This window comes from Antennarius striatus, chromosome 7 (genome assembly GCF_040054535.1).
Source record: "Antennarius striatus isolate MH-2024 chromosome 7, ASM4005453v1, whole genome shotgun sequence".
In the NCBI taxonomy this organism is placed as follows: Eukaryota; Metazoa; Chordata; class Actinopteri; order Lophiiformes; family Antennariidae; genus Antennarius; species Antennarius striatus.
The window spans coordinates 20,834,935-21,085,364 of record NC_090782.1 but is presented as its reverse complement, the minus strand read 5'-3'; the positions used below and the strand labels follow the sequence as shown (position 1 = coordinate 21,085,364).

The window sequence follows — 250,430 nt, the reverse complement described above, 5'->3', positions numbered from 1 at the left end:
CCCCCCCCCAGGAGTGGGTTGTGTACTTGTGTATCTATGCTGATTAATTATCTATGAGAGGGTGGAGAGAAAGAACGGGTGAGAAAACCAAAGCACAAGATCAGTTAATTTGGTCATCATACAAAACACCTGATAAAACAGCTGTTTGAAAACTTACCAAAATAACTATATTTATGATAATGAACCGGCTGGCTGGGGAAAGGAATTTGATTCTGGTGAAAATTTGTGTGAGGATATTTGCCGTTTAGTAGTTGTCATCATAGTTATAGTAGCATTCTATGCAGTATTATAGTAGATTAAAAAATTACCGACAGCTTTTGAAATTTAAATTTAGTCAATTACATTGATTTCACGGAAGACATCTTTTATTAACACTGACTTTTTACCTTGATTTAAATTTATATAATATATAAGACTAAACAGTAAAAGAAAAATACTGAAATCCTTATAGAAATAATGCTTCAGAAAATCTGATCTTCCTTTTACTGCAGAGACAACTCATGTCAATTTTAGTTTACTAATACTTGCTGGCATGTCCCCTTTATAAAATTTAAGTCAATAAAAAAGCACATTGAAAATTCTGTAAGAGTGAATTAAACCTAAACATTTTTACATTTACTTTAACATTTTAAAGTGTTGTTTTGTTCTGTGTAATGATACACAATAACTTGGATAATTAGAACGACGTGCTAATTCACTGTCCGGCTGTGCAGACAAGAATATCACTTTTATACCATTAGATTTACAGTCAGCAGGGCATTCACATCTCTAACACGAGAAGGCGTCAGTAGAGTATCTAGTTTTTGGTGCTTACAGAGCATGCAGTGTATCACATGGGTGACTTTGTAAAGACAGACATGGATTTACGGAAGTTTACTGAGTGTTTTATCTTCTAATTTCCTTCCATGTGACAAATATCTGATGTTCTCCTGTCTGCTAACTTTTCCATAAACCAGGCATGTGCTTCTATAATCGCTAACCCCCCCCCAATGTATCTGGGTCTACACTGTTTTTCTCTCTCATTTAACACTTTATTCACTTTTCATTCTTCCTTTCTCCCTGTTTACACCCCATTATTTTGTCAAGCTGCCTCTTTGGAGCATTCTGTCACTCACCTCCTCTCATCCCCCCTCTCTTTCCTTGCCAAGCTCCTCTGTCTTAGCACCAAGCAGATGCTCCTGAAGAGAGGGTACGCGCCCTCCCACCCTTCCCCCAGCTTGATCTCCCCTTCACCTTATTCAACCCTCACCCAAAAGCCATCTTCAATGACATTCTGTTTTTTCAAGCCACCTTCCCTTCTTCTGCCTTATCAAATGCTCCCATCTTCACCTTCTATTTCTCATCCATCAGTCCCTCCTACCATTTTCCTCTATGCTATTTTTTTTATTTCACCTGCTCTCATGGATGTGAGAAATCCAGACTTCTCCTACAGCGCCATCTAGTGTTCACTGATTGTCATGAACAATATTTACCACTGAGCTGGCAGTTAGTCCAGACCGCCCAAGGGGTACAATTATTTTCTCTGTCTCCAGTTTTACTATTAATACACTGGACAGGTAATATCTGTGGTAATAAAGGTGGAAAGTTTTGCATGAGACAAAGAAGAAGAATAAAATTAACATTAGTGAATTCCAGGAACAGATGTCGGTGCTTATAGCTGGATTGTACTAATGAATGAAGAATGAGCCGTGACTGACTGTACCTGAAAGAACCAAAAACCTCCTGGTGAACAGCTCCTCAGCCATTTACAGGTTTTTTCTTCATGGACCCACTTCTTGTCACTCCACCTAATCAGTGAGGTGAGACAGGAGAGGATAAATGGATGGCAGAGACATTCTGGAAAATAAAGACGAATACGAGAATGGAGACTAACCCAGGACTATGACGAGGATGGTTATGTGCATAGTAATGACATTAGTGCATACTTTAATGTGATACAACAGAGGCAACAAAGCAAATATATAGGAATTGTGAATCAGTTGCTACACTGGCAGAATACAAATATTAAATTATTTAAAGTTATGTTAGAAGTTTGTAAAACCAATTAAAATAAATTAAACGGTTAACTGCTGCCTCACAGTTTTCTCTACTGAATAAAAGAAAGTCTTTATTCCCCATGTTTCTTTCATTTGAAACAAAAATAAGATAAATATCTTGGAACAGGCATGAGTTTGTGTCACATAAAGAAACTTGGGACGGTATGCGGTAGCTGTTGGCGCCATCTGTTGGTCACTTTGACGCAGTGCCGTTTTTCATGACATACTGTACTGAACTCTTGTCAATATCACTGATCAGTCTGTTTTATAAGAACAGTAAAACAGTGAAAAGACAAATCCAGATTTAAAAAATGATGAAGTTTTCAGTCAAATTCAGCACTGCAAACGAATCCCAGTGTTAGTTGTTCTAGATTCCAGAGTACAGGTGACCTAAAAAATGAGCATTAAAACATTAGCCTGTCACGTTCGAGCCCATTACTATAGGTGTTCTGGCCCTTATCTCAGTGAAACACACTCTCCTGAGATCAGAGCAGTCTCCCTGGCATTTAGACAGTCAGCACTTACTATTCAAAAATAGACCATGAGCAAGGATGTTCTGATTTCTGGCACAATCCCTTCACAATCCCAGATGGCAGAAACTCACAATGAGGCTGTTTGTTTCAAAAGCTTCAGATGCACCAAAAAGAAAGATAATTTCCTTCTCTTCCTCCACCCATCCATCTCTCTCTCACACCCCAAAACCTTCTATCTGTCTTTATACCCCAGACATCCAATAATCCTGCATCCAAAGTCTCCCTCCCCATGACCTACTTTTGTCCACCTTTGCTTCGCCTGTGGGGTGCGGTGTTGCTCCAATTTGGCTGATCTGCAGTGACGTCTCTCTGCATCTGCTTCTGGGTTCCCGAGTGTTTCCACCACCAGCAAGACCCAAAACACCTTTTCAAATGGGTCATCACTCTGTTACTGTATTAATACAGTTAAGAATGGAAAACTGCATTTACACTAGCAGGCTCCGAGTATCATATAGGAAAGGGAACCTTCTCTGATTTGCTAATCATTGATTATATGTATTCTAGTTTTATCCTCTCTTACATATTGAGTCAATGGCAACTGCATGACAAGATAAATTACTAATATTACACTTTGTTCAAATGAAAATACTGAACCTTTTCTGGGCAAATATCACATAATACAACATAAAGGTTAGAATGGGAATTTTTTTTTATTGGTCGACAGCGGTGTGCTAACTGGCATTATACTACAGGCCTAAAATGTTTAAAAAAGGATTAACAACACCATCAGCTGCTCTGGAATTTCTTTCCCATTAGCTATTTGGTCCTAAGTCCTAAATATCCAACATGCTCATCATGTCAGTGAATATTCTGGAGAGGTTTAAGTCTTGGAAAATAACTGCTTCACATTACCAGATTTTCCCTACAAGTGGCCGAGGCATTAAACAGGACAATACTCCTGCGGCTCCGGTCATACTGCCTTCACATAGATCAAAAAGCTGAAATTCATCCATTAAAAGAAAATGAAACTAAACCAGAAAAGCACCTTCTCTTGCTACAAGAGCTGAGGTAAGAAGTGTGATGACACTAATTTGTGAGAACAGAAGGAGAGGACTGAGGAGGGAAAGCACGGTGGCATATGACCATGCAGTGACGTCAAACAAGCCAACAGGAAAGAAAGAGGGGCGACTATCAAATCCTTCGCTCACAGCAAGCCAGCACTGACAGGATTTTATTTATTTCACACTATATACTCATACTTACATAACCTAGCATCAGAACTGTACGTCAATGTACAGCAGGTGTCTTACAGACATGATGACTCTCAGCTAACGTCAACTGGACAGCGGGACTTCCCTGGGCTTATGTTGCAAGCCTCACGTCGCATGACCAAAGGCCATGTGCCACTTCCTGCACACTGCTGAAGCAACATCCGTGCAATCTTTCACCCTATTCAATCTCTTCTCTCCACTGCCCGAGTGGACCGATGAAGGACGATGATGGCAGCAGTCGGTAAATGTACACACACACATACCTCCACCCACCAATTAGGCAGCAGTGAGTGCAGTCAAAGCAAAACAACTCACTCTCCACTCAGCGGTAAGGGAAAGGCATGCATGGCGATAAGCTGAGGTGATGGCAGGGTGCCATGTCGAGTGACTACGTGCCATCCAACCACTCAGATGTTCTCTGTCTGTTAGTATTTCAAGACAGTCGTAATTTTCCGTGTTATTACCCCACCAGCTTCCTCGCCCAAGGAGTAGGGCAAGCCCACACGAACAGAAACACACACACACGCACACACATACACACCAACTTCATCAAGAGATGTGATTTTATGTGTAATCGGCATCCACTTCCTGATTAAATAAGGATCCTGCACATCACTAACTCAGAAACAAGTACTTCACTTGTTGGGTCTGATGACTTGTTGGGCACCACAGCTTTAAGTTCTCATAGCAACCATTTGGTCGTGACAATGTTCTCAAATAGTACTGCATTCATTTTTGCACCAAGTCAGCAGAACAGTCAGTCAGCCGATTAGGTAATTAGCAGCATCTAATGGGTAGCTTAAATGGTCCAACTGGAGATTTCTGAGAAGATTTTGTTCCAAACCACCCGCAAGTAAAATAGGTCAGTTTGTTACAAATTTCAAAATCCACTTGTAATGGACGACATTTCCAACTGCCTGTTCACCGTCGGCCCCGCACTACTCTGACCCTAAACCTCGTCCAGAGCCAACCCTCTCAATAAACCCCTTCTGAAAACCCCAGACCTCCCCCCTCGGTCTCGGAACAGGAGATGGAAAATATGAGCTCATCCATTTGATACTGGGCCTGTCTGGTCTGTGGTCTCCCTAATGGTTTCCAGGATGTCAACACCAGTCCAACAAGGCCCTCTTACTTACACCAATTACTATTTGCACAAAAGGGCCCAAGCCTAAATAAACAGACCCCAAACATACTATACAATCAGCTAACATCTATAAACAGCAGAAAAGTTTAAATCAGGCCACTCCCGAGAGAACCGGTCTTTGCTCGAATAGCCGGGCTCGAGATGACAGAATGGAGCCAGATGAACTCACTACAGGGAGTTTCAAAGAAGTATTTTAAACACAACAAAAAACAGCACAGGAATCAGCTCTGAAAGCCTCCATTAGTTTATCTGGATCATTTAAACCAATCATCAAGATCAGTAAATGATCATTTTGGATTAATTTGGAAGGTTTGGCTATTTGACCGTTAAAAAGACTAAGAGAATAATTTATAGCACTTCTCACACTAGAATGTTATATCGGATTTATCCAACAATAAGTCAGAGTGGTGGGAACAGTCAACCCGCGTCTGACGTCATGCTGTAGGTCATGAGTCAAACTCACAGTAAGGAGAGATATCGTCATAGTAACGTTTACAGAATGCTCACCATGGTGTACCTGCTCTTCCTTTATCTTTAAAGGCCTTCTCATAAATGTAGGCCATGACACACGGAGCCAGAGACTGACCACACATCCTGAATCAGGAAAGGAGATCAGAAACCCAGCACGAACGTTCGACATTGAGTAAGTATGTTTCTACGTATGTGTGTGATGAGTGGGAGTGGATGACTAATCCGGAAATTGTACAGTAATTCCTTTTGTCTATTTCAGATCTATTTCTAAGAAAGGTATGTCCCAGTGATGAAGTGTCCCATCTGAAAGTGTAATACAGGGACAGTTCTGTCTTGATAGGATACAGTCTAGTACTTATTACATTTGCATTTAATATGGATTAAATGCAATATTCTTGTCATGGTGTGTACAGCTTCACTAGGGAAAGATCAGCAACCTCCCAGAGCCAAATTCCCAGGTAAAATCCTAAAACAAATGAAAACTGAAGAAATTCCTCATGCTTAACACAAAGTAGACAAGCCCTCCTCTCACCAACAACTCACCAACAACAGCTTCTAGCTGAACCTGCACTACTTCAGTGCTCACACTTGGCCTCTGGGATATTGTAGCTTTCCTAGTGGGGTATGAAACTCAAGACAACCAAAGCCGTACATATTTATCTACCATCACTTACAACGACACCTAATTATAAGAGATGAATATAAAGAGGAGAAAGTAATGTAAATCTGTAGTAATGTTCAAACTGGCCCCTGATCACTGTTTCAAGACAGATTTCCAAAATTAAAAACTCATCCTGTAGTTTTTAGTTAAGTTTGTTTAAATAAATAAAACACAGTGGCAACATTTTCCATATCACTGATAAATGGTTATGTAACTTAACATGTGCTGTTAAAGTGTGAACACATATGTGCTTACTTACTTACTTACTTACTTATACTTACCAATGCACAGTGTACAATATGTGTTGGGATGGAAGCCAGAGCCACAACTCAGGTGTTGCTGCATGTGATTCATCACATGTAGCAACACCTGTTCAGTTCAAATAACAAAACCCAGCACAAAATATCAAATCAGTTTCATTTGAACACAACACATTCTGAAACCATAAACTCTGTCCTCTAATGTTTTGATCCAACCCTCCCTAGACAATAGCAGCTCAGGTCTACTATAATTAATCAAATGATTATTAGGTTCCAAAAAAAATGCTAATTATTTCTCAGCTGTGACAAACTTCAAGATGCAGTGAGAATGGTCAATCGACCAGAACAAACTGAGTACACAGAAACTGTTTTCGGATGAATGAATCAGATTGATCTTGTGTTCCCTTCTCCACCGCTCATTTTCACATGTGGATTGCAGCATTACATAACTCATTTTAAACAGCCCGTCTCCATTATGTTTAGAATATTGTCACGGATCCATGCTAAAAACGTAAATAATAAAGTTAAACAGCACTTAATAAATTTTAATGACAAATTTTATTTACTTTATTGTGTCAGACAACTGGAGTACACTTTTGACTTGTACTCACCGTAATGTGAATTGTAAATAGTTTTTCTATTCCTATTCCTCATTCACTATTATTCTCTTCCACCTTTCAATGCACCGACACCACGTCAAGTTCCTCGATAGTAATTTTTACTGTAGTTGGTAATAAAACTTTTTCTGATTCTGAAAACAGCTATGGTTGGGGAAAAGGTCAGAGGTCACCTCAAGTTATACAGCTTTATTGTTTATTTTATCCTGAATTAACTACAATTGACAAACATAAGCATTGTGTTGTACACTACCAGCCATGAGACCATGGTTACTGGCTAGTAAATCTTTCACTAAGTTAATTAAAGCCATTGCCATTCACAAAGCAAGGAATTCCTTTTCTAGAAACAGAAATGCTGCCCTTGTCAGAAATTTAAAAAAAATAATAATAATGCAGGTTTAACAAGTTAACAAGGCCCAGACGCAGCTCATAATGCCTCATAATTAAAAGAAAAGATTTATCTAGTATGACTGTAGATAGATAACATTTTTTGGTCATCGCTTTAGCTTTTATGAGCTTAAGTTTTGAATATAGAGTGAAATGGAGTGAAACAGTTTCTTCCACATTTTAGCTTGTGATGTGGATTCTTGTTATCAATTCAAAAGAAGCCAACATATGATCTTATTATTAGTTTTACCCGGGGCTGTTGTTAATTAATTAACCTATTAACCCTCGTTTCAACATTAATTTACCGAGGGTGTCTGATTCATATCACCATTTTAATCTGTAACTCAAATTTAAAGTCACCTACAACACTTACCAATTTGGTTTGGACAACGTTTCCAGCTCTAATCACAAAACAGAATCAGCTCCTCAAATTCAGGAATTATGTTTGTGGCTTGATTAGACAAACCGCTTCGGTGAATGCGAGCCACGCTCTACTCTGTCTCTAATTGGCTGGTCCTTGCTACTATTGGTTGGTTAGGTTTAGTTCCACTATGGTGAAGGCACGCCCCGCCCTACTCCGCCTGTAATTGGCTGGCTCTTTTTGTTTTGATTGATTAGGTTTATTCATAATATTTGGGGCTCCCTATTGAAGCTGCTGCCCCGGCGACCCGATTCCGGATAAGCGGTGGAAGATGGATGGATGGATGGATGGAAGGTTAATTCATAAGGTGTGCTGATTTATTTTTCATTTAAGGTATATTACAAGGATAGGCCAATCAGACTCAGCAGTAGGACAGATCATTCTGTTGGAGTGATAGGATTGGTGAATCGCTTTTCCCTCGGCCAATGAAAGATGACCACCGGACGCGACGCACTGCGTCAGCACATATGGCAATAAATAAATAAATAAATAAATAAATAAATAAATAAATAAATAAATAAATAAATAAATAAATAAATAAATAAATAAAATGTAAAAATAGATAAATAAATAAATAAATGTTTTATTATCTAATGGTTTTTATTCGTTTTATTCACCGATGTTTGTTTTGTCCGGTATTAAAAAAGATTTCCCTACCATTCTACATGTTGAATGTACTGTATATACGGTATATAATAATTAGAAATGTATTGGCAATCCGAAAATGTGCTCTAAATAGAGATGAGTGTTTTAGATAAAATGATTTTACATGAAGTAAGGTTCAATAGTTTTTAGATGCTGAATAGCTGATGTAGAATTTCAATACCACGTGTAAATTGTGCTGTACTAATTGAGCTCACTCACACAGCGGAGGGGCACTCTCCCAACCCTCTGATTAATAAATAAACATAGCAGAAAACTAATTTCCTCCTGCACGTTGGCATTGGACTTGCGGTCCAATAGTGTTGCATAACAAGGACTCCACTCTTTTAAATTGCATTTGATTTATGCAAGTCAATCTGTGTGACTAAACTTTTCGAGTGAACATGTAAAATGTACCTGATCCCCGTGATTCTCCTATTTTACACCATTCTTCTTCTACTTCTTCTACCTACGTATGAAAGAATGTATGGCTTTCTGTAGTTATGAACAATTCAACTGCTAGTGTATGTCATACACACAGAAGAAATGCTCTCATATGTGTCTCCTCCAAATCTTCCAAGCATTAAATAGACTATTGATCAGTTGATAAAATGTAAATTGTACGTTTATATTGTATTTAGATTTTTTATTGATCAATTCTTGATAAATCCTCTGAATAAACACCAATTTTTAGTTCTCAAATTGTTTGGGGTATCTGACTCCTAACTAAAGATTTTTTATTTTAGAAGACTGAGGAAAGAGTCACATTATCACCCAGGGAGCTTGAACCACAACAAACCATACTCTTGTTTTTAAATAGTTAACGTCTTTAGCTGAGATCTGTCAGATTCCTATGCTGGTTTTGCTGCAGCTCCATGTTACCTGCATGTACCCTGTGCAGATTATTCAACAGAGAAACATCCAGAGGATGTGTCTCAGCATTCAACTGAATGCAGTTGCCATGGAGACCTGATAGACAACAAGGAATTGGTCATTCCTGTTATAGAATGTGAGAGAAAGGAAGGTGGCTAGTCATACACAAACCAAATACTCCATCTACAGTGGATCCTTTGCCCCAAAAGCTTTGGTTCCTTGCTTTAACAGTATTTATTCTTTACTGTTTCTGGATAGCTTAAGTGTAATAGATTACTGATTTGTAAGTATAAGATGATGTATGTATTGTTTAATCATCCATTAATTGAACAATAATTTGTCTTCAAAATAGTTTCTTCAAAACTTGTATATATTTCATTCATTGTAATGATAATACTGTCCTTTACTTACACTGCTGTATTAAACCTGTAGTGCTGAACTTTATTGTCCCTATTTATCAGTGAAAGTCAGTCATCTTCAGATTACCACCACTGTATCCACCACAGCGGATCACGGTGAGCCGGAGTGTATCTCGGCGGCATAGGGCGTGAGGTGGGGGACACTCTGAGCACAACGCCAGTGCACCACGGAGCCACACACAAAGACATACAACCATGCACACAAACACTCATTCTCATGGGCAATTTGGAACGGCCAATCATCCTGAAGCGCCTAAGAACCCGGAGAGAACCCACGCAGACGCGGGGAGTCCGTACAGAATGAGACAGACTCGAACCCGGGTCCGCCGTGTTGTGAGGCGGCAGCGCTAACCACTGCGTCACCGTGCTGCCCATTAGTGAAAGTAATAATTCAAATATTGCAGATATTGCAAATGACAACAAAAGCTCAGCCGTGCTCTTATTTCTATTTACTATTTCCTAAATCACTGCTAGTTGCTCCCCTCTCATTTTAGGTACAAGAGAATGGGATATTTGAGTCAAAACTTTTTCAGATTCTTCACTGATTTTTATTTCTGGGATTCACTGAATAATGTTTCTGGAGCAACTTATGTTTTGGCAACCGTTCAAGTTGTCAAAATGTTACCGCTAGGTGTCTCACTTGAGCGACCCCTCCCATTTAGCCTTTGAATGCTAATCAATCTGGGAAACAGTGCACTGCTCATATAATTTAATGTCTTAACAGGAGGGATCTGTGGGGAACACTGGCCTTGGTAATGCCTCATACTTTTGAAAAACATTAAAATATTGTTGTGATGGTGGAGTTGTCCATTGGTCAGGGAATTTGTTCAAACCCAAGGGATGACATGTGTGTGATTGTTATTGACTAAATGCTCTGAAGTACAGGTGATTACTGGAAGGAACAGCCCTACGGGACCACATAATGTCATGCCTTCCAGTAATTTTATGCACTTGTTGAGAATGAGTGAAAGACACGTTCATGCAAGCCAAAGGACTGTTTCCATTTCCTGCAGACCTGTTATTTTGGACGGGTGCATGAGAACAGCACTTTATTAAGTTTAGAATAATACAACCTCAGTGACACAGCTGTGGAAGGACCAAAGGGAAGGGAAAGAGAAATGGTAATAAATTGGTCACGCTACAGGAAAAATGCTTTCCTCATTCAAGCTCTCCGGAGTTTTTTTTTCTCCATGTCTGTCTATGTGATGTGTTGTTGAGATGATTACTCACTGTCGTTTCTATCAGTAAATTGAAGGGAGGATTAAAGGTTCAACAGATCCGCGCAGGGTTGTCATGTCATAACCCTTTTCTTCTATTGGTGGCTTTTTTGGAAATTAGCTACCATCACTGCTTTAGATTGAGGTTGTGAATCCATGGGAGCATTAATGAGTGTTAACGTTTCATGAATTTAGTTAATTTACTTTTTTTTTTACTATAGTAAAATATGAGTATCTTATACAAATATACAGGTATATGCCATTTGGTTTCCCAGACATGTTGCGTTTGTGAGCACCAGTCAATATCTCAGCAGACATTGCCAGTGTCCTGCTTACAACTTAGAAGTGGGGGTTTACATTTCCAAATGCTGCCAGCTGTGTCCACTTGTTCATGAGCACAATAAAGAATCACTGAGGATCCTTAGACAATGCGTCGGTGGTCTTTCTCTGCACCCTGACCCAGTTCATCATTTCTCCTCTAATTGGCTCGAGGAATATAAATAGTCACATGAATCCATAATAAGACTGATTTACTTCACGTACAAGGATGATGTGGCGGTCCCTCAGGGGACCGATGATGGTCAATGTGTTGCTTGACCATCTCTCTATCAACAACAAATAAATTAATATGTTAACTCTAAAAAATGTATTGTGTATAGCAGTACAGCAAAATTAGTGACACAACATAATTCATTCAATTCCTTGGAAATGATCTAATTATGAAAAAAATATGATTTATTATCATCTTCACAAAAATGAGGAGCCAATTCTGCAAGACACTTTGATAGCTCCTTTTCATTTTTCCAAGCCCATCATTTTTAACAGTGTATTCCTCTGAGTGCATTTTGGCAGTATCTGGACCCAGCTGCTCTTACAGCCAGCTATAAAACACAATGACGCAAAAGCAGGAACCGCATAATTTGCATTAAAAGACTAGATGTTTAACTTTCAGTTGTAATAATAAATGAAAGCTGTTACATTAAACCAACACTGAACATAAGGCGTACTGAATGTACCCTGCTTGTGTGATCTCTCACTGAGATCAGATTCCTTCATTTAGCCACTCTGCAAAGTTATGTAATCAGTGCAAGATGTGAATCAGTAAAAAAAAATACAGTCCTGCTCACAGACAGTTGGGGTTTAACATTGTTGTGGTCAGTTATTGACCCCCGATACCCACAAATAAGTTCTAAGGAAGACTATTTACTTCAGGGTTCTAATGACTCTTCCTATAAAAAGCTCCCCCTTGCTTATTCATTACTTATAATTACAGTCAGTATTCATTGTCTGATAGGCAGCAATATCCATCATCTTTCCTTGCTTAGCCTTCCTGTCCTTCCCATCGCCCTGTGAGCACATTCTACTAGTGACCGTACCTGGAATCCTCTCCATCTCACTGCCACCGGGAATAGACAGACCCTTTTTCTGTACAGTTTTGGATGTGTTCTAGCTACATTTGGACTTTCCTTTCACAGGTTTGGTCAAACCTTTCCTCCCATGGAACAATCAATTAAACCAGGATTGTCTTTCTGGCCTCAGGGATGTTTCTGTGACTGCTGGGAACAGAAGTTTTTCACTCCATGGCAACCCACATTTCCCATCCTAAGGCCTTCTGCAGCAACCATCTTCTAGTCTTCTTAGGAAGCAGAGGGTTTTCCCCATATGTGATCAACTGTACGTAAGATTCTCATGTCACTGTGACTTTGTACAGCTTTTTCCTCTCCTATGTTTTTACCAGTTCAGTGAGAAGTCTGTCAAGCAGCCACCTATATCTACCTCAGTAGAAAGCTACAATTATATGAGGTATACAGTATATCTTAGTGCCTTTCTTTCCATACAGCTTCTATTGCAAGTACAGACCTGCTGGTGATGGAAGTATGTTGGAAAGATGGTTGGTTGGGTTGATGAGGTATTATCTCTTGTCAATATGCCTTGAGATTCAAGTTCCATAAGCCAGAGCAATTTCTACCTTTGTTAAGAAGGTTTTTGTTGCCAACTTTCAACCTAATCTCATGATGACCCCTCCTGACCTCTTTGGTGCTGAACTCCTTGTGAATCAGTGATCTCTGACCAATTACAATTACACAGCTGTCATGGATGTTTTGTGAATGGTCAGTAGCAACAGCTACAGTTTTAATAGCAAGCTCTTGTCTTAGCACTGAAGATTTCGCTGCAAGACTAAGGAAGATATGGGAGAAAAATATTTTAAATGTTACATAATGAATTATGGTAATGTTGTGTCTTTTTTTCATTATTAGTGTGGCCTTGGTGCCACTGCATGGCAGGTTATTATCAAATGACTGATACATTTTGTAAACATACTGAACCCATCATTTTTCTTCTTTTCCCTGAATGTCTCCATCCTTCATTCACTTGTTGACAATGTAGAATTTTCAAGCCTTAAATCAAATTCCTAATTATTTCTGAAGACAACCATTTTCTTTTCATGTCTTAAAATTGTCCTCATCCCCTTTTTTGTGCCACTCAGCTGGGAAGTTAAGTGGTGTCATTGTCCTTGACTGATGGGAAATACTTTTCTCCAATTTTAACTTGGTTAGATAACCCAGCCATATCCATCTGGACCTTCATACCTTTATAGAGAATTGCCAGCGGATGCCACCTGAACCATATCCTTCTGTCTCTCATCTCTTTCATTCGTCATATGTACGCAAGCAGTCTCAACAAATCAAATCTCTTGCTTTTACCAGGTCGTGTCAGAGGTAAGACGGCGAGAGACTTCCTCATTTGAAAGTGAGAGAGTAGGACACGGAGGTGGAGGAAATCACTAATGTATCTATAAAAAGGGATAAGTAAAAAGACTGAAAGATAAAAATAGCAAATGAGAGGATCACAAAGAGCGAGCCGATGGCTGAACATAGTGATTAATTCATGAGTTGCTTTTAAAGCAGAAGTTTGAGTGGAAGCAAGGGCAGACTCCAGTGCTCTCCTTATAGGTCACAATAAAATTAGACGTGAAGGGCCATTGATGGGAATTACACAAGCCTCATACCTGTGTTATTTTAGGTAAGCGTTCACTATGGCCTCTCAATCAGAAGTGTACAACAGTGACTTTGAGACTGTACCTAACATAACATACAGTGTATATTTGGTGTATTCTTTGTTCTTACCTTGAAACTTTTAGTTTGAAATTGCTAATATGTTAAAAAAAAGCACTGTAAAACAACACATGATCACTTTAGTGTCATAATGTATAAGATAAGTTGTTGCAATAAAACAATAAAAATTAAATTATATTTACAAAAGGTTGTGTTCCATTGGGGTTTCCCTCAGTGTAATGGAGCGTATTAAACTTCCAGTCAAACCAGTCATTTGTAGAAAATGACTGGCAAACATAATGTTCCTGGAAATGTTGCTTAATCAGTCATTTTTGCTTTCTCAGCGTGACTGTGTGTACAGTACAACTGAATTGTTGTTAAATGAACCAACGTAATGATGTAGCAATAACACAGTTTTATCATCACATCCTTTCCAGTTCATGTTAGTGTGGGAGTCACTGACATACTGCAAAGGAGAGGGAGTTGGGTCGATATAGTATTAGTAATATTAGAGTACACAGCGATGGATAGTCAGGTTTTTTTTAAATTGATTTTGAATCCTGTATAGTAAAATTTATTGAGTATATCCCATTTTATTGTGTTATCTAACTACTAATACTATTTAATTACCCATCCTAAAGAGAAGAGTGATGTTTATATTTAAATTTAAATGGTGCATTCTGTCTTGGACACAATACATCTATATTTGGAATGATGCAAGCTACATCTGTGACCCCTGAAATCACACAGAAAACTTTTTATTTAACGGAAGGAAGTTTAAGACAACGGGAGATTCAATATCATTTGTCATTTGTATCATTAACATCTTAATATGTTAGGATGTCTGATAATTTGCTGTAACTAGCATGTTGTGGAGAGACTTTCCCAGGAATTTGCAGCTTTTTTGTCTTTGCGCATACATTTCATCGCATGTAAATCACACTTTAGTCAGTTTGTGACTGTAAGGGCCGTGTGTCACATCAGGATGGTTAGATTGTGTGTGGGCTGTGGTGCAGTGTTTCTTTCACACTGTGTTCCTGTCTCAGCACATTAGAGCTCAACCACTCTGATGATGCAGCAAACAGACTTGAGAGTAATAAAGTACAGATCTATAGAAACACACTGTAATATTGTTTCCAGTCTGCTGCAGGAGACAACAGTCAGATAATTCTGTGACGCTTTGACATGTCTGACCATTATCTAGACCGCTGATGTTATTTTTTAATAATGTAAATTTCATATGTGTTGGTTTAGGGCTTTTTTTGTCAGACAGTGATTGTTGGGATGATGTCATCCCAGACAAGCAAGCTTGTGATGTATCAAAAATGAAAATAGGCAGTCGTTCCAGTCCTAAATCTGTGCTATTTTTGTGAGCCTCTTTGTGAATGCTTGATGTAGCATCTTTTAAAATTGAGTGTTGGTCTGCTGCAGTCTTTCTGAGATTTGACAATTTTATATTTTAAGGATGGCATCGTTGACAGTTCTCTGGTCAGGTTTGGACTTGGCTGCAGCTCCGACCTCCACCAGTCACTGGCAGAGATTTGATCTGATCCTTGCTGCCGTTTTTAATAGAGTCTATTTTTTCTAACACAGGACCCAGGTGCTCAGTACAGTTTGGCGTATTGAAACGTGATGAACACGTGGGAACCACCAGAAGCATCACTGTGACCCAGTTTGTCATTCACACACACAGTCAGGAAAAAGATCCCATTTCTGGAGCAGAAAGAAAGACACCCATGCTTTGTTTACAATAGAAAAAGTATTTGAGATTTATTTTGAACACAATATACAATATAACCTAATTCCATACATTGTGTGAAACATGTAATAACCCACCTGCAACATGTGGTGGACTTGAACATATTATTGACAATTTAAAAAACCCTTCACTCATGCAGATAGTGCTAAGTCTGGCTAACCATTTGGACACAACTAGGACCAAAAAAAGCTTGAACATAGATAAACAATGTTAATACCGACACATTTGAATTTCAAAACTGCTAACAAGTTTGGTCAGACAGAGTTCACACATTAGCACAATCAGTTACATAAGATCATGTTTTGTTGTTAATTAAGAACGATTCACGTCGGTGCCGGGCGTATTGTAGCATGCTAACAATACCATCCCGATGTTCTCTACTTTTACATGAAGTGCGTCGAGTGTAAAAGAAGACATTTGCTTTGTGTTTGCCAGTTGAATCTGTATCTGGCCTCATACATCAGCGATCTGCATTCAAATGCTGGGTGGAGATGCTTAGGTTGTGACAAGCCAATGAGAGAAAAAAGCTATTTGTGTACTTTGATAGTAAGCTTGTGTGTTCCTTAAATAACTTGTATATATCCTATATCCAAGTCTATGCAGTTTAACATGTCTCTATGCAGCCTCTGGGTTACTAATGTGCTGCTGTCAGATGAAAACCTTGTAGTTTTAAATGTTCAACAAAATTTAAAAAAAAAAAAAAAGTTTTAAAACAAACAAAAATCACCAAGAGACAAAAATGAGGAAATTCAAAGTCCGCCTGTAAAATATTCTATTGTTTTAGAAATGGAGTCCAGGTTGAAATACAACTGAAGAATATTAGAAATGCCATGATTCCTCTTAAAATTTCAAAGTGATGCCAAAATAAGAACATTTTTGGTTTAATATTTATGCATAATAAGTTTAATACAAAGATACTGTATATTTTTATTTTCTTGTGGAGGAGTCTTATAGAAAGACATTTTTAGGGTTACTTCGGAGTTGCAAAGTTGTCATGTGACAGCAGCAATGTGTCTCTTACACTGCTGCTCTGTTGGGCATTCAAAACATTGTGCGAATATATACTTAGATATAATTATATATATTTATATAAACAATATATAATACACATATTTTAAAAAAGACTCTAATTCAGAGTCCTCTACACATTAGACACCACCACTTCCAGGTAATGCAAGTGCATATAAATTAAAATAGATTACATTGAACCAGTAGTTCTTATTTACAAGTTTAAAGTATAGAATAAATACACACTGTTATAAACAGCAAAAAGGACCAACTTGAGCTCCGAGCAACAAACAGTAGAGACAAAAATTATGGAGTGATGTGGGTAAGGCCTGAAGACAAAGTCAACACATCCGAACACGCACACAAAACCTTTTCATACATACTGTGCACAAATGATTGCCACTTTAACATGCTGGAGTGAAATTAGATGAAGTACCTTTTTGAGTATATCAGTAAACCAATATAAAAACAGAGAGGTGTGATCGTAGATGCAATGAAAACATCCATATGAATTAGTCATTGAAGCCACAGGAACACACAATTTAGGCCTGCAAGCCATTCAAAACCATATTTGACTTTACATGAATGAATAACTGAAAGGTATTGGTTTTGATTCATTTTAACCTAGAGCATCCATTTATTTTCGCGCCCCAAAAAAGGTCACGTTCTGCCATACTGAATCCAGTAATTCCATCTATTCCAAATTCCAATTACCATCTGTCCCAGAAGGCTGGCACAGCGGATGGGGAAGGGGAAAAAAAAAATCAATTGACATCAATGAGCGGACGCCACACTTGGGGGATTTTTATCGCGAGGAAAAAATAGCCAGTTTGATTGTTTTGGGGTCACGTCTGTGCAGCCCAAATGGGTTTGTAAACCCTGCGACTGCTGGCGCTGATGAGGGTATAAGAGCACCTTCTACACAGGAAGCTGCAGGAGCACCTTTAATCACCAGGTCCAGGCCTGATTGCAGAAGGGCGAAGGGCATGACGTCAGACGGGGCTGCGATCAGTTGCTCTTCTAACAAACAGGATTAAGAAGGCTGCACATACCTCTAACCTAAAAATAGATTCACCGCTGTTGTGTATTTTGCCCTTGATGGACCTCATTTCTAATTTTTATGATAGATCTTAAGTGCTTGATGTCATGAGTGTTTTTTAACCTTCTTGTGTTCCTGCTGACATTATGTGGCGGGAGGTCGTTTTCATTTTACCTGCATGAGACATTATTTCATGTCAAAGCACCAACGATTAGAAGATGAAGTAAAAATCATATATGTCAGATATTGCAGTAACATTTAACAGGAATACCTATTCCTCACTGCTAATTTTGCATTGAAAGTCAATTTTGTATATTTAAAAATGCCCCAATGCTCTGCAGTCCATCCAAAAGAGGAGAGTGAAAACAAGTTATATATTTCAGTGTAACTGTGACATTCATTGACCAATCGGATGTACAGAAAAATAAAGTTCATGTGTAGCATCAACCATGAGTGATCACAAACATTTGAACTTCACATGTAAAGACAAACATTGTGCTCAGATTGAAAAATGTATATGACTAAACTGTGCGTTGAGTGTTTTATGTTTACCATGTAGATGAGTTGTCCAAGAGTTGTTTGTTGGCGTTTGTTTGGATTTCTCTATTGCCCAATACATGGAAGACCGTCTTTTCAACATACAAAAAAGATTTTGCTCTTTCAGATAAGAAAAAAAAAAACATTTCACAGACATACTAGAGTGTTCAATAAATTAAAAAAAACTATTAGAAAGACAATAGTAAAAAAGGCACACAAAAGTCCTTGGACAAATGGTACAGGAAAAAAGTAAACACTTTCTCTTGCTATACAAATGTGTCTCCGTCAGTAGATCTTATTCTATGCTACTTCTAGATCATATCATATCTGTAAAAAAGTCTTAAGGTACAAAAATTCTCTCAGTAGTGTCATTGTCCTTTTTAATGCCAGTCCAGAAAACAAAAATAACCATTTTCCAAACTGGCCAAAGTCCTTCAACTGCCACCCTCAGTCTCACCTGTCCGTCAAGACTAAAATGTTTGCACTAATTATTTCCTGAGAACTCTGAAGCCACGTCCATGAAACTGTTCATTCGAATCTGGCTTCAAACACCCAAGTGCAAGATGCCCTCGTTGCAGGACGAATCTAAGCCCTTGCTTCTGTCGGCTTATTCAGCTGCAAGAGGATCTCCCCTCTTTATCCCAAAAAACTTTCAAATCACCATGTCAGCCTGATCGTGGAAGCCCTATGTGTCGGTCGGTGATGCCTCATGCGTCACGATCTCTATTGCCGTGGTGGGCTCCATCATGCTGCCCTGCTCATGCTCTTGGATGTCCAAATAGTCCACGGGAGAACGAGAGTCTCCCAGACTGTCGTCCTCTTCTTCCTCTTCTTCCCCATCTTTATCTATTCCATCCAAATCCTCCTCCTCCAGGGTAAGCTCAAACTGAAATTTATCCCCTCCTCCTTGTCCCCCAGTGCCTACACTGTGTCCGTGTGTGCCTTGATCATAAAAGGGTGGGGAGGGACTCTGAGGAATCATGCTCTGGTACCAGTTCCTGTTGTCCTCCAGTGTGTCCAGAATATCTTGGGCGTCAGGGTGGACCAGATCAGCCCAGGTTTCCCACAGAGGGTGAACAATGTAGTCAATGAAACCCACCTAGAAAGAAGTGAGGCGAAACATTATTTAAAGGCGTTGAGACCATCTTTGACGTATGTGAGTTTGTACAGTCTCATTTATGTACCTGGCTTTTCTCCACTGAGGCAGTGTGTTTGTCACACATGGGGCTGATCTCCATTCCCCTCTCCCTTTCTCTGTCTCCCTGATGGAAGAACTCCTCCATTATCCGATCAGTCCACTGGCGATACAGTTCCAGGGACTTAGTGGGGTTACTCAGGTCAGCGCAGTGCACCATGTTACGCAGCACCTATTAATCACACAAAATAGCAATTTAGTAAATGCACGTCTGCTCAATATTAGGCTCTTCTTTCAAGCTTTTGTTATTTAGCCCCCAAAAACAAATATTAATACAATTATACAAATGCACAGCCCTGTATTCTTGAAATAATGCAGTCAAGTGTGGTAGATTACTTTACAACAATTGGATTACGGAGAAATTAGATTCTTGTAGAAGAGACATATGAAGCTAATTCTATATGGGGCTTTGTTATAAAACAAGGGGAGTCTACATGGAAATCCAATAAAGCAGAAGAAAGGCTATTACAACAAAAAGGTGAAGAGTGGCTAAATGAATAACAGCAGGGTCAGAGGTCAGGTCAGACGTGGGCCGATGATCATTGGCTGAGGAACTTCTGCTGACATCAGTTACTGATTGTGTGATTGTTTTGGTTTTTGTTGTTGTTGATGGTGGTGGTGTACATTTGGAACTTACTTGTATCCTGTCGGTGTAATTATCCAGCAGCAGCACTCCAGAGCTGGTCACCTTCTTAGTCTCCACCATAGTCTTTAGATCAGCAAGGAGACTCATGTGTTTGGACATGTCGGTGGCTAAAACCTGAGTAGAGAAAAAAAGCCAAACATCCTCAGCACGAGGCTAAAACGGACAAGTTAGGGTGTAAATCATTTAAATCAGGATATCTTACCATGTCGATGACCATCTTTCGCAGCGACTGTCGCTGCTTCTTGGTGAGGTTCTGGAAGATATCACAGTTCTCCTCCTGTAGAAGCTTGAATCCCACGGCCAAGTGATGGTTCTCCAGCACAGACTCATCGTTATACATGAGTGCCAGCTCAGAATCTGAAAAGAAATTTATATTTTAGTCTCATTATAAGCACATATTTATATGTTTTCAACAGTTTGTAGTCTCATGTTTCAGCTTACTGGTATTGATGAGGAATTGGTTTGATACACCAGGATGGTCGACGTCATGGATAGCTGCAGCAAAGATGGCCGCTAGGATCTCGAGATCTGTGAAAACGGCCTGTGAAAGAAGGGGAGGGAGAGAAAGAAATGACATTAAACTGCTTCTAAGACTAAAAATAGCATCCGCATTATATCTGCCATTTAACTATTGATTTCCAGAGTACAGTGTGAGAGATGACATACCCAGGCCATGAATAACAACTTTCCTGACAGCATTTTCAGTTAACATCTGACTCTTAACCTTAATTTAACTCTGGAAATTGAGTTTTTTCTTTAAGCAAAGCTAACTGGCAATAAAAACGACACCGTCAGAGTGTGAAATGTTTTTCCTGGCTTCAACAGATGAACGTTTAATAGCCAAGAGGGCAAATCACAATCTCTGCTTTTGGCCAGCTAGTCTAACATTCAGCAAGAACATTTATGAAGAAAAATCTAACAACAAGGAATGGAGTTACAACTGTAGAACAGAAACTTGTAAAATTTCACAAGCTGGGTCAGACGTGGGGGAAACTTCTATGTATATAAGCCTGATTTGAGCGACTAAAGTCAGAGTAAAATCTTACTATAATAACTTACGTCCAGGGCTGGAGTAGACAGGAGGATGTGTGTGGATTGGGCCACGTCTGCAGCATGCAAGCTGTTGTGGTAGGCCACATCTGAATGATAGTGATCCTCCAGTGTCATCATGTAAGCCACAAACGTATCCGTGGGGATCCTAAATGTCTTCAACAGGTCCCGCTCCTAGAAAACACAGAATTATGGTCATAAGGAACAAGTGTGGGTAATTTTCATCGAAGTAAAGTTCTAATAAGCGGAAGCGGTTCATACCTGGAAGATGGCATACATGATGCAGGTCAGCGGCCGGTTGTGGGAGTATTCTGAAACAGTGAAGATGTTCAGGCCCCACTTGTTGAGGTCCTCCAGCTCCTTGGACAGCAGCTCTTCCTTATCGGTCTTGACGCCGAAACGAGAGACGCTGCTGCTGGACAGCGAGGGCCCATGGGAGACCTTCTTGACCCCGCTTATCTGTGTCATCAGCTGCTGCTTCTGCTGCTTCTTCTTTTCTCGCGTCTTGGACGTCGGCGATGGGATCTCCACCTCATTTTGTTTGTCTGAGGGAGGGGCACAAGTAAGATGTTGAGGAGCAGGAACATTGTGAGGTAGTAGATGTTAACTGCAACATGAATCTGGGTTGTAATCAACCAGGTGCACTATAGAAGCACCAGCAGCTGCTTCGAGAGATTCACATCTTCTGTCCCTCCATTCAGTTCTTCATTCATACTTCTTGTCCTCCACCTGCAGCCTCTCTCTGAGCTCCTAATGTTCATTTGTTTCTGTCCTATTGCCTCCCTCCCAGAGTCCTTCCCACCACCCACATCTCTGAGCAACAGCATTCGGACTGGCCACAATGAAATGCATTAAGAAGAAAAAAAACTTGTGTGCTATATCTAAAAATCTGGAAAAAAACAACAACAACTTGCTGTTTCTCCAAAGAAACAACCAGGTATATAAAAGAATTGAATGAAATCCTGCAGGGACTAGCTATTGGCATGTATGCGAGCTGTGCACTCATCTATCAAGCCTTGATTCTGCTCATCACTGGCCTATCAGACTTCCCCTGTGGAGGGTTATTCAATTACCAGCTGTAATTCAAATAATCACTTTCTCTCTCTCTCTCTGTTTTCTCTGTTTCTAACTCTCTCTTCAGTCCTCCAGTTGTAATTGAGAATAGGCAATTAAACGCTCTCGGACATGTGCTCTGCGAAGAAACATGGGCAAGAGAAATACATCTCCCTCTAATTTATTACTAGCCATCAATTTCCACTGCTGTGTACTGCCTGTGTGTGTGTGTGTGTGTGTGTGTGTGTGTGTGTGTGTGTGTGTGTGTGTGTGTGTGTGTGTGTGTGTGTGTGTGTGTGTGTGTGTGTGTGTGTGTGAAATCAGTTTACATTGTCATTCTTATCGGTTTTCTACATCAATAAGTGATTAGGGATGTCACAGATTAGCCATCAGATGATTGATTGCTATTCAGAATTTAACAGATTAAAAAATGTACCATCCAACAATAGACCAGTGTTTGAGTGTTTTATTATTCAAAGAAGTGAGTTTTCAACGTAAATATTGTGACACGGTTTAAAATACAGCGCCACTAACATGTCAACGCTGGAACAATTGAGAATTCAGTGCTCGAAGTGGAACACCATCCTCCAAACAAATAATCCCATTATTGAACCATTTTCCCATTAACATTCTCTCTCTTTGAATCTTTGCTCTTCGCTCCATCCATACTCACTCAAAACTCCTTTGGATTTTGTCTTATCTTTTTAGAAAGTAAAAGAAAATGGTTGCAACTCCTCTCTGGATTCTTTTGCATTCTCTTTCAAACACTCTCTTGTGAATATCGCAGAGGCAGCATGGAAGAAAATTGTTCTGAATTTCTTCCCTCGGCATATTCTCCTAAGCTAGGTGTGTTCTGCTGCCAGACGAAGGGAATTACAGCAGAAGTGCTGCTGTGGCGGAGGGAAGGCACACATGAATGACCAGCAGGCTGTTGGCCTACGATCCTTAACGGAAAGTCAGGAAATCTGGTCTGACATCGCATTTAATGAGAGACTCTGGGATCCATGTTTACCTTGGGGTCCATCCATGCACTTTTTATGAAGATATGGATTTGAGTTTTATTCAGGAATGACCTCCGCTGAGGCCAAACCAGGGCATCTTTCATGCGTCAGCCCTTTACCCCTCACTCTTCATTACTGTTAGCTTGTCTTTTCCTTCCACTGCCAGTAGGGTAAGTCCTGATTTCTGTCAGCAATAGTCATCTGTTCCCGCAATCTCGAAGCAGGAGAAGGAAGGGTCGACGGAACAAAAAGGCATCCCTGCTGACAAGGAAGCCTTATGATGGTGATGAGTCACCCGATTTACTGAGCTCATCTCACTGCGAGCAAAGGGGGTTCCTCTGTACCTCTGTTTTCTCCTTTACTGCAGTCACCACCCTCCCCTCCCTCATTTGCTCCTTCTCGGTCTCTCCTCACTCCTCCTTCACGCACTCCAGCGACGACAGTTCCACCAACTACACCACACCGGATCAGGATCGATTGGAAACACATTGGAAATGACTATTGATAGCCTTCTCTGCATCCATGTGTTTTCTAGCGACTTCTCCTGTTAGTCTGCTTTGACGTCAGACCTTTCTTTTTTCTGTCCTCCATCTATCATCAACCCCATGAGAACAAATTTATAATCCGGTCTGTTGATCGTTCTGGATAAGGTTATTTTATTAGTGAGCTAAATTCAACATTGTATAGGTGCCAAGAAATGGCAAAAGTAATGACCATCCATTCTCAAATTTTTAATTTACATGCCAGCAGCTTAATTCCGGTTCTGGCTAACAAGCTCTCTTGTCAATCAAGTGATATGTTGTGTCTTAAATACATTGTATTTGTCAACCAAATACATTATATTTGTCAATGATTGTGAAATGTATATAATTTTTCAACAATTTTAATGGACATTTCCAAGCCAGTGCCGTAAACATCTAGACAAAGCTTAATGGCGCAGTGTTCCATGGTACGCCCCCACAGAAAACCCTGCCAGAGCAACTTGCACAGCTCAACAGAGGGAATGAACCACCACCAAAAAAAAAAACAAAACCCATAGCAGCATAACAGTGAAGTGAGGATTTGTGTGTTTGATCGGTGGATATTTGTGTGGATTTTTGTTCAGCATAAAACCAATGTGTGGTCTATTGAAGTGGATCTGTTTTTTCTGTGCATGTACTCAAGACTTGCATTTACCTAGGAAGGTGTTGGAGATGAATTCGGAAACCTGATTCCCCGACCGACTCATCTCAGATAGGTGTGTTAACTCCCGATTCAACATTCTCTTGAACTGAAACAGAAAAAGAGGAAGAGGGGTGGAGAGAGAAAAACATATTGTCAGTTTCCATTGAGGGCAAACCTAGAACAAATGACTGTATAAGAGTCCATGGAAAAGAAACCAGCGCTCAGTTTTATTTCACCAGCTCAAGAATATTATTTAATTACAGCATTTAAATCAGTGGAGTAATTAATTAGATGCAGATTATTTGTGCTACCAGTGGGAGGGCATCACCCCAAAATGCCCCTCAATTCCCCCCCTGCAACCAAATACCTTTTTTATTACAACAAATCCTATTTATATTGGGACATTTAGTTGTTTTACTTACATCACTGTGCAAAATTCTCAGTGATGTCAAGAGGAAAATTTCCTCATTGCTCCATAATTTCCTCTTCATTCCAACAATTAAGTGATTTCCATGTACTTTTTAACAGCATCCCATAATTAAACACTTCACAGAGATGTATGTACTTGACAGTACATGGAGATCCCAGGTACTGCAGTAGCAGCTGTTTATGACAGAGCAGTGCACCCTCGTGCACACACGTACACACACACACGCACACACACACACACACACACACACACGCACACACACATGCACGCACACACAAACAGACTCAGGTCTGCAGAAGGCTCCAGATGGAACCTGAGACATAGAACACGGTTCTGCCAGAACGATTAGAATATTTTTGGTGCAATAACGCCAAGAACAGTGTGTGCAAGAGCTCCACAGAAAGCAAAAGACAAACAAAAAGCTGAATTTCCTTGCAGCAGCAACATAGCATGAAGTAAAATCATCCCGACAAGCTACGTAGATAAACGCCACACACCTTAATGTAACCCCAAGAAACCGACAGCAGGTAATTGGCTTCAGGCATTTTGGACCCCGTTTTCTCGTTCCTACACAAAGCCAGAACTGTAATCCAATCGAAAAATATAGAGGTAGACGAAAAGGTATTCTTTCCGCAAAACAAAAAAAGGACAAAAAAAAATCCTCTCTCCTCTCCTCTAGTGTTTCTTCTTCTCCACAGCTAAGAGAGCAGCTTGGCGATGGCTCACTCTCCCTCTCAGCAGCAGAAAACGGCCGGTTTCCATGCCTGGGGACGGCTGAATCGAGGAAGAAATAGGTGCTGTAGCCAGGCTATGTGATGTGGGGGGGTGCGGAGGGGGGGATCCAGCAGGTTAGATGTATCGACTGGAGCAGCAGCAGCTGGAGCCGTGTGCTGGGGACTCTGAGCGCACTGATGAATAATGAAGAGGAAGCAAGGAGGAAGAGGAGGAGGAGGAGGGGAAAAAAACAGCAGTGGAGACAGGAGGAGGAGGAGGAGGAGGAAGGGAGGTAGTGATGTTCATCTGACTGGAGGGGGGGTTTCTCTACTGGATTTGTCTTGCTTCGCTGCTCTCACTGCTGTAATGTTCACCCCCCCTCCCACTCTTCTCTCTCTGTTTCTCTCTTTTTCATTCCCTTCCTCCTCTGTCTGTCCTTTCCTTGCTGTAGTCTGCCAGCTCCAGCAACACGCTCTATTCAGAATAATATGATGTGACAGAAAGCGAAGGGGGAACCCTTATTGCAGCGTGCCGTATACATCAGATTCAGGTGAAGTATTTTACATTGACATGGAATCCAGACTTCCCTTTTTTCCTTTTCTACCCCCCCATTATTCCCTTTTAAGCAATTTTTTATAAAGTCATTATTTGTGGAGGAATGCCTCCCTTTCAAATGGGAGGAACAGGGGGGGGGAGGATGGAGCTCATCTAGTGAAATCAAAATGAACAGCGACTTTAATTTTTATCACTATTATTGCTATTATTATCTGCTCCTCTCCCTCTTTTGAGTCCACTGTCCCCCCCCCCCCCCCCCCCTGACATCCCCGAATGCGGCGGCCATTGTGGAGAGTTCACAAGCCTGTTCATTATCCATGGTCTGTCAGTTCGTCTGTGGATGGCTATTTTTAACGACCGACAGAAAACAAGAGATTGGGGAAGATGGCCAGGGAGGGAAAGAAAAGGAGAGATGGGAGATAATTGCATCCTTCCCCATTTGGGGTGACAACAGCCCACGGTTTTTCGCTCTCCCTGCCTGTGAGTGTGCGCCAATTACCAGAACTCCCCGGCACCATAGCAACAGCATCAGGCCGCCAGTGTGAAGCTGTTTTGAAAGGAGGAGAGAGGAGGAGAGGCTTCCCTCTTTCCTTCCCAGGCAAACATGTGCTGGAACTGCTGAGCTGTCACGAGGACACGCCACACATATCGCCTCCGTCGATGTACAGACTGAGAATCGCTCACCCCCACCCCACCCCACCCCTTCTCTCACTCCCCACCACTTACATGTCAATTTCTCTCCTGGCTGCCACTTGCCAACATAGTCATCAATCTCTGTGCGTGTCTGCCTGGCTGGCAAAATCAATGAGCTGTCCTTGGAGCAGGTGTTGATGCTGCTGCAGTATGCAAGGCTGGGGCCACCAGACTGGAACTCACTGTTACATCAGGACCACTGGCAGACCATGTGCCATTGTGGTTTGATCAATGTAGTCTCAAATGTTGTTTATGAAGCCCCTTGAAAGTGACTATAATGCAAAAACATATGGAAATGTTGTGATTTCTGGAGGATTCAACGAGAAACAGTAAGCAGAATTTTTCCAGAGAGTCTCTCTGAGATAGATATGTGCGTTTCTGCACAGGCGTGGACAAATTTAGAAAGATGAGTTTCCCGGAGAGGATTCCAGATTATCCTCCCACTGAAGGGAAAGAACCAGGACCAGAAAGCCAGACTGCAAGAAGGGAGCAAACAAAAAAAAATAAGAAGAAGAAAAGAGAGGAGGCAGCTCTTTATATAATAGCTTGCTGCATAATATATAAAGACACCAGAAATAACAGCGGGGGATGTCTCACTGCAATGTGTTGGAATGCTATGCTTCTCCTGAGGCTGAAAGAAATCCCTCGACGCACACGCACACACACACACACACACACGTACGAAGCCGACAAACACCGTTATCTACAGTTGAGCACGGTTCATGCTGACATGTCACACACATGCTTTTCAGTCATGCCCACATGTTTCATTACAAGTGTGTTCTTGCCAGTGTGCGCTTGAATTTATTCATTCAAGAGGCAGAAGGGAAGCCTTTTTACCTCCTACTGATGCTATGACGCTCGAGGGAGATTACATTTGAGGCTCTGTGGACATTTTTTTACCCACATACTGGCAATATGTATTCGTTATTGTAAAATTGTTTCATTTCGTCCCGTTCTCACATGTGCTTGCTGTTGTCTTCTTCTCTGTTAGAAGCGTTTTTTTCACCAGCTGTGGAAGATAATTTTTCTAGTGAAATCTTGGAGTCCATCTATCTTGCTCCTGTCTGTCAACAGGGTGGCTCATAATGAAGTTGAGCCTTTTGCCCACTAGTGGGCGCACTACACCTAGCCTGCTCAGTGTTTCAAGAGCATAGACCTTTTAACCCTGCAGTGACTTAATATATATATATGTGTGTGTGTGTGTGTGTGTGTGTATGTATGTGTGTGTGTGTGTGTGTGTGTGTGTGTGTGTGTGTGTGTGTGTGTGTGTGTGAAATCAGTTTACATTGTCATTCTTATCGGTTGGGGTAAATATATATACATACATACATATATACACACACACACACACACACACACACACACACACACACACACACATATATATATATATATACACACACACACACATTATATATATGCACATACAGTGCGCCCTCATTCCTCACGGTTAATGAGTTCCAGGAACCACACACGATTATCAAATTCCCTGACAGAGCAACAAACTATCTTATTATTTATGGTAATTTAAACATTTATGACCCCTCCCCATACTGATATTGAACCTCCTTCTATCTGTATTACCTTTTCCAACACTCTTATCGACTGTTTAAAGCACTTTTGTGTCTCAAAAAAGTCCGAGACTCAAGGAACGTAGAGCACTCCCGCATTACGTCAGCCAATAGAATGCATGTACAGTATCATGTGACTACCTACCAAAAATTTGCGATGAGGTGAGCTCGCGAGCGTTAATGCGAGTGTCAACTTTATTGACAAGTGTACCATATATGCATTACATAGACATTACAGTCCTCTCAGACCCACAGACAGTAAAAAAACACTAAAGAACCGCCTAAATAATATATAAAGTAAAAAACTGGCGTGAATATGAACTTATGAGTGGGTGGATGGCTTTAAGAGTAGAGCAATTACACTTTAGTTCATCTGACAACCCATAAATTCTTTAAGTATAATTACTATAAAATCTTACTTTACATCTGAATTTTTAGATTTTTACTTTTTATCACTGTATTCTGATATATACAACATAATTTTGTAACCTCAGCAAACATTTTTTCGTCAGTGTTAAACCATGCTGTCAGCGGTTGGAATGCTCCAGTGAAACACACGTATTGTTTCTACATGAAACACATTCACTTCATATTAATTAGCAGAGCTCAAGTAGGAAATCTCCAGTCGTGGTGGTACGTTTCCACTTTGTTAGAGCGACGATAAGATGCAGGTGTTACCATAAGCAAAGCCTATCGATGACATGACTCGGTGATCAATCACCTGCGCACAAACTATGCATATGCTCGACAGCTAAGTCCATAGACGGCTGACAACTTCTCACTTCCTCTGACTCACTCATTCATCCTAATGCGTGTCAGTATCAGAGTGTATTCATGTATGTCTGAGTCTACAGTTAACTGTAAGATGTATTGAAAAATATTATTAAGCTTTTAAAGGACAAAAGACAAAAATGGAGGCTATGGTTCATTTCCATCACTGCCATCCATTCAAGGCCTCCCCAGTCTCAGACACAGAGACTAACCATTTTTTTGGCTGAAGGGGGAACCGACTGTGCAACTGTGCCCACTTAAATTCTGGTTGCTTTGAAGGCAGAGAACACCCCGTGTAAAATACCACAGAGGCAGAATTACATCAAAACATCATGTTGAAAGCCCAAGAAACATGTAATGCCTGAAACACCTCCATCTCCTTGACAAACTTTAACGGTTAAATGATTGCTCAACCTGTACAGAAAGCACCGCTTTCACATGTCAAAAAAAGTGACGGCTTATGTCCTCTTAATTTAGTCAAACTACTTGAAAATTCCCTCACAGGTCCTCTATATCCCAGTTGGAAAAACCTACAACTGAGCAGCATCTAAGATCATTGATACCAACTGTATTTGTTGGTGTATTATCCCAAGGAAAAGAAAAACAACTTTAGGATATGCGCAGAAAAACGGCTTCACCTGCCTGAGTCTCAGATGGTTTAAATTTTCAGCTATTTTGAATATTACCACAACCCCCTTCAACCAGGAGCAACACAGGGCAGCAATTGGGAGCAATTTAGGTAACCTTATTCCCAGTGGAAAAAAAACAGCATCTATAATTAATCGACCAGAAAGCACAAATCATTACTTGATCGCAACAGTGTAGGAGAAATGTCTGTGAAATCCCACAAACGTAAAATGTAACTGAGCAGATGCTCAATCTGAAAATCTTTTTAGAAGACCTAAATGCAGCTGTAAATACCATTTAAATGCATCTTTGTATATACTGTGAAGAATGCTTCTCTATTCTGCAATGCATTCAAAGAAAACCCACAACTAAAGAATATTTAATTTAACTTTGGTAACTTACAGCAACTAAATGTGTCGACAATAAGTTCATTTAGCATTCATTCAGCATACAAAATAGTACAATGTGTTAAAAGTGTCTGAAAATTACCTATGTCGACAGCACCAAAGGAAAAATGGCATCAACTTAAACTTGTTTAAAAACTACGTTAAACCAGCCACAAAAGTTCAACACTCAGAGAATAGGATTTAAAAAAATCTTTATGTACAACAGAGAAAAATCACATCAAAGAAAACATACCTTTCTCCAACCGCTTAGCTTTCCTAGTTTCCTGTCTTTCTTGTCAAAGTAAGCTCCCATGTTGCTGTGTGTGGAGTGCACAGCAAAGTGAGGCTGCTGGCTGTGGAAGTGTCTGTCTCAGTCTGACGACAGTCAGAAAAAGGCCAAGTGTTGGCTGTGTGATGCTGGAAATCACCACAGCTCTAGTGACTCACTTTGGGTTGCGAGGTCTGACTCGGTTTTACCTCACACCCCATGTATGTTGAGTTATGACTCTGTGTCTGTGTAATGGTGTGTGTAAGGAAGAGAGAGGGAGAGCGAGGGAGGGGGAGAGAGAGAGAGAGAGAGGCGTCTGGCTCACATACACACACGCACACACACACACACACACACACACACACACACCCTCATGGGGGTAGTCCCGCCTGTTGCTTCTTGTCTTCCATGCCTGCTGTTTGCAGCCGGCGGCTACAGCGGTAATAATGAGGTTTACACTGTCAATATTACTGCACAGATCTTCTGATGAATTAACGATGGATGCAGCGGATTTCCTTGAAAAAACAATGCTGGTTTATTTCCCTGGAAGTTATGGGTTGAATTTATAAGGCAGAGAGGATGTTAACTTTTTAGATGAATGAATGGCATTGACGGGGAAACAAAACCCTCTTCACCGGGAGCCTGTAGAATTAAACTACATAATCACTAACACTGGTCTCTGCAGAAGGAATTACACAAGAACACCGACAATGCCATGAGTCATATATTTCATTATCCCATTCTGCTCAAACAATACCAGCAGAGTCCGGCTAAAGTCAGCAGCAACCGTGCAAAATAAATATGTTTCAGCTGCAATTATTTTCATCGCTGATTACTGATAAATTGCTTTGGCTAAGAAATCTAAACAGAGAATATTGATGTACATGTGCATGTCGAAAGACATTCACCTCAAACCTGGTTCAGATTACTTCATTAAAAAATATGATTTAATCAAGGGATCATCCTTCAAACATTTGATGGCACCACGTTCCTAAGGGAGAATGTTTTCATTTTCTTAGGCTTTTGTTGCTGCCAATAAAAAATTTTGGGGGGGTTACCGGATAAAAACACATTTCATCACTTTTTCTTTTTCGTTGTTGTTGATGTTTGATAGAATAATGAGTCAAGGAAATAAACTGGAGGTCAGTAATACTAATAATATTTGTCAGCTGCAAAAATTGTTTAAATGTTATGTCCAACAATATAAAAACACACAAAAGTATAGAGATAAATATATCTTTTATTAATCACGGAGGAAATAGAGGCAGATTTGATCAAAATAGCAATTTCATTAATTATTGCATTGGAATTACAATTATATAAATGGATAATTAGTCTTAGCTGTTTTTAATCAATCAGTTCATTGTCCAATAAGAAAAACAAAGTATTGAGTGAGTGAACATCTGTCATGTTTGCATGATAAGCGGTTAATAGATCTCAAATATGTTTTTGCAGAACTAAAATGTATTCTTGGGCTCATTGTTTCTTTACATGGGTTGAAGATTACATAAGCTCCATAGCTGTGACAGAGAAGAATATCCATCTCACACTGGGCCTTGACCCGGCTACGTAAGCCATATGTTACAGGGAGGACAGTCACATACGAGTCGTCAGCAGGAGCAGCAACCCCGCACAATTCACCTTGGAGGTACAACAACAGAGTCTCACATTTCACATCCCTCATCCTTATGTTTCATGCTCTACCACCTGAATGACAGTTTTTTCCATCCTAAATTCTGCAGGGATTACATTAGTTAACCTCTATGTTGTTGTATGATCATCAAACAACGTCGACCGTAATGATCCGCATGACCGAGAGGCCGTAGTTGTGCAATGTTTTCGTAAAAATAAGGCTAGATGTAAGATAGCTGGTGTTTCACTAGGACCAGGCCATTATTTTCACATTGAAACCCATGTAAACAGACGCTAAAGGCATGTAAGCTACAGATGCTTGTCAGCGCCTCATCCTCAGAAGGTTACATGTAAGGATGCATAAGAAAAACACCGTGTCAACTGATGTGCTCTACTGCCGATCAGTCACGTCCAGCTTTTTAAATAGCTCCAGATATGACCTCACATTAGTAGCTGAGTCTTTAAACAGCCGTCTTTAAATTAATCTTAAAATATAAGCGTCAGTGTAAAATTCCATTCACTTATTCTCTAACCTGCCACAGCTGGTTAGCGTTCGTAACAGATATTAAATATTAAAGCACAATGTTAAAAACGTTGCACCTGTCAGCTTACATCAATCTGTTAAAATCAACACCGATGTATTGTGTAACAATCTGATTATTTTAGTGAATCCAATGCAGTTTTTTCTGGGAAAAAAAAAGAATACAGCTGTCCTCTTTATTCCATATTCAGGACTTTTTTGAATTTCTCAAGTCCGGGAGGTTCTTGAAATCAATCATCACCTGCAGATATCTTTTGTCTGGTTCCTGCCAATGTCTCTGTGATTGCAAAACTGCTAAAATTACAGAGCGTGAGATACTAATTCAACTGAGAGTTGATCTGAACCAGCAGCTTTACCACATTTGTGAAAAAGAAGGAAACTATGTTTTGACTTTTTTTTTTGGTAGAGGAGAATCCTAGTTGAATATGTTCTCTTTATTTCTTTTATATGACTGTTATCCTGTAGAAAGTTAATTTTATGTCATTTTAACATGTCTTAACTGAAACCGATCCAGCTGACCGTCAGCGTGGAATGTGGGTTGTGATGACAACAGTGCCTAAATAAATAAACCTAACCATTAACCATTCAAACGATTGTGATGGTATCCCTATTGTCGCCTGAAGAGAAAGAAGGGGATCAGGGAGCAGACAGGAAGAGAGTCCCTCTGCCCAGGGATCTGTATGATTCTACACGCAAACAAACAAATGGCCTCTTTCTTCCTCTCTGGTGTATTGTGTTTGACCCACAGCGGGATCTCTCGCATCCTGTTGTCCACTTTTATGAGAAATAACAAGCTCATCATCTTCACTTGCTTTCCAGGCTCTCCTACACACAGCTGCTGGTCGGCCCATGCAACAGCTTTCTGGGGATTTCACCTCCATGTGCAAAGTACACAGATTCATGTCGAGCATCGAGAGGTTTGAGTCAACAAAACGGTTCTAATCTGTAACTTCCCATAAATTTGTGCTGTAAAGTTCAGTTTGGTTCAGATCTGTCATACAGACGCCCAAACATCTCGCCTGTGTTTACAGATCTCATTACTTTAAAGCCGCGGGTACATTACAGGAACTTTGTTCAAGGATCAGAGGTGGCGGCCAGTCATGCAAATTTAAATTGCTTGAAATAATTATTTTCTTGCTCCAGGGTTTCCTTTCAACCACATTTTCATGTTTGTTTGGGGGGTTTTTTTGTTTGTTTGTTTTTTTTGGGGGGGGGTTCTCCTCTATAGAAACCCTGATGAATTAAACATTCAAAATACAAATATTTATAGGTTATCATGTTTGCAATTTCGATTCATTTCAGTATACCTGTGATAATTTCAAAAACAAATCAGAAATCCTTTTAAACAAAAAATGATAATTTGTGAACTGTATTTTTATTATACTTAATTTTGATAATTAAATTTGGGGGCTGTTTTGGAACATATTTCATTAATCTTTTTCGTATATCATGCCATACCTGGAAGTTGATTTTTAATATCATGAAAATTCAAAATTACTTCCATTAAGTTGACAACAACTGTTTGCACTCGAGGGTTTGCACCTGCAAACTTGTGACGAGTTTGGTGGAAACTGAAAGCGACAAACAATGAGCAGACAGAAATTTCTGGCTGATGTGCTGGACGAGGAATTTCCGTCAGAATTTATTTACACCTCACTAGTCCTTATTTCCTAAAAAAATGTCAAGATTTGCTGCTGCAGCTCCATCTGCAACCTTCTACTGTGTATGTTCCCACCTTTCATTCTTTGGTTTAGCTAAGGTCATGCTAACGTTCATGTTTTCATTCATGAGTCTCCTGCTGCTCACATCTGACAGCCTCAACAAAGACCTGAACCTTAGTTTGCAGCAAACGGAGCATTATTTCATTTAAATCAAAGAAAGTTTTGAACGAAGGCAAAGTTATCCAGCCAGAATGAACAGAAACAAAAAGATCAACCAATCAAGATGCAGCCTTTCCTACCTTGTTGGAGGCCATGTCGCTGACAGAGCGATACGTCTGGATGGTCTCTAGCTGGTCCAGACACCAGTCCAACTCCTCCATCGTCTCCATGGCCAGCTTCTGATACGCCTCATCTGTCAACAAGCAGCCGGCACAGAGACACACAGTCAGAACCAAAGGTGGACGTGGAAACCCGAGCATTGCCCCACCACACAGGCAACATCCACCTACGGGTCCTGGTTGGGCTGCATGCTGCTGCTGAGGAGGGGGAACGGCCACAGCTTGCCCCCGGCTGCAGCGCTCCTTCATCATGAGGCGGTGCAACTGTGGCTAGCTGTTTGGAATCGCAGCTGTCAGTAGAGCTGAGGAAATCTATTGTAGGACTTCAGCTCGCCCCGTCACACACTCTACTTTGCTCTATGTGTGTGTGAACAACACACATGCACACACACACACACACACACACACACACAGAATCCGAGTGCCTCAGCTCATTTACATAAATCAACCCCCTAAAGCAGGAAACCATATTCTCCAAGCCACTACCACACACACACACACTTGAGGAAGCAAACAGACACCGCTAAAATCCACACCAACACATGTTTCATTGCAAAACCAGACGACAATGATTAAGCAGCATTACTTTTTTTAATCACATATTAATATTGATTTAGGACAGACAGCAGAATTGACACTATTTTGATCGACCATGAATAGAAAGTCAGACTTTGAATTGAGACTTTCTCTGGTTGGAACAAGGATCCAGAGTTTGAACTCCATTCTGTTCTGCTCCAAAAATAATAACAGCTGCTGTGAAGACATGTAGTTAATGTTGTATAGAAACAAATTACAGACAGAAGTGTATCATGGAGACAAAATTACAGGAACTGGTTGTGGTATTAATTCTACCATAACTGGGCAATATTTCTGTAACATCTAGAACCAGCGAGGGCGTGTGTGTCGACAATACGACTTCTTTAGAGATCGTTTAGTAAATCTTTCCTAAGCCAGTCACCCGTTGCATCGTCAACAGGATAACTTAAAGCTGTCCATGGAACTTGTTTGGTCTTAGTTGTGAATTCATTGTTTTCTTTCACTTTTTTTGTCAGCACTACCAGATAAGTTGTTTTCTGCTTGACTGGTTGCCTTCCTTGTCGATTTTATCAACTAATAATCAGCTGTTTCAATAATGCATATATTGAATTAGGGCTGTAAATGCAAATTATTTTTACTATTAATCTGCCATTTATCTTCTCAGCATTCTAACCCTGTGCCTGTGGTTTCTCTGTGTGTTTCAGAAAACTGCTCGACAAAGCTTGGAGTGAAGCCTTGTTGGAAACCAAAGGGCATGTGTCATGTGGTGACGGGTTAGGCTGGACTGACTGACACACACACACACACACACAGGCTTGTCTACTGCCCTGTTTCTTGTGTGTACTCCGGGTCTCCTAGCTGCAGAGCACAACATGGCAGCAGGGTGCGCACTGCTACGACCTTAGCGCGGCCTCGCAGAATGTGTCCCCTGCTCTGATCTCCTTGCCATCAAAGACAGAAGCCTGTTTGCTCTCACAAATATGAGAGGCACCTGGCTCTCTGCCCACAGCCTTCCCTCGCTCTGTGTGTGTGTGTGTGTGTGTGTGTGTGTGTGTGTGTGTGTGTGTGTGTGTGTGTGTGTGTGTGTGTGCGCGCGTGTGTTTAGTTTAACTCAAACCTCTGATGTCAAAAAGGCTTACACTCATTTGAGATGTTTCTTCCCCGTTTTCTCAACACTTTCAGGTAGTTTCTGTTTTTGAAGAGCCCATAAAGGTCCTTCACGCCGTCACAGCTTTGTGAAATGAACTTTTAAACTCTCCTCAGACACACAGTATCATATGAGCAACCTTAACCTCTGTATGGATATGTTTAGGGACTTTAAAATAGCTCATGACACAGCCATGTCTTCAGCCTCTACATTAACATTACAAGTTAATTCTTGAGGCTTTAAATACTTTAAATGGTCTTTAGATTCTGTTTGAAAGGCAGGTTCGTTGTGATATTCTATGGTTACATGGTTCTATGGTTAACATCTAGTAAAATGTTTAATTTTGTATCCATAGTCTAAGATGTCAAATTCCCGCCTGTTGAGCATGAATCTCGCATGGTTGTGTTTATTTGATAAAAAGACAGACAAATCACAAAGCTTGAAATCCTGCACGACTTACAAAAGGCAGAAACTAAAGATTATGGGTTGTATAAGCCGGATAATACAATCAACAGCTTAAATCAGTGAACTTTTAGGTTCTGGGTCAATATTGGATAAAAAAAAAAACAGTGAAATGTTTTGATCCTGTTTGGAACAGTTTCACAAATTTCCCCCACTGTGGGACAATAAAGGTTTATTATTATTATTATTATTATTATTATTATTATATAAAGTTTCATTGTGGTCTCATATTTTTCCACTGATCAACAGAGGGCCTGTTGAGTCAGTCAACTTATCAAAATACATGAGTTATACCTTTATATACTCTGAGTTATTACAATACTGTAAGTTGATGTTAGCAATATTTTCTCTCTTCCAAGTGTCTTAGTTGACGTTCTTAAGTTGTATGTATGCATGAGTGGAGGAGTCAAACAGCTGCAGATGGACTACAGCACTGCTATCCAGTACCAGGTGGTTTAACTAGTCCATAAAATCACACAAAGCTACAAATCTCTGCACGTAAACGACTACAGTATTTAAAAACAGGTGTTTAGCGAAAGAGACGCACATTTTGGTGAGGAACACAGAACGTAAAACTAGCTGGTGTTCCACTTCCGGATAGTGGGAAAAGTGAGGCTGAATCAGGTGTAGAACATAATTACTGGCTTGAGTAAATGAGCTCTTAAACATGTTATTAACTCTGATTTCAAAATACAGAAAATTGGCTGTAAAAACTGGTTTAGTGAGTCACATTTTCTCTAGAGGCTAAATCTTCTTAATTGAAATGCTTGTACAAGTTTTAGTGTGATCCCATGGCCTTCTGACCAATAAGGGATGAACGATCTGCATTTTTTTAGAACTCTTCCACTTTATTGACTTGAAGAATTTTGCAACATACACCATATTTACCCAGTTAAACATTCATACGTTCACCTCCTATCCAAAAGCTCAGCAAATGAAACACACACACACACACACACACACACACACACACACACGCACACACACACCAATAGAGGAGCCATTTGCAGCAATTTGGGGTTCAATGTCATCTCCAAGGATACTTCACTATGCTGCCAGAGCCAGGGATCAAAAGCCAACCTTCTTATTGGCTGACCCGCTCTACTTTCTGCGCCACAGTAGACCCAGAGTACCACAAGTCAAATAAAAACCCAACATTTGTGAGGCACTGGATATTGACTAAATACTTTGTTGATTCCCAAAACTATTATGATAGTTCCAGTAACCATGAAGCACAATCTCACAAGCTTTACATACGTCAGAAATAAGCTGTAAATGATAATGCGGTTAAAAAACTCTGGAATCAATTAACTTATTCTACAATGTTTGACTCAGAAACCTGCTGCAAACAGAATAATAATTGTGGGTTTGTCCATTTTAGCCTAGAATCTCATAAAGGCAGATCATCACATCAGTAGAAATTCCAGTGAAGGGGAATTTATAGGAAGTATTATGCTGGAAACAACAATAAGGGATGTCTGCCTTAACTTTTTGTGGTTGATTTTTATTCTAATTAATCTATGTGATGCATATTTTTATTTTATATGTTAAAGTTAGGTCTGTTCTGTGAATGGGATTCCTCTCCGATTAGGTTTTTCAGGGCTAATTCAAAACAAAAGATAATTATTTATGTTTTCACATTTTTACCAATGTAGTACTGTGCACTGGGAGCTAACGAATAGCAGAGGTATAACCTGTATAGAAGCTGTATATTTTCAATTACTTGTCTCGTAGCTGTCAGGACAGGGTACTCTCTTCAAATGGACCGAGACAAGCAGCATGCAAAATCCAAATTTCCTCTAACGCACACCCACCCACATTACAACGTACGAGGGGATTTCCAGAACCTCCACCCTGACACAAGGACCTTTCTGATCATTGCTTAGACCAGCAGTGTCAGGAAAACACACACATATACAAACCAGTCAGATACAAACACACACAGACACGCACACATCACTGTGCGGCAAATTGTCTCATTTAAACATTGGTGCACAAACACGCATTTTCCAACCAAGTCATACAGAGCAGGAGGGGTAACAGAAATAATCAAGTTATCAGCTTACAACTTTATGTGACACTTCTTTGCACCTGGTGCACACACACACACACACACACACACACACACACACACACACACACACACACACACACAAACACACACTGAAAGCTTAGTGCATATGCAGGGGATAGCATATGTTGCTATCAGATTATTTAAAGACAAGTGTACTCATGGGACTGGAGGAGTTAAATCTGTGTGTGGTGTGTGTTGGATGCGTGTGTGCATTTGTGTGTGTGTGTGTGTGTGTGTGTGTGTGTGTGTGTGTGTGTGTGTGTGAGTGTGAGACACAGCTGCTTCTGTCATCCTCCCATGGAGGCAGTCGCTTTCCTGCCTGTGATGTGACGCTAAATGCGGCCGAGCAAGAAGGCTGCAGCTTGTTATCAGCAGCCAGCATCTATATGGCTTAGTGGACGTTAAGTCATCAGCGGAGAATACATACAGGCATGATGCAGACACGCTCAAAAACACAAAGGAAAGGAGGTCAGCAGGGGACAGTCTCTCTCCCACTCTCTCTTTCTCATATCAGTGTCTGTTTTTAATTTATTGCCCGATCAAATATCATCTAAAACTCTGCTTCAAATTGTGAGATGCCAGATATTTGGCATAGTTGCATAAACAGAAAACAAAATGAAGAGAGACCAAACTCTGAAGTCGGCTGATTGGCAGCAGGCTCCTGAATAGGAGAGACAAAGGACACTGATGTCTGACATAGAACTTCCTACTAATTGATTATATGGTGCTCAGCTATTGTAACACAAATGAAAAGATGACTTTTCACAGACAGCTTTGCAACACCCATCACTGAGGAGACTGTGAAAGCAGCGTAGAACAGCTGTGGTGACGTTTGTGGCTTTGGGAGCGTGTTATGTGGCCCTTAAACATTTAACGACTGACACATTTCTGTGAGGTGGCTTTCTGAGAAGTGACAAAAATGACATCACGGGCCTGTGTTTCATCAAGGTTCATTTATCTGATTTACTGGGAAGTAGAACACAAATGCTGCTTCCATAAATGCTATTGGGAGTTTTGCCACTGTAGTTGTGAATTATAAACAGAAGGGACGGGAAGAATGACTGGGCCTTCTGCTGAAACGGAGGATCTGCACATGCTTCACCACTTATGAATTTGCAATAGACATGCAATGGTTTCATTTATGGGCATTTTACTGCTGTGGAACGCAGGATACGTAAAATGTACTGGTGCCATTTTAATGTGGTGTCGGTCCAGAGGCAACACTGTGGAAATACTTTGGATGCTGACTCATCCATTAGAATTTTGATACGTTTTAATGTGGCGATAAAGACTAAAGCTAAAATGCTTCAAATGAAGTTTTTAATTTGCATATTTACTGTCTGTCCTTAATGCAAATGGAGAAATGGGAAGCAATGCTTTTATTTTCTCTGCTGTAACCACTTAGAAGAGCTGACAGAAGAGGAAGATAATAATTAGTCGGATTTAAGATTTAAATACAAAACAAAAATCTTGTGTCACTGTTCACGTTTTAAAGTTTCTATTGTCTTAGCTGCTTTTTTTTTTAGTTCTTGACCTGGCTCCCTCCAAGCTTATCAGGATAAATGTATTGATATATAAAGACGATGATAATTCTTTTTATAACTTAACATTTCCAAACATAACCGATGACAGATAAACACCACATGTATTTATGTGCATTAATCTTAGCATTACAACATCGCTCTGCCTTGTGACTGATAGTAACTCCTTATTGCTCACATCTTTTATCATCGGACTCAGAAAGTAATGCGGAAACGGCAGTTTACCATTTCTGTTTCTCAACGGTTTCAAATGTCAGGCTTGGTTTAAGGTTAAACGAATTAAAAACATTGAATCAGGAAATGGAGATAAACTGATGTCATTATAAAGAAAAATGGTCCCTTTACGGGCACTCGGCAGGAAATGTTTGCTCGGCTGTTTAAAGGTGAGCTTGTGGTCTTGGTGTTAAACTTGGCAGAGCTATGGTGGGGGGGGGGGGGGGGCATTGCTAACATTTAAATTTGTTTTGCTGAAAAAACAATATGGATTCACATTAAAGTGACCTCCAGTCTGATCCACAGCTTCTGCTCATAATTCTACAATAATAAAATCAGTTCTGACCACAACACATCTGGCAATACATGCTTTTTTAGGATCACATGTAACGATTATACATGTTTACGTGCTCGTGTTTACTGCCTGTTCTCCCCAATACCCCTTGGACATTACGTTCCCAGTCCTCCCCATAAGGTACACATGTACACATTCCTTTCTGTTTCACTATAGAACTCAGTGGGAAAGCAAGCGGAAAGCTATAAATACAAGAAGCACACAGCAGCTTCCAAATGGTTCACAGTGATATCATACTGTATGAAGAATCCGGAAAGACACTGCTTCGTTCCAAGCAGAGAGAAAAAAAAAGTTCTCAGGATGTGAAAATTTAACATGATGTATTGATGACAGGGCTGTGTTTTTAAGATATATACCTCAACTGAGATTATAATCCTGTGTGGAGTGCAAATGAGTATGACCCAGTTTAATTTGTTGCACACATAGACATGATTCAGACACAAACAGAGGGAGATACACTGATTTATGTATGTGGGAGGTTTATGTACGGAACATAACGTGAGGGACGACCTGAGCTCAGAGACGATCTGACATCACAAATCTTGTAGGTTCTCAGGCATCTGCATCAGTCGTCCATGTCATATTCGCGGCTGCTATCTCAGCGGTCGACATGTTCTGGTGTAAAAATCGTCAGTGTTTTCTTTCTGCATCTCCCTATCACTACGCCCGATAGAACGGACGTACGTCAATGGGGTTGTTTATCAGTCCTATCAGAGAGTCTGCTCAGAGGACATGTGAATTAAACATGGTTTTGTCCTTGACTTGCAGTCTTTCCATCTGTTTTGACTCTTGTTCTCATGAACGCTCCCTTATTCTTCTGCCCTCTTTCACTCCTCCTCATCAGTCTTTCACCCTCTGCTTCTATGGCCTAAAACCTGTGTACACACACAAATACGTACGCGCAAATACACAGCAACAGACCCGGCTTTGTCCGTGTTACCTGGGGTGAACTCCCACATTTAGGAGCAACAAAATTGACTGGCCTGAATGGACCTCATTGTCACGCTGACCGGGTTGATTAGCATGGATCAGAGGAGGGCTGAACCCAGTTAGCCAAACTTCTGTCCCTGTTGACGCTGCTTATTTCTTTGTTTGGTATAAGGTGGTTCTCGTCTGGATCTGATGTCAGTGGGGCAGGATATATTTATGAAATCATCAGGAATGCTTTTGGAGCGAATGGGTCAGCATGCAGCTGGACTAATCTAAAAAATAATCAGTTATTTTTATGCCCCTGACCAAATGGGGCGTTTAGGGTTACCTTTGTATGACCATACGAAAATGTCAATGGAATGTCATGCATGATCTGTGGCGAGCTGAATCGAGGATTTTCATTTGCTTACATTTACGGGCTCATTTTCCTTTTTTGTTAATGTTGGTCTCTGCGATCTAAACTCAGATTATTTCTGCAGGTCACATTTTAATAATGAGGGAGAAAACAAGTCGACGGGCTCAGTTCACGTGTCACGTTTCTCTTGTTTCTTGGGCTTTTAATATGTGAAAAGCAGATTTATTCAGGGCGAGCAAGAAATCATTTTGCTCTCACCACGTCTCCAGCTGTTTCTGAACTCTTGTCAAGAAAAACATGACTGTCTCGTTAATATTATTTTCACCGGATTTAATGTGCAGGCCTTCACACGGAGCCAAGCCGGGCTGGTCCAGGGTCAGGATGGAGAAGACTTGATGAGTGGAGAGAGACAGGCACCAGAGGGCTTGTCTGACTATGGGGTTTGCGTGCAACGAAACATCAACGTCTCCAGTAACATATGAAGACCAGCTGAGAGAAACCTCAAATGACCTCAGACACCATCCCTTCTTTTGATGAGTAAGCATGGTGTGTTAATGTATCATTGTACTTGTGTGTGTGTATCCCAGATCACATAATACAATCAAACTGAGCCAATAAGGACTATTGGCAGTGATGCTGCATGCACAATAAGATTGATTGTGTTTGTCCACATTGGCTAAATGAAGCTTCCTGATTGAATCAAGATTAAATAAAATAAAGTCCCCCCCCACCCCCCCAAGTAACAAATAAATAGGCATGAGGCATTTATGGCCCAACAGCAGGTTCAGAAAAAAACACAAGTATGTGATTTCTACCTCAGCCAAAGAACAGCAACTGTACCGCAGAGGAATAATAATCAAACCGCGATTTGGCCGTTGTGTTTCTTTGTTGATAACAATCAGCAGTTAATTCAAAATTGGGTATTTTATTGTGGAAATGCTTTTATATGGCGACTTTCTGTCTTGTTCCACATAGAGGGAGTTGTCAGTGCTGGGTGGTGTGGTGCGTCGGGGGGGGGGGGTGTATGGGGGTGGCGGTGTGGGATGTGGGGACCGAATGCTTCCCAAATACCCAAACAAAAGAGTGGGTCTGTGAGGCAGAGAGCGCTTGAATCCATCTGCGTGGAGCTGAACGGGCCTGCTGGCAGGGGAATACTTCAGGGGAAGGGCAGCAGTCTACTTTATGACTGTGCTGACGTCAATGGCATAATTCAAATACTTGCAGAGTGCTTGCTTCCAGCTTTCTGAACCTGCTCTCTCTCTCTGTCTCTCTGTCTCTCTCTCTCTGTTTCAGGCTGTAGCTAAAACCTGACCTGGAATTAGACTCCGGTGAGACAGAATGACAAAACAACAACTGGAGTGGAGTCGAGCCACCATGGAAAGGCATAAAACCACATGATATTAATTTACAAGGACTTCAGACGTCACAAAGGCTCATGGCAGACTTTTGAAAATTCAGGCCTTTAAAACATTACCTACTCCCAGCCAAAAAGCCTCATTAGCAGGAAGTGCATGTGTGCTGTGTAAATACACCAAGTCAAAATCAATTAAACCTCTTCCTATGAGCTGTTCTCTTTTACTGAAAGAGGGAAATGACACCGACTGTGTGAAGTGATGCATGTCTCTGAGACTACACACATCCTCTCACATTTATATTTACAGCAACACAATGATTAAAAAGTCAGTTGGGAAGCACGTCGAAACTGATTTGTTAGGGAACTAACAAGACATTTAGACTGATTACCTGGAACTACTAGCTCAAACTGAACTCACCAAACTGATAACTTACATGTCAATTAAAAACAACATCCCATCTGGAAAGTCCTCTAAAATTGCTGACCTGTTCAGTCACATACTAACCAATTAAAAGAAAGTTCCTCACTATTCATGCTGCAGGAGTAAGCAATGCCTAATTTAATTGGTGTTATATATACATATTGTTCATCAGACAGATATAAATGTTCAAGACTCTAGATTTCAGATGAGGGAATTTCACTAAGCAGGACATGCAACTTCTATAACAGAAAATTATAATTGCACTGAATGCTTGTTAATAAATAGGAGCCATTAACTACTTTAATGCTATTGGAGGCCACAGGTATTCAAATAGAGCATGATTTGCATGGACATTACAGTAGTTAGGATGAGAGAAAAACAGGACAAGGATAGCCCAATATAGAGGAAAAATAAAAAAGATGAAAGATATGATCCAAAACTGTTGATTTATTAGTTAACTACACAACAAAACTAATTTATTCAGTTGCTATATGCAAATATGTTGTTTAGCTGTCATCAATTTTCTGTGACTAGTTAAGCTACATCTTTGTGGCTCATCATGCATGTATTAAGAGAATAGGAAACAAATGTCGTTTGTTTTTTAAATGAACGCAAATCAATCCAAAACATGTGGTCATAATGATGAACAAATCTAGGAATTAAATTTACTGATTATAATGAGAGGAATACTTGACCTTTGATACTGCAGTGAGTCTGTCTGTTCTTGATATCTGATGTGTAAGAACTTATTTCCAACAGTTTAAATGACATCATGACTTGTAGAATACGTGACGATGACATAATTGGCTGGAGCTGTGGTCGACTGCAGACAGACTAACAAACAGTCCAAAACAGTTAGTATGCTCTCACAAGAGTGGAGAAAACTGAGCTTTACTGAAGAAAGTAGTTATTCCATCGATTCCAGTCCATAACGAAGAAGCTATAAAAGTCCAAACATAACTGAATATAACAAACTTATCCATTACAAAACAATTATTCAAGTACTTTTTTATGTAATCCCATAAAAATACAGACAAATAAACACCAGTGAAAGCATAACCAACTTAGAGATGGTAATAATTTAATTTTTTATATCATCAGTCATACTCCCACAGACATGCCACTACAGGGTTGAGATGAATAAGACGACGGCAAGAGAGTACTGTCAATATAACAAACACAGTCCATTAACTGGTTTTGAACTTGATATTTATGTTTCACTAGGCAGAGATCTGATAAGGGTGCCAAACAGCATAACACATATAAAGTGTGGTTTTTTCCCAAAATCTCAGCTCTGGATCTCCCTTGGCAAGAAGCCAGAGGAGTCGGAGCCAAACTCGGTACTGGAGTGTCTTTATTATGTTCAAAAACCAGCAGACTCTCTGACCTTACTTCCCAGCATCTGAAAAATCATTATTTTTTTACTTGGACTACACGTGCACTGTAAAGCTCGTAAGACTCGGCCTTGGCCTTGGCGACTGCCAGAGATCACACACAATGGCACAATAAAACTAAAATGTCAAGGCATGGCTTTGGATAAATATTTGGATATCACTGGAGAAGAGGGATCCAGTAGTTTAGAATCCAGTCTTGTCTGGATTTGTCAACTATTTTGAAACCTTCAAGATGTCAATCACTCTGCGTGGAAACCTCTCACCCTCTTTAACCCTGGTAGGTAAACCTGACACGGGACAGTTTGAGGGCAGGCCATGATGAAATGTGACCCCGTGCCGGACAACGCATGACAATCAGCTGTCACCTTTGCTTATCGTATTTGAGACCACAAACACACACAGACACACCCACACACACACAGTAGCAGCTTCTCAAATGAGTCGCTGAGAGGCTGAGGTTAGAATGTTGTTTGCTGATTGTCTGATTGCTCTGAGAAATATTTTCTGCTCTTAAAAAATGTTTCATAAATTTTATTAAAGAAGCAGAACAAGTAAACATAACATTCATCATAATAAATCCTTTCATGGATCCTACACACACACACACACACACACACACACACACACACACACACACACACACACACACACAATAATGAACACAGTCACATCTCTATCTCTGAAAAAAAGGAGTAGAAAACAACGAAGCAACATGTTGGTTGACATGTGAAGAGTTTATATACATTGTGTGTATTTCCAGTTTATACTCAACTGTCTTGACCAACTCAAAGATCTTCCCATGAAAATGAAAGAAGGTTACAGAACGGATGGAAATACAATACGCTTATTGGTAAATAAGATCATAACATTGCTGTCCAGAGACTGTAAGAACACTGGAAAAATCAACTTCTTGTTTTGACCATCTATAACATATAACTTGCTTTTCCTTTGAAGAATGTCAATGTGACCACGCTCTGGGTCACATCGGAGCTACGTTGGGTTACTTAACAACTTATGATCACTCAAGGAATTGATGAAGACATATACGTCTATTGGGACTGAATGGACGGTTTGAAGCAACAATGTACCATAGTGAATGACAGAATGTCAGAATTCAATGTATGAATCGGTTGAAAACATTTGATTTTGAGGACGGGAACTACACAAAACAAACGGCTTCTACCCGTCAGGTCTTTTTTCTTCGGATGTTGTTGACTTTGCAAATGAGATGCAGGTGACAAAGTCTGTTGTGATGACATGTCCGAAAGGAAATAAAAACTAAATGAATAAATAAATGTATGTAATGTAACTGAGCTTACTTAACTTAAAAAAATGAAGTTATAACTGCATATTTTCCTCTCACTCTAAAGTACACCCTTTAAATATATCTTTTCATCTGTGCATATATGGAAACAAATGATTCAGGTTTATCATGCCCTTTAAACTGTTTTGTTTTTACGTAACTCATTGCAGCTCATGATCCTAGAATAAACTTCCATGTCTACATTGTTAATTACTTTTGATTCATGAAACAGACTTTTCCTCCAAACGACTTACACATCACTGAAATAAAACCCAGCTCCGCTAATAAAAGCGGGGCTGACAGAGAGATTCAAAGGACAAAGAGTGTGTATGAGTGGTGTTGGCACATGAACCTGTCATTCCATCACAATGTGGTAATGAGCCAAGCTCTTACGCAACAGTTTCCAGGGTACAAATGGGGTTACACATCCTACCATACCTTTCTCTCCCTCTCCCCATCTTTCTCTAGCTGTTGAGCATCTGAACAGCTGCCAGCTAATCAATCTTCAGCTACAAAGAAAAGATAAAGAGCCAAATTCCTGGAAAGAAACCAAAGAATACATCATTTTGAGGCTCTTGCATAAGACTGTCAGGTGAATGTAGGGCTGAGCCAAAAAGAAAACCATTTATTTAAATTACTTTTGTTGGGCAGTGTGCACAAAAAGAGCAGTCTGAAATCACACACATTTTTAAAAAATTAAATTAGAACTTAAATTTGACCATTTTTAGACAACCTTATGCTTGTCTTGCTGCCTCCATGACAGATGCTGATGAGTTCTAATGTAATATTTATTTGTGAAATTCTGGGAAAACTTTGCTAGGTTTTCCGACTGGCGCTTGGACAAAACAGTGTCTCATGATGTCAACGAGGAACATTGAGTCTTCCTCTTTTCAATTAATACATATTCATAACATAACAGTTAAACAGTATTTTCAATATGATTTATGAGTCAAACATTAATGTAGATTTAGTATGTCTGGCAATGCTAGCATCGTTCTTCACGAGGATGCCAACATCAGTGCTCTATGAACAGAAATGTTACCAAAAGTCCTGTTGACATTATTCTTTTTTTTATATTTGCATATGCTTTATTACATAGGAGAGACAAAACATCCATAATAATTACCTAACTTTAAATGATTCGACTGAAAATAAAATTTCTTTCACACCAATCTTGTGTTAATCAAAAAAATTAAAGTAAAATGCAAAACACCTGAACAATGACAGACATCTTTTTTAATCAGAGAATTCTCTTCACTTACTTAATCTTGGCATGGTTTGGAAAGTTTTCTATGTTTTTGTGCAACCACGAGAGAGGAAAAACCAGAAACTGAAATTAAGAGCATATGAGAGTCAGACTGAATCTAGAGTCATGACCTCACCTCAGATTTCTCTACTGCCTGGTCTCCACAACAAGTTAAAAACAAGCCTTTTACCTTCCCCGACAGACTGATGATGTGGTTGTGTGTAAGGGTACTGTTATTTTGGTGAGCTTACACTGTTACACATTCACACACTGATACCATAACCTGTACGACAAAACCTATTAGCCTTAAGATACAAAGGCTGTGCTTAAAAAAATATTACTGGTGACACTTCACCTTGTCTCCAACAGTCGTATCATGTAAAACTCTCTTAGAACATAGCAGAGCAGTTAACCGGGTGGCTTGGAAGACGGGTGTGATATTTGTCACCTAAATCCTGAAAGCAAACATGCAAAATGCGTGCTCACACACACACACACACACACACACCCTTTTGACAGGTGATCTTGGCAACTTCATGTCATGATTGGAGGTGAAGGTTGGGCAAACAATCATTCATTAAAACTCACACCCTTGTGAACGTGATCACATGTGCATCTGTGTGAGAAGCCAGGGTTGGATCCAAAGTAACATGTTGGTGTTGTTACAAGCAGCCAAAGATGAAAAAAAGTCTAACTGTTTAACACTCATCACGCTTCTGAATTGTTTTTAAGGTCTGGTTATATTTAGTTTTCTTTGTTTCTTAAACTCACCTGCATAAGTAGAGTTTCTTAAGACATCAGCTTATTCATGTTTGCCAACTTTAAATTCTTATATACAAAACAAAGGTGTTTAAAACACTGCATTACACAGCACTGGGGAGTTATCTGAGGACACGACATGAGGTTATCATTGTCCTCCATCAACACTTGAATTTGTGAGGAGACACAATAACACAAAGGCTCCATCTATGTATAGACTCTATAGCAGAGATGTGAGGATGAGAGCAACGCTCGCTGACTAGCGGATGAGGATAATACATGACCTGAGATCAAACCCATCCGAAGCACCAGGCATCTGCAATATTACTCACATTTCCAGAAATGTGGTGGCAGGACAGTGACTTTTGAATATATTATAAATACAGTATGTACAGGGAAGAAATTTCAAATTAACAAGTCATCGCTACTGGAAATAGAAAAACATGGAAAGAAAAGATGAATACAGTTTGTTTATTTTTGCTGCTTGATAGTAGGGGCAGGGGAATCTTTGAAAGTCTGTAAGTATTTGTCTGTTACCTATAGAAATATTTTCTGATCCTCAACCAATTGGCATGCGGACATTGTCAGTGCAATCTAACATTTTTATCATTTAAAATGATAGATTTTCAATTAATTTCAGGATTGGTGGTGTTTGAGTAACATGCAGCAAAGGGACACAAGAAAAAGCAATAGGAACAAGAGGATTACATACATTTTTTTCTGGGTTGCATACCCAGAAAACTGAGCTTACTGCCCCCCCCCCACCAACATTAGGCTTCGGCACAAAAAATTAATTTGTTTGTGGAAAGGAAATGATGAAAAGAAATCTGTATTTATAATGAATTGGAAATGACAAACCAATGCTTTACTGATCCAATTATCAATCCTGATCGTCTGTGTTTAAAATTTTAACTTCCACTGTTATTCCTTGTAGAGATGGACATGGGATTCTTCAAACTCAGAGGCAAGAAAAGTACCACTTGCATATTTCCAAATATGTGTTTTTCAAGCACATTGTATAATTCAAAACTATTTTATTATCGTAACCAGTAAAATTTAATTTTATAAACTGACATCTGAAGTATCTGTGTATTTCAATGTTGTGATTAACAAGAAGACAAATCCTCCTCCTGACTTTCAATAAAGTTTGTGAACCAGGAACAATCTGTTCCTCTCAACATTAAAAAAAAAAAAAAAAGAAGTTTTTATGACTGGAACCTTAACAGTTCAACACTTTATTCATATCAAATGTTGTTGCCCATTTAGAATCAAATCTGAATTCCACAAAATATGTTTTGTGTTTCAAGTCATGACAATAAGTCAGAACTCTGACTTCAATCTCAGAATTCAGAATTTTTTTCTCAAAATTCTGACATTATTCTCAGAACTTCAAGTTTCTTTTCTGAATCCTGACTTGACTCTCAGAATTCTGAGGTCACGCTCAGAATTCATGGATGATCATGAATGGCATGCTGATATAAGACCTGGACAGACTTCAGTCAACATGTTTCATGCATTAATTAATTAACAGAGGGATAGATGTAGCATGACTGAAAAAAAATTTTTTAAAAGGGGGGTTTTCAGAGTGGAGTGGTTTGCTACAGTACGTGAGAACCATCACCCCTCTTTCCCAACTGTAAATCTACCCATGAAATCTTTTTCAGGCAAACACAGATTGTTTTGGGCTGTTATAGAATAACAGGCAATATCTATATTGTTTTCAAGTTTCACGCATTTTGGATTTGTGGAGAATGACATGCCATAAAAACTCTATTAAATTTTCTCAGTATAGAAATCTTAAATTATTAAACAGGAGTCAGAAAAAGATGGCAGTCCCTGAGCCCTGGTGTCTTATACAAGGAACAGTCATTATGGAAAACTACTTTCAACCTAAAGGTCATTTCCTGTTGATACCTTGCATCATATACATTTTGAATGTCAATGTAAACACAAAAAATAGGTTGTAACTAAAATTCTAAATAGCTAAATGCACAGTTTACAAAAAAACAATTTTATTCAAGATCAAACAGTGAGAAGAAGTATCCTTCTGATTAAGGATTAACTTTAACACCTTAACTTTAACATTCACAATGTAAAGAATTTAAAAGGTAAGGATTTATGACAAACTCTCTATAATTTATTATCTACATAACTATTAATCATTTTGAATCTTCAGACAAAATTGCAGCATTTGTTAAAATCTTACTAAATTGCATTCCAACACATGTGGACAAGACAAGTGGCTTTTTGAGTCATAAATAACAATGCAGGTGTAGTTTATCTGATGTCAAACATGAATGATGAGAAGCACAGATTCAACAACTGAATAGTTGCTGGCTTTCATGCAGTCAGTAGGAATAATGTGTAGAAAAGAATGAGCATAGATTCATAGTCAGGCTTTTAGCCTAAACCAGATTGTTTCAGAACCGTGAGTCATCCTCCTTCCATCTGCAAGTGTGTCCTAACACAAAAAATATACTGGTTACGGCACAAGCACACATCTTCTGCTGTCCTATTCATCGGCTACGGAGTAAACAAGTTATCTGAGGACTCCACTACAAATGGATCATTGTCCTTAATTAAACCTAAGAGGGAAAAACCCAACACAATGCATCCATCTGAAAATACATATGGTAAAATGAGTGAGTGAGGTTAAGGGAGGATAAAACATGACCTGAGGTCAAGCACCTCTGAAATGGCAGGGTCCTCATAATGAGATTTTCCTGAATGAGAATCATTGTTTGTTGTGTAGTAATTGACAACAAGTGAAATTAAATGATTACAAGCCACATCACGATAATGAATGAGTATGAGAGACTCCCGAGCCATCAAGACCAGATAAATGGTTTATTTTACACAAAAACTGTCTCTAGAATGTAGCTCCGCTGAAAACCGAATCTGCAGGATAAAAATAATTATCTGCAGAGACTGAGTTATGGTTCCCAGAGGACATGAGGGTGTTGGTAAAACAATCTTAACACCAGGCCTCCCTCAGAGGCCTCTTCTGTAAAAAGAATGATGGGGAAAGCAATGATTAAAGTCAAACACCTGGCTCGAATCAACTTACAGTAACAAATCAGTCGTGACTACGGTGGTTCCATAAAGCTTGATTTAAGTTCATCCAAGACTAACTTTAAACAGGTTCAGCGAGAGAAAAAAACAAATTACACACACACGCACACGCGCACGCAGACCTTATTCTCTAGTGGTCCAAGAGTTTGAACGGTAATCAAACCGATCCAGTCCCGTAAACATGCATTGACACAAAGAAAGGAGTGATGTTCGGTGGCGTGTGATATTAGAAACAGATGAATTATTCAAGCATGTAGCAAATCTAAACACCAAAAATGGAGACTACTGTAGTATGAAGTTCTTGATCAGTTGATATCAGGAAGTAGACGACACAGGCATTAAGATTTAGATTCTGGTTGATATACTTGAGTATCAATGAAAACTTGACTGTGATTTCTTCCATGTCACATAAGATTTTATGTATGATATCTCGTACCATATATTAAACGGTGACATTAAAATAAACAATCAGCAAACATGTTTTCCATGTTTAAAGTACTTGGAATAACACATATTTTTTCACTTTTCACATATTTTACAGTGTCAGCCTTAAATATCCTCACTCGTACCAGCCAAGAAAAGAAAGAGACGAGCTTGAAAGGCAGGCACTTTTCTGCTGAATGCTATAGAATGTGTAGCTACACACAGATGAGTTAGAAGCAGGGACAATTTGCCGTGACCTGAATTATTGAATGCTGTCTCTGAAGGGTCTTTTTTTTCCTGACAGTGGTTGGAATAAATTTGAACTAACAGTTATTAAAGTCATCTCTACTATTAGCGTGACAGCGTCAGTGGTGACATCATCTCTTCTCTGGTTGGTCAGTGTTTCAGGAAGTATGATCGGGTTAGTCACCCTAACATACGTTACCAAATTAACTGAGGTGAAGCTGTGCTGAACTTATTTTACAGACATAAATCAGAAATTACATTAGACTAAGCGGAAAAGGCCAAATCTGATTGATAAGCTTGCCTTATGAAACTATTATTAATTAAATCAAATGGACAAAATGTTGTGATGATTAAAAAAATTTAATTTTATCAAAATTTGATCAGTCACACCATCCCAATTAATGCATGTGGAGTTGAGCAATACAGCTACTAAGCATTTGCTAAAAAAGAAGCATGTTAAATGTATTACTTTGCACTACCAAACCAGGAGAAATGCCCAAACATAAAGCTTTGTTTGCTCAAACCATCGGCCTCACTACATCCCCTTTCACAAAAGACACATATGGGAAAACATAATCAGGAAAAGAGACACTAGAAAACACCTTCTTCTTCTTTTTTTAGCTCTTAATGTATTACGAGTACAAGTCTATGACAACAAAGGTATTTTGACAAAGATCTGGTTTGTGGGTACAAATTTAATTGTAGGTCAAACACTTGTTTGTTTCCAAGAAAGAGAGACAGACTGAAGGTGGGTAATGTTACCTGTCTTAGCCAAGGGCAAACACTTTTCTCTGTTGATACGCAGACTATTAAAAAAACACCTTCTGTGTGATCAACATATTAAACAGACTCACTTAACTATTGTTCTTTAAAGTCTGTTTACTCAGCTTTGAAAATTAGGGTGTGTTTAGTTAACGTGACTATTTTTTTCCATATGTGATTGATAATGAGTCACAAGTTGAAACTGACAGCTCAACACTTTGCCCTTGAGTCAATGACCCAAATAATAAAACTGTAATAACAATAACAGATGTCATCACCGGTGCAAACACGAACATGCTGGATATACTGTATAGTCTAAACTACAAGTTAAAATCAAGAACAAACGATGTTGGGTAGATGAAATGATATATATGTGATTCACACACAAAAATGACGTGGGTTCTTCCAGTTTGTGAATGAGGCGAGTGTAAAAAGGTCATTCCTAGATGACCCTGGAAGATTTTACAAGTAACTGTATTATTTGAAATACCACAGAACTCATTTCCACGTCTTTTATTTACAAGCACAGAAAGTGTGCACCTCATAATTAGTTCCTCGCATTCATACTGACCATTTTAGACTCTGAGCAGTTTTCATGTTTTACATTAGGAGGGGGTTTTATCCATACCGAGGACATCTGTGTCCTTGGACAGAAGCTTAGTTAAGCCACAATTTTCTATTAAATTTTTCATTTTTAAAAAAAAAGTAGATCCGTTAAGAATCTGCAAGGTCATAAATGACTCATGAAAGGAGTAATGACGCAGGTCAGGCCTTGTCTGTTCTTTGTCTCCTTGTCATGCCAGAGGAACTCATTTGTCCCCAGAGAATGATAGATGGTTGTCTAAACACCTGAGGGTGGAAGGGTGGGGGGGTGGGGGGTCACCATGCTTGCTTACGTCATTAACGTCCCATCCTGCCCAATGTGGACTTCTTTCAATGGACAGAACGGCGACAGTGTGACATACACACAGAAAACACACACATCTGAATTTAGATAACACCCATTCAGAAGTTTTACCATATTGACACATATTTGATCTTAACTGATGGGGAACTGACACCTCTCTTTCGACTTCAGGAGGATTTCACTATGCTTTTATTGCAAAAGCTAATATTCCATTTAAACTTTGAGGTTTGAATTATTCTGCATTGACTTGGATTATTCACTTGGTCTCCATTAGAAATTTAATAGAAAGATAATTTAATGATTGAAAGAAGCTGCACTTCCTCTGTACTGTCGTATTACTTTAACATGCTAAGGAATGTTTTGTTAATTCTTTGCCTTTCTGTGAAATAAAGAAAATGCTGATGTTCATGTGAAATAAATAATTCTCTCTCAAAACCTCATCGTGTAAATTTAAAAAAAAAAAAAAAGTAAAACAAAGCATACCCAACCTGTAAAATTAAATGATGCACTATTGTTAGTGAATAAATAACAGCAGTTAAAATCATCTGACCTTTGCTGTACATAAGCTGGGCTGAGCTTCGCAGGCTGTCGCTATCATTCATTTAGCTATTGTCTCTGAGCAGCTGCCACCTGCATGCTGCTAGAGATGCAACGCTACTGCCGGGAACAACAGCCGATATCTAGTCATCTTACCTTTTAACCAATAGACATACCTGTAATCTACGTCACAATACGAAAGGCCCACATACTGCACAACAAGACTGTTGAATCTAGGTTATGGCGGGAGATCTTTAGTCAGACAGTAGACCAAAAACCACAAAGAGAAGAAAAAGAGACCATTTGTCTCTTTCTCGCTCTACACACACTGAATAACACAGGCATGCTGCCTGCAGCGGGCTTTGCCGTGATAACGGTTAACACGCCCGATCAGGCATGGATAAAACAGACTTCTGCACTCCACTTGTTTACATTGTAAAGAGCAGTTGCAGTAAATCAGAGGGGAAAATTACTCTATAGATATAAACGGCCTTTCCTATCAGCTGTCTAAATACTTCCCGTCAGAGAAACCCAAACCTTTTCACAATCATATAAGTTATCTCTCTAAGGTTTCACGTTTTTATCCTGCCCAGTGACAGGCCGCTCTGCCTGGATACCTAAGTTTGTTTGACTTTCGAGGTGTGTAAACCCTCCAGTCCAGTCATTCTTTTTTTTTTTTTTGAAAGAAATTTAAGCAAAATTAGGCCGCAACCTTTATACATGACGCAGGATGATATTGCAGTGCCCTTGCATAACGTCATAGTTGAGGTTCTGCCCAGTCGCCAGACAGCTCTGTGAGCCAATCCGAGGCCATAAAAGAAGCCTGGAGCGGTAAGTACTAAGAGGGTAGGTAACTTTAGACAGCCAGAGACAGAAATACTGAGACCTACTCACTGCAAACAAGGAAAGAAATAAGGCCAAGGATATCTTTGTGTCTTTCCATGTATGAACAGCTGGAGAAAGCAAAGGAGTGAACATCAGGTAGACAGACGTTGAAGTAAAGCTTTGCTTTGAGTGGAATAGGTCACAGTCAGAGGACAGACTGCCATGGAAACTGCTCCTGTTGGTAATCTGTCTCTGTGTATGACAGAGTGTGAGGTGTGAGACGGAATGATCGCTTGGAAGACACTTTATCTGCAACATTTTGATGAGATCTGCCATAATATCCCTTGTTGAACTAATGCCATATGAAGTCTGTGAGGGAATGGTCCAACATTACCTCACCAACCAAAGATGGTTTTTTTGCCCTAAACGGAAAGTAGATGTTGTTTCTAATGTGTGACTGAATGAATGAATGAGAAAATCACCATCAATCTCACCCTATCAAATAAATTTGGAGTGGGTTTTCGCTCTTCTGTGCACAAGACTGTTCAGAGTTTGTATGTTGCAATGTGACAACCTATTATGCGAGCTAAGTAAACAAATATGCTTATGTGAGAGTTGGTGTGTGATAATGGAAAAGCATGAAAGAACGCAATAAAGCTGTAGCACTTCTGACTGCACTGTGCGACTGTCAATCAGTGCACTCACCATTAACTTACGATCGCTATGAGGCGTCATGCAATTTATTTACCCACCAACAAAATACATGTGGAACCTCACGTCTGCAGTTCCTGTGCATCCAAAACTGAGGCCATGTAAAGCTCAAAAAGCAAACCAGTAACATCTGAGCATTCATCTGGATACACTGGGCAGTCAGTGTAATGTTATTAAAATTAGAGTAGTAGTCATTTATTACATCCCACGAAGCAGTGATGTAATAAATGATTACAAGTGTTTGTGTGTCCGTCCATCCGTTCATCCACCGAATATCTTCACAACCGTTGCAGATAGAAAGATGAAAGAAAAAGCACATTACTCGGGCGGCAAAGGGGATAGAAATGAGATGGGGGGGGGGTTCATAAACATTTAAATTACCGTAAGTAATGAGATAGTTTGTCCTTCTATCGCGGAATACGTTAATCACATGTGGTATTAACCGTGAGGAACGAAGGTGCACAACTCTGAAACCTGATGAGATATAATCACGAAACAAAAAGCAACAATTTCCCGAAGCCAGAGGCACAAAAATGTGTAGGTCTGGATAAAATGCTGAATTCAGGGGTGTTGCGAGATGTTGCAGTCTCTGACTGCCTTGTTGGCTTTTGTTAGAGGTAAATGTTGCAGCAGAAGCCAGCAGCATTCTTTTAGAGTGAGGACACTACAATATAGTGGAAACACTACAGGTTTATGACTGAAACCAGCACTATCCAGCCTGAAATAAATTCTGTTTTATTTAGTGTTTTATTTGTAGGCTACCAAGGCGGTTTTTGCACCTACGGCTGCTGGCTTAGGCTTTTTTAGTTGATAATATATCTCTCTGAAGCCCTAATTCATGATTTGTTTCAGTGTGGTTTGCTGGATTTTTATATCAGCAAAGAACACCTGAAATAGCCACACTGGAAACACTTCTTCTTTTCCTTTCGGCTTTTCCATTCAGGGGTCGCCACAGCAAATCAATTGCCTCCATCTAACCCTCTCTTCTGAATCCTCTTCTCTCACACCAACTACCTTCATGTCCTCGTTCACTACATCCATAAACCTCCTCTTTGGTCTTCCTCTAGGCCTCCTGCCTGGCAGTTCAAAACTCAGCATCCTTCTACCAATATATTCACTATCTCTCCTCTGGACATGTCCAAACCATCTCAGTCTGGCCTCTCTGACTTTATCTCCAAAACCTCTAACATGTGCTGTCCCTCTGATGTACTCATTCCTGATCCTATCCTTCCTGGTCACTCCCAGAGAGAACCTCAGCATCTTCATCTCTGCTACCTCCAGCTCGGTCTCCTGTCTTTTCCTCAGTGACACTGTCTCTAGACCAAACAACATCGCTGGTCTCACCACAGTTTTGTACAACTTTCCTTTCATTTTAGCTGAAACTCTTCTATCACACATCACACCTGACACTTTCCTCCACCCGTTCCATCCTGCCTGGACACGCTTCTTCACCTCTTTTCCAGACTCTCCATTGCTCTGAACTGTTGACCCTAAGTACTTAAAATCCTCCACCTTCTTGATCTCTTCTCCCTGTAACCTCACTCTTCCACTTGGGTCCCTCTCATTCACACACATGTACTCTGTCTTACTGCGGCTAACCTTCATTCCTCTCCTTTCCAGGACAAACCTCCACCTCTGTAGCTTCTCCTCCACCTGTTCCCTGCTCTCACTGCAGATCACAATGTCATCTGCAAACATCATAGTCCATGGAGATTCCTGTCTAACCTGGTCTGTCAGCCTGTCCATCACCATAGCGAACAAGAAGGGGCTCAGAGCTGATCCCTGATGCAGTCCCACCTCCACCTTGAACTCCTGTGTCACACCTACAGCACACCTCACCACTGTCTTACAGTCCTCATACATACATCCTCATACTCCAGACTTCTTCATACAATACCACAGTTCCTCTCTGGGCACCCTGTCATAAGCTTTCTCCAGATCTACAAAAACACAATGCAGCTCATTAGTGTTTCCACACTGGAAACACTAATGAGAGGAAAGGTTGGGTGCAGCGAGACATCCCAAATGGCTGAGGGGATTTGTGTTGTTTTTCAAATTTGGTTTTCCAGCTCTGTATCTCCATTCCTCTCTTGTTTTCCCCGCATCATATCTTCTCTTGAACCCTCTTACTTCTTCTTCCTCCCTTCTCAAGAAAACCTTTATCTCCACCGCCCTTTCACCTCATTGCTCCGCCTGCTCCATCTCTCTTGTCCTCCTTTCCATGACCTCCTCAGTGCATTTCAGAACACACTGGGCCACTTTGTGATGCACGGAGTCCAGGGTTGTGCGAGGTCATTATTTAAAAAAATTCATAAAGAAAAACAGATTAAATGAGGTATTTATCATCTATTGGCCATTGGCATGAATATATCCTTAGATTAAGCAAATTTACATCAGCCTCTGTTGCACAAAAAGAATTGTTTTTCTTGTTCTTAACTGCAGATCAGAAAAACAAACAGAAATCCAGGATTGTTTTCTTTTTTGCTTTCATGCAAAAGAAAAAGGGCAATGGAGGATGACATGTTTGAGGGTAGTTGTTTTCATATTGAAGAGACGGTGTTCGCTTCTCATGGGAAGTTAAAACAGTTTTGTGTTTTATCTTCTAACAATATTTTTTTGCAATCGCTAAAATAAAAGCTCACAAGATTAGTGAAGGAGCCACATGGATAAAACATGCTGGGTCTAAATACAAACTGATAATTAAAATGTCTCCGACTCTCAGAGAAGGTTCCATGAGGACAAACTGTATTTCACTCCCAAATATTAACCATGCAGTTCATGGGAGGCCCAGAAAGTGTAATGGCCAGTGTCATTTATTTCTTAGTATCCATCCAATTTCTTGTAGATGAGTCAATCGCAATTGTCTTGGTGGATGAGAGGTGGGGTACACCCTGGATGAGATGCCAGCTCATCAGGGGATCGGACCTCCACTAGTCTGATGGTAATATTGGAGGAATCTGTCCAGATTTGTATGACAATCTATCCCACAACTAACTGAGACAATTCAGCTGGCTGACTGTGTAAGTGTCTAAATGGGACTTGGGTATAAAGACTCACCCAATCAAAGATTACCTAATATGGAAGCACTACTTTATTCATCTGCACATGTTTGCCTGGAGACTAGTTTAGTTGTTACCCATGAGCCTTGAGCCTGTGTTTGTACCATAAGCAGTGAATGCATGTGCAGTATTTTTTTAAAAACCGTATTACGTAACAGTTTCACATTGTCTAAACACCTTTCACATGTAGAAGTAACTCAAACATATTGTTTAGCATTGTCCAAACACGAGACAAGCTTTGAAATAACAGAGCTTCTTTAACGTGGAAATGTCATGGGGGAGCTGCTCGCCCCTTATGAAAACACTTACACAATGGAAAGGCACAATGGGATTTAAAAGCCAACTCGTTGACACCTATCCACAGTATTGAATGTCCAGTCAAATACAAGCACACACAGTGCATATGGGAAAAAGGTCAGAAGAGTTCAAGCTCCCTCTGCCTCACTTATATCCTCTATGACAGCATTTCATCACAGAAGTTGACCTGGCCAGGAAGTCAGGTCACACCATTGTGAGATTCTCACCACTAAATAGCGTAGAAATGGGACCGAATATTTCCTGGCACTGTTATGAGACCATGACATGAAACAGCTGCTTGGGAACAGTAGTGTGAAAAAGTATTGGAGCCGCTCCTGATTTCCTCTACTTTTGTCTACATCTCATACTAAGCTGTCAGACTTCAAATAAAATTTTACATAAAGCAAACACAGCCAGAGAAGACGTAAAACGCTCGTTCTCAATGATAAATCATACCTAAATCACCAGCGAATAAACTGGTACTAATAACTGGTTGCTTATGAAGTAGGCATACCTCGTGGACTCTAACTACTACTCAGCACCAAACAAATCATCACCATTTCAGAACTACAAAGTCATTTGCAGGCTTCCCCAATAGTATGCAAACCCAAGACCAACAAGAACCAATAAAGTCAGAGACTGCAACATCCTGCGAAACACCCGAATTCAAAATTTTACCCTGACCTACTTGAATAGGTCAAAGATCAAAGCTAGTGCTCTGACTTACTTTCATAGATCAAAGCAGTACCTTTGATCTACCGTCTTACTCACACTGGCCTTCTCCCTCGTCTTTCTATCTTATCCAGTTCCCTGGTGTACAAAAGTTAAAATCTGACCTTGAACTAGTTTTCTCAACGTCATCACCTCATATTCATCCCCTTTGCTGCCCGAGTAATGTGCATTTTGTTTCATCTTTCTATCTGCAACGGTTGCGAAGATATTTGGTGGACTAACTAACGGATGGACGGACTAATGGACGAACACACAAACGCCGACAATCACAATACATCTCCGATTTGAAGCGGGATGTAAAAAGTGTCTGGGACCCTACACTACCACAGAAACTCATTTTCATCATATAGACAAGACAACCATGAACCTTTCCAGAAGTGGCTAACCTTCCAAAGTTCCCAGGCAAAAGCTCATTCAGGAAGACATTCAAGATTATCTCACCCCAACAAAGGCCCACGTTCATGGGTTGACTATTTGAAACAGCCCTCAGAGCTTGGGGAACAATATTCCAAGGACTGATTAGCCAAAAGTTTAACTGTCTGGAAGACAGGGATTGCGTTACACTTGGTGTAACCCAAACATAGCATTCCACAAAAACAACATTATCCCTACAGTCCAGCACAGAGGTGTCAATGTAATGTTTTGGGGAAGCCTTGCTGCATCAGGGCCAGGACGTCTTGCCACCAGAATATTCTCAAGGAGAACATCACGCGACTTTTAAGGTCAGGCAGAACTGGTTCGTGAAGCATAAAAGTTACATCTACCTCTGAATGTCTGAGAGGGAAATAAATTCAAGTCTTGAAGCATACCTGTCAAAGCCCAGACCCCACTGGGACAGTGTAGGATCTTTTCTCAGCAATGCGTCTTATGTGAGAATGCTTGATGCATTTCTGTGTCATTTACATTTATCTTTGTAATTTTGATGAAAACATATCTGTGACTATTTCACAGTATTAATTTATGTACTGTAAGTATTAGGACACAAAAGTCTGAGGAATGAAATATTGGTACCTGTAATTCAGTCTGAAAAGGTGATTTGCTCTGAAGCTCTGCGTATAAATCTACTGAGATGTTTAAGTAATTAATAAACTTATCTGATCTAGATTATATGCATATGTCATTTCCACCCCTTCATATTGAAAAAGACAGGATAGCATTCAGGGTTAGAGACTTTTCCTACTCAGTACATCTCAAGGTACTATGGCAAAAGAACAACGTGAGAATAAATATTGACACCATGTGCTTTGTACTTAAATATTGTGACAGTAATACCATAAGAACATTATGTGCTAGCAACCATATAATTAACAGTACATTACATAGGCTACGGGTCGACGGTTAGGTCCTTGTGAAGGATCACGGATGTGGCCTGATGCACAAACACACTTGTTCAAATTGCAATAACAATCACTACCATGCTGTCAGAAAAATGGTACACAACCTGGTACACAAGCTAGAAATTTTTCACAGCATCAAACCACAAACACAATCTCATAATGCTGTCCAATATGTATTTCAAAGTGTCACATTTTAATTGTGGCCTACATGCTTTGGATTTATAGAGCGGATGTTTAAACAATTCAAAAATTAATTTAAAACACATTTAATGATGTGTGAAAGTATTTATTTAAAGTCCTGAGTGGGTGAACATGTCGCTGTGTCCTGAATGAGGCACACTGAGAGCTTGTTTTGGCTAATAGTACCCATGACCTTCTTCTGCTCAACAGTTTCAACCGACTGCTGTCGTATTCCTACGTCAGCCAGATATATCGTACGACAAAAAGCACATAATATCAACTCAACCTGTGAGCTAAGCAACACAAACTATGCTGTCAAAGCGTCCCTGAAGAAACCTGCCCACCAAATTGTCTGTCAGATGAATGTAATGTCGGTAAATTATTTGGTTTATGATACAGGGTTTTCTTGTGAAGATCTACTTTTACTCTCTAGCCGCAGAGACACACAACTGAATCAAACCAGAGATGTTGTGGTGAATCAGTACTGCAGTATCAGTGAGAAGATCTTTGACTTCTGGGAACAGAAATTATCCATCACCACAGCTCTGAGTATTATAGTGTGGGACAGCAGCAATGATTAAAGCAAGCAAAAAAATCAATTTGGCTGCATTTAGGGACTTTATTGATGAAATATAATATGATCACTAATTATTGAATATAATATTAATCCATGGTCCCACTGTGTCGTTTAAGTGGTAAACTGAGGTAAAAAATTATCTTTTTTTTCATGAGCGCACTGAAGAAAATTGTAGTTTAAGCTTTGCTTAATTTATTTGCCTGTATGCAGAGCTGGAGGAATTAATTGTGTGTTTTTAATGAGGTTTAAACGGGTCCATCTGTGTGCAATGCAGCATGATTGTGAAGCATTTTAGGTATTTACACATCATATCATTAGGTCAGTGTGTGTGCATGTTTGTGCAGTCTGTCGGTCAGACAATAGGTCTTTGTCTCACTGCATCCTATTTTTCTCCAAGACGCTGACACAGACATTAATATAAAACACACACACACACACACACACACACACACACACACACACACACACACACACACACACACACATCATGTACACACATTTCCTCCTGGCTTCTGTCAAGTTACAACAGTCTAGAGATAGCAAAACAGGAACAATCTGATCCTCTCTTCCTGCCTCACACTTCCTGCACCCTTCCCCTCCTCCTGTGGTGAGGATAATGCCAGAGAAAGAGCAAAACAGATGAATTAAAAGGAAACATTAAATTAAATTACTAATAATAATAATAATAGGAAGAGCAGCAGAGGAAGAGTCAGATGCTGGTATGACTGCAGACGTGTGAACAATGGGTCTGCAGAAAATCAGTTTTGATTCTGTGGCAAATTGCCACTGGCAATATAATATTTAAGCAAAATGGGAAAAAAATGGCCTTTTACACATACGATACATAATGTTGTAACATCACATACATAACTATAAACACCTAACTTTTGTTTTAATGAAGAAAGAAAATGTCTCTGTAATAATAATAAAACAATGACCTTTTTGCTTGATAATGTTTAATAAATAGTTACTATAAGCTGAAAACATGTTAAATAATGAACACATCCCACACCCTAAGCCTTTGAAAGCAAAATTGCAGTACACGCATGTAAATATGTTTCATATATATGTTTAGCAGGCTATTTAATTACAGTCATTTTATTTGATCTTAAACTCAGGGATGCAACAAAAACTTCTACATTACTTCATGATTTAGAGATAAGCGTGGTTGTCTTTATGCAGAAAAGGTCATAATACACGTTATGGAGACAGTTAGCCAAATACGTACATACTCGAATTTTCCCATATCCTGTAATACACACACTCACACACACCCAAAGCACCTGATGAGCTGTGGTTCAGAAGAAGGAAGTGAAAACTCTGTCCATCTGCTTTGACAGGAAGTCAACAGAAGCCACATACAAGCGTATTGACGTCAATCAGAGCCACAGGAACACCTCCCCAAAGCGTGCCCACACACACACACACACACACACACACGCACCATATTAAACACTCACATGAATCAGACACCTCCCCAATCTACAGTTGCAAAAGTTTTATTTTAAAATACCAACGCATGACACACGAGGACGGTGAATAGAAGTCTATAGTCTCGCACATGAACAAACGTACACACATTTTGACTGTAAAGCTTGTTGTTATTTGAGATGTTTCTGTTTTATTTTGATTAAATCTATTGTAAGGAACATGTACATTTCTTTTATGTGAAACATGACCTTTGCGGAACTTACTCAAAGTTTATTTTTCAACAGTTCTACTTTGATGTCATCAAACCCGAGCTGGTTTGACATAAATCACGTTGGTTTCTTTTTGGTTGTCTCCACTCACTGCTCTCAGTTTCACTGTCTCGGTACAACACACGTCAGTCTTCTTATTGTTCCACTTCAGGTGTGCCAACGTCAGCCTTTGAGCTGGAAACCTTGAGTTCTGATCATTTCTTCATTTTTTTTGTATTGGTATTATCAAAACAACTCTGATCAGTTAGAAATAAATGATTGATCATACTGATTAATTGTACCCTTACCGAAAGCATAATTGTGGTCCTGTGCTGAAAATATGTGGGGGGGGGGGTTTCATGCCATTAGATCACCAAAAAAAAAAAATTGTCCTAGGTATCGACAGCTCTGGATATTCTAGAGTTGATAAATAGCACAGATTAGGATTAGGTGTTTCTTTTTTTTACTAACAACGTGGATAGAGTATCAATTATTAACTTTCCTACTTTACATAATTGTTTTTTTTTTAATTCGTGAATCATATATTAAATATGGAGTCATGACAGCAAAAGAAGTATATAGCATCTATAGGTTTATTGTGACACAATATGATTTAATACCCACTAAAAATAAATAATGAGATAAACACAACGTGCTCCCGTCTTTATTGAATATACTGATTGGTTTATTGATTGATTAACCCCCGTATTATATTATTATTATTTTATTAATATGGGTTTAAAATTACCTTTTAGAAAAGACAAGCCAAAGAAGGTAGTGAGATTCAACCAGAACAGCAGAGTTCTAACAGGACAGCTCAAAACAGCAGGAGCAGCAGAGTCCAATATGTCAGTCTATTTAATGTCATTAACATTCTAAAGTTGTATCAAAAATAAAAAATATATATTACATAGAATATTAAAAATATTAAAGACCATTGTTACTTTATCAACAAACAGTGCTCTGCCCCCACACACACACACACACACACGCAGACCATGTAGTCATAGAGGAATCTGTACCTATTTACATGTATTTATGAAAACAGTGTCTCTTGCTGGTGTAGACATGTGCATATATATGATACTGTGTCCACACACACACACACACACACACACACACACACACACACACACACACACACACACACACACACACACACACACACACACACACACAGCACTGCTTACATTTAAACGTGATGACAGAAATAAGGGAGTTTTGTTGTTCTCTCTGAGCGAGCAGCTTCAACAGACCATGCCGTGTGTGAGTTGGCATGCACATGAGCACAATATTTGCCTTGTGTTTAACAAGCTAACGAGCTTGATGACAAAATCGTCTGGACGGCTGTGTTGAAGCTGTCGACAGATGGGGAAAAAAGTGAAAATGTCACGTACGCAAGTTCACAAACAGAGGATGAAACAAAGGAGAGATGCTGAGAGAGAAGTAGAAGAATGGAGGAAAAGGAAGACGGCGTCAGGAGGAGTTTGGCGGGAGTCAGAGATACAGCAGGACATCTTCTGAGCATCTTACCTGGGAGACACACTCTGGTGATGGGAGGCTGAGTTGTTGCTGCAGGAGACCTCCTGCAAGAAGTAAAGAAAGGAAAATATTAGCAAAGCCTTCTGCATAGAGCATGTGTGAAACTCAAGGTCCAGGGGCCAAATGTGGCTCGCCACATCTTTTCTTGTGGCCCGTGGAGCATTTATTCTCTTGGATAGTTTGATCCTTGATCGATGGAGTTATGTGGGTTTCATTACTTGACAATTTAAAAGGATTTATGTTAAAACAGAGAAACAAACACATTTTTTCCATGTACCTGTCATGTTTTTAACTTGAATAAGTAATGAATTCAGAGTAATTTAACATTGAGGAGTAGTTACATTTAATATTACATTCCACTGAGTTACATTTACTTATATTTACAGGTTACATCTGACCCTTTGAGGACACCCGATACGCTGATGTGGCCCTCGGTGGTAAAGAGTTTGACACTCCTGGTATAACGGGTCGATTCACATGATTCATCATATTTTCTTACTGTATGGCCAGTAAAAGAAAGTTAGCAATTAGCGTAGCTTAGGATAAAGACTGAAAATAGGAATAAGTCTGTCCAAAAATCAAACGCAAAGTACTCTACTAAATACTCGCAGCTTAGCACGTGTGTCGGAACCACTGTGCCCAGAAATTACTTTTATTTCTGACTTCCAGGGGTGCTGGCAAGAGAAGTGCCCTATCGATAAAAAGACCTTTTTGTCAATATTTAGGGAAGTATTCAGATAATTCTCAGCATACGTGGTTGATTACCGTTTCAGGGAAGAAGTAACCATATTGCCATAATCAAACTAATCCCACACGTCCAATTCCTTTTTAAGATAACCCACATATATAAAGCTGTAAAAAGGCACAGAGCTTGCGGAGACAACTGCATCTACAAACAATGTCTCACCCGGGGCAACGTGGCCGGGTTTGTGGCTTGAGAATGATGTCACAGCTGACGCAAACATCAGCTCCAGGCAGCTCTGACAGAACAATGGGCCGCTATTCCCCAGTGGATGAAATTTATTATTATTATTTATAACTGATTGCGTAAACTGTTGTAAAATAAATGCAATAGCTGAGAAATTTATTTTGCACTTATTTTGTTGTGTTACTTTTATGTGTCTTTGCTCTTTTACCTGACTACAGTACATTGGAATAATCGGGATCCGAATATTCAGCATCTGCATGAAGCAAAATGTGTGTTCCACTTTCTAATAAAAGGCTTTAATGGGAGCGTTTCCTGTCTAAAAATATTAAGTAAATGAAGTGATGCGTCAGTGTAATTGAAGCGACAATGTGGCAAGGATTTCAGCATCCGTGTCCACGTGTGACAGAGGATGATGGGAGGAGAACAGTTGAATAATTTAATTTTAGCAGGGACAGTGGAATTGGGTCAGTGTGTGATTGCTTTCACAAGTCTATGAAAAAATATTTGTTCTTGTGCATTTTAATATTTGTTGTTCTACATGTGATAGTTAGTTGTCAGAGTTGAATGTAGGTCAGACAGCCTTCAAATATTCAAGAGCAAACTGAGTTCACGATGATATGCTTTATTAAACATATCATACCAACTGATGCAGGCTCCTGAGTAGAGAATCTCTACGTAGTTCTCCTTGTAATGAAGTGGCAAGAATTGATAGTTAAGTTAATCAGAAGAGTTCTGAAGATTTTTTAATTCTTTGTAACTTATATTAATATAAAATTGATATATTTGTTCCAACAAAAGAAGCAATTTAAAAACAACAGTCCCTCATTTAATAGGCATTTAAAATAAATATTATATCTATAAGTACAGAGGTATAACTGATCCCTGTGCTAACAGTCGGTTTGCAATGAGCTGCTTCATTTGTTTTCAGCTTCACTGTATGCTTGACACAAGTGCAACGCACAATGTTGGGGGGGGGGGGGGCAAATATTTATGCATGCATGATGTGTTCCAACTGGGTGAGAGCTCTGAGTCACAGAACAATTCATTAGAGAACAAATGCAATTATCTGTCAGAAAACTGTAAAGCTTTATTTAAATTCTCAAAAGAGGGAAATTGTTCTAAAAAATTAAAAGCTCTCTTGTGTTGTTACGTCACTGCAGAATGGCTAGTTTAAATGTGCATTTGCGTGTGTGTGTGTGTGTGTGTGCGTGCGTGCGTGCGTGCGTGTGTGCGTGCGTGCGTGCGTGCTGGAGACTTAAACATTTCGGCTGTGAGTGGCGGAAGCACCTGCAGAGTTAAGACGTCACACCGCAGCTTGTTTAAAGCTCAACACTGCCACCCTGTGGTCAAATGCTGGAACTGCACTTGATTACTGTGACGTGATTTTAAAAGTTGTGAAGAGAATAAAATAGAAGAGTATGATGTATTCTCACCTCAGTAAGAATATCTGCATGAAGTTTAAGATTATTAACAGTCAGAAATTAAATCTGAATTCCGGAACAATGGAATGTGTAAATGGAAAACCTCATGAGGTCTTATAATGAAGTGGACGAATGAAGTCGTTCAAAAATACTATTAATACGAAACCAAAATATAGGTTGAATTCTGGTCTTCACTGATCAACACTTACTTGCTGGAGGCACACTGGACATTGGTCAATACAGTAAAGTTATTCCTCACACTTCGAAGGCTTGCAAGAACCTAGAGAGGAACAGATAATCATTAAAATAGTTTGTGCTATTGTGGGCATCCACTTTGTTGCCAAGCAATAAATAGGTAACTTTACGGAGATAAAATTGATTTTCCATTTATTAACAGTGCATTTATTTTTTTATGTGGAGAGTTGATAGGGTTAAGGTTAAGGTTAGGTTTCAATGTAAAACGAGAGAATATAAACAACGAACACCTAAGTCACAGAACACAATCCACTCAGAGTAACAACAGTTATAACAGACATAAATGTTGTGGATTTTAATGATCAAATGTATGAAATTAAATCTATTATGCACTTAATGTGAGTTAAGTAATATATCATTTTTTAAATATATATCATGAAGGTTACACATGAAAAAAGCGAGAAAAGCATTAGCAAATTAGCTCTTGCTACACTCTATATCACTATTACAAACTTTCCCTGATACATTTAACCTTTAGTGAATAGAATCAGCATTAGTATTGACCTGATTTTGTGTTACAGACCATGATATATTTACCTGAGCAAAAGGCGTTACGATCAGGTCATCGCCATGTCTGCAAAGCCACAGAGAAGACAGGCGGTGAGAAACATCAGATAAGGAATACGCCACATGTCAGATTGTGCAGTAGCACAAAGCTTATGTTAGCGCTGTCTGTGAGTGTGATCATCTTGGAAACCATTGATGTGAGGTAGGAACAATAAACGATGACTCCCTTTACTCAGACAGCCTCATTACTACAATTAACTGGGAGAGAGATTGAGTCCAAAGATGGAGATGGTTGTGGTTCTTTTGTTCAATGATGTAACCTTGTAAGTACCATACGAGTGAACTATTTTTGTGCGCTTAAAAACACAGCAAAATACTGCATTACTCTTGAGGGGGCTTCAAGTTGTTGTCTTATTGGACTCCTTAAAATCTAAAACCCTCTGTGCTTAGCAGACACCACTGAAAGACAAGCACCTTGATTTTTAATGCAGTCATATTCTCATATTAATTCTAATTTAATAATTCTGAATTGAATTAACTGTGCATCTTTCATGATATGCATGTATAAAATAAACCCGTGAGTGTGTGCATGCTGTTATTCGTATGTTTCCTACTTACAGTTCAGAGGCGATGGAGGAGTTTCGTGACATGGACTTGGGCGACAGATCATAGTCGCTGTCAGAGCGGTAGAGGAAGGATTCCCGCCGCTGGTTATGACTGGGGAAGTTAGTGTGGAGGACCAGGCCAGAGCCGGGGGAGGCCTGGGGGTCCAGCGGGCTGCAGCTGGCAGATGCACCATTCTCCACATCGAAACTGAAAACATATCGACACACAGATTTTAGATGTTAAATTCTCATTGATGTGGGAATGTGAAACATGAAGGATTTAAATAGTGGAAACTAATATTTCCAGAAGCAGGATGTATCCAGTTTTAAGCTAAAAGGCATCTTATGTTGGGATTTCTAACTGCATTGGACTGAACACTCAGTACATACGCCCTTATAAGGAAATATAATTCACTGTAGAGTAAGTCCTCCTATTCTGACACAAAATAACTCTTAAGTCCAACATCAAGAGTTGAATAGCGAACAGATTGGAAGGAGTGACAATCTCACTCACACACACCGCAGTAGATGCACACACACACACACATGAATGGACTTGAATGGTCAAAGAAGGGCAGAGAGACTATGTTCATTCATGGATGGACGAGAGAGGGAGATCGAGGCTCCTGCACTCAAGATGAGGAGAAAGAGGAGGAATAGAATCCTGAAAGTGGAGGCTTTCTTGTGTCTTGTGTATTTTTCTTGCAACACTGCTCCTGCCCAGCTTCTCTTATGTTTATTATAATAAAATCTGGAAAGAAAAACGCCATCTACGAAAGAGGATTGTCCAAAGGGAAGGCCTACGAGTGGATGTCTAGATGCTCTCCAGATGAGTCAGCTGCTTTATGAACTGTAAATATTACATTTCATTGCACACAGATGATGTGCTTAAGACCATCCGGTGTCAACTCATTAATACGAACCACCCAACCGTTTTGTCTGGGTGTGTAGTATTTGTAACCCGATGAGAGAAGGTGAATGAAAAGCAGGCTTGGTTAAAAATGGGATTCAAACCCAGTGCTCCCGGAGATGCATTCATTTTCCTGTAATTCTCTGTTTCTAGTCACGTCACAGTGACGCAGTGATACACAGACATCAAAGGTACGCGCCTTAATGCATGCCTGCGCTATATGAACCAACACTAAAGCGCTAAACGCCTGACTGCTCGGCCCTCGGGTCGATGCTCTGCTTTGTGTGCTGAGATCACGTGTAGGGACGGATAATTCTGGAGCCGGCGCAGGCGATGCTGGTCATCCAGAATGCACACATCTCTCAACCGCCCAACGCTTTTCACTGGTCTGTAAAACAAAGCGGAAAGGAAGTTCGACCGGAAAACATTTTCTAAGCGCCAGGAAATCCCTCCAAGGCCCATTCAAAAAGAATATCAATAAGCACTACCAGCTAAGACACATGTGCCAAAGTAATGGCCCAGGGGCCAAATGTGGCCCGCCACATGATTTTATGTGGCCCACGAGATCATAAAAGGTCAGAGTATCTAAAAATGAATAGGTCAAAAGTGTGGTTTGACCAGAAACTACATTTCCCACAATGCAGTAGTTAAGCCCATTTTAAATCTGACATAACCATTGTGAACAAACTTAATATATAAACTTGTGTTTGATGTTTTTTTTCTATATTCATGGATAGTTGGATCCTTGATTGATGGAGTTCTGTGGGTTTTATAACCTAACGAATTAAAATGATTTATGTTGTAACAGAGAAACAAGAAAACATTTTTCTGTGCAACTTTAATGTTTGTAACTTGAATAAGTAATGAATTCTGAGTTAATTTACTTCATCAAATTATAGTCATACTCAAGAGGAACAAAACTCAAGCGCAGGTAGAATCATTTGTGAAAAACCTTAATTCTAGAGATGGACCACTGTATTATCATACCACGCTGACAACATGGGGGGGTAGGGGCAGCAACAGGCTGGGTACAGGTGTTAATGATGATGCTTTAAGAAATTACTGGAGGAAAAAACAGGAGTGGATTGTTCCATCACCCCATCCTGACCCACAGAAGGGGGGATGGGGTGGGGTGGGGGGAGAGCTGTACTATGTAAGCAATAACACCATGAGGTTTTCAAAGTTTAACAATGAGAGTTAGCGTCACACTGAGACTTTATCTACGTCACGTCTGTTGTTTTTTGTAACAGGACGACGCAAACTGGGGTTAGATATGAATGCTGAACAAAGAGAAAACACTGGAGCTCAAATCATCCTCTGTAAAATGTTTGCTGAAGATTTTAATTTCTATTTTTTAATACAAGTATTACAAAATTATATAATAATACAGTATAGAAGGAGGGAAATATATGCCACAAAAAAATGAGCAATAAACATCTAAACCACTTAAATATGCAGATGTGACACAGAAGAAAGGACATCATGTAGAAAAAACGGTTGTTGAAATCGTTGTTTACAAAGTGCACTTAAATGCATCCAAAGTTCCCTGTGGCGTTCACATGCTCCACCATGCAAAGTAATGCAGACACAACAGAGCACCAGGGGACGGCAGTTGTGTGCCTGCAAATGGCACCGAACCACAGGGCGGTTTTATTTTTAAACTACTTAACTATTTTGGTAAAACATTTACCCAACCACGGGTGGAGAACCAGGATTTACTGCCCTGCTCAAGGTGACTGGGTGTCGGAATTTGGGGCTTTAAGACGTTCCAATTTTGCTCAAACCTTAATAATTATTGTTAAACATTTATAGGACAATTTATAATAATAATAGAAACAATAGAAACAACAATAGAAATAATAATAATAATAATAATAATAATAATTAATAAACCAACACTGGAGGCCTTTCTGTTGGCTGTTCCAAATGTTTGTGTCTCGTCTTGTCACTGTCGCTTGAACTGCAACTCTCATTAGACAATAGGCAAAATGTCTACATATGTGCAACTATTTGATCTTTGAAATCCATTCTTGACCTTTGAAAATAAAAAATATTACGAGAACGTTGAGTGATATAACAACTCTTCTAAAGTTAGGTCTTTTTCCTGAGCTCTGTTTTCTAAATGGAACAAGCCATCAGAAGAACCAGAAAAGGATATGTACTTTACTGAAATTAAGAGCTTTTAGGGGAAGAAATATAAAAAGTGAAACTTCCATGAGTGTAAGGAATTTGTCAATGTACTAATCGAGTTGAACAGGATGATAGTGTCCCCAGATTTCATGACGCACTTTTATGTTTATTATCTTAAGGAGACGGGATGTCGTTTATGGCTTTCCTGAGACCCACAGGGAACGCTGATGCTTCAGACATCGTTTCCAGCTAATTGTGTTCTTTATGGTTTGGTGAGGGTGAGACAGACGATGTTATGTTTCAGTAAAGAAATCAGGAAGTGCTCCCTCTGACCCTCAAAATGAATCGCTGTGGTAAGACGGCATTCCATTCCCATGATCCAACAGCATCAGTGTGACAGATGAGAAGACTGAGTGACGGATGGTTTGTGTGGTTTCTATTTTCACATAGATTTACAGTCAGGTTTAATTGATCTTCAAAAGGTAAAACTAATAATTATGATCCTATTTTGTAGATGGTTAGGATGCTGTGTACGGTACCAGTTCTGGTGGTAAATCATTCCGAAGGAGCAGAATGAAAGACTGAACAACAAACATTCGCAGACAGACACTTTCCCAGGAAAGGACTTTATTTTTGGGAAGTGACTCCACTTCCAGGTAAAAGAACAAAAGAGTGATTCCATCTTTACAGAAGTCACTGTCTGCACACTAAAGATCATTTACCAGTAAAGCGTGATTACTCACAATGCAGGTGTGAGGAAACCAATTTTCCACATCATCTCCTGAGGTGATGAGGCAATCATAATCAGACGAGATTCATTGTATTGAAGACGTTCAAAAGATAAAGTAATGTGGAATTTTTTGCTCTTTTGACCTGATTGTCCCAAATCAACGTTTAATTGTACTGTATCTGTTTCCTTCACTTTTTATTTTTTTAAATAATCCAACCTCTGAAAGTCATAAATACATAGAAAGAGACGTTTCTGGCTGTGATCCATAAAGAAGAAATTAATATATGTTCTTTACGAGAGTGACTGAAAGAGGGAGAGAGGACATTCTTATACTTTGAATTAATCTCTTTCTTCCTGTGTGTTATGATGAGGTGGAAACCAGTCTCCATTTGTCTGCTGGATTGTGCAAACAGAGGTGCCATGGCAACACCTCCTGTTTGTCCTTGTGTTTAACACCGGTTTAAACATTATTTCCTCAGCAGACACTTGAATTGCAATTTGTTCTCCTTTAAATGAGCAATTTTATCAATGCTTATCATAAGCGTTTTGAAAACGTATAGACAGATATGTCGAGGACAGGAAAATCTGACATTTTCTAACAAAATCCACAAAATTACCATGAAAGAACAAGAAAGAGAAGAACTGATTAGCTTGTTGGATAGACTTTTCTATCCAACCAGCTGGCTCTGTGAAATATTCCAGAGTTCCAGACACTGATGAGATGATTGAACTGATCCCATCAGGCTGAGCAAAAATAGCAGCAAAATTTTATGCTCTAAAAGGCTGCAGCACAATCCCCTGTATGAATTTGAGGCAGTAACTGTGGGTTAATTACCCCAGCTAGTCTAAACATGCTGTACAGACATAACAAATCAACACATGAACTCATAAAAGTCTAGCAAAGAGATCAACTTTAACAGGCAAAGCATTCCGTTAAAGTTTAGAGGGCATTTGTCGTTGTCACACAATGATCGGCTCCTTTATAGCCTGAGCAGCAGTTTCTGGCTTCCGTCAAGCCCTGGTTCATTTTAAATGATGCAATGTGAAGATGTTACATCAGTAAAGAAACTCACGAACAGACTGCTAGGTAGAGGAATTGCTTTACAGTGAAATGATCAGCACCAAAAATGTGCAGGAAGGTCAAAGTGATAAATATTGTATTTCATTACATTGGCGCTTCTATTTGAGCTTTCCAAACACAGTTTGTTTCTTTATGTTTGGGGGTAAATAAATTGATGCATCTTTCTTGCAAAAGTCCAAAAACACACTATAATTCTCTTATTTGAATGCTGAATGAGGAGAAAAGGCTCCTTCGCTTCATGAATCCACAAATCCTCACGTAGAGGAAAAGGGAAACAGACGACACTGCACAGAAGGAACCGCAGTCTCTGCTGAGAACTGAGTTTATTTAGGCTGGAGGCCGAAACTGAACACAAACACGCAGACGCTCGCCCTCAGTGAATGCTGATACAGTTTCGAGCTAATGTACAGCAAGTTAGGCCATCTGGGGTTGGGAAAACCGGGGTCCGATTTGAACGGTAAAATGAATTAGAACAGATTGTCCCTCAGATTATCGGCTCACAGGAGTAATACAGAGAGGAGCTACATCTTCAAACTTTCAAACTACAATGTCAAGCAAACACCATGCATTTGGTCAAGCAGAGATTGTTGCTCAATAAATATTTGATACATCGCATGCAGCGGATGACATTACATAACATACTGCTCAAAAGGTGAAGCTGCTGCGCATGTAAGCAGCAGCAAAACTTCCACATATTCAGAGCAAACGTGGTCCCTGAATGTGTGTGATGATCAGTTTCAGAGTGATATCCTGGCATGGCTCCACAAGGCCTGCAATGGTAACCTCATTAAGAAAGGCAAAAGGATTCTGTATCCAGCTGTGCTGCTCGATGATCACTGGGAAGTATTCCCTCAGCTGCATCCTTGGGGTTCACAGCTGATGACAGCCAGCAAAGAGCAGATCTGAGATCTGAGCTCAGAGGACAGAGGATGGTCCTCTGAGCTCAGAACTAGTGAGGAATGCTCACTCGATTAGTTGGATTTTCTACTACTCCCTCTTTTTTACTTCTAGATTTTCATCTTGTAATGATTCACTTGTTCAGGTTAAATCTTAAATAGCAGCTGTCCTTTATCCACCTGCCAACAACATTCCAATTGTACACTTTACTTGTTTTTACACTCTACACTTTCTCTGCTTATAATGATGCATTCCATCGAATAGGAACACTAAAATTCAGCTGCATAAAGTACAACACATCATTTAAATCCCATTATGTTGTTTTATATGTTTCATAAAATTGTATAATGTACATACTGAATCCTAATTATCTGATGGAAATACCTCTGGAGATACATCTGCAGTACCGTTCTTTACCACCAGGGGGCGGTGACCAACACTTTCACTATTAAAATTTATTTACATGTTTTGGGGAAGATGACATCTTTCAATGAATCAACATTCCTTTAAATCTTATCAGATGGATTTAATTTTAATATCTATTCTTCGTTCTTTTAAGGACTTGGGAGGTAAAGTGAACAAACATTCAGTAACTCGGACTTTGATAGCTCAAGCTTGCTTTGCTGCTTTTGCTTCCTGTGCGTAGAAGATTCAATAGAGTGTAACAGTTTTTTCTCATCCTTTTCATGATCTCAAATTAATGTATCATCATCAAACCCACTTCGCAGCTGACAGCAGCTAATTAAATGGTTGGCAGGAAACTCAGAAATCAAAAGCACAGGCCACAAAAATCACAGCAGACTCATGAGCCCTTCCAATATTTATTTTTTCCTCCGTGTATCTGTCTCCATAACAACAGGTTTGATTTTTAAGTAGACAATTAGTAAAATTCTCCTAACCACAAACTCTCATTCACAGCACTGCTCTCAACCCATGGAAGTAATCAAATTTGTTTCAAAATCATATTCTGTAAACAGGTTGGTAAGTAAAAAGAACCAGGTAATTAACTTAATAACTGATGCGGAATGTCTATACTTAACCAATACCCCTGGAAATTAATATTTTTGGTTTTAAAGATGAAGAAGTAAAACAGTTTTGAGGTTTACTGCAATTTTATTTAATAGTCCATCCTCCAAAAAAAACAACAACAACAACTCACACTGATCTTATTCAAGGATATTTCTGAACTGACAAGTCCAACAATTAAAAACGGAGACCCAGCGGCACCAACCAAATTATGTGGTCTTTGCTGTTATGTCATAGGAATCTGGATCGTTGTCCAAACATTTGCTTAAGCCCATCTTGCCTAGAGATTATGTGTCCCATGCAGCAGAGTATGTGAGAAACACTCCCTGGCATACTGGCTAATTCATGCGTGCCCACATGGCAGCTAATGCACATGGCTGCACATTGACTGCAGGTTATGTACAAACAAAAGCACATGCATCAGTGTGAGGAAAGAGCCAGGAAGTAATCATCCCCTGGTCTTCACACAGCCTCTTCTACCTGTCTAGTGACCGGATCATGCGGTGCAGTACAGAACACCATCTGTGTACTTGTGCTTTCTTCAGTCCAGAACTTTCCACAGGAAACCCTCAGTCACACGGGCGGAACCAGAGGTGGATGCTCGGCCTCGCCTGGGCTCCATGTCTCCACACTTCCATGATTACAAAACCATGACACGCTATTTGTTTTAAAGATTAAGCAAGTCAACATTCACGCACATTGGAGTAGCCATTAGTAACCACAGATCACATGACAGTTAAGCTGTTTGTGTGCATTTTATTTTAAAAACTGCTGAAGCATGATGTCATTTGGAGAGAGACACTATTCCGGTCTCTCAAACATCTCTTAAATTTGTTGTGTTTGTGCCTTTTCTGCTCAATTACGTTGCATAATGTCCCTTAAACATTGCACCAGTCCAAAGCACTCACATGTCTCCAGCTGAGCCAGGATACCCAGAGTGCTCCTGGGGTGAGGCTCGACCTAGTTCTTCACACTGTTTTATTTCTTCCCTGAATACAATCAGCTTCAACGCTCGTCATTCCTGTCTCTCTTGTCTGCTTATTTTTACTACTTAACTTCACGGTCACCTTGCAGTTTAAGGAAAAACCATCACATCAAATCAAAAAACATCCTGTAAAACACTTGCACAGCTCATAAGGAAGTAAATTTGCATAAATTCTGAGTTATGATGTTAACGTTTATTAATGGTGTTGACGGTTGGCCTGTGGCCTGCATGATAATCATACAAGTCATATCAGACAGACACATCCTGAGGCACAGACTAACACAGTAAATAACATGACGATCAAGAGACTACCTCAACTTTGATGTTTAAAACTTCACTGACATATCCTCTAAAAAAATTGTATTTGATGTGTTTTCCTTAGCAGAAGGGCATTGAGCTCCCTCAGCCCCAGTGAAATAGTGAGATATTAAAAGCACTCTGAACTACAGTCATTCCAGTTATAACTGCCTTTACTGCTTTAGGTGAATATGTTGGCTTTGTTAGTGACGTCCACCAATGTCATCGCTGTTATTGAAGGTTATGGAATTAAGCTTTGCTGCCAACAGAGTCAAACCTGCAGAGGTCAAATCTCTGATAAAGCAGCTCAGGTTCCACTTTATCTGACTTTGTCTAGAAACAAGATCATGATCGTGAAAACATGTTCACAGAATTTGGAATCACAGAAAAGCAATATTTCACCTTTTTTTTTGTGGATCTTCTTCCTCACTCAAACACATGACAGCCTCAATTTATTATTATGTAAAATTGTGAAATGGGAAACAAGAAGTAAGACACATTTATAGCATACAACAAAGCAAGGAGGAGTTAAGACAAAGATCATCCGGAGGAGTTACATGTGTGTGTGTGAGTATCTGTGTGTCCTAACCTGTGAGCAAGGCCGTGGTTGTTGGCATGAAGCTTCCTGATGACTTCCTCACTGAAGTCAAAGTGAACCCTTCCTCGGGCACAGGGCGAACGCCGGTACATTGCCCCGACACACACGTGCACTCATGCACACACTACCACTCGCATACCCTCACACACATGACCATAAATACACAAACAGATAAACAAGAACACCCCGGACACAACATTTCATCTACACAAAAGTGACTGCAATAACACACAAACTTCACAAGAAATCAAGAAGCTCATCACCGCATCAGGCTCTGCTGTCGAATCCTGAGACTATCACAGATAAAACATGGAACTGACAAGTTATCAGTCATCCATCAGTAATCGACACACACACAAAAACGGCAAACAGGTATCCAAACATCTCCACACATGTCACGCACAGCAGCAGCACAAGCAGCAGTCCATACTTGACATCAGATATACACTCTCACACTCTCAAAACACACTGAGCGCTCTGTCTGTGGACTCTTCTCTTTGTCAGAAGCTGTACTTCCTCCCCATAGTGTGTGCGTATGTGTGTGTGTGCGTATGTGTGTGTGTGTGTGTGTGTGTGTGTGTGTGTGTGTGTGTTAGTGTGGAGTTCTGTTCCCTTCAGCGTGGCCCAGCAGAGTAATGAGGAGGATTTAAATTCTGGAGTGGAGTCACTGGAGTGGAGTCAAAGTTCATCCATCACCGGCAGCTCCGTTATCTTTAATTCACACCGTATCTACGGGAAACAGACAGACGCCTGAAGCTACACACAGAGCTGCTCAAAAGAACACACACAACATGTGTGACTGATGCAACGCACAAACTGCAATGACTTAACAGAGGTGAGTTTACATGAAATTGTTCAGCAGAACTTTCTCTCAAAGGCCTACAGAATAAACCCACATGCATCTTTAAAAATTCAATAAAAATTCAATATACAGTATTCAATATACAGTATATATTGAATGTGAATGCAATATATACATACAACAAGCACTGTTTAGATATGACTATCCATGCAGAGTAAAAAAATTCAAGTTATGATCTATTTTTCCTTTTGTAAAACTCTTTCGTTTAAATGCTTGTTCTGCACCTGGTCTTAGAAAGAAAATTCCATTCATATCATTTCTGATTCATCACTTTGTTGTCTAGTTTAGGATATTTTACTGTTCTCTTCCAATTTGCAGTACAGTATATGCAAAATTATGATGTGAAAACATCGCATGTAGCCCAAAGTGACGATTGGAGCACACTGTAAATCTATATGTGAAGGGTAATAATGCATTATAAAGGAGTTGCGCATGCTAACAGACAAATAATCACAATACATTAAATAAATATATTAATGAATTCATATTTCTAGTAGTCATAGCCATCTGAAGTTAACCTACAGAGCCTGGTCTACCTTAACTGTCAGTGTGTGTCTGTGAGTGTGAAAAAGGTGACAGCTGGTGCTCTTGCAGGGGGGCCGGGGCGTTTCGATGGCAGCGTAACGTGCGCTGATCCCTCTGCCTTCTTATATTAAATTATTGTGATCACAGATTGGTGATCAATAGCTGTTCAAACTGCTGTAGGACATCTAACTATAGTAGATGTGGCAAGATAGAACATATATTGACAATCTTTTATTGTGTATGTGTACACTATGTGTGCGTGTTTTCTGATGTACATTAAGTATTTCCAAACAACACAAAGGTGCTTCTTACTTCTTATTATTGTAAACCTACAGCTAGTAGTTATTTCTTTAGAATATGTCTTTTACAAACACAAATAAAAAAATACACAATTCTGAGATTCAATTATTTGGAAGACACAGCTTTATTATGTCAATTTCTCAGGACATAAAAGGAAAACTTTCCTGACTGAAAAACAGAAGCCGTTTCACAAAGAAAAATAAAGTCACCCTGACAGGTCAAGTCAGCTTCCGTTTCTGTTTTTTCTTCTTGTTTTGGAAATGATTCAGAATGATGACATGTTACACAAGCGCTTAAAAAAACCATGCGAGAGGAAAAGAAAGATCTCAGAGGCCAAACCTGATGCACTACTATGTTCCCACACTGCAGCTCGTCCGACTGCTTCACAATACACAAGAGGAGAGATGGGAGAGGCGGAAGATGTGGCAGCCACAGGCCTACGTGTCTTCTGTGTGACAATGGCAAAATCATTCCTCCTTAATGGATTCCTCAGAATAAAAAAAAAAACAGTTCCTCCTCATACTATGATAATCCACTTTGATGAAACACACACACACACACACACACACACACACACGAAAACAATGGATCAACATAAATAAGAACATAAAGAGACTAAGAATCAGCATTTTTGCATCACAGTATCGTTAAGGCAAATGTCAAAAATAAAATAAAAAGTTTCTTGAATAAAAATCCATTTATTATTACGGTATGTGTGACATAACACTGCATCAGACCATCAGATCATTTTAATATTAAACTAAAATTAGTGAGACTTCTGATTTGGCTTTACGCACTATAAAACATTCATTTTAACCATTTAAAAAAAAAAATCTACTGATAAAATTCGCATTAATGGAAATTGATCAAGCTGCCACCATCATCCAGATTTTAGAAGAAAATATTTGTTTAACCTCTCCAGTTAGTAAAGGAGGGAGTAAATAATACCTCTGTAAATACATAACAGATACTACTGTATTGACTTCGATTCTAATTATAGAGAATAAAAATTTATGTGCTCCAATAAAATCTGTTGATGAAACCAAACTGCTTTCAGCCTGTAAAATTATTTGGGCAGGGCACATGAACAAACTGCAGACAAACACCCTGCGTTGTCTGGTGGCATAAATAAATAAAGGATTGCTTAAACGCCAAGTTAATAAAACCAGACCTCTTCCGATGATGTTCATGCCTGCATCCACTAGAGGGCATTGTGTGACTGTAGCTTCACGCTGCTGAGTGGTGAAACTCACATCTCCAGGATGTCAGTTGTGTGGTGTGTCACCATATGAGACATCCCCTCAGGAAAACAACTGAAGGTGGTGTTAAACAGGAGGTGAATCTAGTTTCTTTAGGTGTTCTAACATGTCGGGTCAGAAAAACGGAGATAATGGCTGTGAGGAAAGCTGCAGCAAAGTGACAAGACACATCTGTGGATTCTGTTCATCGGTGGGTTAGCTATGAGAGACAGAATATTGTGAAGGGAATGCATTTCAACTGTTTATTTATCTGTTTTTCCATTTGTATTTTGAGTGCAGAGGCACATCAAGAAGGCCTGTACAAGCAGAACAACACTGATGCAAAAATGGAGCAAAACAGGGTCTCATATAGAAGCAGATACCCGTAATTAGACATTGATCAGGCATCTGCTTGATAGCTTAAGAGTAGCCTGTCAAACTGTCGCCAACAAACCGCTCCTCTGGTGCATTCATGTGATTTAAATCAGGATGTTGCAACTAACTTAAGAAAATGTTTTTGTCCCATGCGCCAAAAAAGAAAAACCACTAACAGAATCCCAGGCAGATATAACAGGACCTGACAGGCACAACATCCCCTTTGTCATGAAAGCTGCCCCTCTCATAAAAACACACATTAACTCACATTAAATCAGGATAAATAAAACTGGAATGATCCCTGAAAGCTACTTGTATATAAATTCTAAAAAAGGAGAAAAGAGTGAGAGGCAGATTTAGCTGCGTGGGACAGACGGATAAGGGTCTGAAAAGAAAAAAAAACAAGACAGATGAGAAGAGAAAAAGTGGTTTAAAATAAGTTTAATTCAACAGTCGATCTCTCATCCTTTTGAATCTGCACCAAATCATAAATTCCAAAATTCTAAGCTAACACAATCTTTTCACTTTTGATATTTGAATGAAAAGAGAGGGTTAGTCTAATAAAGTTTGTTTGCTTTTCAGACAAATGATTTCCACAAACCCGACCTCAAATGTGAAAAATCAAAATTTCAGTGTCATGATTTTCAGTTTGTTCTGAACTAGCTGACGGGTTGTCAGCCAGATGTCACCGATCCACAACAAACACAACTTCTTCATTAGCGTTGTCACCAAAGTTAAGGTTTTCAGGGTCACATAGATTTATTCATTCATTGATAGCTTCCTGCTCGATTTTAGGTTTGAATAGACTATGATTGCTGAATAATTGGAGGAAACACTCAGTAATCAGGATTTTTTTTTTTAAATCTGATTGTGCATTCCTAAAATTAGCAATTAAAGTGATTTCAAACCAGCCACCCCTCCCTTGTCCCATCATTTGATATAACATATTCAACAGAGGAGTTCACCTCAAATTGGTGCATATTCCTCATGCACACACACCCAACACTAAATAAACAAGCTACAGGCCAATCATATCAGGCGCAAGCAGCTGCCTCCCTGTTGAGGGTCAAGAGTAGCAAGGCATCACTGCAGGGTATGGAGGATATCAAAAACAAAATAGAGACGTGAGGTCCGAACTTAAAGATAAGTCCTAATAGCTGGCTGCCATGTTGGATTTTTCAGATAGAGGGAGAATTTGAATCCATCTTGCTAGTCTATCCACAACACAGCCCCCAACCTTTCTCTCCCTCCAAAAATCTAATTCTCCTCTTGGAAAAGGAGGGCACTGCAGTCAGTCCCCTGTGATAAACCTAATCCAGCGATCGCAGAGCGGTGATCCTCTCAGTGCCGTGTTTGACGTCAGCAGCACTCTGGCTGCGATAACCGGGGGCATAATCTGAGAAAATGTGTGCATTATAAGCGGCATTGCAGAAGTACTTAGCCTGAACTAGCAGGAGAAGCTTAAAAATAGGAGCTCACAAAAGAAACTGCAGGGTAATAAACAGTAAGGCTTGATGACTGTGATTGAGCAATGAAGAAAAAGCTAAAGAGGCTAATAAAATAAATGTACAGTACTTGACTGGAGTGTATTCAGTCCCATTGAACCATTGCTAACTAGTTAAACAGGATTACGTTACACTTTGATTTGATAATATACATCCTCAGAGATGTTTTTGTGGCGTCTGGTTCTACTCTGTCAATGAAAAACATTCTCGCACAAAAGAATTTGCTTCACTTCCTTATAGGTCAAACTCAAAGAGTTTTACAGCAGCTGCAGAAGAAATCCTCCCTGCTTTATTTCAAAGGTGGAGCCAAGCCTGCAGCCCCAACACCACCCCAGCATCCACCTGTAGGTTTTGATCATCCTTTTGGGATTGGGTTTACAAAGATTTCCCAGAATGCCTTAGTGACATGCATGCACCTTTGTCTTACTGATAAGCCTGAGAACCCACTGCATGGTGTTTATGATTAGAGAATAGATCCCAGCATCTACTACATCTACCCAGGTTGGTCAGGCTACAGAATCCGTAGGAGTGTGAATCTGTAAAGTGATTTACAACAATGATTCATGTTGGGATCACATATCAAGGACACCAACGAGAGAATGTTGACAAAAATCACTAAACTAGCTGCTCTCAATGCACTTCAGCCGCTCAGAACAAGCATTAGAGCTTCTCTTTTGACACCGACACATAAACTCAGTTTAGTAGTAGAGTCAGTCTTCGAATAAGAGTATGTTTTTTAATCAAGTTCTTTGTTATGTCACTGCTGCCTGTGTGAAACATGGTCATGTTCACGCTCAGTAACTTCCAGTTCCACCGCTGCTAATCCTAATCGATTGTCGAAAACAAGTTAATCTCACTGCATGAGCCGATTTATTATTGTTAAAACCCTGAAATATCACACCTCACCTCCTGAGAAACCAGTATAAGTTGTATATATTGCATTTACTTGTGTCACCTATATCCATTTGGCACCTCAGAATGGAGATAAAAACTGGTGTGATTAAAGCACAGATCTATATTAGGATGTTAAAACAGGTGGGAGTGTGAGCGGAGGGGGAAAGGGAGGAAATCAGAGACAGAAGAAAGACATTGAAAATTAAAAAGGACAATTTTCACTCCAGTGTTCTCCATCAACACACTGAGGTGATTTTTCTTGCAGCTGAAAGTCTTATCAGCAATTTCCAGCAGGGATCTACACAAAGTACAAACTGAACTTCCTCTACAAAGAGCTACAAAGAAATAATATTAATGAGAATGAGAATGACACACTGTGTCCTGACATGGCATGTACAAACACACACACACACACACACACACACACACATAGTCTAACTAGTGAACTGCCTCCTGCAATTAAATTTCCATACAACTAATTTACAACAGGAAATGTATTTGGAGGGAAAATGAATGGCGTCCTGATTATATTTCAAATCAACATCACCAAAATGAAAGCAAAATTAATCTGTTTTTCAAAAACCACCGCACCGTGTGATACGATATCCATTCACAATCACAACTGTAAATGTTCATGTTTACGTTTCACTAAACTTAGCTGAGGTTGGAGGAAGTCGTGAACTTGGTTTAACACAAGGGAAGTTTACTGTGACATATCGACATGTTTTATTTAACATCACTCCGATCAGCTGCAAACAACATCAGCCAACGCCAGTCACGGATATCTGTTAATACACATTAGTCATTTGTAGCACGGAAAAGAATTCATTAAAATAGCAAAAAATACTTTTCTTTTGCTTTTTATTAACTGAAACTTTTCTGTAAACTGCAAGGAAAAACAGTAGAAAGAAAAATAAATAGTTGTCTCTTGTTGGCTTTCTACTGAGGTCTTTATGCCCTAAAGTTGCTTGGCTTTGGTTAGTTTCATCTTTGACAGAAAGTTGGCAAAATCCGCATTTGATGCAGAGAATCTGTAATTCGAATTTCTTTCACCTCAGCTTTATTCTTCAGGTCTTTTTTTTAATTTATTTAAAAAAACACGCTTGTGTGTCGTTAAATTAGATGTTACTATTTCACCATTCGTGTTGCTCTGACCAGAAATTCTTGTGTGTTTAGTTCTCGAAGCTATGAGCTATTAGCTCCTTTAGCTGCAGGCGTCTGTAAAGAAAAAGAAAAATACTGACGGGAGCTGCTCAGCCAGTCGCTCTCCTCTAGACAATTCCAATGAGGACTTAGCTTGGAGACTTTTTTCAACCAGGAGACATCAATATCAATGAGGTCCTTCTGTAGAGACGACTGCTGCTGTAAGAACAAATCACAATCTGTGTTGTTGATGACAGAATGGAGTACAAGCACTTAAGCAACATATAAAGGAGCTGTGCAAGTTGTCCTACCAATCAAGTTCGACTGAATACTGGCTAATATTTGGTCCTCATTAGAAACTCATAACCTTTGTGGCCTGATCCTAAAATGTTTAAGCGCTCTACTTTCTTGGTGAGGCACATTAAGCATATTTCTGTGAAAGAAGGTACATAAATTCATATGATAAGTACTGTAATAAGAATTTAAGATGATAGGAAATATAACCAACACATAACACAGCGAAGAGCAAAAGGAAAAAGGTCTGGTCTTCACTCAGTCTTTATCTTCACATACCAAACCCAGGAGTGTCGACGGAAGCAGAAGAAGCTGTCGGGAACTTCCAGGCTTGATGATGTCATTTGCCGAGAATCAATTTGTTTCTCGTTTGTTTAACGTTCTCTGCAAGTCTCAACTCAATAACCTACTTGATTTGATACATAAAAAGATGATGGGACTTGTATTACTGAACCAATCTTCTTATGGAGAAGCCGACACAGAAAGACCACATCCTGGAATCCGTCTGCGGATTGACGGGTTTAGAAATTCACCAGGATATTCTCAGCATCCGTCACTTGATAGTTGCTGTCTGCTTTGGTAAAGCAGAAGGTGGTAGCTCCAACTAGTCACAAATAACCGTCCTCCATGTTCATTAAGAAAGTGCCAGTCAGCAGTTAGGATGAGAAAGAAAGTGAGCTCCAGCTGATTAACAAAACAATCTGTCCTTCAGGAAAATGAAGCACTGCCAAAATCATTCAGGTTCCAAAGTTTCAAAGGCTTATTTTTAAGCCTGCACTGAAAATAAAAAGCACAAATAATGATTTACCCGAAAGCTGCCACTAATTATTTCCTTATCATTATTTTCAGAATTAAACATCTCTTGATATTTTAATGGAGCCCAAATACTTTTTTTGTATTTTTTCTCCAACCTTCACTCAAAAACTTTATCGTCGTAAATGTTAAAAACTCCTTAGATTCAAAACCCAAAACTAACAAATACAATAAAATCTTTGCTTAAGAAACAAATGAAATGACTGGTTGATACAGCTTAGCAAGACATGCTGTAGGATGTCAATTTACTGAGCGACTAGTCTTTTAATCAAGTAGTCGTAGCAGCTCTACGGCACTCAGAAAAAAATACTGAAGAACAAAAAATAAGAATCCCCAACCGCTGGGGTGATCGCTCTGTTTCACATCTCTGCTTGGACTGCTGAAAGTGTTCTGTTCCTCTTTCTAGTCTCAGCCTCGGCTGAGGTCTGGTGGACCACGTACAGGTCACATTTCATGGATGAACTTTGATCTCCTGGTCCTCAGTAACAACGATACTGTAGATATGTGCCAAGACAGTTTAAACAATCAGATCTCTAGGAAAAAAGAGCCTCCATTCAAAGTGTTCTGGTTGTGATATTTTTACTTAATATAACACTAAATATAGAAAAAAACTACATTTAAATCCAGCTAACAGTCTTGTTTCCTCAGTGCCTTAGTCAGTAAATATTTGTAGGTTGTCTCCAGCTTCCTTCCAACTCTACTCAAACTAAAGGTCAAACCAAGATTAACAACAACTTCAATCTAATCTGGAACAATAACAGACAAGATGGTGGAGTCGACTGCACAGTTAAGCCTTGACAAGCTGCTGTAAAGTGTTTCTTATCCATTACTAGTATCCAAGAAGAGTGCATCATGAATTCTTTAAAGGCTACCGTACACTTTATAGACCTTCACCTACAGCTTCTCACATCGGTTAAGGTCTTTCCATTCAATTCTTTGGCAACATCATGCAAGAATAATCACATTCCCATTGGTAGGACCTTCTTGTGTTACCTTACAATTTCCTTTATTGTACTCACTGTGTCACAACCACACCTGCCTTGCTGTATGTGCTGATACCGTCCTAAGGTCTGATTACACAGAACAGTAGTACTCGGTACTAGGTGATAACAACTACAACAACGACTCCGCAGCGCGACACATGATCCTTGGCTATAGGAAGCAAGAGGCGCACGTCAAGAATGACCTGTTCCAAAACTCCACAGCTACCGGCTGATGTGCTGTAGGACACTTGAGACGGTGCGTGTCAAATAGCATTCAGTAAACACAAACTGGAGCTGATTATAAAATCTGTAGCAACATTGGTTACTACTTTAAAAGTCCACTCAGAGTGAATTGGGATCTTCTTTGTGGTTAAAAGTGGGTAAGCAGACACCAAACAATTCTAGAAGAAAGTTGTACACACTCATGGATGCCACTCCCAAGGGTAAACAGGATGTCCAATTTGTAGTTCCTGTCATGATAACACACTAAACTGATAGTTTAGTGTGTTATCCAACCACTGTTGCTCAAGTCACCCCAAAACTGACTTTACTGTCTGTCTGTTTGATGTTTTGTAATAACTGGTTAAGAACAGAACATTGTCATGGCAGAGCAGTAAATGACAAAATCATTCTTCACAAGGATACACAGGTGCTATTTTTCAGGTTGGGGGGAATGAAAAGTTAAGGATGATTTTACTTTTTTGATGGAGACCGGAGAGATACAGACTAGCCTACCACTTAGCAATGACTGAAACTAATGACAAAATTTCATCCTGGTTGTCTTAATGACAAGTATAACCTTGGTGGAGGGGTGGGGTTGTTGGGTGAGGGGTGTTCACTGAAGTGGTTAGGGCCTTGATGACAGTGAGGAAGGACAGATTCCCTATTTGGATGACAATCATCACTGCCTCTCCAAGGTTCCAGAGAGTGGTTGATGTTTACACCATTTCCCTGGAGACCATTAAAGAAAATACAGATGTTTTGCTGTCTACCGACGTGAGTCCAGGGGTAGTGGAAGTTGAGCAAAGAGCTGAATGAGGATTAGACGCATTGGGGAAAGTGGGACAGATGTCCCCTACAGGCTGGAAAAGACTGGACAAACCCATGCAATCATTGTCCCACCAGGTGATATTAAACTTATCAAACAGTAGTATTGGCCTCTATCCCCCTGCCCTTTGTAAGGAGATCTGCAGACATTTATGCCAGAGGTAGGAGTTGCAGTCGTTTAATACTAAACTTTAGTATATAGACAACTGCAAGCTTAATAATGCCACAAAGGTACTTTCCCCATCCCCTTATTCTAAGACTCTAAACAGCCTGAAGATAAACAGACTTGTAATCAGATATCGACTCGGCTAGGAGGTAACAGCAGTATGAAGTTGAGGACCGAGAAACGGAGAAAAGAGAATCTTTTCTTCTGCTTTGAACGTATGTCACACCATTTCGCAATCTACTCATGTATACCTCGATGATGTCACTGTGTCTTTCTGAAGACTTTTCTGTCCACCTGGACAATCTTGAACAGCTGTTCCAACCCTTTGTCATTGCAACTTCAACCTTTGACCTGAAAGTCCATTCTACTTCAGAAGAAATGTAAATTCCTGGGACAAAAATTCAGCAGTAAAGCTCCAAATGTTACGGTAAGTGTCCACAGATTAACTGTTCCCACTGCAGTTAGCAAAAGTATATTTTTATGGCTTTAGACCACTAGAAATGTCCAATAAAGACTTCTCAGAAATTGACGATCCATTAAAAGAAATGTTGACAAGCGGAAAGGGACTTAAGATTGTTGTTACGCAGCTACAGGCGAAATGGTTTTGATTGATTGTTCATAGTTGTGTTGGACACTGAACTCTTTCAACACGGGCATTTCGTTTTTATTTCTTTCTTCCATCTTGTTCTTCACTTCTGCATTATCTACTTTTAATTTGTACTTTATCTTAATGTGATATTCCAAAACTGTAACACATTTTAATTTCTGTCTTCATAAATAATGCATTAGGCTCATGAAAAACAATTAATAGTCCTTTCTGATGTCTGAAGATGTAACCACTGCTGCAGATCTCCACTACGGTGCAGACTAAATGGAGAAAATGCATATGAAAACCAGTGATATGTATTGATGTGGAAATTATCTGCTATCTACCTTAAGATATCATCTATGACAGGAGACACAGACACCACATCTGCTAATGCCAGCGCATGTCACAGCCATCTACCACCCTGTCATCGACCACCGGTGTCTGTTTCTTCAAGGTCCCCCACAAGGCGCCACACTTTGCTTCAGGGCATGGTGTGATAGGAAACCTCAGTACCAAAGAGATAAACACATATGTATAATCTCTTTCCAATTACAGTCTCAATATACAAAATACGACAGAATGGCATTACATCCCTGACACACAAAGTTGTATACGTCACCACTAACATCACCACAAGTCACACGAGAATGTAAAATGTAATTATCACCAGGTCTCTATATCAGTTCATGCCTGTCTCACCATCTGTGTGTGCATATAGGTCTTTGCACATAATAGAGTTGGTGTGGGTTAGTGTGTCTCCCGCAGTCTGTCTATGCACCACAGACGTGCGTGTTCTCACAAGGTGTGTGAAAATGTCAGTGTGTGACAGTGTGATGCACTTCGATACGAACAAACATTGCTGCCTGGTTGCCATGGCCGACAGCTTCAACAAAGTGGAGCTTCAAATTGCTGCCTTGTATCTCCTTTCCAACTCGGTCTTACCTCTTTTTCTTTATGTCGTTTGTGGTGGTGGTGGTGGTGGGGGGGGGTTCTCACTCTTCTCTCTTTCATTTTAATTGAGTTGATTTTCTTCCTTTCTTTTTTCGTTTTCATTTCATCTCTTTTGTAAGATTTCCATTTTTTCCCTTCAGACTCTTGTTATCTGATTTTATATCGGTACGTCTTTGGAATCAGTTTGTGCAATGTACTGTATTTTGTGCAAATTCTCCATCCTCACAGACATCTTTGTTTCAGATATGAACAGTGTATGAAGAAATGGCTGCCAGCCAGGATGCACTGCTTCTTGTCTTGTCTCTATGTCTTGAATTCTTCTCCTGCAAATAAGAACTAAATGGACCACTTCAGACTTTCCTTTCTTCTTTTCTTTTAGGTGTTGTTCTCTCTCTGTCTGAACTGGGGAGAAAAACACCACAAAGTGCAACAACAATCTGAGATGACACTGCAAGCACATTTAAAATTGCATTCTGGTCCATTTTCCCATCATCCCCTAGACTCAGCTTTTTCTTTTTAACCGCTTTCTTTCTGTAAGGACTCTCTGTACACATCCATCTATCAATTTTATACTTCACCTTATCCTGTGTGTGTTGCAGAGCCTAGACAATAACCTAGCTGCCATAGGCAAAGACGCAAGTCGCCGACATTTACTAGGCCAGTATACAAAAAGCACATTCAAGCCCTCTGACAGTTTAGAGGCTTGACATTCAACTGAAATCTCGTTTTCCAGACACTGTTGGGAGCTTTCCCTTAGTTGTGCAATACCGTAGTATTTCAAGCACACCTTCCAGACCTCTCTTAATAGTCAGGGACCACTAAGGTAGAAGGAGCTGCACTGCTGTTTTGTTTTATCATCCAATCAGCCTGGCTGTCAAATATATAGAAAAGGGTCATCAGTCATTTAGGTGCAGAATCTAGGCTGGATTAACCAATCACCCTCTACGGCAATGGGCCAGAATATCCTGTTTTTGTGACATCGTCGGATAAAGTAATGTAAAGGGACCTCTGTGTGCTTGTGTGCACTTCCTGTGTACATGTGAGGGGGGCTCCTGTTTCTAAGCATCCATTGTGCATTGAGCTTGATTCCAACAGAGATTTTAGGGTATGAAAGTAGACTCGTATTCTCACCCCCTGCAGGTGCACACACACACACACACACACACACACATACAAAATGTACTGTCTGCAACCTGAGTCTCGGAGTCAGATTGCAGCCTTTCCTTTCCACACACAAACCAGTTTCACAATCACAAACACAGACACACACATGGAGATAGACATTAGAGTCTCCATCGCATAATAGACCTGAGAAGTGTTGACAGGCAGGCATATAATTTATAGAACACGAGCACCACATGGGAGCAGATTAAAGGGAAACCTACGTCATACTGGTTTACAACCGACAAAGAACAGACCAGTCTTTCAGCGGCATGGACAGCCGAGAACAGGCCTCTATCTCTTCTTTCACTTCTTCTGTGCTCCACTTATTCTCCACGTATCCATTTCTCATATTCCTGCACTCTCATCAGCTCCCCTCAAAGCTCATCTCCATCACTCCATCATCTACGTTGTCCTCTCACCTTACACTCCGGGATTATTCCTGTTCTCCTGTTGCTGCTGGTGTGCTTTTGTTTGTGCAGCATTTCAGTGATTGTACACAATAGAACGAGCGACCAAATACGTCACAATCATTGGTTGTGCTTCATGTTGCAGATGTCACAAGTCAGCATTCACACCTAGTCAGCCTTCACACAAGAGCAGTGAGAGAGAAGATAGTGGTAGCTCTATGTAGGATTGCTGCTGACCTATGCAGCTGTCTGTTGCGTTGCTTTCTGATAAAAGATACTATGCCAAAAAATTCTTAAGCCCTGCACGCCAAGGATTCAAAGATCTAAAAGGAAATCATGAAATAAAGGGAAAGTTAGAAGAGTTAGAGACAAAACAGTATTAATGCAATGAGAAAATGAACAAATAAGATGAGCAGACATGATAAAGGCATCCAGAATAAAACTGAGAGGACAGGAAGAAATCAAATAGGAAGTGGGGGGGGGGGAGGACCATACAGCATCTTCCTTAGAAACCATCCAGCTGAGTCACTCGCTGCAGAGCAACCGTAGTGCTGAGCCACGTCTCGTCTGCCCTGCATTCGTCTCACAGCACAGGTCTGATAGATTATCAGAAAAACTGCAGTCGCTGCGACAGCCAAGAGGCTGGCACTGCCGCCGCCACCCAATAAGCCCAAATTGACAGGTTTACACTTGATAATGTGACACAATACACAAGATTTTTATTTATTTATTTTTGCTGAGCACTAGAGGAAGATTTCCCAGCTTGTGCTTTAAAGGATTTCATTTTGTTGAAGTATCTTTTAGGCTAAATTACTGCCACTGCGTTGAAAATATGTGATGTGAGGTGGTTGTGGTGGTTATGCAAGTTCTTTAGTGGTCCGTAAATAAACACAAAAGAGCAGAAGAAGAACAAACGCAGCATGTTGTCACGTTTGTCACAGTGCTGCACCTGGGTAGAGTCAAAAATGTTGCTGCAGTAAACATGATTTACTGTTGGAGGGATTCAGATTACATCTCCTTCCTGATAGATAACAGGCTGTGAACTTCTTTTAAAAATACAAATATATGTAATACATGCAAGGAGACATGGTCATCATCAATGTCGTCGGTTATTAGTATCAGCTGAAAAATAATCCCCATCATGCATCCCTTATTTACTATTATTACATCTTTTAACGGTGTTGCATCATATAATAAATTTCATCTATATCTAATAATTGCAAACCTTATTATTGAGGTTGTTATTATTGATGTTGCTTTACATATTCTTTCACCCCGTGGCAAATGTTTGCTCATTGTTATGTGCCTGTGTAATAAAAAGTATGGTCTAGATTTGATGATTTGGAAAGTGTCGTGTCAAAACCTTTGTTGTGATTTAGCGATATATAAATACTGAACTTAATAGAACCTCTTTAATCTTTGACTCATAACTGAGACAAATCACATGAGACTTTCTGTGTTAATTTGCCGGTTCAGATGAACAACCCGACAAGCACAGGTACACTCGGTAATTGCACTGCACCGCAGCACTTTGAAGCTATAATGAGGTTGAATTTATGAGCTTGCTGTCCTTAAAATCCATGGTGCATTGGGACAGACAGTGTGGTTCCCAGACTTGTTTTGTTCCACAATGCAGCAGACACCACCGCATGAAAAAGTTATTTTAATGGCTGAGAGTGTGCCAACGCACCTTCCTCTGTAACCTCTGAGCTTTAATGAGCCACAGAGAAGGAAGTAGCGCTAATTTAACGACACAAACAGCCAAACTCCCGCCATGGGACTTGCACTTGTGTGAGAGACAATCTACACTCCTCATTAACAAATGCACAACTCCAGCAGCACTACCCACTATGCCTAAGCACTATAAATCATGGCCTCTTCATGCTCGGTTTGTTCCACTTAAGTTGACAAAAGAAGCCCAACAAAGTAAGGAAATTGCATTAGTCACTCCAGAACATCTTTTACATCTGCAGAAAGTCTGTTCATGTCTTTGAATTGCTTCCAATGTATAGCTGTAAAGGATAAAATTTGGTAGAGGAAGAAACAGTAAATGAATTTTACAAAAATTAATTTGACTCCTACTTTTTTTTAAAAATCTTGTGTCAACGACTTAAAAGGCAGAAAAATGTCTGCTTTAACAAAGCTACAAGGTCAATGTCCACCAACACTTCATTCAATATCTAATAAAAAAAAAAAATCAGAATGGTGGTCTGAAACAAATGGAGCCAGAGCTGCTGATTTACGTTAACATCAGAAAAGAACATAACAGATGCAGATGAAAATAGGACAAGTATACATAAAACCTTCCTAGTATGCTGTTAATGTACAATAATTCCCTTTACTTTCCTTTAATATATTTAATAGGTTTGAGAACATTGTGCAGAGCAAAGGAATTCAGAAAGTCATAATGTACAAGCTTTCATCCGTGTTCAGAGGGAGAGCCGCAGCTTCCTGACCTTGTGATACTCCCCCATCAAATCTCATTCTAGTGAATTCTTTTGTTCCCAAGCCTCAGAGATTGATTTAGTGAGTGTAACATTATCAGAGCCAATAGAAAAGAAGGAACCAAGATTCAGAATATTCATGTGAAAGACTATAAATGTTGTCACTTTGAAGTTTCTTCTAATCTAGTGAGTTCAATATTTATAAGTTTAAAGATGAATAATCTAGCATTGAAATAGTTTTAATTCTAGATTTTATTTCATTATTTCACAAGGCTAAACATAATGTGAATCAAACTAAAAAGGTCCTATCGTCCAGAGTTGTTGCCTTTATATACCAACAGGAAAAACTCCCATGATGCCGTTCTACAACCGCATTTGGATTTTTTTTATAAAATAAGCTAAAAACCGTGTTTAAAGGCAGCATGGAACCATTTACGTCCTCATCAAGAATAAATTGCATGACTCACTGCTGCTGCAGGTGGCCAGAAGGCCTCTAAGACCACGTCTGAAAAAGACTAATGGAAACTTGAAATGTTCCACAACGGCGATGGAGTATAAGGATTATGGGCACCAGAACATACGGTCTTGCTGTCTGCTGTTTTCACTGCTTACCAGACACAGTTACACATTTGTCACTTTCTTTTTTATGCAGGGATATTTCTGCACTAGATGAGCCAGAGGCCAGCGGCTATACTACTGTCTGCTGCTGCCTTAAATGCAAGCTGTGGTTTGTGATGACAGAGGAAGTTAGAAAGAGAGAACTGCAGAGAGAGGCAGATAATCCCTAAGGGGCATATTTAGTTGATAAAAATGACAACAGTAAACAAGTATGTAATTAAAACCTCATCTCCTTTGTCTCCCTGGTGGCAGGAAGTGGATTGCTTTCTCCACAAGACAGGACGATTTACCCCAAGAGCAACACAACTACCAGTATTTTCAGCTATTCATAGCAGACGAAGGAGGTATTTATGTTTCCTCCCATCAGATGCTGGGCTATATTTGTCATCTGTGCCTCAAATAATTTCTTTTAATATTCTGTTTTAATGTGGGCTGTGTGTAATATCACAGGTTGTGTTCGAACATCACGAGAGAGTGGGTTTGATTTTTTTTCCTGTGGGTAAACCACAACGTGACTAATTCCTGACGCAGTTTGCGTCATCCTCGTCGTCGCTCTCCCCACTCTCGCTCCTCTAACCATCTTCAGTGACCTCAAATAATCCCTGCAATTGTCATAATTAATCATCATTAGAGCCATTAAGGCTCCTCAGAGTCACTGGCGTTTATCATCTGTGTCCTCTCCAGTCCCATCATCCTCAACAGTTGCTGCATGATGAGGAGCAAGAGTTGCAAGAAGAATCAGCGAGGTATGTGTGTTCCTGAAAACCAGCGCGCGTGATTGGCCTGTCTGTTACTCTTGCTTGATTGTCGGATCCTGGATTCCTCACAAGGGGCAATAAAAGGACAATGGCAGATGGCGAGTGCTGGCAGGGGCTCGGTCCTTGGCGTCTGCACACTAGCCCCCAGCAGGCAGAGCAGCATACAACTAAAGGGAGGCTTCTTCAGCCACACACACATACACACACTTACACACAGTATTCTGGCAGTCAGGTCAGCCTTAAACACTCTGCAGGGGCAATTATAAACACATGCACACGCTGATACCGTCTTACGTAGATGGATTGTGAGGCAGCCAAGACTTGCAGTGAGATAATTCATTTTGGGTCTGATGAGACTGTTCTGGGCCAGGGGTAGTAAAAGTAGAGCCTGGAATGCCCCAAGAGGAAAATAAAAGGGAGAGGCATTCCAGCAAAACATGGAATGTTTTCCTCAATGCAATTCATTCACTAGAAATTCTACAATAAAGAAATAACTGTAGCAGATTATTTCCTCGGCACACTCTAAACACACACACACACACACACACACACACACACACACACACACACACACACACACACACTACTAAATATTTGTTAATAAAAAAACATTCCCAATGGGTTAGAGAGTGCGACGTGAACATGTTTGTCAGATGTTCAAGTGGAAGTGAAGTGGGTTTAAAATATTTTTCAGTGGTGGAGGAATTGTTTATTTGCTCCTTGATCTTAGTTTTGACAGGAAAGTGAAGCGATGTTGATAAAAGGAACACATGCGCTACAATTAATGGGCAATTTCACACGACATCAGCAAAGCTGTCTTAAGATTTGTGACATGTGAGAATACATTTTACAAAGCAGCTGGCGTCTGATGTGGGCTGGTGCTCTGATTACCAGCACCTCGGAATTTTATCCGCTTGAGTGATTTTTGTGATTGGGCACCGCCACCTCTTGATGAGTCACGGTTCCCACCACTGAACACCAAAAAGTAACCGTTTAAATTACTATGCGTGGTTCCTGGAACGTATTAACCCCGAGGAACAACAACATACTTTTTAGGTACACATCTCCGAAACAAAAAGCAACATTTTCAGGAAGTCATAGATACAAAAATATGTAGATCAAGTTAAAATGTTGAATTCAGAGGTGTCGTGGGATGTTGCAGTCTCTGACTGCCTTGTTTCCAACTGCATTAAAAATATTCTCACTAAAAACATGGCAACCAACTGGAGAAGGATCTTTAGCCACAAATAAGGTTCCATCCCTGCTGCTGATGTACCTGTTAGCTGTTAACTAACGGTGCAAATAATTCAAAGTCTGTTCCAGTCGGAGCGCCAACACCTGTTTCTCCCATCGGCTGCCAACCACCGAGGTACAAATGCAAAGACGTTCACTAGTGAGCACGTATTTTCTGGGACTACACTGCAGACACTGAAACTGCTGACTGAGTGGAGAGAACGTGTGATGACGCACTTCGGCAGAGATGAGTGCATCATCGGTAAAGCACCCGCGGACAGATTAACAATGCATTACATTGGTCAATGTTTGTTGGAAGAATTTTAACTGATTGACTCATAGAAACAACCTACCTACAAAAGTCCATTTCCCTGAAGCGCTTCTGATTTATTAGCATAAAAATATTTGGGGTTTTTTGATTTTCAGAATTTTCAAACAGCTGCTGGATCAACGCACAATCCCCTATGTTGCGAGGGCAACAACTCTATCACAACCCGTCACCTGGTCACCTCCCCATCCATCAGCCTCACATAAAGGTCTCCCTTACAGCACATTACCCCACATACACACACATACAGGTTAACACACACTCACGTTAGACCTCACGGTAACTGCTTCTATTGTTACCATGGAGACCAAGCAGTAGTCATTCATAAAAAAGAAAAAGAAAAAACACAAATCCCAACCCCTATAATTTGCCGTCATACAAATCCACACACGAAACACGCACATATATAAAATACAACCGCATGTGTTCCTCAGCCAGACACACACACACAAACACACACTAGCTGATACACACAGTAATGGCATTTGGTGATTATTCCCTCTGGAGGTTCGAGGTCAGAGGGACGACGGTGGAAAACGGCCCCCTTCACCTTTGTCTCCTTCATGTTCATGTGGCCATTTTCATGTCACCGGTCGAATGCGTTTGTACTTGAGAAAGAGGTTCAAAGAACAGAAAATATGATGTATATGTACCTCATAAATATTCACAAATACAAGCCATGGATCTTATGTACTACTAGCGCTTCTAAACGCACAAGTGCATTCATATGGTGTTGCAGCAGACACGCCACCCCTGCCGGTGTTGCAGCACCCCTACGGTTTCACATCAACCGAGTCCCGTCAACGTCGTGCGTCACTGCTGACAGGAGATGCAAATTCATTCAACGCCGCAAGAAAACACATGCAGAGATAAAAAATGAGGAGACAGGGAGGGAGTCTGCATACGCTTGTCGACACAGAAAAAAAACTAAAACTAGCCCTAACCTAAAAATAACTGGGCCAGACAGAAACAGGAGAGGAGGGGACAGAGATCGGTTGTCGTTGATGAACAGCCGTAAATGTTTGTGTACGTGCAGGTGAGTATTAATGTATAATCTGTAATACCGATAATCCATCAGGCGCACATTTATGCAGATAATATGATAGTAGCAGCTGACTGTCACATAATAGCTTAATCTCTGCTGCAAGGGCTGTAGTAGAAGAGTGAACTGCACGATTTCCATTCATTATGTAAACAGGATGCTGGTCTTTTAGCAACAGCTGGCAGCTGCGCTATTTCCATGTGCTATAGTTATACAATCACGCGTGCCAATAATTTGTTTACATTCAAGATTCACACAACTCAAAACTGAATTTAATACTCAATGACAAAAAAAAAGAAATATCAACAGCATGTAGTACATTTAACTACATTGAGAGAGCAATGTGGCTATTTTGTAGTTTAGAGAAATGACAGTAATCTCATTAAAGGTGACTTTCAAATATCTCCCCTAAAAGACTTAATTTATTTGACTTGTATTACTCCTTCTAGTAATTGTTACTGTTCCAACAAATTCTCTCCATCTGAATGCACCGTGTTTGAACATGCAAGAGTGATTGTGTGTCTCCGATAATCCATCTCATTCAAATGAGCTCTGAAAAACAAGCTGCCGCTCGACCACTTATGCCACTACTTCGTGTTGGAGAGAAGTTAAATACGAAATATCGGCATTTGAGGTAGAAATGAACATAAATAGTGAAATTATTTGTTCATGCCACAACATAATTTTCTCATCAAGAAATCTCAAAATGGGTTGGTCCAGTCCAGAAATAAGTAATAATAAGGCCAAAGAAAACTAGTAAATATATAATAATCTCACGTGAGACCAGCAATTTTGTGATATTTGGGCTAAAACTACCCAACTGCACACTAACCAGTAGAAACAGGTGTATGTATGCACCTCTGCCGAGTTGATACGACGTTCCTAGAGCTTAGACTAATTTGTTTTCCTGAAGCTCTCGTGTTTTATAAACTGCTGTTTCTTCTTAGAACCGTGTGTCTTGGTCCATGTCAAAAAATGAAAGGAGCAAAATCCCATCCGCATCAGTGTCACACCTGTCAGAGACGGATTACACACTTCATTTCACACATGCCAAATGGGCTGTTTCCTGTAGCGTTGCAGATTAACAATGCTTTAATGCATACACAAGCAAACACACACACACACACACACACACACACACACACACACAGAGACAAGGGAAATATCAACTTTCCATTCTGATTTAAAGACGTGCTTAGTTAGCCTTTCCAGTCATTATCATCACTCTGCTTGTCTTGCTTTCAGTTTGCTGCCAGGGCACTGCCGCCCTTCATCGTCGTTCACACCTACAGTAGTGCGGCAGACACTAAATGACTCTGCAATGTCCTCCACACAGCCTTGGAGGTCCTCCCTGTTTAACTTTCTCATTAGCTTCGACAAACAGGTTTAATTTGTACAACTTGGCAGCCATCTGATCTATTTATTCCTCCATTTACTCTCCCACAAATGATTTTCGTACCATATCACAATGTAAAAATAGGATTTACAATCCTGCAGGCAAAAAAATCTGACTACTCAGAAGAGGCTTTATAGTACTTCCAATCATAGCTTTATTCTGCTTGTTATGAGTTGACCATGAAGCATGAAAGGTTTTTCTCAGTGGTTCGAGATTACCAACAAGTGATTTATTCAAATGGCAGAAAAAGTCAAGGAGACATGACGATCAGGCTAAAAGAAACAAGGATGCGTAAAGGTGGAGTCCAAGTAGCCTCCCTTTACCAGTGACATCAAAAGAAAATTCTAATTTGCAAGGCAAATTAAAGGAGGGCAATCTAATCCCTGCTGTTAGATGTCAAGACACAGTGAATTTCTTTCTTTCAATCACATCGCATTTGTGCATTTTTAACCGTGGACAAAACCGATGACGAACAATTTTAAGTATATACGAAACAATATTTTATGTTACAAATAAAAACACTGTCAGCTGATAATACAGTTCAAGTTTCTGAGCATTCACCCACCCCACCCCTTTATATTGCATCCACATTGCAAGGACTGGGAACAATGATGGTACTTAGAATGGAGTCTTAAGCTTCTACCTCACAGTGGAGGCTTTCCTTGCACAAAGACAACCTGGAGTGATGTGACAATAGAGTGATTTGTCCTAAGATAAGTGTGCTCTGAATGGTGTAAGTGAGTCAGTTCACCACCGTCATCCACCATTACCTGCTAGTGACGATAGGCTTAAAAAAAAAAAAAAAAAGGAACAAAACGCAGACAAACTTCTGCCAAACTGTTGCTTTTGTATGTTGCGTAGAAGTGACGTTGTTATGCCAACCGCCAGCGAGTTCACGTCACCTCAGCATCCTCAGAGAGGTGGTACAAACACAAGGAGAAAATAAAGCCCTTGAAGATCGGGGAAGGGGGCAGTTTGGTCTGATGGTATCACGCTGCTGCATTAACAGCATGTATGCAGAGGTAAAATATAGCAGACTCATTCCAACCCTACAATTATGAGTCAAACCCTCACCTCTATACAACAATGCAGCAAATCGAGTGACGTTAAAACAATTGCAGGTCATTTACGAACATTTAACGCGCAATTTGTCCCATGATAACACAAGACAAGTCACGCTGGCTGTAATAACGGCGATGCCACAATCTTGCAGAATTATCTGATAAATTTTTCTTGGAGCCGGAACAAGTGCTATAAATCGTGGGGTTTGATGGTGTTGTGGCAGATGACTCAGACAGACACTGTGTACCCGCCAATCTGGCATGCAACCTTTGTCACATGTCATCAAGCCTCCCTTCAATTTTCCTCATTGCTCCCTCTAGTCTAAACTGATAACAACCGCGCAGAACAGAGACACACAAAGAAATAGACGTGCAAAGAGGCTTTAAGAGGACAGCAATTATATCACGGGACAACTTTTCATTTGTCAACATTACAATTTGATTATGGGTTGAATTTTTTTCTGCAGGATTTCTCTTGAGAGGTAAACAAGCGGGAAGAAAGGAGTTGAAGGAGCAAGAAGCAAAAACACAGTCAGTGTAATCCCTCTGGCCACAGCGAATTCTATATCCCTCTATTGATTTCAATTACGATTAGTGTTATTAAGCGGCTTGCCTGACATAAAGTCGATGGTCTGGTCGAGGGAATGTGAAGCCTGGTGAAGGGTCGCCATTGTTTTTGAGAGGGTCAGAGAAGAAAAGAAAGGAAATGAGAGGGTATTAAAAGATCTTCTTAACAGTAGCTGGCGATGTCTTTTGAGGGCAGCCATCAGTTTCCCAAACTTTCTCGTAGAATGAGAGTAGTGCAAAAGCAAATGGAAAAGAGGGAGTTTTCCCTTTGAACCCTCCCCTCCGGGTGACATCTCTAGTTTTTCTTCCAAGAAGGAATGGCGTTTGTCTATGAAGTTACCTTTGTTTTAAACATCGCTGCAGCGAGATTAAACTCTTGAAGCTACAACGTTACAAAAAAAAAAGAAGCATTCAAGGCATCTTTCCTTCTTACAGAAGTTTTGTTTCTTTTCATCCATTGAAAAATGCATTGCTTTCAAAGTTAAAACCAAAGCTGATTTCACATGTTGTAAATATTTCATGAGAAAAGAAAGTTTTTCGCCTTTTAAGGGCAATACGGGTTTTGCTTTGTGTCGATGATGAGCAAAAAAACATTTCAGATGACTTGTGATTAATGGATGCATCAGAGAGGAAAGCGAAAGCCCACGGCCGCTTTGAATAAATGATGACAACGACGCAAATACCACTTTGCCTCTTATGACACATCAGCAGCAGAAGAATAAGAAGGGAGTCAACCGCAACAAAGTACTGGGGCGAAAAAGAAAAAGAAGCAATGTGCAAAACAAGAACAGACAGGAGCGGAGGAGGAGTGTCATGAGGAATCAGCAGAAAGAGGAAGAAGCGAGGAAAGAAAGGATTTAATTATCCCAGTCAATAGGGGCAGAATAAACACCGGGTCACAATGTGAGCATAGAAACAAATGTCCCTGGATAGCAGAGAACTGGGGGGGGAGTTGAGCGTAACTAGAAGGGCGCTCAATAGAGCACATACCTCTGACAGTGTCTTTGAATCAAATTAACCCTAATAGAAATTCCAAAAAGTCACGTGTGTCATAAAAATGGATATCCTCAGGGCTGTGCTTAAATGAAAAATAAATGTCCTGGATCAGCACCTTTCCAGAACCAGTGATTCATTAATCCTCTGACCGGTTTGAGGCATCAATGGGAAATGTAAAGGCGCTAACTACAACTGATTTGGTGCCAGTTTGATGCTAATCCAGAGACAACACTGAACGACAGACGAATGAATTTTGCAGGTTATCTTAATTTCTTGAGAGCAGAACACAAACTGCACACATCTCAAAGTGTGTTGTTTGTTTTGCATTGCAAAATGGCCTGCAGACACACACAAGTTTAAATCAATTTAGGATTGTTGGATTGCGACTTCTATCACAAATGCACCATTTTGTGTTCACATGTAGAGCAGAACCTTTGCATAAAAAATCCTCTACTTAGTGTTCACTTGGACATTTGGAAATGTTTGCTGGACCCTAACAAACCTTTTTTTTGTGTCCTGATCAATATTTCTTGATTTTAAATTGTTCACAGTGGAGCCGCAACTAATGAGGGAACAAGTCTTTTCATCAACCCGCCGGCAGAGAGGGACGAAAGAAAAATTGATTATATGATAATTATGAGGTTGAAGAGCACTTCACGACCAGGATTAGAAATGCACCTTAAAAAAGAGCTAAAACTAAAAGAAAAATGCTTCCTTGTTCTTATATTGGACTAAGGAGACACATACTAAGGTGTTTCTGGTATGCGTGTACAGTAATTTCTTTAACTTATTCCCTTGATATTAAAAAAAATTATCATTAACACCAGTGTTTTTTCCTTTAGACCAACACATGGGATATATTTCACACCAACAAAGGCTAATACAGCACATTTTGGCGCTCCAGTGGAATGTGTTCCTCCTTTACCTCCCTATGAAGTTTCTTGAATATATAAATTCCATCCAATACATTAATTCTCTGAAGACATTTAGTGTGTTTTTGTGTGTGTGTCAGTTTAAGTGAACAACAGATCTCTATATGAGTGTGTTTATCTGTATATAACTGTGTGTTTCCACTGCCGCCCTGGAATGTTTTCCTCTCATGTAACCGATTTATGATGTTTCCTTCAAGCATTACAGTTGACTGACAAACCCCTTACAGGTTGTGTTGAAGTCCACTTATCAAACATTAAAGGGATTTTTTTATTTTTTTTAAAACATAACATTTTTGGTGATCGGTTCACTAATAAAGCTATGAGATTTAAAAAAATAAATAAATAAAATCATCATATCCTTTATTTATTTGATGTTCCGCTGTACAAAGTTACAAATGCAATGAATAACTTGTGCTCCTTTTTTCCCCACAGTGGATGAGGGTGTTTCAGCAAACATATGGCTACACATCCCATCTTATTTTCATAGTAGATGAGGCAGAAAAAAAAAACCCCAACAGCATCAACAGTGGCTCTTTAAGGGGCGTCAGAAGTACTGGTTGGAACAGCAGTCTCCCATTCTGGGTGTAGGGCACCAGGCTCATTAAGGACTTCTGAGGAGCGTATGAAAACCCTCTCTCAGTTAGTGTGTATAAATCAATGTGACACTAACTAAACAAAAGCTGCTGGAGCACTGGGATAATGAACAGAAAAGGACTGAATGCAAACTGAGACTAAATCACGGGTGGCGGCTGGACAGAGGGGAGAACTCAGGTGGAATAAAAGCATGAGGGAAAGATAGAATATAAACCGCTGCAAATTTTAGACTAGATGTGGATAAATGTTGTCTATTCATGTTCATTTTAGGCCTTCACCGTACAATGAATGGCATAACCGTTCGTAACGCTGTTAAAATCAGTCGTTGGGCTATGGAGCATGAGAAGACACACAAGGTCCTTCACAAGATCTATGTTTAAAATGATCAAAATACCACACCATTTATGTGACTGTTGGGACTGAAAAAAAGGGTGTCCCAGAAGGAAAAACCCTACAATGCACTAAATGTGACGTGGGACACTTTAAAACTGTAGAGTAGGCCAGATGAAGAAGGACAGATTTTTTGAATGTGAATGTGGCGACATTACTTCACTGCCAACATTCCAACATCGATGAACACCATCTACACCATCCTGATTTATAATGAGAAGCAAATCCTTACTAAATTAACAAATAAGCTAAGATGAATGTTTAAGACTAATATATCCTGAAGATAGAGCATGATACTCTTCTCATAAGGCTGGATCAAACTTCATAACTGTTGACATTACATACAGAAATGTGCCATGAAACGAACAAAGAACAGAGCAAAGACAATTCTCATGAAGGTAATAGTTAAGGCATAACTATTACCCAAAAATTATGATAGTTATTTAAGATTATTGGGATTTTTTTGTGCTAGATGAACTTTTCCCACAAACTTTTTCATCCGTAATTTTTTGTATGACCAGACAATGGTTACCGACTGCCCATGTCTGACCTGGAGGTTTGTACATTGCATGTCACAAAGCTATCCAAAGTGTCGTGGCATTACAGCACATCACATCTGTGTTGAAAATGAACTGAATTTCTGCAAGTGTGGAACAAATCTTTCAATGGTTTTCAACTAGAAGACTAGTTGAAAACCATTGAAATTAAAAGTATTCTACAAGAATTTAAAAAGCTATGCAGGTCTTGAGAGTTTGCGTGTAGGGGGAGCGTTGGGAAAATTATATATATTTATAACACACCATGTTCAAAATGTGAATCATCTTAATTTTAAACAAAAGGAATAAAAGGATCAGCATCAACAGATGGGTGGCATACACTACAGAAGCATGAAGTCATACAGTCATACAAAAGCAAGTGTTTAACTCAGAGGAATAAGCACTCAATGCTACAGAGTGCTCTGCACACCACAGTGGATTTCACCTTTCTACAAAACTCAATGTACGAGAAGAGTCTCATGTTTTTCTAGTGCCATCTCTTCTGTATGCCTGTGAGTCATCACTTCAGCACTTCAGTTTTTAAAGCAAATATGAAGCTGTGAAAAAAAAAAGTACATTTGTTTTAATGTTGGCGTTTACAAATCAAACAAAGGTGTGTTAAGCTGGGGATGAATATATTAAGGCTGTATAAACTCAAGAGAAATTAGCATTTTACTTTGGATCTGCCTCTTGAGAAGTTCGGTCTTTTTCTTTTCCTTTCGGCTTTTCCATTCAGGGGTCGCCACAGCAAATCAATTGCCTCCATCTAACCCTGTCTTCTGCATCCTCTTGTCTCACACCAACTACCTTCATGTCCTCTTTCACTACATCCATAAACCTCTTTGGTCTAGGCCTCCTGCCTGGCAGTTCAAAACTCAGCATCCTTCTACCAATATATTCACTATCTCTCCTGTGGACATGTCCAAACCATCTCAGTCTGGTCTCTCTGGCTTTATCTCCAAAACCTCTAACATGTGCTGTCCCTCTGATGGACTCATTCCTGATCCTATCCTTCCTGGTCACTCCCAGAGAGAACCTCAGCATTTTCATCTCTGCTACCTCCAGCTCTGTCTCCATCAACATCCTCAAATCAAATACTGCATCTGTAGTACTCTTTTTTGGCATGAAACCATACTACTGCTCACAAATGCTCACTTCTGCCCTTAGTCTAGCTTCCACTACTCATTCCCATAACTTCATTGTGTGGCTCATCAGCTTTAGGCCTCTGTAGTTTCCACAACTCTGCATGTCTCCCTTGTTCTTAAAAATGGGCACCGGAACACTTCTCCATTCCTCAGGCATCTTCTCACTATCTAAGATCCTGTTGAAGGACCCAGTCAGAAACTCTACTGCCACCTCTCCTGGACACTTCCAAATCTCTACAGGTATATCATCAGGACCAACTGCCTTTCCATTCTTCATCCTCTTCAATGCCCTCCTCACTTCATCCTGACTGATCTTTGCTACTATAGCCATCTCCATCCTTTTTGCAAAGTCAACCACCATCTGTCCTTCTGCGTTCCTCTCCTGGATACCAAACCTGCCCATCACCTCCTCATCACCTCTGTTACCTGCATCAACATGTACATTGAAGTCTGCACCAATGACAACTCTCTCCCTTCTAGGTATGCTCTGCATCACTTCATCAAAGTCCATCCAGGATTTCTCCTTCTCCTCCAGCTCACATCCTACCTGTGGAGCATACCCACTAACAACATTGACCATCACAACTTCAATTTCTAGCTTCAGACTCATCACTGAATCTGAATCCGACACTCTTTTTACCTCCAGGACATTCCTAACAAACTCCTCCTTCAAGATAACTCCTACTCCATTTCTTTTCCCATCTACACCATGATAGAACAACTTGAACCCTGCTCCTAAACTTCTAGTCTTGCTACCTTTCCACCTGGTCTCCTGGACACACAGTATGTCTACCTTCCTCCTCTGCATCGTATCAACCAACTCTCTACCTTTTCCTGTCATAGCACCAATATTAAACGTCCCTACTCTGAGTCCTTTACTCTTGGCGTTCCTCTTCTCTGTCTTCTTACAAACACACTTTCCTCCTCTCCTTCAACCAAGAGTAGTCCAATTTCCACTGGCACCTGTAGGTCAAGAGCACCGATGGCGGTCGTCGTTAACCCTGGCCTCGACCGATCCGATATGGAAGTCATAGGTTTGATTTGCGTGTTTGATTCGGTAATCCCACTTAATTCCACACCCTAGACACCCGAACGGATGATCCGAATCTGTTTTCATGCAGATATATGTGTTGTCAAGTCTCAGGGATGAATCTGACTTTCTGTTTTCTCATCTGCATACTGATAGCAAGGACATGTCTGTTCCCCTTTTCATTACTGTGACCCAGTAAATTTTCATCCCCCTCCAAATAATCTCTCAGACCTGGATTATGATCTTGCACCAAATCCAATTCCAGTGATGGAATACCATGAATTGTCCGTGTCCGGGTATTACATGCTATTTCTTTTCATATTGGTGAAATGTTTAGAAGAAAGCGAGCAAGTGATCAGAGTTTTGTTTTTTTTTTTGGTGTTCTTTCACAATCTCTCAATTGAAAGATTTTGTCAGAGTGCCAATAACCTGTAAAAATAAATTCGATGAAAACTAAAATTGTGGTCTAATGTCCCATCATCCCAACATCTGTCAAAAGTATTCCATGCATGTATAAATAGTATTTCACTATTACACTGAAATATTCTGCTGTACCTGGTAAAGAGGGTAAACAAGTACAAGCATGAAGGAAATAATCTGATTGTTTGAAAAAGATCCCAATAATAATGTACAAAACCCAGTACATCCATCATTTCCTCTTTTTCCTCCTTATAATCTTCAGGGTTTAACTGTGACTCCACACACACACACACACACACACACACACACACACACACACACACACACACACACACACACACACACACACACAAATCCTATTATTCCTGAGTACCAACAAACACTAAACCATTCAGCCTCTCTACAGGTCCGATGCTATTCACATCAGCACCAACACATCGCGCACACACACACACACTTCATCTCACACTGCATATCAAAGTGTGTGGGTGGTGGTTTCCCCATGGGCCTGTGGTGACAATGAGTCAAGGAGACAGGGGCTGTGTGCACACCAGCTCACACACACACACACACACACACACACACACACACACACACACAAACCACAGGCGCAGATGGACTTACTGTACAAACATCAAATCACAGAATCTGGAGCTAAAACGTCGACACACATTCCTAAAATCCGACCGGTTTGCTGTGTGTGAAGCCACACCAGCACTTAAGACACTGAAAACAACCCTAATGACCATTAAAATTAGATAATGTGTGAAGCTGTACAATATTTTCCTTTTCTATGATATATATATTGAAATGAAAATAAAGTGCATACATTGAATATTTTCCATGTGATCAGTTCTATTTCTGCAATCTGAAAAAAAATCCAATTCCAAATCCAGTGTCCGACCACAAGAAGAAAGACAACTCCAAAGTGTGCTCCGGGTCTTATCACAGATCTCGACTGACCAGCTTTGCCACAACTAACAAATCTGCAGAAACTCTGATTACAAAATACACTTTTACTGGATTTTCTCCAAAAAAGAGAGACACAGCTTTAGCTAAAAGTTAAAGAAAAACAGCTGGTTCCTGTCTCACCTCCAGATTTCGTCCACTCACTGAAACAAAATCATGTAGAGGACAAGTTTCCAAGGCCTGTAATTGACATTTCTGAAAAAGCACAATGGCAAGTTAAACAGACTAAAATCCTACTTTTCTCATTCAGTATATGATTCAATTTTATCTGTTTCTAATCAAATTCTTCTGTACATTGCATTCCTATTCAGCAGAATGTTTTTTACTGTTTGTCGTGTTTAATCACATTATCAAATGTTCTAAGTTCAATTTGCCTCGAGTGTATCTCTATTTTTTGAATTAAATACCACAAATGAAAAGGACATGTGACTTCTTGGTGAGTCTCGGTGATTCGTGCTGCATCTGCCTGAATGAAACTAAGTGAAGTGTAAACTTAGATAAGATTCGTTCGTTTTTTTGAAGGTGAAACTAAACTGTGCTCATCTTTTGAATTGGAGAAACAATGGATTTGTGAACAATGCACAATGTAGTTCTCCACATTGTTGCCCGCTGGAAAACAATAGGACAACAATCAAGTGGAGGGAATACGCCTTCCGAAAAGCAGAGAGGCTGAGAAGAAATGTTCTGCTGCTTTATACGTACTTTACGAAACAGTGATACTAATGAACGCTTGTGCTCCTCTGAATGGGCCGAAAAGTCAATACAGCTGGTCGGTCGCATACATGCAAACATACACAAAGGCAAAGACACATGGAGTAATGAGTAATATGTTAATGACACAGCTGTGTTCCCTCTAAGGGGAGTTTAAGAAGCATACACATGTCATAAACACACGCATGCTTGTTCAGTCGTATCTGCAATAAGAAGCCCAGAATGAATAGATTCACGGTCCTTCCAAGCAGCACATTCCCTACCACCGAAACCGAAATGGAATTACTGGAAAGTAATTGCTCTCATTCTTTTTCTGTCATTCTCTCTCGCTGCTTCTCTTTGTTTCCCCACATTCAATCTAACAAGAAATGTCATGTGTCTCCATGAAAGGAATCAAATTATTATAACCAAAAGTGCTGCCGCCCCTACCGAAACAAGTGCCGAGAAATAAAGCTGACAAATATCAAAGAGGTTCAATTTGCCACCCCTCGTTCTAACATTTTAAAAAGCAGCAGCATTGATTTGTGTGGAGCAAAAAAAAAAAAAAAACAGAAACGGCTGGGAATTAAAGAAAAAATAAAAGGGAGGCAGGGCAGCATCCCAGATTTCACTACAAATGTCACATTATCGTCAAGGCTAGATGGCAAGAGGGACGGGGCAGAGGTTGAGGAGGAGGGAAACGAAGAAATGGAGGTAGAGAAATGGAGACAAGCGATGAAGGTAATGGAGAGTAATGGATTTTCCAATGTTTCCTAAACACTGGCACCAAAGGCCACATGTATTCTAGAGCCCCCAAGGATGAATGCCAACAACAAATGCTGATTGATGGAGCCTTTTAAATCCAATACACGTACGCTAATCGCTGTTTCACATTTACCAATCGTCTGTCAATGTACATGTATAGAAATGAGCATAAATGAGGCTGACGTGAGAAGCCGATTTCTCGGATAAAGTTTGTGATAAAAGTAATTGTATTGTTATAATTCACTACATTCTGCAACTCATCACATTTACAGACGAGTTTACCAGAATCCAATGCTAGTTCAGAAAATCAAACGTGCAGCCCGAGGACTACATCCTTTATTTTAATGGAGTAAAGATGTCTTCTATATTTTTTAGGTTATTGCTGTTGAAACCTCAAGCAATTCTTAGCTGCTTATCTTGTGGATGCAGCTTGATTGATATTTATTGAGGAGTTCTAATTAATCTGTTTCTATTCAGTATTAATGACAATGTTTTAGAAAGTAAAAAGCTCGATATAAGGGTGTAGATGTTGTGTTAGTAGGACGTCACTCTAATGTTCCAAACATATTTGGAATATATAGAGAAAACGTGGTTTTAAAGTGTTCCTTATATCCCGACATCCTTAATGAGGAAAAAACAAAAGACCACCTTGACTCTCGCTTGCAAATTCTTCATGACGTAACCTGGTGAGTGTTTATACTACAGCTGGTTTAAAAACAAATGAAACCATGTATTCAAAGTGATGCTGTCAAGGCGCAGCAGGGTCAAAAGGATCGGTTTGATCTTAAGGCTTATCTCTCGGTCAGTGAAGTGTTTCAATGTCAAAAAGTCATGAGGTTAAAGCACAGCCAACAGGTCCCTCCCCTGTGGAAGCTGTGTTTGCATGGTCCCCCTGCTCCAATTAGGAAAACATATCAAGTAGGTGATGTTATATCTTCATCCACTGACTTAAAACAGGTCTTGTTCTTTGGGTGCTGCATGATGGAACGTCCAGATACTTAAATGCAGAGACTGTGATCAATTAAAAATAGACTTTTTCTTTGGTAGACCAAGTACAGCAATGCACAGCAAGGGCAGTAGTGGGGTGACAAGCTACAGCATACATCTGGTGAAGCAAATTCAAACTGACAGCAGTGCAAGAACATGGTACAGTACATTCTTTACAGCAACCATGTGGACATCCCAGGGGAATACGCACTTACCTTCCCATCAGCCTTTTACTACTTCATGCATAAAAACCTAAAGCCTGCTGAAGCCAATTAAGCAGTCAAGTTGTTGACACGCATTAAGATGGTGATATTGTTTCTTGTAAATATTTCTCCTAATTTAGAAATTGTACATAACTGATGCTGCTTATTTATGACAGGATGTAGATTAAAACCTACAGCTAGGGAGAATTATGTAATTAATGAGCAGTTGCGAAGTTAACAAGCCATGTGAGCTGATGCCCCATTAGTATGTAAGAGAGTGTGAAACATGTCACCCGTAACTTGCCCCATGTTTTCATCCCTTGAATCCCAATCTCGGTGAAGATAACCACACGAGGCACGCACACATACACGGCTGATGCGCTGTCGGACTCCTTCACCCATCCGTGATGGTTTCTGCTTGGTCGGTTCAGGAAGAGGAGATGGGTAGGAGAGATGGGTGATGCTTATGTGGAGAATACAAAGAAGGGGGATGAGGAGAAGGTGGCCTGGTTCCAGATCTCTGAATCATCGGCCACATCACCAAATTTATCAGTGACTCAACAAGTCTGGATTTATGCTTGGTAAAACAGCTGAGGAACTATGGGCAATATTAAAAAGACAATTTAAGACAAAGATGAACCATTAATCCAATAAACCAGGGCTTTGTCATTGAAATATCAATTAAATATTAATTTTTTTATTCTTATCTGGGAGGCATTTCTCTCAACATGAAGGAATTCCAGTGCAAGAAAAGTGATTTAGTTCTGGATTTATGATTCTTCAGACATTACAGGCATTAAAGCTCACCAGCCAGACGGTGCGCATACCTCCTAAATGTCAAATAATATGTAATACAGACCTGAGCACAGTTGGACCTGGCCCCGCTCCAGACGTTTGTTTAAGATATAACTACATGCGAGGTAAATAGAAACCTGGATGACTCTTTGCATGCTCCATGCCCAACCGGGAGATTTAAGATTACAGCTCGGTTCCAATAAACATTGTTCATAACTCAACAACAACAATAGATATCCTGATAGATTTAGAACTCCAACAATTCATGTCTGACTTAACGTTTTCTATCATTCCCTCACTCCAGGCATTTCATATCCTGGTATGCACCATTTTGACAAATCACAGGCTCTAGTTTTCGTATATGGCATGTGATGTCAGAGCTTCTTGTACCTTTTGACTTTTTGTCACTTTTTTGAAAGTGATGTTTGAAATTTACATATATGAAAATAATGGGATCATTACAGTTTCACTGCGCCAGAATTCATTTCACCAGTAAAGTATCAGATGTGCAGATCGTCACAGTGATGATGACTTTTGACCTTTGGATATAAAACGCTATCAATTTACCTATCTGTCAGACATTCCAGCATGGATAATTTAATCAATATACTTCAGGTCAGAACACTTTCTTTTATAAGGTCACATAGAGATTCAATTCTGCAGATCCACTCACAGAAACCCCAAAGTCTGGTAGTTATGTGGACATAAAATGGTACAGAAAGCAGTTATGGAGCAAGTTATGGTGACAGTTTCCAACATAACCACAGAGTTGGATAACATTTCTGAAAAAGATATACTTTCACGGTATGTTTTCAATCAGTTTGTTCAGTAAACTGATTGAAACTGTCTTTTGTTTCCCTGTCGCTGACTCAAGTAAGCAGCTGGTATACAAACACAACAGCAGTAGCAATAATCACGTCACGCCATCCCTGACAACCATGATAAGATGATTTTGGTTGAGTCACAGAAGCGAGTGGAGAAAGAATCGAATCAATGACAGATGGAGAGCTGGACAGACTGGCGAGGGATTTTTAGCCTGACATTTAAGCTAAGGTAAATAACCATCTGTCTATTGCAAACTTTGGTTGTTTTGCAGGGGCTGATTCCCCCTTGGTAAATGAGTTCTGTTCAGTTTTGTTTTTTTTCTGTTTGTCCGGCTCCCTCCTTCAGCGTATACACGTTTGCATTTCCTTTGCTCCACCCTTTTATCCATCCATCTAGCATTCTGCAGCATCTCTTCATCCCATGGGAAAAGCATCTGATGGATGTCAACACACAGGAAGAAGCCAAGCTTAACACAATTAAAGGGAGCGCTGGTGTTGTGTGTGTGTGTGTGTGTGTGTGTGTGTGTGTGTGTGTGTGTGTGTGTGTGGCAGGACATGAGACCATCCTGAAGTGTTGTATTTTTCACAGATATGTAGGTGTGATGTAGGTGTTGGATGATATTTAGCATATTATTTAACATAAAAAATTGAGTCGAGGAATAGAGGCGGATTTATTCCCTTCTTTCCCTTCTTCCTATTCCCTTGTCGTTTTTTTTCTTCTTCTTCACATCCCTCCCATCTCCACCAATCCCTCCTTAATGTTCTTTTAGAGTGAGTGGAAAACAGGGCAGTCATACGCTTCAGCTAGCCATCAAACATTTACATCATGTGCTGCTTTGGAGGTAAAAAAGAAAGAACTGCCAAATAGAAACACACAGATAGGAAGAGACAGTGATGCCTGAACAGGAAACAATGAAGGACATGGGAAATAAAGAGAAAGAAGTTAAAGGGAAGAGTGAAACTTCAAGACAAGCAGACAAAAGAAAAGGCTTTGAATGACAGACGAGTTCGTGGCTCAAACAGAGGAGTCATTGTTGAGTGCAAGTGGGTCAGGAGTTCACCAGCCACTAGTTCACATCAAAGGTCCACGGATGCCATTAAACATGGAATTCATAACTGATCATAGTTGTTAACTTTCACCAAATAGTTACGAAATTTGTCGCGTGTTTTGGAATCAACATCGGCGAGAGATTTCCTCTTACAACTCTTCACAGTATCGCATTAAATAAGAGCTCAGGCCTTGAAGAGAAGCACATGAATAGAAAAGAAGGGAAGTGTGTGTGTGTGTGTGTGTGTGTGTGTGTGTGTGTGCGTGTGTGCGATGCCTCAGCTTTCAGATGATCAGGAGATATTAAATCTAATAATACATCTGTTCCCTGTATGTCAATGATTAAATATGATGTCATGTGATAAAGTCACAGTCATGCATCTGTGTATTAAATGCTTAATTTGAACAAATGCAAATTAGTACATATAATGAAAGCTAATTCCAGTGACATATCTGACTAATCTGCGACAGTGTTTTATATTTACTAGGAATAAACATGATTACGTAATTATTACCTCCTTTATCCAGTAGTAGACAGCCCCTAGCTGCAAGGTTTTTCCAATTCATCATCCTGGGTTTATTTTTTTATTTATTTTCTCATATCTAGACCAGGCAGGGAGACAAAAAGGCCAGACAGAGTTCTTGTGTAATACCCTGAAGGATTCCCAGGTAAGTCATTTATATAGCGGATGGCATTATGATATTTTGGGGTTGAATGCGGCGTAAATAATGACACGTGATAAAGCAAAGGTTGCAGCGATACCACCACTTACATTACATGTAAGCTAATACATATTTTGTATGATGAAAATAAGAATGAAAGTTAAAAACACCTGTCAGCGCTTGGCAAGTATTATTATCCCCATAATTTCCTCCTCCTGTGGAAACGACTGCTAATTTTTCCCTTTGGGCTCTTTCTTGCTGTCTGTTGAGCTATTTTTTTTCCCATTTCCATTTCCAGCGCTTTACCTGCCACTCCTTAAGAATTGCAATGAGTGAGCAGTTACGCCCTACTGTCATTTTTCAAGGGCACTTTATGGGGGAACATGGCTGTTAATTGCCTGGTCTGGCAGTCAACGGCCGTAGTCGGTGCTGTTGTGTCGTTGGATCGAGCCCATAAAGTGGACTCGACTGTGACAGTTGACATCTTAAACGGTTTCTAAATGAAATCATTCTGTCCGTCTTTTTTTTCCCTTCTCACATTTCTCCCTGGATCTACCCAACCCCCACCAATCTCTGTCTCTCTCTGCTCAGAAATAGGCTATAACATGAGAGAGAGGCGAGATAAACAGACATGAGTCTCCAGTCTGACTGCTTCTCTGGGAGGGAGGGGGGGGGGGAAGCACCAGTCATACACAGAGAAAAGAGTCATGACATTCAGATACATGTGTGTCCATAACGCCGCTGATAAATATGTACATACAGATGTTCACACAGCATTTAGACATAACACACAGGAACAGATTCACATCTCCACTTGTTTCCTTTCCCTCCTTCTTCCAAGAGGAGAATCCTCCCCCCCCCCCCCTCAACCGTGAAAGCAGTGAAAGGCCACCTTATCTTTTTTTTCACCAGCCGTCTGAATAAATCACGGATGTGTACGGGTTTACGCTCACGTTTTAATCTTTTGTAGACGGAGGATTTCACCTTAAACCCGTGGGTGAAAACAAAGCGCATCAGGTCATCACAGCCTAGTCTTCAGAAATATACAGCAGGATCTCTTTCAATGAGGGAAGAGTCACCTTGAGCTTTTGTAGTCAAATCTCAGCTGCTCTTTTCCATGGCTTCAAATCAATACATTGCATAACACATCAAACCTGTCCTTCACTGTACCCAACTGATGCAAAAATAAATAGGTATGCTCGAAGATCTTATGAGAGGGGGGCGGGGGGGTGGGGCACAAATTATGCTAACATTCAGAATGAGGAACATTACTGTGATTTACAGAATGTTTACAGAATGTGAGATAATCTTGTTAGATGGAGAAAGTTATTCCAGTAAATTTCTGAGGTTATTCTAGGAGATGCTCCGAATTGTTAATGTTAATGGAAGTAGAGACAGAGATGAATGAATTCTCTCTCACAGGCACACACACACACACACACACACACACACACACATACACAATATACAGGTATTGGGCAGAGATATATAACTTCAAAATGGAGGACAGGGGACTCTGCTAAATGTTTTTTTTATTGAATTATATAATACTCCAACCCAGTGACAAATCACCAGACAGAAGCCCTATTCTACATTTTCAGTTTCCCAAAACTCTTGTTTTCTCTCAAGGAGTGACGTCTTTCCACATCCTGCTCTTATCTCATCTCTCGCTCCTCTAATCCTCCCCACATCCCTCAACCCCCTGCACCTTTCCTCCCACCCCCTCTCATCCTCCCTGTTTTTCCCCTCTCCCTCCACTCCTTTAATTTTTTATGATTTTTTTTCAAATGATCCCCTGGTCTTACCAGGTATGGGCTACAGTGAAGCGTCGCCTCTGTCGGATGCTCTTGTTAACCATTAACTTGCGGAAGAGACGAGGGGAGCTCCTCGGGGACAATTTGGGCGACGTGGCGCCCCTCTTTCCTCCCACCACACCTGGGATTTTGGGAGGCTCCAGCTCCAGGTGCATGTGCTCCTTGAATGTCCGGATGCAGGAGTCCATCTCAACACTCAGCTCGTTGGACGACATCCCTGCAGGATGGGTCGAACCCCCCCCTTTCAAATCTGGTCCTTGTCTTTTACAGATCAGCTGATCACATTAAGATGATTTTGTCCTCTTCTTGCCTTATCCACACGTTAAGAAGTTTACACTGGGTTGAGATGATGTCAGAACAAGACAAACTCACACCCAAGAATTCGTCTCACACATACCCTTGTGAATTCGTCTAACCTCTGTGCTTTTTATCCTTCCTTCTTTTCCTTGTTCTTCACTGGCTTGGGGATTAGCCTGCGAGCAGTCGTGCCTTCTCCCTTTCCTCTGGCTCATGCACTTCGCTTCAGGGGAGTTTCAGCAGCAGCAGGGTCACATACAGCTCCTCCAAGGAGAAAAAAAAAAATCCTCCTCTCAACACTCCTTTTCTCCCATCTCCCTCCTGCTGTTTGTGGCTGTCGAATCCACGCCCCGCCGCTCAATTTCTTCCGTGTCCCTCAGTTTCTGTCACAGCTAAATGCAACCTCAGTACCAACTCTTTCTTTTAGTCCATCCAGGCAACTTGATGTTCAAGGATCTCCCTCATGAAAGATTCAGAAAGGCTAAAAACTGCTCTCTGCCTCCTCCTGCCGTGCTCTCCCCTCCATCTGTGCAAACATCCCCCCACCTCTCCCATAGGCACTCCTGGTGTGGCACAAAGTGACTCCCACTGATGCTGAGCCTCAAGTCAGATTTTCCCTCTCTTGCACAGTCAGAGCGGCGAGCGCAGCACAGCCCAGCACACAGGCAAATGCTTCACTTGCCGTTTCATTCAGAATATACACATAGACTTGTGGGCAGGCACGCAGTGAGGGTAGGGCCACACCCCCTCTGTTCAGGATTGGCTGCCGGTTGTTGTGACGACAGGCAGGCAGGCTCAGTAACAGGTTGTCAGATTTATTATTTATTTTTTTGTTTAGCCAGGATTTGTGGTAATGTTGCTGATGATGTCGTGACCTTTAGTGCAGCAGGCAATTATTGAGTGCGGGCCAAGAATTTTTTTTTTTTGCCAATTTGGAAAGGCAAACAGCTTCACTGGCGTTGATGAGGAGAAAATACACCCTGCTCAAAGGTCAGCTGAATCAAATAAACCCCAAAGCAAACAATTCAAAGTGTGTCTGCAGCAAGAAGGTAAACGCACATCAATACACCGAGTATATTCCATCTTACAGAAAGGAAGGAAGGAAAGAAAGAGAAAGAACGAAGGAAAGAACGAAGGAAGGAAGAAAGGAAGGCAGGAAGGAAGGAGGAAGAAGGAAAGAGAAAGATTTGACAGATTTTCACACAAAGGGCTCTGTGTAATGAATAGAAGTGTTATTACCCTAAAGGCAGATGGACAGAGATGGTGATGGAGAAAAATTCAGCATCTCAGAAGAAGAACATCAGAGGAGGCAGAGCTGTGAGCTCGTCTGCCCTGACGACGGCTTCGGTTGTGAGTCACTCATGATTCTGAGCCATCTCACGAAATTCTTGCCAGTGAAATGGATTGAAAATGGATTTCACGAGTTTGTAAAGGGAACGAGAAGAAAACACTCGTAGTAATATGAGACATCATGGAACACAAACGACCCAGAATGTGTGACGGTGGTTTCAAATCAGTCAATGATTCATGTCATTGTCATATTTCATATTCCCATACAAATAATCAAATAGTCAAACAAAAATGAACACTTGAAAATACATGGAATTAAATTGCCTGTATTTATATTACTAATATTACTAATACTAATTTATATTACTGTTTTTAAAATAAGAAAGCCCAGCAGTATTGACCCAGGGGGGATCAACAGATTAATGTCTCAAAATAAAATAAACTATAAGAATTTTAAATTTAATCTAGAATGCCAGCAGTGGAACACGTGCCTCTGCAAAACCCAACAATCTAGATCCATATAGTTCAGATTTGGTCTAATTCAGGACAATGTTGAGGAAAATTATAAAAATATTCTGGATCCAAGCCATAAATTTAATCCACATCTCAGTTTTATGTTGTTTCCTGGTGCGTACCCCATCTTTCATCGAGCTTTTTGAAAATCAATCCAGTGTTCTTCACATAATCCTTCCAACAAACAGACAAACCAAACCAACCAGGAGGGAACAAGTAAGAACTTTCAAAGTATTACCCTTTTTGAAGTCTGGTAATTCTCCCTTGGAGCACATGAGCCACTGCTCAGAAGTTAAGTTGCATGAACAGTTTTATGAGGAAACTACAAGTGAAATGATGAAGAAACTGACAAACACAAGCAGATCTTTCCACTGGCTGCTCAAAGTTCTCCTCATCTGCAAACTAGCAAAATGTTTGTGGCTTGCTGACACCGTGAAAGATGTGCACTTCATATGGGAATGGGTTTATGGATCAGCCGGTGGCAATGTTATCAAAAACACATCAAGCAGCATCACGCTGGAAATTAGGAAACATTCTCAAACAAAAGATGAACACCGGTCTGTTTTAGAGAATGAAAAGCATTCTAACAAAGGCTTTTAAGGTTGTTAAAGACAAGCTGTCTTACACTAAAATGTTCATCCTCATAAAACCTAAATGAAGTTAAATGTGCACCTGCTGGCACTGCACACACGACAGTGTGTGCTGCACTCATAGCCACAGAGATCAAGGCAATACTTGAGTCTAATGTCAGATTACTTGATGCTCCCATGAGCATCGCTTCAGTTGGATGGACTGTGTATTAATGTGCACATAGAACTGCTTGTGCAAGGTGTGAAGTGAAGAACCATGAAGGCACAGATAATGAATTGATTGCCACACTTGAACCGGTAAAGATATCCAGTTGATAAAGGAGAAACTAAGAAGGTCGACGGTTTCCTGCAGCATTCTCATCAGGCTTGCCACCAACGGAGCAGCTCTCCTGACCAGAATACAACCCGGGGAACGAGACTTCAGCAGAAGTTTCGTCAAGTCCGTCAAGCCGGTGTTCAGAACTGAATAACTTGAAGGATCGTTTAGGGGATTTTCTGTGTTGGCTTGTGGTTTTCAAACAGCAAGTGAGAATGCAGCATCCCTCGGAGACATCCATGAAGGGATGTGTTACACAAATTTGCTATCCTTCCTTAAAGTAACACATGTGGCATGTCTCTTGATCAAAGCTGCCAACTCCAGCAGAGAGTGGTGAAAAAATGGAGCGAGTGATGCATCATCTGACCAGTTATGGCTGTGGATCATATCGCAAGTCCAAGAAAAATAAACCGGTCACAGATCTTTCAATAATGTTCTGAAACTTTTTTTTCTGATTCAGCATTGGTGACTGTTTTGACTGTGAACAAGGGAGAGAGATTGCCTTTATCCCTGCAGATTTAAAATACTCTTGGTTTATCCAATCACAAGTGGACAGCTTTAGGTGGGTGCAGGTGTGTATCAACCCAACACACTGAGGTCACATTTGAAGGTTGCACGGAATATGCTTTTGCACCATGGCATTTATCTGTACGCTTTAACATAATTATTGTGTTTTGTATACAATCAGATGGACTGAAATTTTGACTTCTAAATTCTGCACAACCAGAATAGCATGGTTTTAGACAAGATTACAAAGCAATACTGGAAGCTCATCTGCTATCAAGATGCAGATATAGTCATAATAACAGCATTAGCTCGAAGATGTACAGCAGCTACATTTCTTTGGATGTTCCCAATCTTAGTTATAGCAGATCAGCAAGCATTGCTGTTAAAGTTTTAAGAGTACAGATGAAACAACTGATCCAAAAATACAAAAACATATTGTACATTAGGAATATTGCTGCATTGAAAAAGATTAAGAACAAAGCATAAATGAAAATAGTAGAAAACAAATACCGGGAAGTGACTTTAAAAGAGATTGAAGATTGGAAAAATTGAATTAGAGCGGCCTGGTGATTTCATTCCACATTAAACTTCTCTTTCTTTAGGGCTTAAATTATACTATATAGTACAATGTCACTGCCTATTCATATAAATGTATGTAAATTGGCAGTATGTGAGGCGGGGGAGAAGAAATAGTGATCAGGCAATCTGAAAATGTCGGGTTCACAGACTTTGATGAGCAGTTGTTTCACAATGAATCAACTGAGAGATCTAAAAAAAAGTATGCCTCATAAGCATGCATAAATTGTTCATGGAAGTCCTTTTGCATTGTCGCTCTGTGCATTTCCACGTATGCTGCCAGTTTTCACACAAATCCATGTAAGACTGAGCAACAAACTGCGTTTTCATTGATGAAATAAATCTCATTTGGGCTCTCCTCGTGTCACCAGCAAATTTGATCAAATGTAACTGGAAGAGGAGATGCTTGAACAAATCAACCAATATCCAGACAATTTTCTCTTCTTCTATTCCTTACATTAGTGGACTGTAGGTTTAAAAATTCTACAAGCATCCCTCTGTTTCCTCCTAGTCTCATCTGCCACTTTCCATAAAGTCACAAGATGCATCAAAAACGGTTCAGCTCGGCGCATGTCGCCTTATTCTCTGGTTTCAAACCTTCAACAGGATGAATAGAATGTCCTGAAGACATTTCTATGATGTGAGGGACAATGATCTCTGTGTATTTATCATGAACATGTAGGTCAGATGGAATTAATTTGGATGTTATGTGGTGTAGAACTGAACATTTAATCAAAATTATGATCAAAATCATGATATGGTTCACCTCAAAATCTCCATTTGTGAGATTAAAACAATGTTTTCTTCTTTTTTTGTCTTCATCTATTTGAGATACCACAACCTTCGTATCATATTCTCAACATAATGAAATACACTTATATATAATATACTTCCTCGGTGAATATAAATGTAGAAATTATCATTCCCCTTTTTATTGTTCCTTATATAGCAAAAGACAATGGGGTTTAGTTCTTGAGGTGAGAGCCTTTATTGTAGCATCTCTGGTTACATAAACCCTCCTCTTCCTTATTCCCACCATCACCTACGTGACACAGACTACTGCATTGTTGTCCAGATCAACAGACCTATACATGCTCACAAAGCTACACAGAAAATCACAGAAAGAGAGAATGAAACACAAAGAGGAAGAGGATTATAACCACTGAAGCGCTTTGGCTTATTACAACGGTATTTTCATCTGCAGCAGGTGAAGACTGCCAGAAAAAAAGGACTTTCAGATATGTATCCATACTATTTACACACAATCCCTGTAAATAAAGATGAAGGATCAACTCAAAACACATTACATAAGTGAAAGAGCACAGCAATGAAAGGGTTACGAGTAGTTTCTGCTGAACTCTCAAACAGACACGAGAAAAAAAATGGTAATATGATTTAAAGGTGACCTTGTGGTTATGTCTGTGTACAAACTCAGAGAACAAGGAAAGACAGATGAAGACTTCATCCTGGAATGTCAGAGTGCATTCTAGTATGAGGACAGATATCCCATTAAAAGAACATCTCTGAAAAGTTCAAGCCTGGCAAACTAAACAACTTTGAGTATCGAGTTTCTTTCATGATTGAGAGAGCCGTGCAGCACAAACTGGTACCAGTGATTTCCAGTTCTAGGAGCGGGTCAAACCTGGCCTCATAAGGGAAACGATATACAGTAATTGGGAACCTGAGCTGCCGCGGTGGAGGTCTGTGCTTTCTTTGTTTCTACGGCAGCAGGAATACACAAATCTATGTGACAGATTTGCATGAAATCTGTTCTGAGAGCCGGACATGTGAGAAGAACCTGAAATTTTTAGTGGATCTGGATAAAAAGTCGGTTTCAGGAATTATTTTTTTCCCCTCTCAAACATTGTGATGCAGGATTATTTTGAGCGATCTTGCTTTTGTGCATAAACTACTTGACAGATTACCATGAGGCTGCGTGGAATGTGGGGCACATACCAATTAAGAAACCATCAAAACTTGGAGTGGGTCTGAGTGGAAAAAAACAAAACGGATCCATGAGTTGTGAGGCTGAGCTTTATTCTGTTTTGTTTTATAAATTATGCACAAACTACTTGACAGATTTCCATGAAAACTGTTAATTTCCTTTGGCTAATAACTTCAATTAGAATGTCATTTCATTCAAGGGGCGACAATTTATTTTTCTGTGCTATTTTAAGCTTTGTGCTACTCTACCAAGAGACTTCTGTCATTTTTAAAACAAAAATGATTTTCATCTGACTAATCTGGTTTAGCCTCTGCTCATACTGAAATTTTTGAAGAAAAAAAAACTGACTGTGTGGGTCACCCACAGTCACAGTCAAGTCTGGAACAAGCCATTAAGAAAGTACACCGAGTGCAGACATGTTGCAGATTTGCCCGGTGTCATCCCGACCCAAGGCTGAAGATGAGACCCAAATATAACTCCAAGTCAACTTTATGATGTGAAAGAGAGCATTAGTTTGGATTTTCAACAGAAATATCTATGAGGGCAAGAGTTGATCTGTACTTAACCTTCACTTACAGATATTAAATCAGGCCTTTGTCATGCATGTCTGGATGTACGCAGAAAATTAAAAAACAAACAAAACTACGGCACATAATACAACATTCCTGTAAAGAATATTATTGGTTAAACCGTACCCTTCTTTCCATTTCTGATCTTTTTACAGATGTGTTTTACATAAGCAAACGGCGTCATGAACTCTGGTAATAAACAGGCTTTCAGAGCGTACGATCTGTAGTGCTTTGTGTAATCAAGCATCCCTGCCTCCCTGTTGAGTATATCATTTTGTCTGTCAGTTATAAGTAAGTTTAAAAAAAAGAACATTTCTTAAATTATAAGCCAATCCACCTTCCCTCATGCCTTGTGATTTCAAGGGTTGATGTATCTCTGAAGAGTCGGGTCAATTTGTAGCGGGAACACTTATTCATCCAGCCCTCATTCACATGAAATTGGATGGAAAACAGATATCAGTCTGACCGCACCATAACATTTGTGCATGCTTTCATACAGGCATCCAATAATAAGCCTTTGCGGGGCTGAAGTGGAGCATCTTCCATCACCCATAGTTTGGCTGTAATCAGTTCTTATCTGCAGTTCAGCCAGCAGAGCTTGTTAAATCCTCCACATGTGAAAGACTGCAGGATGAGGCCGATGAAAAGCAAATCTCACAATATTTTTTAGAAAGACTAAAGCGTGACCCCAACATGGTGTGGGTGATATTTAACTTTTTTGTCTAAATTTAAAATAATGCATTGGAAACTACTTAACTAACAAACATTTGTCTCTCCTGCAGGCAGCTAAAAGCCATTCATAGACATTTGTAAGTAGCCGGCTATCAGCCGCAGTCATTAGACATTGAGCGGTAACATAGAGCTCAGCTTAATGTTTCCAAGGCGTTTGGTAAAGCTACACAATGTTAAGGTCTAATTAACTTCAAACATGTACTGCAAATATATGCATTTGCTTTCAATTAGCGCAGATCTAATTATAAAGAACTCTATTCCATACATGCGCACTCAATACGTCTGATGCAACAATAGCTTCTTCCTAGCCAATGTTGTAAACACACCCAACCACACACAATTTCAGCAATCAATCCAAGAGGCAGTCTGAGCCTTGAAACAATTGTGCACATCAGCAGGAAAATTAATTGAATCCCAAAATAACTTCCTGCTCCCTCCTCCTCCTCCTCCTTCCAAACATTGATGAAAGCATTTAAATAAGTCCAAGTAGGAAAGAGGGGATTGAGAAGAGACAAGTGCTGATGATATTTAAAAGCTTTTTACAGAAAGATATAAATACACATTAATACACACAAGGAGGGGAATAAACTCCAGGACCCTCTGAGAGGTTTTTCTGACCCTGGTGTTTAGGAACTGCGATGCCTGACGGAGACATTGTCTGACAGCGTTTTAAAACAGGGCAGGGACAACAGAGAAAAGCACACAGGGGAAACACGTCGGCCTCTACCACCATGGTTACTGACGGCTGACACACACCTCACCTGCTATAAAGTCTGCAGCTGCCTGAGTGGTCTGTACAGTCATCAATAAACTCGCTGTCAAAGGAAAGAAAAGGTCATCGTTAGATCGGATGCGATGGGTTAGAAGTGAAATGAAACAACACAGAAGCTTCTCGTTATAGATCCTCCAAAAGGCAACTAAAATCAGTGTGTGTGTGTGTGTGTGTGTGTGTGTGTGTGTGTGTGCGTGTGTGCGTGCATATGTGCAAAGTCCATTCAGTGACCTGTGCTCACTCTGCCCTCTTCTGGAAATAAATGGACATTGCAGTTCTCCAGGCATTTACTCAGATTATTTCTCAGTAGGTGTGACTGTATGTGCGACCTCAGAGTTCAAATGTGAATGATTGAATTTTGATTGATTTTTTTCTTCCATGCACAAACTAAATGGAGCCAGCTTGCTAAGTGATATTGCCTTGAGCTGTAACTACAAACTGAGTGATCCATCCATCCATTTTCTGCCGCTGTATCCGCTGTAGAGGGGTCACGGGGAGCTGGAGCCTATCCCAGCTTGCATAGGGCGTGAGGCTGGGGACACTCCGGGCACGACGCCAGTGGACCGCGGAGCCACACACAAAGACAGACAACCACACACATACACACACTCACTCCTACAGACAATTTGGGACCACTGGGGTCAGAGGTTAATTCGCAAGAAAGATGAAGATGTAGAAAAAAATATTAATGACTGTCCATCTTTGGTTAATTTACTCATTCTGACAAAGTGGGTTAGCAAACAGGTGACAGGAAAAAGTTGGAGACAGAGTAATGAGTCTGATGCCATGGAGAATGAAAAGGAAAACATGTAAATAAGACACAGATGTTCCGAGTAATGGACACAGTGTTACCCATAGTTACACAACCTACACAAATCAAACTCAAAGTAAACCGAGGACGTTGATACCCAAATGACTGGGGGACAGCAGGAGTAGTTCAGCAACTATAATCATTTTTCCGTCTTGGCCTCTGCAAAAGACGCATCAGTGATACTGAAATCCTTTATGAATCTCATCCAGTTGTAAATCAATGACCTCAAGGCGTTTACTGACCACTCTCCTGCCTGTTGAAGTCACATTTACCATCATTAACCACACACAGCAGGTACTACACAGGACTACAGTATGTGTGTTTCCGGTATTGCGCCCTCTACTGTTATACCTGTGTATCCTATCCCATCCAACAATCGATATGTTGCAAAGGTACCTCAATCTCCACAGCACCAATGGAAATAATTAGATTTTTTTAATCACTCCATTATGTGGTCTGACTACACATTAGGTGGTTTTACATTGTGTCGTGGACAATGGGCTTTTTCCACCACATCTGAGCAACATCAGGCTCCATTTCCATCTATTCTTCTCACCATTCAGGATCGACCGGGGTGATGTCGATCCGAGGAGGGGCTCCAAAGGGCAAGGACGTTGGCCGGACCATGATCTCGTCGTCGGGCGTCCGCGACCTCTCCCCCTGGCGCCACGACAACGGGGGCAGCTGTAGGTTGCCAGAGAAACGGCGTCGGCCACGGCGTAGGTCAACTCCCAGTGTACAGGATGGAGATGTGAAGGACTCACTGAGGCAGCAGTCTGGAGGATCTTTGCTGTCCTGAGAACGGAAAGACAGGATGGAGGAAACACATTTATATTAATGTAGAAAGAATGTTTGGAATAAAGTCAATCCTGTGTCAACCCCTCCAGGTAAAACATTTATTATGGCAGCTCTTGTCCACTAAGGGGCGCCACAGGCTTGGATTTGAACACAAAGTGCAAAGAATCCATCACAATTTCTGGCTACACATTAAAAATGAATCCATAATCATTCACCTTTGCTTTCCCACCATCATCATATGAGATGTAAAATAATCTTGCACACCCAAATGTTGAGAAAACACGCAATGAATCTTTAAAGCGACACAGGGATGAATCAGATCAGTTTTATAAAAATAGCGGCTTTAAAGGCACTAAAACCAACTTTATCAAACAGTCTAACAGCATGAATCCCATAGATTCCAGGATAGTTGTTCTTTTACCGTCCTCAATCATCCCTTCTCTTTCTTTCTACCCCATTAAACATCTTAATTTGCCTTGTTAGTATGTGCTGTACAGAAAAGTGGTTGCTGGGCATAAATAACCATATTCATTGCTCCACTCTGCAATCTAATTTACATGCAGGTCTGAAAGGCTTGATGAATCTCTGCTGTCTGTTCTCATCAGTTGTTCTCAGTTTAAGTTTTTATTTTAACATAGGTATGGGGAATCTCAACCGAACAAAGACAAAAAATTTGGGAAGATCAAAAAACACCACCCCTATGTGCTGAAGTACAGGCTCTCCTTAGCCATACACATTATTCTGTAGTCGACATAGGACATAATAATTTGATTAATTAATTAATCGGCAGAAAATAAAAGTTACTATTTTTTCAAATAATATTGTTTATGTCAAATAAGGCAAAAAAACCAGCAAAAAAAAAGCATTTTTTTAAAGATATGTTTCATTTTGTTGTCTTGTGTAACAATAAAAATAATATAACAGGACTGATGGTTTGACAGCTGACGGGACTTCTGTGTCTGTCTGACGGCCGTCGCCTTGCGTTTTTACTGATTTTTACTCATCTGGACCAGTCCAGTCAGGGAATTTTGTGTAAGTTGAACCTGAGAAACACGACGCCGGGCTGTGTTTCTGACCGGGATTCAAACCAATTTGACGTTTCCCTGAGGTGAGCAGAAGCCGCTGGACCAGTCCCAGGCCAACACCAGGCTCCACCTGATATAAAAGCAGCTTCCCGGCTGCTAGAGCAAAAAAGATGTTACCAAAATCAAGGAATAACGCGGCCTTGTAGGAGGAAATTGAGGAGATAAAGAAATCGCTGGACTTTATGTCTGGTGAAATAACAACTATTTCAAAACATTAAAAACTGATTCTGGAGATGATGGGTGACATTAAAGAACTCAGGAAGCAATGTGCCGAGAAGGACAAGATGGTGACCTTTCTGGAACGCCGTGTAGCAGACCTGGAGCAGTACTCGCGCATGAATGACATTGTTGTCGGCGTGCTGAAGACCAAACCTCGGACATACGCCCAGCTGGCTTCATCAGCAGCTAGCAGTGGACCCACCATTTCTGACCAGGATTCCATCGAGCAACAGGTGATTTTCGGGAAAAAACGGTGACATTGAGGCGTGCCATCCTCTCCCTCAGAGAAATAAAACAGACAAGCCAGCTATAATTATTCGCTTCACCAATAGGAAGCACAAGGATGCACTGCTCAAACGCGGAAGAAAGCTCAAGGGATCAGATGTCTATGTGAACGAGCACTGAAAGAAGAGAAATGCAGATATTGCCAGGAAAGCAGGGGAAAATTCATTCAACATGGACTGCAAACAGTAAGGTGTGTATTAAGTTGAATGGATCACCAGAGATGACCAATGTTTTGGTCATCAGAGACCTGGGTGAGCTGGACAAATACAAGTGACCCCACCAAGGTCACTATAACCCATAGACCATGGTAACATATGCACTGACAAATCACCTAACTCAACATGAAGGCAATTGAACAAGACATCGATCCGGACAGAAACTTCTTTGACCACCTGAACAACACATGTTGCTACTACACAGAAGAACAATACAATGACCTGAATGTTCAACAAGAACATGGACTATCAATAATTCACTTTAATTGTCAAAGTCTGTATGCCAATTACAATAGTATCAAAGATTACTTCAGTAAATTTAAAAAGCCATTCAATATCATTGCATTGTCTGAAAGTTGGCTCTGTCCTGAGAAAGGATTTGACCTTGGGCTGAGTGCATGTGAGCTCAAGTATATGAATAGAAGGGGGGAAAGAGGAGGAGGTGTGGCTCTATACATTGAAAATAGCCTAAAAAACAAAGTAATAGAAATATGACAACATCTATTGATGACCGATGGAATGTATCACAGTTGAGATATGCAAAAAAATATCATTTGTAGTTGTGTGTATAGAACACCAGATTCAAGCATTGAAAAATTAAAGGATAGCATGGAAGAGTTGTTTTCAACTGACAATCAGAAGGTTTTACAGTATATATCTGTGGGGATTACAACAGCGACCTACTAAATCCCAATAAACATGGACTGACAGAAGAGTTTATTAACACTATGTATAGTTTGAGTTTATATCTAGTGATCACCAGACCAAGTAGAATAACAGTAAAAAGTGCAACGGTAATAGATAACATTTTTACAAATTACATGAAGGACAGCCTAGTGTGTGGGCTGTTCGTGAATGACATCAGTGACCATCTTCTCATTTTTTGTTATCCATGACTGTGACAATATCAAAGAAAAAGAGATCCATACATTTAAGTACAGAAGACTGAGAACAGAACAAAACATTGATGCACTCAGAAATTATTGACTGATTCAAAATTGGAATAACCTCTATGAAGAAAAGGATATTGACAAAGTTGATGAAATATTTCTTGAAACTTTTAAGTTGTCATAGGCTATCTGTAGGCTATCTGGAGCACACCAACAGACTGTTTCTAAAATCATGTGCCATGAAGTTTATGGACCTTGTTGCATATAAAACTGCAATAATAATGTTTGAAGCAAGAAACAATTCATTGTCACGTAACATCCAAAAAATGTTCAGTGATAGAGACGGGCGTTACAACTTAAGATGAGAGCTCAACTTAAAAGTACAGCCAGTTAAAACGACACTGAAAAGCATGTGTATCTCTGTACATGGGCTGAAGCTGTGGAACAGACTGAGTGTGGAGGTTCAACTCGGTCTAAACATGAACCATTTCAAGAGGTCATACAAAAAGATTATATTTGGGAGGTATTTGAAAGAGGAAGGCCTGTTGTTTCAGCCCACTTAACAGTTAAAAGACATGTTCAGTTGAAGGTCTATTCTCGGGCTTTAATGATTATGTTGCCCGTTTGATCACTATACTGCTTCCTTTTTTTATCTCCTTCTGTTTTACTTCCTTTGTTTGTTTTTATTTTCATCTTTCTGTGACTATGCAGTATAAATGATTGATTTACTTCTGTAAATATTATCAGAAAGTATTTTGTATTGAGTATTTTTATGAGAATAAGGGGGTAGGAGTTTAAGAAGTTTACATTTCTTCCTACTCCTTTTCAGATAGTGCTCACACCATTCTGGTGTATTTATTATTGTTTGTTATTGTTATTTGAAATAAACTCATTCATTCATTCATTCATAACATTCAGCAGCAGCAGTTTTCATTATTCTCTGATTATTCTCTACAGATTACTCCATCATCCATCAAATATGCTCCCTTTTCACTGATGGTTGCCGGGGGGGGGGCTGCAGCTTATCTGGTAAGATGAAGGGTAGGTTGTGAGTGGATCAACAGGGATGACACATTTTGAGAGGCATCACATTACGGTCATACTCTTACCTTCAGGCTATTTAGAGGCACAAAGCTGAAGCAGCTTGTGGAAATCCACACAGAAAAGGACCACAATGTTCTTGTTGTGGGGTGCTGGCTAGGTCAAGCACCACCTAACTTTATTGGAAAAAGCATTAAGCTTTGCGTAGTAAATAACTGTCATGACTGTGATTTCACTCTGGTCCTGAATTCTATGAGTCTGTTCAGAGTTGGAAAGACTTCAAATGGAGAAAATTTAACATAATGTTTGAACAGATTCCTGTATTGAAGTTCCTTATCTACCAGGGTCTCCAGCAGTAAGCTTCCACACAGAAGCTTCATGGCCTTTATGCATCACCAGACCAGCTTGCAAAATACTAGTGATCAGGATAATTGGCAATTATGTGATTGGTTCCTCTCTGGACCAATCACATAATTGGTTCCGAGAGGCTGTTCGTAATTTGAATTGTTTGTAAGTCTCTGTTCATTAAATTCCAATCTATAATTTGCATTTGAGGTAGTTTAAATGCCATAATAACTCTAAATGCTAAAGTACTATTCCCTAAGATTTTCCTGAAACAAGAACAGGACACAAAAACAACACATAATAAAATAAAATACTTTAGTACCATAATGTAACTTTAACATCTCTACCTCTGTTGAATGAAGTTTATCATCAGGGGTGTGGAGGCTACGCAAAGTGTTAATCCACTGAGATCTTTCACCACACTTACATGAATGACGCGATGATGCACTTCCTGGTCATCAAAAGTCCAACACGAAACTCATGCTTCATTACTCTGCTTTATTTCCATTAAGTTTCTTAGTTAAATTGACCAATAATTAACATCAAACAGCAAAACACTCAGAGTTCAGCTTTCAGCAGTTAATACTTCCAGACAGACACCTAACCCGAAAACAGTCATTCTGCATCATTTACTTCCTACAGAAGGACAATATGACAACATAACACAGAAAAATGATAATCAAGTTTACATCTGTTTGTTTGTTTGTGTCTCTGAATAGTCGTAAGTCGAATGGTTGTAAGGTGAGGACTCCCTGTATTTTTATTGTATTGTATTATTCCAGTTTGAACTTCATCTTGCTTTTAGTCATGACTGCAGACACTACTGGAGATGTATTTGGAAACATGTACTTTTTATTGTCTGCCTCCAGCCCTACATTACAGAATACATCTAATGCTTATAGAATGTCAATGTAGAATTTTCCATTTGTATTGTGAAACAGTATTGTTGAGCATTGTGTGGTGTTTATTTCTTATTTCTGCCTTACAACACACAGGGAGCCTCTTTTCTATGCATGTTTTTTTTAATGCATGCTCAAAAGCAGGTAAAACACTTCCTCTCAAACGTAATAGTCATGAACACTCACTCAAAGATTGTATTATTAAGTTCAGGCTTTATAAGGCCTTTTTGTTGGTTGTGAAGAATAAATCCTTGTGTACATTACTGGGTTGACCCAACAAAGCACTTGTCTCTGTGGCGCAATAGGTTAGCGCGTTCGGCTGTTAACCGAAAGGTTGGTGGTTCAAGCCCACCCAGGGACGCTGGAGTTTTGTGCATTACTGACAAGGTAAGAATTAAATACAGTACGTTACACACATACCCTCAACAAGTAAACTTAATGATCACCAAGATTACTATTAACCTACAATCAAGATTACTATTAACCTACAAACAAGAACTTCGTGTGAACGCAGTGTTTGTTCTGCTTGGCCCAATTTCAGGAAGCAAGTAGTAAATGGTGGCAGCAATCTCTGTGGCTCAAGTGGCCAGAAATTAAAAATTTCCACTGTGAACTGACACCTAAGTGGTTCAAACACATTCAGGAATGAGACGTAAGAGCTCAAGTAACTAGGGCTGTTTGAACATTAATGTAACCCCGGGGGAACATGTGCAGCAAACATACTGTTTGCGTTTTCATTGCCAATCTGGGTAAGTGTAATTGCACATCCACTACAGTAGGTGGCAGTGGTGTTTTCACATCTACATGTAGAGTGCCATTAAGTCTATGAGAGCATCTGAAGGGAGTACAGTATTCGACAATCTGCTATGGTGTGGTGTGGAGTTTTTGCACCGAGCACACACACACACACACACACACACACTCACACACACACACACACACACACACACACACACACACACACACACACACACACACACACACACACACACACACACACACACACACACACAAAGAGGGTTTCTTCTTTCTGGGGATGCTTATCATAAAACAATTGATAAGTATTGAATTAAGAAGCTTTTTGGTCATTTGTTGTTTTCTGTTCCAAAAGGAGTACAACTATCTTTACTCTACCAATCAGCCAGAGCTAAAGAAGCTTCTTGAAAAGAAGTAAAACATCTTCAAACAACCTAAAGCAATTCTGGTTCTCTTTTTTTTTCCTGTTCTTCTTGATTTACCTAAACCTGGATGACTGAGAACCTACACAAACCTAGGTTATACTTGATGCAGCAGCTTCAGGATTGAATGAGATGTCTGACATTTGACCAGCACCTGGTCAAGAATGAAAGCAACTAAAACATGCTCGCGTCATGAGGGGTGATAGCCCCACGTTGAGCTGGTATCTTATCTGGGGTGTGATTCCCACTGGCTGCAATGAAAGTCTTCCAGTTTGGCCTACATACACAACACTTTGTAAAACCTTCATATCTTCATCATCACAATGCAGTCAAACAGATAAATGATTTAGCAGCCAGCACAGAGGTGGATCAAACAGGAACCTTCAATGCATTCATACAAGACACTAAATCAAAATAAAGGCCTTCATTGTAAACGCTGTATGAATGCGGTTAATTATTTGTGATCTCTCATGGTCTCCTATGGTTTGATTGGCCGAGATCCAATGAGCAAATACATTCCACATGGTCACGTCTCTGTGGCGCAATAGGCTAGCGCGTTCGGCTGTTAACCGAAAGGTTGGTGGTTCAAGCCCACCCAGGGACGCAATAGTTTTGCGCTTCACTGACCAGACAGGAGGACATATGGTTGTTCTCCTCTGCCAATAAACTGATCAATAACCAGTAAGTAGTTGGTCAAAGCTCATAATTAAATTAAGCTACGCACACGAGCTGTGAATAACACCTCGGTACTTTTTCAGCACATAGAGATTTCGAGCTTGTGTCACATTTGAGAGTGGTGGAGACCATGATGGGATGTAAATTGCTTGCAGAAACTACTCCAGATGCATTTGGGAACTTGTACTTTTTATTGTCTGCCTCCAGCCCTACATTGCACAATACAGCTAATGCTTATAGGATGTTAATGCAGACATTTTCTATTTGTACTGTGAAAGAGTATTGTGTAGCATTGTGTGGTGTTTATTGATTTATATCTGCCTTACAACTAAACAGAGGTATCTTTTCCAGGCATGTTTTTATATGCATGCTCAAAACCAGGTAAAAAAGCCATAATAGTCATGAACATTGATAAAGGATCACTCATGTCGGCCTGCAAACACTTATATCATACTGTCAGAAGTAATTTGATCTGAGTTTTGGTCATTTCATTATGCGCATATTTTATTTATTTAGATTAGGTTTGGAGCGGCCCCCTGGTGACCTACCGCAGACCCGTGACCCGCAAGGTGGATGAGCAGCTGTAGACGAGACGACTGTGAACGTTTCATCTACAATGGAACGTTTGAACCTGAAATGACTCTAATATTTGATGCAGCAGCTTCAGGATCTGTGCAACGTCTGAAATTTGAGTGGGACCTGGTCAAGAATGGAGTAACACAGTAAAACAGTTAATTGCTTGTGATATGATGAGTGTTCTATGTGCTGTCTGTCCAGTTCAAAGTAATTAATTAGTAAGTTAAGTAATTTTTATTATCCTTCTGCTAACAACCGCTGGATGTACTGAAAGTGTTTCGGTTTGTACATTCACACAAAACATTGGGTCAAAATAAAGGCTTCTATTGTAAACTCTGTGTGAATGAGGATAATTATTACAAATTTCCCCACTGTGGGACTATTAAAGGTTTATCTTATCTTATCTTATCTTATCTTATCTCTTGTATGTGCAAGTGTCTCTGTGGCGCAATAGGTTAGCGCGTTCGGCTGTTAACCGAAAGGTTGGTGGTTCAAGCCCACCCAGGGACGCAGAAATTTTGTGCTTGATTGACTCTGTGAGGTTTCATTACATTATAAGTATGTTCTCCCAAACAAATAAACTGAATGAATAACCACTAAGTAATTGGTCTTTGACCAATTACTTAGTGGTAAGTAATTGGTAAGACCACCACAGCTGTGAATGTTAGCATAGTGTTTGTTCTGTACAACCCAATTTCAGGAAGTTCATAGAAAATGCATGCCGATCGAGGGGGATCATGATGGTTGTAAATCATTTACTTCTATGTGGATCAATCAACTAAGTGAAAGGTTAGTGGTTCAAGCTTACCCAAGCGTATGGGACCTTAATGTAATCAATTTAAAAATTACATTTAAAAAAATTTTTTAAAGATTAAAGTATTCTTTCGTTATCGTTTTAGCATATTCTGATCTGATCTGAAAAATAAGGTTTTTTCTCTGCTATGACTCACAGCTTGCGTGTAACGTCAGTGAATAGTGAGCTTTGACCAATTATTTATTGGTTATGATTCAGTTGAATGGTTTAACTGGAGGATTTTCATATCAAGTATTTAACTATTACCTGTTCAGGTATGCACAAAATCTCAGCGTCCCTGGGTGGGCTTGACTCATCAACCTTTCAGTTAACAGTCAAACACACTAACTCATTGCACCACAGAGACGACTTCTTTGACTGGTCAACCCAGTGATGTACACAAGGATTTATCCTTCACAACCTCAACAAAAGTTCCTCATAAGGCTTGAATTTAATAACTCAAATCTTCGAGTGAGGACTGCATGCATAAGTGGTTGTCAGAACAACCACCGTCAGCTGTGCTAAGCTCAAGTCCCTCGACCCTTCAAGGACAGAACTTACTCATGAACACTTATGGAGGGATGGATCACATAATGTTATAAAAAGCAGTAAGAGTATGATTCATGAAATTCAAAAACGGGCGCACTCAATGTCCTCTGCAAGTATAACGCTTGTAAATAAATGGATCGAAAAGGGATTTAGTAAAGAACTACTTTCAGAACTGAAAACACAATAGTTTCATGAATGGGCTGCCCCTCTCCTGGAGTTTGATCATTGAATAGAACCTGAACAGGACGCAAGCATGACTGAGGTGAAGCTCACAGGGGAAGCAGGAAACAGTTGCTCTGGATGAGAAGAAAACAAAAAGGGCTCCTTCCACCGGTCTGACAAAAGGGCATGTATTGGAATTGAAGGAGCAAATCATCAATGAACAGTAATCCTTGACTGATGATGTCACACCCTGATGGACGCTGTATGTAGTTAGCAGCCATCTGTATGGTCCACTAACCAGGAAGCTTTGAAGTCATGAACCCTCATGGCTGAACATGAAACTGCTACTGCAAGTCCTTGAACCGGTGTGAAATTAGTTTCATCATTAAAACATATTTCTCGTATTTTTTGGCTCTTGCAGCTCATCCTTCTTCAGCACAGTAAAAGTGGAGGTAGGACTGCCGCCCAGTTTTCAGCTCTCCTCAGATGACCTTACAACCTCTCTGATGTGTGTGCATGAGAGTGTGTATCATCAGTGTGTGTCTGTGGGTCGAGAGTAGGATGAGCCAGGTGCAGAAGCCATTAGCCCATTAGTAGCACTACCTCCGTGCCCTTTGCGTCTTTCAGGGACCGCTAAGTACTGACACGATGATTAGTCTCACACACAACACAATAATAAGAACAATGTCTCTTCACAAACACACACACACAGGACCATAACACACAGTAACAAGGTCACAAGGCCTCCGTTGCAGAATAAATATCGAGACAATGAGGTATCTTTGCAGCTTTGTCAGCAGAGAAATTTATGCCCAGACCATACAACACACGTAATCTGTCTCATCGCTTTGAGACCGTCCTCACCAAACACCAACAGGGACGGCCATTTGTTCAAACAACGTCCTCAAGTGACCTTTTGCTGTCCCGTGATTCATGACCGTCCTTCACGGAGCAAAATCAGCACAGGTTAAAGTCCCTTATGTGGGAGGGAGCTTTAATGCAAGACTTACTGTATTTCCAGGCTCTTGTAAACCTTTGCTGCTTTCCTTTTGTAAGGATTTTTCTCTCTTCCAAATAGTTTCAAATTCTTTGACAAAAACAAAACCACTGAGGTAACTTATAAAAGTGAATAAAGTAACCACTAATTTCACTCTTTTTTTCAATTTAAGAAAGGAATATTTCTGCTTTCACAAGTTGTGCCAATAGATCATGAACTCTATCACGTAAGTTCAAATGTGCTTGAAGGTGTAAAAATAAACTAAATGAAGAATCCAGTTATGAAATACACATCTTTGGAGCCTTTAGAAAGAATGTGTGAAATGTAATTGAATTCTAGTACAAGCATAACCCTGTACGGCCTCTCTGACGAGGGCATAAAAAAGGTTCATATCCTGTGGTAGCACCCCAGAGGGTAAGAAAGGCTTTGGTGAGCAAGCATGAATGATTTAATGTTTCATAGCTAATAAGATTTTTCATGTGAAAGCCAGATCTTTCCCTTCTCTCCGAATGCTTGTGGAACATGTATTATAATGTTGTAGGAGCCCTGTCTGACTCTGAAACTCTCTCACCTAGGTTTTCACACTTTGATCGATTCCATATTTATTCATTAATTGCATTAAATTTGATGCTCAAGGACATATAAATTTATTCAGTGACTAAGATTAAGAGAGAGAGAGAGAGAGAATCAGAGTCTTTAGTCGGCATGTTTCCAGTTTTTCATTCCTATCAGGTTTTTCTTGCCACAGAATATTGTTTTTATGTCTAAATATCCACGGATCACTAACTTATACCTAAACACAAATACCAGATATAATCCATGAACACTAATGATCACTATTCAACTAATGAATGTCTAATTCTGTTCTTCTCTCCCCCATAATGGGTAGTATCCTGAGATATTACTCCCATGTCTCACCAGCGTCCAAACCCCTCAGCTCTCTCTCGCCATTCAGTGCCAAAGCAACACAACTACAGGGAGGAAATAACAAGATGGCCTGACATGACAACACCTGTTTCCCATCATTTATAGAGAGGCAAGACTAGAGAGGAAAATGAGTGAGTGGATAACATTGAGTGGGGAGAGAGAGCAGCTGGGGCAGGGCTGTGTGAGGGAGGACTTGCAAAGAGGGGTGAGGAAAGCTGAGAGAAAACCAGGAAGAGATGCTTGAGTGGGAGGGGAGAGGAACTTAAAGACACTGATTAGCATCATATGAAATAGACATGTTCATCGACAGCGGAGCGCAGCCTCCGGCGGTGAGCACATGTGAACTTGCATCGAATTTAGTACACGGTGTGAATTTTCTGCACCGCATGAACAGAACTCCCACCATCGAAACACATCCATATCTGAGAACACCTGCAACTAAAGGGTTCTGTGTGTGTGTGTGTGTGTGTGTGTGTGTGTGTGTGTGTGTGTGTGTGTGTGTGTGTGTGTGTGTGTGTGTGTGTGTGTGTGTGTGTGTGTGTGTGTGTGTGTGTGTGTGTGTGTGTGTGTGTGTGTGTGTGTGTGTGTGTTTCTGTATACTCTGAGCCAATGTGTGAAGAATAATAACAGAATACAGAGAATTTCCCGATGAAGGATTAGCAAAGCGCCTCCTTATTTTTAAATCCACTTCAAAAAAAAAATTTTTTTTGTAATCATTTTTATTTTTTAAACAACTCATCAAATTTTAAATAAAACAATTTGAGGACAACTTTAGATGATTTTCTTGCAACAGAGATGAGGTTGCTGGCATTGGATAAAAAAGTCATTTCAGGACTAATAATCTATTTGAGTGCAAAGAGGGATGGGATATTCCCCTGAGGCTAAGATAGGAACAGGATATTAATAAAAAAAACTGTTTGGCTTCTTTTTTGGAAGTATTATCGGTTCTTTCTTTTATCTTTTCTTTATTATTGTGGGGGGGTACTGTGGTTCCTGCTTCTCAGACAGACAGAGATAAAATAAATTGCCAACGTCATAGAAACATGTGACAGGTGATAATTTTAGCCCGTCAGGTGGTTGAACTAAAAACCACTTTCAGTGTAATTAGCTGAAGGTTATTAACAGGAGATTTCAGCATCATCCATTTAGTCTGCACTCACAACAGTTTATTGATAAGATGGGGAAGACAGGCTGAGATCCAGAATGTTGATGTTCCATATAATCAATACATACCCCTTCTAAAGAAGCATTTTATCTTTTCAAACATTCTGTATGTTTAGATGTTTATGAGATCAACTACACACAAAAAGATCAAATATGGTGCAAATTAAATATCTCCATCCAAGCTTCATATCTGAGCCCTAAATATTCAATTGTGCTTATGAAGTTATGTTGAGCTCCAATAAATAGTGATCTGATTAATTGATTAGTGGATTATTTGATGTCATTTTCTATGCAAACATGTCAAAACAATTGTAGCTTCTCAAATGTCAGTATTTGCTGATGTTTTTCAACTTTCTATCAAAAACTCAGTTGTTTTTTTTATTTTATCCCATAAAACAGGCAGATGAAGCTCCAATATTTCAGTAGTAGCTTTGATTTTTTTCAGATTTCCATTTAACAGAACAATGACTGGATTAATGAAGAAAACTAGAACAGCATTCAGCAGAAAACATAACTGCACCTTGGATGAAAAATACATCTATTTCTTACCATCTTATTATCTAACACTTTCAAAGATAACAAATGTGCAGAATTTAAGTTCAATTTCCTGAGAAATTAGGGATAACATCTTTGAACAGCAGGGACTGTTACAAAGAAATGTCTGGTTCCACCCTCTCTGTTCTGTCTAACATTTAATGAATTAATGGATTTTTCCTTCAACCACAGATGTTTTGTAGAAATTGTTTTAAGCAGTTTGGTAAAATGTCAGACTCACATAAAAGTTTAATGGCTTTAATTTGAAACAAATGCTGGTGCAAGGGTAAAAACATGGCCATCTGGCAGAAAAATAAAAACAGTCATCACTGGTTGCAACTCGTGATACATATAAAACTGCTATAAAACTCAATCAATGACTTCCATTTGACCAGAGCCCCATTATCGTCTGCCTTTTCTGTAGTAAACTGGATATCAGGAGAGGTATTCTTACTGCAGACGTTTCTCCCGCATACTTTTTTTTTAAAAAACTTTACTGTTAAATGTCAGAAGGAAGAGGATTTTCACCACCTACTGATAAATAATGGCACAAACTGCCTGACATGTGGAATAAAAAAGATTTTAAATTGTATTTTGAGCACAGGGAATCTAAAATTCCACACTGTCTAAATGGTAGCAGGACATTTAGAGAATACCAAGGCATTGACTCAAAACTATACCAGATGATAGTCTGACAGGTGAAGTACAAGAGGTCACAGTTTGTGCAATCCCAAGATACCTCAGGAGAGAAGAGGCATTGTTAATGCTGTAATCAGCATCACTCATCCTGAACACAATCAAAAGGCAGACTGGCAGAGCAGAGACAGATGGCAGTGTTTTTTGGTTCTAAATAGAAATAAGGGAGGGAGGTGAGAAAAGAGTGACAGAACAGGACGGAGCAGACAGGGTGAGAGGAAGAGAGACAGGAAATACTGAACTGTTGCTTTCACTGGTCAAGCTTCAACCATCAGCTTCCAAGCTCTCTAATTGGAGAATGAGCAGCTGCTCAGTTTGACCTGTACAAACTGTGAATATACGCTCAACTGCCAGAATGTGAGCAAGAGTGAGATGCTGACATAAATGAAGAGTAAAAGAAAACTCGGATGGAGATTAGATTGAAGTCTATTAAATAACAATGTTAGATTTTCAAATCAAGAACATTCAGAAAGCAGCAAACCTGTCAAGAGCCTTTGATTAAAAAAGTCCCTATTAAGAGCATTCAACCTCCAAGTCTAGTTCCAATTCATATGCAACACCTGTAATTACATTCTTTCAAAATTCATCTACAACTAGAATTTGTTGTGAAGACAATATCTGTTCAGGAAAAATATGTATTTCCTGTCTGTTGAGCAAATTCTTCCCAGAAAACAATGGATTGTCACCATCCCTGATGTCTGTCTATAATGAAAGTTCCATCCAAATCAGTGACTGTATAACTTAAACGGATTCCATCAGTGTTCACATAATAATAAAGAAACTAAAAAAAAAAAAACTTTTATCTGGATCCACTTCCTTTTTTCGGACAATGCCCACTCTTCTATCCAGTTTCATGGTGCCCCATCAAGTGGTTGAAGTGTTACCCAACAGTCTTAGCTTGTTATATTCTAAAAAAGTTGAAAAAATTCCTTAAATCCGCCTCTTTATCTGGATCTACTCCAGAATTTTGTTTCTTTCCTCAATATGTGCTCAACCCTCCTGCCAGGATTCATGGAAATGCGAAACAATAGCTCTTCCTCTCCGGAGCAGATGTTTCGTTAACTTCACAGTCTTATTGTACAAGCACTACGCAAAGTACAGCTGATTAATTTACAGGCTGTGGAGTGATGTGATTAGCATCGTGTGCACACTGACAAACTTCTTGGAGGAATCGATTATAATTAAATTAGAGAAAGGTCGACCAAATGCTTAAGTTACCATAAAACGTAACATATGGAAAAAGTACACAACCTTGCATAAATGTGCCGTCGTATGCCACCAGCGGCATGCATTCAAGCATAATCATTTAGAAAAGCACTGAAGCAAAACCCCAAACATGTCAAGATGGAGAGTCAAAGCCGATCACATCAGAGTTGTGAGCTGCATGGCAATGAGATCATTATGCCTCTGGGGCAAAGAGACATCATCCAATCTGTCTGCCTCTCAGCACATTTCATTCCAATAACGCACACACACCATACGACGTGACGTGTGTCAGTCATACTCACATGAATGTACAGAGATCCAGTCCTGGGATATACTAGATCTGAATCAGCTACCCAAAAATATATGCCAATATACCAAAATGAACCAATTCAAACTCCGTGGTGAAACAAATCCTTAGTGCAAACACCTCTGACATGTTTATCTTTTCACATTTAAACCTCTCAAATCTAATCCAAGATAAGGATCACTAGCTAAACCAAATCCTTTCAGTCTAATCCAATCACAATGCCCCACCTCATCAACCCTAATTGATTCAGGAAACACTTAAAGCTTTCATTTGCCCAAACGGACGACTGCAGAGGCATTCAATTTGCCAAAGAGGTGCAAAGTTGGTTCACAGCACATTAACCTCAGTTTGGTACACAATGACTGAATGCCAGCAGGATGGGAATCTGATATTGGATTAGATGGATCCCAAGTGTAAAAATTTGATGCCAAAATTTACACTTGCCAAAACAGGGAGCAGATGGAGAAAAATCTCATACATTACGATGATTACAAACGTGATAAGTCTCACCATCAGCAATCACAATCACAGGATCTGACGTACTCATAAGACAATATTGCACCCTGCACCTTCTCCTCGCTCAGAGTAGAGAAAGCTACACCAATCAGGGCGACAGGGCTCAGGTGTGGTCAGCAGCAGTCAGCTAAGGTCATGACATGATGTGTTGATTCAGGAAGAGTAGATGTCTAGACTCTTAACTCCTTCAGGATCAGGGAGTTGCTCAAGGAGAAGCATGGTCGCAAAAAACACACAACTACCGGATGCATTTCAAGGAAAGGCTGCTGAACAGAACATGAGACAAAGATGTAGAGTTGAAACTGGGTTAAGGTGAGAAGAAAGTGAAAGAACAGATGTAAAGAAAATGTACATGCTGTTCAAACTTAGGAGGGAGGAAGAGAGACAAGGAGAAACTGATTAATGCACACCTACACTTCCAGCTATAGACAATTTGAGTGATGGTACAAAGCCACTCACAATCTCTGTGAAGTGCACCTGTGTTTTTCTGTTCAAACAGTGTTCACATATTGTATTAATGTACAGATGCTGTATACATTAGTCACACCAACCTTGTCTCCCATAATTAAATGTCAATTGATTTGCGAAAGAATTTATATCAAGCTCCCTTGAAGATTCCACTCAGGAGTTCAGAGACGTAGGCAGACGTCAAAAGCGCTCAAGCTTAGAATTTAATCATATACATCAAGTCCAGCAATTGACTTACACAAATTTTCATGATCTCTCTTTTTTAGACTTAGCTTTATTTAGAAGCCTAAACCATAATAAGGAGCATCTGCATGGACAGGCATTTGCATTTCCTCCTAACCTAAATCAAATGGTTTTGGTCGTGTAAACTTAAACAATAAAGCATTGAAATGGTGCCAACAATTTATATAGAGCAAAGTTTGACATCTGATGCAACAGAATGATCCTGTTCTTCTATACAAATTCAATCAAATTACATACATACAGTACATGCAATGTCACCAAACAGATCAGTGTTATATTTAGCTACATGCACATTGTTTTAAATGGTTCTTAATCAAGACACAGTCCTATAATGTTTTATGTTGATCTGGAAAAGGATGCATAACATAACAGGCACTACATTCACAAACACAAGCAACTAAGAATTTTAAGCATCTGAGAGAAAAATGAGCAACAGAAACAAGAGAACAAGGCGCTCGATGGGACACGTAGCGCATAGAAATGAGAGGTGTGATGTGATGAATGGGAGAGAATCAGGAAAAAATGTGGAAAAGAGAAGGAAGTGGAAACATTTAAAAAAGAAGTATACATCCTGAATGGTCTGTGCATGGGGAGAACAAATTATCAATAGAATGTCCTGAATGGTCTGTGCATGGGGAGAACAAATTGTCGAATTTCTGAACATTTTTGCAATGAATATTTGGAAAGTATCCTACCCAAACAATAAAGAGGAAGTTTCACTTATGACACGGTGACTTACGTTATTGGGGGACACTGTGAGAACACTCCTGCTTTTCCTCATGTTTCCCCTTCGCTGTTGAGACACAGCTGCTTCACATGCACTCCTGGAAAAGAGAAATACACCAGTAATTATTTTTTATTTGCCATTTATCCAATTTTTTTCCACTTTTGTTTCATGTACAAAAACACAGATACTTAAGTGATCATTGTTTGACTGGAGCTGCTACACAGGCCATAAGAAAGTATTTATACATGTAATATACTGCAAATGTATGGGAAAAACTCTTACATTGTTATTCATATTGATATAAAATCCATTTTCAGAATCAGCATAATCAGAAAATAATATGGAAATCACATTTCAGAGGATAAGATCAAGAAATGTAGTTATTTTCAATTAATCATCTGATGATTCAGTCAACAAATGGCTCAACAACAGGTCACAAATCAGACGGTGCAATTGAAACTAATGTTTAAAGTTCATGTAAAAAGGTGCAGTACATGTTCTCTCTGACTTCCCTGTCATTGTTGAATGAATTTTGAAAAAGGAAGTGAAAAATTAAGACAATAAATGATCATCAGCTGCTGGGATGTCCAGCTGGTTGCACAAAATGCTTTGTTAAATAGCGAGCAAGTAATGTGACAACAGGAAGTGTGCTGTGTTGTTGTGTATTTGAAATAAAAGACCTCATGTGATGCAAGGTGTGAGATGCTAGGATTGGTGAAACCCACAGCAAACTACTAGGATTGGACAAGAGTTGCAAATAAGTTGCAGTGACTGACTAAACTGGATAAAAAAAATCATACAAATCCAAACAATGCCACCATTTTTTGGATTTTTATTAATTTCTTTGTCTTGTGGATTGTCAAAAGAAGACTTTTTTTGTAAATTTGCGAATTTTATTTGTCCTTATCTTCTGACGATAGAAACGGTAATTAAGACTAGAAGGCTCTCAGACAAAGACACGCGTCCGTTAACGCTCCCATCAGGGATACAAAATCTAGAACTTTTCTCAAAGACTAAAACAAAAAAAAACATTACCACAAATGATACCCCCCCCCACATCCCCCACTGATGTAGCACCAGCAGCTGTAGGCAGAGCTGACGAAACAACCAGCAGAAGATGACATCTGAGACAGAATTTGTAGCATGAATGTGAAAGAAAGACTGTCTGCCTGAACTAGGTCATGGATATTAACATATATTACGAACAACGGTGCAGCCATTAATCTGATTATGTTGCCAATGGGTCCAAATTATAGGATCAGTTTTCAACCCACATGATGTTGTATAATAACCTTACTTGAATAACTGTTACTGACTGATTATTCTTTAAATCTACTGTATATGTAACTATGTGTGTATACAGCCTCATTTATACAGCCTTACATACAAGCAGACATAGACCACGCCATCTCCCTCACACTACGGACAATGCGAAGTCATTAGCATCTATTATGTATCTCCTCACTCTTCATCTGTAGGTTTCAAATAATCTCGTCACAGAGTTTTTTCTCTTGATATGGCAAATTATACTTATTCTTTTCTGTAATTTTTTTTCCTCTCAATAACGCACTGATGAAAAAGTGAGCAAATGAGACCTGAAGCAGCCGTAATGGCTCGACACACTTTCATTCCCCACCATGCTAATCATTCAGAGGGAGCAGACAAGATCGACTCCACAGCCATTGAGATTCTCACTAATGAGCCATTTCAAGCAATCATTAAAAGACTCCAGGATCTCATATGTTTCTCCTGTGACCCAAGATGGTCTATTTTCTTCAGTATACCAAGAGAGTGGGAAGGGTAGCATGAGTTCCAAAAAGTAGCGCACAGGGAGGGCTTGACGATAAAAGAATATAAAAGAGACCGTTTTAGGGGAATAACTTGAGATGAGGAAGGAAGGGAGCAAACAGAGTTAAAAGCAAGGGAGTAAGTGACAACACCGAATAAATAGTTGTTGTTGTTGTTGTTGTTATTGGTTTTTTTTATTTAAAAAAGGACTCCGGAATGAGGTGTAAAATTAGGAAGCGGAGCAAGAGCAAGAGATTTAGCTAGGAAGACTTTATGAGGCTTGTTTATTTCAGCCCCAAGGTTAGGTTAATTAGCATATTTCACCTTGTGTGTTTAATCCTATTAATACATTTTTTCTGGTTGTTGTACTTGACTAAATATATTAAATTAAATGTAAGACATATTTGTGTGAGGTGAGTTTTACTTTTGGTACGGAGACAGTTTAGCTATTTCTGTCACGCTACTCTAGACTAATCAACTCCAAGTCTTTTCGGAGCAGATCTGAACTGGTTCTGATCAACAAGCATCTGTTTAAAGAACATTTATGGATACAGATTAGTGTTGCAACCCCACAACATGATGCACAATATTGCTGATAAGTGAGTTGTGTCAATGGATGAGAGAAGACAAGTAAGTACACGTATGTTCCTTCTAGGAGAACGATAAAGACCAGCTCGTGAAAGCATGTTCTTTGAATGCTAGAACACGTTTCGACCATTCTAACGACAGATGCTTCATGACATCTTAGATGCTCTTCCTCGCTCTGGTAGCATCAGTTCAATGAGTGCGTGTGCTGTGAATCACAAGGGAGGCCATATTTTCCGGCGTTGGTTATTTGGCAGTTTGTCTGTACAATGAGGAAAAATATACTGGCCTGATTTTCATGAAAGCTGTCAGTGGAGTGGGCAAAGAAACAACCCATTAAATCTTGGACTGGATCACAATTACAGAGCAGACATACAAATTACTCTTCATTTTTGCTGGCTTTCTGTTCCAAACTGGTTTCTTCTCCCTGTCTCAACAGAGCAGCCGTGTTTGAGAGCAGAATTAAAAACAACTATGTAGTGAATCGGTTCCAAATCACATGGTCACGCTGTAAAAGTAAAGTCCTTGTAGAGAGTAGCTGGAGGAGAGGATTATTGAGGTTATCCTTCATCTGGTCTGGAGTTCTTCAGGAGTTGATGTCTGCACTCGACACTAAACGTAATCAGAAACTCCTCGCACCTTCTCCGCTCAACTCTTTGACCTCCTGTCATCAAAACAATTGATCAGAAGAAGAAAAAACCAGAATAACCTGATTGAGCTGCTTTTCTCTTGCATTTCTACACAAATTTGTACTGGATATATTTTATTTAAGTATATATTAAGTAGTTAGGGTCTAAAGATTCCCTTTGTGTATTTTTTTATTCTTGTGGTGATATTTATTTATTGCACTATTGCACTTCAGAGACCTCAGGGAAAAACTCAAATTTGCATAACTGATGTATTGTGAAAGGTTTGTGCAGGTACTGCTTCACTCCTCTGGAAGACAATTAAAGCCAGAGGCATGCTCTCTCTGAATGACGTTCTAGTAAACTAATTAAATGTTATTACCAGCTCCTTGTGGTGCTTCTTGTATTTAATTTGTTTCTGCTATAACTTTAGTTGTGTACATCGACTACATGAGAGTCGTATCGCTGCAGTTTGATTTTACTGCAAGTTGATTTTACTCTTTTCTGAGTTAGGATCTGCTTTTTTTTTTTTCCAAGGACAAATTTGCAAGCCGTAACACTTACTGTGCTGTTTCATCAATAGAACTTTCAGCGTTTTTGTCAATCCATCACTTAGAGAGGTGAAAGAATCTCTTGACCCCATGTGCGGCTCAGTGTATGGTTACGTATGCTGCTTACAACAGAGGAACTTTATTCATTTCTACCTACATGGTACTCGACTATGACGCATACATTTCCTCTTCAAGCCATCAGGCTGTTAATGGATTGTGTACAGTAATACCTGAAAAACATGCAATTCCCAAGACTGCAGTTCATAGTAATTTCAATATAATATGCACAGTGAGACAATTTCACGGCTATTTTGTGAGTAAAATCAGATAATTTGCCCTTCTCACTTATGACGTCATTGGCATTGCTGTGCATCAGCCCAATCGAGCAAGGATAACAAGCCTTCCGCCTGTCTTTCCTGTTGACTGAGAGGCACAGTGGGACACCTGACAGAGGAAGAGAAACAGGATCCAAGCAGCCGTCTCTCTACTTTTTTGCCGGCACACCCTCCAGCCCGTGTTTCTATCACCAGACCAGAGGTGAAGAACCTGGACATCTCAATCTCAGCTGTTTAGGGGTTGTTTCTTTACCTTCTGCTTTTTTTTCTTCTCTATTTTGCTTTGAGGAATGAGGACATTAAGAATAATCCTGAAGCTGACAGTACTGATGATTATGAAACTCATTTGGCTTTAAAAACATGATTAATATCTCAGCAAAAACATGAAAATAGGGAGATTACATGCTAAAGGAACTCAGCTGCAGGATCCAGCCTGTCTGCTTCCTTTGGTTTGCTATATCTGTCATGTGCTTGTGCAGTTTTGGGGGTTGGTTTTTTTTGTTTTGTTTTTTTTGGGGGGGGGGGGTATTTTGTTTTTTGCTTCTACACAACTCTACAACTACACTGCTTCTTGATCAATTTTGAATTGTTGGTTAATTCCTAAATACTTTGCTATCAACAAATAATCAGAACATTAATACACAGTTTATTCCCTTTATAAAACATTTTTCATGTTTTACAGTGACTGCTGTCAAAAAATGGACATGTGTTCCTTCAAAACTTGTGTTCCTGAACTATACAGGTATAATACAAACAGGGAACAGCTTGGTGCTTGGTCAATATGAGCATATAGGTACTGCTTGAAGTTCCTAAATGTAGCAACCTGGATCACAACATTAGCATTGTAGATAAGCTGCTGAGTAAACCAATCCTTGATTGGTCACTTTGCATGAAAAATCGAATCACAATCTCTATGACCAATTTGAGCTGGAAGGCTTTTGATGTGCCAGCCCATTCTACCAAGAAGAAGAATTTTACAGCTATGTTATCACAGCGACAAGAAATACAGCAATTTGAATCTCACTGAGTCATCACTCTATTTAACAATGGAGTGTAATAAATAGCCCCTTAAAGCTTTTACGCCACTCTTGACCTAGAAAAACAAAAATGACAAAACTTCCTGCCACGCTGACAGAGGATATGATGAAGCGAAACTACGTTATTACATCATTCTGCAGCCTACATATCCTGAAAGCGTCCCACATGAGAACAATGTGGAGGAGAAGAATCACAAAGCAGGAGGTCAGAATGCCAAAAATAGAGTCAACCTTCCCACGTTTTCTATAACACAGGTTTTACTGAGTCAATGTAACACAGAAGACAAATATTCAAATACAGCATTAAACACTCATTCTGCATGATTCCTGTGAAAATAATGTCCGTCTGGGACGATATTTTAGTATTTGGAGTAACAGTTCCATGTTTCTTTATGAATGTATCTATGCCATCACAGAAATGTCCCAACAGAGGAATCGCCATATTAAGGAATGGTAATTTAGAATTTTATGAAACCTGACGCAATTCAGATGTATCCTAATGACAATGACGATGAGGAATGACATGAACACCAAAAGGGTTAAAGGGTCAAACTGTATTTGTTGGAAAGCAAAGCTTCATACCTCCCAGTCCATGAAACATTAACACCTCCTTCCTCCATTACACAACCAGCACATACAGAACATCTTCATCATCATCCAAACTGACTCTCAGGACCCCATCTTTCATTGTCCATGGCTAGCCCAGTGACAACCGAAGAGAAACAGCTGTTGTCATGGATACAGGCAGCGTTGTGTACATTATGAATACAAGTAGAGTTATGAGAGAATTTGTGCTTTAACTATTCTCGTAATGAGTTTTTAAGATCGGATTAAAGGTATGAAAGAGGAGAGGACGGGACATGACCTGAGGAGAAACTTGAACTAAGTGTAAAGTAAATTCATTCACTGCTTATCATTACCAACATCAAGAGACATGATGATGGAGTGCAATGGATCATCACCAATACCTACAATTAAATTTGTATTCGCCACAACCATTTAAGGGAGCCGGGCCAACGTTCTCCCTCACTGGCCTTCATCCTTCCTGCCCACTGACTTTTGCCTTCATCATCAGTGGTACTGTAACACTCCTACCCATGACTGCACAGGTGTCCCGGTTCACATTAACTGTTACAGCATCTTTGAAATGAGTGCAAACTCCTGATGCAATTTTACATCTTGTAACTTATCATGATCTTCATATAAACTCATTCCCTGAGCAAATTTCATATGAGAATACAGAATCTTACGTACATCAAAACAGAAATAGCAAGAAATGGTATGGAAGTACAGTAGGATGGGATGAGTGGAACATGGACCAAAGGGCAAACTTTTTGTTACCCAGGACCTCCAGTAACATTACAGGTGCAATAATATCATTAATAAATCATGAGCAACTGTTGGAAAACTCCAAATCTAAACTGATGATCACTGGTTTATCTCTCTGCTCCAGTCCGTTGCTTGGAATTTTTTTCCTCTTCACAGAGATCATCAGAGCGAGAGAGAAAACCCTCTCTTAGGGAGTTCCTAATGAGCAGCATCTTTCTTTTCTTTTCTTTTCTTTTTTTCCTCTTTCAGTCTCCCTCGTCTCCATTTTCACACCGTGACATGAATGTTGGCACACACCAGACTTGTTTCACCTGCTTGCCTAGCAACCCCTACTTGCTTTAGACTCCAAGGGGAATTCAGTTCTTATTAAAGTTCGCGATTTCTCATAAATTCTTGTTGAGACAATTAAAAAACTTGATTAGCGTCCCACGAGCAACGCCATTCTAATGATGGGGAGCAATCAGAGTGAGGGCTGCAATCCTGTGGAGCATGCACTTGGAAGGATAAATACCAAGGACTTCCCACCATCTGTGATCATTAGAAAACAAAGGAAATGAAGGCAGAAGGACCATGTGCCGTTCCAAACACACCAGTTGATGGACAGGATGCTTGTATGTAGTGAGTAAGTATACAATTACAGCTTCTTTCAACAGTCAGATCAAAAAGTAGAAGTATTGCTTTTACTACATGTTTTGGTTTTTTGAAATGTTTAATTGTATATTTTAAATTTTTACTGTATTTTTATTTAATCCTTTACTGTTTAGCGACCTCTAGTCACTTCACCAGCCCAGGAATCACCTTTAACTGCTCTGATAGGAAGGAAAGATGCTCGGTGAAGTTTGACCGTTCCCACAAAGGGATGTGACTTAAACTCAAATGAAACACGAATGACTTCTGCGTTGTCAGACACAGCGTTTGGCTCATTTCTCTCCACTCTAAGTGCTACTGTGAACTACTTTCACACACATAATCCATTTGGCATTGGATTAAATGCATGGGGAAAACTAGTATTTAACACAATAACCAAACTGTGGTAATCCCCTGGTTGTAGCCATTCACGGAAGTCTAGTTATAAATCCATCACACACATTGCTGCTTAAACAAATACATAGAAGACAGGAAATAAATAAGATACATTGAAGGAGAGGTGTTCATTTATTTGCTTGCATTTACCTGCAGATAACTTGTATGTTGCATGCATGCATTTCTAAAAACTTTAAATAGTGATAGGCCCAGGCCCAGGGAATGAGCTTAAATATCAATTTTGTTATGTGCAAAACGACTGAACCATTATTTTTTTACATGAAGTTGGAGAGAGCTGGGAGCACGTTCAGCTGGAGCCCCAGGATAGCAGATTAGCTCAGCGTCCCACAGCGGCTGTTTCCTGTGCTGCTGTGATGTACAGAGATGAAGCGCTGCACACAGCGCTGCTATACCATGATTACCATACATTCATAGATTTGAGTCGTATGCAAATGTTTTGCATAATCGTCAGTTAATGAGTCACTTCCATAAAATAAATCTGTATCATTCCATCACTATTTCCTCTTTGTTCTCCTCTGTTGGATGTTTTACGTGTTCATGTAAAATATCTATAGGTGTAGGAATTTCCCATGGTGCACAGGGCTCCTCTCTCCTCTACCTCCTCTCCTCTACTCAGTCATGTCTCTAGTTCATTACACTAACTGGACTTCAACAGAATCTGGACGCTTTATTATCATGCAGGTTGAGAAGACGGCGTAGCATCCACTCTGTTATTAGTGATGCTTCTTCATAAGCATCTATTGAGATGAACATTAGGCATCATTTATAGGCAAAAGAAACAACAAACATCTGTGAATGTGGTTTGGTTTTTTTTGTTGGATTAGATGGAAAGCCCAAAAACATGAAGAAGGTGATTTGTTGAGGAAAGAAGACTTCATTGTAACAAAAAACAAAAAACCACCTACAAAACAAGTTTAAAAATAAACACGATGGTGCGTCATGGTGTTGCTATTAAAATCTGATTTGACTTATAACGGGCTCATAATGGCAGGGTGAAATGAACAGAAGACGACAATTAAATCACTCACTGCAATTACTGGTGACAGTTAAGCTTCAACTAAAATTCCATGATGGTGACAACCCTAAAGAGAAGCTGCGTTGTTTATTACCCTAATTAAAACATCGGTGTTTGACCAGTGGAAACGTGTGCTGTGAGAGATAACATTGGGACGGATAATCACCAGGGAATCACCACTAACCTATAGCAGCAAATATTAATGACTACAAATCATAGATTGGTGATCCAAAGTATAATAATTTAGAAAAGGCTGCAAATTATTAGTATTTAAAAAGCAAATTTCTGGCAAGAACTGAGCAATCTGTTTGTTCAGTATCTCGTGTGGATGTATCTGCTTTGTTGCTGCCTATCACACTTTAAAGCACAGCTGCGTTTTTATTTTAGGGCAATGCTTAATATTTAATGTGACTGATCTGTGTTCACCAAAACAGCATCTGTATTATGTCATTCACCCATCTGGCTTTCGTGAAAACACAATCCTGATCCCATCTTCAATCCGCTCATTTCAGCTGCTCCTTCATGAAGACATGAGCTAACTGTTTGCCATGGAAATTACTCTCAAATCCGTGGCTCTCCTGGCTTTGTTATTCTTTCATCTCAACTTAAATGTAGCGAAGATAATGTCTTTCATAGTCACTGGATGCGAGGACAGAGAGGGTGTCCTTTGGTGTATTCAATCATCAATAAACAAGATTATGGTACATTATGGTTCTACCGTCAAGAGTCAAAAAGATTGGAAACACAGGAATTATTTTGAATCTATTTTGTATGCTTTTGTGACCTGTCATAAAATATCAGAATAAAGCCTAATAAGCTTTTTTTAGGGGGAACAAGGAGCATTTTGAGAATAGATGTTGAGCATATATAATGAACATAAAATAATGTCATGACAAAAACGTAATTAGACTTAGCAGTAATGAGCTAACATAAACTAAGTGTCTGGCAATTATTGCTGTGAGAATATGCAAATTAAGGTGATAACTCTTCACCTTGTTTGGTCACATCTGTGGAATAATGTCTTAGAACACATGCTCTTATTTTCACAGCTTTTGTTTCTATGCATAATAGTTGCGCGCCTATAATCTTACATTCTAAAGATAATGTCTCACATGCAGTCAGAGATCATTTCTATTCATATCAGAGACAAAAGATGTAATGTGTCTCAGTCACATCAGATTAAAGACCAACGGTCTGAATGAACTGACAAATTAATGATAAATGACAATTCTTCATTCCACTCTGTACTTGACATCGGCCAATTTTCCCATGAAATGTGTTGAGACTGTCACGTTTGCCTTTACATTACGCCTAACAGCATGTTAATACACGTTTTCATCCCTCAGATTTTGTGTCAATGTGATATACAGTATGTTCGCACACAGCTGTCTCTGTTCCCCTCCTGCTCATAAGTCATCATATCAATTCCATTTGGCGTATAGAACCGTGGGCATCATCCTGCCATGTCTCCGTCCATTAAAAGAATGGACAAAGCCCACTTTAAAATGACCATTACACTATATCAAAATGGTGAAATGGATCTAGAGATTTCTAAATGGACACATGAGGAGGAATGAAGACCTGTTGTTATTAAACCAATCTACTTGATATCTGAAATAACGGGAAACCTGATGTCACCTTCACTTAAAGGGTCACCATAGATTGCCTTTCTCAGTCACGTTCCTAATATTTGCGGGAAAATGATTCAAAGCGGCAACTCTTATAACTTGTCCTAGTATTCAGCAAAGCGTGAAAACAGAGACAAATGGACAATAGTTTTGGTTTTATGATTGGTTGATTGGTTGACTGAAATACAAACAAGCCAGGGCTAACACCCCCCCCCCATAGGGGAAACCCATTGGGTTCAGTCAGAGCTTTCTCACTGACACAGTGAGACCATTCATTGGACTTATACTGACATTTATCATGTTTTTATATCATGAGAAGGTCTCATCAGCTGTCAGTGTGTTTAGACGTGACGTGTGTTAAGAAGATTGACTTTGAAAATTCTCTCTACTGGGACCTTATGTACAAATATGTGCATAACTTTGACATTACACAATAAAGACAAACCAATCTACACCCAATATTGTCCTTATAAATCATAAGTAGATCTGTCTAAAGAGAAGTCAATTTAAATCTTACTAAACTCTCAAAAAGTGAAATGTTTTGCCTGTACCAAACTGTTAGCTTTGTGCGACTGATGCTTGATTTTATGGCATTTTTAAACAAGCTCTCGGAGTGAGGGATGTTCGGAAGAAGCGTCATCTGTCTGGGGGATCTGCCAAGAGTATTTATCCAGCTTACAAAAGCCATAACAAAACGTAGCGATGGTGTCTGTCACTCAAGGAAAACAATGCCAGCATACATAGCTTTGTTTAAAAAAAACACTACAAAATTGGCTTCAACTGCTTTCTTATTTTCCTATAATATACATGAACAGATGCAGCAGCACACACTCAGCCACAAGCTGACTTTACTCCCCTATGACAGCAGCATTGAGCTCTGTTTCACACTCAAATAATCCATATTGCAATTAAAAATTGCCTGATGACAAGATTGGTTGAGTGACAGGAGCTAGTGCCTGCACAGAATAAAAAACTGTTGTGGAATGTGATGTTTCATAATATATAAATGTTGTAAAGAAAGACTGCTGGTAGCCTACTGAGCAGTGGGCAGAGCGCTGGGCGTAACCGTTCTTAAAAGTGAAATACACAGAAAACAATGAAGCACTTTTTTCTTTTTTTTTTGCAGACGCTTAAGCTTCTCAGTTTAACTACCCCTTTGAGGCAAAGGGGACATATAGTACCCACTGTTGCCTGGATCAAAATTCCAATCCACAAATATCTTCCAATGGTAGCCAAAGTTTTAATTTTTTTCATTGTAATCTAATCCGCATTTTCTTAAATAATGAGGACATCTCCAGAGTCACACAATCCGCTGGAATACAGTTGTGGCCCATGACTACAACAGCTTCATCTGACATGTTGTGGTGGAGCCATATCTCCATGAAGACGTGAGAACAACAGTCTCTGGTTTTCCATTGCTTGGCCTGCCTGGATTCCATTTCATCCATTTAATTTTCCTCCAGCCCAGCATTTGCCAAGGACAGCCTTAGGCCCATGATGGGCAAGCATGGCTCCGGTCCAGGATCTTTTTCCCGAGGCAGTCTGGATGCTGTGAATGAACAGCTGATCACTGAAGAATGTGCCTCCTTCAGTGATCTGCACCAAGGAATATGCTACCCTTGACCCAGTCTATGTACCTCAATCTTCACTTCCACTGAGTGCATTTCTTGACTTTAGCTGTGAAGATTGACATCTGAACACTCCCTCACCTTATTTCCTACCATTTCTCTACTTTGGATGTAATAATACTCAAAATGCCCTTAAAAAAGAAAAGAAAGGAAGAAAATAAGAAAGACAGATAGAAAGAAAAAGAAAGCATGAAAAATAAATAGCCCGTGCAGTTGTTGTGGTATGGAAGTAATCTCAAAAATTTTCAAATTGACAACAATGACGCAGGCCAAGGTGCTTCTGGGTGGATGTTCTCCAGACTTTCATTTCACAAGAAGAAGGAGCTCAAAAGGTTGCCGACCAATGCTGTCCATGTACTGTATAAAGGGTGATTCATGACACTTGAAAAGGGTCAGCTAGTTCAAGTGGAAATTGGATTGTATTGCTCAAACCTAATCCATCACCTCTGGAGTTACTGTTCCATGTTCACAGACTTACACCAGGGCTAGATCCTGCTGAATTCATCCCCTTGAATACATTTCCTCCCTCACCTTCTACACAGTAAAAACTCTAAGCAGGCAAGTGGATGGGCCCACTCTTTTTAAAGTCATCAATCAATAAAGAAAGCAGCTCAGAATAGAAGCTGAAGGGAAACAAAATGTCATCAGTGCCTCTTGACTTTTTTTTTTTTTACTCATGAGAATAGAACAGCGATCTATCCACTTACTAAGTTTCTAAGCTAGCTAATTGGCTGATATGCATGAGGAGTGTTCAATTACTAAATGAAGGATTACTATAATGAATATATCAAAAAAATGTTTTTATACAGTGCACATGAACGCCACACACACTTTGCAATATAATGACAATGCCTGCCTTCGGAGTCCATCACAATTAAATGATAATAATTGTTCGTAAATAACACGAATCAGTCAGTATTAGATGCCTTTCCTCCCATTCTGCAGAGATGAATACAGTGGTGCCTCTCCACTTGAGGCTTTGCTCGTGGATCGACAATAGAAAGGAGCAGCGGAATCCGAGCAGAGCTGGAGGATTTGAAAGGCATGAATGAAGATGAGCAGGGAAGCATGACGAGACTATCAGGACATCTGTAAAGAGAGGAGTTATGGATGTATGGTAGAAAGATAAAAGGTGAAAAGAGGAATTACTGAAACAGAGATGGTTCCTGAAGGTAGAAGGAAAGAATATGCCTGCCAGTTTCTCCTCATAAAAGCATGGCACCCTGTTGATGTGGATGTTTCACTACTGGGAGTCCCCACTCCACCTCTCAAGCGTGTGTGGAATTCCCATCTTATAAAGTCACTAGTTCAGCTCGTGATTTGATTCTGATTTATTCTTATCCCACCAAGCATACAAATTAAGAAAATATAGAAAACACCTCAGCAGACAGACTGAGAATGATCCGCCTGAGAAGTCTGTCAATAGATCTCGAACACAGCCATGAAAGCAGCTGCTCTCAAATCAAGTTGCCCATACAGGCAGCCGTGTTGACAGCTCTCTACATGAAAGGAAACGAAGAGGAAAGGGGATTTAATCCACTCGTGAAAACAGAAAATGAAGTCCAATTATTGCAGGATTCAAGAAAAAAAGAATTCTGGGTAGGAAGACAGATCAACGTCTTTCAAATAATTCATTTATTCATTCATTTTATTTAAGACTGGACAATCAGAACTCGTCTCGTCTTCAGCTGTTGTCTGGATCCAGGTCAGGAGTTTACGCTGGAGCCTATCCCAGCTGACATCTTTCAAATAATGATGACATAATTCACTTTTTCAAAGCAGGTTATGTCAATACTGTGGAACAAGCACATGGCTGGTGTGTCTTCTCCTGGGAATAATGGGCTATTTCCTGAAAGATACTGAAGCCAATTACAACTGACCTGCCTAATGTAAATCAATGGCATGTGTTCTATTATTTCACCTGGCAAAGACGTGTGTTTACCAGCACCCAATTAAAAGTTAAGGTTAAATAGCACAAGCACCTCTAATGAAGATTCAAGGCAGAGTAATTACATTAAATATTAAAATACAGTTTGAAAATACATTGATTAAATTGAACTGCATTGGCGGGGATTACTGAAATTTGACAGTTTTAGACATACTCTTAAGATAGGATGCAGCCCGCCTGTGATAATTGTGTGGACAGAGGTTAAAGGCACCGGTCAGGCTGAAGTTAAACGGTGACAGGAGCCAAACAAAGCGCGACAGTCTTTGTCCACGTCTCTAACATCACGTTTTCATCCAGCCCTTTTCTTGGCCAAAAGATTTAGGACAAAACGCGCCTTCGTTGAGCGACATAAAGTCAATATAAACACACAATCTAGAATCAAGAAGCATCCTGATTACCTTCTCGTCCCCCACAGCTCATCCACACGTGGGGACAAAGGGAACCCCGACGCCTTTTTTGCGCGTTGTTTTCGGACAGGAAAGAGCGCGGGCGAGAAGGCGCAAAAATCTCTTTTATTCCGTGTCTGTCACTATTCTGGTCATCATTTGTTGGGATATGTTTACTCCAAAACTGCTGTCCCTGGACGGAAAGGGTAATCCAGATTCCTCACTCGATTTTTTTTTTTTATATCATCTCTGGATTACTGCTTTCCCACTTTTTCCGAGATTAAAGCATAATTGGAACAAAACTGACGCGTTAATCAAACTGGATGCTGTTTGTCCCAGTTGCATTTCAAAGGTGTCCTTCCGAGAACGAGTCGTTTGTGCGTTTGGAGGAGGTGGGGTGTGTGTGTGTGTGTGTGTGTGTGTGTGTGTGTGTGTGTGTGTGTGTGTGTGTGTGTGTGTGTGTGTGTGTGTGTGTGTGTGTGTGTGTGTGTGTGTGTGTGTGTGTGTGTGTGTGGGAGGTGGGGGAACGGCTCTCGCGTATCAAACACATCGGAAACTCGGTGTTCCCCTCCGACCGTCCTCCCCTCCTCCTCTCCTCCTCTCCTCCTCCCTCTCTGTCAATACACAGCACCGTGGATCAACTGAAGCAGGGGGGAGAGAGAGATAGAGGGAGAGAGGGAGAGAGTTTTTTTGAATATCACGTTTATTCATAAAAGTCAAATTACAAAATAATCACGTTGTCACAAAATCCAAAAAAGATTCACGTAAAGAGGATTTGCAATAGTACTATGCGTTTCCTGGACAAAGAAACATCTAACCTTTTAACATTTATCAAACTAAAAAAAAAAATTTTAAAAAGCAGACAATTTTTTTTTTTTAAATCATGTCTTTTAATTTTTTTTCCTTAGATTTTTCATTCTATAAAAATCTTTGTCTATAAAAACTGGTTTGCCACTTCTTGTGTTACTTTCCATATAAAACCTGACACTATCCAGAAACATATTGAGGTCAGGAAAGAAATTTTCTACTTTTGCTCTCGAACCTTTTGTGTCTTTGCAGGAATTTTTTTTTTTTTATCTTTTGCGATTCATATTTTTCTGTTACCGCCTCTTTCAGACTGTTGTCATTTTCGTTCTCAGACCTACTTATATCAGGAGGTCAGGAGATTAGATTTTTAATTTTAAAAATCACATTTATTCATGAAGTCGATATTACAAGATAGTTACGTTAACAACATCCAAGAAAGAAAGAACTCACACTTCAAAAGACACATCATATGAAATGTGGGCAAAATATGCTTGAATTAAACCAAACACTGACTTAACATACAGTAAGTTCACTCACCTTTGACACATCATAGGTTCGTAAAAGTACGTAAATCATTCATTGCTCTGAAATAGTTAAAATCGATTCTGATTCTTGTTTGACACATTCTTCTTAAAATGGCTTCTGCACTGCAATCAGACGAACCTTCAACCTTTTCCTTCCTGCTTACATAAATCGCAATCTTTGCTTGGCCCAGAAGGAAATGTAGAATCTGCCAATCCTTTTTTTTATCCCTGCATTTCAAACCAATAATGTACGAATGAGAGAAAGATTCCCTCTAAAAACAGGAAACGGATTGTCGAGTCTCTGACAGTCTAGGAAGTAGTGAAAAACTGTTTCTCTGAGAGAACAGAACAGACGGTTTTCTGACATTTTTGGATTCAAAACTGCAATAAAACTGTTGGAGAGAGAGCGAGAGAGAGAGAGAGAGAGGGAGGGAGAGAGAGAGAGAGAAACATGATCAGAGGATCTGGTCTGAGATCCGCCCGCCACCAAACGAACTTCATTGAGGATTTACTGAGCTTTTACCTCGGAAGAGCTTCAACGAAACAAGAAACAAATGTTTTGTAGTTGTAATCACTGAATATATCAACAGAATATCATCATTTTTACCTCACATAAGATAAAGAATACTTTTTTTTAATCATAAAGATAGCTGATATTTGATGTTGCGTATATTGCCTCTCAAACGGTGGAGGAACTGGATCTGCTGGAAGCAACTGGGCTCTACTATTGCTGGTTGTGCAACTAGACTCCTAGAGTAGGATAGGAGGACGCATCCCTTTCTGGAGTATTGTTCCAATTTTAGTATATGTGGTAAGGTGGGAGGCGATACCAGACCACCCTCAGGAAAAAACTAGACACCAGCTTTGTGGTTGTATCCACAGAAGCGTGGTCCTGTGTCCTTGGGACACTCCGGTAAGGAGAAAAGTAGTGGTATCAGCTGATCTAATGCATCTTATTGGAAGGTTGAGTGCATGTCATAAGAATGAGCTGCATTTGAAGCCCTATCAATACGGTGGGTGCTAGGAGGATATCAGTGCTTGTCACAGCGGCGAGCTAGGAACCCACTGGTGGACACCATCTGTGAAAGAGGCCACCAAGTTGATGAAGGACGCCTTTAAGGGTGGTTTCCTGAATCAGCATTGGGGAAGGAATTTAGGAAGCTACCGAGAAGACTGGAATCAAAGGAGTTTTTGCGAGTCATCCAGCTGCTCTAGAATGGAAAGAAGGGCTGGGTTGATCTGGATGTTGCGTATTGACAGATGATGAAACACTTAGTGATGCTCCTAAAAACCAACAGACACTTCCTTCCACAAGACCGTGGATCAGAATCACCATGACAGTTTAAAGACTTCAGCTTTTGTTGGACCTTCTTCGCCGACAAACGTCACATGGAGGTCTGGACCAGTACCTCCTTGGTGAGTGTATCATTCTGGTTCTTCCCACTTTTACGAATAAGACCCACATACTTGTTTGCTGGATACTGCCATCTAACGGTGACCAGATCTTTATGAATCTGAACAAGAATTATATTACATTCAAGTGAATGCGTTACATTTTTTCCACCTGGCCTGTAAGAAGAAACACAAGAGAGAGGGAGAGAGAGAAACATGATCAGAGGATCAGGTCGTCGAAACACAAGTCGTCTTACATGATGATTCGTTTCAGGCGATGCTCTAAGCAAGGCTAACCATGTCATCCACCCATTACTGAACGCAGCTGTATGAAATTGAAATACTTGCCAAAGCACGAAGCTGCAGTGGGAATACCGTTGCTCTCAGTGTATTTGGTGAACATGTGAACATTTATCACTTCTCACGTAACAGAGATTCTCAGAAATCATTTCACTGAGTCTAGATAGATTTAATCGATGTCGCAGTGGAAACTAGAGCTGATATTGAGTGCAAGGATTTTTGCCTCACATGTAGGTGAACAGATTTTGATCTCCTGAGGAATGACCATATTACATCTCTCGCCACAGCGGGTAATTCAGTTTTCCATGTTTCATAACTATATGAAGTTTTCTACATAACTCACACATGTCAGGCAAATCCCCTGACAGTGAGCAAATAATGTGGAGATGATTTTTTTTTTTTGTTCCTGCTCCTGCTGTTTCAAAGCATGTTTGTGAGTCCAGTGAATTCCCACAACCTACATTTCACATCTGCCTCCTTTAACATCGACAAGAGGAAGAATGATGTGGAGAAAAAAAAGGGTGATCTTGCTCTCTTTTCAGTTCATATGTTATGATCTGTCGACATCAGATCCCATGTTCTGTAAATTCTCTGTCGTGAATATAGAACAGGATTATATGTCTGCATAATCTGTGTGTGTGTGTGTGTGTGTGTGTGTGTGTGTGTGTGTGTGTGTGTGTGTGTGTGTGTGTGTGTGTGTGTGTGTGTGTGTGTGTGTGTGTGTGTGTGTGTGTGTGTGTGTGTGTGTGTGTGTGTGTCTGTGTGTGTGTGCCACTGTGTCATCAGGTCGTGTTGTATGTGATTACTCCACATATGCTGTCTCCAGTCTGTCCCTGTTCATTAAGCCCTTTTAGGCTTTTGATTCAGATTTAGACAAACATGGACAGTCTTTTTTTTTTTTTTTTTTATGGTTCAAAATACTCGACTCCATCTGCTAAACAGATAAAATTTATAATGTGACTGGGATTCATGTTGAAGAACCAACTTTAAAGGTTCACTTAGCTTTTCATTAAAAAAAAAACCCACAATGATGAGAAACATTCCTTTTCCTGACTAAACAGAAAATTATATCTCTGTAGCACTAACATTAGCCACCATCTAACAGCACCTGTACTGCTAAGGAAATTGTTGTGTTTTAGGAACCTTCAGGTGGTTGTTATTTCTGATTATCCCATTGGATGGGAGGCAATGTACTTCCTGGACAGGCCACCAGCTCATCTCACCCAGCTGAGAACCCAGGTCTTAGGAGAAAGGGCCCAGATTTGGATCCAACACAGACCCTTGTTGATGTAAAGTGATCATGCTAACAATTGCACAGCCATGTAGAATATAGACGTTAGCAGCACAGACTCTTAAAACAGAGATGTGGGTGTATTTATTTCCATATTAATGCCTTGTACAATTTTACTTTCAATTTAGTCTTAATTTGAATTTAGAGACAGCATGAACGATTGGACGGACATTTTCTACTTTTTTATCCTTATGTATTAGTGCTCATTATTCTCCTTTTCCCTCCCCCACAGAGAGAAACTGGGGTTTTTCCATTTTTATTCTAATCCCATCCCTCCCTGCCTCCACAAAGCATGTCTAATCTCCTCAAGCGACTGCAGGAGCAGGTTTCTGTTAAAATTAGGTTTAGGAAACAATGCTGCGGACTATCGACTACAAATGTTATTTACTCATTTCTGCCAACCAGATCACCGACCTCATGTAACCTCTTGTGTCAAGGATCAAGTCTGGTTTACCGTGGGACGGGAAAAGGATCACACACATGGGAGCGTCTGGAATTGCGGATGAGTTCTGCAAAATATAAAGAAAATAACTTGTCAGTAGAACAAAGGGGGGCTGTGGCGAGAGTACAGATTCTTGCAAAATAACATAATTATTTCCAAATTATCAACTATTCCTTCTAATATGTAAAAACAATTAATCTGACTGCTAGTTATTGACAGCAATGTTCATAAAAATGTACCAAAAGAGGTGCATCAAAGTGAAATATCATTTCCATTCCAACAAAGCTGAAGTGGGTTTGTTCTCTATCTAGTGAACATTAAACCCACTGGAAATGTAATCTTCCTTCTTTTCTGAATCTGTGGGATCTCTTGTATTGAAATGCAACACGTACAGATACAGATACATTCCTTTTGCACACACAGCTGTAAGAACGAAGCCATTTAAACTTCTGGCTCAGGTTTTGAAGACATTATATAGCCGGTCCGAGTCCATCCTATCCAGTTCACGGTGGAGGAACAGGAGGAGAGAGTTCTGTTATCTGAGTATGAACACATGATTACCCTTCCCTTTGTCCAGGCACGAGCTGTAAACACACATACACACACACACACACACACACACACACACACACACACATACACAATATGTAGCACTGTTTCTAATGTGATGACGCTTATCTGTCATATTAATGTGAATAAAGGCCCAAGCTGAATAGTCATGTTTGCAGGAAATGAAGATTTATCTACGATGACATCATCATCTCTATGTGACAATACAGGAAGATGAAATGAATCTATTCATATTCTAAAGCAGAGCTGCATTTTATTTGCAGCCAATGAGGTAAGAAAAGGATTATGTTGGAGTAAAAGGGAACCAAACTGACGTGATGTTTCTGATTGCAAATCAATTCACACCCTTCCGCTGCATCTGTGTGGATTGAGCCGTTTTCACCTTTAAACATTTCTGCATTGAGCATCTCTAAGCCATACCAAGTAAAGCACCATATATCGAGGCTACAAAGATTAAAACACTACCACCAAATATAATGAGATCATGTCTTTGTGATGCTTTTACACTGATTTCATTTCACTGACACACTTCCTTTCCCCACCGTGTGAACAGCTTTCCCTGGACACCAGGACAGATGAGATGGACTGATTGGATGAGATTGGATGCCTCTGTTAATAACCAGATTTATTCATCGATTAATTGTCATTTCATGTTAAATTGTGTTTTGTTAAGGTATGAGATGAATTTTGTATCTAAACAGACTCAGATCCTCTTCTATTGGTTGATTCCCCCTGCAAACCCACGGATCCTGATGGGCCCGTCTTTGCGTTTGTGTGACACGCGGGAGCCTACTGTAATAATAAGGTGTGTGTATGTGTGTTTTAGTGTATGTATGTTCTCGTACTTGTGTGGAATGATTGGGAAGACTTCCATATGTGCATTGGTGTATCAGGGTTTTTTCTCAACAGGGGGATTTACTACTTAAGTAACACGACCGCGATTAGGAAGCAAGCCATCTGGTAGTTTGAGAGGGGAACCAAGACACACACACACACACACCACTACACACACACACACACACACATTTAAACAGGTACACACAGACACACGCACACACTCATGCCAGAATGTGATAAATAATTCAAAAACACAAAAAAATGTCCTCCATTGTCTCCCAAGTCACATCAGGCAATCACACAGACCATCTATATGCAGTAACACACATGAATAACACAACCACAGTCTTACACCACACTATGTTTGGATAACTCTGATTTGCTCCAGTCTCCCGCTGACTGCAGGATAAAACAGGTTTTATTCTCTCATGAATATCATACATATTATTTACACACTGGAGATTTATATTCAGATTTCTTTTGTTACACTCTTATATTTTACTGGTGGGGAAAACAAATTCACAACGAGGTTAAAAAAAAAAATCAACTACGTAATGAAAAACTGAAAATTTCTCAACAACATGTTTACACCTCATTAATTCAAACATTTGTTTTGTTCTGCAAAAAAAAAAAAAAACTCCACTGCTGATGTGGACAGCAGGTAGGATTAGCTTGACTGTTAAAAAAGAACATGCAAACTCCTCAGGTGGATTTGAACACAGGCAGCTGCTACCACTGCGCCACCGTGCCACCCCCCATTTTTGTCATATGTGGTTCATTTAATGGTGACATAGTGTGTGCTTATACGAAAAAGGAAAGGCATAGATTTTACTTTCTTTGATTTGTTATTTTGTGGAAGCATTGCCCAATAGATGAGCTCATTCATGACTAATTCATGTGATTCAGTCCCAATAATTGTCCCCTGCAAGAACATGCAACAAAGCAAGAATCTAGAATACTGCGTGGAAGATGGAATAATTATCTTTACTAATGTTAAGGAAATGTAAAATATTTCCATCTAAATTGTGGTAAAATGAGCTTAGGGACAGTTTGTCCTATTTACACACCATTAGTGTGTTCTCTGTGGTATTCTTGAATACATGAACACAACAGAACAACATCTTTATACACCCCTCAGACCGTCTTCATCATACCCACACACACAGACATACACACACACACACGCACACACACACACACACGGACAAAGAGTACATCTGCAGCCATCAGAATGAGTCACTAGCATTATGTCTGCACACAAGAACACACACACACACACACACACACACACACACACACACACACACACACACACTGAAACTAACTCATTGTCAACTATCACCAGGTTAGAAAAGAAAATGTGGAGGCACGAGTGATTCATTTTCATTTACGTCCATATAGGACCTGATGACACACACACACACACACACACACACACACACACACACACACACACACACACACACACACACACACACACACACACACACACACACAGACACACACACAGGAACTGAACACCGAACACAGAACTTTCACCCACACACCATCCTCGTATGATGCACCCTACGTGAGCTTAGATACATCATCGACACCTCCTGTCACGCTGCAAATGTGGTTTAATGTGTAATACACTGGAAGTTGTGAAACAGTGGACCGTCTTAAAAGTCTGTGTTTTATATTGTTGAAAAGTCCAAATCAGTCATTTCAGTCAAGTTCATACAATTTTGTACTAAAGCTGTCATCTCTTACTTTAAATCTTCTTGTGTTGGCTCTTTTGTTTTTTTACTGAACATTTCTGCCTCGGTATTGGATGACTGAACGTTTTGACTGTGTCTTGTTAGCCTTTCTCTCCTGGAACATTTATCCTGCATGTCTATCTTTCTTTGACTATCAGTCTGTCCATCACTCCTGGTGCGTTATGCTTCTGTTATTTTGCATCTTTTATAAAAATTCTCCTCGTGTCTTTTTTTCTTTTTTGGCTTTTGCCTTGCTCACTTTCTTACATTTATTCTGCACCTTATCAGCCTCACTTTACCTTGTCTTCCCCATTTAATGGACTTACAGAACAACTACACTCATCTGTTCCTATTAGCTACTAGGAATGTGACAGAATTCTCCACTTGAGTTATAAAATGTCACAAAGGTGCTGACCACCTTTGTGCAATACATAGTTTACCTTTCTAAATTGCAGAACACTCCAAAAAAATTACAAGAAAAAAATTCTGAATTTGGGGAGAAAGTGGATTAATTATGCTGAAATAATTTACCCACTATTCTAAAAAATTTACTTGTCAAGAAGGTTATGAGCACAACTGGTAAAAAAAAAAATAGAGGTAGTACAGTATTTCAGTTTTTAAGACTCTGATGTCTCACTAGGAAGGATTTTTGAAGCATTATGAATACAGTTACAGCTTCTATCCTTCATGATTTCAATGCTCAGTGCTTCTAATTAAAAAGAATGTCTGAATCATATGTCAGAAATGTATCTGAGTTCTGTTTCAGGGTCAGTCTTTGCTTCAAGTGTTTTTCCCTTCACATCTCCTTGTCTCCTGGCGCTTTGTCTAAGGCCTGACACACACACACACACACACACACACACACACACACACACACACACACACACACACACACACGCACACACACGCACACACCCAAACAAATGTCGGAAAATTTATAAATGCCAAAATGAACAAGTGTGCGTATGCATCCAGCCACAGAGATTCCTTTAGTGTTTGTTCGAGGCTTGAACACACACACACACACACATACACACACACACACACACACACACACATGATTTGACTTGCAGTCTTTTTTGCGTCATTCCGGTTCACTGGTTTTCAATCAGAGACGAGAACAGAGGACAGAGGATCCTGGAGGCAGACAGGGTTATTATTTCAATCAGTGGACAATTGGGTGAAATCTCCAGGTTCACACAATGACACATGAGCAATTAAGTGGAGCAGGTCAACAATCAGACCCCCCCACACACACACACACAGAAACACCCTTCTTAACTAGAGAACCTGAGCTCTCTAAAATCAATTAAAACAAATTTCTGCTTCGTTTCTGTCCGTTACAAATACACTAGTTTACAGCATGATATTACAAATACGCTCTTACTGAAACAGACACACATACACACACATGCGTGTGTGTGTGTGTGTGTGTGTGCGTGTGTGTGTGTGTGTGTGTGTGTGTGTGTGTGTGTGTGTGTGTGTGTGTGTGTGTGTGTGTGTAAAGTGTTTATAGTCTTAACACCCTCAATGTTTCTCTCCCACAGAGTCCTCTGTGGGGTATTTTTTAATGGTGGACACCACTGAGAGCCAGGGAACTCAGGTGTTCTGACACCCTGATGGAGTTCACCGCTGTCTCTGCTCTTATCTGGAGGGTAAAGCTAAAGCACGAGTTCCAGTGGGAATTGTTGTAAAAGCTTGATTACGGTTTGAAAAACATGTCCAGTAATATCTTTTTAAGGGACGGACTTTGTTGTTCTACTGATTTCTTAATCCTGCTTTTCTCCCCAGGTTGAATTCTAGTGATTAGAAAACCAATAAGACTGAATGAATATGAAATTTTAATCTATTTTCTCTTGTGTGTAAATAAACACAAACAGTTCCACGGAAGATGAGCATGATCTGCTGGGTTAATGATTCAACCCTGACTGAATAACAACACTTTCCGGCTGGTAAATTCTTTCATTGCTACCAGTGTCATTTGATTTTCACACTGTGAACCGAGTGAAACTGAAAATAATACTGATGGCTCACATGACACCGCAGATGACCTACTTCTGTGACTTGACCTTTTAAATACCTGGAACTAACCACCAGTCAGCTAGAGCTGACAAAGCCCCCTGGATGAGAGGTGAAACATCCTCAAGCCTTAAATCGGAGTCCAGTTGTGTCGCAGTCAGCCTATGAGGAACATCCAAAGTCCTTGTTTATTGCAGACGACACAGCCTTTCCAAATTGTTCCTTTCCCAGGACAACGTTTCTTAGAAGGAGCCACAGAGAAAGGGGAAGAACACGAACACAAGATGACCACACCTGATTTGATTTCATGGCAGGTCTTGCTGCGAATAGGCTACTTGAAGAAAGAATGATGTAAGAAAAGCAAACCCATTAATTTGTTGTGCACTGGTGGCTTCATGCCAGTTTAATTTTTCACTGCACTGCTGACGATAAATGAAAGGAAACGGTTTATCCAAAGGGATTTGGAGGCGACACCAGAGGAAAAAATGAAATATTTGAATAATCCTCTACCTCTTTCTTCTCTTTCTCATTCATATTTTACATACTGCTTGCAAGATATCTTTTAAGTTTAATTTCTTACTGATATCTGTAAATAGGGTATAAGTCCTGGAGTACCGACCTCAGATCTCCCCAACCACATATCCACCTCTTTCCTGTTCTTATCTGCCCCCTTAAGTTTTTTTCTTTTCTCCCTACCTTGAGCTTTCTGACCTTCCTCAAAATCCGTCCACAATTAATTATCATTTTCATACCCAAATCACTCCATCCCTTTTTTACATTCTTCTTTTTTTCCCCCCGAATTTCCTTTTTAATAGAGCTTCTTTAGAGGGCATGAAAAGCTATAGATGTCAAGTCAGATTGTCCAGCGGTGCTGATTTAAATGTACAAAGATTCTGATAAATTTAAATTGTTTGGTTCCATCAATCTGCTGCTTCTGTCACAGAATCATACAAAGATGTGGTGCGAGAAACCTTCAGGTATAGAAACAAGATTCAGTCTAAATTCAGCTGTAATCATCTCAGAGGGAATGAAATGCATGACAGGAAATCAAGACAGAGGTAAAAAAAGAAAAAGAAAAAGTAATCTCAGCACATGGATTTGTTTGAAGTGGCTGCCAGATGGCCTGAATAGTATTTATTGGCGACGCTAGACTCGTATCATCCCTTTTTAAATCGAAAGTGTAATTTATGTGTCTTTTTCATGTTTGTTCTGACAATTGATATGAATGTAAAGGGTTTATAGATAGGATTAGAGAGGATGAGTGACAGGATGCTGGAGAATGTGCTTTCATGCATTTAGTCCTTATGCAAACAGTTATTTTTTCTGACTGTAACCACTTCGTTCTAGTTCGTAAAATGTAAAAAGGACCTGTAGGATCTAAGTATTTTACAAATCTAGTTTTCGAAACTCACGTCTTCACTGAAAGAGAGTTTTTCTGTTGGATCAGATTCTTTTTTTTAACACTGTAGCTGACATCTGAGCAAACAGGATTGACTTATGTTGAGCCTCCTTTAAAAGTTCCATATGGGTCTCCGAGGAAAAAAGTGAGCGGAGCAGTCTGTCCAATGACAGATACAGTAGCTATAATGTCATGTTGGGAGCAAAGCAGTGTTGTCCTGAGGGAATGTATATGCTCACATTCCCTGAACATGTACGGTCATAGAACAAACCCATTTAAACCAGTCTGCCCTACAAAGACAAAGTGTAGTAAGTGAATAAATAGCAAAAGGATAAACATATACATTTCTTTTGTGTTTTTCTTTCTCAGATCATCAAAAAAATTTATAGAAACCTCAGTATTTCCAGACACTAACCATCAAACAATCTGTATTAAACACATAAACATAAATAACCCGTAAATAATGCAGATACTGCACTTTGAACAAAACAAGAAACTGGCTTAAGGTTCCATGAATACTTGAACTGGTCTGTTTTATCCATCAGTAATGTTGACTTTATTCTAGCCTTGAACTCTTGTTTATTAGTACTGCTGCTATGTTTCCCAATTGTAAAATGTTTTAGACACTTTTTGGTGTACTTCCCTTCTTGGGCATTGCAAACCCTCACAGAAAAACAAATATCCCGTGGGACAATGGAGCTGCAGTTGAAGTTGGGGGCTCCAGACATACAGGCATCAGGAGGATAAGGAAAAAGACCAACAGAAGCAAGTGGAGTGGATCCCAGCCGGCACTCACCCCACTCTCACACAGGAAGAGCAGTTCTCTCCTGCCTCTTATCAGCCCATCCTATTATAGTTTCCCCACATTAAAGGGATGAAGCGAGCTTAGCAGCACTTAACCTGCCTGTGTAGAGTTGAATTAGATCTGCTAGGAGGAAGATGGACGATTCTGCTGCTCATCCCTTTCACTCTCCAGGGATGTTGTTTACACCCAAAAAAAAAAGGTTTTGAAGACATATTAGGGAAGTTGCTCTAATTCTTTTATCCAGTTTAAAAAGTCAGAAACTACTGAAATTGAGTTGTGAGAATTCATCTTCAGTCAAGTCACTGATTCTTACACAGATTATTTCCAATGACTGCAGTGATCCCTTCACTTTAACAGCTTTCAATTTCATCTTTAAATTTAGAGATGAAGACTGTTATCCAAACCACACTGACTCCATTCAAATCCTGTGTGTTGACAGATTCTGGATGTCAGCTGGTCGGGCATTCTTCCCACCGATGCACCCAGCCCTGGAACCCTCCCCAGGATTATGTGCATTGAGCCTGATGTTGCACTCCCTGAATTCAAATACGACTGTCGAACCAAAGGCAGCTCTAACGCCACAATTGTGGAAGGTCAACGCGCCAATAAAGATAAGGCAACCCTATTTGGAAGAGGAGATACACCTGATGCGGTGGTGCCGAGGTCAGGCAGCATATTACTACCCTCGTATTTATCTGTAGCATTCACCTTTAGTTTTCCATTCAGGGAATATAAAGCTAAACAGCCTTTGTGATACAATTTGTACTCCTGCCATTTTAAATACCGTTTACTTCTTTGTGTGTGTCGTGAATGTCAATACATTTTGCTTGTTTTGTATTTTTTTAAATCTGGTGTTCTTCGTGTCTGGCTTCAATTATTTCTTGTACATCCAGTGTGGGATGCCTCCAGGTCTGATTGGAAAAGGTCGATTATCTGATTGTCCTCCAAGCCCCAAGTGACTCCCTTCACAACACAACATTTTACTGAACCTAATTAAGGATGAAGCCATGAAGCACCAGCATGGAGTCGTTCTAACAGGTCAGAGATAAAGGCCTGCCTAACGCTAGTTATGTTAAATTAATCATAATAAATAATAAATAAATAATATGGTGACAGCAGCAGCCTCCCTCCCTCACCTTTCTTCACCTCCTTGATCACTAACAAGTTTCTTGTTTTCTGAAGGCATGATATGAAAAAGCCACCAAAGGTGATGATCGCTTAGCTAGGGCCCCCTCTTCTGGTAATCTAATGCAATATTTATAGTCTTATAGCCTAGTTTATTAAATCTGATGCTTCACATTTCTCATCACCCAATAATGTGGAAATTTCAGAATGAGAGTCAATAAAAAGATTCTGGTGCAGAGGAGAGACGATCTTAGAAGTCACTCTCACCATTCGAGGAGGAAGGACCGATTTCCACTGAAGGTCTCTGCTGTCATCCAGTCATTCGTAAGTCATAATACATCGTATATTCCCATTCGTTCTAATCCTATCAGAGGTGAGTCCATAACTCTTCATTCTCTTGGCAGGGATTTTGTTCCAAAGCAGACTTCAAGAATATCTTTTAATAATCACTTCTGGATAAACATGGCCACGGATGGATAGAACTTATTAGAAGCGATGTTTTTGATTTTAATCTAATCAGTGAAACAATCCTTCAAGAGAAAATCTGAATAACAATCCCCAGGAGAACTGGCCCTTTTAATAACAGTAAAAACAGTTCAGAAACAATTGTGGTTTTTAGCCAAAGCAAGCATGTACAGTAGAAGGCTGGTAAAAGTACATTACAATCTGCAAATACAAGTGAATATAACAACAAAATCCATGTGATTAAATAAAAAATATCCGAGACTCACTCGCTCCTGTGTTCAAAGTCAAATATGTGAAGCAGCAACTCTTGATGATACAAGGTCAACATGGAGGAACTACTGGATTAAATCAAACACAGTGGTCCTCACATCAACAGTCAGCTGTATGCGCAGCTTAAGAGGAAACAATTCAGCACGAAAAGCTGTTTCCACACAAAATAGATGGATTCCATTGTAAAATTTCAAGTTTCGTTTCTAAGCTGAAATGGCCGGAGGTTGCTTGTGCAAAATGGAAAAAAAGGGAAGAAACTATTTGGGGGTTGGGTGTAAAAGCCATGTAGGGGGCAGCCTTATTTCCAGTGGCTCGTGCTCTGTATTGAATTTTGTCTACTTTTAATGCAGCTACCATTCTCTCAAAAACCATAAGTGAGTAATTGAGAGAAAAGCCACCTTCAAGTATATTTAATAACCATGGAGATGGCTCTGTAGCTGCCTGGACGGTCCCTAAACAACGACAGGGCTAAATAATGATCCAGTAAAACAAATGGACACCAGGCTGGGAATCGGACGCAGCCTCAAAGGGGGCTGAGAAAGGGTCCAGTCGCATTTTTCTGAACATACAATTAAGAAGATTTAATTCCCAACATTATTTTTGATGTGAATCAGTTTCCAGCAAAAAGTAAGAAATTTTTTAAACCCCAGATTTGTTTTTTAACAAACGGCACATTTAAATGAAAACACCTGAAAAAAAATACTTCAAGCCAAAATGTGCCATTAGCCTGTGTGATCCCAGGCCTCTCCAACCTGCTAGGCGGCCAGGAAGAATAAGTGATAAGTACATTCAGTCATATTCTAGACTCTTCAATGGATAGGCCTCCAACCGTGCAAAAAATCTGTAGTTCAGGAGGATGTAGCCAACTCAAATTTTCAAGTCTAAAATGAATGGTTGGTCCAACAAAAATCACATCCTGGCTTTACTGACTTTAATGTTAGAAATCAGGCTTATAATTGTGAGAATGACACTGCTGTAAATTTAAAGTTACAACAGTGAAAAATGTCATTCAGGTTAAAATCGCCACACAGAGGTAAGGCCACTCCGTTTGGGATAGATGGTCCATCCCATCAGTCCAGGCTGGTCAGATACCTGGGTCCATGTTAGAGCTCCCTTGTTTCCCAAAAGGTGGCTGTCTGGCCATTTTGGTTGAATCCACTGGGGATGGTAAATGTAGAACCTTAAACAACCTGATGGATATAGTCCAGCATTTTTTTTTGTGGGTCAGTAGGGGGGCCACATCAGTAGTTCATTGCAAGTTTGCAAGGAGAAGAAAAAAAATGGTAAGCTTCAGACAGAACTCCAAAGTCACAAGAAGTCCAAGTGTCCCAGTTTACCCTGCTACCAGGTTGGCAGTTTGGACTCCCTGAAACATGTAGTGTTAGCTTATGTAACAGGCTCTCAGGGAAACAAGTTGTCTGACAAGATCGGGACAGAATGTGTTGAGTAACTCGGTCAGCAGCAAGTGAGGAAAGGCGACTGTACTTCAGTCATTCAATCGTTGATGCGGCAATCGCAAAGCTCTTTGTAGATTCTCTTGCGGATGCGAGGCATGTCATCCTGACTGAACAGAAGAGGCTGCTTCAGAGACAGACAGCGGCAGTACTGATGGAGAAAGACAAAACAGTGAGGTATGATTACGTGCTACCACAGCTTGGTTACCAAATTAGATGTTGACAATGACAGAAAAATCTCTCCAGTGTCTTTCGTCTCCTTAGAGACCTGAGTGAAGATCAATTTTATGTCAAATCCTGAGGAGAGTCAGACACTGGAGGCACAGCTCTGCTTCATTTTTTTATGTCTAGGAAAAGATAGATGAAACACATCAACGGGGCAAGATGGGACAGAGGATGAGGAAACCAATAAAAGGAAAGGATCGTGAACCGAGGAGAGGAAGGTGGCAGCAGAAATGGGAAAAGAATAGCGTCTCACCTCGAGCACGAAAACCCCACAGTCGCTGTCGTTTTTCTGCTGAGGAATTCCCTGAGGGGTCAGCAAGTCAGAATCAGACAGAGACAAACTCTGTATGAATGTATTTAACAAACATACTTGTCAATTTACAGCATGAGGATCACAGCCAGGTTCACCTTAATGATGGCTGTCTTCCAGCCTTTCTGGAAAGCAGTTTGTTTCTTCTCTCTGGCCTCAGACAGAAGGTATTTCAAAATGTTCTAGAGAGCAAAAACATGGAAAATAAAGACACGTTTATGTGAAAATCAAGCACAAACTTTGTTCCAGCAGCAGCAGTCGCAGCAGACCATCTTGCCTCATTTGTGCTTCTTGTTCATAAAGTACAAAAATAAAAAATACATTTGAAACAGTGAACTGTGACCCAAAGATGCAGCCGTGGACAGAGGTACTCACGTCTGTGGTGTGTCTGAAGACAATGCCCTGGCTATCATAGTAACTGATGGTTTTGGTTGCCATGGTGACCGTGATGAGAGACCAGTGGATTTCTAAATGGATTGGAATTAGCAACAGCCACTTGGAGAACAGGTCAACCTGGAATAATCCCCAACAATTAGATATCCGACAGACAAACCGACGCATGCTTTCAGCCGAGCTCGACTGGTCACTTAATTAAATTAATTAAATTATGCATGACATTGGAATTCCACTCCACAAACAGGGTAATTATCATTGCTATTATTTTTTGGCTTTCATTTTTAATGCATTTTGAAGCTTTATAAACTCATCTTAGACAAATAGAATTCACTTAACATGAAATATTTTGCTTTATTTAGTCAGTAGAGTGAATTAGGGAGATTCAACACCAAACATGTTCTTTTGCTCCAAACCAAAGGGAAATAAAATACTGTTATTAAACTGCTTATTGCCTGCATGTAGTGAATAATTACTGGCAGACTTGGAACAAAGACAAGGTGTTTTCATTATTACAGATACATTTAGTGGCAATGAAATGACAAAGCAAGCAGGAGAGAATATTTATCTTGTAATATATGCTGCAAATGAACCAACCAGTCCAAAAAATTAAGACAATTAAATCTAGTTTTCTGCAGCGACTGATTTCTGTCAATCTGTGAAGCCAGGAAGCAAATTAAAACCTGGAAATAAATGCAGAACTGAAGAATTAGAGTTCGGCTAAAAGCAGCTCCCTGAAAATAACAAGAAAAGAAAGAAACTCAAAACGGTTCTAACTCTCCTTACTTTTTTAGTCCATCTCTTCACACCTTCATAACCCTTGGCAACCAGCTGCTTATGGAAGAAGCTGTTGAAAAAATGAACCTGACAGAGAAACAATAAAATACAGACAAATATAATTTGTGTATCAGTTACATGAAACCATTAACAATATGTAAGCAACTCAGAGACCTTCTTGTCTTAAAAGTATCTTGTATCCATTTATGCCATCAAAATGATTTACCTTATGTTGTGTGGCCTCCATGAGGAGTTCTCCATACATGTTGATAATCTGACAAAGACATGCATTTTAGAACTAAAAAAGTAAATGTGGGATTTCTTTTTGTTATTGATGGATTCTACTTTTATGGTGATTTTGTGTTAGAAGAATGGACAGAATGAGAAGTGACGGTTATCTCTTCACTTGTCTTTACCTGGTCATTGAGCCAGTTCTGTTCCTCCAGCGTACCCAGGTCCTCCAGACTCAGGTTGTGTTTGTTGTACGTTAACATAAAACCTGCAATAGGAGCGGAGGCCAGCCCCGCCCGATAGCGTATCATCTCTCTTTTGATGTCCAGACCCCTAAAACAAAACACCAGGACATTCCTGTACGTGGTTCTATATGTAACTCATTCTCTTCAATGTTAATAATTTGAATAATGTGAAAAACAGAGGCTTAGACACAGAAAAAGATTCAGCCAGATTGTGTTTTGTATTCATGTGAATGAACTAACCTGATGCTGAGGTCAAAGTCACCCATCTTTTTGAGGTATTCCAGGACATCAGTCTCACTGAGAGGTATGAAGCTGCCGTACTTCATGTAGAAACTCTCCAGAAAGTCTGGAACAGATGAAGATAATTACAGTACGTCTGGGCTGCAGTGAGAACAGGTGAGCATGCCCTTTGACCTTAAAAAGGCCAGTCAGAATAAGTGGCAACACTGAACAACTTGATCATAGGGCTGTGCATTGCCATCAAACAGATTTCAACATGGGTAAACTGTGTAAACTGAGAGCTGCAAATGTTTCAGCCTCTAAAATGTTAATGCTATCCACTTCAATGATCATGGCTACACATTTAAATACAATGAAGGTTCATGCATCCACGTTTAGTAGACCCCTCAGGGTCAAAGACACATGTTTTACGAGTCATATGATAGAAGCTGAAGCTCCTCAATTACTTTCTGTGTAAAAAGATCAATGATTTACCAGCTTTGTTTCAACTAACTGGCATGTCGATAATTATTTTCATGTAGGTGAATACATTCATTCGGTGGTCTTACCATGGATCAACTCTATGAGCTGCAACAGGATTTCTTCCTCATCTGGCACTTCTACATCTGTCGCTCCTTCCCCTCTCAACGACTCTCCTTCGATCTCCTCCTCCCATGTTTGAGGCTGACAGTACAGTCTGTGGTCTCTTAAAGCCCAGAGGTGCTCCATGTTGGATATTGTAATAGGGCCTTGGTATTCAGGAACAACTGTAGCAGAATGATAAGGATCCACCTCCATAAGTGCAGAGCAGTGCTCGCCATTTGTTGGCGAGTTGAGGTCTCCATTGGAAAGGGTTGTTGGTGCAGACATGGAGTCTGTTTGGTCGGGACTCTGGTCCACCTGCATGTCAGAGTCAAGGTCCTGGGGAGATCCTGACACTGACGCCAGATTTAAATGCTGTGAGACAGAGAGCAGTTTGTTTTCCATTTCACATATGATCACAACATCTTCCTTAACCTCCTCTCTAGGTTCCGTGTCAGAAAGGTCTACAGTGACTCCATTTCCAAATGAAAACTTAACTGAGCTGGGATCATGGTCCATCTCTGCCTCTTTGTTTGGCCCATGCTTTTGCACAAACACATTTTGAGGTAGAGCATACATTTTAGAATTAATAACACCACCTAAACCTCCATCTTCCATTTTTGATGTAAATGTGGCTCCCACCTTCACACACCCTCCTCTCCCTCTAACTATCGGGGATCCCCTGCCCAGCATTCTTGACGATTCCATCGACTCTTCCCTGCCATCGCCATCATTTTTTCCACCTGCATCAGTAACACCTGATCTTTCTATCAATATGTCCCCCTTTTTCTGTGGTTCTCCGGTTTCTGGACCAGCATGATTTGTTATTAGCCCATCCGGCATAAAAACTGGTACAGGGGGGTCCACAGGTGTTTGTGATTGGATGTCAATATTTTTATCATCTTCATCCTCAGTTTCCTCCAATGTCTCCTGGTTCAAGTCAAAGTCCATATCTGTCAGCTGTCCACACAGTGTTCTTCTAGGGGTGTCCCACGGGTCACTATTACTCCCCCTCCCTTTTCCTCTCCCCTTCCCTCTACCCCTACCTCTGCCAGAAGTCTTGCCATCGTGCCCTGCACTGTTGGGAGAACAGCAGTCACAAGCCTTGGGAGTCCTCTTCCTGCCTGACGTACGGCCATTGACCGGGCTCTGAGCAGGAGTCAGCGCTGGCGAATATGACCAGGATGATGCTGGGCAGGAGTCAGTAGCTACTGCTTCTGCTAGGGTTACAACAGGTGGGTCTGCATCAGCAGGAGTAGGAGTATGAGGCTGAGTCAAGTCTGAGTCGGATGTAAACTCTGTGGTGAAGAATTTGGCAGGCGTCTGGGTTAGGTCCTGATCTGTAGTATTTCCTGGAGGGGGAACCAGTGGAGCTGCTTGCAGAGGAGGTGCTGTAGCTGGAACAGTTAAATGAGGTGATGCCGATGGTGTTGTTTTCATTGGGGATGAAGAGCCGCTGTGAACCATGACGTCCTCCTTTGGCTCTTCAACCCCATCCCACACACCACCTCTCCTGCACACCTGTCCTCTCCTCCCTTTCAGTCAGATTGTGTTTGTCGTGGTTGGTCCTTTCCTCGGTTTATATCCTAATACTTTTCAAATATTCATCCGGGAAGAGCTTTTTTGCTCGGTAGAAAAGAAATTGTTCTCAAGCCTTTCCCACCACAGAGTTAACAAGACAGGTAACTGAGTGTTCTTCAGTGATGGGCAGTCTCTTTATGAAACAGACATACCACCATGGTCTCCTAATAAGATAAAGTGGAAAAATGGGAAGAGGGAATAAGAACAACAGTTAAAAGAATGTTAGCAAGTACCTCTCAATTAGCTATATACAGTAATCAAAAATAAACACACAACAGACCTAGATGTTTTTGTTAAGCAGTTTGAAAGGAATAAATGAATAGTTTTTCCAGATGATACTTCATAAGAGTTTTACAGAATCAGTAACACGGTGGCAAAAGCACTGGATTGATTTCAGTTCTGTGCTGTGTATTACTTCTTTTAGGACAGCTTCATGTGTTCAAATGTATTTGATTTCAAATGTCAGCAGATACTCCCTGCCAATTATGACAAGATGACTTGATCCTATTGTCTCCTCCTTGTAATACTAAATTGTGTGGTAAGTAAACACAAAAACAACCTGAATAAATACATTATGATTTGAAATGATCACTTATTTACTAAGATAAACATTTTATACAGTACTTGGCGCAAGTTGACCCAAAACTTACACCAGTCTTTAATGTTCTTCTGTGTTCACGGTGGAAAATGGGGTAATGAGCATAGACCTTTAGTGAGGTCAAGGAGGCCAGCAGTACACTGGACATTTCATTTAGATAACCTGTAACTTAATGAAGGAGCATTGTTCCTACTCTTGGAGGAATTTTTGGCAAGTAAACCGCTTGTGGGGAGTTTCAGTGTTATTCCTCTTCTTTCCCAGGTCTGGTTGGTATTTGGTAACTTCATGGGTTAAGAAAATGTACTTATCATGTACTTATCACGCATTTTGTGTTTGTTACAGTTCTGTTAATCTTCTGATACGCCACACCGATTTTAGTGAGAGACATTCAAAAATAAGAGGAAGTCTGGAAAGGTTCCAATATTATTTTTTTTCATGGCACTTAAAATGAAATGACGTGAAATTCCTTCTATTCTATTAAAGAAGCGTTCCATCGATTACGACTTAGCATTTTCATCAAAACACTATTCACTGCTTTAGCTTACCCGTAGCCAAACGTGCATCATTAGCGAAGACAAAATCAAGTGCTGTCATTTTGTCAATTCCAATTAAATAATGGCTCACGTTTTCAAAGGGTTATTTCCTTCAGAAAGGAAACAGTTAGCTGCGTTAGCAACATAGCCGTGGTATTTAATGATTGTTGAGCAGCAAATATTTAATGTAGGTAGATGAACTAGTCATTAGCTCTTATGCGACACATAGCATCCATCAGAGTGTTTGCTAGAATTCCGATAAGTAATTGATTTCTGACGATAAATCAACAAGCGGATAGCTTCGAATGTCTAACACTTGGCACTCGGTAAACGGGGCATGTCCACTTTGCAATGAGAAACACTTACCATTACACAATTCAAGTTGGTCTAACGTCACATTTTACAAACTTCTGCATTAGTTCATTATTTGTTTTGTGGCTAGTAAAGTTAGCTAGAAGCAGTCAAAACAAAAACGAAAACACAAACGCAACTACTACCCTCATCCCTTCTTTTCCAGGAAGTGGGAGGCGTTCAAGGGCAAAATAGTCTGCGAAATTATTAGCTGGGTTTTCATAGAGGAGAAACCACTAAAGGTGGAAAAGCAAGAGGAAATATTACGCACTACCTTGTCAACGAATTATAGTCCACCACGATATGAAGAATCAAAAATTCAAGTTGTCGACGCTTATTGATGACGTCACTTCGTCGCGCTCAGCTTCAGTTGCGTGTGGATATTTCATTCAGCGCTGTTTGTGTGTAGATATATAGATTAAAAATTGCATATCTATATATATATATATATACTGTATATATAGATGTATTGGTATTCACTACTTCTAAAAATGTCATCCATAATATCATAGAAAATGTGATGATTAATCATGAGCGTCATTGTTATCAATTTACCACCAAATCACGGACACATGATTTACAATATTTTGATCACCTTTAATTACAAAAACAAACTAAGACAGGAAAACAATAAATAAAACCACCAGTCAAAAAGTAAAAGAAATTAAGTACAAAAATATCAACAGTAAAAAAAAACCAAATAGGTTACATAGGGAGAATATAAACTTAGTCATTTCTAGAGTTTCCAAAATTTTTAAGGTAACGTCATGACTTACCAATACAGTGAAATAAATGCATCTACCATCTACCAGGAGTAGCTGAATCATTAAGTTGTCACATGGCATTGTTTAGTAAAATGGGTGAAGCACAGTAAAAATAAATGTCACGTGGTGTTAAAGAAAGATTTAAGTGAACAATTAACTTTTTTTAAAAAATATGTCAACAAAATATTACAATATATTTGAGCATACTTGTAGCATTCAACACAACCAACTCAAACCCGAATAATAATGCAGCAGATATCGCATTAAAACAAAAATAGTCAGTCTGTTACTATACATTTCTATTTGTACATAAGGTCAGTCAGTGCTATAATATTCTCTATTGCAGCTGTGGCTACATACATAGTTTACCATCACCAACTATGAATGAGGAATGAATGAATAATGGATCCAATGTAAGCGACTTTGAGTGTGTCCAGAAAAGCGCTATATAAATCTAATCTATTATTATTATTAATATTATTATTATCATCAGAAACACGTAAATTAAAAATTCCTGCAAGTATAATTTGGATCCAATAATGTGAGATGATTCGAAATGATCTTTTTAGTTTCATCTAAACACCAAATATTTCCAGATGCAACCATACAAGCAGCCTTTTTTCACATATATGTCTTGCAATATTGTGGCAGTAATGCCCTAATGAAGTATTTAAAATGTTGGAGTTCAAATAAAAAAAATACAGAATATATTTCATTAATAAACTGAGCGTAAAAATAGGTACTTAGCATTATTTTGAAAGGTACCATATACAAGTAAAGTTATTTATAGTATATGCCTTAGGAAATATACCTTAACCTTTGGATCATTTAACAGAGTAATCTTTTATTTTCATTTTACAGCTTTGGTCACGTGTTCTGTGCTCGAACAGCAATGAAACACATAACACATGTTGCATGTTTGAGGACAGTGGAGAAGTGGATATTGGTCAAGTAGACTGCAGTTCAGCCAACAGTGGTGACAGCGGTGGACCTCAGGCCTGGAAGAGAATGGTAAGATTAAATGGACAAATAAATGAAAAGTATTTTCCTATCAAAATAAAATACATATGCTTTAAAAGTACAGTGTGTTACAAGCAAAAGGACATTACCTATCGAAGTGAGGCGTTGATCGCTGGAGTGTGTATTGTCTTGGAGACCACAGTACCATTACCTCCCCCTGCTGTTAGCACCTGGAGCTGCAGTTGGTACACACTTGAAGCCTGAAGACCATGAACTGACACTGATCGCTGAGACTGTGGGGGGTGAAGCATGGTAAATTTCAATATGTTTACTCAATTTGAGAAAGAGAAGAGATGACCAGATGACATGTTAAAGGATGAGGATGGTGACATGATAATCATTCTCTTAAACAATCTGATTTGGTTGATCAATTTGGTGCAAATAGCTGCACCAAATTGTAGAACTTCATGTAACTTCACCAGTTTTAAATATGACTGTGTAGGGGGTAGTCTGTCATAGCCCTGTAAGGTATGAGCCCTGTAAGGTATGGTTTTACATCTATGAATCTGATCTTGCATGAGGTTTGATCAACCATGATGACACACACAGAAGTCTCATATTTCAAGAACAATGCCTTCATTGTTTTGTCCCCCAGTGCCTCACCGGTGCGATTGTCTGCGTCTGGGAGATAAGTGTGTCTTCCAGCCCTTCTGATGTTGCTGTAACTCCTGATTGGAGCGTCCAGGTGAACTGGAACCCTTCCACAGCCGCTGGGCCCAGTGCATGCTGGGACATCTTCCAGCGCAGGGTCATGAACAGGGTTCCATTGACTTGTTGAAAGTCCGCAGTCAACCGTTCAGGACGCAGTACCACCTTCCTGCCTGACAGGAGGTGCTCTGACACAAACAAAAGACAAAGCAGTTTCCTCATTCATGATGCCTAAAAGTGTTTTTTATATGATAAATTGTAACACTTAATCCCACTTTGAATTTGTAAATTATCTGGAATGATATTAGCAAGGAATCTGGTTAGCTATTATAGCAAAAGTACAGGAATCTTGTGATGTTCTGACCATTTCCAAAAGATGACCATAAATGCTGATGTGTGCGTGTGCGTGTGTGTGTGTGTGTGTGTGTGTGTGTGTGTGTGTGTGTGTGCGTGTGTGTGCATGTGTCTTTAGTTACTCTTACCATCAGAGTTGCAGGGTAAAGCTTTACCTCCTCTGACCCTGATGGAGGAACATGTCGGGGTCGTAACCCAAGCAACTGCCTCTGACCCCAGGTCAGCCTTCATTGCCACAACAACTTGGTACTTACAGGCAAACAGCAGGCCTGTGATGGTGTAGTGGGTGCCCTGTGGAGAGAGAATAAGTCAAGTTAGGGTCAAAAAGAAAGATTAGCATGTAAAATGTAGACAGCTGCTTGTTAAAACTGATGTATTATAAGGTTCCTTAAAATATACATATTACCTCTTTTTTTGTTTGGGAACCTGCATAATAAAAGCAGCTCATTAGCGTCATGTTAAAATAAACAGCAGAGTTTTGAAGCAGCACTTGGCAGATTGTGACAAATGATTTAACAGTAAAAAAAAAAACACAACTCTGAACTTTAATGAAAGAAATCAAACTCTGTGACCTCCACCCACTGGGACGATAGTGGGAAAAGACCTAACAATGGTGAGTACAGTTATTTTCTTGGTGACATTTTGTTGGCAAATATCAAGCACACAGAATAAACTTAAGTTCAACAGTTAATTTATTAAAACAGCTGCTTTTTTTATTGCTTTTTCAGGTCATGATATGAATTTGAAATTGCAGCATTTTTAGAGAAAATGTTTCTAATGTGTATTTTAGGTAGATTCTGGTTGTTATTGTTATTTATGATGTCATATTTAATGGTTTGCACAGCTTGCTGGGACCATTCTGCAAATAATTTTCTTATAGATAACTCAAACCATCACACACACACAGACACACACACAAACACACACACACACACACACACACACACACACACACACACACACACACACACACACACACACACAGAAGGTTTTGTTTTCTCCTCGTATTAAGTCATAATAAGACAATGGGGGTTAGCTGTGTGTTTTTCACTTAGCGTATCCTTTTGGTTCGGATTTCTATTGTGTTGTGTTCAACGCCTGCAGCCCTGAACTTTGTTTTTCGTGCTTCCCATTTTGTTATTTTGTGTTTGCAATAATCAGTTACAATAAACAGCAGTGCTTTTCATTTAACATCACGCTTGTTTGTTGCCGTCCTTACCCACAGACACTACTGTAGCAAGACTCACCATAAAAATCTAGTTTAAAAAAAAAAAAAAAAAGAATGGTAGAAAATGCAAAATGTAAAAAGGCACAACAAACTAACATTTTAAATGAAATAAAATGTGGTGACATGCAGAATAGACAAAAGAATAGACAACAACAATACTCATAGACTCATACAGACATAAAACCACAGTGCACTATTTCACCAACAGGCACAGGTACACATAGAGCAGGCCAGGTGAGTTATACCTGCACAGTTGTTGTTTTCTCTGCACTTGTCACATTAGTGCTGCAGGTGTGTGGACGCCACCGCAAAATGTATGGACCGGTGTGTCTCTGTCTGCCTGTAGAACAAAACATTAATCAATAAATCAATCAATAAATATACACAGAAAAGTACTAGTTAATTATATGGCCACTGAAAACACTTGGCTCCTATTGGTTGGATGAGGACTAACATCCAGGAACAATACAGCGTGAGCAGACAGCTGTGATGCAACAGCCAGCGCAAAGTGAAAGCACCGGTATTCAATTATATGTAAAGACAAAGCCAAAGCGAGCCTCAGCCAGAACGCCTGGCATTCGCGCTATTTCTTTGTAACAGGATAAATAGTTTCTTAGTGAGAACCACGCAAAATTAATTAGAAATGTGTTTGATATTTTTGAGAGCAAAGAGAAGAATTTAGAAAATGTTGGCTGTGGTGAAGCTGCTAGCCCTCGTGTGGGGGACAGCTGCAGGGGAAGAGAGGGGAGGAGAGGGAGAGAGCTGCTTTCTCAGAGGAAAACATTTTTTAATAATGTTGTATAGCAGCATCAGTGTTCTCCAGATTGATGATAATCAGCTAAATGTCTCTTCCCTTCTATTTAAAACTTCTCATGATTTCAACTCTCTGACCAGCAGTTTTCGCTGGTAAAGAAACGTGTTAATTATAATAGACATTATTACATATATAACTTTATTTTATTAAATATGGCATTTTGGGAGAGTTGCCATGACTGTGTTGGATACTGTTCATGCGAACAACATGCAACATGTCTTTTATTTCTTACGTAAGCACACAAGGAATCAATCTTAATGTCATGTTTATCTACGATCTTCTCTTTATTCCTTTTTCTTTCTTCTTCTTGGGGACATTTTCAAGTCGTTCAGATTCGTGATCGGCTCACCGTGGTTGGACCACTTCCAGAACACCTTGACCTGCAGCTGGTCCTCGTGGTAATGAGGGGCAGCGACCTCCAGGCGAAGCTTTCCGGAGGTGACGGGGTTCGGGGAGGATTCGGGGTGAGACAGAGAGGTGGAACGGGGCTGGCCGGAAGAAGATGGGGAGGAGGATGAGAGGGAAGGAGAGGAGGGCAGAGAGGATGAAGACGAGAAAGAGGGGAGCTCGTTGGAGAAGTCTTCACCTTTGTGGGAGAGGAGAGGAGAGGAGAGGAGAGGAGAGGAGAGGAGAGGAGAGGAGAGGAGAGGAGAGGAGAGGAGAGGAGAGGAGAGGAGAGGAGAGGAGAGGAGAGGAGAGGAGAGGAGAGGAGAGGAGAGGAGAGGAGAGGAGAGGAGAGGAGAGGATGAAAAGTCAGGTTTTGCTTCTTTCACATTTTCACAATAAAGTTAAGGCTTTACGTCTTAAATTATCTCAAAAATAGTTTCATCACCAGCATGTAACTTTTTTTGTCAACCAGTAAACATTATTTCTTCACGCAGTCGCTGAAGAGTACTGATGAACAGTTCAAATTGGTAGCATCATAAAAACAGTTGAGGAACGACGATGTGTGAAACCAGCTCTACAGCAAATGGGAATTATAAATATGTTACATTGTGCTGGGACGATTAAATAAAGACCTAACTGACCTCATTAGCATTAAGAGAAATCAGACTCAAATATTAATACATGCATCGTATATGACAATATGTTCCATATAATGTTCTAGGCATGTGGTTTGATAACGAAGCTGCAGCTGGCTGTAATCCTCTGGCGGGACGACCGACAGGTCACCTATAAATACCTCGGTTGCCTGGACGACCATTAACTTTCCGTGGCATATGTGTTTAAATCACGCAGCTGCAGGGAGACAAACTATGCTGAAAGTCAGCAGATACAGCTGCTCAGAACTCATAATAATAATGTATGGCTCTGGTGCTCTGGACTGTACACATCCTGTAAACGCATGAAAAGTTCATGAAATGTTGAAAAATGCGTACCTGAGTGGGGCGAAATACAAAGACCTACAGCTTATGTTACTTGTCCCATTAATTTTGTTTAACTGGGCAAACCTTTATGTATATTTCTACAGTTATAAACTGTAACATACTCATGTAGTATTAGCAGCTTCCTAAAGGTTATATAGTATATGTCTCAGTCACTTTATATCTGTTTGTGCATTTAATTCAAGACAAGCAAGCAAGAACATGATGGTTTGTAATATTAGATTACAGCTTTTTTATTACAGTTATTACTCATAGACTGAAAAATAATTGCTATTTGGAAATCAGGAGATGCATTTCAATAATATAATAATATATATATTGCAAACACATAGAGTCCACACCTAACATTCTTTTGTATGAGTCATAGCACCCAGGAAGACGTTTTTTTTTACCTATTTGAGTTGTTGTGGTAAAGACAGTTTGAGCTCTGTGGCTCTTCAGCCTCTTCTGCCCCCAGTAGGCCACCGTCTGGACGGATAGAAAGTAGGTGGTAGCGGGCAGCAGACCCTGCAGCCACAGCTCACACTGTGCCTATAGCAGATGACAGGATGGGAACATGAAGAGGTTTTTTTTTTAGCGTATTTTCTTGAACAGATCAAAGCCCTCCCACTCATCCGGCCCGTCCACCTGTTACAACCGATTTACTTTGACGTTGTCTGTGTCCTTGAAACAGGATGTTTGTGGCCTATAGATAGGGTGACTTTGTTCACACGTGTTTATGCTTTGACTTCCATGTTTTGACACACTAGATAAGAGTGACCTCTGACCTTTAAGGACTTCATACAGTTAGGTTTTAGGCCTTGAACCAGCTAATACTTCGTGAATTGTGCTCATTTATACTTTTGCTTGATTTTATAATCAGTCTATTTAACTCATGTGTGATCAGGATGTGATTGTTGTGTTGTTTTGTGGGTATTTATATCATAATCCATTTTATATTTAAAGTTAAAACAAGTTAATGTCACTAAGCCTCTGTTGTGCATCTGAGGAGAGGAAGTTGTGTCACAACAATCCCTGAAGGTTGAATCTAAAGCAAGCTGAAAATAGAAGTCAATTTGCCTCAGATTTAACCTTCAAGGACAGGAAGTTGTGCTTTGTCCAGGGTCTCTGGTAGAGGATGCTGCCATGATGGAGAATAGTTTTTGCTGAAATACTATCTGTTCTGAATACACAGATACATAACAGAGGGCATTAACAGACAGGTTTTAGCCTGTGTTCTTAATGATTGTACAGAACATTGAATCACAATGACAGTGGATAAAGGACACACTGCACCTCTTGTTGCTATGTTATTGATGTGAGTTGTTACCATTACTTTACCATCAAACTAACGTTACTGCATTGATTTAATCATATATTATCTTAGGAAAGTGTGACCTTTAATTACCAGGGCTATGAACCTGAGCAGCAGACCGGCCTGTCCGGACTGCTTCACTTGGCTCCATTCACTTTCACCGTTTTTAATTTAAACACTGATTATTATCATCTCAGTCTCTCCTGATTCACTTTCACTTGTCTGGGAGACAGAACGAAAATCGAATAACTGCTGAACCAAAGTCTAAAAGAGTCCTTCGGTCCAGTCAACACGGGATCGCCACTGCAGCCAGCGCATCGACCTCCACCATCTTCATCATCTTTACTGTCATCGTCATCCTGAGTGTTGTGCGCACTTCGCTTTGTCCGTCAAGGCCTGTAATGCATTAGCCCCCCCCGGCTTGACTGACAGCTCATTATGAGGCTCTTAGTCAATTGGGTCTGTCTGTCTGCGATGATTTGAGGTAGTCACAACAGAGAGATGCTAGGATGATAGCAGGTCTGTGTGTGTGTGTGTGTGTGTGTGTGTGTGTGTGTGTGTGTGTGTGTGTGTGTGTGTGTGTGTTTCTCTATATGTATACTCTTAAAACAGACAAAAGCAAGTTAAAAGCAGTTTCTTAGTGACCTGCAGACAAAATGGGGTTGAAGTATTTCCATTATGCACAAGATAGACAAAACATATGGCCTGTACAACTGTGTGTGTGTGTGCGTGCGTGCGTGCGTGCGTGCGTGCGTGTGTGTGTATCTCACACAGACAGTGAGAGAAGCCTGGATTTTTATTTTGGTGCATAATGTCAGTGGACCTTATATGTCAGGATTTGATGTATATTTAAAAGCACCGATTCAGCAGCGGTTTTTCCATATTTGAAAACTTCCTCTAAATTCCCCTTTTGCTCCAAATTTAATGCTAAATCCCTACAGTCCTACATGAATTCCTGATTGACAGGATGTATGTTTTATCCACAGTAAAGGAGTGTTTTATGGTGTGCTAATGGAGTGCACTGAGATATCGATGCTTTCTATTAAAACTATTTTGCACACATTGTTTTGGCATCTCCTACCTACCTGTTGAGATGCCGCGGCCTCCGTTTGTCTCTAGATGCAGCTGCGTGTAAGAAACACTATTTAGGGGGCCTCATTTAAATTCCAGGCCTTCCAACCAAGCAGAACTGAGGATCAGAGAGCAGATAAATGGCTCCACCAGGCTCAGTCTTGGATCGGCATCCCTAGGTCCATGTGAATACACTTTCACTAAAGCCTTGTTGTTTATGTTTCTAATTTTTTTGTATCTACTCTTGAAGTGATCGTTGAGAGTTTAACAAGACCTTGCGCAAAGAGCACAGCGTCCTATTTCAAAGAAAAACGTTCCGTCCCTCAGAACTGTTGCGTCAGAGGTGTAATATCAGTGTTGTTTACGGGGATTAAATGTAGTTTGGAGTTGCTGACTGGACTTAGTTGCATTGTGAATGCATAACATCGCTGTAACACCTGTAATGATAAAAGTAAAATCAACACTTCTCGCTTGTTTTGAAGCATTAAATATGAAGTTCCTCTTGGCAACGCTTCTCTTCTCTTTTTCTCTTTTCCGTCATTCTCCAAGTGTGATGCATTTGAACACATTTGTATGGCTTCTGAGAGCCTCAGCCATCAATCACAACTCTATCTCTGTAATTTATCATATACTTTACTTCTATGATAACTGATATCACAAGTTTACTGGTCCAGCAGTCGTCTTTACCTTCCCAGATGCTTCGACTTGAACTATACACGCTATCCAAAATGTACAAAGCTGCTCTCCTCTACTTTCAGTCCATCTGCATGTATAGGTCCTCATGTCATTTCGCCGCCATAAAGACTGCATGTTGTCAAAGAGCTCTAACAAAGTTATGTCTCCTGAAAATAATGGTACGTCCGTCTGAGGAACATACACGCAAAAGGAGTGCAGAGATAATTGGAAGGCATTTTCAGGGTGAATATGTTGAAAATGAATTATCTTTAAAAGGTTTCGTCAGGTTTGTTTCATGTAAACTTCAGGTTTAAGCATCTATGTTGAAAGATCATGCAGAAAGGCAGGAGCACTGCTTCCAGCAGCTTGTTTTTTTTATCATCCATATGTTTCACATCACTTCCATTTTTTGTCATCTGCAGGTAATCATTTAGTGTTGGATAAAAAGAACGAATAGGAAAGACTGTTCCGTCTAACACATCATCCCTTTCTATTCTACATTGTGTGTGTGTGTGTGTCGTTTTCTCTCCGCTTTTACGTCAGACATACACAACACACAACACAAGATGAGTTATTCCAGTCAAACACCAACACTTGAAATCAAAAGTTGTTTACAGTTTTGTTTGAACGTTGCAGAGGCTGTAAAATCATTGTGGTAATGACAACCAGGATGTCATGAGAAATGTATGCACATTTCTCGTGTGTGTGTGTGTGTGTGTGTGTGTGTGTGTGTGTGTTTTTGTTTGGTTTATATTGCATTGGTTTGCAGATCTACTAAAACCTAATTAAAATTTAAATTTCTACATTTAATTCCAATCTCATTTTAATTTAAACCAAGAATCGGAGGTGATTGTGTGAAATGCGGAGGGTTTTTTTTTTTTTTTTTTTTTCATTCACTTTTAAGAGGCTGAATTTTGTAGTTAAAAATAGATTTTATAAGTTGGAGGAATAGGAATCAACATTTTGCTTAATACGTTTAGCTTATCAGCTTTCTTTGGGCCATGAACGCCTAAAACGAGTTTGCCAAGAAATCAGCAAAGACTCTGCAAAACTGACAAGATTTCTGGCCAAGAAAGGCAACAGTCCTGCACATAACACCCCATAAATACAAAACTTGACATATTTTAAACAGATTCCCATATAAAAATACAGTTCTCTAATTAGTTAGGCTTAGAGGCGGTGCTGTGCAGGTTCAAAGATACACATACGAGCAGACATTTAGGGTCACTGATATTATCAAAAGCTTTTCCTTACCCCCTGAGTCACTCTGCTGCTGCTCTGCTTTTTCCCGTGCTCAGCTGTGCGAGAGTGAGCAGGGCGTGTGTGCTTATTGCTGTGCACTTTGTGCGTGAGTGCGTGTAGTGCATGTGTGTGTTTGTGCGATGCGTGTGCATGTCGAGACATCCAGGTGACTCTGTAATTGTGGACTGGCAGGTCTCCCTCTCTGGGGGGCTCCCAAGTTAAAAAGACCGCCACCGTGACCCCACTTCCCTTCGTCCTGCGGAGAGACAGCACCAAAGTCAAACAACGTAACGTGGATGTAAACAAATTTATGGTAATAAAAGTAGAAAGAAAAGAACTTCCTTTCATGTGAAGTTGAGAAGTAAATATTTTTTGAACAAAGGGCACTGGGTGGAAGTCAAATCGATGCAATGCTTCTGTGTTAAATTCTGTCAGGGTTGGGTTTCTTATCTCTTATTCATTCTACATACAGCCTCAGACATTTTATCATCAATTTAAGTCCTCAGTTCAGTTATGAAGTGTATTGTTGGAAAGTAGCTGCTGATCCTGCTGCTCTGAACTTGCCTCTGTTTGGTATTAGAGACAACAAATAGAAAACATGCTACCAGATACCGCTGAACAAAAATGAACTAGCAGTCGCATCAGACAGATTTTAGGAATGGCTTTCAGCAGCCTGCAAACGTGAAAAGTTGCAAAACCTGCAAAGGAATTCCTCTATTTAATCTCTCATCTGTTTCATACCTTTCTAAGAATTGGGTCCTTGGTTGTGAGTCGATCAAGTCTACGGTCTGGTTGGTCACTCTGATATTAATTGGAGGCTCTGGAGGTGAGGGGTCTGCAGAGAGAAAGACAGTAAAAAGACACTTTCAAAAAAAGGAAATGTCATTCTCATCAAAATAATAGATGTTGAGGTGCGCCTCTTTGTCTTCCTTTAAGACTAAAACATTTTCCATTAAAATATGTCGGCCTGTATGCAGCCTGAAAAGCCAAACTCAGGGTAAAGGAAACCTTCAGTTACTGGCTATCTATTGTCTCAGGGGAAAGGAGCAATTAAAACTACAGTACACTTTAATGGAGATTAACTGGGGTTAATAATGTGATTCCCAGAAAGCAGAGGCCATTCACCAACTTGAGTTCTATCATAACTTAATTTCAAGGTGCTGCTGAGGGGAAATATAGAACACACTCTGGGGGGGAAAGGATAATTTCCTTTTGCCCTTATTTAACTCTACTAAGTGAATTGCATTTGCGGAATCAAAGGTGAGCGATACTGGAGAAGCCTAACTCGTCCAATTTCAGTAGCAGCCATCAAGGGGACTAAAGGCGACCACCGCTAAGTCACCGTCTACCTCCAGAATGAAATCTTGAGGTCCCTGCACTTTCAACACTGACTCTGTATCTCATTACAACCTCAACCCCAAGTCCTGTATTTGATTAAAACTACAAAATGCATCTGATTAGAACTACATCCCCCATTCAGGCCTCCCACAGGCCCCAGGCTGTGCTTTGCTGAACCAGATGCAGAGATCAAAGTTAGGGAAGCATACGCAAGACCTGGCCTGTTTGTGTGTCCATGTGTGGTTTTCCTCTGGAATAAGAAGTGTGTCTCTCAGTGCCAGCAGTAATTTTCATACGAGAACCAAAGCACACATTCTTCTCCTTTTCCTCTCTGCGTGTATCTCCTCCAATCTGATTTCAGTCCATCGTTTCATTAGATGAAGACACCAGGATGAGTTTTCAGATCAAGGCGTTCCCTTGTAATTACTGCTGGAAGGTCCTGTGCAACATCTGAATAAAGAAGGAAGAGGGATTTTCAAATCCAAACTCTGTCTCTGGTTAGCAGCGGGTCACCATAGAGGAACATCAACCATGTGCCAGCTTCCTGATTTGCACACCCCTGACCTCCAGCCCCTGACTAATCAGACCATTGAACTAGAAACACAAGACCCTGACTCCGATCAGATGGTATTTTCAATGTTGGAGTGTGTCTTTAACCTTTGACCCTGCCCTCCAAATACAAACGCTTACAAACGGTGCACACAGCGACACACAGCCACATATATAAAGCTAAGAGTTAGATGAGAGGGTTCGAAAAAAAAGTGTGTGCATAATAATGCATAAAAATGTAAGTAAATGTATTTTGTGAGGAAGCAGGTTATAACCAGGGCAGGAAAATTCATGAAGTTATTATTTCCAGCCAAAAAGTCACCTTAACAATCCCACACCTTCTTCTAGCTGTGGCCTAAAGGGGGGAATTATGCTTGCGATACATGTAAGAGCCTAAATAGATATGGTTTTGTGGGATAATGTGATCACCAACATAAACGCCTCCCAAATCTGTGATGTGGTCCCGAGCATCACGTAGAGCATTTAACCCTATGTTTTACCTAATTTATCTGTAAGGGTTTGTGTATGCATGTCAGAATAGTAACGCGATCCTCTATTAGAGCAGAGGAAAATAAACTCCTCTTCCAGAGTTGGTCGTTAATAAATCCATTTCTTTCAGGATGTTGTGGTTTGTTTTCGCTGTCGCTGGGAATTCTGAAAATAATCACTGTTTCCTGATCTCTGCCCGTATTTTCTTTACATTGTGGCTTTTTTAAACATGACACAGAGCATAATTCCAGGTTTATATATAAAAAAGACAGACATGAGAGCGACTTCCAGTCTAAAGCAAGAGCGCTTACCCAAATTTCTCAATGTTTTTAACAGGGTTTTTAGTCTGTACAAGCTCTACTGGATTAATGGGGCATATTCTGCTATATCAGACACCTCTCCATAATACCTTGCCATAAGTGCTCGACTGATGAAGAACCTTTTTCCACAGATCTGTCCAACCTGCAGCCATTGTTCACATACAAACATGCACCAGCTACTCCTGTCAGGGGATTTATATCACTAGTCAATCTTGGCACAACACCAATATGATCGAAATCTGCTAACCATTAGAGCGAGGACCTCCTACTGTGTGTGTGTGTGTGTGTGTGTGTGTGTGTGTGTGTGTGTGTGTGTGTGTGCGTGCGTGCGTGCACGCGTGCACGAGAGCTCTCATGTGTGTGTATGTGTGCCTTTTACCCGGTCTCACTAACCCACTCTATGGATTTCAGTCTGGCACTAAACCAGCTGAATGACTGTGAGTACAGTCTACGTGTGTTTCTGTACAACATGCTGAATAGGTGCATGTGCAGCTGTGCGTTTCCTGACTGTGTTTTATGGACTGCCTGATAGTTTTCCTGCTGCGTGTACCTTATCCATCATCTCCAAGTGAAAGGGAGAGAAAGAACAGGGAAGGACAGGAAAAGAAACGTTCGTGATTTTTCCTCACAGAGGAATAATATCTCTTGTAAAATGACGCAGACTGGACACAATAGTCTGTGCTTTGCTCAACCTCTCGAGTCAGAATATCAAAATTCACGGATAGGTTACAGAGATGTGCAACAGACACCATCACTCTCTGTAGGTCTGCTCTGCGAGCCGCTTTTAAAAGACAGTGAGAGTGTGTGTTTAGACAGTGTTTGCATTACCTCTGCTGGAGATGTAGTGTTTGCTGGGGGTTGTGAAGCCTCTGCTGCCGTGACTGTTGATGGCCGCCACCCTGAACTGGTACCAGCGCTGAGGCCTCAAATCCGACAGAACCACATCTTCAGACAGGGTCTAATTTTAGAGCAGATTATTAATGACTGCATCAAATCTCTCGGCGTATATGTGAAAGGCTTTTAGTTCAGGAATATTTAGATTATCTCAACACATAACCTCATCTAACAGGTGAAAGACAAAATGAAATGTGATTTGTTCGGTCCAGAAACGTGTCAGACTTCCACAAGTACAGATTGAACATTCTAGATGCAAGTTAGAGGTTTAAATGTGTTGGACGATGTTTTACTGGGTTTGTCCTTCTCTTTGCAGTCTCTCTGCTAAGCTAAGCTAAGGTAAGCTAAGTGGCTGCAAGTGATAGCTTCACATTTATTATACAGGTTTGAAATATCTCATTTCACTTCCTCCTACAAAGCAAATATGGACATTTCTCAACATGCAAAACTATTTCTTTGACACGATATTAAGTTTTCAGCATTAAAAAAAAAAATGTTGTCATGAATGAAAATTCCATATCATTGCAGGCCCACTTTGGACAAAAAAAACATGATATGAAGTCCTGTTTATTATTACAGATATGCAGTAAGTGTAATGACCTCTTATATAAAGAGAAATTAAACAAATTAACGTTAAACTGACAAAAGATTCATATACTTTGTCTCCCTGACGGTGCGAATGTAATCACCGCTGACAATCTGCTCATCCACAGTCACACACATATTCAGACACGAGCTGCTATCTATTTAAGTCTATAATGAGCATTCAGTCATTCCGAGTCCGCCGGTGGAACGACTGTGGCTGCCTGTGGTTCCTTTTTAAGCTCTGCTTATTTACCTAACCTCACACAGGCACACACGCATTGATGTACAGTACACACACACACTCAAGCATACGCACACACTCGCACACAGGAAAACGGTTTACCCTGGCAGAGTGGGAGACTAAATGGGGTGGAGAGGTTTAGACAGCAAGGCAGCAGACGGATGAGGTGGAAACAGACTCTAACATCCATCTCCATAGCTGAGAAGTTTCATCATTCGAGGCAAATTGAGAATTATGATGTAAAGATATGTTTAAAAACTTGGCGTTGGTACACTGTTAAAGGAGCAGGGAACCAGTTTTGTAGCTTCAGCGACTCACAGGATGTGAAAAGCTGCTAATATCCCCCAGCAACACAAAAAAGTAATATAAATAGCAGAATATGTAGAAATTGTTAAGAAACGCTTGAGTTGAAAGGTGAGCAACTGTTGGTTAGTGGAGTTACCATGGCAACAGTAGTCCACGGCGAAGCGTCGTCTTCGCTAGGATGAATCCCGACATTCCAGCGGGACTGGACCATGTAAACGATCGGTTCCACGCTGACGTTGAACTTTGACACCCACGCCACCGTCACACGACCTTCTGAATCCTCCACGAAGCTCATCTCTCTGCGAGGCTTCAGAGGAACGCCTGGGCGCCAGAAAAGGAGATTGTTTCAACAGCAAAACAGACTTTATTTCAAATGTTTTTGAGAGATATCAATCGTTGATTGGGTGATGGTCATACTGTATGATGTGATGCTTTGTCAAACATAAACAACAAGGCAGAATGCTCACCAGCATCATCTTTTTAAAGTGTTCCCACAAACTCATGCAGTAATATCCATCTTACCATCATATCTTTCTCAAAGTGGTTGAGTTGCTCCATCCCTCGTTGTGACTGATGCCCCTTTTCTTACTCAATCATGATACTTTCTGCGGTTCCCATTTTCAGGGAAAAAAAAGTTCCTTTTGCTTTTCTTAAAACTAAGTTTTGTTTTAAATAGTATCCCAACCTATAATAATCACTTTTTTTTTTACAAAATGTACAAAACTAAAGCTCAGGATAATCCTGTTAATCAGTTACATCTGTAAATAACAACACAGCAGCAGCCACGTCTCAGATAAACTTCTAAACATTTACATTTATTCTGAAAATGAGTCAAATTCAAGTTACCCATTTCTATTAATGCGTCCTCCTGCAGACAGGTTTCATGTCTTAGTAGATTAAAATGGACTTTTAAATACTTTTGCATTGAAAGATCTAAAACTGATCAGGTTATGACGTGAAACTTCCTGTGCTAAAAAAGTAAGTCGAAAGCCTTCGTATTCATAAAGTGAGAAGTTACGCATTATAATGTGATACTAAAATATTTTTCTTTTGCCTCTACACTTTCAACACATTTAACTGTATTTCGTTTGTGTTACATTATTACCCTCATCTTCAGCAGACAGACGTCTGAGGCAGTTTGTGCACCACACAAACTTGAGCCGGAGCTTTAAACCACAACTACGCCATGTGAGACCTCTGATGCAGTCAAGCGGGCAACATATAAGGACCTCTAATACGTTAAATTATATTTCACTTATTTGGAAGACGTTTTAATCTGAAGCAATTTACAATAAGTACATCTGAACACCATGGGAACAAAATATTTGACGAGCATCCCTCCCAAAGAACTACAAGAGTGTTCAGAACCATTACTTTACTTCTTATCAGAACAGTGTCCACTTTAAAATTTCCATTCTAAACATTTCCATTAATGTACAAACCTCTTACAGTAGAAGTCAGGAGATATTCAAACAAGTCCCAGTGAGTTCCCAAAATCTGCTTTTACCTTTGTAGAGATTGGCTGCGGCTTGACAGGTGTGTCCACAGCCGTTAGGGCAGCATTTCCTGGAGGAGGGACAGTCGTGATCTGACGAGCAGCTCTCCACACAGGCCGCGGCGAAGCCGGTGGCTCGCTGAGGGGGAGGGCAGTCGCCCTGACGGGCTGACCTCAGGGAGGTCAGAAACTCCCTGCTGGTCACACACTCCGTCTGCTTCTGAGTGAAAGAACAGCGAAGGAAATGTTTATGCTAGAGCTGACACAAAACGGAAATAATACGTAACGTATAAACACACGTTTGAGGACAGAAAAAACACACGGCCGCGGTGGAGGTGCTTCCTTTGGTAAACTCCTGACTTTGAAGGCAACCTTTAAGAGCTGAGCTGAAAGTGTGTGTGTGCATGTGTGTGTGTGTGTGTGTGTATGTTTTTGCACATGGCTGCGGATCGGTAAAATGTAAATACAAGCAGTGACTAATGGACCTGAATTACCCTGTGTTCATAAGCAGCCAGCCAGTCAGCCATTCAGCCTGTAACATGCTTCAGCTATTGTGATGAAAAACTAATCTTAAGACCACAGTAACAGGAATAACAAATAATCATTTAGGGCTACGCACACAATACACACACACACATGACTGATACACACTCTCTAATGTAGGCCTGGGAATTCAAAAGCTCACAGACGTGTTATTCATAACACACCTAACCTTCCATAAACAGACAGAAATGCTCATTTGTGTCATCTACAGCTTCTGGTGCAGCAAGAGTGACACTGCCACCAATGGTGTTGTGACACACACACACACGTGCGCACACACACACACACACACACACACACACACACACACACACACAGAGTCTTTCTGCCTTACCTCACAGGACTTTGGCGAAAGCACCCTCCTGGTTTCCCACAGATCTTTACACGGCTGGAGACACTACAAACAACAAAATGGAAATAAACAGAGTGTGAGGCTTCAGGAGCGATAAAGCCAGGGGGTTTTCCACATGTGTTTAATCATATATGTTAAATGCATTGGTAAGGTAAAAAAAATGTTGTTGTTTTTAAAAATTCGGTCACAATCCTCTGTAGTAAAAACAAAACCGCTGCAACTAAAGAAGATTGGGAATTGATTTGACATGTACAACCAACAAAAAATGTAAAATAATCCAAGTAATACATTAAGAAATGTTTTGTGGACCAAGAAGCTTCACCCAACTTTCCATTGACATGGGGGGGTAGTACAAGCCGAGGCTTTGCCCCCTACTTCCTGTCTCTGTGCTAAGATAAACTAAAGCTGTTCCACATTTATGACAGAGGTAACAATCTAGAAAAAAATAAAATCATAATAAAAAAGGGAGTGTTTTCTCAGAATGTCTAATTACCTAACATGGCTTGAAATATAGAAAAAGTGTACAAATAAGCACAAATGACAAAGTATAAAATGTATTACACATCTGCAGAGAGAGGACTCTCAGTGTTTAAGAAAGTGGGAATAGAAACTCTCACTCCCAACGCACACATGAACACACTCATCTGGTTTGCCACCGCGGTGAACTGATGAATTATAACTTGTACCAAATTAAAACCAGAAAACATATAAAAACTGCGGTTTCACCCCAAGCCCCTCCCCTCCCCCCATCTGTCTCCCTCAGCTCCCAGTGTGCCTGGCTTCCATCATTTCTCCGATTTATTCAATCTCTGATTCCGAAGGAAGAAACAAAATCAACGAAAATGATGAAAATAAACATATATGTGCTCAAATAAATGGCTACTGTTGGATAAATAGTTTAAATGTCTGCTGGTTCTGCCCAGGAATATGTCAAATGACCAGATGTGGACTTTGTGGTCTCTAGTTGCATGTACAGAATGCATTTAAAACTATTCAAACATTCTTTTCATGTGCAAATTACACATTTTATCTTGTCATTGGAATTCAGAGCACCAAAAATATCAAAGTGAGTAAAGCTGCATGTGTAGATTTGTTCTCCTGTAGGACAAAAAAAAAAAAAGAAGTCTCATAAAGATGCATGATAGCTATTTAGTGTTGTACAGTTGGTTCTTCTAATTTAAGTCATAGAAAAAACAGTGTGAGTCAGCTTAAAGTGACACTCCACCCTAAAATAGTATTAAATGCTGCATTGTAGGATTTAAATGTGGCAATAAAAGGATTGCATTTATTTATTCTCTGGAGGAAACAACCAAAATAGAGCATTCCATGCATGTTTGAAAAGCCCACATTTGTTTTCTAAGGCTATTTGTTGACTTTATTCCACCATCTTTTGTGCATTCCGATATATTTAAGACAAACGTATGAGTAAAGCTTCCCGTCCTGTCTTCAGGTGCATCTCGAGGGATCAAATGAGATGCTGCATGTTTATATTTTGTGGCACAGCTCCAGCAGTGGAATAATTATTCAATTATTGATTAGTAAATCTGCAAGAAACAATCACAGTAATCTCTCTGAATCAATTGTTAAACTCCTTAAACAAACATCTAATTTCCAGAGGTTTACTTTCCTTTATGATAGCAACGTAAATGTAAATTTGGAACAAAATATTGTCTGCGCCGCTTTAAACAAAGTTATTCGACATTTTCAAGAACAATTGAGAAAATTATCAATGCAGAAAACAGTGGAAGGAGAATCACAGCAGAAGTTTTGATTGAATGTTCATTGTGGAAACAGATGTGATATAGAGTACGCAACCATTCTATTGGCTGAATATTTGAATCCAAGGGTTATTAAGACGGCTCAGATAACCAGAACCATTTGTCTCACATCGCAAACCTTTAACAGACGACTTTAAATATCATGTGGACAGAAGAAACAATTTGAGAGACACATCATTGAAGTTATCCCCCCCCCCCCACTTTTCTCCCTTGAATGCTAATTATGCATTCCACCAGCAGTCTGGGAATGAGCAGGAAGATAATACAACACACACACACACACACACACACACATATACACAAACAGTATTATTGTAACCAGATCTTGTGTGATGTGTTTCTTCAGCTCTCGAGGGTCTCTTCACCCGACCACGTGCTGCTCAGGTTGTCAAACTCTCCACAAAAACACCTCACACGCACTTATACAGATACACACACACACACACACACACACACACACACACACACACACACACACACACACACACACACACACACACACACTCCATCTTGTATCCAAACCCAGCCCTCTCAGCACTCCCCCCCTCCTCCGTCGTTGCCACTTTGATCAGTTACAGCCATGGTAAATTTTTCATTCCTCTACTCATTCTCAGCTCTCCTCCATTCCTGTCTTCCCCTCCCCTCCCTTTTCATAATCCCCTGTTCCTTTTTGTTTTCTGTCTTCACATAATCGCTCCTCTTTTTCTCCATGATTTCTCATCTCCATGCTGTTTTCCTCTGCCTCCTTGTTATACTCAACTCAACGTATTTTCTAGTTCTTGTTCCTTCTTCTTTTTCTCATCTTCTTCTTCTTCTTTTGCTCTACTCCAACACTGAAACTTCCATTTCCCCCCTGCACTCATCACCAACGTTAGCCTAATCCAGAGGTGGGTCATAACAAAGATTAAAGCATCACACCATACTAAATAATTAAAAGCGTCCATTCATCCCACTTATGCAACCCTTACTGCAAAATCTCATAATAAGCACCAACAGTATTTTTAATATTCTTGTACTACATACAAAACACACCACTGCAACGGGAATGTTAAATCTCAATCAATACTTAATCTCTTACACTTCTTTTTTTAACATTTACATTACATTCACATTTACATTTCTCAACATTTTACTCCATCTTTATTGGACATTGATGGTTTTGGATCATTAATATACAACAAAAGAGTGATTTACAACAGATTAATGGTTTAAACATTTGATCATTTGCATTAAGTTTGCGTATGGTAGTTAAATACACAATCTTACTCGCCTGAACTCATTTGGTACACCAAACTTTAACAGGTAATAGGATTTCATTAGTTTTAACAAATGCCTCAAAGTCTGTATTGATTATGTTTTTCCTGGCACGTAATGTGTCTGTCCACACGTAATGCACATTTTCTTTGTGGAACATAACTCAAAAACTGTTCTGTATCTTTTCATAAAACGTGACTAACACACCAACCACATGGAAGGGTGTTTCCTTTCACTATTTTGACATTTTTATTTGACAAAAATGATTCAACTTGGAACGGGGAGTGTCTGCCTGGGCTGTAACTTTCATATCTTCTACAAACACATCAAACGAATGCATTTCATTTCAGAATATTTCACAGTTTTTAGTGTTTTGCATTTCCCTGGCAACAGATTGCTGCTATTCTAAAGAAAGTGGTGCGGTTCTTATTTTACTTTGAAACCACTTTTTATTAGCGTGATTTATATATTCATTTTGATATACCATTCCCGTTGACGCTTGTTTTACATCGTCAAGAGAAACGGGCGGGGGTGGGGGGGTGGGGCCAAAGCAAATGGATTTAAGCTGAAAACACTTGTGGCATGTGTGGTACACACACCTTACACTCTCAAATATCACTTAGATGTTGTAAATCACTGAAAAGTACATCCACTGTGTTTGTGTAAGAGGAGCTGAGAGATGTGCGGACATTTTTGGCCTTGAAGGCGACATGATGAGTTATGTGTGAACGGGAGAGCGGTGGATGCAGCAGAGGTCATAGATGTTACTGTTTAACACACCAATACAGAAAGAAGAGAGCCCAGATTAATCACCATGTCTGTATACGGGCACAGTCTGAAAGGGAGCTCCTCCGATATCTGTGTAATAATTAATCACACTAACACACACACATACACACACACACACATACACACACACACACACGCATACTGTATAAACCCTGTTTCTCAGCCCTCCACTGGCCTCCCCTGCTGTTTTATGGCCTCACCTGCCACGATAGAGGGATGACAGCCACACTCAGCAAGAGGGAGGAGAGGAAATGGGAGAGGGGAGGGGAGGAGAGATGTGGTTTCAGAGTAAGTTCGGGGTTGGGGGTGGAGAAGGGGGGGGGTAAAAGAAGTGAGTGTCAGTTGAAAAGAGAAAGGAGATGAAAGACAAATAGTGAACCAGGTCCAGAGAAGAGGTGCAGAGACAGACACACAAAAAAAGATAGTAACAGACCAGATGTGCTCTCACTTTATACACCAATCCAGCGGTGCAACTGGTTATGCTAATTGTCTAAGTATGTACTTTTTATTCCACACTTCATACGTGTAACTGTGTACGTCCCACTCTGTTAATGAGTAATGATGTTCTAGTCAAAGTTCAAGAAGGACTCAGGAAGACTCACTTACAGAAATCTTAAGTCCCATACATCTTTTCCTTTATATAACTCTCCCTTTATTACTATAATTACTGCTGCTGTTGTGCTCGTCCTCTACCTCTCAATCATCACCCAGTCTTTGCAGAGTCACAGATTTTTTACATCATTCAATCAGCCACTGAAAGATCATTGGTCTCAGCAGAGTCATCAACCACCACCACCACCACCACCACCACCACCACCACCAGTGTCTGGCCCTGAATAAATGGCTGTTTGACAGACTAACGATCATGTCTGTACTTTCTCCAATATGCATAGTATTTTCTTCTTTAAAGGAGTTTCTTATTTATCGTCTAATAAAGAAGAATAAAGTGATTTCATTTGAGAACCTAAAAATTAACTTCAAAGTAATGTTTTACATTGTCTTCATGCTTTTTCCTGGGAAACAATGACAACATATTGGAATATATTACATAGTAGGAACACAAATACTTAATTTTCTATGAGAATACTTACATTTCAACATATTATACTCATGTTAGGACATTTTCTATACTGCACTAGAAACAACTGTACCTGTATGCTAAGTGTATGTCGGACTTTTTCCGATTGTCATCTTGTGGATGAGGAGAGGAAGAGAAGAGGATGAGGAAAGGAAAGGAGAGGAAAGGGAAGAGAGAAAACAGAGTTGAGGAGTACAGTCAGAAAGATAAATGCTTCAGGAGTGTTTAGAGGTTAACTTCCTCACCTGTCAAACCACATGTGCCCACACAGGCCTCACACAAAATCCTGGTAGAGCTTTTATCATTAATTCAATTTTTGTGCATTTCAATCCAAAGTAAAAATAAAAATGACCTCATTCACAGAAGGTTTATAGTTATAAGATTGGTTACTAGCTGTATTCTTGTTCTAGAAGACAAAAAAACAACAACAACAAAACAATCGGACTAAGTTAGGGGTAGATTTGAAAACCTTGCACGTTCCTTCTATTGTGCGGTGAGCATGAGCTGGCATTTCTGATTTATGACAAAGTGAATGCAAGACATCCAAACCAGACATTGGCGGGAATGGAAATAGATGTGGGGAAAAGAGAAGAAGAAAGAAAAAATCAACAGGGTTGTCCAAATGGAGTGATAATGACTAAAATACTGTTTTAATTGTCGATGCTCGTTCCAGCAAATGCCTGTTCCCATTATTTCCTGTTAATTAAAACACTGTGGGTGATGATTTAATTTCGAACCGATACTTGGTATGCAGCCGAGTGAAAGAAAAGCAGAGCATTTTAGACTCAAGCCATAGAATCTCTGCTAAAAATAAAGGATCCATCCATCCAAAACTGGATGAGCTCAGAAGAATGAGATAAATACACTTTACAGAATACCTAATCTTATTTTTGGAGACAACAGCATGCTGGTTTAAGGATCAGATTATGCTCCAAAGACACAAGGATCTTTACTCACTAAACATGAAGAAAAACTCAGTTGAAGGCAGATTGATTCAAAGGAGGAGTGGCATGTGTTCAGCGAGCTCGTAGTTCTTACAGCGTGATGTAAAATCAGCTAAACTTTGGCGGACAGATCTCAGTCAGCCACGCGTCTCGCTCAATGATGCTTTGACAAATGGACAGGATGGGTGAACGATTGGATCGCCTGCCCACCGTGCGTTGACCTTCTCCACCTCCTGCGCCACAGCGTCGACCCGGACGGCTATTCCGAACGCTGTTAGAAGTAATTCAAACCCCTTAAGAGCAGGTTATGAAGAATGAGGAAGAGAGGATGTTGAGAGGAAGAGTAATAGTGACTTGATAGCTCCGCTCCTTTGTTCTGCATCATCTGTTTGTTAGCAGGCGTCCCGCTGACTCACACACACCTGGTAGACATTACTATGTCTACTCCGGTTGTGTCTCTGAGAAAGAAAAGGGAAGAGATAAAAGAACGAGGAGATGGACAGATGGAGAAATTGAGTGAGGGGTGTAGTTCAGCGTTGGTGAACTCCCATGTGTGTTTCCATGAGCGAGAGTCCACTGATGATGTGACACGAGCCATATGTGTGGAGGCAACATCTGTGTGTGCATCTTCAATGGAGACCCCGGGGCCTGATGTAACAAAGGCGCCGATACATCACCACAATTGATAAGGCCATGCTTGCCTTCATCTGTTGACCCCAGAGTATTTTTGAGAGGAACTGTTTCATCCTTTTTAAAATCTTTCCTCAAACAGTCTTTGTCTATAAATGATTGCCTCCTATCTATCAGAACCAGAACTATCATGTACCATTGGAAGACTAATAATAAGGTATTGATGTATTTCCACCCTGAGTCTTCAGTCAAATCTCAACACTTCAAAAACATTCAGTTCCAATATGCCTTTTTAAAATCCACAAACTCACTCTAAGGCTGAAAATGATTAAGAAAATTGAATGAAATTTCTTCGGTTTCATGCAAACTGCTTGCGAAATAATTACAATCCTTGAAAGCTTTCAGCTTCTCAAGAAAAACAGATGACAAGCCAGCGCACTGTTTAGCGTGTGTGTGTGTGTGTGCGTGTGTGTATGTGTGTGAGATATATGTGACGCATATGTTCAAACTCACTGAAGACAACCTGGTGCAGCGCCGTTTCAAGTATGGCTGGGGACCCAAAATGAACTGAGACAGAAGTAATACCAGTCCTCAAATTGTTCTGTAAAAGTCTCTGTCAAAAATTATTGAGTATGTTATGTTGCCAAAAATGTTTTATGAGATCCTGCAGTGGAATGCAGGCTGAGATTAAGTCACAATTTTGTGACATTTGCCTTAATAATAGCTCTAAAATTGGCTTAATAAAGACAAGAAAAATGCAGCTCCCCGGGGGAAAATACTGAAAATCAGATTGTGCAGAAAACCAACAGCTGAGGACCAGTGGATTAACGTCTTCCTCTCCTCTGACTCACTTTCTCTCTTGTCTCAGCAATGCTGTGTGTGTAGAGTAATCTTAAATAGATGACATTTAATATAGTAAAATACTGAAAGCTTTGGCTACCGTTTCCATCTCCAAAAGCGAGATTACCAAACGGCGTTATGCACAGCAGCTGGCCCTGTAGCCGTCATCACCAAATTAATTATGATGTAGCCCGAACACGTGAACAAGAATTTATTGGAGTATAAAATTTAATTCCAATTCATCCAACAGGTGTTTAGATTCTTCACAAAAACCACAGATATCCATGATCATATGACCAGGATCAAAGAAGCACACCCACATATTGATTAAGATGCATTCTCTGGGAACCATGAGCCCTAAACATCTCCTGTCACGTCCTGTCAACAATTTATTATTTGGATTAATTTAGCTCAATAACTGCTCGGGACAGGATATGTGCTTTTCCGTTCTAATTTAATTTTCTTGGCCCACTACTGTGACTCTCTCAAACTGGGCTGCTGCCACTTTAAACAGCCTATAAAATGGGAAGAATTAACAACATTGGTAATTCAAACAAGAAAGAAGAGACAGTGTGTGTGTGTGTTTGTGTGTGTGTGTGTGTGTGTGTGTGTCTTAGCAGTGTCCGGCTGTCTGGGAGGGGAAGCTTGTGGTTTTTGCATGGCGTCGGCCCCCGCTGGACAACGTTAAGGGGCATCTCTTGCGGCATCGTGCCACGCTGCATTGACATGTGTGCAACAGCAGGACACAAAGCCAGGATGGTAAAATTTAGACATGGTGTTAAAGTCAAAATATTTTCTGTTTTCTCAATGGTTTCTCTGTTGCACCAAACAAGAATAGAAACAAAGGGAGGGAGAAAAAACAAGAAAGAACGGATGTAAGTTGGACGAAGGTCAAAGGAGCGACGTGTCTTTGTGTTTTTGCTGGAGGTTATATAAAGATGGAGTTTGCTCAGTGTGGTATTACCTGAAAAGGTTCTACGGGTGGGAGTTTTTCTTTTGGAGGGGGCATGACCTTGGCTGTTGTTAACATTAACCCTGAATGACCTCAGGACTACACATGACGTTGATATACGCACTATCATAAAAAAAAAAAAAAAGAACCTCTTCTCATCCTTGTTTCCTGCTTCGTCATGAAAAAATGCCACGACTATACCAAACGCATTCTCCTACGAGAAATCAGCATCCACCATTTTCATGTACGAACCCAGTGATTTGAAACAGCAGGATGAAGCTTGGAGGAAAAAGTGAAATAAAATTCACACCAAGAAAAAAAAGAAAAATTCCTGCTGCATGTGTGTGTTCTGTGTCTGTCTGTGGTGTCTGGACTTAGAACGCAGTGAGACATCTGTCCTCACTCCTCCCATTTAACATCCCTGCTCCGAAACAGGAAACAGTTTTTATTATCATAAATGTATTTTACTTTGCTTCCAATTGTCACTTTCACAGTTTTCATTTTGCTAATCTGTCTCTCATCTCTGGAAAAAATTTTTTTTTCAATTTTGGTCTCAATAACTTCACTATCATCCAGGGATGTGTTCATGTTGTTGTTTTCTGTGAGTCACATTGGTGCAGTTTCAGACAAAATTTAGTAGGCAAGATTTTCATCGACATCCTTCTTAGTAGAGAGTCAGTAAATTAGAAATTGGTTTTATTATCTTTCATAGTAATTCAATTATTCAAAGCACATTGTCCTAACAGAATAGTGCAGCCATCGGATGAATCTCTTCCGCTCCTTTACTCTCAGGATGATTCTTTGTGTTCCTTTTAAACTGTATTACTTGTTGATGAATGAAATAAATTTATGATAATAATAATAATAATAATACTATTATAACAATGAGGTTTTGGCTGTAAGGTCTGAAATTTCTATCTTTGTTGTAATCTTGATATGAAGTTGTCTCCAGGTGAACTCCCCTAGAACTACTAATGAAGCAGAAGAATTTATTGATTCATTTTACACATCTCTGAATGTCTGATCAATCCGTAGCATCCTATTTGAACCCTGTGATGCGTGGTCGGGCATCACTACACCGCCAATGCTGCTGTCAGTCCATCATTTCAATCTATATTTTAAATTTTTCATAAAATATAAATGCATTAAATTACATACTTTCTGTGGCTCCTTCAATGGTAAGAACCAGACTGGGTTGGAATTTAGGGTTCCCCCATCTGCAAAATCATTTGTTACCAGAATGGACAGACTGGCAAGCTTAAAAATACACCACATGGAAACTCCTCTTCAATCAAACAATGAATTAACACACACACGCACGCACGCACACACACACACACACACACACACACACACACACACACACATGCAGGGAGACCTCCTGGCAGGCAGTGTTAAGTGAATAAACAGGGCATCATTTTTAGGGATATGAGGGAGGACATTTCTTTTAACTAAAATCACAACCTTTGCTATTACAGGAGCTCTGTGGTGGCCAGAATGATTCCATCCACAGGGACGCAAATGATAGACTTCCTCTGTGTCTTTACCTCTCGAGGCAGGGATAAAGGGGGATTTGTTCGTCACGAGACAATTACAAAAGGACTCAACAGTAGTTTATTTTTATTTATTTTTTTAGTCTTCGTTCAACTAGGTTTTGTCCCACTAAGTTCGAACATATTTTATAAAGGAAAGAAAAGCAACAGCCACGGTCATTTAGGGTCACTGACGTTGAATCGTAACAGCAACTTGTTCCAAGAGGTAGGTGCAGAAAACCGTGAGGCTTTAAAATCTTTCTGAGAAAAGCAGTGTAAAAGAGTATTGTGTCTAGGTGTGTGTGTGTGTGTGTGTGTGTGTGTGTGTGTGTGTGTGTGTGTGTCTTTACCTGCACACAGCGTCTGTGGTTTTCACACCATACCAGAACCTGGTCGCTCTGGAGGAGACAGAGAGGATGGGGATTAAAACAAACAGGGAGAGAGAAATAAACTTTCACAGACAAATCCGGTGTTTGACGAGTCCTGCCAACATTTGACTCATCCATGCAAGACCGCCGTCTCCCACTCACACCAGCAGAAAGTAAAGCACTGTTAATAAAAAGGTCACAGACCAAATTGCCTAAGCAGGTAAACCTGACATGAACACACATACACACACTCAACCTTCACATAATTATCGTCAGGGTGCAAAATGACTTCATGTGTGTGTGCGTGCGCATGTGTGTTTGAGTCAAGTGAGTCAAGACCACCGGAAAATACTGCTGCCATGACCGCTGTGACAGAGGAAGGCGTCATCCTTTCACCACAGGGACATCAGGACTGACCCCTGGTCCTTAAATCGCCTCCACTCAGACTTTTGTCGGAAATTAAACTTCATAGAAACTCTAAGTCGCTCATGTTTCATTCTAAAAGCACAAAGACCCACAAGGGACCCACATGAGGGATGTTTGTCACTACTACATCACAGCCATCCTGACTGATTCATCTACTGCTTACGTTTGATGAATCTTACTCTGTTGGTCACTCTATGAATTTTACAAAAAACGTACATGCTGTATTTTAACTTTTGAGAACCAGGAAGTAAACTATTTTTCGTGTTTTGCTTACATGGCAGATTCTAGAAAAAATGTTTTAGCATCTATGCTGCTGCTGTTTCCTTTTCCATGTAAAGATTTTGGATAATTATTTCAATTATAATAATTGTTTAAATATATCTCGTCAGCTGTTTTAAATTCACATAGGGAAGAGATAGTGAGACAAAAACTGCTGATGTTAACCTCTGAAATGCTTTGTCATCATCAGCACAATCGTGATGCCATCCTCCAACATCAAAACAACTATTACAATACTGTGTGTGTGTGTCTGTGTGTGTGTGTGTGTGTGTGTGTGTGTGTGTGTGTGTGTGTGTGTGTGTGTGGGTGTGTGTGTGTGTGTGTCCGTGAATGTGTGTGAGTGCAAGGGATAAGCTTTCTTAATGACTCCTAAAGCCTCTTCTGTGTGTGCTGTATTTAGACCTAAGCAAGCACCTCTTCTCTCTCTGTCTCTCTCTCTCTCACACAGAGAGAGAGAGAGAGAGAGAGAGAGAGAGAGAGAGAGAGAGAGAGAGAGAGAGAGAGAGAGAGAGAGAGAGAGAGAGAGAGAGAGAGAGAGAGAGAGAGAGAGAGAGAGAGAGAGAGAGAGAGAGAGAGAGAGAGAGAGAGAGAGAGAGAGAGCTTTTGGCGATTTGTGCTTCTGGCATAATGAGGGTTAAGGGGTTAGGGTTGGGGTAACAGTGCAGAGGTTAAAGGTCAGAGATTAAGGGTTAAGGGCTTCCACGGTACAGAAAATGCTAAATTGACTTGTTCGCTCTTAACATTCAAAACAGATGCAAACTGATAGCATCAGAAGATTGAAACTGGACATTTCAATAAGAAAATGACAACTTATTATAAGAAAGGTGGAGATGCTACATAGCAGCTAAAACAAAAAGTAGTGTTGCTAGAGCCAGCCAGGGGATTTAACCAAACTGAGGGTGAGGTTAATGCCATGACATGTGTGTGTACTTTTAAAGACATGCTGGTAATAATACGGTTAAAAGCTTCAGACTGCAAGAAAGGAAGGGCTTCCTCTTGAAAGTTTTGTAAATCTCCCTGACAGACCATCAGTCATGGCTGCCTTCTGCAGAAACCAGCCATTGAGCATATGTGTGAAAATTGCTTAGATTTCCAAGTTCTCTGTGACATTTGTTTGCCTTATTCCTTTCGTAATCTCACTCCTGGCCACGTCCACTGCTACAGCTGCTTGCTATTGCCTCAGCTGTGCAGATGTTGGCCACAGTTTTCCACAGAGGAGACACGAGAGGTACCACCAAAATCAGGATCAAGTTCTGAACAAAGGCCGCAAAAAATTTGCTCGGTCGACCACAAAATTGCATGTCTCTAATATTATTTTTGGACATCATACGAGTGATTTTCTCTACGTCTTTGTGAGTGTTTTAGAGTGAGTATTGATGGGGTGGACATCCTTGTCTTAACATTGATCTATAAAAACTGAAAAACGGGATAATGATGGACTACTGCTTAACCGGCTTCCCACAGAGATACTGTAGATAACAGAACGCCAGACCAGACTAATGATTAAACCTCTGATGAATATATTAGCGACAACTCTGTGGGGAAGGATGGATGGAAAGAGAAACAGATGAGAGGATAAACAGAGAGATGGGTGTCATGGTACCGCAGAAACACCTGCCTCCACCGCACTATATTTCTCCCTCCTGTCTTCATGGCACTTTCTGACCACACAAATTTAACGCTGTCCAGGTGGGACGGATCATGAATCATAAATTACAGAATCCCCGTGGAAACGGTGTAACTCACGCAAATGGGTTCCTCTCTCACACAGAAGCGCCCATGGTTCACAGTCACTCTTTATAATGATTCTGTTGAACGGTAAACATGGTACTTCTTTTTCTTGCCTTTCAAAGTCCCTCCATAAATTCACTTGATTTCTTATGGGAAAATAAAGTTGTCACCCACATTGTTAAAACAGGGAAAAGCTTTATTTTATTTACACGAGCCTGTCACGCAGGGGTTTAAGACGTTGACTCGCCGGGGCACACAACTCAAACTTTCTTCCCAGAATTAATAATCCAATGAATGTTCTCTACTTTTAGGTTTTAATTAATTTTGGGGGTGAAAAACTTCTTCAGGATTGTTGAGATTGACACGATTCTTTTTTTTAGTTTGTAGTTTATCCACAAAAGAGTTCCCACAGAAGTCATAAATCGGTCATGCTGCAACTTTTTCTTTTTAAAAGAAAGAACTTTCCTCTTTTTAAGCATCCTGTCACCACAATGTGTCACATGAATCACCGTTGGCTTAAAATTGTACGTATATGAAAATATTGTCACCGAGGACAACATCATAATTTAATAAGGTGAGTGTGTTGTTCATGTGCATTTAAATTAAACGGGAATCTTATCAAGAATCAAAATGAAGCAGATTCACCCTCGGACCCTCTTTCATATCATTATTGTGATGTTCAGTGCGTTCCTGCAGGATTTTTGAGTATGGAGTGATTTACTGCTTTTATTGCATTGGCTCCTCGTACAAAGTCGCAAAAATGATGAATTAATGTTTCTGGGTTCCCAGCTGCATTTCAATCTCATCTGTTTCTGTGGCTCAGAGTTGACAATGGTTTCTTACTCTTTGAAAAATGCAGTTCCTGACTGTAGAACAGAAATCACTCAGTCTGTTTATTTAAATATTCCAGTATAGTTTAAATATTGTCTGCTTTCTAAATGAGGTAATTTTCCAAATTCATTATGCCGCTCTTGTGATATGACACTAAATGGGTTTGAATGTTAATCACATCTACATTAATCATAATCAAATTCACTTTGCAGTCCTAAATATTTCTTAAACTTCTCAAAATATATCATTACCTTTCCAATTTACAGTATCCAAGGTACCCAGTAAAAAATATTATGGGTTTTGGCAGCATTGCTCTCTTCTGTTCTATTCCTACAAGCTCGATTAAGGTGGGTTAAACATTCATCTTCGGGCAACACCCACCATGTCATCAACCACCCTTCTGTCTTTCTTTGAGATTTAGAACAACAGGAAAAAGACCTAAACAGCATAAACAGACATACATAATGTTCCTCTTCATCCTTCTGCAGCAGATTCATCCAGAATGACTTCCTTCATTCATTCCATCCTATTTTTGTACCCTCAAAATCTCCCTTTCTCTCCACATTGCTGCCAACCACTGTAAATATGAACAGAGATCAGTTCAAATGATGGTGATGACACACTGTTCGTACTCGACTCACAGCACTGAGGACAGGGTAGAAGCCAGCTAAACATCTGCAGATTTTCACTGAGGAGATATAAAGCTGCCGCCCCCCTGCTGGCCTCACATCTTCATCCCCCCACTTCATCTTTTTTCATGCTTTCTGCCTCTCTCTCTCTCTCTCTCTAACTTTCTTGCCATAACATCCTCCACTGATGCACGCACACATCAATTCACCAATGGACACATCCAAAGACCCAGAATCCAAAGTCAAATTTCACAGGACATATTTGCCTTTGGAGGAAATTCAAATTCAGATCGGCCTGTGTGCCGCTCGGATATTTAACAGCGGTCGAAATGAAGTTTCGTAGCGTCTCAAAGCTAAGCTTGTGTCTGTCTGTGGCAAAACAGCTGCACATGTTAGAGTCAGAGGGGAAGGGAGGACTGGATGGAGGGGGGTGGAATTTGAAATGAACAGAGGGAGAAAAACAACTAAAGGTGAAAGACGGAAATAATTACTAATTAACAGGAACAGGGAGGAAAATGGTGAGGACTAGTTGTGAAACATGCCAACAGACCACCGTTGGAACTTCAACTTTAGGGTTGTTTGATCACTGACAGTGCATTTATTCTGGAAATAAAAATGTGTACTTCTTATTTTATTTTTTTCCAACTCAGAACTTACGTAAAAAACCTAAAAAAAACTTTTGACCAAAAGGTTTTTGGCAATTTATGGTTCAGGCACTAAAGAGATCCTCACAAAATTGCACAAGATACATTTCAGGAATTTCATTTCAACCTAGTTTATGATGTATAACTTTGGATAAAAACGTAGAAAAATCAGATTTCATTTTAATGATGGATGTGGACAGGGCTGGATTTCATACCAATAGTAAAAACACAGGATGTCAAACTTTGTTCCTACCCTGGGATCCGCAAAAGAAATGTGTCTGAGCCTGAGACACCAGAGACCACTCAGAAAGAGAGAGGGGAAGACTCATGCTAAAGGACTTCCACATGGCTCTGTTGACTGCTGAGTGCACAGTAATCATTGTTGTGGAATAAAAACATGATATTTCTGGATGAAACAGCAGGAGAAGAAGGGATGCACACACACACACACACACACGAACATGTGCGCAGCTGCATACATCCTTTAGTGCTTGAAAGAGTGAGATATAAATCACACGTCTGCCAAGCGATAAAAAAGTGAGTGAGTGAGTGAGTGAGTGAGTGAGTGAGTGAGTGAGTGAGTGAGTGAGTGAGTGAGTGAGTGAGTGAGTGAGTGAGTGAGAGTGTGTGTGTGTGTGTGTGTGTGTGTGTGTGTGTGTGTGTGTGTGTGTGTGTGTGTGTGTGTGTGTGTGTGTGTGTGTGTGTGTGTGTGTGCGCTGTGGTCAGTGTGGTGCGGTGAGGTGCAGTAGAAAGTCCATTTAACACGAGGCATTAACGCTGATAATCATACCCAGATGACCAGAGGCAAAGGCAGCTTTGGTGTGTGTGTGTGTGTGTGTGTGTGTGTGTGTGTGTGTGTGTGTGTGTGTGTGTGTGTGTGTGTGTGTGTGTGTGTGTGTGTGTGTGTGTGTGTGTGTGTGTGTGTGTGTGTGTGTGTGTGTGTGTGTGTCTGTACAAATTTGCATGAGTGCATCATGACCAACTTCCACTCAACAGACTCTAACCTTTCACCAAAATGTTGAGGTCGGAGCATTCCCGACAGAAGCCCCTAATTAGTCCAGTGTGTGTGTGTGTGTGTGTGTGTGTGTGTGTGTGTGTGTGTGTGTGTGTGTGTGTGTGTGTGTGTGTGTGTGTGTGTGTGTGTGTGTGTGTGTGTGTTTGCATGCACATATATATCTGTGACTTTCCGAGCAAGTGTGTCAACATTGCCGACTGTGGTACCCCCACATCCTGTTAACCACCAGCGTCACAACACGCTGGCTGAGGGACGGTCCCCTGAACCTTTCATCAGCAACTGTAAAATCGACATCTGTCTGTCTGATCCGGTTCAACTCCTGCAGCAGCAATAATGGAACGCTAACTGTTAAGAAAATATTCAACAAATTAACACGTCAAAGAAGGAAAAGTTCAGTATTTTGGGAAGTAAACCTTCTGACTCAGACTCCTGTCTTTCAGTATTTGTTTTAGAGGGACTTAAACATATAAATTCAACACGCACAGAAGGATGGGTGTAATTGCTCCAGTAAAACTTAATATATTGTCTGTCTTCTATCTTTTTTTTTTAAAGAACAGAACAAAGCCACACCACTGCTTCGCGTTCCAGCTGTGATTTACTGTCTTGGAATCTCTTGTCCTGGTTTCAGGTGAGCCAACAGCGCCACAGTTTTATCACCAAACATCCCTGTTCCTGCCGATCGAATGACAGAGCTGTCACAAAGCTGTGGAAAGAGGCCGAAGTTTTATCTCTGAGGTGAATCAATCGAGCCTTTGTCTCTCCGCCCGTCTCTCCGCTTACCTGTCTGCCTGCAGGTCAGCCTGCTTCTTTTCCTCTATATCAGTCATTCAGATTGTCTGTCTTGCTGTATGTCACACCTGTCTGTGCTCACTCACCCATCTTTCCATCCCCCCTGCCAGCCAGTCTTTGCGCTTGACTGCGTCCACCTACCTGTGTCTATCTCTGCAACCCGACCTGCCCGTTGTCTCTGGCCTTTTTTCAGAGCGTGACTGGTTGGCTGACCGACCTTTGGGTTGATTAGAGTCACCTACCGCAGACCAGCTGGGACACACACATGCACGCACACACACACAAACGTTGAATGCACAGGCAGCTCATTCAGCCTCGCACTGGATGGCAGCCCTGGCTCGAGCTGCTCCCCATCCATTCATCAGCACCACAGACCCGTGAGTGTTTAGGACATGAAGTCAAATCTGATCTACTACCTACGCGCAAAAGGATCCAGTTCTGCAGGCGAGACTGCAGTTGTTTCTTTATTTTTAGGAGTTTACATCAGGAAGAATTTGGGCATATGACAACATACCAGTATATATATGCTCACACACACACACACACACACACACACACACAAAGCTACAATTACACTATTACACCATACAAGGGAAAGTAGTGGAAAACCCAGAGAAGCAGCAGCAGAAGAGGTGTAAATAGAAAACCAGTGACTCATATTCTAGTGGCTACACACTAGCCACACACATATTGAGAAAGAGCCAAAAACACAGGGTTCAACCATATGAATCCGCAGTAAGTGATGTGTGTGTTTGTGTCTGAATGTGGTGACAGCATAGGACGCTGCCGGTCCTTCAGTGTTACAGTTACGGGAGATTTTATCAGGAAGGTTTGGGGGTTTTTTTGTTCTTAAAATGCATGAATGGTCTAACACAAAGTCTCTCCAGACCGTTAATCACTCCGTAACACTGTCCCATCATAGGATCAGGGAGGGATGTTGTTTCCCAAGATGTGGCAAAGAGGAAACTTGCTTTTTTGTGTGCTAAATGTTTAGAAACACTTTTAAATATAATGCAGAGGCTTTCAGCGGTTCGTCCTTAAACGTTCTTAAGAGTCACATGTCAAGAGTTTCGTCTCCGTTCCTTCAAATCACTACTGATATGAAAGTGTTTCCTTCCACATGCTTAAATTAGGTCTCCATCCAACCATTATTTTCATTATTGATTACACTGATTGTTTTTTTAATTCTTCCCTTTGTCCTCAGGGTGTCTAAAGGTCACAGAAATTGTCTTTCTAAGCTTGTCCTGAGTTCTGTTTTGTACAACCAATGCTTAAAACCATAAAAAGATGTTATTTCTAGAAGGAATAAAAGCTAAAAATCTGTGGAAAACATTTTTTAACAAAAAGGTCAAGGTCTACTACTAAACTTGTTCGAGTTCTTTCTTATAATTTCTATCATTTTTTGAAAAGAAAGAAAAACTGTATGACTTGACTTTTAGTTCATTTTCAAACAAAAACTTAATGTTTTAGGGTTTATTTTTTTGGATATATACACCTGTTTTAAGGACCAAGAGGCTCAAAACATTCCTGATTAAGTCTGTATATTGTATTGACTATTGTATTGGCTATTGTATTTATTATTGTATTGACTATTGTCAGTTGTATTAATGTATGAAAATGTATTTAACCTTCTGGGAGCTGTTGAGGTCATTAATTCATGACAGTCATTGAAAGATATAATTTCTTACTGAAATCCATTTGGTTGACTTTGGGTTTGCGCTGATTCAGCTATCTGTTAGTGACAGCACTATGTCTCCATACCTTACCAAACTGGGAACCAGTGCATTTTGCACACCTCCAAAATGTACAGTATATCTCAATCTGTCAAATGTGCTTTATGTTTCCCATCTGGATTAAATCATGTATGATGGTGGAAATCATGAGTTATCCTGAGTCTGTATTTTTCCTTTTGGTTGGCCTATCATTTTTTAAGATATCGGAAAAATGTCACACTGTGTTGAAGGAAATGAATCCAGAATCCACATTCACTCCTGCATCCGTTTCAAAACTAAATCAACAAACTTCTTGGAGCAGAATCCAAACCTTCACAGTTTCATGAAAATCTATTGACAACCTTCAACCTTCAGGATATGTTGGTGGACAAACAAACACACAAACAAGCATGGTTGGTAGCACTGCAGTTCAGTTCTGGTCTATGTGCTGCACGACAATCAGTTGTTCTCATTTCCATCGCTGCTCTGTGATGTTCAACATCTGACTACTGCACACCACTTCATAAAATTAAAACCAAACACTCGCTTTATCACACCTCCATTCCAGAAACCCCTTCAATAAACACACATACGCATGCACACACATACGCATGCACACACACACACACACACACACACACACAGAGTCATCCAAGGGCCACCTTCATTCCCAATGCGCAGGTGCTAAGATTCTTTTCTAGATGGATGAGGACCAGACCAAACCTTTGCTATTATACGTGAACAAATTCAACCCCCTTACACACACACACACACGCACACATACACACACACTTTCTTCTACACACCTCAGAGCCACTGGGGCTAAACCCTGTGGTTAATGACTTTCCCACCCACTACACAGCGTGCACATGTTGAAGCCGTTAACGATAAGTGGCTTTTCGTACTTGGTAACGTCCTAATGTCCCCGTTAATCTCACATTCCTCACTACAAAGGTTGCAGAACATGGGCCAGCGATTTCACTGAGATGAGTAATTTTATCAACTATTCCAAGCCAGGACCCAAACTTTCTACCTTTGGCCCTCTGAGTGACACGGGGCAACGCCAATTTGAAAACATCCTGATGAAAACCATGCTGGAAACAACTCACTGTTTCAGGCAAGATCACACAGTTTCCTTTGATTAATCGCTCAGACAATAAGTGTTTCACTGTGCTTTTCTGTTCTTGTGCACAGAAAAAACTGTCTCAAAGCATTGCACAACACAGAATTGAGAGGCCATTATTTCTGTAAACATCCTTAAAAGGAAAAGATGGCAAGCTTTATTTAAAGACTTTAAAGATCACTGCATAGTTGGAATGGCTGCATGCTGTATGTTCCTGCAGCACGCAACACAGTTAATGACAAGGGTGGGAGGATTGTGCAACACATATGTGAATGGTAAAGAGAGGATTAACGCAGATCTGATGGAACTGTTCACAAATAATACCAGAGAAGAAGAATTATTAGCTTTTTTTTTTAACGAGATTAAGTTTGAACAAAGATTAATAATAGAATTTAAAGTCTGTCCTTTCATGCATCATCGAGAGCAAACTCCTTTTGTGGACACTGAAAATTCCCTGAGAGTCCATCGTGTCTGTATAACTGTGAGCCTTCATTGTATATTTGTCTTTCCACACCTGACTGGTTTTAAATCAACCCCAGTTCCCTTGTGTTCCACACTTCACAGATCCTTTTTAGCGATCACGTTTAAAAACAACAACAACAACAACAACAACAACAACAACAAAAAACACATAAATACGGATCAAAGTGATCGTAAGTACCTGGAGGTGTCTGAAGGCAGCGGTGAGTTGCGTCATGTGCAAAGTGAGGCACCTGGACGTGCATCTGGCGCTGTTGATCTTCTCCTCCACATCCTCCTGCTCCGGTGAGGTCCTGCGGGCGCGACTCAGCGCCAGCAGCGCGCACAGGAGCACCAGACCGGCCCGACGAACTGCCATTAAGAAGACACGCCGTGGAAGCATACGGTGAATTAAACGACAGACTTTTCTTTTGCCTCTTTTGCTCGTCAATCTTCCCTTTCTTTATCTCTGTCGACTCTTTTTTTTTTTTTTTTTTTTTTTTAATATATATAGTTCGGGATGAAAACGTCCGTGCGCCGCGTCTGTCTGCGCGCCGGCAGGGAGTGGAGCGACTGTACCCTCCCCACGGACACTCCCACCACCGGCACAAGTGTGGCCACGTGGAGTACCCGTCTCACCCCTCACTGTCTGCATCATCTTCATCACTATTGTCAGCTCTACTATTTCCGTTACCTGCGCACATGCAGCTTTCATCATTGCGTCATCGGCATTTTTTATTTCACATCATCATCCTCGTGATTTTTCTGCATCGTTTTTTGTTTTATTTATACTTAAATCGCGATGCATCTTCATCATCTTGCCCGAGAGCATCCTCTTCATCACGTGTGGCCCGTTCATCATCTGTTTCTCAAAAGTCCACAATATAAATAAAATTATTGCGATATGTTTTTGATTATTTTACACATTTATTTATTCTTCAGAATCGCGTTGCTCTTATTCATCAGCTACAGATCGGGGTTAGTAATTAAACAACGAAGAATTCCACCAAAGATGCTTCATGTTTGATTCCAACCTGTTTCTCCACCTGTTTGAAAAAAATGTTCTTCTGGATCAAACATCAGAAGACTCAGGGAAGTCAGAGGAGGAATTTATAACCTAATTCTTTCCGTGGCAGGCTTTTGTTTTTGGGTCAATTAAGAATTTACTATTAAGATTTTGAAAAACAAACTTCCCTTTATAGTCTGGGAATTTTTTTCCAAGGATAATTATTACAACTGACTAATAAAAGTGCATTTATTAATGGGGGGAAAATACTCGAAGAATGTGTTGAAATAGGTGTTTGTCACAGAGCCAGTCGGTGTGTTAGTCACCACTTTATTCTGGTGGCTGCAGAGCCAAGTGGATCTTTATTAGATCCAGGCGCAAGAAGAGAGTTTTAGTACACATGGTTTAAAGTCCAATTTGTTTATGTGAGACTGTAACCCAACAGTTCAGTCATCTCTGCTGGCAAAGACATGTAGAGAGAATCACCTACATTTTGATTAAGGGTAAATGGAGACATAAATATTTAGTAAGCACTGGCAGGACTCCTTTTGGCCCTGAAGCAGAAACCAAAGGTTTCATTTACTCTTCACACAGAAAGACTAGATATACTGTAAGTTTGTGCAATAATCTGGACCAGTGAGGAAGTTTCAAAAGTAAAAAATCTAGGGCTGTATATAATTCATTATAATGTTTGATAGTTTTTTTCATAAATTGTCAGAAAATAGCTATAAGTCCTGCAGCTGGAGATGAATTTCCAGAATTTAAATACCTAGTTTGTTTTCTTTGGCGATTGCCAAAGATCTATATGTCATATGTGACAAAGTAAGGGATATAATCCTGCCACTGAAGACACTTCAACCAGCAAATTAGTATTTCTCTTTGATTTATGAAACATTTTCTAATGATTAACAAAACATCTTCTAATGATTTTTCTATTTATTTAAATATATGTATCACCTATTGATAAGTACTTAGGTCTCCTCAGTAAAGAAGAGCTTTAGATTCCTTTATTTACAGGACGGTAAGATAGACCAACCAGGATAATCAATATTCAGTATTACAAATTAAAGCCGAGCCAAACCCGACAAACACAATTATCTGCAGCGCAAATCATTATTTTTATTATTTCTTGTATTTCTTTAACCCCTTAAGTTTATCATATTTTCAGACTGGGAATGAGTGATCCACACAACATGACCTCATCAAAGCTAAGTCTCTACAATAGTACCACAAGAGCAACAAATAGACACTGAGGATAAGAGACAGAACGAGAATAAGTCATGTGTGGTGAAGCCTCAGAATGTGTCGTTTGTTCAAGGGTGTGTGAGCATGCATATGTAAGCTTGACCTCAGGAGCCCTAAGTAGCCCCAGATCAGAAAGCATAAAATCACTCTTTGCACACACTCTCGCTTAAGCACATGTACATACACACACACACACACACACACACACACACACACACACACACACACACACACACACACACACACACACACACACACACACACACAACAGGTATTTGTTGTCAGTCAAAATATCCTTTCTAATTAAGGTCAAATGTCTTTGAATTGCATGGAAAGTGAAAATAACGCAAGCTGGAATAAGAAATGAAAGAAAGAAAGAAAGATTTTTTTTGATTTTTGCAAAAACACTTTAATCACATTCAAACATTTTACAATTTTACATTAGATGACAGCACTAAAGTGCTTCAGAAGAAGAAGAAGATTTTTTGCAAAAACGCTTCAATCACATTCATAACATTTTACAATTTTTCATTAGATGAAAGTACTAAAGTTCCAGAAAGAAAGAAAGAAATGGGTCAAAAGGGTGAGGAGTGCGTTCTCATCTCACGCCCGTCCCGCCCAGCTTCCTATTAAAACTGATTTAATCCTTGGTGTGCTCTAAATCCTTGAAGCTCGATGTGCTTGACTTATCTGAGTGTAATGGTTGTCTTGTTTTTATGCATTACTTAAAATTAATTAACCAAGATTTGATATGGGAGATAGAGTGACCTCATGGCCTCTAACTGTTGGATATGGTGTCTCAGCATTAAAGTTTAGAACTCAATGCATCCTTAGTTTTAGCACTTTATATTTTTGTTATTTTACTTTCTTAATCAACTTGTAATCATTGTCATCAGTTTGTGCGGGGTGTGACAGGCCCGTATCTTATTCTCTCAGAATGACCTTAGAACAGATTTCCATTTGTGTAATCGCTCGGTTTCTCTAATGTTCACAGAGAAGATTGAGTTTCATGATTCATTCTACAAAGCGAAGCTAAACAGAGGGCCACGTTTAATCTAGTGAACCCGTTTGACGTTTGACTTCTGGACCTTCAACACAACATACCACATCAATGCATTTTATCACAACTGAAGCCAGCAGAATTTTCTGTCTCCATGAAATGCAAAACAAAGAGACTGTTTCCAATTTTCAAATATGATCTTTATGTATTTAACATGTCATGTATCTTATCCAAACTGTGTCATCTGCTGAATCCTAAATCCCTTTAACTGTCTCTGTCAAAATTTGTTCGTGTTGTTATCATTCCCATTTAGGATTATTGAAGTGGTCAGAGATTATTCCCTGCAGCTGGTACTACTCACAGCTCATCTGTTAGTCTTTCACCTTCAAAGGTCTTCCAAAGAACTGTTTGTCAAGCCACGGTATGAGAGCCCAAAGGTAGCTCACCAAGAAGCCAGAAGGTTTCTGAATGGAGCTACAGTTTCACTGTGTGGCAGGTTTTAGCAATTACACTTTCGGTACTGATTCCATAAAGGAGTATACTGTAGAAATGATTGATTGGAATTTTAATTTCTCCTTTATTGAATCCATTGTTTAGTTTGGAATAAAAGTCAGAAATATCACAGGCACCTAAAGCAATATGTTAATCAGAATCAGACTCCTTTATAGATCCCTAAGGAAATTTTTAATCCCTGTTTTGTCCAACGTATGAAACAATTTACAGTAAATGTATCCAACATACAGTAATTTTGCCTTAAAATTTATGTCACTGAGCAAAAATTTGATGAATAAAACGTCATTATACATACCTGCAAAATGTTTTTCAATTATCGTATTTGTTACGTGTGTTACAGGACATTTTTTAAAATTTTATATAAATATTTATGAGCACATTAAACCTCTTGATCTAGGTCACTAATCTCTATTTTATGTTCGTCCTGTTTGAAATTACATCCTTGTCTTATTAAGAAAATAATAAGACCAAACATTTTCAACATGCAGTACCAGAGTCTGCACATAGAGGATGCTGTAATCCCATGACTCTCTTCTCTCTCCCTTTAAAATGCACCTCTGCTGTGTGTCCACTGCAAATAATGGACATGGACTGAGTGGACCAGCCAGAAAGTTCTAGTTGACAAGAGTGGAACAGAGTAAATGTTCTGTGCAGGGAATTTGAGTTTAGTTCGGGGTTTAGTTCAGCGATTCTTTGGACTTACAGGGTGGAGCAGTCATAGCACTGTTTGAAATCCTTTTTTTTTTTCTTATATCTTGTTTATTTTTGTGCAGCACTTTCCAGATGATAATCTTGATTAAATAAAAGAGCACACTCTTTACTATTGTGTTTCTTGGAAAAGTGAGCAATTGAACCATGAGCATATCCTTGAAGTGTCAAGATGACCCGCACTGGCATGCCCAGCCTGGTTGACCTTGTACTGTCTCCTCCTCTGTTAGGAATGGCTATATTTGTTTTTCACCACAGAAAACGTATCTGCACACAGTGTGTATCTATTCTCACAGGAAAAAGGCAGACTCCCCAGAGAAGTGCTAAGTCCTTACTAGAACGGATCCAAGATTGCGACAACAACATCCATTCCGTGGTGGTGAGTACCTTGAAGAATAAATTTAGATTGAAAACAGGATAATGTTGTGGAGAATCAGAAGGTTCACAGACTGGCTAAGCAAGCTATGTCAAAAACAGAAAATACAAAATGAACAGTGAGGATAACAATGTATCACAATAAGCTGTATAGTACTTTCTGTATCATACAGAAACACCCATCTGGTGTATGTGATGTTTGCGAAGAAAAAAGCATTTCTTGTGATATGTATATTAATATGAGGAATGTTTTGAGAGTTGAGAAATTTGGGTTAATAGGGGCAGAACAGAAAGGTATAGTTGACAGGTGAAAGTGGCAATGTAACGCCAACTGGTGTGTGCATTCTGAGACTGTCCAGTAGGTGGCGGTAATCAAAATCTACAAAGACCAGCTGCTGTTCAACACCAACGAAGAAGAACAGGTCCCAGCGTCACTTAACAGTAAGGGATGTTTGGGTTGGTTGTTGGTGAGTTTCGTTTCTTGGGAAAACTTTAAACTCCCCTAATCCTTAATGTCGAGCTGTCTGTCTCTGATCTAATGTCCACGAACGTTTCAACAACCAAAGAAGACATTTAACCTGAATTGTCATGTTTTTATTTTTGTTTTCCACCAGCTAGCTTTAGCCTGACAGGTATGACAAGAATGTGACGTTTAGCTGTGTCCTGTGTTAAAGTTTACTAGCAAACCTTTATTGCACTTTTTAGTCTACAGTTAAGTCTTAACAATTACTTTGATCTGGAGGTTTCCATCCCGGTGTGTGTCATTTGTGCAAGTACGCAGTATTACTTTTGTTAGCTCTTATTTTGGCTTTGACAGGATTGTTCGTTTTTGTGCGCATGTGATGTGAAGTTGAATGACATTAAGTTATGCTCAGTTTAATTGCAATCTTTGTCCCTGATTGGGAATCAAGTCTTTTCACTAGTTAAGCTGTTTCTACCATACATGAATGTCAAAATCGAATGCATTAGAAGATGATTGTAAAGCTGAAAGTTGCTTATTCCAAATATTCACCGAGGTAAAATATCTGTTCCCCTCCAAATCTGATCCCTAGGAAAATGGGTAAGAAGTCAAAAAAGAAAAGACACAAGAAGTTATCGTCCTCAAGTGAAGACGATGAGAAGGTGAGATGGCATTCTGGTGAACTATTTTGCTTTGAACCGAGTATGGGGGAAAGAAAATCATCTCTTTGCATCCACAATATCAGTATGACTGATGAAACAGGGGCAAACATTAGGTGAAAGCATTGTTAAGTTCAGTCAACAAAATTATAGAGATGTCAGTCAGAATGGTAACCGGTACTGTATATCAGATGTATATCAGATATCAATATAACCTCTGCTTACTAGGTATTAAACTACCATTACTCTATCTGACACTTACACATTTTGACATCCCGCTTCAAAGCTATGATCAATGACTGTAGGTCAGAGCACTAGGATTTATCTTTGATCTATGCGAGAAGGTCAGGGTAACACTTTGAATTCAGGGGATGTTGCCATCTGACTGCCTTGTTTTTAGTTTAACTGATCAATCTATTAATAACTTGGTCTATAAAATGTCATAAAACAGTGAAAAATGATTATCATCATTTCCAAGAGCTGAAACCCACTTTTTTTTTCTTGATCATCGTGATCAATAAAAGGTGCCTGCAGAAAAAAAATTCCATCAATTAGGGTCTATTTTCTATTTATTGCAGGTTCTTTACAGGTTATTTAATGTGTGTGTGTGTGTGTGTGTGTGTGTTTTGTTTTTGTTTTTTTGTTTTTTTAGGAATCCAAAGAACGAGATGCCACCAGAAAACACAAAAAGGCCAAGAGGGAGACTGATGTAAAAAGTCAGAAAAGGTTAGATCATTTTTCAACTTTTAAGAACAATTAACAGTTGATACTGTTTCATTTTACATGATTCATATTTTCATAATTATCTTTCATCTGAATTTTTTTATACATGTAGCTATGGAACATGGACAAGTAGCACTTTTCATCCAGTTAAAGATGCCTCCCAAAGCATTCGTCAGATCAAAAAGCCTGTCTACAGACTGGCAGAGACACGAGCTGCAGACCAGAACCCTTGCAGTCAGGAAGAGGAATGTACAAAAACAAAAAGTGTCTCTGTGTCATTCCACCTGGGAACTTGCTCGAGTAAAGCAAAAGATTATATTCCACTGAAAACTATTGTTGTCAGTGGAAGTAAGAAATCAGAAAAGCCATCATCAAGATCCCTGAACACCAGTGATGCAGTTGCAGCTCCTCAGAGAAAAGAGATGTCTAAAGATTGCTTAGATGAAAAGTCTCCCCAGAGGAACCCATCGACATTAAAAAAGCAGGTATTGAGTTCTAGTTTTGGTTCTGCTAAACGGAGAGACCAAGCAGAGGATTTGATGACAAGGAAGTACAGAGCTGTGGCTCCACCAAGAGCTATAAAAGAGAGCAGTACAACCAAGACCAAGGAACCAAGCAAGTCCTCCGAGGATATTTCATGTGGGAAGAGAAGGGAACCGTACAAAGACATCTGTCGACGGTATCAACAAGATTACGAGGCTAAGAGGAGCCTGCGTAAAGAAACCAAAGCTCCATCTGCATCTACCACAAAGTTGTGTTTCACATCACCCAAGCAAACATCCTCACCCAGTAGTGAGAAGAATGTTCCTTCAGTCCCAGGAAATGTTAGTGTAGTGAAACATAGTACCGATAAGTCTTCAGCTGCTCAGCAAAAACTATCTTCAGCTGCATCACGTCCGCCCATTACTTTTAAGATACCAAAAACAGTTCAGTCAAGGCCCGTGGATGGCACTGGTGACCATAATAGTCCCATTTCAACAAGCAAAGATCTAAAACATGGGACTAAACTTTCAAATTTAGGGGCCTCAACGAGTCACTCCAATGAGGAAACTGCCAAACAAGCTGCCAGTCATGTGGATATTAGTAAAAGCTTTTCATCCGAAGGACGAGACAAGATGTCATCCGTGTCAGGCCAACACCCATCCGTATGTGACGCAGTCTCTGAGCCGTGGGGTGTTGAGGTAATTAAAAGAAATGATTCATTCAAACTGAACAAGTCAGTGTTAGCTTTACTTTTACTGGATCTCTTTGCCCATTTTTACGACATGAATAATTTTCAAGTGAAAACATGTCACTGTCCGGTGTATTAAAGAAACCCTTTAATTGTTTTATCGTTGCAGTACTTGAAAATGGTAGAGAGGCTGTTGTCATGTAATTTTTTTTAAATATCTGTAGGTTCAAGTGGTTGAAGAGCTTCACCTTGCTCGCTCTGAGAAGAGGTTGGAGGTGAATGTAATGCATAGTTATGGGGAACTCACCTGCATGGACATAGATCTACCAGAAGAGGGAGCTATTAACACACACTGTGAGTTCATTTTTTAGTATGCTGGGAAATGGTAAAACGATGATGTCCTTGAACAGCAAGGTTATAACCTGGAATGACCAACTGTTTGCTTTGACACAATGCTTCAGTTTTAGAGCAAGCAGCATTGAGAACACAAACCTACACCAAAGCAGTTCAATTTATTTATTGTGTAGCTGCACCTAAAAGCCTGTCCCTCATAATACGTCTGTTTGACAACGACAACTTACCTAGAATTTGGAATTACATTGGCCTCGTGAAAAGTTTGACAATTTTTCAAGATAAGATATTTTCCTCAAATGAACTTTTTCCTTTAGGATCTAGTTCACCGAAATCATCACACTCCTGTAAAAAATGTCTTTGAGGAGTTGATTGATGATTGCGATATCTTTACTCAGCAAACTCCAACAAGATCAATTCTTTACTCCTGAGCCTTTCTTTTTACAGGCAAACAGCTCCCCCAGCAAGAACTGATCCTTGTTTTGGATACCAACATTCTCCTCAGTCACCTGGATTACGTGAAAAGGATAAGATCTCATGGTCTTGGAGGTGTTTAAAAGACTAATATTTGATGTTTCTTGAATCATTTATAGATATGTCATATTTTATATAACGAAGTCTTGTTATTATGAAAGGTATTCAGAAAGTGTTGGCTTCAAAGGTTGTCCAGCCATAAACTGAATGCTTGAGTTTAATTTTATATCACACATCATCAAAAATGTCTAAAAATCTTTAAGCCAAAAAGTCTGAAATACAGAGTCTGCATTTTTGGAATTTATTGCTAGCCCTAAAGAAATGCATTCACTAAACACAGATTCATCTCCTCTGGTACCTTCCCGTTTCCTGTCCAGTCATAGGCTTCCCTGTGGTCCTCATTCCCTGGGTAGTGCTTCAGGAAATGGATTCTCTAAAGAAGGGGAGAGGCCTATCACACTCTGTGGCTCATCTTGCGACTCCCGCCATTTCATACGTTTACAACTCCTTGAAGAGCCGGGAACCTCGCCTCTGGGGTCAATCTATGCAGCAGGCTGCCGAGAGCAGCGGTGAGTATTCTACTGGTCATTTAGTGACAAAGAGCCAATCATCCTGTCAGAGACAGTTTGACTGTCTGCATTGCAGAGACGGCCAGCTTCGCATCATATTCACACACACACACACACACGTAACAATGGATGCTCAAGGACACTTCATGATAAGCGACACACTCAACCCCGTGTGTCACGGCTATCTAACACTTACATAAATCCTAGTTAATACCGAACATATTTTGATCCTAAACTATAATCTATGTGAAACTCAAGGACACCTTTCACCATTCATGTTTTGTAGCTATAAATCATAGCTCGACAGAGGTATTAGAATCTTTTCAAGAAGATATATCTCCTGATATGTCTGAAATCTCCATTTTTTTCACCTTCTTTGAATCCCCTGTTTTGTTCTCTTTTTTTTATAACGTGGTAAAACGCTTGCCACAAGCCATCAGTATCACAAATTCAACTCCTTGTCCTCATATAAACCAACATGTTTTGTTCCACACTCCTCTTCCTCTGGCCTCATTCTTCCCTCGGTTTTTTCTTTTCTATAGATGGTGTTAATGCTGAGAATAACGATGACCGAGTTCTCCAGTGCTGCCTGCAGTACCAGCGTCTGTACCCAGAGTGCGCTCTCATCCTATGCACGTGAGTCCCACCCCCCTCCCCCTCTTATCATTTGTCACCACTGCTGCAGAGTGTGCGTCTTCTGCAAATAATGCACAACATGTGACTGAGTGGGCCCAGCCAGATAGTTCCAGTTGGGATGAAAAGGTCGGACAGGGTAATTGAGCAAGAATAGATGTGCTGCGGAGGCAATTCTAAGTTTAGCTGTTCAGAGATGTTTTTGGTCTACATAGTGGAGCAGCCACTGTTTAGTTTGACTTTATTTTGTTTTTACCCATTTACTTGTTTTCCACTGCTACTTTATTGATTCTGTTAATGAGTATTTTGCGTAGAATTTGTCACATACTTCTATATTCTGCCACCCGCCACATCTCCAAACTCAGGCCACTTTGAAACAGATGAGACTGAATCTTCTTGATTTTCTGCTCTCTTTGCCATACAGATCCTGACTTCTTTCCCTCTTTCCCCTATAGTAATGATAAAAACCTATGCAGCAAAGCCATCCTGAGCGGAGTGAATGCCCTCAGCAAGAATGATTTGGAAACAGATTTCGGTAGAAGCAGTTACGGCTTTCATCACCTGCAAAACACAAAGGCTCCCGCGGCGCCTCCCATCAGCTCTCAGGTCTCACCGACAATTCTGAGCACGAATTATACGTCACCGCAGACACAGAGCCACGAAAGAACGCGCCTTTCCGTGGAAGTCGCAGAGAAAGGTGAGCCAACGGTCTATGTGTTCTTCTGGAAAAACAGGAAATTATATGACATGTTGCGTCATCATCTAACAGAAAGCGGTACATACCATTCTTGCGCTGACCATGTCTGTTATTGCTTCTAGTTTTTCCTGTTTTCCTTGTTTTGCTCGCATTTTCAGCAAGTGTCAACTTTAGTTTTGACAGGTTTTAGAAGGAAAAACTGATGCAGGATTAATTTTAAGAATGGAGACTCAAATTCTAACCCTGCCCACATTGAAAAGTGTATCAGCAATACGACAGGACGGGGCAGCAGTAGCTCAGTCCACCAAGTCTTTAAACTGGGGACCGGAAGTCACCGGATCAAGACCTTGGTGGGCTGAAACATTTGGAGTGTGAGCTGGCAGTGGGAGGCGCTGGCTCACCTCACTGCCGAGGCACCCTTGAGCAAGGCAGCCCCCTACAAGCTGCTCATTTGGGGGCACACCTGGTCGGAGCTGCCCGTCACCTTACCTCCCACTGAATATACTGCATGCTTAGAGGCACCCCTGTGTGTGTTTGTGTCTGGTTCTTTTTCGTCTTCTTTTGTTAATATCTACTGTCTTTTGTCATCATTAGTCATGTATAATGCGTGCAACGTAGTTTGTTGAGATGAGAAGTTTAGTTTGTTCCATTACTGAGCTCAAAAGTCAATCAACTCCTCATGTATATATAACTCCTTAGATAACAAGCAACTGAACAACAGAGAGGACGAAAAGAAGATTTGCACTTGTGTTTCTGAACTTGAAGACTGCCTGCGAGCCGTGCTGTCTGACGTGTTAGAGGTGGAGATGAAGGCTGTTTACGACGACCTCTGGCTAGAGGTACAGTTTTGTTTAAGAAATTCCTTTTATGGGTGAGACTATTTTAATTACTGTTGATGTAGTTTGAGGAATTGAGAAGTAATTCCTCCACATACAGTACATGGAGGGATTGGAGGTGTTTTTTCAAATGTTTAATATTTATTTATTGGGGAGACTGTTGATTTTGCTTCTTCTTTTAACAGATAGTATATCTAAAACCACCCTGGACTCTTCAAGATGTCCTACAGTGTTTCAAAAAGCATTGGATTGCTGTATTTGGCCACATCGTCCCACGCAGGACTCTACAGAATGTTTTAAATCTTCTTATTTTCTTCAACTCAGGTATGTAGGTGAAAAGTGATGACTTCCATTTTGTGTTCTCACATTTATTTTTTTTTGGTCCAGATATTTTTTTCATTGTTGACTACATTTAAACGAGTACACAAATGAAATTGAGACTCACACAGTAAAGGAGTCCTACTTTCCAATTTAGGTATCAGCTCTATTTATAGCCCTGTGATTTCAAAAATAGCAGTTCAAAAAAAGTTCTCATGCACTGAACAGTGATGAAGCAAGAAATGCAATGTCAATTTTATGATTTAACCCTCCTTTACTTCAGATAAGTGAGATATGGGAGCAGAAATATTCATATATATGACTAATGCTCAGCTGAGCTCCTCGTGGTGTCTAAAGGAAGAGATATATTGTTTTGCATGCTATGTTGAGTCACCCTCCCACCCCTATTCACCCCTCCTCCCCTCAGATGAAACCGTTAGTCCGCTGTGGTGTGACACGCTGGAGCTCAGACCTACATTAAGAATCAGGTCATCTGCTAAACCGGGACAGTCCAATGTGTGTCAGAAAGATGCTGAGTCAGTCACTGCAGTGAGTCTTGCACTGGATCTAATCACACTATGCTTACAGCACTGAATGTGTCAGCGTCTCAGGGTCACTCGATCCCTCTGTCACCTGTGTTGGGAATCCATTAAATGCAAAGAATGCCAATCGTTGAATCATTAACACATTTAGTTCACCTCTCATTATCTTTGGTGAAGTGCCATTATTTATGATTTGTCTGTTCTGCACAGCTTGAACCTGTGCCAAAGAATGAGAGTAGGGCAAGGAGGAGGAAGAGGATAGGAAGGAGAAATAAATAGTACGTGAGGTGAAGAATGAAATCTTGCAAAGGAAAAGTACTGCATGTGACTTCCTGCTCTCTGTTGGGCAGGCTGTTTTGAATGTGCTGCTGTTCTGGTGAGGACACACCTTTTGCAGTGTCTTGATTTGAGACCAAAGCTGAGTATCAGTTTCAAGTTAGATTTACTCAAGGATAGCATAGATCACAGTTAAGTAATGTCGTCATCTGTCATAGATTAGTCTTTTTTTTATTGGATGTGTTTACTCTCACAAACTCCGGTTAAGATTTTAATTGCTTTATTGCAGGACTCAGATGTTGCAACAACTGCGCTGCGGTTAGAAATGCACTCGAAGACCTACTAACCATTCAGCCATTTAGAGACACATGGATCACATAGGACAACTTATATAACACTATTTCTGAGAATGGTTAATTATTTTAAGGCAGGGGTGTCAAACTCATTTTCATCGAGGGCCACATCATCAATGTAATGTAAAATAAATGTAATTACTCCTTAATGTTAAATAACTATGGATTTATTTCTTAATCAAGTTACAAACATTACAGTTGCACGAAATAAAAAATTTGTTCTGTTATAACAAATTCTTTTAATTTGTCACTGAACTCCATCAATCAAGGATCAAACTATTCAAGAGAATAAAGAAAAATAACATCAAACACAAGTGAAGACATTAACTTTGTTCAAAACGGTTTTGTCAAAGTTAAGATGGGCTTAATTACAGCATTGTGGTAAATGTAGTTTTGGTCAAAGCGGACTTTTGACCATTTTCTTTTTTAGACACTGACCTTTTATGCTCTCGTGGGCCACATAAAATAATGTGGCGGGCCACATTTGGCCCCCGGGCCTTGAGTTTGACCCATGTGTTTTAAGGGCTACCATTAGTGCTGCTTATGAGAATTTCTTGACTAGAAAGGAAACACATGGATGTCTTGTTGTTTTCTGTACCGGAGGGACCTTCATACTGTCTTTATGCATTTCTGAGGGAACTTACATTTCCTCCCCTGGAAGGGCATTTCTTCAATAAAAGTGCACCCTTAATGCAACTGTTATCATGTAATCCTGGATAGACGTACTCATAATCACCCTAAAAACATAATCTTGGGGTATTTATACCTTTATGTGCATTAACCTTGACATATCTGATTGATCACAGGTCATTGTTTTATTCAGGTAAAACTGTGGACCTCAGTAGCACCTTATCAGCTCTCCAAGAAGCCAAAAAGCTTGTTAAAGCCTTTGAGAAAAGTTCAAGCCATGTTCCCGGTGCCCTCTCTACGATGAACAACATTTACAATAAGCTGCAAACACAGGTCAGTAAGAAGCAAATTACATTTCAAATGTACTTTATGAGATATTGGAGAAGAGATGGTAATGATGAGCAAAACTAGTGACTGTTATATTTTTTGTATATAAGGATTATGTCTCTGTTTGTCACTGGGGTCTTTATATATGTGTAGGATGAATCTACTGTCGGTGATATCATCATGAGTGATGACTGTCATGAAGACAACCAACCAGTGTCCAATCAGGTGACTCACCAGGAGGTGTGGTCTCTGTTTGAAAACGTCTGGAATAATGTGTTTCAAAAAAGGTGAGTGTAAAAAGGCTTCGCCTGCTAATTCACTGAGACGATTAAACAAAGGGAAGCATTGAGGCTGGTGTGTTTTCACCTCACTTTTCACCTGGACTCATTTTACATTCAATCGACAACTCATTTCTGAACAGTGAACTCAGTCTTTTTGCAACGAGGGCAGTTGATGCTACAAGTAAGACCATTTAAAAAGTGCACAGAGAACGAACAACACTTAGCAGATTGTTTATTTTGATACTGATTTCAACTCCATTCACCCTTAAGTCAGTTTTTTCCATTACGTTTCAGCATTGAAGTGTTCAAAGCTCTGGGCTTTGACCCTCACACCATGCAGAGCGCTCATCCAATGGGAAGTCTTGCACCACTGCAGGACGCATTGGTCTGTTTGCATGAACTGTCCTCCGTGGTCTCACAGCTGCTCCTCGCCTTCAGCAGGTATCTCAGCTGACTCATGCGACTACTTTCGGTCTTAGCTACGTGTCTCCGGTCCCTCTCTGCTCGCTGCTACTCCCTCTTTACACACGTGATCCTGTGTGAGTCTGCTAACTTTGGTGTTTTACGGAGACTGTGCTAAATGTTTTTATGTGACCCATGAATCACACGACAGCTTGCATGTGAAGAGAGGACACTTAGCCTGATGAAATCATAAAATATTATCACCTGACTCAGCAGTTTTACTTTAGTTTATTGTTTGACTTTACAAGCGGGCAGTTTGACAACTTTGCTTTACCGACTGTTCTCACAGTGTTTTTTCCTCTGAAAAAGGTCACGTGGTTAACATCACCAAGAAAGCCAGAAACATGACTCAAAATGAATGATGACGTACCACTGTATCCATATGTTAGATGGCTTACAGCCTTAAATCTTGCTGGGCTTTGCGTTGCAGTTAGAATATGGTGCCCGGGTTCTTAAGCAGGAGAATGAACTGGGGTTTCGTTTCATTAGGCATTCATGTGGCAAACAGACCCTCGTAATGTAGGTCGTTCTTTGACGATACTCGAGACACAATATGTTTAATAGGGACTCAGCTCACTGAACAATTTTCTGTTTCTGGTTTTATTCCTATCAGCAGTTGTCTTCTCTGTAGTGTTGAGGGTTTTTTTTCCCCCGGGCCTTCAGGGTATTCCTCTGTAATGCATTTATTGAGAGCAGTGTGTTTGTGTGTGTGCATTTCCGTGTGGTGATCAGCGATGGAGGGATGAATGGATACAGAACACATTTAAGTGCTCTGTATTCATTTTGTTTTAGAGCCTTCCATGTAGCCAGTGTGCAAAAGCATGCATGTAAGCTAATAATGCATGTATGTTGTAAGAGAAGTGGACAAATCTGGAGGTAGTGAAGGGGTTAACGGATTTAGTAATTTCATGTGCTTTTTTAAATTTTACTTGTTTATAAGACTACTGTGCATACATTTTGTTTGTTTCGTTCAAAAAGAATGCATAGGATGGGATTCATTGCAAAAAATATTTTTTACATCAGTCTAAATGCTGTTTTTTGTGCTTCATCCAAGGTTGTTGTCTTCCACTCCGGGTTCAGAAGGAGTCCAGGTGCTGCTCAATATCATGTGTAATCAGTTGGAGTCCAGATTGACAACCAAGGACCTTATTGATTGTTTTTCACAACCAGACTACCGGTAGGACACACGCACACACACACACACACACACACACACACACACACACACACACACACACACACACACACACACACACACACTCCAACAGAATAATTATGATAAATAAATACATGAACATTATATCAACGAAGCAAAACATACAGTTAATATCTCACCTTTGCTTGTAAATATGAAGGATTCATTTAATTCACACAATTTCCAGAAGTGGAACCTAAACCTCCTTGTTTTTTACGACAAGAATAAAGTATATTTTATTCCTGGCCTACAATAAGTTTTAGTCATCATTCCTCTGGAGGTTTATTGTATTAAAACAACGCCACAATGTGTGTGCGTATCTAGCAGCAACCACCGTCCGACCACGCACCACCAGCAACAGGTTTCAAGTTCTCTGAATTCTTGCGGTCCTTGTCGCTACACGCCCGGGCAGGCATACGGGTGTTGATTTTCCAGAATTATGGCCGTTTGACCCTCTTCAAAGAAATCCCCAGCAGAGCACCCACAATAGCGGTGGCCATGGCAACAGTTCCATACAATTGTGACAATCATTAACATCTCTTATAACAGGTATTTGTGCTTTTGTCATCTAAGAGACACGTTAGACAGACGTATTATAGGTCAGCGGTTGACATTTAATCACACCCTTGTCTTCAAGGGTCTGGATTTATTATTCAATGCTGTTTTTACACAACCTTTTCTCTTATGTGGGAGCGTGGCCTAAAGATAACAGTTAAGTAACCAGTTCAACCACAGCGCTAAACTTTTACATGGACTGTTACGTCATGAAAGCCCATAGATTAAAGGAAGTGTTGGAGTTGAAGTGATTTTTCTATCATTTCACTGGGATTTTGTCCTTGTCATGTGACATTTAACCCTAAATTTTACAGACTTTCTTTGGGAGCTTGGTGGACTTTGAGCTCTACGGTTGCTGTCACAGTTGACAATGATGTTCATTAGTACGATAGTGTTGAGTGCGATCATCAGAAAGTCCAATCAGATGGAACCAAAGGCTTAGTTTCTACTGAAGACTACACCCACCGCACCACTTTGTGGAAGAGCTTTGCGGGCACTTACCAGTTACATCACTTCAGCTTTCATTACCAGCTGGTCACCAGTGAGAGATAAAGTTAAGCCGACTGTGTTGTGGTTGTAAATATTTTATTTGTAACATTTACTGTGAAGTGATGTGCAGTAAGTGCATTATCCTCAACGTTAAATATTTGATTTTGGTGCTCGGAGCTGTGGCATGATGTCATTAGTTATATAAGGCCTCCGGGAGTTCCTTTCCTGGTGCATGTTTGCCCATCGACAGGAAGCTCTTTGTAGAAGTAGGCCTCAACAGCAGATGTAGAGACTCCAGTGTTCATTTTTTTAAATCTGGCAAATGAAAAAGCCACCATTATGACATTTCCACAGGAAGCCTTTTGTCCTCGTGTTGAACAATCTGTCTGCTTTTAACTCAATTCAGGTCCAAAGATAGTTGGACCTGATTTGAAAACCTGAAGATATTTGGATACAGAGTATTTATCCTGTACATAATTCATTACGTTATATTTTAGCTCAGACATACAGCCTTAAAAAGCTGTTTGCCCTTACAGTCACACTTTCAGCACACTCTTTTATCTCTAAATTTACACATTACTTTTATGTTAGAAGAACGACTTGTGGAGCACATTATCAACTTTTTTATTCAACTAACCAAACTAGAGGCAGTATGAAATACTCTACATGAGGTGAAGAAAATGGGGGAAGGTGGGTTCGTTATTAAAAATAAGATAAAATATCTGATTTTTTTTTATCAGTGGTGAGCTAACACTAATAAAACATTAGCTTTTTCAAACCTGGACTTCTGTCATATTTTTGAGTTGATTTTTGCAAGGACTTTAAGCTTTAATGATTGGACATAATAGGTTGCTGATTAGGACCATTTATCTGGGCGTCTATGTTGTTTCCTGAGATGATCAAGCAAACAAAGAGGGCGTGATAAATTTTTAAAATGCTTGTGCGAAACTGCTTTTGGTTTCACTAAAGGTTCACTTTCTATAAAACGCTGAATATAGCCTTGTTAGAGCTGGATGAGCTTTTCTTTCATACTATATAATATTTCTGAGTTAGGATACAGTGCTGTGTGCTGGAAGTTTAGGTCAAACATTTAAAGGGGAAACCCAGTGTCAGTGCATTAAAGTCAGCTGGCCTTTACTCATTTGACTGCAAGTCACTCACTGATGGAAATGTTTGCTTTCAAATGAACATTAAATGGAAAAACTGCCTCGGCCTTAAGTTTATGTAAACCCTCATCATTAAAATGTGGCCAAGACATAATTGGACTTCAGTAAAAGATAGGCAGCCGACTGGTGCTTGTTTATATCCAACTTCATCTGAATAGATGAATTAAGACAAAGAGGGAAAGCAGTTTCAACCAAAAATAGAACAAGTATTTCCATACTTTCAGATGGAAATTGCAGAGACTGGGAGATGGGATGTTGTGTGTGTGTGTGTCCATAACAACAAATCAGTATGTAGGAGGTGGAACCCACTTGGAGATGTTCTGTTACACAACGATTGGCTTGAATACTTCTACCATTGAAAGATTGTGTTAAATTCAGTGTAAGGGTTCCTGTTTCCTATAGCTGTCTTATCCACTACCTGTCCGACACACTGGGGCTGTTACATAACACACAAAGGCAACACAACTCCCTCTCTTTGTGTATACGTCCTCGATCTGGGTCAGTGACTTTCGTGTGCGTCACCAACTTTGTCGGCGTGCATTCAGATGTAACCGGCGTGTCACATGAATGAGTCAATGTAAACACATTGATAGGAAGCCTTTCACACTCCCAGCGTCTGCGGAAGCTTTCTGGAATGCACAACCAGCTCGTGTACGCGACAAACCAACATTGCCCTGGAACTGCCTAAACCTGCCATTTGTTGGAGTCATGAAAACAGGAGTGAAGGAGAAGTGTATCGATGCATAGAAGGATGTAAACAGGTGGCTGCTTCGCTCTTCCTCTCCTCCGTCTCTTCCCCAGAGGTTACATAATTCTCCAATGGAAACAAAGCAGAGGAGGAAACAAATGATCAACAAGCTCCCTCAGTGTCTCGCTGCTAAGCAGCAATTGCCAAGACCGTCGCAGCCAGTTTGTGTGCGTGGTTTGCACATTCAGTGAAGACCAGCTGTGTGCTTTTGAATGTGCTCTTATAGCTACATGCTACACGGTGTGTTGCAACCAGAGAAATGTCCTTCACCTTATACGGAACGTGTAAATCCCTGCCGTTGTTTCTGGATCGTCTTTTGATTCCAAAAGCAGATACTGGTTTTGACATGTTCGTTGAAAATGATAAGTTTAGTCCAGATGATGTCATGTGGAGCCATTCAAAATGTGTTCTCACCTGAAACTCATGTCACTGGTAACAGGGAATGAATTTATAGTTGATAAAATGAGGTCAACCTCTGAACTAACCACTTTAGCTTCACTCACCCTGATTTTGTATACACCAAACAATAAATGCCACAAATACTAAAATGTCTCACATGAGGAAACCATTTTGACAGAAATGTTTATGTCTGCATTTAATTCATGTGTTCCCAGGGAGAAGCTGAGGGTTGGAGGGAACCAATTGATGGAGCTAAAGGGGGCCCTGGATCAGTGCGTGAGGACCACAGGTCAACATGTCACTTTTACAACGTAGCCTTTGTTGGACCACTATCAGAGTCCATTTAAGTTCAAGGGTCGTGTGCTAGTGTTTTGTATTTTTAAATTGGCACACCAACTGACTTTTTTTATGCCTCACAATTTTTCTGCTTATCTTTTTTAGTTCTCCGTCATTCTTACATTTATAGATTTAGAACACTTTCTTACCTATTTGTCAAACCTACCTCTGATATAAGTTCATCCACGTCAGATTTTTTCAGGACTCAGGGGCATTTGTGTCTTTGGTTTATTTATATTTGACAATATAAATTATCATATATAAATTGTCAAATATAAATAAACCAATGGATTCTGTAAGTTATTATAACATTATCATGAAAGTTCTGGATTAAAGCATATTGACGTTGTTGCTCTGTTACATGTGATGTGACCTTAGGACAGTACCACTCTCATATCATTTCAACATTCAGACCAATCAAAGATATTTAGCTTAGCGAAGATGTTGGACGGACAGGCTAGCAACTAGCCTTGGAATATCTTTCTGCAAGATCATAATGGTAAAAAAAACAACATACGAAAACATATGCATTATTTGTTTTGTATATAAAATGTAATGTTTGAAAAGTGTAAATTTCACTATTTTTTTAAATTTAATTTTCTATTTTAAATCCATGTAGTGCTTGACTTTTTCATTGGGTAGAGGTGATTCTGGACTTGTGTAGCTTTCTTTGGGGGCGGCAGTGGCTCAGCGGTAGAGCAGATGTCTCGTAGACAGATCGCCCCAGCCATCGGTGGATCGAATCCCGCTCCCGCCATGATATCACCAGGAGCGTGAGCTGAGGGTGGGAGGTGTCAGCTCACCTCCCAGCCGCTGCCGAGGCACCGTTGAGCAAGGCGCCATCACCTCTACAAGCTGCTCAAGTTGACGCGCATTCCCGTCACTCTGCCTCCCAATGTGTGTAGCTTGATGTGTATTAACTGCATGCTCACAGACCCCCTTGTGTTCAGGGGGCCTGTATATTGTTGAGTGACTATGTAATTTCCCTTTGCAGGATCAATAAAGTGTACTTCTTCTTCTCCCTTTGCGGTATTGTCACAAGCTTTGTCGTGATGTTCAACATGTGCGCTCTAATTGATGAGTGTGGCTGCGCGCATGTGTGTGTGTAATGACTGAAGGGGATTAGAGCTGACGCAGGTCACTCCGACAGATGAGATTACACCTGCTGCTGTGACAGAAGCTCAGGCGTCAGACGTCACACAGGAGTAGATATGATAGATCAGTCAGGTGCTACGCACAAGTAGCTTTTACTGGACATGTCACATTTTAATGTTTTCCAGGAAACAAAGATTTTCAAGCCACATCTGTCGATACCAAATGGAGGCTGTGTAATTTTAATGAAAATTACTGATAAGGAACAAGTCCTAGTTTACTATATTTTTGCTTTCAGAATACTTTCACAATCTGAAAACGTACTGAGAATGAAATATAGAAACAAGATCTGAAAGCATTTTTATCCTAAAGTTGTTCCGTTGAATTTGTCTCAGCAGGGGATTATCTGAAGTTAACTTGTAACTAACTGAACAGGCAGACTGATTGCTGGGGTCATACAGATGCAGAAAGCTCAGCCGCTCATTTAAGTGTCGGGACCGTCGTCCCTTCCTGCTGAGTTTGTTAGGCAGCTTAGTATAATCTCCCTCTAAGGATACTTAAAGGAGCTGAAATAAACCTGGATTAGTTTGAAGAAAATGACGGCAATAGGAGAGGCGGCTGTGAACAGGATGTGATAGTTACTGAGATCAGAGGGGGACAAGCTCGCGGTCATCTGAGATCAGCACTTCAGACGGCAAGTTTTATTCACAGCCTGCAACACCTGGATCAAATTCTGAGATCCATTCTACAATCACAGCTGGACAGCTCAAAGCTTACATCAACAGTGTGTATGACAACATGGCAAAGCTATTGGTTACAAAGGAGGCTGAAGACGACATGAATCAGATTGAAATGATTTATTAATTAAGAAATGTTACAAATCAGATCATTTTTCCTTGCTCCAACATTCCTTCCAGAAGAATCTGCCAATGCCTGACACTTTAAACACACACAAAAAAAAAGGATCATCAGTAAACTGCATTTCTACAAACATCTATCAATTAAATCACACTAACAAAAGTTTGGTTAGCAGAAGCATGGTTGTGCGTGTGGTGTTTCTACAAAAACTGAACTAAAACTGGCACTGGTTAGATTCACTGACTTAAGCTGTCTGCTACTAATTTTCTTTTTTTCCCCACCGGTAAATCAGCAGTGTATAAAAAATATAAAAAAGGCCATTTAAGATTCAAAAAGCAATCCAGCTCGTTTAAAATGACAGAAATCCATGACAATTGTTAATTATCTCACTCGAGTAAGGCTTCAAACCACTGACCTTTGAATATGTGAGCAAAAATTTAATTTCAACAACAGAAACATCCTGAAATAAAATACAAGCCTTCTAAAGTCGACTGTCACCGATCCATACGACAACCTCCCAACAGAACGTTAATTGCGAGCTCATCTGAAAACCCTCAAAAGAAAATAACAAACCTTTCAACTCCAAGAGAAAAAAAAAAAAGCACTAAGTGTGTATTAAATGTTGGCAATGACAAAAAATGGAGAAATAAAAGTACAGCACGAAAAACATTGTATATGCAATATGCAAAGGCGTCATGTTGCTTTGGGCAACAACCCTTCCATCCCCACTCTCCAAATATAAGCCGATCTTCACTGAAGACCCCTCATCAATAACCCCCCTCCCCCCAACGCACACACACACAGAACATCACGAAACATGATTACATCACTAAGCCTGTTAGTTTGGAAAAGGTGAAGCACTGTGAAACTCCGACTCCCCCCCCCACCCCGACTTCCTCCTCTAGTTGGAGGGGGGAGTCAGGGCCTTGGCGCAGTTGTTCCACTCGTCTGTCTCCAGGTTGTACACCTCCATCGTGTTGAGGAACTCGTTGCCGTCGAAGCCGCCCACGGCGTAGATGGTTTCGCCCAGCAGAGCTACGCCTGCGTTGCTGCGAGAGGACGTCATGCTACCCAGCATCCTCCACTCGTTGCGGGCGGGGTCGTACACCTCTACGCCGCGGAGAGCGTGGGAGCCATCGAAACCGCCGACGACAATCAGTTGGCCTGGACAGAAGGAGCTCAATGAGGATCTCAGGACACTTGACCGTTTCTTCTTCTCGTGTTCTTTTACCATAACGCACAAACAAAAGCAGCGTGCTAACTGGACCACCGGCTCACCTGCATGGACGGCGACTCCAGCCCCCCTACGAGCGACGTTCATGGGAGCGATCAGGGTCCAGGTGTTGTTCTCAGGGTTGTAGCGTTCCACGGTGTTCAGGCAGTTCCACGACTCGGCCCCACCTATCACGTACATGTAGCCGTCCAACTCACACACTGCTGCCTGGTGTCTCCCTGAAATGAGTTTTTCCTTTATGCATCAAGGTCGGTTCAAACCTTTATGAGTATCCTGATATACACGGAAACGTACTGATGTTTAGGGAGGCACAGCTGGTCCAGGTTTTGGTGACGGGGTCAAAAGCGTCACAGTTCTTAAGGCCCTTCTGTCCGCAAGGGTCCGATCCTCCCAAAACGTAGAGTTTGTTGTTCAGAGAGCAGACACCTTTAAACAGGACAACAAATAGTTGGATGTTATTAACACAGACCACTTCCAACACCGTCAGAAGCCACTGAACTCCACCATCGATGAACATCTCCTTGTAGTGAGTCTGACCTGCATTGCAGCGGTTTGTCCTCAGTTCCGGCACTTGAGCCCATTCATCAGCGTGTGGATCGTACCTCTCGCCGCAGCTCAGTTCATCAGAATGTCCGTTTGAACCTCCAATCACGTACAGCTGCCCCTGTGAGTAGAGGAAAAGGATCAGTCATGATGATTCCTCATCGTGACACAATACGAATCCCAAATATTTGAAGTGAGACACACATAAGAGTTTGCACAAGTCAACTGAAGCTAGTAAAAAAACCTGTAAAAACAAATTAAATTTGGAGGAGACATTGTGACGCCACATCTTTTTTAATTTTCAGATATCTCTGTCAGTATCTAATATTTGTTTTGCTGCCAGTTTCCAAATAAAAATAAAAAGTTTCAATGCTTTCTAAAGGGTTTGTTTTCAATTACAAAATTCTGTTACTGCTCTAGTTTCACTGGTAGGAGAATAGCTAAAAATATTCAAGTGTAGAGTCAAAAATGTAAAGACTTTACCATGAGAACAGTCATCTGGAATCGAGCCCTCGGAGTCCGCATGGGAGCGATGAAGGTCCAGCGGTCCTCTTTGGGGTCGTAACACTCCACAGTCCTCAGACACTCTTCTCTGTTGTAGCCTCCTGCAGAAACATGGAAATGCATGTTACAGTGGAGCTGTGTGGCCCTGGGCTTCACAAATACCAGCGCCTCAAGGGTAGTTTGTGTCTACAAAGTAAGCACAGAGCTTTCTGTGCAACTCATTCCACATCCTGCTGGCTCTAGCTAAACACCCCCCCCATGCACGGAATTCTAATTTGGACTTTAACCTGCTGCAATGAGTCTCCCGTTCAGGGCTGCGGTTCCCAGGCCAGAGCGAGCGTAATGCATGGGTGAAAGCGGCTGCTCCTCCAGCTCCTCGGGCTGGGCCTCGAAGCTGAGGCTCTTCATCAGGCAGGGGGTGGCAGAGGGGGAGGTCTGAGGGCTGCTGCGGCCGTGCAAGAAGATCACACACAACACACTGTCCAGTACAGCCAGACAGAGATAGGTGTTGTCTAAAGGGACAAATGGAACATAGTTAGAGCTGCTTTTAAAAAAAGTAGTAATTTGACAAAGATCAGAATAGACTAGGACAAATATCTGAGGCAGTGTCCTTGAATCCTTAGTGTAGCATCTAAATTTCAGAAAATACTCCGAACTGCTGTGAGAAATGAGGTTTCATACAAACTTACTTGTGGTCTTCTCAGAGGCAATGTACTTCCACTCTCTCCTGGCAGTCTGCTTCGGGGCATTTGCTGCTTGGTTGGAGGGCGACAGGCTTCCTGAGGAGCTGCAGCTCATCTGTCTCTGGGTGCTCTCTCGTACGGGTTTCTTCTGCAAGAGCACAGCGTAGCTACAGAAGCCAAGTTTGCCCACAGGCCCACCAATGGCCAAACACCAGGTAATCACACCCCAAACTAGGCTGTAATCCATCTGATCTCATGTGGATGTGACACAACAACCCCCAAAATGATGTACTAAAATCTCACAGCACATGAAGCCAACAAACTCAGCGCTTCAATCTAGTTTGAGACCACGCTGCAAATCAAGTCTATCAGCAAAGACCTCGCTCACAACCCATTCAGAGGGGTAGAAGACGAGGTGGCCATCACTGCCCACACTCAGCCGGTTGAGATTAAAAAATCTAAATATAGCATTAATATTCTCAAACGCCAAGCCAGGCAAGCATCATAGCTCGTGTGCTGCTAATGCACTGACATTCTTTGTATTAGGTCTTAATTATTGAATTAAATGAGCCCTATCTACTTCTACCCAGGCACAGGCTAGCAGTATTTAAAAGCATGGCCAGACAAGCTATACTCGATAGCTATACGCTGCCAAGCAAAATGTGGAAGAGACTGTATTACAGTGAAGCCAGGCACACGCCGCTGAATACCTGCACAAACTGAATGTGGTCCTCCTCGCCACCAAACACCTCACTGTGCCCCTCAATCATCAGCCCTCCATCCACCAGCTTATGGTCAGGTGAGTAGTACAGCATTTGCACCTGAAAGACAAACAGGAACAACACACCCATGTGGCTGTCTCCATGGCAACACACTGAGAGGGAAGAGGAGGAGGAGAGGGGGCAGTGCTGTAAAGAGGAGTGGGGGAAGGGATGAGGGCCTGGATCTTCAGTCGCTCGAAAGGAGAGCTTCCTTTAAAAAGACACACAAGCTGTTACCACTGCATCTAGTGGGATAAGCGTTTGGGTTCAAGAAGGCGTCGCACAGGCGCTCTCCTGAATTTGCATCTACAAAAAGAGGGAGCTGGTGAAGAATGAGAGGCAGCATCTGGAAAGCTCTTCTGTGAAGAATGAAAAGGAGGAGGGGGAGGGACTGCAGGTTGTCCTCTTTCCACCCTTACTGCTCAGAAACCGGTCCTCTAGCGGAAGAGCTGGTCGTCGTGACAGCAGCCACAATAGGCAGTCAAATCCAGATGGCTCGAAACAGTAGCACTGTTGTAAGAACCGTAAACCTAATCTCAATTACACCCAACAGCATATCTTAATCCAAAAGGAAATGAGATCAGTTGAGGACAGGCATAATCGTGCATTAATATGTGTTGAAGTCCTTCTGTTGCCCATCTGAAAGTCTGACTGAAGAGGGGGAAAAAACCCAGAAGGCTCCTCTAATTTTATACTAACTGTGAGAAACTGAGGACATTCACTTGATTTATTGTAATCCAGGGAAAAGTAGATTTTCACTAATCTTAAGTGAAATCATTCTGTCCAATGGCTGATTTAAGAAGTTCTTGAATGCACTAATGATTAGGAGGCCTGCATGAGAATATTGTTTTATGGTGGTAATTTGATTTGATGATTTTTATGGCTAAAAGTACGTGAAAATGTGTTTTGATAAATGCAGAAATGAGATGCATCTGTATATGAAGCAGGGGCAGATGGAAGCACTGTGTTGCTTGGCTGCAAAGAGAGGCTGCTTAGAGGGGAGTAGTGCTCCTCGCCTCCTTCTCTTTTCTCTGACTCATTACCCTGGTGGCTCAGTCCTGGTTCCTCAGTCTGGTCTCTTGCTGCTGCTAATAAACCTACAGGAGAGATAAATCAACGGGGAGGAGTGCCTGTTAGTGCTGGAGCAACAAACACGCACCTGCTCAGATAATAAATTGTCAGAATTAAGAGTCAGACAACCTGTGTTTTTGTGTTGTGTTTTTCAGAGGAGAGGAGCGTAACATTTCGACCAGGTTGTAAGTAAACCCACCACACGTCCCAAAAATAGAACAGTGGAAACAAACAGAGCAAACGGCATCTTTTTTTTTTAGGCTCACCTCTAATTTGTAGTTTGGTTCAGGGGTACAGTTTCTTACTGGAAAACCAACAAATCAGAGGGGGAAAAACAACAATCCTGACACAACAGCATGACTGTGGCATGCCATTTCTACTTCAGCCCCCTTAATGACTTCTTAACGTCAAAAACAGAGAGGGGAGGGAGCAGGATAGGAACTGAACATCCATCTGTGAGTGGCGACCCCTGTACTGACCTCCTCCATGAGTCGTTCCAGTTGGTCTCCGTTCTCCCAAAGGCTGCGCTGCACCCAGTTCAGCACCTTTGCATAGAGCTTGCCATTGCTGGGCAGAGTGAGGCTGTCTTCTAGCATTACTTCTAACTGAATACAAAAGGAATCAAACAGGAGTTAGATTGATTACTTGGCTTAAATGGTTGCAGATTAATTCTGATCTTTTATTCACTCAAACTTTATTACCAGAGAGCACAACATTTGTTTGTATTCTAGTCCAATGAAACTTTGACTCTCAGAACCTCAACCAGAGAGTGACAAGCGCAGGCCTCATGTTAAATAAAGATCTACAAATGTTCTAAGTACACTGCTTTAAATGCTCTAAGCAGACAACTGCTGCAGGAATATCTACAAGAAATGAAAATATAATGTTCAAACTTATAGATCATTTAATTCCTTGACAATATACGTAAACAGTCAGCAGATTTAGTTATTAGTTTTGGCTTGCTCTTACAATTTACCACGGGTGGATAAATTCCCAACAGCTGTTGCTTTGTATGATGAAGACTTTAACTCCACCCAAATAATCATAGCTTACTGGTATCACTTAAGGAAACAACAAAGCATTGACAACTCTTTACTTTATGGCTCATGTGCAGTTTAAATCTAGCACCTTGAGACGGGGAAGTTTGAGGAAGTCCTCTTGTTCGGACACTTCCAGTAGATGGTCTTGGATGAAGGCATCCACCTTGGCCAAAACTCTGCCATCTCCCATTGAGCTGGCAAAGTTACGGAAGGAGATCGCATTCTGGGAATCCATTTTAGACAGCAGGTAGTCGCCACAAATCTGAGAAGGGAATGAAATTTATTAAAAAAGAGTTGGGGAGTTATGTGTGATTAGAGAGCAAATAAGTAAAAACATGCCTGTTTGACTCGCTCCATCTTGAACCGTCGAGCTGCAGAGTAAACTTCCTTTACCAGTTCCTTATCTGCCTTTAGCCTGATTAACACAAAAGACAAAAAAATTGAGTTCTCCATCATTCAATCAAATAAGAATTTGCTGTAATAAAGTCAAAGGTGCTACTGACTGGGCAGTATAGGCATAGTTAAGCAAGATCTCAACGGCCTCCGGGTCCAAGTCCTCAAAAGTGACATGTGAGACTCCATGAGGCTCATTGTCACTGTTGAAGATTTCAAACAGGTAGGGGCTGCAGCAAGCCAGAACAGCACGGTGAGCCATCAGTTCATGACCACACACCTTTATAAGGAGAAATGCAAAAGAAGTAAGATGTGAACATAGATTCAGTCACACAAACTGTGCATCGCAAACTTCCCCTTTAAGATTTTTTTTTTTCTGTTTCAAATTCATAAAATGCTTCTCTGCTCGAGTGTGACGGCAAATGAGAACATGTGTTTACGTTAAGGATACCTGCAGTCTAACGTCACAGAACTGACCGCTCTTTCTCAGAGCATTCATTTTGGCCACGGTGGAGTCCAGGAAACTCTCATCCTCAAAGATCAAATAACCATTTGGAATCATCTTGTTAAATTTTGTTGGCAGGTCTGTTGAGGTAAAATGAAATGCAATAAATTTAAACGTCTTTAGATGGGCAACTTTTAACCAGCTGATGACCAGTGAGGACTGGGATTATGTGCATTATAATCCACTCTATGCATTAGTCATTGACTTACCTAATAGAGAATTATGCAAATCCAGGGTAGTATCTCTTCTAAGAGTACGACAGGAACTGAACGGAGATAATAGGCAAAGTAGACCAAGATCACAGAGGAAGCAGAGTCTTCTTCGACCAAGGAGAGGGATGGGAAGATGTTAGAAGAATTGACAGTTGACTAAACGGCCACGAGCAGAAGGGAGAGAGGGAACAGCCGCACGGACAAACTATCAGGCTTGAAGCGACTGTAATCAAGTCCTCGGGATCCCGTTGGCTATAGAGTTGTACTTATTCTGTGTTGGTCATACATTATAACCTAGGATAAAAAAAGAGAGAAAGAAAATGCATAAGTTTTATTCATTTCAGGTCAAACATTTCATTTTGAAAATGATGCCGTCTGTTCTTGGCACCCATGCAATGTGAGCATGAGTCAGGTCCACGTGTTAAGTCAAGGCAACCTTGAGCTTGGAGTGAGTTGAGAACATTGCCCTCCCTCTCCTCCTCCATTCTTTCAGCATCTTTTCCAGTCATTTTCCAAGCCCACAGCAGAGCTAACCATTGTTCTAACATTCTTCATACAAACACAAAATTATACAAAATTTGAGAGGCATAAGTCTCTTTACCTGACTGCACTATCCCCTTGACTTCAGGAAGAAGCTGAAGTTCAGCAATTAATCCCAAATGAACATAAAGCCATTCATTGTCGGTAGGCAAGACTGTGCCTATGATAGTCCTGTATGACAGCGTTCATTGAACTTAGAAATTTACACCTGCACCACCAGCAAGAATGTTTTAATGTCATGTACTCAACCAACTTACATAACACACCATTTGATTAACTCCTCCCTATTGGAACCCTTCCCTTAAATGTAAATGCTGGGCATTATTAATTCTCATTGGCCAATGACTCCTTGTCAGGCAACCGAAGCCACACCCACCACACATATAGGTCACATCCATTCTAAGATTAAGATATTTTGTTACGCTATTTTTAAATTCAGACTTCACCAGTTTTCAGACCTCAGCCAGCCAAGACTTGACCAATGAACAGATTTCACTTAAATGAAATTAAGTTCAGCAGCGACTAAAGAAAGTGTATTTCTATCATCATTGCTATGCCATCTGTAGGCTGACGCTGAATAATGAAATTACACAAATCCCTACATTTATCACCACCTCACCAACACAAGACAGGCTACAGCAGCTGGCCCATAATCTGAAACTATATCCACACTTCATGGGACAAGGTTTTCCTAAAAAGCCTAGTTCAGTGAGAGTGCAATGCATCAAGTCTGTAACCAATTTTAACTTATTAGAAAATCAGAAAAGTAAAAAGTGGTAACCAAAAGGAGTAAACTCTTCCCTCTTTCCTTTTTACAATGTGTTTGCAATGTATGTTGTTATTTGCAAGGGATTAAGGCAATATAAATGTATATTCTAAAAAATCATGCAAACATAGAAGCTGTTCCACAAACAAATAGTAAATAGACAATCTTTTAGCCTTGAAGGAGTTTCGTTGTTTATCAGTTTGAGGTTTGGTTACGCAGCAAATATTCTCATAAACTTTGGGACACCGAGGTATCTGCTAACAAGACACAGAAAATGTGAAATGGTCCAAGTGGCCTAGTAGCAGACAAACTGGCCTTTATACACTGCTGATAACAACATCCCCTCCGAGGTCAGGTGGTTTTGAGAATAAGTAGGAAAGAATTTTCTGACAAACTCAAGCCCACAAGACACTGAAAACACATCTTGACATTTGTCTTCAAATGAAATAATTATAAATGAGTGATTGATTTCTTATTAAATTATACTGTCCGCAGTCATGCTTTTCTGTAATGATTGCAAATACTGCAACACAAGTCTAAAAGGATGCAAAGCAACTAGGAAGGGAACAAGGAAGGGAATTTACTAGATATTTTAAAACCACAAAAACATGTGTATACAACTAGTTATATCAAAAATCAATACTAAAACTCAGTGACCTACAAAAGTAAAATGCACAATGCCAAGTCCTCTCAAAGGATCTCCCAAGCCTGAGCTATAGCGGTTGCCCATTTTCCTGTTCACAAATTAATCATTATACCAAACATCCAGCAGCAGAAGTGACCCGAGGTTGATGGCCCACAGCAAGTGTCTGCAGATGTAGATGAGAACATTCCCAACTTGGCCCGCAAAGCCCTGAAACCATGAATCCGCTTCTGCAGAATGTAGTTTGTTTTTTGCCAGCAAACAACATCTCCAGTCTGACATAAATCAGATGTATACTTGTCATAGTACGCAATTTACCTAGAGCTTAGCTTTTTGGAAGGAAAAGGCTTTTGTCTCTCATCTGTGCTTCTTTTACTAAAAATACAAAAAAATTGAGGCTGCTTCTGCACAGTGCAAATTTAATAATCACAACACAAAACAAAGAAAATGATAGCATTACATTGATATCCAATTACTTGTTACAGAGAAAATTACTAAAAGATTATATAAGGAACAGACTGTACGTGAACATGTTGGCTGGATCAGCGTGAAGGAAGGACAAATGACTTATTAAAATTCATTGTTTTGCTCTGGAAAAAAAGGTGCCTTCCATTTGAAAACAGTCATTGTCATTTGACTTTTGTTTGACTGGTGCTACAACAACAATTCACTCGGTATTGTATTTTGGCTTTCCAAAAATGAGTGAAAAGTGACTGAAATGTCTGACTCTTTTCACAGGTGTTCCACAGCTTTTTGTAGGCAAATACAAAAACCAGAGGGCAAACACTAAAATGGTCTTTTAGTATTGCACATGCCAGCATTTACAGCGAGTTTGGCTTTGAAAACTGTTAATTCACTGTAAGTGGATGGAGGAAGCTATGACCCAGATTTCAATAGTTATGCAACATCTGGCAAAAGACATTCATATCAATGCTCAACTCCTCCATATAAATTTGGTCAACCCAGTTGCCTAGTTCCCTTCATTTCCACAGTGGGTCACAGAACCTATGCCCTCAGCTCTCTGGATCATTTTACCAGGAAGACTTACTACTTTGATCATAGCTCTAAATAAACTTTGGTAAACTAATCAGCATCCTATGCAATTTTCCATCGCTACTCAAGCAACAGCAAATGGCAATTGAGAATGACTTATGGCTACGTGAAAATACACATTATGTAAATCACACTATTAAATTATTGTCTCCTACTTACAACTTTGCTCCTTTTAACTTTTACGCAAACTCATGAATCCTAACTTAAATGTGAATGAGGAAATAACATCAGGTTAGTGTTTGTGTATACGAATCATGTATAAACATGGCTGTTTATACTAAAAAGCCAGACAGACTTAGTGAGTCATAAATGTGGATATAGCCTATGAAAACCAGGGAACAAAGGAAAAATCACAAAGCCATAAAAGAGAAATAGCGACGTTGCTCACAACTTCGTCACAAAGTGTAGTTCTGAATGCATTTCTCTCCTTTTTTCCATTTGATTAGTCAAGCAAAAAAAAAAAGGGCAGGTCTGCCAGTCAACAATTGACGCTTGTTTGACACCCCTCTAGCGGTGAAAAGTGGCATTGCCGGATATTTCAACCCGTTTTTCTGTGTGGAAATTTACGGCTTAAATCGAACGCATCCTCTGAACGAAACGATATTGGTGTGATTATTATCGTGTCTATCCAGAACCGAAGCATACTCACAATCGAGCTACTATTATTACACCTCACCTGCTATAACAACCTCTACAAAGAAGAAAGAAGAGAAAGATGTTTTAACTGAGAAACTCGGACACGCTCCCATTCGAGAGCTACAGCAACCATTTTAATACCACTTAAGAGGATATGTCCGAGCATGACAACTCGAGCATTAAAAACAGTGTTCTAAGAAATCACCTATTGAATAGGCCTTAGGGTAGCACGACAAATATTTGTTCCAGACGTAATTAAAACGCATACCATTTTGGGACTAGCCACGTGGTTTACAGCCACAAAACCAGCACTTATGATCATGACGAAAGGGAAAGTACAGTCTGGGTACACTATCCTGTACAATTACGCGCATCTGAAACGTCAAGAACTCCCCAGGTAATTTCTTTTCACAAGGAAAGAGACAGCATACAGTCTCAGATACTAGTAAGCGCTTTTGAAATTCTGTCAAGACTTGTCACATCCCAAAAAAATCGGACAATATGTCACTGAATGTGAAGCACAGAACGGAATGTACCCACGGAATGTTACTATTCAATCCACCCACCAGTGTCCCAAGTCTTACATTTACATCCACCCCACCGTCTCACGTTTGTCTATTCGCTGCGACGCGATGTCCTTAATCTGAACGCTCCTCCCCTGGAAGAGGTGCTCACGTACGCGGGCCACGATGTCTGGCGACGGGCCAGAAGTCACTGCATGCTTAGTCCATACAAACCAACACTACCGGGCCAGAGAGAGAGGGGACACTCGACCATCACGAAATAATAAAACTAAAATATTGCATTTTAAATGTGACAGACCGTTAAAAAAAACCTAGGTGGAAACAAGTGGCTAGCAAGCCTCCAGAGAGATGGAAAAGATCTGGCATGGTGGATACTGAGTTAGCATTCTAGCTAGGCAACCTGCTGCTTAGCTAGGATGGGGAGCGTCGAAGGAAGCCATGCCGGCTTAGTTAATCAATTCATCACGCTAACCCACATTGAACAAATTCATTTATTTTGCCCGTGTCTGCGCTCAGTGACGGAATTTAATATCCTGTGCGACTCCGTTAGCCGATAATACCAGATAAATATCCATGTCGCCACTTAAGTGCTAAGCATACGATGAAAACGGCGGTACGTGTGTCTACCCGCGCCCGTAAGGTTATTTCCAGCAGTTCCCTTAAAAGCAAAAAAATATAAAATTTAGAAAACTTAACTAGCAGCAGTCAATGACGACCACATTATTACTAATTTTTTAATGCTATGCTCTGTTACAGACACGTTACCAGCATGCGTAGATTCCTTCTACAGATGTTATAAAGGTAGAATGTCTTACCTGGGGCGTTTGACAGCAAATGATATTAGACATATTTAATGCGAATTCAGAGTTCGTTGGTTCGTGATGGAGCGACGACACAGCGCGGCTACAGACACGGCTTGTAGGTCAAAGTAGTGAATGGCTTTCTTCCCCCCCCCTCGGAAAAGCACGACCACGCTCCAGTCTGGTTAGAACTGGCTCTGACGGAATGGCCGGTTGGTAGAGACAGGAAGCGCGCGCCCACGAAAAAGACATGTGCCGCCACGGGATGTGTGACGTCAGCAGCAGTAGGCGTGTCTTACACGTCCACTTCCCGACGCTGTAGATGCAAGAGAGATGTAATCCAGACTGTTGCAACAGTGTCCATAGGTGACCCACATGCAAAGAACCCCGGGCGGCTGGGCATAGATTTATTAGAGATTAGGCTGTAAAAGGTTAATATTTAATCAGTAAGTAGGATTTTAAAGCGGTAGCTGCAAGTCCCTTAAAACCACTTCAGTTGTTTCTCTCATTGACTGTAGTTTTTGGTGTTCTATCACTGGTGGACACTTCCACTGACAAAATATGATGAAGTTAGCTTTAGATTAAAAGCATGAAGTTTTTGGGAAGCCCTTACAGTTGAGAAAATGTGATGGGTTCCAAGATGCATTCTAGTTAACCCTTTTAAAAGGGATCTCCGGGGTGCCTTTCTGGTTGACAAAATACAGTACCATAAAGTGCACTAACTGGGAGCTTTTAAAATTGAAAATATGATAAACTACCTTCTGAGATGCAGCGCAACATAAACTGATCCATTGCTATCTCTGCCATGTGTGTCTAATTACTTAAATGGTTAATAGGGCCCCATGTGTTTTTATTATTGGAGTGCAGTAGTTGGAACATCTGAGACAAGCAATAAAACAATTACAGTCATAAACAGGGTTTTAAACTGTTACAACATCAATGCACCATAAATATTGAGTCATAGATAGATAGATAGATAGATAGATAGATAGATAGATAGATAGATAGATAGATAGATAGATAGATAGATAGATAGATAGATAGATAGATAGATAGATAGATAGATAGATAGATAGATAGATAGATAGATAGATAGATAGATAGATGATAGGCAGACACAGACAGATTGTGCGTCTGTGTGTGTGCGCTTGAGAGAGAGAGAGAGAGAAAGAGAGTATGCATTTCATGTGAAGTTGTTTATGACACCATGAAACTCAGTGACAGCATCACAAGCTCCTTTATCCACAGCTTTAAAAAGCACAGGGGCCATTGTGTTGAAAACTATAGTGATAGCAGCCAAAACCAGGGGTCCAGTCAACACAGATTAGGTTTATCATCACGCAGTTATCTCTTCATAAGAGCTGTCGGGCTGTTGTTATTAACCTGCCATGTTGTGTTTCCATCCAAGTGGGTTGAGACATTCTGGCCAAGGTGAAAGATGTCTCACAAGCATAATATTTCACCTGTATTTCCCTTTTCTTTCTATGTTTATGTTTACCCAAACTCTGGAGCCTCCATGAGCTGGGAAAGCAGCAAACTCTAAAGTCATGTCACCAAGGATATTTTCATCAAAACAAGCAGTAGTAAAAAATTTTTTTAAAAAGCACAGAAATGCATTGTAAATTTATTCCCTAACACAAGCTTGACTAAATTTTAAATATAAAAATCTATAGATGGGTTAATACTAATGACTTTAATTCATGAATGATTACAAGTCTTAAATCAGTACAACTTAATCAGGCAAAATGTCAGTTTTGTCTCTGTATAAACTTTGAGGTGTCTGAATTCAGTATTATCTTAACTATGTGCAAAGGTGAATGAAGATCGCTGGCAAGCAGTCAGTGCATCTCGTCAACACAGCGTCTGGAGTCTCAGACAGAAAATCTGGTGGAACGCAGCCAACCGGCCCAGGCTGACTTACAAGGCTCTTATTGTGGATGTTTTAAAAAGTAAAATGGGAGGGGAAAATGACAATGTATAGATAGATAGATACAGCGGAGGTAAGGGAACACTGAGATAGATACTATCTATGGTATCTACTTTTTGTTGAGACCAGGACAGAAATATTTGGTGTGTTGTTAGTTTGTGATATTTTGCATCTTTCCCTTCAATATAAGCCCCAAAAATCCCATCAACACACAGCAATGTAATGCAACTTAGAAACACCACAACTAAGTCATAAAATAACCTGAATAAATAAACCTGAAAAAATTAATTTTTCAATCTATAAATTGGACGTTCACATATTATTTGAACTTCAGCCTTTCAATCAGACTAGTGTGTGGCAAAAACCGTCAGTTATTTAGCTAAAAAGCCCATCCAAAGTGTTTTAAACTTCACCATCTTGCTGAAGAGATACATGCAAGTGTTGTTCAATGTTGTCAAAGCTGACAATTAAAGTGTCTCTCCGTGCTGAAAGCACAGACA

The 250,430-nt window shown here is 40.2% G+C and overlaps 5 protein-coding genes, 1 long non-coding RNA gene and 3 other non-coding genes across 18 annotated transcripts; 4 read left to right on the top strand and 5 right to left on the bottom strand.

The window, feature by feature from the left end:
* Positions 1-15,688: 15,688 nt before the first annotated feature.
* On the bottom strand, positions 15,689-116,001 carry pde4ba (phosphodiesterase 4B, cAMP-specific a). Of its 3 annotated transcripts, none has more exons than XM_068319364.1 (14): positions 115,433-116,001; positions 69,297-69,491; positions 68,709-68,745; positions 68,126-68,196; positions 65,559-65,611; positions 34,552-34,664; positions 24,413-24,506; positions 21,444-21,727; positions 21,192-21,356; positions 20,574-20,673; positions 20,335-20,489; positions 20,124-20,246; positions 19,476-19,658; positions 15,689-19,390 (listed from the first exon to the last, which is right to left on the bottom strand). In XM_068319364.1, the coding sequence occupies exons 1-14, from the start codon at positions 115,654-115,656 to the stop codon at positions 18,977-18,979; spliced, it is 2,211 nt and encodes a 736-aa protein (XP_068175465.1). In that variant the 5' UTR covers positions 115,657-116,001; the 3' UTR covers positions 15,689-18,976. The 3 variants fall into 3 exon arrangements, with proteins under 3 accessions (XP_068175465.1, XP_068175466.1, XP_068175467.1); XM_068319365.1 differs by lacking the exon at positions 115,433-116,001 and adding an exon at positions 77,929-78,504; XM_068319366.1 differs by lacking the exon at positions 115,433-116,001 and adding an exon at positions 34,762-34,864 and having other exon boundaries at positions 69,297-69,398.
* An 8,957-nt stretch (positions 116,002-124,958) lies between these two features.
* Positions 124,959-156,000, bottom strand: LOC137598854 (uncharacterized). The gene is made up of 3 exons (XR_011036730.1): positions 155,767-156,000; positions 141,867-141,951; positions 124,959-125,154 (listed from the first exon to the last, which is right to left on the bottom strand). It is a non-coding gene; the product is annotated as an uncharacterized lncRNA (long non-coding RNA).
* Positions 130,424-130,497, top strand: trnan-guu (transfer RNA asparagine (anticodon GUU)). The gene has a single exon. It is a non-coding gene; the product is annotated as a tRNA-Asn (tRNA).
* Positions 131,845-131,918, top strand: trnan-guu (transfer RNA asparagine (anticodon GUU)). Its single transcript has one exon. It is a non-coding gene; the product is annotated as a tRNA-Asn (tRNA).
* Positions 133,002-133,075, top strand: trnan-guu (transfer RNA asparagine (anticodon GUU)). The gene has a single exon. It is a non-coding gene; the product is annotated as a tRNA-Asn (tRNA).
* A 13,539-nt stretch (positions 156,001-169,539) lies between the features above and the next one.
* Positions 169,540-177,562, bottom strand: LOC137598867 (sentrin-specific protease 5-like). Of its 3 annotated transcripts, none has more exons than XM_068319390.1 (10): positions 177,510-177,562; positions 174,163-175,920; positions 173,615-173,720; positions 173,315-173,462; positions 173,125-173,172; positions 172,908-172,985; positions 172,104-172,241; positions 171,827-171,910; positions 171,672-171,722; positions 169,540-171,344 (listed from the first exon to the last, which is right to left on the bottom strand). In XM_068319390.1, the coding sequence occupies exons 2-10, from the start codon at positions 175,640-175,642 to the stop codon at positions 171,234-171,236; spliced, it is 2,244 nt and encodes a 747-aa protein (XP_068175491.1). In that variant the 5' UTR covers positions 175,643-175,920; positions 177,510-177,562; the 3' UTR covers positions 169,540-171,233. The 3 variants fall into 3 exon arrangements, with proteins under 3 accessions (XP_068175491.1, XP_068175488.1, XP_068175490.1); XM_068319387.1 differs by having other exon boundaries at positions 177,513-177,561; XM_068319389.1 differs by lacking the exon at positions 177,510-177,562 and adding an exon at positions 177,254-177,348.
* A 252-nt stretch (positions 177,563-177,814) lies between these two features.
* On the bottom strand, positions 177,815-215,626 carry anos1b (anosmin 1b). The gene is made up of 15 exons (XM_068320438.1): positions 214,851-215,626; positions 204,993-205,040; positions 194,828-194,890; positions 193,963-194,170; positions 192,592-192,776; positions 191,258-191,387; positions 188,475-188,568; positions 187,746-187,989; positions 183,844-183,982; positions 182,416-182,652; positions 181,498-181,592; positions 180,153-180,315; positions 179,626-179,858; positions 179,112-179,255; positions 177,815-179,000 (listed from the first exon to the last, which is right to left on the bottom strand). Exons 1-14 carry the CDS (start codon positions 215,049-215,051, stop codon positions 179,112-179,114), a joined length of 2,184 nt encoding a protein of 727 aa, XP_068176539.1. The 5' UTR covers positions 215,052-215,626; the 3' UTR covers positions 177,815-179,000.
* A 4,297-nt stretch (positions 215,627-219,923) lies between these two features.
* Positions 219,924-235,167, top strand: swt1 (SWT1 RNA endoribonuclease homolog). Of its 6 annotated transcripts, none has more exons than XM_068320275.1 (16): positions 219,924-219,962; positions 220,548-220,617; positions 221,267-221,340; positions 221,450-222,518; positions 222,733-222,862; positions 223,307-223,408; positions 223,711-223,902; positions 224,445-224,538; positions 224,991-225,232; positions 225,932-226,071; positions 226,254-226,392; positions 228,381-228,520; positions 228,668-228,801; positions 229,090-229,236; positions 230,312-230,434; positions 234,025-235,167. In XM_068320275.1, the coding sequence occupies exons 2-16, from the start codon at positions 220,552-220,554 to the stop codon at positions 234,122-234,124; spliced, it is 2,892 nt and encodes a 963-aa protein (XP_068176376.1). In that variant the 5' UTR covers positions 219,924-219,962; positions 220,548-220,551; the 3' UTR covers positions 234,125-235,167. The 6 variants fall into 6 exon arrangements, with proteins under 6 accessions (XP_068176376.1, XP_068176375.1, XP_068176377.1 ...); XM_068320274.1 differs by having other exon boundaries at positions 219,937-220,127; XM_068320276.1 differs by lacking the exon at positions 229,090-229,236 and having other exon boundaries at positions 219,937-220,127.
* Positions 235,168-236,079: 912 nt separating this feature from the next.
* Positions 236,080-248,224, bottom strand: ivns1abpa (influenza virus NS1A binding protein a). The gene is made up of 15 exons (XM_068318737.1): positions 248,019-248,224; positions 243,039-243,335; positions 242,776-242,909; positions 242,435-242,604; positions 242,271-242,346; positions 242,020-242,193; positions 241,371-241,496; positions 239,770-239,880; positions 239,066-239,207; positions 238,664-238,888; positions 238,356-238,477; positions 237,867-237,993; positions 237,624-237,755; positions 237,374-237,547; positions 236,080-237,259 (listed from the first exon to the last, which is right to left on the bottom strand). Exons 3-15 carry the CDS (start codon positions 242,884-242,886, stop codon positions 236,997-236,999), a joined length of 1,953 nt encoding a protein of 650 aa, XP_068174838.1. The 5' UTR covers positions 242,887-242,909; positions 243,039-243,335; positions 248,019-248,224; the 3' UTR covers positions 236,080-236,996.
* Between the last annotated feature and the right edge of the window lie 2,206 nt (positions 248,225-250,430).

What these genes read in the sequence shown, in the direction of transcription:
- pde4ba (XM_068319364.1), bottom strand. Translation starts at nt 115,656, where the DNA reads ATGTCGTCCAACGAGCTGAGTGTTGAGATGGACTCCTGCATCCGGACA. An exon ending in TCCTCCATCGCCTCTGAACT is followed by an intron (nt 68,746 to 69,296) that starts GTAAGTAGGAAA and finishes GTGGCTTTGCAG; the next exon opens with ACATGGCGATGACCTGATCG. An exon ending in GTCCAGTGTGCCTCCAGCAA is followed by an intron (nt 65,612 to 68,125) that starts GTAAGTGTTGAT and finishes TACTTCTTGCAG; the next exon opens with GAGGTCTCCTGCAGCAACAA.
- LOC137598867 (XM_068319390.1), bottom strand. Translation starts at nt 175,642, where the DNA reads ATGGTTCACAGCGGCTCTTCATCCCCAATGAAAACAACACCATCGGCA. An exon ending in GCTCATAGAGTTGATCCATG is followed by an intron (nt 173,721 to 174,162) that starts GTAAGACCACCG and finishes CATCTGTTCCAG; the next exon opens with ACTTTCTGGAGAGTTTCTAC. An exon ending in TGGAGGCCACACAACATAAG is followed by an intron (nt 172,986 to 173,124) that starts GTAAATCATTTT and finishes TTTCTCTGTCAG; the next exon opens with GTTCATTTTTTCAACAGCTT.
- anos1b (XM_068320438.1), bottom strand. Translation starts at nt 215,051, where the DNA reads ATGCTTCCACGGCGTGTCTTCTTAATGGCAGTTCGTCGGGCCGGTCTG. An exon ending in CGCAGCCAATCTCTACAAAG is followed by an intron (nt 192,777 to 193,962) that starts GTAAAAGCAGAT and finishes TCTGGCGCCCAG; the next exon opens with GCGTTCCTCTGAAGCCTCGC. An exon ending in CTGGAAGTGGTCCAACCACG is followed by an intron (nt 181,593 to 182,415) that starts GTGAGCCGATCA and finishes TTTGTTCTACAG; the next exon opens with GCAGACAGAGACACACCGGT.
- swt1 (XM_068320275.1), top strand. Translation starts at nt 220,552, where the DNA reads ATGGGTAAGAAGTCAAAAAAGAAAAGACACAAGAAGTTATCGTCCTCA. An exon ending in AAGATCTCATGGTCTTGGAG is followed by an intron (nt 223,409 to 223,710) that starts GTGTTTAAAAGA and finishes TTTCCTGTCCAG; the next exon opens with TCATAGGCTTCCCTGTGGTC. An exon ending in TCTTATTTTCTTCAACTCAG is followed by an intron (nt 226,393 to 228,380) that starts GTATGTAGGTGA and finishes TGTTTTATTCAG; the next exon opens with GTAAAACTGTGGACCTCAGT.
- ivns1abpa (XM_068318737.1), bottom strand. Translation starts at nt 242,886, where the DNA reads ATGATTCCAAATGGTTATTTGATCTTTGAGGATGAGAGTTTCCTGGAC. An exon ending in TCAAACTTCCCCGTCTCAAG is followed by an intron (nt 241,497 to 242,019) that starts GTGCTAGATTTA and finishes TTTTGTATTCAG; the next exon opens with TTAGAAGTAATGCTAGAAGA. An exon ending in TGGAGTCGCCGTCCATGCAG is followed by an intron (nt 237,260 to 237,373) that starts GTGAGCCGGTGG and finishes CCTTCTGTCCAG; the next exon opens with GCCAACTGATTGTCGTCGGC.